The sequence below is a fragment of the Microtus oregoni genome, unplaced genomic scaffold (assembly GCF_018167655.1).
Source record: "Microtus oregoni isolate MIOR12 unplaced genomic scaffold, Mior012 000021F_ref0000039, whole genome shotgun sequence".
NCBI classification, from domain to species: Eukaryota; Metazoa; Chordata; class Mammalia; order Rodentia; family Cricetidae; genus Microtus; species Microtus oregoni.
This window is the reverse complement of record NW_024543080.1, coordinates 24131546-24378277: the sequence shown is the minus strand read 5'-3', so window position 1 is coordinate 24378277 and position 246732 is coordinate 24131546. Positions and strand designations below refer to the sequence as shown.

The 246732-nt window shown below is 36.4% G+C and overlaps 1 protein-coding gene across 3 annotated transcripts; it reads right to left on the bottom strand.

Annotated features, from left to right (window-relative positions):
* Positions 1-70665: 70665 nt before the first annotated feature.
* On the bottom strand, positions 70666-203363 carry Gabra2 (gamma-aminobutyric acid type A receptor subunit alpha2). Of its 3 annotated transcripts, XM_041671481.1 has the most exons (11): positions 203237-203363; positions 202778-203147; positions 201734-201821; positions 199221-199336; positions 149814-149881; positions 129541-129761; positions 127815-127897; positions 123149-123292; positions 121942-122094; positions 86197-86399; positions 70666-74157 (listed from the first exon to the last, which is right to left on the bottom strand). In XM_041671481.1, the coding sequence occupies exons 3-11, from the start codon at positions 201802-201804 to the stop codon at positions 73861-73863; spliced, it is 1356 nt and encodes a 451-aa protein (XP_041527415.1). In that variant the 5' UTR covers positions 201805-201821; positions 202778-203147; positions 203237-203363; the 3' UTR covers positions 70666-73860. The 3 variants fall into 3 exon arrangements, with proteins under 3 accessions (XP_041527415.1, XP_041527413.1, XP_041527414.1); XM_041671479.1 differs by lacking the exons at positions 202778-203147; positions 203237-203363 and adding an exon at positions 202109-202392; XM_041671480.1 differs by lacking the exons at positions 202778-203147; positions 203237-203363 and adding an exon at positions 202121-202392.
* Between the last annotated feature and the right edge of the window lie 43369 nt (positions 203364-246732).

Sequence of the window (246732 nt, the reverse complement as noted above, 5' to 3'; positions counted from 1 at the left end):
AAATGTATCATCTGAATTACTATAATAAAGTCTTGGACATTTTACCTATTTCTGTTACCCCTCATCAGTCTACAGGGTATTCTAATAAAAGGAGTCACAATGCAGTTACACAAACAAAAATGTTATCCTGTATATTTACTCCCTAGTCATTGTTGTCCAAAAAAAAAAAGCTACCAGTTATTAGATGTGTAGATGGAGTTAAACCATACTCTGGAATTAGGACACATGGATTCTAACTTTATAATTCCTTGGAAAGAGTCATATGATAGCAGAAAGATAACTTTGGTAGAATCATGGGAGTTTTCCTTGTACCAGGGTTCTATCTGATCCCAAAATGCTGCTTCTGTCAAGACAACATTTTCATTACTCTCCCCTCTTCCCAAGCCCCAACCCGATCCCTAATGTTCCCATCCCACACACTCCTAGACTACCTGGGATATGTCATTTATTTCCTCTTCCCAGGGAAATCCATGCATCCCTCTATGTGAACCTCCTTTGTTAGCATTATGAAGCTAGAGATAATGGGCCAATCGGTGATTTAATTAATACAGTTTCTGTGTGATTATTTGGTTCTTGGTGGCCTGGATGACCAAGCTGATAGTAGCCAGGCACCAACAAGCAGCTTCCCTCCAACATCCCCTCCCTGTCACATGATGACTTATAGAGCTTCCAGTTTGTGTTCCCATTTCTCAAACTCAAGGTTCCTTAATATTCTGGTCACCATAAAACTCTCTGTGTATGGAATTGATTTAATTGCTCTTAATTTTTCAACCAAAGCGTATTTGTCAGTATTTAAGCAGGCACCAATGTGGAACTTAAAGGGATTGTCTACCCCACCACCAGTCACAACTTTCTGCCATGTGATTACAACTGCAACACCTGCAGACCAGTAAAGATTATTACACCTACAACAATTTACTGAAATCTCATAATGGAGGTTATTTTTGAATAATAAATAAATAAATTTAAAAGTTATATAATGGCAAACCATATCACCATTTTTGATTTAATTACCTTTTTGATTATACTATGGATGATATTTTGCAAGGCTTATATGGCTTTCCTGATACATCCATTTATTGGATACTAGGATGCAGCTTTGTTTTTCATACTACATCCTTAGAAAAAATGGTTTGATAACAGAACTGTAGCATATGGGCCTGCTTGTTGGGGTTTCTGTCCTGCCCGGTTTCTGAAGCTATTTATCCCCAAAGAAAATCACACAGAGGTCTCCATAAGATTATTGACTGATTGGCCTATTTGCTCAGGCTACATATTAGCTCTTGTAGCTTATTTAACCCATTTTTCTTATCTATTTTAGCCACATGGCTAGGTAACTTTCTCAGCAGGGTAGGTCACATCTTGCTTCTTCGGTGGTCTGGGCTGGACTGATGGGAATGGGCTTCCTCCTTTCTAGCATTCTTCTCTTCTCATTACCCCATCTCGACTTCCTGTCTGGCTGACCTGCCTATACTTCCTGCCTGACCAATCAGCATTTATTTAAAACATGATTGACAGAATACAGACAATTTTCCCAAACCACAGAACCAAGAATGATGTACTTTTAGAAATGATACAGTCTTTACAAACTAAATATGAACAGCTAGCTGACAGGATTAATACCACTGAAAATCAAAAGTTAGCTGAAAAATTAATGGCATTGAAAATGATAACATTAATTTGACAGATGGAATTCAATCCATGTAAAAGGTGCTGAAAATTATCCAAATGAACTCACACTGTTGAATTTGACAAACAAAATCTGTTTAAATTTATGATAAGTTAGCAGATAGAGTATCTCTCCTGGAAGGTAATCTGCATGCCATCCAAAAATATCCAAAAATGAGAAGTTACCAAAATAGAAAAAATTTCATACCTTGGAATCATATTGCAGAATGAAAACCAGAGGTTATGTGCATCAATGAAATAATTAGAAATATTTACAGGTCAAGATATTTAGGCTTTAAAAATGATAATGTTAGAAATATTTGAAACAATTAAGAATACTATCAGAACTGATAATCAGGGAGAGAAGGTACAAGGACAGGATTTAATATCACCAGTACATGTCAGAGTCAGAGATGACTTACCAAGGGTTTTAACTATTTACCCCATAATCACCTCTGACAAATCATCAAGTACTACATGCCTAAAAGGATCCAAAGAATGTCGATGGAAACTTATAGGTCTGAATAATCTAAAAATGATCAACAAAGCAGAAGTATCTTATGGTGCATTCATCATTTGTTAGGGAGTTGGAAAGACATTGGCTTCTAGCAATAAGATAATTTGCTTCAATTAGTTTCAGCAGTCCAAAAAGATATTCCACAACTACTGTGAAAATACTACCAGCAAGAAGAGGCAAGCATTCTAGAACAACAGGGAAAAGCAAAGGGATTTGAGGCTTGTCAAGATGAAATTATTTGCAAGGGTCCATATGCTGAGCCATAAGTTCAAACTCTTTAAGATGAACACATCTTGTCTCTATACCACACATCAGTATTATTTGCTTGAAACAGATTTCAAGAACTAGGAAAAATGAATCAGATACTGGGATTAAACAAGGTAAAAGAGACCCTTTAGTGACTTTACAAAGATTAACTAAGGCTGTACAAATAGGAGTTACAGATCCAGAAGCTAGATGAGTACTTATTGAATCTCTGTTTTTTGAAAATGCAAACTTAGAATGCAAAAAATTAAAATACTTGGGTCTTTAAATGTTAGACAAGCACCAAATGATGAATGGATCCTGCATACAATGAATGCTGAGACCTTTGACTATAACACTGAGGGTTGAGTAAGAGAAGCAATTTCCAAAGGTATGAGGATACATCATAATGACAAATGTTTTAAGTGTGGTAGAATAGGATATCTGAGAAGGGGTTATAGACAAGGCATTTCTAATATTGTCTGCTTTGGGAAGGACAAAATAGATCTCAATCTTCTGAATTATGTAGATGTGGCAAAGTCCAAATTGGTCCAATTAATGTAGATCAACAAAAGAAAAACAAGGCAACCTGATATCACTGGGGAAATCCGTGGGGTCCCTCTTGCAGGCTCCCAGGTCAAATGTGGCCTAGTCATTTTCAATCACCGTGGAGGACATGTCTCAATTGATAAAATTAAAAAATCCAGCACCTGCTGTAAAAAAAACCATACTGTTATGGGTAATGGAATAAACATGGAGGACAAATCAAAACTTCCAATGGACATAAGAAATATATTTTGGAAGACTTCTATAAATGATCGAAGACCAAAGCTAAGATTGTGCATAAATAACTTTCTAATTAAGGGATTACTGGACACAGGTAGAGATGTGACTATCATTATTCCAGAATCTTGACATTTGAATTGGCCTCTTGAAGAGGCAGATGTTAAATTACTAGAAATTAAAACCCTGTCTAAGTGAAACAAAACACATTATGGGTTGGATGCATAGGGACAGATGGACAGAGAGGAAGGTTAAGGCCTTATGTAGCCACTATCACAGTGATTTTATGGGATAATGAACTGTTGCAGCAATGGAATACCCAGATTAACATTCCTGCCATCCCAGAAACTCATGTTTCTGGGAAGGATATTATAAGACATTATAAAAAGTGGTCACCAGCCATTCAGGCTGTATAAGAACACAAAACAATGAGCAAACCTTCAAAAATACCAATGGCCCTACCTTTAAAATGATTAACTGAGAAATTAATATGGGTTAAACAATGGCCTTTAGCAGAAGAGAAACTGTAGGCTTTATAACAACTGGCACAAAAGCAACTAGATGCTCACCATATTGAAGAATCAACCAGCCCTTGGAATTCTCCTGTATTTGCTATTTAAAAAAATCTGGTAAATGGAGAATGGTGGCAGATCTAAGAGCTGTTAAAAAGGTAATTCAGTCTATGGGCCCTCTACAATCTCAAATTCCTTTGCCTTCCCTATTGCCTAAAAGATGACCAATTATAGTTATTGATTTAAAAGATTCTTTCTTCACTGTACCTTTACAATAAAAGGATAGAGGAAAATTTGCCTTTGTGGTGCTACTTATAATAATTCTCAACCTAGTAGGATATATAAATGGACCATCTTCCCACAGGGAAACGTCAATACCCCACCCTGTGCCAACATTTTGTAAATCAGCCATTGGAAATAATTTGTAAACAATTTTCTAAATCTATAATTTACTATTACATGGATGACATTTTGCTATCCGATTCCAATATAGAAATATTATAAAGAATGTTTGAAGAAGTAAATAAAGTTTTTTCCAAAATGGGGATTACAAATTGCTCCTGAAAAAATATAAAGAGGAGATTCTATCAATTATTTAGGATATAAAATGGGTTTACAGAAAATTAGAATGCAAAACGCTCAAAGTAGGAGAGACTGATTGCAAACCTTAATGACTTCCAAAGACTGTTAGGAGAAATTTCCAATCTATGGCCCACTGTTGGAATAACACCTGATCTAATATTTCATTTAAACAAAACCTTAAATGGTGACAAAGACTTAAATAATCTCAGAGAATTAACAGTTAAAGCTGAGAATCAGTTAACTTTGGTTGAAGAGAAATTACAGAAGGCATATGTGGATCAGGTATATCTAAATCTTAATTACATTTAGTCACATTGCCCTCCAGAATTTATTCTATAGGAATTTTGATGTAGAAGAAAGATTATTTTTTAGAATGGATATTTTTAGGACATAAGACAAGTGAAAAATTAAAAGCTTATGTGAAAATGTCTTCAAATTAATTATAAAAAGAAATTGAGACTTTATCAACTAGCAAGAATAGACCCAACTAAGATTACAGTACCTTTTACTTCTGAAGAAATTAAAAAAAAATATGGGAAAACAATTAACCTTGGCAAAGAACTTGTTTTTACTTTTTAGGAGATATTAATAGCAATTATCCCGAAAGTGATAGAATTAACCTTATAAAGAGAACTACTTGGATCTTTCCCCACATTGTATATGACATACTAATAACTGGAGACCACACATTCTATACTGAAGCAAATAAGGAAAGGTAGGTTCCAAATCAGAACAAAAAGGGCAGAACAAAGCCCTTTTAATTCTGTCTAAAAGGCAGAATTATATGCTATTCTCATGATACTAAGGGATTTTAAAGAACCTCTCAATATAGTTACTCATTTGCAATATGCAGAAAGAGTTGTTTTGCATATTGAAACCATTGATTTTATACAAGATGATACAGAATTGACTTCATTATTCATTCTGGTTCAAGATATAATTAGGAATAGGCTTTGTCCATATACATAACAAACATCCGATCTCATATGGGTTTGCCAGGTCCTCTATCAAATGGTAATGCAGATATTGATTGATTATTGATTGGAAGTCTGCTGAAGGCCTCAAAATTTCATAAGAAACATCATGTCAATAGCAAATGTTTAAAGAAATAATTTTCTATTACATGGTAACAAGCTAAGGGGACTATAAAGAGATATCCTTTTTGCTCTTTCTATAGCAAAACACAGATCCTTGCAGGGAATAATCTAAATGGTACTCAAAGGAATGAAATCTGGCAAATAGATGTGCTTTGGAAAATTAAGATATGTGCACCATATCATTGACACTTATTCCGGTTTTCAATGGACAACTGCTTTTTTTTTTTTTGGTTTTTTTTGACATGGTTTCTCTGTGGCTTTGGAGCCTGTCCTGGAACCAGATCTTGTAGACCAGGCTGTTCTCAAACTCATAGAGATCCACCTGCCCCTGCCTCCCAAGTGCTTGGATTAAAGGCGTGCGCCACCACCGTCCGGCTGGACAACTGCTTTGAGCTCAGATTTATTACATTATTAATAATGGTCATCTTGGGTATACCTGCACAAATAAAGACAAATAATGGTTCAGCATATTTCTCTAAGAAAATGAAACCATATCCTGCTTAGTATAATATAAAACATATTATAGGTATACCAAACAATCCTGTAGGTCAAGCAGTTATAGGAAGGTCAAATTTAACTATAAATGATATGATAATCAAACATAAAGAGATAGAAAATGCCTTCTTAGAAAGATTTCATAATGCTTTTTGACCTTGAATTTTCTCAATACTAATGAGAAAGAAACAATGACAGCAGAGAGACACTGGATAATAAAAAACGGAATTAAATCAGCTGATGTATTTTGAGGATGTGTTGTCCTTACAATGGAAACCAGGAGACATGTTACAATGGGGAAGGGGTTTTGCTCTTTTTTACACAGGAGAAGAAAAACTATGGATACCATCAAAATTAATAAAGATTCTGTTTGAAAAAGAGAAACCTCTTGATACAGATATGAGAGTTCATTCACTGAGGTGACAATCATGCAGTTGATATGGAAACCTCATAAGACTTGGGACAGAGTTCTTCTGTTCTTTTCTTTACATAAAAATACACATCAACGAAACATCCAGAGACCTTGGATATCCAGATGCTTAAAGGAGAAAATAAAACTACCCAGAAATGATCACCAAGCTAGAGAAATCTGACCTATTAGGATAGGTAATATATATCTCTACTTAAAAATTAAAGCTGGTTTTGGAGTTGGAAATGTCTATCCTTCTCAAATCCAAGAAAAATTCAGAGTTCTGTTGATGTAGGGAGTGAGCCTGCTTTTTTGTCCTGGCCACCCAGCTAACTTACACCTGAAATATTCACACAGAAACTGTATTAATTAAAATATGGCTTGGCCATTAGCTCTAGCTTCCTATTAGCTTGCTCTCACATCTTGATTTAAACCATTTCTAATAATCTGTAAGTCACCATGAGGTCGTGACTTACCAGGAAAAATTCAAAAATTCAGCATGTCTGACCTGGTGTCTCCATGGCAGCTCTCTCTGATTCTGCTCTTCTTCCCAGCATTCAATTCTGTCTACTCCACCTACTTAAGTTCTGCCCTGTCAGAAGGCCAAGGCAGTTTCTTTATTCAACCAATGAAAGCAATACCTAAACAGAGGGATCTCCTACACCAGAGTTATGTCTCATGTCAGGAGTCATCTGGTTTGGGACATAAAGAATAAAGAATTTAGAAAAAAATATTACTTCTATCCATACCTATTTTTGTCTCTATCATCCCTTCCATTATGTCTATATGAATGATGTTTAAGTTTTCCACAGTAAACAATGAATTTTCCTGCGGTAATCTTTGAAGTTTCCAAGAAGAAGATGGGACCCCCAACAATAATTGTGGTTGTTATGACATCATAATGTTGATAGCACTGCTGTAAAATCAGTTTTGGGTAACAGCTGCCCAAGTGATTCCAACTTGGTTAGCTGAAATGGTGCACTTTCATACATTCTGGCCAGAACTTCAAATAAGAACTTAAGAAAATCCCTACTTAATACTCAGAGACTATTTGTAATTATATTAGATAGTAATCTTGAAGTGTAGCCATCATTTTAATTTTACAGGATTCCATAGGAAGAACATCACCCCCATGACAGCTGGAAGTAATTTTAGAAGACGATGTCCCCTCTGCCAACAAAGTTAGTCCTCAGGGTTAGGAATATCAGTTACGGGTGGATTATAGCCAATATAGTGTTAGGGAAAGAAAAGCCATAGTCTGGGTCATCATTGATTATTTGATTTTATTGCTTCTGAATCAGAAATGAAATAAACTACATACTACATATTTAATTCCTACATAGTATGCACTACAGAGTAATACACTCTTTCTAACATTGTTAGTAAGCTCCAAACACTAAAACAGATGAGGATGAAGCCTGCGGATTCAGTCTTCAGTATTATAAGCATAACAAGACCATCTAAGGATTAAACTAGGCAGTTTGAACATATCTGCACACGTGTAGATCTTTCTCTGGTGACATCTAGTAGGGAACACTCCCACAGCTTGTCTAGGCAGTTACAACTACAGAGAGAAAGCTTTATATGCACAGACATGGATTTGTACCTTTTGATTTGTTGCCTTAGAGCAAATAAGTACAGTTAGTTTTGACTTCAGATATTATTGGTGGGAACAGATTCAGCTGAATAACGGCGTCTTAACCAACCCTCCTGCATCAGTACTGGGCAAATAAAATGACTGCAAGCTCCAATTTCCTTAGTCTTTAAACAGAAAGAGACACTGTGAACAAGACTTGACTTTTAAGGAAGATGGTTAGAAGGTCTTCTTAGAAGAATTTAAATGGATTAATGTGTAAAGATGGTGATGTGTGAGATTACTAAGTAAAAAAGGGTATCTCATTCTTTGAAGTGTTTGTAAAAACCCAAATAAGCACTCCACTCAAAGATGGCTTTGCTGTGCCATAGCCATTTTGTATGAAGAATGCCATGTTTTTATTAGAGAACCAAGATGCTTGTATTCTACGGGAAATAGATACATACTTTATTGTAAGCAGATTCTTTAGACACATGATTAGTTGCACTTTTTATTGCCAAAAAAAGAACTGAAAAAAACAAAAGAAAAGCTTTTGTCTTACATATGGCGGCCTTAGTTCTGATACTCATGACCCATTTAGGACCAGGTGTATAACACACCACAAGCACAAGCATACAGTAAGTATATAAAGTATCCTGGTGTTTTAATAATTATACAACCTAAATATCTTAAAATTCTGCATCCTACTTCAATTCAAAGACCCATAACTCTTTCTTACTCAATTGCCTTATCTCCACAAACATAAGTCCTGTGATTCATCCTCTAATTAGAATGTTTGTTCAACCATTTAATTTCACTTGGTTGAATAACTAGCATTTCTTTTTGCCACCAATATCTTAAAAGTTAAGCTGAAATTTCTGGCTCTATTAGGAAAGATTCTGCCTATAATCAAGATAATAGGATTGAATACATAGAGTGATGGTGATATGCGTAGATGCAATCCACACTGATCATTAAACAACCCAGCCCCATCTCCAAAAAGGTCTAAGGTCAAAAACTTACAGAAAGATTTTCCAACGAGTCTTAAAAGAAATTCCCTAAAACTCTCATGGTTATAAAAATTATATCAAGAGAATATTTGAAAAAATACTTAATTAAGAAAGTTACAAAGGTGTCTTAAGTATCTTTTCTATAGAAATAATAAAAGTTACATATGGCCTATGAATATCTAAGAGATATAGTTAATATTTAGCACTAATGATAGAATTTTCTTTCTAATTTAGAGGTATTTATTAAATTTTGCTTTCTCTAGTCATCTCCTCATATCTACTTTTTTCTTAATATATTTGTCTCCTTTTACTATGAAAATATTATAATATAAGGTACTTTATTATAATATATAAAATTCTTTTGTTATATTAAAAGTGGATTTATAATGGAATCTTCTTTCCATGTCCTCACAACCTAGGGTATCCAAACAGTACTGGTCTAGTACTTATTTTTTGCCTTTATATTTTCATATCTTTTTATGTAAGAAAAAAGTAATCTCCAAAATTGAAAGACAAGTTTGAGAAACAAGAAGAAAACCAACACCATAATACTAAATTGAAATATTGTAGAATATTCTAAATAAACATCACCGATAGTCAATACATTATTCTAAAATATTCACATCCAAAACAAATAAAGATTTAATATGCCAGTAGATAAAAATAATAATAGATGTTATTGAAGTGATAATTGTTCTTGATGGGATCTGTGTTGTTTTCTCTCATAGGTTTATTACTTTCATCAGTCACTAGAAAGATATCGTGACATTATTACAATAATTTTTTTGATAGAGTCACAGAAACCTAGAGAAGTTGAATTTGTTGCCTAAGGTTCCACAGCGTCTAATAGTGAAACTGATATTTGAATATCTGGCTTTCCAGCTACAACACCCTACTGATTTCCACCACACTTCAAAGAATTTAAGAGGCTGCTTTAAGCTAAGAGCACATTTGCTTTATTTAAGTAACATGATGCTAGAAAAACATCAAAGAAGAAAATTGCAAATTGGATATTAATGGTACAGGAAGCATCGATTTTTGTAATCATGAAGGAATGTGGGACTTGAATACTTAAGTAACTAAAACTACCTTTGCCATCTAAATTTTAAGGGTAGCCCCTCCACTAGTCCCTTTGTTCTTTCTAATTTGCTTATTACATGCATGGGTTCGTTAACAGGACTTTATGATTGCAAATTAAATTCAGGGCATCAGTATTTATTAATTAAGCAATCGGTCTCACACACATCAGTTCAAGTGTCTTTATTAGATTCCCTCATCAGAGACATCACAGGCTTACTCAGAGATAAGATTAAATGGCCACTGTGTTATCGTGATGAACATAATTTATCATGCATAGAAATACAAGCAGTAAAGATGACTACAGGGAATAGTACAAAGAAAAAATCAATCATATAAGCAAATAAGCTATGGTCTCTGAAGCCTTAAGACATTCTGTGGTAGTAAAATGCATGCCTGGTAATATCTCAAAGATATTTGAAGCTAGTGCTATGTATAATACAAAACAGTGAAGACTGTCAGGTTGTAAGATTTCCCAGCAGGACAAGGTTCCCAGTAAAATCTGCTGTATATTCTGGTAATTTACATTTACATTGAATTTGCCCTTGCATGTGGTCCATGCGTTATTGACTAAAACATGATTAAAGGGTCAATTCTGAAACATTATTGACAGTAACCATGGTATTATCCTGTGCACAATGTGGATTCCATTTTATATGGAGCAGAATCTTACAGGAAATGAGACTTGAATTAAGCCCATCATCTTCACATTTTTTTTATGTCAACTTTACACAAGTTGGAGTCATTTGGGAAGAAGAAATATCAATTGATAAAATGTCCCATCAGATTGACCTGTGATTCATTTTCTTGATGCATGATTGGTATAAGAAAACCCTCACTTAGCCGGGAGGTGGTGATGCATGCCTTTAATCCCAGCACTCAAGAGGTCGAGGCTGGTAGATCTCTGGGAGTTCGAGTCTGGCCTGGTCTACAAGAGCTAGTTCCAGGACAGACTCCAAAACTACCTACAGAGAAACCCTCTCTTGCAAAACAAAACAAACAAACAAAAAACCTACCTCACTTTTAAGTGGTTATTAACTGCAAAGTAAAGGATAACTGTGTTAAAAATCCACAGACTTAGATAAACTAGATATCAAGGAGGGCCCAAGGGAGACACTCAGATAAGCCCGAGAAGGACAAATAGAAGAGATTTCGTGGGTGCACTGGAGGCAGGTAGGGATGGAAACATGAAGGATCAGGTGGGAATGGAGTAGGGGAGAGCACTGAAAGAGCTGACTGAAAAAGAGGGGGATTTGGGGGTCAGGTAGAAATGGTCCAAGAGAAACTCCAAAGAATCTGCAAGGATGACCACAGCTAAGACTCCTAGCAATTGCAGATAAGTAGCCAGAACTGTCCATCTCCTGTGTCCAGGCAAGACTGCAGGGGGAGATACTAAGACACCACATGATCTTTGACCTACAGTCTGTCCTGCCTATGTAAGTCTGGCACAGAGATTGTAGAAATGGCCAACAAAGAAATTGTCCATCCTGAGATATGGCATAAGAGTGAGCCCCCCACAGACACACACACTATGTGGAACACCAGGAATCACAGGCTGCATGGCCTGAAGACATAGGATAGAACCAAACACAACTGTGGGGTCCGGGGTGGGGGGAGTCAATGTAATGGTGCCTTAAAGATAATCTGTTGCATTCATAGATTGCTGCCTAGCACAATTGTTATCAGAAACAGGTGCAGAGATCCAGTCACACATTAGGCAGGGCTCACAGATCCTGCAGTAGAGGAGGAAAAGGGATTCACTGTAGGAGACAAAACAGTCAAGGACAGCACAAGATGCACACAGAGCCAACTATCTTGGGCTCTTAGGGGATCATGGAGACTGTACCTACAACCATGGAACCTGAATGAGACTAACCTAGGTACTAGGCATATTTGTTACAGTTGTATAGCTTGGTCCCTTTATGAAGCTCCTAAAAGTGGGAATAGGGGCTATCTCTGACTCTCTTGCTGGCTTTTGGGATCCTGTTTTTCATATCATATTGCCTTGTCCCAATCTTAACACAAGATGAGGTGCTTGTATTACTGCAACTTGATATCAACATATTTTGTTGATATCCATGGGAGGCCATCTCTTTTCTGAAAAGAAATGGAAGAGGAGTGGACAGTGGTAGGGAGGTAGAGGGAAGGTGTTGGGTGGGGGCTTGGAGGAGAGAAAGGAGTGAAAACTACAGACAGGATGGAAAATAAATAATAAATAATTAAGAAAGCCATGTGGGCAGGGCTACCCCTGTGTTCATGTTTCTCTGTGTTACAAGAAAACAGACTTAGTAAGCAATGGGGATAAACTCTGTGAGCAACTCTTCTCCTTATGTCCTCAAAGAGTTCCTGCCTCCATCTTACTGCCACAAGCTCCTGTGCTGACTTCCTCAGTGATTGACTGTTTCCTAAAGTATAAGCAAAATTAACACTTTCTTCTCCAGTTTGCTTTTGGACATGGTGTTTTATCACTGCAATAGAAATCCTAAGATATCCATCTTGAGCTAGCAGACAGAAAGCGATACCTGAGAGAGTATACAGGTCTGGTGGAGATTCCAGAAGAACAATTATCCAGAAATAAATCAATCATTTCTGTGCATTTAGGAGAAAGATACCTAAATTTCAGCATAAACCAAAAGATGAACAAAGAACCCCATGCTCGAATCAGAGAAAAAGGAAAGGCAGAAAAAACTGTACCAGATGTTTTATTTCTGTTGTTTTTTATATAAAATTATAAATGTTATTAATTGGTACATATGAAGAACTAGATATTGATAACAACAAATATTCTTTCTCACAGTTCACTGTACATAATGGTGTGATAAATTCCATGTATTTTTCATAAATGAACAAAAAATATTATCAGCTTCCAAAAGTTTTGAGTTAGGAAGAAAATGAGTATATTTAGATACTGTTGCATATTGATGCATGAACCACAAAGGCCTTTTGTGAATCCTAGAATCAAGATCTGCTATGCTGAGTGTAAAAACCCAAGAATAATTTTGCCTTCAAAGGCTTTAATTCTATTTGAGTACACTGAAGTATTTCTGTTTTTAAAAGCCTTGATCTGTTTAAGTATGCTGAACATCACAGGAGCATTTGCCACTGTATTTGAAAATTTATATTTAGCTCCTGCCTTCTCAGTAAACTGAGAATTTGAGGAGAAAATCGAGCACTATTCATCTTCATGTCTCTAGTGCTTAGCATTGTGCATGGGATAGAATACAGCTGGGGCCCAAAGCTTTTAAAAATAAATTGAATAAAATATGAATGAATGAAGACCCTCACAAATAAATGCAATGAGTTGCTTCATAAAGAGGAACAGGTAATAAAGGAAGACATGATCTTACGTGATGTTTTTAACATTAATCAAAGGACTATTATAGACTTGGTTTACCTCCCTGAAAATGTAGACCTTGAAATCTACCAGTCATTAAAAAAATGTTAAAACAATTAATTGTTCTCAATTTGCTATGAAACTTTACACTCCAAGTCAAACTCTTTTTTTTAATTAATTAATTTATTTATTAAAGATTTCTGCCTGCTCCCTGCAACCGCCTCCCATTTCTCTCCCCCTCCACCGATCAAGTTCCCCTCCCTCATCAGCCCCAAGAGCAATCAGGGTTCCCTGCCCTGTGGGAAGTACAAGGACCACCCACCTCCATCCAGGTCTAGTAAGGTGAGCATCCAAACTGCCTAGGCTCCCACAAAGCCAGTACGTGCAGTAGGATCAAAACCCATTGCCATTGTTCTTGAGTTCTCAGTAGTCCTCATTGTCCACTATGTTCAGCAAGTCCGGTTTTATCCCAGGCTTTTTCAGACCCAGGCCAGCTGGCCTTGGTGAGTTCCCAGTAGAACATCCCCATTGTCTCAGTGTGTGGGTGCACCCCTCGTGGTCCTGAGTTCCTTGCTCGTGCTCTCTCTCCTTCTGCTCCTGATTTGGACCTTGGGATTTCAGTCCGGTGCTCCAATGTGGGTCTCTGTCTGTGTCTCCTTTCATCGCCTGATGAAGGTTAATATCCAAGAGGAGGGTTGGAACATGGTGCTGGCATGTGAGATCTCAAATGATGTATGTATAGTTAAACAAGTACAATGAATTAGTGACGTAATAAATATGGAAACTTTTCTTGACTCTTTTAAAAACAATTTTGAAATCATACTTTCAATTCTGCATGGCTTTGTAAAAACAGCTTAAATTTAATGATTAATGTAGTTATAATTACTGAAATATATAATATTTTAGAAGATAATTAAAGATTAAGGATTCTGTCACAAGTATGGTTCTTTCTGAATTCCGCATTTTCCTCTTCAGTTAATTTGAAAGATTTCTTAATCTAATTAAACTGGCACTTAAGTCGTGCTGCCAGTGATGAATGCACAGAGAAATAGCAGAGTAAATATTTTCTATTAAAATGCTCAAAATATTCATTTAAATAGATTTAATTTGTATGGCATGGTTTTGTTTCTAAATATGATATAAATTGGATTTAGTTTGTCACCCAGGCATGCGCATTGAGTATTGACATGCATGTTACCTTCCATTCTATTGATATAAATAATATTCTTAATGTATCTTAATGGGCCTGTTTCAATGTACTGTCCACGTTTTATGGAAATTTAAGCTAAAGATTATTTTAAAATTATTTACTGTTAAAGAAATTCAATGAAGGCTCATCTGTATTTTCAAAACTACAACTCAATCATAACATGTTTTTCACAGTATGTATTTATGAATGAAACAATTTTAGAGTGTTTTATATGTTGCTCTGTTTTGATACACCTATCGTGATGTTTGTACAAAATAATGAACTAGATAGAGTTCTTGTTCTCATAGAAACTTTGCATATAACAAGCAAGATACAAAAAAATCAGTGAATGAAAATATCCTTTATTGTTCAGTGATGTTGTGCTATTGGATGCTTGGATATTTCTTTAGGATGGCAAACAAGAAGAACTATCGAAACAGTGGTAAACCTTTAGGAATCACTGCCTAAACTTCTCTTAGTAAGAAGCTGAAGAATGAAACAGGCACCAATACAATCATTGACTTTAAGAGCAATTACCAGTAACAACCATGCACTGAGAATCCTCCAGCATTATGAGCTCAAAACTATATACCTAATTTTTCAGGAGCAAAAGATAAAGTAAGAGAGGGTGGAAAGAAGTTTGTACACTTCCTTTTTATGTTATTTCTAAATTCAAATTTCATAGAAATTCATCTGGTTTGCTAAGGGGAAAAGGACACAGTTACAAAAAAATGTGGGAAAATATATTTTTATCATATTTCTAGAAAAGAGTTCCATAAATATTAAGAGAGACAATCCTCTATGTCAATCAATTTGATAATGATCGTTTTGTGTGCTAAGATATAGATGGTTATTATACACTGTAAATATCTCAACAACTTGACCACAACAAGGAGATGGGAAAACATTTCCGTCCCTCCAAGTATATCATCATAAGATGAAACACGCGGTGATGTGATATCAGTCAAGCAAAAAGAAAGGATGGAAAACAAAGCAAATATGAATCAAGGGGATGGAAGATCTGTATTTATCAGCTTAGGCATTCCAGTAGGTGTCTCCAGCTATGAATCTTGCAGCTACAGTGACAAGGGTTCTCTATGGGTTATTTTTGTTCATGTTTCAACGGCAAATGAAAAGTATTTAAAGTCATATTTTGTTTTAAACCTTTTGCATAGTAGCCACATAAGTGTTATTTATGTTACTACCACCATTGTATTTCAGTAGTCTTTTTTATCAAAGTTTAATTCAAAGATGAATTATGACTATGGGAAATGTGAGATTGTACAATAAACATTCTTCTTTACTGTTTTAAAAGGAAGCAAAAGATAGTACTGATAACATACGAAAGTTGTAGAGTGTTTCATTAGTCATTATGACAAGACTGGATACTTCACCAGAGAACTGACTGGGGGCATAGCCAAGGGTATTTGTAGTAGAGAAATAAGACAATAAGAAATAAAACAAGGCACTCTGCTTGAAGGATTTGCCTTGGGTCAGTTAGAAAAGGAGAGAAGGTGAGCAGAATAGGAAACCTGCCCTGTGCCATGGCTTGGCCTCGTGTGATTTCACAAATTCATATCCAGACCAAACTTCCAGAGACCTTATCCCTATCCTATTTGGCTACAATTATGACTTTGTGGAATGAAGATAATACACCCTAATAAAAATTCTCGTAGTGGAAAGTATTATCTTTCAATCTTCCCATAAAGTGCTTGAGAAAACTCAATGTTGTTCCTATTCTTTCTCCCTGTCAATATCCAGTAACCCATGTATAAATTGAAGGTTAACTTAATTTTTTCTTGACTCTCTTAGAATAATTATTGCTGCTAAAAAAATAAATCTTTACTACATTAAATGTAGTCTGGAATTTTTATGTTAAGCAGTTGAATTAAGTCAAGGTTAATTGTTAAGGATCAATCTACAAAAAAGACCAGAGGTCTAAACTGGTAAACTTTATACACATGACACCAAACAACTGAGCAGTCTGTAAGGGGAGATAAAACTTCCCTCTTAATGCTGGGCTTCAGAAAATCTAACCTGTGAGCAGATTATGACTTTAATTCAGCAGAGTTGTACCTTGAATTTTTTTGTTTCTTTTGTTTTTGCATTTAAATAATGAAATTTGTTTTATCAACTCACAAAAATATCTCAAAATTATTTTTATCCATATGGAATCAAACATTATACAAAGATTAATTTACAATGGTTAATCTTATAATGTGACCCTTTAGTAATAAGTGACTCACTGGACAACTTCTAAAATACAAATTTTAATTTTCTTCTCTACTTAATTACTGGATTGTTTGTCTTTGAACAACAAAATGCTTTCCTTTCTTCGTCTAGGCCTGTGGTGTCACAGAGAAGTAAAAGCACCGACTTCACTCTCATAAATAAGTTAAGCAGGTTGTAATTATATATGTGTGCAATAATCAAAAGAAAAGGAGACTGTACTTGAGAGAGGGGCATGAGAGATGCTGGAGATAAGATTCCTAAAAGGGGATAAAGGGAAAAAGTGGAAGGGGAAAGTTGAAGTTGCATAATTCTATTTCAATTGAAAACTTATATTATTTGTCTATATATGTCTGTGGGCATATACATATATAGTTGTTACTTGTGTGTTCATGTGTGTTTGTGTGTGTACCTACTAATAATGAAAAATAGAACATGTGTTTGAAAGGGAGCATAGATCTCTGTGTATGGAAGATTTTGAAGGGAGAAAAGAGGAAGGGAAATATGTAATTTATTATAGTCTCAAAAAGTTAAAGAAATGCTGAATTCATAAGTTTTTATTTCCTAATTATGCAATTTTCTGCTTGATAGATTTGTTCAAAATAATAGAACAGCAATATCCTTCCACACGTTTGATTTCACCTCACCTGCAGGCAAGTGTTCATATTCCTTGGATGCTGTGATCTCTCCGCATTTTCGTGGCTATTTATTTGGAGGTCTAGCTATTCAGGCACCATTCTTATTGTCTCATTGTGGCAGAGATCTGCTCTGTGATAAAAATGGAAGCCTCTCACTACCTTTGCTGCTTGTTTGGGAAAAGCAAATATTCCTCATCTTTTAAAAAGCATTTTTCTCTTCTTCAAAATATTTTGATACATGGATTATGCTCCCCCAAATAATATTATTACACTGAAGTGGAAGTCAACTGGTTGTGGGATGATTTATAATGGTCAAACTGAAGGTTAGACATGAGAAGAGACAGCACTTCTCTTATCAACTGCTTATGCCAAAAATGTAACTTCAAGGCTACCAACAATCTGTAGACTTGAGAACATGAAATATTTGTGTAGTTTTAATAGTTAAACTACAGGAATATTGTTCATCATTTGTGAGAGTAAATGTTATAAATTTTTCTATTGCAATCCCTTTCCTTGTGTTCTAAACAGAGTAAGTATATAAACAATTAGAATAAAAAATAAAAGAATCTATTAAATGCATAGTATTCTGACAGGGCACATAACATATGCCTTCACTGACTTTCCAGACTGCAGAGAAACAGCATGTGGACACAGTGCTAATGTGCTCATAATACTCCACCACAGAAAGCAGCTAGCAAATGATCTTTGTGGTTGGATATTGTTCTTTACATGAATCCCTATATTACAGAAGATAGTCAGCATGTAAAAATGTAAACATCCCTAAGGTTCACATCATAAACTGATTATTTGGTGAAATAGCAATGGTGAATTCAAAAGTGGCTGTTATTTGTATTAATCATCAGTTTATTTGTATATATAATGGAATAAACTGTGGTAAATCTATAGGAATGAATATTTTTAAATGTTTAAATCAGAGTAAATATCATTTTGTTTTATTATAAATTATATATATTTTTATATTTTGCTTAATATATAGTAATTGTACTCATATAGGGATATCTGTGATTAATTTTCTTCACAGATAAAATCAGCATAATCGATGATTTTGCTTCTCTATAATAGATAGTTTTGTGTTCAGCATCATTGACTTTCTATCTCCTAGTTAAACATTCAATATACTCTGGATAATTGCAATCTATCATCCTTCTACTGTTATGTAGAACATGAGGACTCCTTACCTCTGTCTCTGTTTTCAAGGCTATTTTCTAGTCTCCCTGTAACTCACTTCCCTATTTGTAATGATGCTTAAATTTATATAACTTTTTTCATATTTCTGTGTTAGATAGAATATTTTTCTTTGAATGTCTGAATTATTTCACTTAATATGATACCCTTTATTTTCCTGAAAATTACACCATACCATTCATTTATAGAGAAATAATATTTTGCTATGTATATGCACCATACTATTGTCATCTACTTGCCCATTGTTGACCAACTGGATGTATTCTACTTTGTAAATATTTTTTTTAAGTTTTTCATAAGAGTTTTGGTGTTTACCATTGTGTTGGCCCCAATGATTGCTTTACTCCTCTTTTATCTTATCTGTATAGGATCTGGGAGCTAACTTAATTTAGTAATTCAATGTGCAGTACATCAGAGGATGAGGAACTATCAACAGTAATTCTGCTCTAAGAAACTTTGGTCAGTTCTGTGTGAAATGTTGAAGGTCACAAATAAAATGGTAGTAGAAGAAAATATAGTCGACATTTATTATAATGTGAATGGTTTCTGGATAGAAATGCCAAAGTTCAAAGATTTTACAATATGGTACAGTTTTAAATAAAGCATCATCATTGTTATTGCTGTTGTCCTTTTCTTCCATATTTATACGTTATTTAGAAAAATGAAACTAATTATGTTGTTATAGAAAGTGGGGATATAGCAGGTAAGATGGTCATTTCTAGAACAGTAACACTGGGGCATGCTTAATACATGGTAGGCTAATGAACATATGTTGAGTATCCTTTGTGTGAGAGGACATGCTGAACATCTATTAACCATAATAGAGATGTACTTTAGAGCATTCTTAAACATACAATTGACTATTAGCATTAAATTCTGGATAATATCAAATCATGTAAACACATCAACGCACCATAAATGAATACTTTATACTTAATGAAGTAGATTAATGTTAGAGTTGCCTACTTTGATTAAAAACACTATTTTCCAACAATTCTAAAAGTCACGTATAAAATAACTTAGTCATGATTCACAATTCTTAATTCTTTTAAAAGAATAAACCATTTGCTTGTTTTTATTTTAAGAGAAAACTAAAAGCCATGGGCTAATGTTTTGGCTCCAGGGCAAAAGCATTTGTCTGACAACCTGAGTTACATCCACAGAGTTCATGGAAAATGGAAGGAAGAAAACCAAAATGTACAGGGTTTTATTCTGACTTCCAAAAATATGTCATGCCACATAAATCCATGTATTTGTAAATGTATCATACACACAAAATATCCCACACAGAGACACATATATACAAATACACAGAAGCAAATCCTTACCAAACGAACACACACAGAAAAAAACACTGATACATAAACACACCCATATAATTACCCCCAAGCAAACACACTGACAAACACTTACAAATGTACAAACATACACACAATACCAAGAGGTAGTTTTAAAAAATATTTCCTTTATTTTTACTATAATCACATCATCCTCCCTTTCTTTTCCTCTCTCCAAACTCTGCTATTTACCTTCCCACTTCTGTTTGTTCTCATCAGACAACATATAATCTCGCCAACATGGCTTCATAAACATAAACTGAACAAGAGTAACAGACTGGCTGATACGTAGAGGAGAAGCTTATACAAAAAGCTAAAGACAACTAAGAAATGTTGAGAACAGGGGAAATAATTTCCCCAAAAGACAAGTTGGTTATTCGATACAAAATGATCAGCTCTGAAAAAATACTATAAGGAGCATTATAAAGACTCAGCATGTTGCTTTTATGTTTTTAAGAATATAACTGCATCCCTAATCTCTCCAAAACTTTTAACATAAATGGATGTTGAATTTTGTCAAATGCTTTTTCAGCATCTAATGAAATGATCATATGGTTTTTTTCTTTCAGTTTATTTATATGCTGGATTACATTGATAGATTTTCGTATGTTGAACCAGCCCTGCATCTGAGGAATGAAGCCTACTTGATCATAATGGATAATTTTTCGGATGTGTTCTTGGATTCGATTTGCCAGTATTTTGTTGAGGATTTTTGCGTCGATATTCATGATTGAGATTGGCCTGTAGTTCTCTTTCCTGGTTGAGTCTTTGAGTGGTTTTGGTATCAGAGTAATTGTGGCTTCATAAAAGGAATTTGGTAATGACCCTTCTGTTTCTATATTGTGGAATACATTAAGGAGTATAGGTATTAGGTCTTCTTGGAAGTTCTGGTAGAATTCTGCATTGAAACCATCTGGTCCTGGGCTTTTTTTGTTAGGGAGGTTTTTGATAACAGCTTCTAATTCTTCGCGACTTACAGGTCTGTTTAGATTGTTCACCTGGTCCTGGTTTAGTTTTGGTAGATGGTATTTATCTAAAAAAGCATCCATTTCTTTTACATTTTCCAGTTTTGTGGCATACAGGCTTTTGTAGTAAGATCTAATGACTCTCTGAATTTCCTCTGTGTCTGTGGTTATGTCCCCCTTTTCATTTCTGATCTTATTAATTTGCGTGTTCTCTCTCTGTCGTTTGATTAGTTTGGATAGGGGTTTATCAATCTTGTTGATTTTCTCCAGGAACCAGCATGCATCCACCCACTGAGACAGTGGAGCTGATCTACGGGGAGCTCACCAAGGCCAGCTGGACTGTGACCGAAAAAGCATGGGATAAAACCGGACTCTCTGAACATGGCGAACAATGAGGGCTGATGAGACACCAAGGACAATGGCAGGGGGTTTTGATCCTACTTAATGTGCTGGCTTTGTGGGAGCCTAGCCAGTTTGGATGTTCACCTTCCTAGATATGGATGGAGGGGGGAGGACCTGGGACTTACCACAGGGCAGGGAACCCGGACTGCTCTGTGGACTGGAGAGGGAGGGGGAGAGGAGTGGGGGGAGGGGGAGAAGGGTGGGAGGTGGGGGAGGGAAATGGGAGGCTGGGAGGAGGAGGAAATTTGTTTTTTTTTTTCTTTTCTCAATAAAAAAAAAGTTAAAAAAATAAAAAAATAAAGTAAAACCAACATTCATTATAATGTAGAATGTTCTGTGTACCTTGAAATACTAAGTATCATATGTAAATAAACAATTTTCAAGTTCTGTGTAGCTGGCATTAAAGGATCTGTGATACTACAGACACAATAGACACTAGAATTGGACAACCACCATATTTGTCATTTACACCCCAGGTAAAACACTTATCAGCAGAATAGGTCTGTTCATTGTAGGCTGTCAGAGACCTATGCATACAAAAATGCTGTCTCAAATTTCTTTTATATTTATCATGGCAAGGGAAATAAACAATGATTAACAATATGCTGAATTTTAATTTAATTTAATTTAATTTCCATGAAGAAAAAATATGCAAATCCCATTAGCCAAAGCAAGTCACAGAGCCATGGTAAAGCAGAATAAATGTCAATGCCACTTTTGAACATCACAATGACATGCAGATAACATCTCAACTTAACATGAAAACTTTTCCACCGAAGAGTTGGTAAAATTAATTTATTGCAGCCTAAAATTTTAAACACATTTCAGAGTATTGTATTCTATCAAAACTTCCTTCACTTTCTATATTTCTGCCAATGTATATGATAGTCAGCAGTTTGCAATCTGCGTGAGTAGCATACAATCTAAAGAAGGTGTCTCTGAAAAGAATCAGCTTTGCCTCTTAAAAAGAATTCAGATGAATAACCTTCCAGTATTTACAAGCATGGGATAAGAATTTGTTCAAGATGAGCACATATTACAATAAAGAAAGATTACTTACTAGCAATAATGTCTGAGAAATTTGATGGGGTATCTCAATATGAGAGACTGCACAAATTGCCCCCAAATGGACAATACGAACATAGATGCATGGTAACAGGAAATCTGCTTGATTTGATAAATGCTGTATCCAGGCAAGCATGAATTTTAAGTCAATCATTTGACGCATCTCTTAACCACAGTTTATGTTCTAACCTCACTTTCTCCACCCCCAGAAGCCTCTCAGCAGTCACTTCGTTCCTACAATAATCGTGTTCAGAGTCTGTGGGGAAAACTTAGCACAAGCACAGTGAATATATAAGCTGAAGTTTTATTTCCCAAGCTTTGGCATGGAAGCCCTGGGATATGTACCTTTTAACCTCTTTGATTTTTTGGTGTCTCCACGTAAAAAATCAAATAATGTGAACACTTATTATACTGAAATTTATGAGAAATACAGAAAAATTACAGTGATTTTTGTAGAAATCAGTGAAGAATAAGATGGTTATAAAAGTTTGCACACATACACATTCATACACACATCACTTCCAACTCATCAGGAAAGAAATCCCACTAAACTATGTTGTTAGCTGTTCTAACGTTTCTATGCATGACAGTAGCAACTTAAAAGAGGAGAGAGCATTGTTTTGACTGTTTGCCTGGGGAGTTTTAGTCTATTAAGCAGAGAAGGCATGACAAAGCAGGGCAGCTCATGTCTGCAGAAATGGTTTTTTTTTTTTTTTTTTTTGGTTTTTCGAGACAGGGTTTCTCTGTGGTTTTGGAGCCTGTCCTGGAACTAGGTGCGCTTACCGGGAAGATTCTAGCCTAGTCCATCCTGGGTTGGAGCTTCATGGCGTGTGTCTGCCCAGGAGCAGGGCATGGCCTCTCTCTCAGGCGTCTGCTCCCGAGAGGAGAGCTGTGGAGTCTGAGCTCACTTCCTCTTCCTCCCAGCGTTCTGTTCTGTTTACTCCTCCTACCTATCTTCTAACCAATGAAGGCCAAGCAGTTTCTTTTTATTTAACCAATGACCTTCCTCCATCAACCAGTGGGTTTCTAGGGAGACTCAGTCTTCAGTGTTGGTGGTCAAGACTTTTTATATTTTTATAATTTCTTCATTGGACTCTTAGGCATTATTTAATATTCTGTCAGGTTGTGGCTATAAGTTTCTGAATAAAAAAAGAGAAACATGCTACAGATTTCAAGGAACAGATAGAGGCAATTATTTTCACATTGCCTTTAATATTCAAGTCACAATTGCAGGGAGAAGTTTGAGGTCAATTTCACTTTTATTTTCATATTAAGTGTCTTTGATTCATATGACTATGTGTTTTGCATGCACAGTTATGTTACATTTGTTTGATTACCTAAGGAATTTCAGGCTTTCATTAACTGGAATGTGCTGAACATAAAGACTACGTGATGTTTTAGGTATTAACTAGGTAGTAACCCAGCGTCTCTGATGTAGAAGAGATAGCATTTTCATGCTTTTAATATTTTTAATCTTATACTGACAATGAAGCTGGAGTTCTCATTATTTTATAAATAAGAATATTTAAATAAGGCTATTGAAAAAAGACTATTAAAAACTATAAAATTCCAGCAATAATTTGTATTTGGGAAGTCATCCAAAGGCCCAGGTTGCAACAGCTTAAACTAATGAAAGGTCTTTTGTGACGTTTTCTGTTCATTAGGTTCATGCCCTTTAGGAAATCAGTCCTGAACCCCTAGTTCTTTCTTTCTTATCTCACTTCCTGGCCACGAAATGGACTGTTTTTTCTTTTCTTTCCTTTTCTTTTTTAGTTATGTGGCTCCTCATATAACTAAAACTTCAGGGTCAAAGAACATAGACAAAAATTCTTCAAATATTTAGTAAAAAATGTGCATTTGGACTTTATAATTTAATTATCTTAGATAGTTTTATGTCTGAGAGTTAGCAGTAAAGCTCACCAAATTTACAAGCACTTATTTGTGTGTTTAAGTAATTACACATCAATATATGGGTCATCTATCTGTCTGTCTGTCTATCTATCTATCTGTCTATAATTTATCTCTCTATCTATGATCATTTATCATATGTCTATTTATGAGCACCCTCTTCTACTTATTGAATGTTTTACTATTTACCTACCTGACCATCTTTCCCGAACAAATTCATGAACAATAAGTGCAAGTTTCCTTTTCTCTTCTTCTTTAGCTGTTTTCTATTTACCCTTCAGATCTTAGGGCGAGTTCTCATTTATTAGGGTTGGCAAGAGACTTGACTCTAGAGGGGTTTCCAGCTGTCCAAGGAAATGTCCCCAGCTTGTTCCTTGGGCAGCTGAGGAGAGGGCGCCTGAACTGGCCTTATCCTACAGCCACACTGATGAGTATCTTGCATATCACCATAGAACCTTCATCTGGAGATGGATGGAGAGAGAGACAGAGACCCACATTTGAGCACTGGACTGAGCTCCCAAGGTTCAAATGAGGAGCAGAAAAAGGGAGAACATGAGCAAGGAAGTCAGGACCGCGAGGGGTGCGCCCACCCACTGAGACGGTGGGGCTGATCTAGTGGGAGCTCACCAAGGACAGCTGGACTGGGATTGATGGAGCATGTGATCAAACCAGACTCTGTGAATGTGGCTGACAATGAGGACTGACTGAGAAACCACAGACAATGGCACTGGGTTTTGATTCTACTGCATGGACTGGCTTTGTGGGAGCCTTGTCTGTTTGGATGCTCACCTTCCTAGATCTGGATGGAGGGGGGAGGACCTTGGACTTCCCACAGGGCAGGGAATCCTGACTGCTCTTTGTACTGGAGAGGGAGGGGGAGGCGGAGGGGAGGGAAATGAGAGGAGGGGAGGAGGTGAAAATTTTTAATTAAAAAAAAGAATTCTACAAATTCAAAAGATGATCCATTTGTTTGAAACTCATACTATGAACACATTGACTTGAATAAGGAGTATCTCCTGTAAATTTGGTGTAAATATGAATTAACTTCTATATTCTTGTTGGGAAAGTTTATCTTCAGTCACAGTGCTATTTGAGAGGCTTTTGGACATATAAGAGGTGAGCATTACATAGCAGAAGTCCTTCACTGAGAACGGGGCTTTGAAGACTATAATGAGCATCTGACTCTTGGCTTCTTGGAGGTATTCTAAATGCTTCTTTGCTCTACACAGATGATTAGAAATGGGCTAAATTAATATGTGAGAATTAGCCTAGAAGAGGCTAGATAGAAATGGGCCAAGCAGTGATTAAATGAATACAGTTTGTGTGTTGTTATTTCCGGCATAAGCTAGCCAGGCAGCTGGGGTGCTGGGGACACAACCCCGCAGCCCCTATTTACTACAACTGGTTACCCTAGACAGGCAATCACGTAATCACTTTCTTGACATTCTATCCCAATTTTCCAGTCTTAACTTCATCTTTGGAGCAGACCACCTGCTGTACCTTCTCTTTCTTCTCTGCCCCACTCCCATGGAACTGAGTAGCCTCTCTCCAACAGAACTCCTTCCTTAATCCATCCCTCTGTCTCAGTTACCAATGCTGAGACTATATAATTACACCTGAATGTCTAAAAGAAACTCTAAAAGTCAGAAGTGTAGGGATAAGTCCCGCCCCTTAAGGGGCGTGTTCGCCTCGGGCTAATGTCTGCCTATAAATTTGGCGAGCAAGCTCCGAGCTCTCGCTTCTGCTTTCCTGGTCTCCGCGGGAACGGTGGTTCTGTAAGTCTATTTCTACATTAAAGCTATATATATATATTTTTACTCTCTGTCTGCATTCATTTACGCCGCTACACAGAAGGGCCTGGAAAGATGTTCTACAAACTCTGAGATACCACAGATGCCAGCTGTTAAGTCTTCAATAAGCAGCCTACAATCCATATAACAACAAAGACTGGGAACAGAGGAAGTGATTGCAGAAGAGTTATATCAGCCTATAAAGGGCAAATACAAGAGACAGTAATCAATGGATTGGGTGTGAAGCTGGAGCACTGAAAGGAAGGATCAAACTGGGCATGTGAAAGAAATGGAGGATAAACAAGGGAATAAGAGGAGAGAAAACTAACACTGAGAGCCATTTGAGGGCCATTTGGAAACTGGATAGCATAGAAGCTTCCTAAAGCATACATATATGAAAGTGATCTCAGTGTAATCTCCAAATGAGGGAGACAGAGCCCCAGCTGACATCTCTCATCTCCAAATGAAGAATCCAGCTCTAAGAATGGATTACATCTAATTTAGTTGTTGGCCAAAGGAACTTCATAGTAAAGCACAAACAACCCAGGCTATTTTCAACTCTATTTGTTGTTTTCTATAAACAGATCCCAAGGCCCTTTTTCTTAAGACAATATCTACAAAACTGTCTAAAAATGAAGAGGTGAGTTGATGCTACCTATAGCCTTCACTCATGTAGACTGAAGCTCTTAGCACTGGAAGGTACTCTGAAGGCGACCATAAGAAAAATATAATATCAACTCAGCTATAAATCTTTTGATCTACAATGGTGACCTGTCTGCAAGGTATTCTGGTACAACAGTCGTGCAAAACTCATGGGACCAAGCAACCTATATCTGATGGAGGAATGTCATTGGCTAATAAAGAAACTGCCTTGGCCCATTAAATTGGCCCAGCCTCTAGGTGGGTGGAGAAAACAGAACAGAATGCTGGGAGGAAGAGGAAGTGAGCTCATACGCCTTAGCTCTGCTCTCTGGGGCAGACGCGATGAAGCTTTGACCCAGGATGGACATAGGCTAGAATCTTCCCAGTAAGCACACCTTGGTGCTATACACATTAATAGAAATGGGCCAAGCAGTGTTTAAAAGAATTCAGTTTGTGTGTTGTTATTTCAAGGCATAAGCTAGCCAGGCGGCCGAGCTGGGCAGCAGGAATGCAGCCCACAGCTCCTTCAACATATATCTGATTGGATTTAAGACCCATTCCATAAGATATAACCCATCTCTGAAATTCCTCATGTGCCTAAAACCTAAGACTAAATAGGCTATGGACCTAGGGGCAAACCAAATAATACTATTATGCTAAAATAGTGCAGCCACAAAAATGAATGATTCCTAGTGACATTCACTATGCTCATAGATTAGTGTCTTGTTCAGAAATCATCAGAGAAGCTTTCTCATACTATCAATAAAATTAAATACAAAGCCCTATAGCTGCACAAGATGCGGAGAGTGAGAGACCTTGGAATGCTGTCTCAAATGATATGTTTTTTTTTTTTTTTTTTTTATCAATTCCCCCTTCCTTTGGTTTATGGAACTCTGAGGAAGTGGAGACACAATGATTTTAAGAGGCAGACGTGGTGGAGAACCAATAAAACAAGGCCCTCTAAATAGCAAGACCATTGCAAATATGAATTCAGAGAGACTGCGGCAGCATGCATAGGGCTTGCACAGTTCTAGGCAGGATTTGATCCATTTCTGCAATTAAAAATGAATATAAGTCACATCGCTAATCTAGAAGTTATATCCTATCAATAACCACTAAGAAATGAAAAAAAAAATCTGGGTTTTTCCAACAGAGTATCACTAGGGAAACAAACTGCTCTTAAGGCCAGGCTCAGCAGTACATGGCCAAACAAAATGAACTAAATGATGTTTTTGAAGTTTTGTGTCTCAAATGCACTATCTGGGCATTTTTTGTTTTGTAATCCTATTGGTCTTTTTAAATATATATAATAGTTTCTGATAATGGCTTTTAATATCATTTCTGTGTTTGTAATGACGATAGCTCTGTATCTGTATTTGTTTCTTGTATTTTTCCCTTGGCCCTTTGCTATTCTGCTTGTTAATTCTGTTTGTCCTATTCAAGTTTGTTTCCTTTTGTTTATTTTTATTTTTATCTTTTTATAGAGGTGTGTTTGCTTTCTAATGAGGGAGATCCAGAAAGAGTATGAATTTGGGTGGGTGGGGAGTTGGGTAGGATCTAGGAGTTAAGGAGAGGCAACCGTAATCAGAATATATTGTATGAACAAAACCTATTTTCATTTAAATATATAATAAATAAAAGTTCTATATTTATCTATATTTATTCTTTTTTCACTCAAAAAATTCAGTGGGTTATTAATGACATATTGTGGACAAAGAAATGACCTTACTGTAGCTATTAAATCATAAAAGTCAATGCTATTTCTTTGTCAAACAGCAAAACACAATTTATTGTTGATTTTCTTAAAAAAAATGAAAGTAAGCTTCCAAACAACTCCACAAAAAAATAAGCATTTCAATTCAAGATATCAAAGTATTGAACCAAAAGCCTATGGTTTCAGAATAGCAGTCTGAGGCCTGAAGGTATGAGGGGGCTAATGTTTAGCCTTGCACTGCTTGCTCGTGGCCTCTATTTTAACTCATGTGGACAAGTTTATTGATATTTTGATACACATATGTTTATATTTTGAATAAAATAAATTTGGAACTATACACTGGAACTATACAATAAGAGAGCTTTAACATTTCTTTAGAAATTCCAATCAACAATGTCTTTTTACTGCAGTAAATGCTATTGCTATGGCTGTTGATCTAAATACTATCAAGTGAATCTTAAATCTTAATCATTAACTTAAACCACAGTCTATATAGCTTCTCAATAGAAACTTATGAGTTCTTTCTGTGTGACACTTCTGTGTTTTATTTTTTATCAACAAGACTCTAATCTACATTATTACTATTACCAATTAGACAACACATCTTAGGAAGAAATCATCTTCATAATGATCCACAGGTAAAAGTTTCCCATGGAATGGAGTGTTTCCATGAGATGAGCATACTACATTACAGACAGTCAGGATCTTCCCACATCCATTCATAGAATACCAGAGAAAGATGGCAGTGGCAAACATGCGAAGGCACAGCAGAAACAGACATTCTGGAGTCTGTGGACCTTGCCTATCTGAGATTTACCCATCAGGGATTTTCCTCCTGGTGGGCTGACACCTGAACTTCAATTGTCACCCGCTGCTTCTCTGACATGGGCACTATCAACTATCAGAATCCAAAAGATGACTCCAAAATGCCCTGTACAATTTGATTGATATCCTCAATTCTTTATAAACATTATTAAATGGATTCTAATGTCATATTCCTGTCTCATTTCTGCATGTTTTACAAATTGTTCTTCTTTCTTTATTGTATTCCAGGCAGAAAAGAAAATCTCCAGAGCAAGCACTGTTATTGTGACTTGTTTGGTGCAGGAATGTTCTAGATATCATATGTATAGGTACTTTCTGAACTTCTTCAATGTTATAGTTAATGTATTGGGTACTAGAGTATATATTTCATGGGCAGATGTATTGTGAAAATTCTAGGACAAAATTGTGTGGGAGAGAGCTGCATTATGTAATAAGTTTTCTAATCTGGGTTGGTGATTCAAAGATGACATGAGTAAAATATGTATTATTCAAACTAATGCCTATTGTAAACAGAGATATTGACACTTTATCTGAAACCGTGGGTTCACAAGTGTTCATTCAAATCTCAGAAGTTCTTATAGTTTTAAAAATGGTAGTAAAGTACACACTTAGTAAACTTAATGATAATACTAATGGGAATTAGTTCCACAGTCTATATATAAAAAAAATATTCTATTTCAGCAAAGGACTATTCATTCTAATTGTAAGACAATAAGTTGTTCCACTTCAGGCTAAATCTTGCCTCCCAGTGAGTACATACCATGATAGGTCTACTTTTTATTTTTGCTATACTCATTCCAAGAAATAATTCTCTTACAGAGTTTCTGGAATTATATTAAGGGAGCAAATATTTACTGGGTTCTTGTTATTTACAAGCACTATGACTTCATGTACTTATGATTAAATCATTATTATAGCTCTGTAATGGGTTGTAGTCATTTAAGAGGCAAAGAGAGGTTAAGTTCATAAACTCAGTGCCACACAGTGGATTAGTTTAATCATATTTCAATAAGACAGTCTGGTATGGAAGACCATGCCATTAATAAGTAAAATGAGACCATGAGGAAGAAAAACTAATTTGACTAAGGTATATAAATAAAATTTGACTAGAATGAAACTTATTCTATGAATTTCATAATAATTTTATAGATTGGGTCTCCCTTCAATTAATATCCAATGGTGTTGATTCTTTTAAATTTATCTATCATCTTTCATGTATGAAACTAATATTTTTGGTTCCTAAATTTTCTTAACATATGTATAAAATAAAAATACATGAGAAAAACCTGAGTAATATAAGAATGAAGAGAAACAATTCATCTAAGAAATTAGATGCATCTATAAGAAAATAGAATTTTTCTAAAAATTTAATGCTGTAGAAAATATCAGTTTCATTATGTGGTATTGGACTTTAGCAAGGGGATAAATTTTGAACAAAACTTCTTATATACAAAATTTGGCATTTTAAAACAAACAATAATACTGAAAACAGTATTATTGAATGAATAAGCCTGGGATAACTGTAAGATTTTTTAAAACAGGAATATTAAAGACTATTCTAACCAAACAGGAAAATCACAGTAAAAACAATAAAATGAAAATGAAAAGGAAAAAAAATAGATAAGAAAGGAATTAAGCTTAATTACTAATGAAAAATTGGCTGAAAAGACACAAAAGTTGATTAAATTGGGATTCTCTAAAGATCTAAGAGATCCATAAAAAACATCTAGTTATTTGCAGACTTAACTGGAAAAATCACCCTAAATGTGTGCTAGACAGAATTGTAGGACTGCCTCCACGATCACAATCACATGATGACTGCATGTTTGTAAAATAACTTTCTTTGAGCATGCAGAATTTCTTAATTCATTTCTAACATACCAAAATGAAAACTGCTTAAAAAAATAGAAATGGAAAATACCAGGAGAAAAGCAAGATTGAAGCAGGCAGTATATATGAAAATAATCCGCTGCTTCAACATTCAACAATCAAGGTCTTGATAGGGGAGTTCAGAAGGAAATACCTTAACATTTTTCATCACTCTTCTGAATGTCTGTTCCTCCAGTAAACTTGTCTTTTCCTTCCTTCTGGAAATTGTAGCAATGAATCAGGGAGAAGCCTCCAGAGTGTGAAGTGCGGCAATGGTCCAGACTGAGTTAACAAAAGCACAAAGAGTCCTAACTTAGACACAATGATTCCCATGAGTGAAGACAGGTCAGAGAGCAGAGTAGGAGAATATACTTGTCAGGAAGTACCCAGCAAGAGAAAAGAGAATTCAAGGAGCTGTCACATCCCTAATCTAATTTTATCTTTAAGCTTCCCTGAGGCACTTAAGCCTGGGTTTATTATTCTTGTATTTGAAAGGTGCACCCAAGGTACCAAAGGTCAAGCGATCTGGCTATGTGGCAAGTCTGTGCACATTTTGGGGACATATTTTGGGGACTTCTATGTCTAACACCGCGTGAGAACTAAGGCACTAAGATGGTTTTTCAAATGCTAGAACTCCTTTTGATTGTTTTTGCGAGTTTGAAGTGTTCTTAACTCTCTGAACATTCACCTCCCTGCTTTCCAGTGCAATTTTTAGTTTTGTAAGTTTTTGACCCAAAGATCTCTTGACAATAGGTATAACTGGAAGGAACTTATCATAGGTGACATTTACTTTTATTCATTCTTTTTTTCAATTTTGGCAACAAAAATCTCTTAAATTTGTGATCCCATTCTATAATTGTTATAAATTTCAAATACTGCTTTAGTACAGAAATGAACATTATCATCAGGAATGCTACTCTGCAACACAAGCAAAAATATTTGTTCTAAAAAAAAGACATTTATATTACGAATCAAAGTAAACGTAAAACAATAAATAAACATTATTCACTGTTGTGTCTTGAATTGCATCCTGGAGCTTAAGGTGGACATGTGTGGATAAGTTGATGTATCCTAACATGTTTTGATATCTCAAAAGAGAAAGAGGACACAAATATATCCCAATGGCAGTTACTCTATATTTTTCTAAGGGACAGTAGAACTCAGAATCTCATAGTATAATGAAAAAAAAAACAGTTTATCAGCTTTCACACTTGAATAATTTAAATCAAGTGCTGTTTAGGATGGTAAAGGACCATGAACCTTTACACTACTAAGTATAGTGGTGCGATACTTAATATGCTTTTTTTAATTTTAGATTATCCAGAAATATAGTTTCAGCTTTCATTCTTGACTTCTGTAACCCATGGATTTTATTAATAGAATCAGTGGATTGAAGCAAATCCCAACTTGATTAATTTCCACTATTCAACAGTATAAAATGGAGTACTACTAAGATTAGAAAATTATAGTTCAGGGTGCTGGCATACAGCCAAACTCAAGGGTAAAGCCCAAAGTGAAAACAGTGTGAAATTCTGTTTTTGTACCTTTGGATGTCAGACAGTGGTAAATTGAGGATGACAGAGTTACATCTGCTCCATCTGCTGAGTCAGAATCCCTGTCAGGAAAACTTTTGCTTGCATTGCCTTGTAATTCCACTCAATCCCCTCCTCACCTAACTGCTGTTGGATATCAGCCTTATTATAAGCATAGGAAATTGATTTCTATCAAGATCCATACATACAGACAAGAAGAGTTCAAAGGCATTCATCTGTCCATCCCCATTATTCAGGAAATTCATGAAGCATAAAGTAATTACGTCAGGTGAAGGAACTGATTTTCATATTCACATATAAGACATATCTAAATATTCACATACCTTACGTCCTCAACATCATAGACAGGAAGCTGTCAGTTAGAGACATATAATTTTAGAAATGAATAAATTTGTTTCTTCTCTCATTTATATCAAATAATGAATGTATTAATGTATTAACACGTATAAATATACATATATATGAGAGAGAAACATATTACTCCTATACATATTTCCTCACTATTTAATAAACTTCCAATTATATTAATATTAATACATTAATATATGCATTAGTTTCCCTTCATTGTCTAATAAAATCACCTATCTTCATCCATAAGTACAGATGTAATATCATTTATTCTAAACCTTCTTCATGCTACATGTCATTTCTTTGACAATAAAAAAATTAATTGTGTGTTCTTCATTTGTATAATTAATAGATATAAATATTCAGTAAGCATACCAAACCACTAACTAATTAGCCAATATATATATATATATATATATATATATATATATATATATATGATTTTTTAAAAAATAAGTTCAAATTTAAATCATGCTTTCTTAATAAATATTTTGGGACTATGAAAATCCCTGTGTAAGACTTTAAATATATGCTGTATAAATTTATTTCAAGGAAAATGACTCTTGAGAAATCCACATTCTATCTTGGAAAATCAGAAGTCTGCTGTGTTATTTTAAAGTACTAATAAAAAAATTACAAAACTTTTCCAAAGTGTCCAAAGTAGATTTGACTCTTAAAGGAAAAATTCTGCCATCCTCTTTAAAAAGTTATATTATACACAGTGTGCATAGCAAAATTGATTTTCTTTGCATTGAGGAACTATAAAGAATACAAGATCATGTATTATGATTAAAGACAAAAACAAATGGTTAAGTACATGAGAAAAGGAATGCAGCCTTTCTTGAGCATGGCCTAGGCTATTACATGGCTGACTGGCAATCACAGTCAAAAAGATGGAGGCTTCAGATGAGAAATGATGCTGCTGAATAAGGAGGTCCTTATCAACACTCCTGACAGGAACACAGATGTCAGCTGTGATGCTTCAAGTCTTGCAGTCTGCTGAGATTCCTCCTCCTTTGTAATACAGATAAAATTGATATCCATCCATTCAGTTGGACTACCAAGATACTTCCTTTTGTCTTCAAATGCTATCTGGTACACAGAACAGAAAAACAAAATGTTTTCCTTAATTTCGCCTCTGACCTCACCCCTCTGGTTTCTTATTTGCTTTTAGCAATTCTGTGACTGTCAGCACACTTGACTAAATAGAAGTATATAAAACAGAGATAATACCATTATTGTTTCAGAGATAGTATGCCAAGTCTAATTCTAATTTCCAGATACTTTTAGCTCATTCACTCCATGGTGCTCATTTTAGAAAAGCCATAACATTAGAAAATCTGTAATTATAACATAGGTAAATGGGTAAACTACTTATATTTGGTATAAGGCTTATCCTTCAACTCGATGAATAATTTATTATTGAGAGGCATTGATCTGAGTAATTCTTTGAATTGTTGCAAAATACTTTGGTCAGATGAATTCTTTTTTAAAAATACTTATTTAATTATTTATTTATTTATTTATTTATTGTATATACAGTGTTCTGCCTGCATGTATGCCTGCAGGCCAGAAGAGGGGACCAGATCTCGTTATAGTGGCTTGTGCACCACCATGTGGTTGCTGAAAATTGAACTCAGGACCTCTGGAAGAGCAGCCAGTGCTCTTAACCTCTGAGACATCTCTCTAGCCCCCGTCAGATGAATTCTTAAAGGAATCCATAGGTGTAATCGTTTCATGGGTTGAATATCAGTTTTATCATTTATAAGTTGGATGATACTGGGCAAACTAAAAAGCAGATGGAAAGAACAATTCCATATACAGTGTTTAGTTAACATGTGTAAAGAACATAATCCATGCTTGATATGATCAGCACTTTCATTACAATGAATATATCAGTTTCATCCCTGTAAAATGCTTCCAAAAATATTAGACATAACAGTTACCTGTGAAACCCCAAATGGAAAGGAAGGAAATAGGAGTAATATGGAATCTTGATGACAACATTTATTGCCAACTTCTGTAGACTGATAAAAAAGTAAACAGATCTCCTTTTGTCAGATGTGTAAGGTGTTTTTAGCTGTTATATTGACCAAGAAAGATGTACTTCTAATATGGGCATAACTTTATTATGGGGTAGGATTCTGGACTGAAATCTGAATAAAAAGGAAAATAAAAACAACCCAGCTGGTGTAGGAGGTCCTTCTGTATTTGTGTTGCTTTCATTGGTTAATCAATAAAGAAACTGCTTGGGCTGATAGGGCAGAACTTAAATAAGTGGAGAAGACAGAACTGTATTCTGGGAGGAAGAAAGCAGCAGACAGATAGCTGCCATGAAGCCTCCATGTCAGACATGCTGAATCTTTCCTGGTAAGCCACAATCTCGTGATGTTACACAGATTGGTAGAAATGGGTTGAGTCGGGATGGGAGAGTTAGCCAATAAGAGGATGGAGACAATAGACCAGGTAGTAATTTAATTAATATAGTTTCTGTGTAATTATTTCGGGGGTTAAACTAGCCAGGTGGCCGAACACACCCTGCTGCTCCTCCTACTATACCCTGCAATCTGTTCTGCTATGTGTTCCATGGATAAGTAATGAAGAGAGGGGTCTCAGATGGATGTTTCTGCTACCACCATGAAGCTCATCAAACTATGAGCCAAAATAAATCCCTGCTTACAAAATTTCTTCTAGTCAAGTATTTGGTTACAGCAATGACAAAAGTAACTAAGAAAAACCCCCAAACCTTTGCATTCCCATTTTCAATAACTTTGTTTTCAGAAATTGTTCATTATGTAATCTCCTTAGTCTTGCATTTTCTAATCTAGAAAACGTTCACAGTTGGAGATTTAATGAAATAATCAGAGCCATGCTCTAGCAAATACATCAACTCTCCAGTAAATAAGAAATAAGAATATATATGTATATTCTTTTGTCCTTTTGAGTCTGAGTTTTCTCACTCAGAATGAATTTTTTCTAGTTTCATCCATTTGCTTGCTAATTTTGTAATGACTTTTTTTTCTACAGCAAAATAAAACTGCCTTAAATTGATGTGTCATGATTCGTTGATTCCATGGGAGGAATCGAGACAGAGGAGAAGTGGAGGGGAGAAGAGAGATGGGAGGCAGATTTGGAATGGAAAGAGAGGGTGGAGGTGAAATATATATGCTGAGGTTTTAAAAATAACTTATTGACATTTGAAAAGATTTATATAAAAAATTATTCAGGGTGCCAATGGATGGAAGTAGAAAAAAACATCCTGTTAACCCAGACCCAGAAAGATGAATATGGGATGTCATCATTCATAAGTGAATACTAGCTGTAAAGTAAAGAATAATGAGTCTATAGTCCACAACCATAGAGAAACTAAGAAACAAGGTGAACCCTAAGAAAAACATGTATAGGTCCAGCTGGGAAGGGGAAATAGACAAGATCCCCTGACAAAATTGGAAGCATGGGGATGCTAGAGGAGGGAAGTCAGGAGAAAAAGTGTGTACGAGAAAACTTGAGGGAACAGAATAGTCAAGATGGAGGAAGGACAGAGATGTGGAGAGCAAGAAACAAGATATTTTGATTGAGGGAGCCATTATGGGGCTAGCAAGAAACCTGGCACTAAAGAAATTCCCAGGAATCCACAAGGATGACCCCAGCTAAGACCCTAGGCAACAGTGGATAGGGTGCCTAAACTACCTTGCCCTGTAGTCAGACTGATGAAAATCTTAAATGTCACCGTAGAACCTTCATCCAACAACTGACGAAATCAGAGGCAGAGACCCACAGCTGAGCACTGGGCTGAGCTCCCAAACTCGAGTTGAAGAGTGGGAGGAGTGAGAATATGAGTAAAGAGGTCAAGACTATGATGGGGACACCCACTGAAATAGTTGACCTTAGCTAATGGGAGCTTGTCAACTTCATCCAGAGAAGGAACCAGCATAGGACCAAACTGGACACTCTGAATGTGGGTGACAGTTGTATGGCTGGGGCACACTATGGGGCCACTGAATGGCACCAGGATATATCCCTAATGCTTTTACTGGGTTTTTGGGAGCCCATTCTCTTTGGATAGACACCTTGTTCAGGCTAGCTATAGTAGGGAGGGCCTTGGGCCTTCCCCACAAAACAATGTGTTTTACACTCTGTGAGGAGTGGATGGAATGGGTGGAGGAGAGGGAGTGGACACTGGGATTGGTATATAAAATGAAAACAGACAGTTTGTTTTCTTTAAAAAAAATAATATAAAAGACTCCGCAGGAATTGGAAAAATTGATGCAGAGTTAGTAGATTAGAGACAGAGGCAAATGAATCATCACACCTGAGCATGTCAGATTGTATCTTTCATTCCTTCTCAGGAAATCAATTGAAAAGGATGTAACTTGAGACATTGAGAAGAATGGAAACTAGTACACAAATAAAACATGACACTTTTCATTCGTGATATTTTTCAACCTTTCAAGATTTATCTTTGTATACAGTCAAAAAGAGTGATGCCCCAGCCTTCAGATTCACAATCATGAGTCAGAACCAAATGGAATTCAAACAAAGGCTGGTAATAACAGCCCCAGATGTGTTTTTTAAAAGAAAGTGTGTCAAAATAATATTTCCTTTGATTGGTACTTAATTGTAAAATTGAATATATTAAAGAGAAGCAGAAGATTTATTTCCAAAAAGGATGGTATTTAGTTCCTAAATAATATTACTGCTAACTTTAAAAAACATAGCACTAGATATTTCAATCGCATAACCATATGTGTATTTCTTATAGTAATGGAATAGAGGGAAATTAATGACAATAGGAAATAATATGCACCTTCGTCACTTAAATAATTTCATTAGTTTTATGGAAATATATGAGCATAAATACGTAAAAATGCTATAGCCAAAACTAATGCCTGAATTTGATCCCTGGATTTTAAATGGGGTGAAGAGAAGGACAACATCTGCAAATTGTCCTCTGATCTCCACCTGTGGGCACATGTACATACACACACACAAACACACACACACACAATGTAATAAAATACAAGTCATATAACATTTAAATAAGTATGAGAACATTATTTTCCCCTTTATTCTCAAATTATTGATAGTATCACCTTGAAGAACAAAGGAAATAGCAGGAATGTGTAGTGATAAAAGCGGCGGGGCTGCATCCCCAGCACCCCTGCCGCCTGCTAGCTTATGCCCGAAATAACAACACACAAACTGTATTCATTTAAACACTGCTTGGCCCATTTCTATCTAGCCTCTTCTAGGCTAATTCTCACATATTAATTTAGCCCATTTCTAATCATCTGTGTTGCACCCCAAGGTGCGCTTACCGGGAAGATTCTAGCCTACGTCTATCCTGGGTTGGAGCTGAATCGCGTCTGCCCGGGAGAGCAGAGCGTGGCGTCTCTGCTCCAGAGAGCAGAGCTGTTGAGTCTGAGCTCACTTCCTCTTCTTCCCAGCATTCTGTTCTGTTTACTCCACCCACCTATGTTTTAACCTATGAGGACCAAGCAGTTTCTTTATTGCTAAACCAATCAAATCAACAGATTGATATATGACATTCCTGCATCACTTCCCCTTTTTCTATTGAAACAAAAAAAGGAAGGCTTTAACTTTAACATAGCAAAATTACATAAAACAAAACAGTCATCAAGTAAAAATTACAATAATATTTATCATAACTAAGGAAAACTATAACTATAACTAACCATTCTTCGACTCCATCAAAGACTCCAGAAGGATATAATATTACCTAAGCAAACAAGAAATCCAAAGCTCTAGAAATGACAGAGACATCTCGCTGCCTGGAGAGTCACCCAAAGTTCCTTTGTAGTGTTGGGGCATCAATCTTCGGCCTACAGGCCCATAGTTTCCAGCAGACATTTCCACAAAGCAGGAAATTTCAATGTCAGTTCAGTCACTATCTGTTGTGTCCTGCAGAATGTCTTGCAGACTCCTTCATGAATCAGGAACCCCGAAAGATCATCTCACCTTTAGGCAAGTTCAGTAGTCCTCTCTCTGCGGTTTCTCTCTTTCCATTTTATGCAATAGTCCAGGCAAGAGCAATTACTTGGCCAAATGGCTATCAAACTCCATAAGGATCCTCTTCGATGCCCATCTTCCTCTTGAAGTAGATTGGTGCTGCCAGGAGCAGAGTGTGTCATTGTCATGAAAAACCTTAAGTTATTAAAACATTTAAAATGCCATATTCTATAATCTTTGAAAAATATGAAGAATGCCTATCTAAAATATATCTATGTACATCTAGAAAATCTTAACTAACATGACTACAAGCTTGACTATTATGATTATCTATTAACAAGTTATATATATATATATTACATTTTAAGTGAACTACACAATCACAATACCTTAATCAAGATCAGAAACACATATACATTAACAATATTGACCTTAAATTTACATCACTAAAGCAAAATTCATGTCAATGCAAATTATTCATACCTATATCATATCCCCCTTTAAATGTAAAAGAACATTTATAAACCATATTTGGGAACATGGGCACAGTTTTTTCTCTCCAAGCTGCTTCCTGATGAATGGGGGCGTCGTTAATTAGGTCTTTCATGGTATAACCTGTGTGCTAGTTTCACCTCAGTTGGCAGTTGAGCGAAGCAATTTTTCTGAAGATGTTCACAGCAACCCTTCATGAGGACGTGGTCCATCATACCATATTGGAATAGAAGAAATGAACAGGGTCTCATCCTCTGTGAAAACAAAATAAGAAACTCCTTTCCAAAGCATCATGTCCTTAGATCCAAATTTCAAAGTCAAGGCATTTTCAAGATATCTATGTTGGATTAGTTCAGCAGCATTTATAAACAAATATCTTTTAGCAGCTCTTGCTCTTTTCTCAGTATTCAAATAATTCAAAGAGAGCATAATAGCATACAGTATCAAAATTCTCTGTGTATTTTCCATCTTTGTGCACTTCATTTTAACCTCTATTTTGTTTATTTTTACTTTAATTTTTTGCTTTTTGAGACAGGTTCTCTGTTTCTTTGACCTGGAATAACTCTATAGCCCAGGCTGTCCTTGAACTCTCAGAGATCCGCCTGTCTCTGCCTCCCAGGCATTGGGATTAAATGTGTACACTACTACACAATGAACTCACAGAGATCTGTTTGTCTCTGCCTTCTAGGCACTGGGATTAAAGGTGTGTGCTACCACACCTTGAAGTCACAGAGATCAATCTCCCTCTGCCTCCCAAGAGTTGGGATTAAAGGTATGTACTACCACACACAACAACTCTCTTCCTTTTTTTGTTTTTTTACTTTAAGAACTTCAACTTTTAGTCTGCATATATTTTTAACATACTGTAAGTTATTTAAAAATTTTCTTTGTCTTTGACGCTCTCTTTACTGTATCTCTCTCTGTTTTTCTGACCACATGAGTCTTTAATTTACCAAGCAATCTCAGTAGGACTAAAGCCTTGGCTTTGCCGGCTAGATGTAGCCCATTCCTTAGCTTTCCAGGCTCATGGCTGAGGTACTGGCTGTAGCCATGTTTACTGCCACAACTCTATGGCATTTCAAGTTCTCTGCCAGCCAGCAAGCTACAACAGACAACACTCAAGTCCTCTCTCTGTAGCTGGCCCTCCTGCCTCAAACAGTCAGAGTTTGCCCTGGCAGGATAACCCAGAAAGCTAGCATTTTTAAACGGTGCAGCTTTTTTCCTGCTACAGCTGAAAACCGAAAAGCATGTGTTCAGCTTTTCATCAACACCGTTTAAGTGTTTCGTGGCAGGACCTCTCAATAAGCTGCAGGGTTTTGCAGCTAAAGCTGAGTCAGGAAGACTCTCTTAGATGAGAGTGCTTGCTTGCTTCTAGCAAGCAGAGCAGACCCGAAAAATCGCTAATACCAACAAAACATGCTTTACTCTTTCCAAAGCTTTCTCAGGCTTTCAGTGGATTCAGTTGTCCACATGTCTGGGCACCATTTTGTAGTAATAAGAGCAGCGGGGCTGCATCCCCAGCACCCCAGCCACCTGCTAGCTTATGCCCGAAATAACAACACACAAACTGTATTCATTTAAACACTGCTTGGCCCATTTCTATCTAGCCTGTTCTAGGCTAATTCTCACATATTAATTTAGCCCATTTCTAATCATCTGTGTTGCACCCCAAGGTGTGCTTACCGGGAAGATTCTAGCCTAAGTCCATCCTGGGTTGGAGCTGAATCGCGTCTGCCTGGGAGAGCAGAGCCTGGCGTCTCTGCTCCAGAGAGCAGAGCTGTCGAGTCTGAGCTCACTTCCTCTTCCTCCGAGCATTATGTTCTGTTTACTCCACCCACCTATGTTTTAACCTATGAGTACCAAGCAGTTTCTTTATTGCTTAACCAATGAAATCAACAGATTGATATATGACATTCCTGCGTCAGGGATGGTTAGAGGAAGCTTTTGAAGAATCTTTTCTTCATAATAAGAAATCTCTCTGCCTATCTAACCTCTAGAGGTTCTATTCCCAAGTGAAATTGCTATATGAATGTTTTGAGATTGAATAAGATTCAGATCAACTGTAGGAATTTAAGTTTCTTTCTTTTCGTTGTCATTGCACCCAAACTAAAATAGTCCTGCAATTTAAAATAAACACACATTTTGGATCTATATCCCTTACAGTTGAGCAACACGTTTGCCAACATGAACCCAGCAAAATAAAAATATCCGAATGACCACATACTAGAAACAGGTCAACCGGAAAGCGTAATTGAGAAATCATGGGGAATGAAATTTAGATTGACTGTGAATCTTTGACAAGTGGTGATCCAGCCAGTCTTCATATGGTAGTGCACCAAGGCACATGTAGTGTGCCCTGTTTACAAAGGCAGTGTTCCTCCATGTTAGGGCACTGGTATTTTCTTTTCCTCTCCTTACTTTCTTACTGAAAAACCGACTTTACAAATCCTTAAGAGCAACCCAAATCACTATGAAGACATTCATATCCCCAAGGACCTTATCAAACGCATAAAGAGCGCCCTTTACATTCCTCTATGTTCTTGCCAAGGACACACAAAGTCTCCTTTACCCTTCAGCTACCCGTGTCAGATTGCCCCTGAACTTCCAAAGTTAGAACCACAGGAACAAAATTTTCCCTTTCCACTTATGTCATAATTTAAGTGGTCATTGACTTTTGTCTTTAAACTTTTCAAATATGTTTGTGCCTATATTCCCTGCATATAAGTGAAACAATGTCATTTGTGAGTTCTTTCCACTTATGTGTTTTATACAGAAATATTTCAAGGAAGCTTTTTCTTGCCCTGATTTCTTATTATTTTACAATTCTTAGCTTAGACATTATTATCTCAAGGAACCTTCTCATGGATATTGAACTGTATTACCCACCCAAATCACTGTGATGAAAGAAACATAGACATTCAAGATACATTCTTTTGTTTTAATTTTTCTATTCAATTATTTACTCTTCCTTCCCTCCTCCCAATTCCCTCCCACTCCCCCACATCCCCTCCTTCCTCTCCCACTCTGCTTGAGAGAGGGCAAAGAACCCTGCTCTGTGGGAAGTCCAAGGTCCTCCCAACTACATCCAGGCCTAGGGAGCTGTGCATCCATATATACTGGGGTCCCAAAAAGTCCTAGTGCCTTTATCAATGGCTTCTCAGTCAGCCCCCATTGTCAGCCACAATCAGAGAGTCCGGTTTGATCACATGCTCATCCAGACCCGGTCCATCTGGATTTGGTGAGCTCCCATTAGTACAGGCACACTGCTTCAGTTGGTGGACCAACCCCTCGCGGTCCTGACTTCTTTTCTAGTCTTCTCCTTTCTTCTGCCTTTCAACTGGACCTTGGGAGCTCAGTCTGTTGCTCTGATGAGGGTCTCTATCTCTCTCCATCCATCGCCGGATGAAGATTCTATGGTGATATTAGAGATAATCATCAGCGTGATAGTGGGTCAAGGACCGTTCAGGTACCCTCTCCTTTGCTATCCAAGGACCTAGCTGGGGACATCCCCGTGGACACCTGGGATCCCCTCTAGAGCCAAGTCTCTTGCCAACCCTAAAATGGATCTTTAATGGTATCTTCTTCCCTGCTCCTATATCTGCCCTTCCTCCATCTCCATCCTCCTACTCCCCCAAGCTGTTGCCAGTCCTTCCCTTCTACCTTCCCTCTTCCCTTCTCCCCTTTCCCCCAACCTCACTCCCACCCCTGTCAAGACACATTATTTACCCTGAAATTCTATGATGAATCACAAGTGACAAAATGCCTGCCCAAACTTATTGTTAATTTGATATAAGAGAATGGAGTTAAAAGCTTTTTAATAATTTAAATTGTATTTTATACATGGGATTTTAGTAAATTGCATTTAATCATTTTTCTAGAACACAAATTATAATGCTTTCATATACTTATCAAATCCTAATCCATACTCAGGAAGCCTAGACTAAGGAACAAAAGTGGAAAGTTGGGCTGACAAGATGACTGAGTGGGTGAAGGTGCTTGTGCCCTACTTGATGACCTACATTAGATCCCTGAGGACTGCATTGTAAAAAAAAAGAGAACTGACTCCCATAAAATGTCTCCTGAACTAAACACACACACACACACACGTACATTTGCATGCATCCCTATAAAAACTAAGTGAAATTTATGATATTTTAGGGTGAAGATTATATTTGAATGTATTGCAGCATAAAAATTTCAATTTGAGCTATTGTCATGAGGTAATCTGTGCTTTGACTACAACCTAATATTAGATGTATGAATATGAGAAATTTATTTACTTTATCTGAAATGTTTTAATTTTTTAATAGATTTTTTTTATTTTACTTTTGAAATAATAGTATAATTTTAGTATTTCTTGCTTTCTTTTCCTCCCTCCAAACTCTCCCATGCAGTCTTCCCCACTTTCCCCCACTCTGCATCAATTCTATGGCTTCTTTGGTAAGGTTCTCTGGTGTCTCTCTCCTTCGACAGCTACATAGCATCTCCTTGACTCTGTCTACTTTCTTCCAGAATTCAGTTTACTTTTCCCACCTAGCTCTATTGTGCACCATCTTAGGCCCAAGCATCTTCTTTATTCCTTAACCAATAAAATCAATACATATACGAAAAAACTTCCCACATCAGTTGCTTTCATTTGTTAAGCAACTAATAACTTTCTCATCTGTCTTTCATCCTGAATAGAATCACTCACAGCATCCCAATGCTATGCTTTTATGCAGAGTCTATTAGATTCAAAAGATGTTTCCTACCACCATAACAATAATTATCGTACTTTTGGGAAACATTAACTTAAAACAGAATGAATATAAAATCAAAAGGCCATCCTTGCTTTACATCAGCTATTCTAAAAAGTCATCCAAGATTAACAGTCATTCATAAATTTCAGCTAGGTGAGAAGAATCCTAAAAGATCAGTAGTATGTTCTAGATGATCATTCACTGTTTATTTTTTTAAGGAACTGTTTATTCTCACTTCTTAATGAGCTATGCAGGATCTGCGGCCATAACTCTAATTTCATCTCTTGTGTCTCAGATTCTTTAGTCTCAGTTGACTTTGCTCAACCAGCCTAATATTCTTCTTGCCTTTTAGCTGATACCTACATGCTGATAAATTTTGTACTTCCTATAAAATTACACCACTTTTATCTTTTCTTAAACACAACTTTTTTTTTAACATTTTAAACCAAATTTTAGAAACAGTCTCCATATCTACACTCTATGCCCTGTATGTCGTGCTACACTTTTATGAGAATATCTTTTGATTCCAATGACACTGAACCTTTGGCAGAACTCACAGAAAAGTTAATAATAAGTTGTGACTTGATTTAAGAGTTAACCAGTTACTCTACGGTGTACTTAGCCTGTTTAAGTTTAATCAGTCTTTCAAAGCTCAGTGCGGTCAACCTTGAAAAATTATATTTTGTAAACATGAAATATGTTTTGAAATAACTACAGCCTTGTTTTTTGATATTAACAAAACATCAAACATGAATATATTTAATTTTTGCTACACTTATTTCTAAAATCCAGACTGAACAGTTTGGATAAATAACAAAGTAAAATCTTCTACAGTTTACAAATTATATTTTTTCATATAATTTAATATATTCCTTGGGTTCAGGTCTCTTCAAGTGATAATTTTAAATTTAATCATATATTTACCTAATCTAGAGATTGGACAAACACAACCTTCACAAGAGACTCTATTAGAAACTTTCAAGTGAAGCACATTACCTGATGCTTCCTGCTTGAAAATCTAAGCACTTCAGTGCTCGTAGTGTGACAATTAACCTTTGGGTTACCCCCTATTATGGATGACCAGAAATAATATACATTCTCATTTCCTGTAGCATTATTAGAAAATATTTTTTCAATGTAACAGCACACTGTTTTAGAGACTCACATGTTTTAATGGACTTTGAAGTCTAGGACTACCATTTTTAGTTCTGGCATTATCACTTACACACACACACAGACACAAACACAGACACACACACAAACTTGAAAAAAAATTTATAGCCAACAAAGTACATCAAGGTACAACTTAATTCAGCAGTTACATGAAAACTCAAGTTGAGAAAAGTAAATTAAAAATTATTTTAGTTAATAAGCTGAGAAGTTTACAGAAGCTTCCATTTGGTGCTGGGTGGATGCATACATATTCTTTGTGTGTGAAGTATTCTTTAGACTCTGTTAGGTCTATTTGATGTAAGATGCCATTTAGTTCTTGCGTGTCCCTTCATTTTTGTGCCAGATGACCTATCTACTGGAAAAAGCGGGGTATTGAAATCCTATACTATCTTTGGAATTGTATTGTTGCATGTTTTTAATTCTATCAGTCTGCTGTTTATGAAACTGTGTGCATAAGATCTTGGTGCATATATGCTTAGTGTTGTAATTTTCTTGATTATATGTGAAAAGAAAGGTTAGCCATTACTAAGAATGAGACCCCTTATTGTTTATATAATTTACTTAATTGTTTATGTTCTGACCTGATCATAAGCACTCATTGGTAGCATGTGGTATGAAAGCAGGTGAGGTGCAAAGTGCAGGTCAGTGTTCAGAACTGAGACTCCAGTGAAGTTGCATGAGACAACCTGGGCAAAGGCTGCCAGAAAAAAATCAGGTATATTATGTTTTAGATAGTTAATGTTTGGTCACATCCAGAAACATTTTACAGTTGCCAAATTTTCATGAAACCTACATTCAGTTATGCTATTCAATGCAGATTTTAACTCACAGATTCAGTGGTCATGATTTAGGATACTTAAAAATTTTTGTGTCCTGGTTTCAATGTTACCTCTCAATTGCTTTTCTACCTTGCAGACATTTTTAAGTCACTGCACTTTCCTCTTTCATTTACCAACTTTTAAAAAAGCCGAAAAAGCATGGGATAAAACCGGACTCTCTGAACATGGCGAACAATGAGGGCTGATGAGACGCCAAGGACAATGGCACGGGGTTTTGATCCTACTTAATGTACTGGCTTTGTGGAAGCCTAGCCAGTTTGGATGTTCACCTTCCTAGATATGGACGGAGGGGGGAGGACCTAGGACTTACCACAGGGCAGGGAACCCTGACTGCTCTGTGGACTGGAGAGGGAGGGGGAGAGGAGTGGGGGGAGGGGGAGAAGGGTGGGAGGAGGGAGAGGGAAATGGGAGGCTGGGAGGAGGTGGAAACTTGTTTTTTGTTTATGTTTTTTTTCTTCTTTTCTTAATAAAAAAAAATTTGTATCATTAAAAAAAAGCATTGTAAAATCATTGAATCACATTGAAAATATTTGTTTCTGAAGTATTTTTTCAATGTCAAGCAAACGAAACCATAGCATATGACAGAAGTCATTTTCAAAGTGTGGTGCTGATGTTAAGAAATAGTCAAGGCCGATTAAGATTGTTGCTATAAATGGGAATCAATATGTCTTCTGTTATTTCTAGTACGTCAAGTGGTCTGAGCTTGATAGGTTAAGTCCCTAATTTCAGATTGAAAAAACTCTTTAAAAGGAGTTCATAAATTATACTCTATGACTGTAGCACTTAAAATATTCAAAATGGAATTAAGATGTAAGAAAGATACATCAATTTTAACCACTTGTTATTTTCATTACATATATAAGTAGAAAATATTCACATCAGTTAAAATATATAATGTATGAAGAACTATGAGTTTTGAGAGTCATTAAAATGACAGCTTAAAATGAGCTACAGAAAGCACAGAACCCATAGATCATTAGTCTTAGCAACATTGGACTAAAAGACACATTATAGAGGGCAGAAAATAAACGTACAGTTCTTTAACAAGTACTTCTCTACACATCTTAAATACAGTAACATTAATTTTCAGTTATAAGGAGTCTTGAATTAGAACTGGAAATATATATAATAATTTACATATAGGTCACAGGTATAAAAGCTATTTCTGGAAGGGTCTCCCCTCACATGGGCAGCACAATAATAGAGTCAAACTCCTTGGTGGAGGTGTGGGTGAGCCAGCCCCAAAGTTTTTAGCATTAGGGAACTGTCCATATGACTCCTCTGTCATTTGAAGGCATGGGTAGGGGAGAGCTGTCCCTGAGGTCACAAGGGTGGGACACCTGCTCCTGCCCCCACCAGCTACATGCAACATTCAGGAGAGCAGGCCATGCATCTCACCTGGGCAGCACAATAGAGCCAATCCATTGGTGGAGGTGTGGGTAAGATTAGCCTCTTAATTGTGATAATAGAAGAGCTGTCCCCTTTACTCACCTGCCATGTAATAGCATCGGCATGGGAGAGATAAACCTCCTAATACTTAAGACAGATAGGAAGGCTGGCCATGAGGTCTGAGGTCGGATGAGTTGGAAAACTGGTCCAGCCCTTCATCAGCTGCAGCACTCCAGAGAGTGTCCCCTATGGCAGGCCTGGGCAACACAGTAAAACTGACCCTGAAGGTGTAGGTGCAGAACTGACCCTGAGCAAATGAAAGCAAAACTGGTCCTGCCCCTTGTTCATAGCTTCAAGAGGTGAACTCACCAGAGCTATGCAGGAGAGCTCACCATGGTGGTGAGGACAGGGGAGAGCTGGTGGGCTGACCAACCCTGCAACTACCCAGGCCCAGAACCAGGGTTATGAGTTGACCCACCCCAGCATCCACCCAATCTGTGATCTGCTGGAATATGTGAAGGGATCAGTTCTGCCGACCCAGAGCTGTAGAATTTTCACAACTCAGGGCAACAGCAGGATGACCAAGAGGAGTCTCAGTGAGGGACCAGCATTATTAAATAGTGTAGCAGAAACCAGAGGCTTCAAACCAGACCAATGACTATGCAATGAAGAGTTGCAAGTAAAGATATGTGGCTGAAAGGGCTTACTACATGACTCTCTGTGTCACTCTACAGCTTCCATAAAGAGATGGATTGGTTGCCTTCTTTTTTTTTCTCTTACAGTTTTATTTTGGATGTGGGGAGGTTGCAAGGACAGAGGGTGGATACAACAGAATGGGAAAATTAATGGAATAGAGATACATGATGTGATGAAGATACGAAAAAGAAGTAAAAAGGAAGAAATATCTGGAAGGGTCTACAATAGGCAGAGTGGGAAAATGGAGCATGGTGTTTCAGGTAAGGATAAAATACAGCCCCTCTGAAGGTCAGACAACAGCTCTGGGGAATAGAAGATAATGTGCTTGAAGCTCAAAGTAAACAGTCAATAAAATGTGACTTAATTTAGGATATATATAAAGGCCACGTCATATTTAATTTGAAGCTAGTTTTTTTTTTCTGGGATTATTCATTAACTAGTACCCTGACATAAATAGATTTAAGGATTAGGGAGCTGTATCAGGACATGGATAGTCATCTGAAATGGAGAGACATGAGGAAAGCAACTTGTGAAGCAGGTGGAGAAGGGGGATTCAAGGAGCAATATCATCAGGGGAAAATAAAAGTGGATAGGCTTAAGAGCATAAAAAGTAGTCCCAGTCTTTATCTAATACAGTTGTTTGTATGGAGATAAAACCCATTTGAACACTTGATCCCTGGTGATGTTTGGGGAGATCTATACATTTAGGAATAAAAGAGCTACAGAAGAAAGTAAGACACTAGGGTAAGACTGTGAGAATGTAGAGCCTTGCCCCACTTCCGGGTCTCTGTGTCCTTGGACAGAAAAAATATGCTCAGGCAGCTTCCTTCTCTAGCCACATGCTGTCATGCTTTTCTCACCTTTACAGACTCTAGCACTCTCTGATCTATAGTCAAAAGAAACTTTATTTCTTGAGTTGCTTTTTGGTCAGAATGTTTCACTACAAAATAAAATACTAACAGGTTTAGCTATGCACAGAGGTTTTCATGGGGACAATAATTAATGAAAGATTGGAAATGAAAGCAGAAAAGAAGTAGAACCATACATGAATGGAGGATTTTTTTTCCTTTTTTTCATTAATTTTCATTGATTTTTATTGAGATCTACGTTTTCTCTGCTCTCCTCCCTGCCTCTCCCCTCCCTCCTTCAACCCTCCCCCAAGGTCCCCATGCTCCCAATTACTCAGGAGAAAGACAAGATCTCCTGAATGGAAGATTCCTTAAAGTGGCAGTGTAGACAATGGCTCAGTTCTTAATATACCATGCCTCATAGGTAATTCTGCCAAATCTGTACATCTATGGTAGTGAGACTGAGAATTTTCATTTGTGGAAAATTGTAAATCTAAGGATTCAGGTTGGGGTGGCTCTTTAAATATTCACTCTATTTTAATTGTTGGGTACTTGTCATATATCTTATGCAATATACATAAAGCAGAGACTGAAAAGAAACTGTAAAAACAAAACAAAAAGTAAACAGCAACAATAAAAAACACTTTTAATATGATTCTCTTTTTGAGTCATGCATTATCATCTTTATGATTGGTTCCTTTGGAGATAGGCAATTGAAGTTGGTCTGTAAATTTGGATTCAAGCCAAAGATGATTGACTGTTCTGAAATAAATGTGGGAGTTAATCATTAGCACAATCTTCACAATTCATAGCTTCATTTGTTTCAGGATTTAAGCATTGCTCAGATGATGAAAATGTGGAAAATAGGTTTCCACAGCTACACAAATCTTCTCTAAGAATAAGAATATATTTAAAGTGTGATTCATATACCTCCAGAGAACCAGAGAAGCTCTTATCTTATTAGTCACATCTGTATAAGCAACATTCAAAACCACTCTTACTATGTATTAGACTTTTCTCTTATTATGCTGTAAGATGATATTAATGGTTATAAAACAGAACATTAGATCATCAAATTTGTGTTCTTCCCCTCAGGTTCCCTTGACATTCTTATAGCTATGCAGTTAAATGAGAAGGTCTTGTAAGGTGCTATGTCTGAAAGAGAAAACATTTTAATGTGTCACTGCATTCCAAATAGCTTCCAACAACATAGTTAAATGAGTCTTTACAATTGAAGAAGAGCAATTTTTCAAACTTTTATTAAAGAGTAAAAAACACCAAAGATTACATATTACTCAGGGCTTGGACAAATAAGGGGAATTTAAAATAGTTCACTTAGCAAACTCTTTTAGAAATTTAATACCAGTTATAAGAATTATAAAATGCAATGGTTGAGTCTTTATTAAAAATTTAATTTATATTATCCATTTATTTATTGTCCAGCTGTCTTTTCCTTACTTATGCCTTACCAGTCCTTATGTGTCTGTTTGAGAAGTTACAAAGGCAACAAGGAGAAGAAATATTATTGTATCTATGTGGAGGCACGGTTCCATGCACCCAGAAGGTAAGCATATTGTGGGAAACCTGATGGCTGATGCTTTACTTTCTTTACTTTCTTCTTGTTTGATGTTCTATCTATGCAAGCTGTCTAAGAGTACTGTAGTATAGTCTTCACACTAATAAAGTCTGTGTGAGTGTAGCACCTCCTCTTTCATATTTTGAACATTGGAGACGCATAATTATTTATAGAATTATTTCTAAAGTAGTAGTCAAATTAAATATAGTGTAATAATTGTTAGTCATTTTTTATAAGGACTGAACTATGGAAATAGAGAGCAAGAAAGAGACAGGTGGATGTCATGGCTAATCTTGCTTGTCAAAACTTGACTACATTTGGAATCAAATTAAACCCAAACAGCTGGACATATCAGTGAGAAATTTTCTTATAGTCTCTCAGATCTGTTCCTTTAGAGGATTCTGAATAAATAGTGACCATCTTGAAAATAAATTGACAATTTTGTATGTTAGCAGAAAATACTGATGATGGGGAAGTATTTTGGGGGGGGTATTTTTTTTTACCTCAAGGGTCAAAGGAAATGGAAAGCTGTATCTGAGTCAAGTATGTTAAGCATTAAATCCTGAGATATAAACAAGCTGTAGACACTCACACTCCTGGTGACCAAAGTTATTTTGAACATCTATGACTATGTATGTATGGTTACAGCATGTACCTGTTACAGCATCATAGCATACTGGATCAGAGACACCTATGATCAATTTGGTATGTATTCACTCATTAGTGGTTACTAGCCATAAACAAAGGACATTGAGCCTATAGTTCATAATCCTAGAGAAGCTAAGAAATAAAGTGAGCCCAAGGAAAAACATGTATAGATCCACCTAGAAACTAGAAGCAGACAAGATCGCCTGACAAAATTTGGGAGCATGGGAGTGGGATAGAAGGCAGGGGAGAAGGGGGAAAAGAAGGGAAAAGGGGAAGGTTGAGGAGAGCTTGAGGGAATGGGATGGTTGAGATGGTGGAAGGACAGATATGAAAGCAAGGAAAGAGATACCTTGATTGAGGGAGCCATTTGGCGGTTAGCAAGAAACCTAGCTCTAGAAAAATTCCCATGGATCCACAAGGAAGACCACAGCTAAGACCCTAACCAATAGATGAAGCCGGATGTGATACTCATGGTAGAGTGCTTTTCTAATAGCTCTGAAACCCTCGAATCTATCCATATAAATGGAAGGACAAAAGATAGAAGGACAGGGAGTTTAAATGGATACAAAAATAAAGTCAAAGTGGATGAAAGACTTATATATAAAATCTGAAACTAAGACAATCATATAGGATAAAACAAAGAAAAATGTTTGTTTCAGTAGCCTCAGCAATAACTTCTTGGAAATGATTGACCGATAGCACCAAAACTTCTGCTGCCATGACGACCAGTCTGCAATGATGACCAATCTCCAATAGCACTCTGCTTGCTTGAGGACTGATGAGAAGCAACCCGAGTCAGCAGAACTGGATTTTTTTTCTTTTTTCCTTTTCTTTCTTTGTTTTTTCTTTCTTTTTTTTGTTTGTTTGGGGTTTTATTTTTTTGTTTGTTTGTTTTTTTTTTTGTTTTTTGTTTTTCAGGACGGGGTTTCTCTGTAGCTTTGAAGCCTGTCCCAGAACTAGCTCTTGAAGATCAGACTGGCTTGGAACTCACAAGATCCACCTTTCTCTGCCTCATGAGTACTAGGATTAAAGGCATGCACCACCACCATCAGGACAAACTGGACTTTTTTAATCTCACTTCTCTGAGTCTGGCAAGGGAAACACATACACATCATCTCCTGTCACAGTTCATTATTTCTTTTCTCACCTCCACGACATGTATACCTTCTGTCTCTCTTGATGCTTTCTTTCAAACTTTATTTTTTCCTTAGAGTTTATCACCCTCAGAAAAATATTTCCAACAACATAAAAATCCCATTCTATTTTTCAAGTGAAATGATTATAATGAAGACAAATAGAAAAAAAATGTTTCCTATTTCCTTTAATGATTAAACAAAGTCACCCTAAGAACTCACATAGGTCCACATCTATGTAACTTGTTATTGATTATCAGAGTGTGAGTTAGCAAGGTATTTTTCTCAACCAGTTCTTTTGCTGCCAGGATGCCTTTTGTGGTTACAATCAAAGGACCATTTTATTATTTATCTCAAAAAAAGTAATCTTATATAAAATATTAAAAGAACCACAGACCTAAACTTTTATATATGAAAATAATTAGTACTCTTTAAATCTTTAGGAAATCCTTAGGGTGCATACCTACTAATCAATAGTTTTGTTGTTGTTTAGTTTAGTTTAGTTTAGTTTAGTGTAATTGAGTTTTATAGCAGGAATCTGAGGGAAGAAATGAATGTAAGGAATTAATCATAACATTTGGAAATCAACCAGTCCTAGCAAGAAACACAAATAAGCTAGAACAAATTGGCCTGTTTTGTTTCTGTTCCCTGACCTTAATGAGTCCCTCACTCAATGATGTACCTTTCTAAAACTTGAGATTCCTTCCTTGAGTTTTCCACCTCACAGTTATTCACAAAAAAACATCCTAGTGTAAACTTAAGCCACTTTCAAAGCTTTGTTTCAGCAATGATGCACTGCAAAACCTGCGAATACATCTCCCAACATTAATAGAATTTAAGCTGTGATACTGGAACTCAATTATTTTTACTTAATCATTAAGCTAAGTCACCATCTATATGGTTCTTTAATAGAAACTCATGTGTTCTAGTTCATAATACTCTTCCTGGTCTTACTTTTTACCCTCTGCCACCTCTGCTTTATCAGAGGCAGGGGCAACATTTTATCCTACCTTTCTTTACCTATGTTAATTTTTTAACTAAATTAACCTCCCTCATAATCCTTACTATACTTATTAAAAACCCTCAATTATCAAAATTCTACCTAAACTGACACTATTATTGCATAAAATCATTGCTACAGTTAAATAGTACAGGTTAGGAAGAAATTATCCTCATAATAATCCACAGGTAAAAATGCCCAGTAGAATAGGTTATTTCCAAGAGATAATCATGCTGTATTAAAGGCAATGTGAATCTCCCCATGCCCATTCAGACTGTGCCAATACCAGAGAAAAATGGCAGTGGCAGACAATACAGAGACACGGCAGTAGTAAGAAACATTCTGGGTCCCAGGCCCTATGGGCTTTGTCTATTGAAGATTCATCCATCAGAGCTTTGCTTCCTGTTGGGCAATTCCATGAACACAATTGCCACCTGCTGCTCTTATGAAATGACCATGGGCACGAAACCATAATATAAATAGATAAATGGGACTATATCCAATTAACAATCCTTCTACTAATGAAAGAAAAAATAAAATGACCAGAGAATCTTAGGAACAGAAGAAAACATGAATCTGTTAATATCCAAAATATATACAGAACGTCATACAACTTAATTTCAAGACAAAAAAGTAAGTAACCTATGGCTGGCTTTTCCTTTGTATAAAACCCCTAATTATGTGGAAAATATTTGTGTATGACTGCATTTTAAGGTGGCTTAAATATCAAAGCTTCTCGTCTGTATTATTTACTGTTCTCCAGAGAAGCATAACCAGTAAATATCTCTCATTTTTCCACTTTCAAAGTTTTCATCCTGAAGAGTGACCATAATAACACTAACCAGCTAAGGATTATTGAAAGAATTTTCTTAGAAATTCCATTTTTATTATGAGATATAAGAAGATTCACAGAAACAGTAGAATTTTAGCACAAACAAGTTATAGCTTACTTGTTTAGAAAGTTTGAATTCATAGACTTTTCTTCTATAATGTATATAGCCTGTCTTAAATACACTGAGGATATTTAAGGAAGAAGTGAATATAATGAGGTTAATCTGAGCAACTAATTATGACCTGGGTTAAGAATTATTATGATTTTTATATTTCTAATGCAGTAAGAAAATGTCCAGCAGGTTCTATTTAAAAGGGCTCTTGAGATTTTTACTTCTGACTTTGATAATTTACCTAATTACAATTCGTGATTCAGAATCAAAATTTTCCGTCATCAGTGTGAAATCCTTCTATTAATTTAAGCATGAAAGTGTTGTATAAAAATCAGCTGAATAAAAATGCTAATCTATGTGCGCAGAGAGTGATTTTATAAAGAACACTTGTAGTCTATATTTCTTGTTCATTTTTTTTTTATGGTAGGGAGTCCCAGTTGGGGCAAAAAGTATGAACAGGATTCACCAGAGCAAACACATGTGAAGAACTAAGCAGTGAAACAGATTCACAGTGTCAATGCAACTATCCAAGAGTAGACAGAATATAGCCAACACCTAGGGGAGGGTTTTGTAAAATATTTATTAGGTCACTTTATGAATAAAGCTTGGAAGGGCACTGAAGATATCTGTTTCTAAGCTCCTCCTTTGTGTCTTCGGTAGCTGTCTCTCCTTTGTTCTGGCTTAAAGTTCTGTTTGGAAATGTTAAAATTTGTAGCGTCAAATTTGGTTCATAAAATGTGGAACACAAATAATGTTTTAAATATAATTTTGAAAGTTATTTTTACTTTTGGGTTGAATTCCATGGATGAACAGGTTTAATTAAATTAATTAATTAAATGTACAAATCTATTCCTTTGATTTCTATTCATTTGAGTGATTGGAAATCATGCCTCACTTAGTCTCTAAATGTTTCAGGAGATTAAAAAAAAATCCTTAAAGTAAAACATCCCCCACTCCCCCCGGTCTGTGCTCTATGTGCTAGAACCCAGTTCGCAAACTTCAGGCAAGGGGCCGGATGCTGAGGAAACACAGGCAGAGACAGACCAACACAGGGACCTTCAATCACTGGTACAAAAGCCCTTCTTTAATAGCACCATGGAGGCTTAAATACCCTGCAGTCAATGGCCAACAGGTGAAAATCCCATCCTCTGATCCTCTAGGCTAGGCACAGCTTTTAGTAACTTCAATTAGAAGGCTCTAGACAGGGAAGAGCAGCTGAAGGCCAGGACTCAATTGGTCCCAACAAAACGTGTTATTAAGGTGGTGTATTGTTATAAGCGGCTTTTCAACTAAGGTGCCTAGTGTTCCATGTGTGAGTTTACTCTGCAGTTCTTAGAAGTTAGTAGTATAATTGGGCTCACATCAAGAGTGGACACACATGTAGCTGTGATCAGCATACTTAGAAGCTCAGCAAGATGAATCCTGTTTTGCCTAATTTACATGCTGGAATTATTGTGTTACAAATAACTTTTTCTTTATGTACTAGGTTTAAATAGGCATATCCACTCATCCCATTATCCTTAACCTATATAAAGGGCTGGATTCATTTCAAAACCAGAACTTACTTTTTCTGTAGAAACAGAGATTAGAAAATAATTTAAAACATCTATAATGTTATTTGAATGGAAGGGCAAATAGGGAGTGGGTGCATTCACAGGCCTTTCTGTTTCTAGGAGTGACTTGCTTCCCAGTCCACAGAATGCTGTGTTTTTCTAAATGATTCTGCTTGCTGCCCTATAATTTTCTGGACCGAGGAAGCTATTGCCTATGCCAAAAGAGAACTACACTCCATTATCTTTTAAATGGGCCTGAAAAAATTATTTGCTTAAAAATCTTTCCTACTGTCACTTTTAGAAGTGTTTGCAAAAATGATTGTTATGTATTTCCCTCTCTAATTATAACTTCAGAGTTGAGTCACATCTAGTTTTTCTTTTATTTCAATAAGAAACTCAATTTGAACTTCAAAAGTCACCTGCTACTTTCTCTTTGTCTAGGTATCAATATTTTGATGCCCAACTGTTCTTTCTTTCATTCATTCAATTTCTCCCTTGTGGTTCTCTTGAGATATTTTCACCCTTTATCTTCTGAGGGAAAGATTGTACCAAGTCCTTAAATACAGTCTTCATACAAAAACATGACATTGCTGCCCCTCCTAGGGAAACATATGGAGTTCTGGATTTTGTTCCTGATGCCTTAAGTTTTAGGAAAGTTATAACTCTAAGGAATTTTGGTAATGATTCTTTGGCTCCTGAAACATTTCATTATTCAATTCAGTAAGCAATTGTATATTCCATAAGAGACTTTTAGAGGTGCAACTGTTGTCAGTGTAGAGACAATCTAGTTTTAAAAAAGCACATGAGATGTCTCAATCTATGTTTTCAATGAGTCTGTTTAAGGATAAATAGACAAAGCCAGTTTGAAGCAATCTTCACTCTTGCCTTCAATAGTTTGGATATTAAATAATCTCTAGTGTTGCAAGAGTAAAAGCAGATCTCTGTGGAGGAAGAACCAAAGATGTTTAATATGTTTAAGTTAGGGCAATATTGAGGTTCTTTAATCATTGAAAACATGCTCCAAAATGGTGTTATGAGAGCCTATCCTTGGTCCCTTTTGTCTTTCTCTGCCTCATGATTGAAGTCAGTGGTTCTCAACTTGTCAGTCATGACTCCTTTGGTGGGAAAAGGACTCTTTCCCAGAGGTCGATATCAGATAGCCTGTGTACCAAAGATTTACATTATGATTTATATCAGTATCAAAATTACAGTTATGAAGTAGCAATGAAAATAATTAGATGGGTGGGGGTCACCAACATGAGGAATTGTAATAAAGGGTTGCAGCTTTAGGAAGGAAGATTGAAACCACTGGAGTAATCAGTGGCTGGTCCTATTATCATGCTAAGAAACTCAAACACATCACTTCAACAATCTTAGATTTAATCCCTAAAATTGTGACCTAAAATGAGCTGTTTTTTCTTTATTACTCATCTCAGGTACTTTGTAACAGCATCACAAAACTGACTAATAGCAATGATATTATCAAACGCTGTACTTTCTTATTAATAGAATTGCAATCCCCATAATCATGCTTTCTTTTCCCATTCTTCTGTTGGGCGCCACTCTGTAGTAATATGAGCGGCGGGCTACTTTCCCGGCACCCGGCCGCCCACATGGCTAGCTTTATCCAAAATAATTACACGGAAACTGTATTCTTTTAAACACTGTCTGGCCCATTTGTTTCAGCCTCTTAACCAATTTTTAATAATCTATGTAGCACCACGAGCTGGCTTACCAGGAAAGATCTTAACCTGCGTCTGTCTGGAGTGGGAGAATCATGATGACTCTTTGACTCAGCTTCTTTCTCCCAGCATTCTGTTCAGTCTACTCTGCCTACCTAATTTTCTGTCCTCTTAAAGGGCCAAGGCAGTCTCTTTATTTAAGCAATGAAATCAACACAAAACAGCAGACTCCCACATCAACAGATAAAAATTCATGCCCCAGCCTTAAATAGTTTATATATATAGTTTTGAAATTTTTTTCTTTATAGCAATGTATAGTCCTTGCCTTAAACAGTAGCACGAAACATGCCTGTCTTACTAGCTGAGAATGACATAATGACATAAGTAGACATGTAACAAAACACTTCTCTGCTACCTACTGTAGCTCCTTTATTTTCTAAAGGAGGATTAAGATATGATTTTGATTATTTTAAATGTTGCATCTTATTTGGAACAGATTTCCTACCTGTTGTACTGAAATTTAAGGCATAAAAAAGATCTGTTACACCGTTCTCTACCTATACCACATTGTATTTTCAATACATTTTTTCCAAACTCCCAGAGACCTATACTTTTGGATTTCGTTTAGACTCAGCCAAATAGTGAAAATTATAAAAGACTTGAAAATTTAAAACCAAGAGAAGAAGGTTTGTTCTGCTTTTCTTGTTCATTCTTTTGTTCATTCTTGCAAAGCATGCTGGGTAAAATTGCTTGTTACCTGTCATAATAAGAACAGAGGTTCTATGATGCTAGCTCCAAAAGAACTTGAAAGAAAATACAATGACATATATTTTGCTCATTTTGATTTTGACTAAAATATAAAGCTTTCTTATACATATAGACATATGAGGGTCTCCTAGTAATAATATTCAGTTGTAACAGGGGTATTAGTTGCTTTCCAATTATAAAAGGTCACTATCTGTGGGGTCATGTGCCTGATCTTCTTTGAAATGCTTCTAGCTTGATCTTTCCATAGAATGTCAGTGATTACATGTAATTCCTATCCTGCAAAGGCAGCTTCTCCTGCTCAAAATTGAATGGATATTTTTTCTTCACCTTTGGACATTTTTTTTTGAAAAATAATTCTTAAATTTTTTTTAAATTATAGTTTCTCATGGAAAAGATAATTAGTAGTTAAGTACTTAAATCAATTTTAAGTCACAAATATTAATGCAGTGATAGAAGACTGAACTATGGATAGCCTATGACACTGAAAGGCAACTATATAATTGGTTCCTTAAAATACCAATTACATAGAATTGGTTTAATTCACAGGCTAACATTTTATATTCTATAGTTTAATCCAGGGTCAGCCACATACTAGCTGTGTGATCTTTAAACAATTATCACACTAACCTGCTTTAATTTTCTAAATTTTATTATATTGTCTATTTAGATTTTTGCTGTAAAAAATAAATGGATTGATGTATTTTAAGAGTTATAGGCTGAAATGATGGCTCAGCAGTTACAGATTCTGCTATTATAGAATGATGTGGGATTTCCCTCTGTATGCTATGAATATGTTTTATTACCAATGGTTAATAAAGAAACTGCTTTGACCTATAACAGGGCAGAAGATAGCCGGTCTGGAAGAAATATATAAAGAATTGACAGAGAGATGCCATGTAGCTGCCAAAGGAGAATAATGCCAGAAGCTTAGCAGTAGTCCACAGCCTTGTGGTGACACACAGATGAATAGAAATGGATTAATTTAAGATGTAAGAGTTAGTGAATTTTGATTTTAGCCATTCTGACAGGTGTAAGATGGCATCTCAACGTTGTTTTGATTTGCATTTTCCTCATAGCTAAGGAAGTTGAAAATGTCCTTAAGAATATTTTGACCATTTGAAATTCTTCTATTGAGAATTCTCTGCTTAGTTCAGTACCCCTTTCTTTTAATTGGGTTATTTATAATTTTAATGTCTAATTTCTTGAGTTCTTTATATATTTTGGAGGTCAGTCCTTTGTCTGATGTGGGGTTGGTGAAGATCTCTCATTCAGTAAGTTGCCTTTTTGTCTTATTGACTGTGTCCTTTGCTTTACAGAAAATTCTAGGTTTCAGGGGGTCCCATTTATTCATTGTTGCTCTTATTGTCTGTGCTACGGGGTTTACATGTAGGAAGCAGTCTCCTGTGCCCATGCATTGAAGGATACTTCCCACTTTATCCTCTATCAGATTCAGTGTGGTCGGATTTATATCGATGATAGCTTATGCTGAAGAGGATGTGGAGTAAGGGAAACACTCATCCATTGTTGGTGGAAATGCAAACTTGTTCAACCATTTTGGAAATCAGTATGGCGGTTTCTCAGAAAATTGCGAGTCAACATACCTCAGGATCCAGCAATGCCACTCTTGGGAATATACCCAAAAGATGCTCCTTCATACTGTAAAAGCATTTGTTCAACTCTGTTCATAGCAGCATTATTTGTAATAGCAACAACCTGGAAACAACTTAGATGTCTCTCAACTGAAGAATGGATAAAGAAAGTGTGACACATCTACACATAAGAGTACTACTCAACAGTAAAAAAAAAAAAAGAAAGAAATGACATCATGAATTAGAAAACACTATCCTGAGTGAGATAACTCAGATCCAAAAATGTGAATATGATATGTACTCACTCATTAGTGGATACTAGCCATAAACAAAGAACATGAGCCTATAGTTCATGACCCTAGAGAAGCCAAGTAATAAGGTGAACCCAAAGAAAAATATATAGAGATTCACCTGGAGATTGGAAAAAGACAAGATCGCCTGAAAAAAAAATTGGGAGCATGATGGCGGGAGGTAGAAGAAAGGGGAGAAAAGGAAGAGGAGGGAAGAAGGGGAAGTTGGGGAGAGCTTGAGGGAATGGGATAGTCGAGATGAAGGAAGAACAGATATGAGAGCAAGGAAAGAGATATCTTGATTGAGGGAGCCATTTTGGGGTTAGCAAAAAACCTGGCTCTAGAAAAATTCCCAGGAATTCATAAGGATGACCATAGCTAAGATCCTAAGCAATAGAGGAGAGGATACCTGAACTGGCCTTGCCCTGTGGTCAGACTGATGATTATCTTAAATATCACCATAGAACCTTCATATAACAACAGATGGAAATAGAGACAGAAACCCACATTGGAGCACTGGACCGAGTTCCCAAGTTCCAGTTGAAGAGCAGAGGGAGGGAGAATATGAGCAAGGAAGTCAAGACCATGAGGGATTCACCCACTGAGACAATGTACCTAAGCTAATGGGAGCTCACAAACTCCAACTAGATGGGGAATAAATGAACATGGGATCAAAGTAGTCCCTCTGAGTGTGGTTGACAGTTGGGATGGACTGAGGGGCCAATGACAATGTCACTTGGATTGTCTCTACTACATGCACTAGCTTTTTAAAATTTATTTATTAAAGATTTCTGCCTCCTCCCGCCACTGCCTCCCATTTCCCTCCCCCTCCTCCGATCAAGTCCCCCTCCCAATGGGATTTTGATCCTACTGCACGTACTGACTTTGTGGGAGGCTAGGCAGTTTGGATGCTTACCTTACTAGACCAGGATGGAGGTGGGTGGTCCTTGGACTGCCCACAGGGCAGGAACCCTGATAGCTTTTTGTTTTTGCAAGACAGGGTTTTACTGTGTTACAGTCTTGGTTGTCCTAGAACTAGCTCCATAGACAAAGCTGGCCTCAAACTCTCAGTGATAGCATGCTTCTGCCTCCCAAGTTCTGGGTTTAAAGATGTGCACCACACAACCTGGCAGACATGTATTTAATCATTGTTTTTTTTAGTGTCTTTATTTTTTCTTTATAATTTTAAAATGTTTTTTTTTAATATTTAAATATACATAATCACATCATTTTCTTTCTCCTACTCATTCCAGTCCCTCTAATGCACTTGAATTCCATCTCAAATACATAACCTCATTTTCTTTGATTATTATATATATGGAGCCCCAAAAGACTTCCTCCATACATGTTGGTATGTCAAGTGGTTTTGCCATTGTCACATTTTGTTTAAGCAGTCATATTGTTGAGATTTCCTGGATGCAATAATACTGCCTTATAGAAGAGAAAAAAACTTTGCAGCAGTCTTCCCAGGCATACGGTCCTTCCAGTCTTTCCTCCCCATCTTTCACCATGTTCCCTGAGCTCCTGGTATAGAAGTATTACATAGATATATCACTTGAAGCTGGACACATCATAATTAGTCTTTTATTTTGACTAGTTGTGGCTTTCTGTAATAGTCTCCGTCTGTGAAAAAAAAGTTTCTTTTGGCGAGACTGTGAGTTACACTTACCTATGGATATAAGGATCATATTTAGAATAGACTTAGAAAACATACTCTTAGAAAAAAACTGGCTTTAGTAGGTTCTCCTCTAAGATCCATACCAAACTAAAGCAATGTCGTGTTAACTTCTCACAGTCTTTACTTCTGATTTTGCCTGGCACCAGTATGACTTAATAGAAGTCATGAAGATAAACAATGCAGACACAATGAGCGTTCTTGTTCCACTTTGTTCCACAACAGTGCATTCTGTTCCCTGATACCTTGTATTCTAATTCTAGTGCAGTTCTGTTTCAGTTTTTTGCCAGGTTCCTGCCATTGCTACCTGTTGATTGCAATTTATGTGCAACATTTCTTGCCAAATAACTTGATTGACCTTAAACTTCTATAGATTTCTAGCCCTGGATTCCACAGAGCCTCACCTATTATCTGTGACCTGCTTGTCTGAGACCCAAGGACGCCGCATATTCCTGGAGGGTTTATATTGACATGAGTCACTGTGGACAGTACATTCTTTGTACTGTTTGTAAACAACACCTTTGAAAATTCAAGTGCACAAATGCGTGCATACTCAAGCACCATACAAGGAAATATATTAAATACAAGCTGTCTTATTGTCACATACATATAATTTGTACTTTATGTTTCCATTGCATGTGCAAAATACATGAGCAATTAATTTATGTCATCCTTACGAAATTGATTTGTGTCGACTAGAATATATATTTATGTGAGTGTTGGTGTCATAGTTCTTATTTTCCTCTTAATCATTTCAACGTTCATTTTTGGAATTTTACAAAATAAAAAATTTGTTTTTAGTATTCTACTCAATATTTCTAAGTATGTGGATTTTTTTAAGCCTCCTCAGTGGACATTGTCTCTAAATGTAAAGGGGTGACCCAGAGCCCACATGTGTCCATTTACTTGAGACAATTCGATACATTGGTAGAAACTGCTTGTATTATGTCAGTTTGCTCAAATTTTTGAACTGAGGTACTTAAGCAGTGATCTTGTTATTTGATTTCAAAGTAAAGACTGCGGTTTAACTCAAATCTATCTTGAGTTTAAGAAGTTCCATTAAATCCATGATGTATCTTTTATTTTTCTCTGAACTTTTATGCATTTCAATTTGTTTGAGTTTACTCTTTCTTTCATTCAAGATGTCCTGGGTAGAACAGTGAAAATCAGTAAACAACACAGGATTTAAAGTGAAGCTGCAGTATCTGTTCAAGTTACTGGACAGGAAAATAAGGCGTCATAACAGGAGTACAGTGCTTGGTATGAAGCACATTCTACAAATGAAAGTTTAAAATTTAGAATTTTTTGCTAGTTTCACTTAGTGACCTTTATCCACACTCACAAAAACAAAACAAAACAAAACAAACAAACAAAATAGCCATCTGAGGCTTTGGTTGCAGATAGACTGGTTTAAGTAGAAAGAATAATGAATTTTGAGTTTTGATAATTTGCTTTATTTCTCTATTTATGTGGCATTTTAGATATGTAAGTAAATGTAGTGCTATGATCTGGGTGTTAAGTTTTCCAAAGGGCTCCAACATTTAAGGTTTGACCTCACATTGTGGTGCAAATGAGAAGCTGGTTTATTTGGAGGGCACTTAGCTCATCAAAAAGTTAATCTACTAGTGAGCTCTGAATAGGGTCTAAGAACACAGGGCTTAGGGAGAGGGAACAGGTCACACAACCTGAAAGGTGCATCTTATCTCCAGTTTCTGCTTGTCTGATGTCTTGCTTCTGGACAGTTCCTAAAGCAAGCAACCTTCTTCTGTCACAACCTCTGCCAAGCTTCTGCTTTACCAAAGGCCTCAAAGCAAGGGAACCAGTTGACTCACAGATTAAAGATTCAGCGCCTTAAGTGAAAATAAGCTTTCCTCTTTAAACCCTAGTTCCCATTTTTTTATAGTGACACATAGCTATCAAGAAAGGTAAACAGGAAGGCAGTTCAATCTTAGTTTTCAGCGCTTGCAATTCTGGTGTTACAGGGGCCAAAGCAGGAAAACCACCTCTCGTTGGTGTCCTGTCTTAGCTATGTAAGGAGGTAAAAGTATCTTTACTGCATTTTGAGACTTTGTCTTAACAATCCAACAACAACAAAAAAAACCCTAATAAAACAATCTTTCTCCCTAAATAAACAAAAAGCTAATAAACATTGATAACTAATGTGCATATTTTATTATTACTTATCTAAAAGATATAGTAAAAGAAATTTATTCATAAAATAAATATATATTTAAAGCTATTAATGAATGTGGTGCTCCACAGGCAACATGCTCAGTTAATATTCAAAACATGGTCAATTATTGATGGATAAAAGAAAATTAAAAAAATAGCAGCTCCTTTCTTATACTAATAGTGTTTCATGGAACTTCTTATGTTCTCAATAGACATAGCATCTGGTTACTGGTTTGTCTAGATTTCTCTGTGACTCTGAAAATATCCTAAAAGGAGAAGGGTTTGCCGACACAAATTCTTTTCAAATCAGCATGGTACCTTCTTGATGGTGTGATTATTATTATGAAAGTCTTATTCTTTATATCCGTATTTTCTTTTTTTCAGCGGAAAGCTGTTATCAACCTTCTAACCCCTTTGAAGCCCTTGAAGCCTTGGCTTTTCCTCTTTGAGTATTTCAGAACAAAGGTGACATGAGCACTTCTATTTATAGAATACTAATAGTTAAATGATTTAAGTAAAATCTGGATGGCAATTGATGTAACAGAAATGAGTTAATGTCAGTAAAATCTTTCATTTTCTGATGGCTGTAATTTTACAAAATGTGAATTTGATATAGTCATTTCACATTTCATTATTTACATTGATTATATTCATTGTAGGAAACATCAGCAAAAATATGTCAATGCGACTATTTTAAAAATATTTGAATAAAGAAGGTGAGGATGACAATTACCACTTCAACTTCTTCATATTGATTATGACTTTATTGAACACAAAGAGTGAGAGAGAAGTTTCAATACTTTTATTAAAATAATGGAATTACTGAAAAATGAATTTGTGATTATGGTTTGATAGTGCAGCTGAACAACCACATTTTGTTAAAACTTAAACCACTCATTTAATTATGTGAGTCCCCTTGTCGTACAAACTACTGACTAATGTAAAAATCTAAACTTAACAAGGCAAGATCTTCAAAATAGAGTAATATTAGAAAGAACGATTAGCTATGTGTCATTAAGAGAAGGCACATAATACAACATGTAAAGTGAATTACTCAGAACTCTTTTTTTGCTTTACTTTTTTTAAAAAAAATTTCTTGCTTTTTTTTTTTTTTTAAATCTGGGGTACTTGGTGCTTCTTTAAAACTCTGGTGGTTTTGACAACTAGTGTTAAAATTCCCTAGGGGAACTTATTATGTTAATAATGATTGTTTCCTCTGTGTACCATTTTTATATTTATGATCATCTTATTTAAATGTTTTCAGCAATAATACATTAATCGAGACAGTAAATGGTTTAAGTGAGACTGAAATTTTAAATGAGATACAAAAAGAAGCTGACAGGTTTATGGGTTTACATATAGAATGATGAACTTGAGTCTTTCTAAAGAAATAAAAGTAATATTTATTTTATTTTTATAATTATATGTAAACATGATAGTTAATTATAGAAAATAACCAATTTTCTGGGTGAACTTATACTTTTCATAGTATCAATTTTTTTGGACAATTTAAAGATATCTAAATTAGCAACTTATGATTTTCCCTCAATGGTAAGGATAGATTTATACCTTTTTCTCACTATATAAATTTTTATTTAAAATGATTAAAAAACAAAAGACATTTAAAAATCATTATAAAATTCTATATCTCAATATAAAAATCACATTTATAATAAATTTTATTTTGTTTAGTCATATACTAACTAAATTATACAAAATACAAGTTTCATATGAATATATTTAAACCAAGTTTAATGGATACAAAATAAAAATTTAGCTTGATTTGTGTATAATTGATTATGAGTCTTTAGTTTAATGAGCATAATGACACATTCAATAATGATCAAATGTTTTATAATATGTGTAAAAAGCAGTGGCCTTTTCCAATAACAACTAGGGAGCAAATCACAAATATTGATTAGTATTGAATGTTTTCTTGAAGTAGGAAATCTACTATTGAAGTATATCACCCAGAAAATTTTAAAGTACATGCAATGACTACACATGCTTATTGTTGGAGTTTCATTATTTTTTTCTCTCTGTGTGTATATATGATTTCATCTTTGACTTCAATTTAGGATGATATCAAGAATGATAGAGATCATTTTTGGTGGTTATTCATTTTTTCAAAAGGAGGAATAACATTACTTATAAATATTATTTTCTTCTGGCCAAAAGGAATACATGGTAGAATTTTAAACATATCTTGATAAACATTTAATAAAGCAAAAATGAATCTCAGGGACAACTGCGACAAAACGAATAAAGTTCCCATGTAAGAGTTCTCTTTGAGGATGGAGGCATAAAGTTCCTACTCCTCACTGTAGCTTGAATTTGTGTTTACTCAGGAAAAACTACCAACCAAAAGAGTATCATCTAAAGTCAACCACATAAAGGCACAGGAACTAGATACCAATAAGAATCCAACAGAGACAAGTTTAATCTGTGGTCATGGTGGCTGAGAAGTTGAGAGTCACGACCTCTTTATACACAGAAAAGATACACTGAGAGCACAAGTCCTGCCTTGTTGACCGAAAGAATAGAATCTGGAAACAGGCATGTAAGATTGCTTCCACAGTGACTCCTTCATAGTCATCTAATAATGCCAGCTCACATTTTCTGCAGCCTGTTGTAAAAAAGGAAATCCACACAGGCATGAAAGCTGAAAATAAAATGCTAACTGAAGTAGCATTGTTATGACCACAGTCATAGCAATAACATTCATTTGGTATCTAGACTTTTTCTCTACATATAATAAATTACCGCAAAAGTTTTGATAAATCGATACAAAATCCTTTAAGTCATATGTATTTGGGTTGCACAAACTAACAATATAGAAAATAAAAAAAAAATACTGCCAAAATAAAAAAAAACACAAAGAAATAAACAGGATAATGCTTTCTTACTAGAATTTTTTAAAATATCTGTTGAGTAGGTATGGAAAATTTAAGACATTCTAAAGAATGAGTTTGTAAACAATGTTAGTGAATGAGCAACATCAAAAACGTGGATACTGAGTTGATGTGCAATATATTTCCCTTGATTTTGTCATATTGAAACATAGGTAGAAGCTTTCTAATGGGATGAATAATCTCAAAAAAGTTAGGAGCATAAATGCAAACCAAGAAAAAAAACATATTCTTTGTTAGGTTTCTCTAACAATATATGTTAGATTGATGTTTTGTTGTATAAAATTAAAACATTGCGGAGCTCTCATGACATAGTTATTGCAGGTTTTGTAATTATTGAATGGGATAATACTTTACGGGAGTGTGTGTGAGAGTTTGTGTGTGAGTATGTGAGAGTGTATGTGACTGTGTGTGTAAATTTAGAACATGCCTAGCATTTATCTAACTTTCTGTTAGAATGCTTTAAAAATAATTCATCTCAAAAAGCTGTGAAATTAATCAATCACTAAAAATCATTTGTTATTTGTGATCCTTCAGATATTTAACTTTTAATATGAAGGAGAATATAATATTTATAACATTCTAAGATTTATGGAATATTTCTAGAAAATTTTATTTTTAACAGATATTTTAGAAATTTCCACTGGGAAACTTGGAATTCAGATATTTTTCCATCTTACAAAATCAGATAGAACTAGAAAAAAATCATCCCATGTAAGGTAACCCAGACCCAGAAAGACAAGCATGATATATACTCATTCACAAATGGATATTAGATGTAATATAAAGGAAAACCATACTAAAATTCATTGACCCAGAGGGGATAAGTAACAAGGAGGGCCTGGGAGTAGAGGACAGGATGCATAAATCTCCTGAGAAAAGGATACCAGGCATCTCTTCCCTAGATTTGGGAAGTGTGGGCATGGGAACTTGAGAGATCAAGTTCATGGTAGATGGAGAGGAAGAGTAGTAAAAGAGATGAGTGGAAAGGGGGACATTTTGAAATCAGGTGGAAACCTGGTGCAAGGGAAACACCCTGGAATCTAGAAGGATGACCTCAGCTAAGACTCCTAGCTATAGTGGATAAGTAGCCTGAACTGACCACTTCCTGTAAATCATGCAATCAAATTGATGACTATCACATAGTAATCAGAGAGCCTTCATCCAGTAGATGATGGAAACAGAGACCCACAGTAAAATAACTGGCAAAGCTCAGGGAATCCCACTGAAGGTAGGAAGCATTGTAAGAGACAGAGTGGTCAAGGACATTACATGAAAGTCACAGAGGAAAAAAAAAACTAACTTGGCTCATGGGAACTCACAGAATCTGAACCAACAACTAGGGAGTCTGCATGGGGCCAACCTAGGCCCTATACATATATGTGGAAGTTGTGTAGCTTGGTCTCCCTGTGGGACTCCTAACGATGGCAGTAGAGGCTGTCCCGAATGCTTTGGCTGACTCTTGAGTAAATTATTCCTCATATGGATTGCTTGTCCCGCCTTAATAAGGGGTTACGTGATTTGTCTTACTGTGACTTAATATGTCATGTTTTGCTGATACTCATGGGAGGCCTACTACATTCTGAATAAAAACAGAAGAGGAGTGGATTAAGGGGGAGGAGGACATTGAAGGACAGGAAAGAGGGGAAACTGAGGTTGGGGTGTAAAACAAATAATTTTTTTTTTTCGATTTTTCGAGACAGGGTTTCTCCGTAGCTTTTTGGTTCCTGTCCTGGAACTAGCTCTTGTAGACCAGGCTGGCCTCGAACTCACAGAGATCTGCCTGTCTCTGCCTCCCGAGTGCTGGGATTAAAGGCGTGCGCCACCAAAGCCCGGCCAAATAATTTTTTTTTAAAAGTTAAAAAAAGAATCAAAAGAACAAAATAGAAGTGCTGTGGGAACATATTTATCCTTACAAAGAAAGGGTGTTGTAGTCTCTAAATCAAGCTCAATTCAAACTTTTACATTTTGCTGCCTCTACGGGAAAAGTTATTCTGCTAAATTAAATGTTAATTTGTTAGGAGCTAAATGTGGTGCTACATATATAAAAAATAAATATTTCAGATTTTATAAAGTTATTGGAATTTTTCCAAATATGCATTCATATATATCCAGAACACGACACAGCCCCACGGCCAATACTTATACCATGCCACAGACTCAGAGAGCTAAACACAATGTAACCTTGCTAAGTATTACTTTCTGATAGTATTTAATGATATTATAAATTAAATTTAAAATATTTTTCTTTGAAATTGAGCAAAAATGACCTATATCAAATGTTCTCTGCATAACTGAGTAAATAGAATATTTCAATTAATGACGATGTATTATATAGTGTCTAATTATGTGCTGAAATTTAAGAGTTTTTAGATTGTAAAGATACACTATTATCATTCTATTTTATTCTGCCCAAAGACCTCTTATTGGAACTTTATAAATTTTAATATTTAGTCATCATACATATAATGATAGATTCATAACATTTAAATATTTCTCTGTATACATAAGTACATATACTTTTCTCTTCCTCTTTCTTTGTCTCTCCCTGTGTATGTGTATAAATTTTCACTTTCTTAAGAGTTAAACTGGAGAAATATTTCACTTATGTCCTTTAGTAACATCCTCAGTTTTCCCTGTGATATGTATTTCTCACTTTGCTTTTTAGATTTGCTAAAAATATGAGCTATTGAAACCTGAAAAAAAACATTAATAAACTCAATATAAATGCTAATAGTAATTTTAATTAGTACTTACTTTCATTTTAAAGCATAAATTCAATAGAGAAATATCTCATTAGAGAAATACTTAGTAATTTGTCTGGTCCACATGATTGTAAGTGGCGTTTTTACAGTATTCGTGGCTCTAAACATACATATGCTAAAAGTGACTTTTCCCCTTCTAATACTCTATTATAGTCTTTACACTTTAAATTTCAGGAGGGGTAGTTTCTATGTATAAATTAGTATCCAAACCCCGTACCTATTGTATTGTTCTTAGCTATTGCAAATAGATCTATTCTGCTTGTGTGAGACACAAGCATTACACCAGATCGTGTTATGAACTGTTTCAATAAAATACAGTTTACTGACTTTAAACAAGTGAAATCTTTAGGGCATTAAAAGGAAATGGAAAAAGAATTAATGAGACTTAAAATAAATGAAAATAAATAGTATGTTGGGTAAACAACCGTTTCTCTCAAGATTCACCTGAAATTTTGAATCTTTTCAAATGAAAGTAAATCTAATAATTGTTTCAAGACTATATAACTGCATGGGGATGTTGAAAATGTAATCACACATATCACACATTTAGTATCAGTTACATCACAGATGATTCTGTTTCAAAGATTTGTGAAGGGGGAGTTCTGAAATTTACACAAGCACATAGGACAAGTCCTTTGTAACTGCTGGGGCTTCATGACTGGGCAGAGCAGGACAAGGTGCTGCCTCATTCTCTCAAGTAATGATGACAGGCCATCAAAGTACAGTGGAAATAATCCACCCAGATTTGGTGTTTCCCCAAAATCTCTATATTCCATATAGTCTATATATTAGAATTCATATCTTTCAACCAAAAATGTTGACATAAGTACTTGTGAAATAAGGAGAAAAAACCTCTCTCCATATAAACATTATAATATATCTCTATCTAAATGAAACTTATTAGTCAAAGAAAATGTTTACTTTTGGTTAATTTTAACAAAATGTGAACTATTTAAGGGAATGTTTTAGAAATATTGTCCAAAAGTTCATGCATCAAAACTTGTGAGAATTTGCAATACATCCCTGAAAATATCTTGAAATATTCAGATTGCCATCTAAAAATCAATGGGTATTGTATGTTTACCTTATTTCCATATTTTTTGTTAAAGAAAGTAGGAGAAAAAAGAAAAACAGTCCACATTTTAGCATAGTAGGTATATAGTTGATAAATTCTTAGTAATTTATCTATAATTTAATTCATAGGTTCATAGAAGCCTTTAGCTATTTATAAGGAAAAGAATCCAATCATCACTGGAGTCTGTGGAGAAATATAAGTGATGTTTATACTAGACTTAGGGAGTGTTACAATAGTAAAGTAAAAAGAAGATACATCTGGAGAAACTGTTGTATAATGTGCTTATGGCTCTCTTTAAAAGTACATTCTTCACACACCACAACTGTCTATGTCTTTATAAACATTACAGCATAATTAACCTGCCATTTGTTGAGTCAAATGAACAAATATTAATATATGTTAAATATCTTCTGATTAGACTCAAATATGATTTTCATGACTAAAATGAAAAAAATCCAATTCTGTTATTTCAAAGGATGTCAATGATGATGTTTTCTATTCCATCCGCAATAAAAAAAAAAAAAACTAGCAATGTTCTGCCACCAACATAATCACAGCAGAAGGATCTTTTCTGATTACCTGCGGAAAATTATTTAGATCTAGTTTTACATATGTACATATTTATAATAATATAGAACTTATAATCAGAGAGTAAAGGGGCATGGCAGGAATTTCAACTCTTCATTTTCATTTTTTAATTATGTGGGATGGGGTATGTGTAGATATATCTAAGTGTCCCCATGGCTTCTTGCATAGAGTATCAGACCTCCTGGAGCAAGAGTCACAGGCACTTGTGAGCCACTGTGTGGGTGCTGGGAATTGAAGTCAAGTTTCTGCAAGGGAAGTCTTTACTCTTAACCTGCAAGCTCTCCACAGCCACCGAAATTGTTCTTAAAGTACTGGTAACACACACTACAAAAAGAATCTTGCAACTTTTCTTCAAATAACACGTTCTGTCACACACAGCTACAACCATCCCTATGTTTTCCACAAGAGATGTTTCAGCATATAGGTATTTAAGAAAAGAGGGTATCTTTCTTTTATTTCATTGGATGGATGATACTCACATTTTAAAATTATTTAGATGGTAGAGAAGATGTAACTGGAAGGGAATTAACAAAATACATTCATTGGCTCATGTAATAATTTTATTACGGTTAATGAATTACTTTGCTTGAGGAAGTTTTTATCGTCAAGGCTGTCTTTGTAGCGAGTTTCGTTACGAAGATGCAGCTGTGGCCCTAGTATTAATACAATCATGCAAACCACGTAACAGAACTTCACTAGAAAAGAAAATCAAAAATTTGAAAGAAGCAAAAGAACAGCAGATTTTTTTGAGTTTGCTTATTTCCAGAAGATGCCCCTTTTATTGATTTTGTGAACAGACCTGTTTTGCACTATACTCAAATACTGTACAAAATCGCAAGAAATGCCACTATTTGACTACTTAGGTTTCTACAAAAACATCATCATGAAGTTGCGCTTAATTTTCAAAGTCAACTAATAACTGCTAATGTACATATCAGTCAAAGGTAATTTGGTTTTGACAGAAACACATTTAACTTTAGCATATTCCCAGGGCATAAATAATATCTTTAAATACTAAAAGAAGAAATAAATTTTACCCATTAACAATCAGTAGTTATATAAAATTGAAAATCATGTTTTTATTTTCTAATTTAGCTACGTGGTGTGTGTGTGTGTGTGTGTGTGTGTGTGTGTGTGTGTGATGTGACATAATCCGTAATCTGTTGATGATGTTTTAAAGTTGTGATTTAAAAATGTTCAACTCTTACCAAAACCTCTTCTGGTATACAAAGCTGCTGTAAATTCGAGTCAATGAAATTTAAAGTTGCAATTTACAAAAGCAGATTTATATTAATTCTTATCCGAAAGAGCTGCTTTCCAGACAGAAAAATGTGCCAATGAACTGCCCTTTCCTTTATGATTAGTGGCTTCTGAGTCCCAGTGAGAAGAAGCCTTAAGGCAGAATTTGCAGTAAACAGGAAAGCAGAGAATCATATAAGTGCGCATCTGGACCTGGGACACATATGAATTCTCATCGCTTGGAGTTTTTGGCACAACTTTCTAATCTGAGATGAAGGAACTTTGCTCCATCGCAGCCACCATGGCTGCTTTCTCCCACTCTCCAGCACCAGAAAAAAATCAGCTGACAACACATCCTGAAAAAACTAAGTCCACATATCTTCTTTTTTATCATGTTAGGTAGTTATCTACGATTGTAGTGCGCTTTAGGTTTCAGTTACTATGTTCAAATAAACTCTGAAGATAAAAATGTAACGGCCGTGACATTCCATTAATTATTAAATTTCAGCATAATCAACATCCTGTCATTGTGATTCATAGTTACGTGAGTTTGTCATGCTTGTAATATGCACATGGCTATAGATATTCTACATAGTAATGAAAAGCTGCTTTCGCATCTCTAGCTTTCTCCTTATGTGTGTCAAGATTCCATTACACTAGCAGGGGTTCTGAATACTCCTGAAGGGAACAGATCAGAGGTGCAGATGTTCAGATAGTCAGAACTCATATGTGGTGACAATGTTAATCTCTGATCATCAATAGGTAACAGTATATTTTTCCTATGTAATATCTATTTCAAAGGTTTCACAAAGGGTGACACTGGATCTCAACTTTTATCATAATTAGAACATTAGAAAATAAATTGCATTACCTGAAATCCCCTTTAAACTAGATCCCAAGGTAAATCGCTTTTAAAAGGCAACAGTTCTTTTGGCAAGGGATGTTTTCTGCCTGTATTTCCATGAGTTAGCAAATGCAGGTCCCCTTAGGAGGTCTACTGATAAGCTCTACCACTATATACATACTGTACATATTGGGACATAAATTAGCAGTTATTAGTCAGACTGTACATAGCAAAATAAATCCTGTGTAATGTTGCTATAGCCCAAAAGTAACCGATGTCTAGACTCATGGACTGACCCCTAATACAGGCTCCCTGTTTAAGTAGGTAGCCCAATAAACTAAGTTAAATGTACCAAACAGAACTGGGAAAACTATTCTAGACATTCTGTCAATTTTGCTGACACTGTTGAAGGTTTTCTTGGCTTCAGCCGGCTTGTTTTCTGGCTTCTTGTTGGGTTCTGGTGTCGTTGCACTTTTAGAGATGGTGGAGAGAACAGGATCTTTGGAAAGATTTGGGGCGTAGTTGGCAACAGCCACCGCATAGGCATTGTTCTGTATCATGACGGAACCTTTCTCTTTTTTCTATTGGGAAATACAAAAAGTAATAAAGTGTGGGTTTAATATGATTCTTAATAATTTCCCAACTGCAGTTTAATTCTAGAAAAAAAGAAAAGTTACTCAAATACACATCTTTATTTGCAGATAAAAGAAATTAGGGAAAGTAAGTAAAACAAAGTCCTAAAAAACATTGAGTGAGAAATCTCATAGAGTATAATACAGACACCATTTTCCCAGAGAACAAATTTTTGATGTTTACATCAAAAATGAATGATAGAAAATGCAATTTTTATTAAAAAAATATAAAATTTTAATATTATTACTCTTAAAAGTCACTCACATATACATTTTAAATTATTAAGTGAAGAATTACATAATACGTAAGGATTTTAAAGACGAGCAATTATCATCAACAATGAATGAATGATCTCAAATTTTTCCAGGTAGCAGAACTCCCACCCACATTATGGCAAACTTCTAAGACAATGCTATAAGATTGCAAACAACTGTGACCATCTGCAGATAGAAATCTACAAAACACTACTGTAATAAGAAGATACCAATTCTATCTCTTCAGCTCCCCTTCCCTTTCTGTTTTATCATTGAAGGATCTCCAGTGTGGGTATCAGTAGCTCTTGTCTCAGCTGCTATCACTTGCTTCAAACAATCTCTCTTTGTGTTCTTCTGTATTGGCCACAACCTGCTAAGTCTTTAGCCACTATAGATATAGGAGAACCATTGGAAACAAATTACATCATAATATTCCTATTCTTAAATCTCTCCAACAGAAGTTCAAGGAGCAAAGAATACAAACAGCACTTTTAAAACCAGTCCTTCTTATTTTCACTACATACAAACCCCTGTGGAATAACTTTGGTGTTCCACAGTTTCTTGTTAGGATATCTTGGGGTATCTCATCTTAGATTTTTTTCTATTCACCAAATTTTTCATATGACTAATTTCCTTTTGTATTTTACCCTGAATTTGAATGTAATTTCCATGGAATGCCTTGCCTTTACACTAAGCCTAAAACAATCTTTGTCCCTCACATATTCAGTCTCAAGATACTTAAATTTGGGTCTATCATAACACTTATTAAAGTATATAAGCACTTCCTTTACCATGTGATTATTTAATTGATATTTTTTTGTTCTCATTAAAATCTAAATTCAATGAGGGTTGATGGTATCTCTGTCTTGTCGAGTTTTGTAACTTCAGCATAAGGATACATGACATGAATCTTTACATTAATAGCTTTCATGGGGGTAGGCTTAGCGTATATATGATAAATAGACACTGAAAATAAAATACTATTTATCTGTTACTATATAGTATTAGTATAGTGTGATTTATCTACATGCTAAAAAAATTGAACCAGTAATGAGTTACCTAAATTGCAGGAAGCAAGTTCCACATTAGTGCCATGTTATTGGATTAGGAATGAAGACTATAGAACTACATAAAGTATGACAAAGACACCCATCTGTGAAATGGTTGGGGAAAGACTCACAGCAGTTAGAGGTATCAGCTTTGCAACAACTCTCTGTTTGAAAATTTTGTTTACATTTTTGGATTGGAATATTTCTCCCTAAAATATCCCTGCTGAGGATTATATCACTATGCCCATCTTCAAAAAAGTTTTCAAAAATACAGGAAATGCATAAAACATACTGGTTCTGCTATTATGTAAAATATGTCTAAACCCCATTAAAAATAATCTGTTTGAATGTAAAGAGAATGAGTTTGGCCATTCTCCGCTCTAGCTTCCTGTTTGATAAAAGTAAGAGAGAGAGATAAGAACACCACACTGGCTCTCTGTAATATATAATTGAAATAACACATGCCATACTCACATTATAAATCATTTTCTCTAAGAGATGTAGAGTGGTAATTGTTACCTATAATAATCTAGACAATGATCACTTATAAAAGGATATATAGGCTTTATTATTATATAATTCATTATGTATTTAGGGAAGTCTACAAAAACTCCAAATGGAAAGACTCAGATAGAGTATTATAGAAATGGGTCATTGAAATTAGACTAGAAATTACAGTATAATATTTAAGACAGTTAGGTAAAGATATATTTTGTTGCCAAAAAGTTTTACATGGTGTGGAAAGTCCTTCTGTATATGTGTTGATTTTATTGGTTAATGAATACAGCTACTTTGGCCTATGGAAGGACAGAATAAAGCTAGGCAAGTAAACTAAACTGAATGCTGAGAAAAAGTAGGCAGTGTCAGAGAGATGAGAAAGACAACAGAGACCTTATCAGGAAACTACCAGCTTTGTGACGACACATAGATTAATAGAAATTGGTTAGTTTAAGATGTAAAAGTTACTTAATAAGAAGCCTAAGCTATTGGCCAAGAAGTGTTGAAATTAATATAGTTTATGTGTAATTATTTTGCATTTTTGCAGCCAGGAAATGAATCAGCAGTCTCCAGTAGAGCAGGGAGAAAGTAGGCAGAATCAGAGAGATACCATGTAGTTGCTGAAGGAGATTGACACCAGAAAACCTTACTGATAAGCCACAAGGCTAGTGGCAATACATAGATTCATAAAAGTAGGTTAATTCAAGATTTAAGACCTTGTTAGGAATACACTAGAGTCATTGGCTAAGCAGTGTTGCAATTAGTATAGTTCCTCTGTGATTATTCAGGTCTGGGCAGCTGGGAACGAAAAGCAGCCTCTGCCTACATTTACAGATAGAAAGGATATTTTAATTTTTACCAAAGGTTCTTTTTCCAATTGAAAATATATAAAGTTAATAGTAAAACTGTTAATAAATAAGAAACAGGTACAAAATGTACATCAATGGTGAATAAAAGGCCTCCAGCAGTAGTTACTAAGCAAATATCAGCCTGGCTATGTTTTTGGCTCTTTTGTCTGTTTTGTCATAATAGTGCAGACTCGTAAAAAAAAGAAAAAGAACTGCATTTCTAGTGTATGTTTGGAATTTTTATTGTCCTAACTATAAAAGAAAAAATGAATCTTATTTATTCATTATAGAAAGTAAACCTTTAATATCTAAAGTACACCAATCAGAGAAGGGCTAAGCATGAAACAAATGGCTGATTTTCCTTCAAAACACTTAGCCATTTTCATGTCAGCAGCATGAAAGTCTGGCAGTCGCACATCCTATCTCTTGGCAGGTGAACTCTACCCTGTTCACTGAATGATATGTAGACCATCCATGTGGTGTCTGTCCTGTCTCCTCTTCTCCTAGACACAGCGTATACAGCATTCCTGATATCTTGTTTAAAGGGAATCTTGTTCTTCTCAGTGCCATTGAAATTAAGTATGCTTATAAATAAGTCAAATGGTTCTTTGTTTAAAAGTAAATATGCATAGAGGAATATACTGTTGAGTTGATAGACTGACAGCACACAGACATTTTAATGAAATTAGATTCTCACTGACCAGGAGAATTCCTCCCTGACAGCTAGCTTTCATAGTGAAGGAAGCGGCAATGCAGTTCAGTGCAGGAGAAAAGCGTTTCTCACAGAGCTTGGCCCCTATATACTACACTACTGACTTAAGAGACTGGTGGTATAAGGGTAACCCTTTCTGATAGGATCTGAAGCACACTCCACAAGAGGGAATTCAGGCTTGGTGTTTAAATTGGGAAAGCAGGTGAAGAACTCATAGCCCTAGGGAGTTACTGTTACTTAGATCAACAATTACACTGTCAAACCGACTTCTAACTGTATATATTGATGCCCATAATTATATACTGTTTTCAACATTAGAGTTATTCCTTTGGGCAACGGGCAATGATTAATCCAGAGACTCATAATCGATCAAAATGCTGAGAAGAAATGAACACAAGTGCTGGACATTGGAACATTCCAAGGCTCAGAGAATATTCCCAAAGAGGGATGAGGAAGAATGTTAGAGCTATTGAAATGAAGAGAAATCCTGTAAAATGCTGATTTTAAAAGATGCAATGGTCCTGCACCATTGGGAATGTGGCCGCTGGTTGGGTGACCATCCTGTAGTATGTAACCTCATACAAACACATATAGGGTAGCAATCATTGGACATGATGGGATATAAACAATAAAAAATTAGTGTGACATCACTTTCAGAGGAAATATGGGGACATGTCTAGTGGAAATTGGAGGGAGATATGGAATGGATATGATCAAATGCATGTTATACTGTGTGACTTTCTCAAAGAATTAATAAAAAATAGTATAAAATTATTTTGGAAGTACTATCAATATATAATGTATACATTATATTTGCCATTCTTTTGTTCATGGTTTTTAAGAAATAAATTTGTTAGCTATATTATCAAAGAACATTCACACATAAAGGATTACCAGAAGCTTGTACCTCATTTGGCACAATATTGACTGCTGTCAACAAGGTCATTATAAGGAGATATTTGAATATTATTCAGGCTGTGAATTAAGACAGATCCAAGTGGAATATTTCAGAAGACACTGATGTCTCTCAACTGTGCTTACTTTAGTATTTAATTCTTGGCTTACAGCTACACACTTGAAGAGAAATTATTAAATAAAACCTATTGTGCTAACTGTACTATACAGAATTCAATTTCAGGAAGGCATTCTGTTATATTTCTATATTGTTTTGATTCTTCAGAAAATTAGAAAAAATTCTCATTCTTCCTACTACTTAAGTCCTTACACTCTAACTTAATATGTTTTTTTCAATATCCAGACACTGAGTAAGTCATTCTCTGTCACTTGGAGAAATATAGCAGAAAACAGAATGATACAAATCCAGGCTAGATGTCAAAAGCAAATTTTTAAATAAAGTAATATTAAAATTAAGAATGTATTAAACTAGAAAAAGCATTGTGAAAATAAAGGCAAGTAAACAGTGTTAAATTTTACAAATTTTAGGAAATTGCGAGGACCTATACATAGAGGACCAATAAAAATAAATCATCTCTAGCAATCCCACCCACCCTACTTCACTTTCTCTTTGTTTGGGTGTAATCAAGCCAGCTCAGCTTAAGTCTCTACTTGCTGACCAATGCACCCACCTTTGCACATTCCTCAGCCTGTGAATGGTGCCACAATTCAGCCAGGATCTCATAATTAAACTGCCTTGCTCCTCAAGTCAGATAACTGGAATTCGTACCATATTAGCAATGACAAAGCTTTGTGTCATCCTCAGTGAGGCATCCCTTCTAACTGCTTGTCTTAAGCTGTATTTCCAAATCTTCCCATAGCACTATGGCATGAGTTTCTAAAATAGCAAATACATGTTTTTCCTCTTTTTAAAAAAATTAATTATAAGCAGATTGGAAGCACAAAATGTCTTGCAGAGATTCTGACATAGTTGTTGGCCCAAAGCAGTCTCAAAAATGGTAGGGTTCTATTTTTTTTTTTAAAAAAAAAAAAAAGTTAAGTAAAAAATTTTAAATGCAAGGTAAGGGAATCTGATTTATAAGACATAATAAATACTTTGATAGATAGGAATAAAATCAGCAGCATATTGACAATTCTACATTATTATCTCAAAGCACACAGTTTCACTATGTGGAGGTGTGGAAGACTGGGCTCAGAACAAGTAACTTCGAATCATATTTGGTGCTGGGCAAGATGTGTTTGGGCTGTGTACAAATAACAATGGATCAGGGTGAGTTTTGTGACCAATCAACAGATGGTTCATTTTCATAAAGCTCTTGGTAAAACAATAAACTATCACACAGTCATACAGTACGTTGGCAGCTCTGTTGTCAGGGAAGTAAAACGAAACTAAATAGAAATATAGCAAACCTCATCACGGTGAGGGATGGACAGACACTTTCCTATGGACCTGTTGCTGGCTTGCTCTTTCCTCAATGGATGGTCTCACACACACATATGTGCATATAGGCAGCGCTAATTAGATGAAAGGGGTTATTAATAACAAAATTAAGAAAAAAGAGAAAATAAATCTATGAAAAAGACAGGGTAGGGACACTTAGGGGAGGTGGAGGAATGATCAATGGATAAGATCAATTTACATGCATGGTGCTTTCAAATAATAAAAATATTATTAAAATTGAGAAGTCAAAATTATTTTTATAAGAGTCAAAATGTTTTGTGTTTAATATATTATTGGGGACTGTTGATACATTTTTAAAATGTCAAATTTACAGAAATCTTTATTGCTGAATACAAAAGTTTTTACATAATTGTTTTTCACAGTTGGGATCCTTTACATGGTAGAGAAATGACATGCTAGCAAATTGAACTAATTATGTAGCTAAAATATGGGTACCAAACAGAAGACATGTCCTCTGAATGAAAATAACTGTCATGTGGTTTCAGATATTGGTCCTTAGAGTAAGCATATAAAAACTCCTATCAAGTTGTCAACATAACAGGCCATGGAGGAAAAACCTAGATTTCCAAAGGCAATTGTATGCTCTGTCCATCATGCCATGTTGTCATCTTACAGTTTTTTTATGGTCACTGGAACATCCAGTACTTGTAGAATGGCAACATGCTCCCTTGCCAGATAATACTACCATTAGCTGACTAACCATCCTGACTGAGAAAAATTATACTTACAGAAAAGTGTGTGAAGGTTAAACAGTTCATCCGCTTCTCTAAGTACTCTGAAGGCTTTGCTTGGCTTAAACTGGACCATGGGAAAGCTAGATATTTGGACCATATTAGTTTAGCTCCTTGAAAAATTGCCTTCACTGAGTTGTGTGTTAATGTAATGACTTCAGATTTTATTGAAGGGGACTACAAGAGACATTAATATGAAATTCATTACAGCATTTGTTGTCAAAAATTGGACATCATTTGATATAGCACCCAGCTCACCCTAATATGACAGCGATACTAATACAGGAAAAAATTCTTTTCTTTATGAAAAATTATTTTTCCTCTTTTTTTGATTAAAAGCATAATTCCCCAAACATCTCTACAAAGTTTCTGAGTAAAAATCTTAGAATGTGAAATATAGTTACTACAACTGTGAACTGTCAGTGAGTCAGCTAAGAGGATACTTGAACCTAATTTTCTTCTATTCTCATTTCCTACTTTTACTTTATATTTTTATTATAGTTATAATTTGATTACATAGATCTTTAACAAATTACCTAAAAATTTTTTGGAATAAGAAAATGTCAAAAAATACAAAAAAGGGCCGAGCGGTGGTGGCGCACGCCTTTAATCCCAGCACTCGGGAGGCAGAGGCAGGCAGATCTCTGTGAGTTCGAGGCCAGCCTGGTCTATAAGAGCTAGTTCCAGGACAGGAACCAAAAGCTACGGAGAAACCCTGTCTCAAAAAAAAAAAAAAAAAATACAAAAAAGGGGCTGGAGAGATGACTCAGCGATTAAGAGCACTGGCTACTCTTTCAGAAAATGTGGGTTCGATTCCCAGCACCCATGTTGCAGCTCACAACCATCTGTAACTCCAATTATTGGAGATTTCATGCCGTCTTCTGGCCTCCATGGGCACAAGGCACTGCTGGCACATAGACATAAATGTAGACAAAACACCCATACACAAAATAAGGTACAAATTTAAATTTATAAATGAAAATAAATGATTAAGTACACTTTAAAATGTGGTGTTATCTACAAATTAATAGAGTGAATCACAGGACAATGGACCATTCCATAAGTTTGGGTACTACACTGTTATATCTATATTTTATGTGATTTATTATCTTGTGTATTCTATGCTTTTATTGTCCAATTTGAGCTTACTGTCTCAGATTTATAAGTGAAAATGTCAGGGAATTGAATTAAAGCTAACAATGCTTGAAATGAGAGCTAAGGTCAGGTAATGCTTGACAGCATGCTAGGTGACACAAGATACAATAGCTAATAAGACAAAACTTAATTCTCACAAGTTTTCTAATCTAGTGATAAAAAAAGAAATTAGTGCCTCATGCTCTGGGAAAACAGAGGGATTCAATTTATTTATGTAAGTTTGCAAAATTTGAGGTTAAGTCAACGAAGGAAAGAGGATATGACATGAAGAAGATCCAGAATGTTAAATAGTAAAGACATGAAGACAAATGAGATTTGGGGGGAATGATTGTCATTGGTAATAGGTTAAGCTGGAATATGAGCTTAGATAGCTTGTATTTCAGAGTCAACATTTGTGAAATGTGTGTCCCTAACCAAGTAATTTTACTAAAATAATTTTCAGCCTTAAACTAAAAACATTTACAAGCTTGTACAAATAAATGCATAGTACTCCTGGAAAATTCTATCTGTCATTCATCATATAAGTAAACCCACAAGGAAACCACATATTTGCACCATCTTAACCCCGAATTACTATCCTAGGGAATTCATTATAGAGCTGACAAGTTAAATGATGTGTATTATGTTTCAGATAACTTTAAGATAACAGTGTACATTAGAGAAAAAAACTTTATTAAAGGTAGGAAACAGCAAATAATCTGTAAAATAATAGTGAGATACATCATGAAGTTTGTAGGAAGGATAATGAGCATGAATTAGTTCAGGTACTGAAAAAGTCTCATTTGTTGTAATGTGACATTATGCCATGCCCCTGACTGGGGTATCAATTCCTGATAAGTACCTAGACATAAACATTGAAAAGATGAAGAAGTAATTTATGTTTGTTTTTTGTTTATTTTTTTGTTTTTGTTTTGATTTGTTTGGCTTGGATGTTCTTTTTTTTGGCTTTGCTTTTTCCCCCTGTGGTGTGTGGGCAGGGGCAGAGGCTGCCAATATCCATGCTTATTAATGATTACATTATTGCCTCGTCATAACAATTTTATAGACAGGTATTGATTGTTGTGAGCCAACCTTTGGGTGCTGGGAATCCACAACTCTGGAAGAGCAGTCAATGTTCTTAACTGCTGAGCCCTCTCTCCAGTCTTAGTGCTTGACATTTTATCACAAATTTTGTAAATTACTGAAAAAAATTTATGCATAGGCAGTTCTCAAAGTTTTCAATGTTAGAGACAGGGGAAAACAACTAGGCAATAAGAAGGGTGTGTGTGAGAGTGATTCACACACACACACATATACATACATATATAGTGGATATATGAATATGATGGACATATATATAGTATATATATGTACATATATGCTGGGAGATGAAAGATGCAGTTTATAATACAGATGAGATGTTAAACTGTAAACAAAAGTATTGATTATAGATCTCTGAATTGGTAATACTTCAATAATCCATCCCATATTTACAGAATATGTATGATATGTAAGATGCTAGGCAACTGACTATAGATAAATGATTTATTAAAATAGCTATTCCAGCATTATGACGATTAGTGACTTAAAGTCCAAATATTCATTAACAGAAAATGACAAAGATTTTCCAAAAAAACCCAAGAAAGCACATATACTTAAACTTTTCGTGGGACCCAAAAATGTTGAAAAGAAGTACTCAGAAATAACATCAAAAACTGAAATTTACATCAATATTAAGCAAGGATTATATGATTTATGACAGCAAATGGACTGATAATGCATTTAGTATAGAGTTACCAATACAACCTTGAATTTGAGAACCACATTGTAAACAATAAGACACACAAAAACAGCATCAAAGAAGGCTGACTTGGCTTTCTCTGGGGAACATGAGCATTCAAGAGAAGCTCAATATATTTACTGTGGCAAAGGACTTCACAGTGTGGAATAAATTGTGGCAGCTGCCAGGGTGTGAGGAAAGGATGCTGACATTACTGAAGCGTTTCTTAATGAAAAGAGAAAATGTTACCGAGTTGGACCCAAGACAGTGTCCTTAGCATAGAAGCAGAAGGCTCAGTGATGATCCCAAGGTGAGGTGGAAAAACTCACATGTTATTAGATTAGGGAGAGACAATTATGGGACAGTGAAGGAAAGGAAAGAGTTCCAGGGTACAGAGGACTAAGAGCTGATGGAAAAGAAAGCGACAGGGGAGAACTCATTTCACAGAGCCTGCATGGTGAATGGACAGCTGGATCTGGGGTGAGGGGTGGACAGAGTGATGAGGTAAGGTGGAGGACGTACCCATTTGCTTTTATGGCAAGTTAACAAAACCTCCTCACAGGAAAATAGGAATGAGGCAGCAAAATGGCAAAAGTACTTTTTAAGTACTTGGGGCCTCTATAAACAGACACTGGTGTGTCCTTTTAGAATTTGACTCTTTGATCCAGAGTTTGTACAGAATTTATACACTTTTACAATGAGATTATCTTTACTTATGTCATAACTGAGGCTAACACGGTATAAAGGTCCATCAGCTTCCTAGGACTCAAAAGAAGCTAATGCATAAATGTATGACTTTTTAAATGTTTTTTTTAAAAGAAGTCTTAAATATCATTTGTTCACAATATTTTATGTAAAATCTAGACTCTAGGCAGATAAAAGTACATATGTTTTGTTTTACAACACACAGAATGGATATATGTCTCTAAGTATTTTTTATGTATCAAGTGAATACTCTGCTTTTGATAAAACAATGAATGGGATCCAGATGTTCCATATTGACTGACAATATGACCATATTTACTTATATTTACACAGGATCAAAGCAAACGACAACCTGTAGACAACTGACTGTAAAAGAACAAAAAATTCCGTGTATCAAGAAAACTATTATTTTCCACCTAAAATTTGGACAGCTAGTCACGTCACCTCTTGGCACTTTACTTGGTTTTCTTTCCACTCTAAACACCTACATATTTTCAAAGTAACTTACGGGACTACAGCTCCAATTTCATTTTAATAATATAGCTGAACAGAGTACAGATGGAAGCCTCCATCATAAAGTTTGTAATACCTTTCAGTTAAGATCAATAGGTTCTCTTATTGGTGTATTACCATATTTATAATAAAAATTACTCAACAACATCTTTAAAAAGAGCTTGTGGTGCACCATCCTACTTCAGCATCTATGGAGAAAGTGTATGTATAACCAATATAGTTAAAGAGAAATAATCACACAGATAAAATGAAAAGCAATTCACTGTATGAGAAGTAAAAACAACACAAATCAACAATAAAATGTAATGGAAACACTAGAATCAACCAGAAGTTAAGCATAGAAAATTGATTAAGTCCTTTTCAATATAAAATCACTACTTCTGCTAGTGCACAAATACAACTTACAAATAAACTAGCAACTGTAATTAGAATTTCTATAGCTTATAAATGAGAACAAAGAACAAATGTAAAAAGTGTAACATTCTAAATTTGTTTCCATAAACTGTAACATGGTATAGAAATTAAATATGCAAATATGTATATATATTCAAATAACTAAACCAATAATCAAATCACAACAAACATTCTCAAATTTTATAAAAAATATATAATCTAGTGTTCAAAGAAACTGTCCAAATTTCTACCACTAATAAAAATATTAATAGCACATTAGAATACATACAAAGTCTTATCCTAAAGCAGAAGCCAACTTAGGCAATTAGAAAGGAAATCACTGATACATCTGTACACAAATATCCCATTAGCCTCAATACTTGAGACATGAAAATTTATGTATCGATAACCTTAAAAGTTAATAGTAAGTGTACATAATTGGATCCCATGAGAAATTTGACAATGCTGGGGTATTTCTGTATCCACATATTTACTACATATGATATGATAAAAATAAAGTGTTACCTTCACTACTACAAAGGGATTATAAAAAGCATGGATGCATAAAGAATCATTGACCCATCGTCAGAATCAAATTCTTCAATAGGTGAAACAAGCGCTACTTTTCCTTTCCAAGTTCTACTCTAATGTATTGTGGTGGCTAAAGGCATGAACATTATGGACAGACAGACCTGGGTTCCAGTACACTAACTGGTCAGTTGTACAAGCTAGAGTGAATACACAGCTATAAATTTCACTATGAAAAATTAGAATTAAAAAGAACCCTTACTTAGTGCAGAGAGAGAGAGAGCACGTGTGAACATGCAACAACTCCACAGACACTGAGGAGTGCCTTGAAGAAGCGTCACCACAAGCACCCTTAAAGGATTTCAAGGAAGAACAAACTTTTGAAAACTAATACTGAATTTCTTAATGTCAAATTTGAAAAAGAATTCTGCGACAAGCTTGAATGGGCAGCAAGCGGACACTTACCTTGTCATTTACTACACTCTTCCCATCCCAAGCCCATCCTCTTTTGGTGAAGTAATTAACAGTTGCAAATTCAATTAGGGCAGAAAACACAAAAGCGTAACAAACAGCAATAAACCAGTCCATGGCAGTAGCATAAGCCACTTTGGGGAGAGAATTTCGAGCGCTGATGCTCAGTGTTGTCATTGTTAGAACAGTTGTCACTCCTGGAAAAGAAGACAGGAACCAGAGGCACAATCAGTGGTGGGAAGAGAGAGTATTCCTAAGTCATTCATTTCTTTCCCTGGGAGCTACTTTCATTGTCGTTTGTATCTACTACCAAGTGTTAGAGAACAGTGCGATATGGCTGTATTTAGCATGATAGCATGAGAAGACTTCTGGAAGTAGAGACACCAAACAGATCCTTCATTTTTCACTTTCTTCTGTACTGATTCCATTTTTCTCTCAGTACAGTTGGTATTTAAAAAACAATACCAATGGTAGCGTGACACTGTGAATTACAACAAAGCACAAGCCCTTTAGAGAGACCTGTTACTCATCAGCATTGACTTAAAAACTCATCGACAATGCCACATAATGATATTGATTTGTGTAATTTAGATGAATCATGCAAAAGCACTTGGGCAAAGCTGTACACTAATTACAGAGGGATTATGATTGTAACACTTTTTTTTTCAATGTAAGTATTGCTGTGCATGTATGGAATTATCTCTGGTTTGGGAGAGGTATGAGCTCTTTTGTAACATCACTTCAATTAAGTCAGAAATAAAACAAACTGCTAAGAGCAGAACTTGTAAAATAGAAGTCTCCATTTGAAAAGAACCACAAATCCGTATTCCAAGATGCATAAAAAAAACTACACAAAATTGATTGCTGCAGAAAGAGGAAAAATCATTCTTCTCCAGGGAAAATCTGAGAGCCAACCCAAAGAAAATGGTCAGTTCTAATCACATACACATATAAACAGCACTAAATGGACTCAATAAACTCTCTTTCTTAGCTGTCTGTCTGTCTTTCTCTCTATGTATGTAACAATGTTTAAATAAGAATCCACAAATTTCAGAGCAAATGGAGGACACAGGAGGATTGTAAAAGGTAAAAAAGAAAGATAAATGATGTAAATACCATATCCATAAGTTAGATGTTTTAAACTTTTAAATGAATGGATACTTCATACATTTTGGCTCCCCCCACCCAAAATAAATAATTTCTGCTATAGCTTTTCACAGAGGGCAAACAACTCACATTTATGAGAAAAAAAAGGTGGTGTCAGGCAGGAAGTTGCAGCACCAGCAATCAATAGACTACAATCAAATTAAGGTCCATCAAAAGCTGAATTGCAAACGGGAGGATACTCAAAAGAAAAGGAAAACAAATGGCGTGAGGATGTTGTTAAGGAATACTGAGGTCACACAGTTTGGGTGAGGCCATCATTCTGATTAACAGCACCAAAAAGGGAAGTAAAAAGCTACGCTAGATGGGTTTATATCAATTTGATACAACTTAAAGTCATTTGAAAGAAGGACTGTAGCTCTGTAGTAGAGTTTGAAGTCAGGGATTGTGATGCCTCTAGTTCTTTTAATGTACAGGACTGTTTTGGCTATCCTGGGTTTTTCACTTTTCCATATAAAGTTGAGTATGGTTCTTTGGAGGTCTGTGAAGAATTTTGCTGGGACCTTGATGGGTATTGCTTTGAATCTGTAGAATGCTTTTGGTAAGATTGCCATTTTTACTACGTTAATTCTGCCTACCCAAGAGCATGGGAGATCTTTTCACTTTCTGGTGCCTTGTTCAATTTCTTTCTTCAACAATTTAAAGTTCTTGTCATAGAAGCCTTCCACTTGTTTGGTTAGAGTTACTCCAAGATATTTTATGCTATTTGTGGCTATTATGAAGGGTGTTTTTTCTCTGATTTCTTTCCCAGCCCTTTTTAAGGACAACTTTCTGGATGAATATCACTTACCAAAATTAAATCAAAACCAGATAAGCAAATTAAAAGACCTATAACAGCTGAAGAAATAAAAACAGTTATCAAAAGTCTCCCAAACAGGCCGGGCAGTGGTGGCTCACGCCTTTAATCCCAGCACTCGGAAGGCAGAGGTAGGCGGATCTCTGTGAGTTCTAGGCCAGCCTGGTCTACAAGAGCTAGTGCTAGAACATGCTCCAACGCTACAGAGAAACCCTGTCTCGAAGAACTAAAAAAAAAAAAAAAAAAAAAAGTCTCCCAAACAACAAAAAGCCCAGAAACAGATGGTACAAGATTTTCAAAGGAGAACTAGTACCAATACTCCTCAAATTGTTCCACACAACAGAAACAGAAAGAACATTTCCAGACACACCTCTTTTAAATCTGAGACATTTCCCTTTTAGTTGTTATCAGTCTACCTAAAACTTAATGAACTTTGTATCTTTTTAAAAAACAGCTGATTTTTTATACTTTTCAATAGTTTTAACTTTATACACTCTAGTGTTTCATTCACAAAATATATTAAGGTAATGTATATTAAGGTAACGTGAGATTCTAATTGAGACCACCAACAAGGAAAAAGAGAGTGAGAAAACAAAATAGAAAGTAAGAAAAGGAGGAGGGAAGAGAGGGAGAACAAGAACCAGGCAAAGAGAGAGTGGAAGGGAGAGAGAGAGAATGTTCAAGGCTTGTCCTTGAATGGCCCTGGGATTCTAATCTCACTATCGATTATTTTCAGGAAGCACTCCTAACCATTCTGATGTCATCAGCTATTAGGCTCTCATTAGAAGCTAAGCAAATCGACCCACCTCTTCTTAGACATTCAGCCTGAAAAAAAAATGAATGTTAGAGTTTATGGACATCTATATTGTTAAAAGAAACAAAAAAAGTTAAACTTAAGCATTGCATTTTGAGCTATTTTCTTAGTGATTTTCTTGGGCAGTAAAGTTTATAATAATATAATCTAGATAATGCTATCTTATTATCGACTATATACACATTTTACCTTACTATAACTCCATCACAAATTTTTTTCATTATACCTTTATGCGTATTTCATACGGATATTTAACTCTCACACTTTGTATTTAACTTGAAAATCTGAGTAAAACAAGATGCCAAAGAAGAAATAAATTTAACTCTCCACTACATTTGCTCATAGAATAACCTTGACTATTGATCCTTATTTCTTCTGTGGATTTGTGCTATAATCCAGCATCTTTTCATTCATGTGTATGATACTCTTTTTAAATTCTGCTAATGACAATATTTACTCTGCTTTTGTCTATCTGACATTACGTGGATGCCGAGAATAAAATCTGGCACATATTAATTTCCATAACTTTATTTTTTAATTACTCTGATAAGAATATTTGATTTTTGCTGAGCTTTCTAAATTTAGTTTGGATTGGTTAGGATTATAGAGTGGCAGCTATTCAGCACACTGAATAGATCCCAGTATCTTCTGATCTCCACAGATATACACAACTGTGAAATAATATTTATATTTGGTGCCTCTCTCATGTGAAACATTGGTTTTGCTTCTTTTTGTTTTATGTATTGTCTTGATATCATGTGTGCATTTGCATTCTCATCTTAGTTTGGGACCACTGAAATCTGTTAACTTGGTAGACATCAATATTATGAGTGCACAAAGCTTTCCTTAAATGCCTAAAAACAGAAACAATATAATCCTTCCCAAACATCTCTATGTAGAGTTTACTACACATAAACACTCTTTTGTCAACATTCAAAGAGGAACTTGTGTATCTACGCTGGCATACATTGTCCAGCCTAGAAAACTATACGTAGCAAAGCTTTTAATCACCATCAATGAAGAAGATATTCCATGACAAAAATAAATTTAAACAGCACCTATTCATAAACCCAGTTTCACAGAAAGTACTAGAAGAAAATCTCCAACCCAATGAGGCTAATTGCACCCAAAAATCACAGGCAACAGATAACCTCACACTAGTAATTCCCAAAGAAGGGAAACACACAAACACTACCACCAAAAATTAACAGGTATTAACAATCACTGGTAATTAATATCTCTTAATCTCAATGGACTCAATTCACCTATAAAATGACTCAGATTAACAGAATGGATATGGAAGCAAGATCCATCATTCTGCTGCATACAAGAAACACACCTCAAGCCGGGCGGTGGTGGCGCACGCCTTTAATCCCAGCACTTGGGAGGCAGAGGCAGGCGGATCTCTGTGAGTTCGAGACCAGCCTGGTCTACAGAGCTAGTTCCAGGACAGGCTCCAAAGCCACAGCGAAACCCTGTCTCGAAAAACCAAAAAAAAAAAAAAAAAAAAAAAAAAAAAAAAAAAAAAAAAAAAAAAAAAAGAAACACACCTCAACCACAAAGATACACACTACCTCAGAGTAAAGGGATGGGAAAAAATTTTCCAATCAAATGAACCCAAGAAACAAGTGGCTGTAGCTGTTCTACAAAATTGACTTCAAACTAAAATCAATCAGAAGAGATGGAGAAAGACACTTCATATTAATCACAGGAAAAATCCATCAAGATAAGTCTCAATCCTGAACATCTATGACCCAAATACAAGAGCACCCACATATGTAAAAGAAACGTTACTAAAGCTTAAATTGCACATCAGACTCCACACACTAATAGTAGGAGACATAATACTCCATACTCCCGATAGACGGGTCAACCAAACAGAAACTTATCAGAGAAATAAGAAAACTAACAGATGTCATGACTCAAATGTACTTCATAGACATCTACAGAACATTTCACCCAAACACAAAAAATATATCTTCTTCTGAGCATCGCATAGAACCCTCTCTAAAATTGACCACATTCTCAGTAACAAAGCAAACCTGAACAGATGCAAAAGATTTGGAACCTCCTGTATCTTATGGGATCACCATGATTTAAAGTTAGAATTCAACAACAAAACTAATTAATTGCAGAAAACCTACAAACTAATGGATATTGAACAGTGATCCAATTAAATCATCCCTGGGTCAAGGAAGAAAAAAAAAAGTAATTAAAGACTTCCTAGAATTCAACAAAAATGAAGGTACAATGTACCCAAACCTATGTGACACTATGACAACAGCGCTAAAAAGAAAGTTCATATAATTAAGTGCCTACATTAAAAAAGGTGGAGAAATCTCACATTAGGGACTTAACAGCACAGTTGAAAGCTCTAGAACAACAACAACAAAAAAAGACTCAGCCAAAAGGAATAGCTGACAGGATATAATCAAATTGAGGGCCAAAATCAATGAAATAAAAACAAAGAGCAATACAAGGAATCAATGATACAAAGAGCTGTTTTTTTTTTCCCAGAAAATCTACAAGATAGACAAACCCTTATTCAAACTAATCAAGAGGCACAGAGAGAACATCCAAATTAACAAAAGTCAGAAATGAAAAGGGGGACATAACAACAGACACTGAGGAAATCCAAAGAATCATTAGGTCATACTATGAAAACCTGTATTCCACAAAATTGAAAAAATGTAAAAGAACTTAACAATTTTCTAGATAGGTACCACATACCAAAATTAAATCAAGACCAGGTAAGCAAATAAAACCTACAAAATACAACCTACAAAGAAATAGAAGCTGTTATCAAATGCCTCCCTCCCCCAAAAAAAGCCCAGGACCTGATAGTTTTAGTGTAGAATTCTACCAGAACTTCAAAAAAGAGCTAATACCTATACTCCTCAAATGGTTTCACATAATAGAAATATAAGAAACATTGCTAAACTTTTTTATTAGGCTACAGTTACCCCGAAACTAAAACCACATAAAGACTCAACTATGAAATAGAAACTCCTACAGTTGATAAACACCTTCGGTAATGTGGAAGGATATAAGATCAATGCAGAAAAATCAGTAGCCTTCCTGTATACAAATGATCAAGAAGCTGAGAAAGAAATCAGACAAATATCACCATTCACAATAGCCACTAATAACAAAAAATATCGTGGGGTAACAATCAAACAGTGAAACATCTGTTTGACAAGAACTTTAAGTCTTTGATGAAAGAAATTGAAGATGTCAGAAAATGGAAAAATATCCCATGCTCTTGGGTAGGATCAACATAATAAAAAAGGCAATCTTACCAAAAGCAATCTAAAGATTCAATGCAATCACCATCAAAATCCCAACATAACTCTTCACAGACCTTGAAAGAATAAAACTCAATTTCCAACTCCAGCCTGACATCGAGGGAACCAGCATGGGACCCAATTAGGCCCTGGGACAGTTGTAAGTCTGGGGCAGACTGTGAGGCCACTGGCAGTGAGACCACGATTTATCCCTACTGCTTGTTCTGGCTTTTTGGAACCTATTCTCTCTGGAGGGACACTTTGCTCAGCCTAGATATAGGTGAGAAGGCCTTAGTACTGCCTCAAAACAATGTGCTAGATTTTGCTGATTCCCCATGAAAAGCCTTATACTCTCAGAGGAGCGCATTGGGAGGTAGGGTGGAGAGGGGGCAGGGAAGGTGAAGGGAGCAGGGAGAAGGGAGTGGGAAATGGATTTTTTCATAATTAAGAAGAGACTGTTGATGTCCTCCCTCCCCAGCCTGGCATCTTCGGTAGTATTCTGGTATTAGGAAAGCTAGACTTCATGAAGTAGGCTCTCAGGTTAGATACTGTTCAAATCTTCTGAGTTCTGTGAAGTTTGAAGTTTCCTCAGCAATGGGAGCTTACTTTTAACTATGATAGGGAGCTAAGGGAAGCTTTAGCAGTGTACATTGCTCTGGTAGAAAGATGGGGTAATTAGTCTATGGCTCTTCTAGTAGCCCATGTGTCTTATCTTCGTTTAAGAAACTAATTAATTTTAGTTATTAAATTAAATGTATTAAAACACATACAAAGATGATCTATGGATTTAGATGTATATCTCCCAAGTATATCACATAGCTCCATTTCTCACTTCCTTTATGCTTCTATAAAATAGGAAGGAAGCAGAGAGATGGTTCAGGGGTTAAGAAGACATGTTTCTTATACAGAGGACTTTGGTTCAGTTCCCAGCACAAACAGGATAGGTCACAACTGTCTGTAACTCCAGTTCCAAGGATTTCAAAGTTTACGTCACCCTATTGTGGTCTTTACAGGCACCAGATATTCATGTGGTGGACATACATACAGTAGGTAAAACACTCAAACACATAAAAATAAATTAATACATAAATAATTAAAATTAATAAATAAGATGGGGTGAATTAAATACAAATCTCTGAAAGCATAGATTCTGAGAGGATAACATTTTTATCTGTGGTAACTGCTGCACAAAGAAATTTATTAATATTTATAATTTTTGTAGTAAATCTACTTTACATTTTGTTTGTTCCCTTTGAGATTTTTTTTGCTTAGATTAAGTGAATTAATTTCAAAAGGGTCATTTGATAGCATCTTTCATCTTAAGAAGTTATTAAGTTTGACTTCTTACAATTAATGAATGTGTTAATATTCACTGACATAAACAAAATACTAAGTGCAAAAATCAGTTAAGTAAAAAGAGGTTCAGGAAGAGGGCTTGAGAGGGAAATAGGGCACAGGTGATATGAAGTGGGAAACAGGAAATACTGGAGGAGAGTAGGGAAGAAAGTCAAAGTCAAAACAGAAGAGAAAGGAGGAATAATAATTCTACAGATGTTAGATAAGTCTCAAGAAATCTTTTTTATATTTATCTAAGATATATATATATACTTATGTGTTTACATATACAGACATGTACATATATATGTACACATGTTATATTTGTGTATGTATACATACATACATCTATACATGTATATGTATACACACACATATCCGTGTGGGCTACCAATGCTCCACAGAAAAGCTTTAGCTTAAAAAAATTCCTACTACCAAGCATTAGACATCTTCCTTCAAACTGTAGGACAGAGTAGTCCAATTAACTCACAAGGCACTACAGCTGCTTCCTTGGGTTGCCTGTCATAGTTGGAAGGTGGACGATACCATATACTTCTGATGTCATATACTATATATACCATAGCACTCTGAAGATTTGACCAGATCTGATCTGAGAACCTCTTTCCACCAGTTTAGCTTCCAAAGTACCAGAAAGTAGTATGTGAGCTGCCAGGGAGAGAAGCCATCCATTGTCTTATCCTGCTAAGACAACAAGGAAGTGCAACAATGACCAGCATGGTAAGCTATCTTTAAGGGTGCAACAGTGGCAATCATAACTTTATGGTAACTGACTGGTATCATTCACATGGGAAGGCCTACTCAACAGGAGGAATGGCATAACTATTCCTAGAAGTTTAACCAACTACCAGGAGACAGGACAGTAATGGGTTTCAGAGGAAAATATTCTACCCCCGCTGTCCTAGACTAGTACAATTCATAATTGAAATCTAGGACTTCTGCTTATACCCATAGGTAAGCATATCTTTCTTCCCACAAAAGAAGTTTCTCTTGGGAACAAATAGAGACTTTTACAGAAAATTACAGCAGGTCAGCAGGTCATACCACAGAGATCAATTAATCAAGGAAAGCCCAGGCTTAGTGGATACATCTGCAAGAAAACTCCCACCTAATGCTTAGGTGATATCACAAAAGACAAGACAGGAAGAGGGTATAGCCAGAGAAACAAAAACTCTGTAGTGAGAATGCTTCCTCCTAGAAATGACAAGGAAGCTGTTCCTATAACGCCGCAATCGTACAGCCACCTAAACAAGACCTAGGCAATGACAATGACCTTGTTTTGACATTATAAGGTGAAAGAACTATAGACAACTAGAGAAGGCTGAGAAAGAGAAAATTGGACTTCACCAAGGATGAGCCCTACTAGCTTATCTAGTGAAGAATGGCTAACCCTGAAATAATATACACAAAAGTCACACCGTACAAAGATATCAAATTGTGAGTGAGTTGAGGGAGTGTCTGGGTGGCTTGGAGGAAGGGAATTTTGAGGGGTTGGTCAGAGAGGGAAGCAAAGGGAAAATTGATGTAATTTTATTTCCATTTATTTTTGTAAAGTATCTTTCAAGTACAAATGATCAAGGATCATAAGCTCGGCTTTCTTTCAAAGCTTGTACTCACAGCTTAAAACTAGTGTCAGATTCATTCACTGAACTGAATACACACTGACAGAAGATTCAATGTGAGCCTTGTGTGCAGCCATTAGCTTTTTACCATATTCAAATCTTTCCCCTGTGCACCTATTTGCTTTCAAAAGGGTTTTGAATTTGACAGTGACAGTGCTAACTTCATCTGCCAAGAGCCTTTTTGCTGCCCTCCCTCCATCCCTCCCTTTTCTCCTTTCATTAGGAGGATAAGATTTTCAGATGCCAGCTTTTCTGACTAACAGTTCTGCCCAGATGGCTCTCATGACAACATCCACAGAAAGAGCTGGACATGAAGGAGTGATGCACTTATCTGGAAAGCTCACACACTTTGCAGTGTCTTCCAACACGGGCATCTTGCTAGCTCATCATGCGCGGTGTAAATGCCTCCTCCCAAACAGTGCTTCAGTGTTCCTCCTTCTCACCTTGCTGTGACCGGTGCAGTGCACATCATCTCTAGGAGAACTCATATTTCTCAGTAAGACATAAAGACAAGTACCCTAAAGTGATTCATCATTGACAGTTCAGGCACGTGTGTGAAATGTGTGGATAACTCTGATGACCAAGGTCACATCTCACCCCTCTTTCTTGCATATCCTGCTTTCAATTCATGTAACAGTGTTAATAGGAACAAAAACTTGCTATCTTTAACTGGTATTTCACTCCCGGCATTTGTGCAAATGGTCTCTAAGCAAGGCAACCCTAAGTACTAGGGATGAAATATTTGTTGCATGAAAAAGGTCGAATCAGCAAAAATGTTTTCAACACAACACTAGAACACGTTACCACTGCCAAATGTCTGATTTGCAACCTGTAACTTTAGAGAATTTTCTTCACTGATTTTTCTTTTTGTTTTAATCCTTTTTCTCTTTTAAAGTAAGAATTTAAAATTGTGCTTTCGAATGCTGTTACTGTTGTGACCCAGTGAACAGAGTGTGAAGCTGGCCCTTCTGTTTTCAAAAGATACACAGTGCTTGTGAAGAAAGAATAACAGCCTATAAGTAAATTCAAGAAATTAAAAAATATAATGACCCCTAAGAGATTGTCTGTGTGTATGTGGGGGTGAAAGAGAAACAGAAAGAGAGAAATGGAGACAGAAAGTCAGAGACAGAGAGGAAGAAGGAAAAGAAATGAGTAGAAAGTGAGACAGGGTGAGAGGAGAGAAAGAAGGTTTATGTGTGTAGTAGAAGCTAAGAAAAAGAAACATCAGTAATCAGAAGTAAATAGCAGAAATGTAATACTGTTTGATACCACCTGCTGGTTACAGCTAGAAATGGAAGAAACAGAAGTCTGATTTAAAAAAAAATGTTTGTTTCTGTTTTTTTTTATCACATTGGACAAAACAATACTCAACTCATTCTCAAACATAATAATGTTTAGAATACATTATTACCACATTGAGAAAGGTTATAGTTGTGACTTACAACTCCTCTACACCTGTCCAATAAAGCTTTCAGGCTTCTGTATGTTAGGTATAATTTAGACATATATCAACATTGTAAAACCAAATTATTTCATATTCTCCTAATTCAAACTTTCTGAGAACAGAGAAACAATTGTGATCTAGAAGGTGCTATTTACAGCTTGTGCACCCACACAGTTGCAGGGATGACAAGTTATTCTTCTGGTTAATATAAGCAGTTCACAGATTTACTATATCCAAAGCTCATTTCCAGACTCAATTATTTTGCTTATTAAAGGTCTCTTTTCGGTGAAAGTGTCCACAATCTAAATGACACCAATTTCAGATGTTAGATTCAAGTGCAAAAGCATAAATATTTTGTCAGTTTGGGTAAATGTACATGTCATTACTTGAACTGCACTCGTTCCTCTGGCACACATACCGGCTTTTGTATTCTGTTAACTCATATTCCTTCTCGCACTGAATTACGATTTCATAATAACTGAAGTCTGCTTCTGTAGGCACATGTGAGCACGCACGCTGACAAAGAGCAAAAGTCTCCTTGCTCTCTACAGCAGGCACGCTACAAACACTTCAGTATTCAGGGTTTAGAGCCCTTAAACTCTTTGTCCTTGAGATTATTTTGACCTGTCCTGTACATCTTTCCGTTGTTTCCGCTCCTGCTCAGTTTGCCTACTCATTTCCATAAGCCTATACCCTAGTCAACTGTATAAATTACAGCCTTTCTGTTTTCTCTCCAAAATACAAAGAGGGGCCTAGGGGAATGTAAAAACTTGTTACACCATTATTGAATAAATAAATATTTATTTAATCTAATTCCCTAGTTATCTATAACGGAAAAAAAATCACATATTAATTAATCAGTATCAAAAATCCATCTTTTCTTTCATGAATGAATCCCCCCTTTCTGGACATTGTGCAGAAAAGTCAGATAGGTTCTCCCAGAGACATTAAAAAGTTAAGAACAGAAATATCCCCTACACCACAATAGGACAAACTGCTTGATAACCAATAATATGGCAGTTTGTGTGGGCCAGCAAAGTGACTGTAAAGAAATGTGTGGTAGGGAGTAAAATGGTATTTAAAAAGTCAAAGAGGCCCCATGTGAGGCCTCACACTCTCTGAGCAATGGACGGGTAGCTGGGGAGCCGGGGAGCCGGGTGGAGGGAAGGTGATTAGAGCAGAAGGGGAGGGAGGGGAAACTGGGATTGGTATGCAAAATAAAAAGATTGTTTTAAATAAACAAATAAATAGATACATAGATAAATTACTATTTGAATGATTACTCCAAAATACAGTTGTAGCAATTCTCTGATTCTCTAAGTAATGTTTAGTTTTATATTTCTGGTAAATTTATAGTGATCTATACATGGAAACTAAGCTGCCTTTTTTTTTTTTCAACAGCTGTTTGCTGAGGCTATTCGTTCATTCCTGGCCAATAAGAACAGAAATACTCACACAGAAACTATTATTTGCAATACTTTTTGACCAATAGCTTAAGTGTATTTCTAGCCAGCTCTTACATCCTAAACTAACCCATCTCCATTAATCTGTGCATTGCCACATGGTTGTGGTCTACTGGCAAAATTTTGGTGGGCACCAGTGGAAGCATCTGTCTCCTGAGGCTGCTACATGGCTTCTCACTGACTCTACCTACTCTATCTATCTATCTATCTATCTATCTATCTATCTATCTATCTATCATCTATCTATCTATCATCTATCTATCTATCTATCTATCTATCCATCTATCTCTATCTCCATCTCTTTGTGCATTTTGCACATGGCTTTATTCTGTTAAGCCATTGGTTAAAAACAGCTTTATTCATTAACCAATAAAAGCAACACATATATGGAAGGACTTCCCATACCAGACAGCTTCATGCTGAACTCCTTCCTTGAATTCTGTTTCCATAGTGTATTTTAATTCCAGTGCTTAATTTTCTCTTTGTCCTTGGTAATCCATGCATGGACACAATGAAATCTATGTTTCCCTTTGATTATTACTTAGTTATATCCCTCTGCCTGCATTACTTGACTCTTCCTTGTCCATTATGTTGACCAGCAAATCCACTAAATACGTATGACTGTATCAAACATAGTTTACACTTATCATCCAGCAATTTCAACAACTACATCAATGGTTTTCGTATTGGCTTGGTCTCTTTTGTTTCTGCTTTTATCTTACCTTCATTCATAACATGTAATTTTCTTGTTATAGTAAACTGTAAATGTATTGCGGAATGGGAACTGAGATAGACTTGTAGTGTAGAATTTTGTTAATTTTTCTAGTTTACTTTAGTGTTTATTGTGTTGTGCTAATAATGCCTGCTATAATTATATGAAGCACCTGAGAGAAATTCCTGAGCGTTCTAGCTATCTATCTTAGAGACTTCCAATTCCTCCAGTTTTCCTTCTCAGAGAGCATCTGTATCTTTCAGTTCACTGATGTGTAAGCCACAGACACATTGCTGGAGTCTAGTGAAGGTGAGGTGGGAATGTAAAGGCAGAGCTCCAGTTTGTGAGCTTCTGACTACAGCTCACTTCCAGTGGACTTAGGTTCCGGGTTACAACCGTCTCAAATGCTGTTCCATTTTTCCAGCTGTTGAACTGACTACAGGATTCCTAATATGTTTCCACGAATCCATTATGACCACAGCTGTGAGTTATCCCCCTTTTTGGGTTAAGTAAGCAAAGCTATATGAGCTAGATACAGAAAATTCAATTTCTGTCACCAGAAGAATTCGTAGCCAAGTGTCTTCTTCTGAAATATTTGCTCTGAGTGAGGGTCTGAGCAAAGCTCAGAATGATTTGCTGCTGCACTGACCGTGGCCATATTTCTCAGATCTTTCTTGAGTATCTAGTAAAGGTTCTGAGTTACAGTCCTTGCACATGTGATGTGCAATAAGACTACAGCTTGATAGGTGTCTCCTTCTCACACGCACATAGATTTAGTGCCAGGCAATTCATCAAAATTACTATGAAAATATTCCAACAAGCATATGGCTCCCACAACTTCTCTTTCAGGTAAGAAATCTTGGCTGTGTCCCTCTGATTTTGCCTGTCTCCTTGCAATTTAGGATGACACTTTGCCTGGAATCGTGGTTCATTGTGAATCCAATGAGACACATTTGTTTTCATTTGCTTTAGCTTTAGTTTGCTGTAAGAATAGGAAAGACAGATTGCAAACTCTGCAGATGTCAGCACTGAAATCTGAAGTTTGACCTCATAACATTAATACAGGATTCAAAAAATTATTTGTAAGCCAAAAAGCTGCATAAAACTTATTAAAGTAATATACTAATAAAATAAAGGCAACCTTTGAGAATTAATAAGTTAATATAAGTTCTAACAATAAGAAAAATTCAGAAATACATGACTGTGGACAGAATATTTAACTAAGAACCTCAGCTATTCTAGTAGGCCATTGTGTACTGATATCTTAATCTTTTTTTTACATCTTAATCTTAAGAGGCACTCTGTGAAAGCATGTAAAACTGAATTACAATGAATTACAATATGTTAAAAGGTTGGTATATCATCGCTTTTCCTGTGCTGTTTTCAAACAATTAGCCAAAAAAGGAAAATTCAAGAAGTCAAAGTATTTAATTATTATAATTCTCATTTAATCAGTAAACTTTCCCCATCCCCACCTCCAATCCACAAATACCTTGAGTATACTTTGTGAGAAAACATAAACCATAAAATTATTTTAATGCTTTTATCACAACTTATAACAAAATTATACTAGCACTAATAAGACCACAAAGATATATAACTAAAGTCAATTTAGCATTTATGCTGATAGCAACTCTTGAATTTGTAAGACATTAAAAGATTTTCAAAATCACTCAACTGTAGTAATAAGGGCAGCGGGGCTGCGTTCCCAGCACCCCGCCTGCTCGGCTAGCTTAAGCCCCGAAATAACAACACACAAACTGTATTCATTTAAACACTGCTTGGCCCTTTAGCCCTAGCCCTTACAGTTTAATTCTTACATCCCGATCAACCCATCTCTAATAATCTGTGAGAACCGGTCTTACTGGGAAGATTCTAGCCTAGTCCATCCTGGGTCGGAGCTTCATGGCGTGTGTCTGCCCAGGAGCGGGGCATGGCCTCTCTCTCAGGCGTCTGCTCCCGAGAGGAGAGCTGTGGAGTCTGAGCTCACTTCCTCTTCCTCCCAGCGTTCTGTTCTGTTTACTCCTCCCACCTATCTTCTAACCAATGAGGACCAAGCAGTTTCTTTTTATTTAACCAATGACCTTCCTCTATCACTCAACAATAAAAATGACATCTTAAAATTTGCATGCAAATGGATGGGACTAGAAAAAAATATCCTTTCAGACCCAAAAAGATGAACATAGTATGTACTCAATCACAAGTGGATACTAGCTGTAAAGCAAAGGATAACAAGCCTATAGTTCATAATCCTAGAAGCTAAGTAACAAGGCAAACCCTAAGAAAAACATACATAGATATACCTGGAAAAGGCAAACAAACAAGATCGCCTGACAAAATTGAGAGCATGAGGGTGGAGGGGGGTGAAGGAAAGGTAGAAGTGGAAGAAGAGAGGAGAAAGAGAGGGGGAAGAAGAACTTGATGGACTGGGATAGTTGAGATGAAGGAAGGACAGAGATGAGAACAAGGAAACAGATATTTTGATTGAGGGAGACATTATGTGACTAGCAAGAGATCTGGCACTAGAGAAATTCCCAGGAATCCAAAAGATGACTCCAGCTAAGACCCTAAGCAGTAGAGGAGAGGGTGCCTGAACTGGCCTGGCCCTGTAGTCAGATGACTATCTTAAATGTTACCATAGAACCTTCATCCAGCAACTGATGAACAGAGGCAGAGACCCACAGCAGAACACTGAGCTGAGCTCCCAACGTTTAATTGAAGAGAGGGAGGAGTGAGAATATGAGCAAAGAGGTCAAGACCATGATGGGTTCACCCACTGAAACAGTTTACTTGAGCTAATTGGAGTTCACCAACTCCAGCCAGACAAAGAAGGAGCAAGCATATGTCCAAACTAGTCCCACTGAATGTGGGTAATAGTTGTATGGCTAGGGCAGACTGAAGGACCACTGGCAGTGGAACCAGGACTTATCCCTATTGTGTGTACTATCTTACAAAGAACCTATTCTTTTTAGATGGATACCTTGCTAAGCCTAGATATATTAGTGAGGGCCTTGGACCTTCCCCTCTGAGGAAAGGCAGAGGGAATGGGAGCAGGGGAGGGAGTGGAACTGGAATTGGTATGTAAAATGAGAAAAAAAATAGTTTGTTTTATTTTTAATAAAGAAAAATAAAATAAAAACTATAAATAAAAAAATCAAAACTGGAATGAAATTTGTTCACAGTGAATTTGAACCTGAAGGCACATTCATAGACATAAAGCTTTGGGAAGATTTTGGGATTCAGATATTAGCATGCATAGGGGTGGGGCTCCAGTTCTGCTTGGAGGGATTTTTGTGTGTCCAGAAAGTAATTTTCATTTCATCATAGCATAATTAACCAAATTTGCTGAGTTTCTTTATCTGTCCTTCACCTCAGACCACTAAGCCTATGAGGACAGGTATCTCAGTTTTGCTTAACATTATGCCCGAATAGACTATCACAGTACCTGGCAAGCATTAACTTCTTTAGAATGAAAAAAGAATAAATATAATACATAAAACAGAAGCACCTACTTTTGTGCATAGAAATGTAGAAATCTGTAAATGTGGTGTATACATTTGGAATTAAAATCTGAAGACTTCCTTTTCCCAGAAATCATTGTGTATTTCAAACACACACACGCACACACATACACACATATGCACACGCACATGCACATGAGCACAAACAGAAGGATAGAGAGAGAGAGAGAGATGAGTCTATAGATAGTTCAGTAACAACAGAAAGATGGGAAAAGCACATGGGGAAATTCAAAATTCCTGGTCAATTAATCCAAAAGGAAGTATCTGTTTGTTTGTTTGTTTGCTTGCTTTTATTTCTTAATACATTATTGATACACCCTCTGAGGTTATCTTCAAAATGCATTAACTAATGCAGTTAATAAAATGTATAGACAAGGAAACTGAAGCAAATTGGAGTTAAGAATCCTACTGAAAATCACAATTACTCTCAAACAGTAAACGTAAGACACAAATTCACACAGCCTGACTTGAAATCCCACACTCTTTGCCAAGAATTGAAAGAGACATTTTCCTTGAAAATCATGGGCTCATAGCATACATTAGCAACATTTGTCTAACCTTGCATTTTATTGGTGAAGCCTCTAAGGTCTCTATTATGATAAAGACATATAATTCATAGAATAGTTTTAATTGCTTGGGATATGGCTTTACCTAGAGACAGAAATGGGTATGAAGCTGAAATGGGGTTTTGAGCAGAGATTTCTGTCTGCTTCTGTAGAGTGACATAACTTAACTACATTAATATAAACATCATTTTAAGTTACATAAGATGATGGCTTTGGCACAGCACCTGCAACTACTCCACAGTAACCCTTTTCACATGAGAAATGGAAATGATGCTTTCATGGATTGTGGGTAAGTAGTATTTGCACTTCCCCAACAATTATAAAATTCTCCTTCTCTCTTTCCCCTTTCGTGCTGTACCTGGCTGACTCTGTCTCCACAATGCGCATTAGAATATGCATTTTCCAGACTTTCACTGACAAATGCAAATGACTTGTGTAGAATCTGTCTAACTCAGATTTCTGTGGCTTCTGTTTGTTTGTTTATTATGCTCCTTAGCCCCCCTAGGAATGTGGTGGATAAAGATGCTGAGAATGCAAAGGAAGGATGTAAGAGTCCCATCTAGTGGTAGACTGAGAAAAGCCAAAGAACATTGAACTATATAAATGAAGACCCAGACATTTTATTTTTTAGTTATTCATTTCCTAATTGGTAAAAGAATTTATTATTGGATCACCAGAAAGAAGAACACAAACCTTGTATTGGTTTCTTCTCTATTCTTCTACTGTGTCTACAAACCTGAGACTCTTTTAAAAATAGATCTGTAATTCTGGGTTAATTAAACCCTTGATATTCAGTACTGAACTATTCTGTCCTTAAATGTCTCAAAGGACATGATGCAACTCATTAATTAGGCATAATTTGATAATCAGTTGCTATCAAATGGATCCTCCATTGTCATTATCGCTTATAACCAAACACTTGGGAACATAACCTGTCAACTCCTAGAGTACATTATTAAAAGGTAATTTCCAAAAATTTAGAATGGCTCATATCTAATCTCATGGTTTCTGACATCAGAATTGTTCAGGACATTAAAGTTAGACTGAATGTAGGACTAGTCAAATGCAGATGCCTGAAACACCTGTTGTCCTTTATCTAAAATACTGAAACAGGATGTGACTACTGTTAGGTTTCACAGTAATATTGTAATTTATTTGAGTTTAAGATAAAATAATACATTTGGCACTATGATAATAAGACAATAAAATAACAGCAGACCAACAAAGAAAGCCCTTTTCTGTACAAACTCCCCACTGTTATCAAATCCATTTTCTATTTCATTCTTGTAAATTGCATTGCCATAAATGCTGGGTGAATGTGGAAATGTTAATCATTTGGGAGAATTCTTATAACTCCCTAAGGTGATTTAGCTGGGGAAATGTTATATTATTTGTGATGAATAATGCATTAGAAAAACTTTTATCACAAAAATCATCCAATTAGAAACTATTTCCTCAAAATGATAAAAACACATTTGAATATCACTAGTAGCTTTTTATAATTTTAAAAATTAAAACCTAAAGATGCACATTTGAAAGTTTGTTGTAGTAAAAGCAAATGTATCACAGTATAATAATTGGATGCACCTATGAAACAGTGGAAAAATCAGCGTAGAGGAACGATTGTTCTCTACATTATCATTTAAAAGTAGAAGTGCTGAAAAAAAACCTACAGTTCAAAACCTGAGTCAAATTAAAGACAAAGAAGGAATCAGCATGACAGTAGTATTTGGGAGGCTGTAACAGGAGAAGGTATTCTTCATGGCTTGCCTGCTTGCCACAACAAAGCCTAAATCAACAAAACCAACAAAATTATAGAAATAAAAATTCTTCAGTGTCTGCACTCTTCTTCATGTACTCTATAACACTGTAAAGATTTCATAGATGGTTTCCAAGACAAAATGTATTGGGCAAACAATTTTAGAAGGTGGTTAAGAGAATTGTCAAATCATGTCAGATTATACTGATTTCTAGGGATTATAGCCATGCAACTGTGAGTAGCTACATGCTTAGAGATGGAAATGGCTTACCAAAGAAATTTTGCTTAGAAATTCAAATTATAGTATTTGGACACGAGAGATGATAATGTTAAAACTGATTTTATTATATCAGTCTTAGTCCAGTAATACTGAAATTTTAGCTATAGTGCAAGACACACAGAACTCCTCAAAATTCATCTGCTGTCTCCAAACAGTGATGGTGAGAATTTAGATCTTAGTGTTCACCTTAAGTTGTGACATGATTTTAGTAAACACAGTTCTCAAATATGTATACGAATTATTGCTTTAATGTTGGCCAGGTGTTTGATAAAAGGGGTAATGGAGAGATTATACAAGTTACAGGCCCTCTGTATAGCTTGGTGAATCAGTTTCCTTGCCTGCCAATAGGAAGGCTGTGATGTTGTCCTAACTAGAAAATTGTTTTCAGAATTAAACAACAAATAAATTTGACATACCTCACTCAGCATATGGTATCAATTCAGTATTCATATAGTGCTGTTTTTAATATTTTTTGAGCTACAAATGGGAGTGATTTAAATGTCGTATGTAATTATGACTATATTAAGTTATTATTTACAAGCCCTTGTCAAAATCCCAAAATTAATACAAAGTTGGCCAACTAAACCATAGCATATACTTTTAATCACCTTCTTATGTTTTTACGGAAAAGTGATAATATTTCATTTATGTTGATAAAGCTTGGGTAGGCTACCTTTATTCCTGACAAATCATCTCAGCCTGAACGAGAACTTGCAAGGCTCTCTAATTTTCCTTGCCATAGCTTATTACTGTATTTTGCTTCAGTTGCTTGCCTAATTGGCAGTGGGATGGCTGGGAGGAGACTGTGGCAGCAGCAGGGAGGGAGGCGGCTGGTGGGCTGGCAGCTTGCTTCTGATTAGCATATGCTGTCTTGTGCCAAAGTCAATTCTGACATGCCAGGTATGCCTCCTGTTAGCACTGTGCAGCCTGTGCCTCTTGGAAAACAGAGATGGGGAACAAACTCTGCCATGTACAGTCTTCCTGCTCATTATTTGCATACCCTGCAACCGTCCACACATCATACTCTCTCTAACACCTTCTCGTGCATTTTAGTGAAAATTATTGTTTTCCTACTAAGACTTCCCCACCTCTTCTGCTGCCGAGACGGAAGTCGTTACTCATCTAACTCTTTCATCCCAGCTACTGTTTTTGGTGTTGTTTGCTTTGCCTTGGGATTCTACAGTGCTCTTTTCTCCCTCATTGCCTGCCCTCATCCACAGTCTTCAAATTAATATGTCCATGGGTACTAGCCAGGAAAATAAGCTGGGTAGAGTGAGCAAAACAGTTTTGAGACTGTGGTAAAGAACCTCTACGTCTACAGGGGACTTTAAGTTTTAATCAAGGGTTGTTCATGTACGAATATGAGTCCCTCTACATTTTAACAAATCTTATTTTCCCTCTAATAAAAATTAGCATATGTAAGCATATAAATGAACACATATGTATCTGTATCTATCAGTGCATTAGTTACTAACAATCAGCACCCTCCAAAATGTATATTCCTTTATAGAATTTGTAAGTATTCAGATACAGGAAATAGAACTTTGTCTTGCATTCGTTACTTCATGTATTCTCTTAATATTCCCCTACTGGATATAGCATGGGTTTGTATCATTTACAGTGGAACAAGTCAAGAGAATAGAGAAATTAAATGAATTTTTCTTGCTAACAACAGAGCTAAACAGACACAGTCTCTCTACACTAGTGGTGTATACAAGCCACTTAAATCTGCACAGTTTTTTTCCCATTTGCTTCTTTATTATCATATTTGTGTTAGTCACTTCATACTACAGAATTGGTAACTTAAAGTTCCCTTTCATTTCATTTCCTTTCAACTTACTGCATCACCAATTTCTGTTCTTCTATAAAAGTCATATTGGATATATTATCTTATGTGATAAAATTATCACCTAAGATGCCTTTTTATATGTATATTCAAATCTTCATACATTTAACATGGGCTGCACAGTAGCATTTTAAATACTCATCCTTTCAACAATTTTCTGGTATTTTATTTTCTTTAGTGTTTTGAAATATGGTATAGTCTCCACTGTACTTTAAATACCTAGGGCCGGGCGGTGGTGGCGCACGCCTTTAATCCCAGCACTTGGGAGGCAGAGGCAGGCGGATCTCTGTGAGTTCGAGACCAGCCTGGTCTACAAGAGCTAGTTCCAGGACAGGCTCCAAAACCACAGAGAAACCCTGTCTCGAAAAACCAAAAAAAAAAAAAAAAAAAAAAAAATAACCTAGGTCTTTGTTGTTAGGACTCAGAAAACAAATAGATCAGGTGTACTAAATGATTCCAGACATTACGATTATACCACTGACCAATTTTAAGAATTTATAATTATATTATTCTACTTCATAGTATATTGTCTTCGGTCAATGATCATTTTCTTATATTTCTTATAAAAGTGAAGTACATATTTTTCTCTAACTGAGCACAAATAAATTTATTGTTTTAACAATTATTTGTGAAAATCTATTATGGACCAGACATTCTTAGGATTACAAAAAAGGAAGAGAACTGACATTCTAGTTGGAAAGTCAGAAATTAAAGAAAGCATTTCTTCTTTAGAATATCAAAAATGATACATGTATTAAAAAATTAATAGAGCAGGACTGAGTAAGCAAATTTCAGGATAGAGAGAAGAGTTTAAAATTCAACCGGGCCATTAGCTTCATCTTCTTGAGAATATAATAGCTGAGAAACACTCTCAGGATGAGAAGGTGTCAGCTATACAGATATTACAAGAGAAATTCTGGGAGAAGAAACAGACAAATCAGGTTGCTTCATGCTTAGCATGCTATGGATGTGAGGAGAATAATAAAGGACAGGATGGGTAAAGAATGAAGTCATGGTAAAAGGAGGTTCATGTTGTGTGTAACGAGAATTGTATTTGATTTATATGTTGAAATGATAACCCTGACTGCTATACTGACAACAGACTTGAACCAAAATCAACACAAGATAACAAAAGGTCCTGGTCAGATGTTTATGTTTCCAAAAAAATTTCCCCATTGAAGTGCTAACTGCTTTATTTGTGGCTTTATTTGGAGATGAAGCCTTTAGTCATAAGATAGTCATGAAGGTTCTGTTTAAATAAAACTTCTGACTTTACAATGACAGGTGTCAGAGTGTTTATACTTTTCCTGTATACCCGTCACATACACATCAGGAGAAACTTTGTGGAGAAACAGCAAGAAAATGGCCATGTGCATACCAGAAAGAACCCTCCTGAGAAATGCACCAAGCTACAAGAAAATGTCTGTGGTAACAACATACATTCTGTGGTACTTTGCAAAAATAGTCCAAATAGACTAAGGAATGCAGTTATGTAAATGACTTGATAATGCTTCACTGAAGACACAATGTGATAGAGTTTTAGGAAGCAAAATTGAAAGATTGGTTCTGTGCATATATTGTTTGTCTTTGGATATTCAAATAGGATATAAGGAAAATAATTAGATATATGTGTCTGAACTTAAGATCAAACCTAGGCATACATTGTCATATGCAAATATAGCTCATTATTAAAACTGAGTCTGCCATGGTAGAAGAGTATCAATACAAAAGTTGATTAAATATGGAACAATGAAACATTCTGATGTTGCAGTGGTCAGGGAAGTAGAGACCAGCAAAGGAATTAAAAGCATTAAAGATGAAGTGTAATTCAATGAAGTATTATTCTGAAAACCAAATAGAGAAGTTAACCTTGGACAATGTCTTGACATTTAAGAAGAGGAATATGCTCTTTCAAAGAGCAATGGTAGTTGATTTCTGAATCGATTACTAGATTTAACCATATCTAATATTTGGGCAAGAGTACTACGGTAGAATAAGAAAGACACAATGCTGATTTGATGGGCTTAACAGAACATGGAGAAACAAAATCTGGGGAAAATGAGAAATAGTCTTCAAATACATCTGCTTAATAATGGAATATGTTAGTTATAGTTAGGGTATTTGGTTTGAAGATCAGATGATTAATGCTGCTTTTTTTCTATTAGTTATACTAAATGTGGAATGCACTGATGAAATCAGAGACGATGAAGGATTAGTGCAATGATATTCTTAAGCAGGTGAGAAGGGATGAATTCTAGTGCTTAGAATGGAGGGTTGGCCACACAGAAACATTGGATAGCAGACACTTTTTGCCTAGTAACTCAGAGAGATGAGGCTATGAGATCCAAGGGAGGTCATCATTTAGCTATTTCAATGTTCCCATTCAAGCTGAAAGCCAGGACATGCCCAAGCTCAGTGATATGTAGGAGATGTAAGACTAGAACATAAGGATGTGTGATAGGCACTTCCTCTAAAACAGGCTCCAATTTTCCTTCTTTCGGAGGAACCCTCTTCTTCCACAATCAAGGTGATGAAAAATACACACTGACTCATGATTTGATTGTGACTCAGCCTTCACTTAGGAGAACTGTATGAGTTCGGAGCATGGGAGCCATATCTAACAAATGAGATTCAATGACGGCATTAGTTGATGGCCTGTATTTCTAAAATGCTACTTCTTACGGATGTTAAACAGTCCACAGCTAGTAAGAATGAAGAAAACAGAGGCTGACAATAACTTGAGTGGAATTAAATCCCCCCAACCTTGAATTGAATTTCACTACTTGCATAGAACTGGATTTTCCTACTTGAATTGACTTGAAACACACTGCCTAACGAAAACTGAACTCACAACTTCTATTTTGCACCCAAATAAAGACTGCCAAGGATTTGGACATTCTCTTCAAAACAAACAAAAAAGAGAGCCACACCCTAATGATCAGATGCCAAGAAGTTGAATTCCAGCCCAGAACTATTGTCACCACACCTTCACGATTTCCTACTCCTCAAAGTTTGTGTCCCACAGAGACCACAGTTACTCTATCTAAAATGGACTTGTTTCCCTTTACATGTGTCTTAATATGAAAAAGAAAGATACATTAGAAACTAGATAATACCTCTAAAACCTTTATACTAAAGGAGTGTTGAATTTTGTTAAATGCTTTTTCAGCATCTAATGAAATGAGCATATGTTTTTTTTCTTTCAGTTTATTTATATGATGGATTACATTGAAAGATTTTGTATGTTGAACCAGCCCTGCATCTCTGGGATGAAACCTACTTGATCATAATGGATGATTTTTTTGATGTGTTCTTGGATTTGGTTTGCCAGTATTTTATTGAGAATTTTTGCATCGATGTTCATGAGTGAGATTGGTCTGGAATTCTCTTTCTTGGTTGAGTCTTTGTGTGGTTTTGATATCATGGCAACCGTCACTTCATAAAAAGAGTTTGGCAATGATTGTTCTGTATCTCTTATGTGAAACACAGTAAGGAGTATAGGTATTAGCTCTTCTTTGAAGGTCTGGTAGAATTCTGTACTAAAACCATCTGGTCCTGGGCATTTTTTGGTTGGAAGGTTTTTGACAACAGCTTCTATTTCCTCGCGACTTATAGGTCTATTTAAATTGTTCACCTGGTCTTGATTTAATTTTGGTATATGGTATTTATAAAAAAATGTCCATTTATTTAATTTTCCAATTTTGTGGAGTACAGGCTTTTGTACTAAGACCTAATGATCCTCTGAATTTCCTTAAGGTCAGGACCCTGGGCAGTGGAGGAGAAGGTGCCTGAACTGGCCTTGTCCAGGAGTCAGACTGATGACTACCTTGAATATCACCATAGAACCTTCATCCAGTGACAGATGGAGATAGAGAAAGAGACCCACATGGGAGCACTGGACTGATATCCCAAGGTCCAGTTGTAGAGCAGAAGGAGAGAGAATATGACCAAGGAAGTCAGGACCACGAGGGGTTGGTCCATCCACTGAGACAGAGTGCCTGAACTAATGGGAGATCACCAAACCCAGCTGGACTGAGACTGAATGAGGGTGGGATAAAACTGGACCCTCTGAATGTGGCTCACAATTGAGGCAGACTGAGAAGCCAATGGTAATGGCACTGGAATTTGTCTTGACTAGCTTTTTGGGATCCTATTCTATTTGAATGCACACACCTTCCTAAGCCTGGATGGAGCGGGGGGGGGGGGGGGCTTGGACTTCCCACAGGGCAGGGTACCCTGCCCTCTCTTAAGACTGGAGGTGGATGGGGAAGGGGGAGGGAGGGAGGGGAACAGAAGTGGGAGGAGGGAAGGAAGTAGAAATTTTGATGCCTATTATTTATAAAATGATAAAAATATTATCAGAGGAAAAGAAGAAACCAGATAATAATCACTGCAGATTATCGTATGCCAGAATCATGATGACTGTTCCAGAAAGGCATGTATATGAGAGTGTATATTACAGTTCCACTAAACTCATCTATAAGAGTGAGATTATTACTGGACCACTTTTATGATGAGATTAAACTAAGGCACAGAAGAGTTAAGACACCTTGAAGAAGTCATTCAGCGGTAACTACAGAGCCAGACCTAAGCAAGATATACTGTATCTCAAGTGTAAGTATTCCTCATGGCTTTGTTGCCTTCATAACAACTGTGAATTCTGGCTTTTGTAGAACCTACTGAATACAACATAATATGTAATAACTCCAAAATAATATGACCCATATACTCAGTGAGGCAAGTTCTAAGACCTTCTGGTTGTAAATTTGGGTTAGGTGGTTTATTGGAGAGGGCTTTTCAAGAAGCTCATTTATTGGCCAAAGGCCTTGAACAACCTGTCATTGAACTTTATTTACACAAAAAAGCAGCACTGTTCACTTGAGGTACTCTCTGTGTATTCTGTGCCATAAGAGTCATTTCAATCCATTATGGGGCTAGCTAGAAATCTGGTACTAGAGAAATTCCCAGGAATCCACAAGGATGACTCCACCGAAGACCCTAAGCAATAGAGGAGAGGGTGCCTAAACTGGACTTACCCTGTAGTTAGACTGATGGACATCTTAGATATCACCATAGAATTTTCATCCAGAAACTCATGAAAATAGAGGGAGAGACCCACATCAGAGCACTGAGCTGAGCTCCCAAAGTACAGTTGAAGAGTGGAAGGAGTGAGAATATGAGCAAAGAGGTCAAGACCATGATGGGGACACCCACTAAAATAGTCTACTTGAGCTAATGGGAGCTCACCAACTACAGCCAGACAAAAAAGAAAATAGTCCCTCTGAATGTGGTTGACAGTTGTATGGCTGGGGCAGACTGAGGTGCCACTGGCAGTAGCACCAGGATTCATCCATATTGCTTGCACTGGCATTTTAAGAACCTATTCTCTTTGGATACATAACTTGCTCAGCCTAGATATAGTAGGGAGGGCCTTGGACCTTCCCTAAAGCAATGTGTCTTAGCCTCTCTGAGGAGTGGATGGGAGGGGTGGGGTAGGTGGGTTAAATGGAGGGAATGGGAGCAGGGAGGGAGTGGGAACATGGATTGATGTGTATAATGAAAAAAGATAGTTTGTTTTCTTTTTAAAAAATAAAAGTCATTTCAATCAACCAAATCTATAGGATTAAAAATAAACATAATCTCTCTACATGCCTTTTGGAATTTGGTTTCATAATTTCTCAAAATTTATAACACCCTGAAAATTCTTTGAAGCTAGTGTTGTGAAATGGCTGTGAGTAAAAGCAAAGCCTCATTATCTGAATTGGGATCCCCCAAATACATGCATGGGCCAGAGACAATGGCACAGCATCTTAATCCAGCATTTCTTGGGTAAGGCCAAGAGACCTGTCTCGGTCAAAATGGGCAGATAAGGATAGTCTTGTTGATCTTTTTATACACACATACATGCTGTGTAACAATCCTTTCCTACACTATGAATATGCATTACTCTTATTGGTTAATAATATTCTGACTAACCAATAGCTGAAGAGGATAATGTTAGGTGGGAAAGATAAACTGAGAATGATAGAATGAGGAAAGGCAGAGCCTGGAGAGCTGCCAGCAGATGCAGAGAGAGTAGAACATGAGCATACCATGCTAATAAAGGTACCACCACATAGCAGAGGGTAAATAAGAACTATAGCTTAACTTATGTAAGAGTTAGTTAGTAAGAGCCTGAGCTATTGGCTGAGCATTTACAATTAATATAAGTCTCTGTTGGGTAATTTGGAAGCTGCTCCCAGGATAGGAAAACTCTGCCTACACATGGACTAAGTATACAAACACAAATAAGCATACATCAAGACTCACATTTATCAGACACATACACATACATAATACAAAGCACACCCTAACATATATTCACATTTATAAGTACAAATCCCACAACACTAACAAAATACATACACATACAAATAAGTATACATGCACATAGACTCATATTTATCACACACACACACACACACACACACACACACCCCACTCAAATGCTGTACCACAAAGCAAAGTTTACTTTTGAGGATTTTGAAAGCATAGCATCTAAAGGAAGTGGTTAAAAGTTTTCTCCATTGTGTAAATGTACCACATTTTCCTTATTCATTCTTTAGTCGAGGGGCATTTAGGTTGTTTCTAGGTTCTGGCTATGACAAACAATGCTGCTATGAACATAGTTGAGCACATGTCCTTGTAGCATGGTATTACTGGGTCTTAAGGTAGGTTGTTTCCTAATTTTCTGAGAAATTGCCACACTGACATCCAAATGGTTGTACCAGCTTGCATTCCCACCAGCAATGCAGAAGTGTTCCCTAAAGAACTTGGACAAAAATGAGGACCTAAGAGAGACATAAATAGATCTAATATACATGTGAAGTAGAAAAAGACAAGCTATTCTGAGTAAATTGGGAACATGGGGACTTTGGGGGAGGGTTTATAGGGAGTGCAGAGGCAGGGAGGAGAGCAGAAAAAATGTAGAGCTCAATAAAAATCAGTAATAAAAAAAGTTTTCTCAAGTGCCTCATTATGAAGGCAACTACTTATTTGATTTTTTCCAGGGTTTTGGAACAGTCAGTGCTGACAAATAGCTACTCAGTAAGTATTTGTTGGTGTTAAATGAATTGGGCATAAACCCTGAGAGGAATTCAATGGTGTTATCATTGGAAGATTCCAAGGACAGTCCCTTTGAATGGTATCTATGCAAGACATCAGGATCACTACACATTAGCCAATATAAATGCGAAATGAATAGACAACATATCAAAAAGGAAAATTGTTATTATCACAAATGTACATTCTAATATCAATTCTCTGTCTACATCTTACTGGCTTTGCGTTCTTATTAACAGAAATAATGATCTTAGAAGTTAGTATCTCCCCCTCAGGGCATATAAACTTAATTTTCACAGTTTCTGTTTTGTTCTTTTTTATTCTTTTTTTGGGGGGAGGTATTTTTGTTTGTTTGTTTGTTTTTATTTTGTTTTCTTGAGACAGAATTTTTCTGTAACTTTGGACCATGTCCTGGAACTCATTTTTGTAGACCAGGCTGGCCTCTAACTCATAGAGATCCACCTGTATCTGCCTCCCAACTCCCGAGTGCTGGGATTAAAATCACATGTCAGCACCGTTGGGCTTTGCTTTGTTTCTTTAAGAAGGTAAATTATTCAAAGCTTTGTATCAGAGGAAAGATATATGATTTAATGATCTATGGAAATAAATTCTAACCTAAACAACAACTAAGTCACAATACCTTTGATCTACAATCTATTTTACATGCAAAAATATATTACGGTGGCATAAAACTTTTGGAAGTAATCAACCAATGTTTGATTTTACATAAGGTTCACTCCAAGAGATGGAACTGCTTGGATAAGCAAGAATCAGAGACCAGATGACCTAGAGGTCCAGGGTAAAACCAAATTTACTGATTTTTCAAGTAGCAATTAAAGTGACTCCAAATGATCTCTTACGACACTAATAACTCAGTGTCTGATTCAGTCACCATCAGAAATGTTTCCTCATGTAGCAAATGGGAACAAACACAGAGAACCACAGTCAGACATTAAACACACACACACACACACACACACACACACACACACAAAGAAATGTTGGAAACCACAGATCTAAATGATATGCCCCTGACCAAATCCCTCCCCTCAGAGCTAAGGTAACAGCATGGAAGAGGAGGCAGGAAGAGTGTAAGAATTAGAGGGGTGGCGGACACCAAGAGAACAAGTCCCTCTAAATTAACTGAGCAAAGGTCACATGAACTCAGAGACTGGAGCAGCAAGCTCAGGACCTACACAGGTCTGCAATCAGGTCTTCTGCACATACAGTACAGCTTTCAGTTCAGTAATCTCACAGAAGAGTGGGATCAAGTGGGTCTCTCAGTGCCATTTCATGGGTCTCTTTTCCTTCTACTGGTTTGCCTTGTTCAACCTTGATGTGATAGTTTTTGTTTTATAGTGTCATATTTTATTTTGTTAAAAGAAAACTAAAAAAGAAGAAAAAGAAATTCTGTAAGCCTTCTTGAATTTAAAGTACAATATTTAGAGAGGGAAGAAACTCTAGAAATCCAGCTTTTACATCACTTAGAGGAGCTACACTCATACAAATCAGCAGCAGTGAAGAGAGGATGGAGTATGGAATAAAATGTGTTAAAATTCAGTGCAGCATTTTCTGTCCTTCACCTGCCCCTAAACAATACATACACCATGCGGAGTTATACTAACTATAATGAATATCTTTTAGAATTTTTGACAAGAATGTTTTCACCATTTAACAGCATCCATTTGATAGAAAATTGCTCTTAGTCCTTAAGTCTATATTTTAAATCATATACTATTGCTCTCTCTCTCTCTCTCTCTCTCTCTCTCTCTCTCTCTCTCTCCTCTCTCTTTCTCATGTGTGTGTGCTGGTAATATGTTTATGTAGGTGTGCATAGAGATATGTACATATGTGTGGAGGCCAGAATGCAACATTAGAAAACATTCCATAAAGACTGTTTTCATTTCATTTTTCTAATATTTATTTAGTATGAATGTGTGTGTGCACACATCATGGTGGGCATTTATGGGTCAGAGGACAGCTTGCAGGAGATGGTCCTCTTCTCCTACCATGTGTTTAGGTGAAGTTAGGTGGGAAAGCCTGGAAAGAGTCTAGTTATCAACCTGGCCTTCTTGTGTTTTGAGACAGGATCTCTCACTAGCCGAGTGATTGCTAATTAAGGTTTTCTGGCTATGAGCAAGCACCAGTGAATCCTGCTGTTTCCACTACTCCAGAGCTAGGATTAACAAGCATGCCATTTTCCTTTTTTCTATTATTTTGCTTCCCCCACAGGTCCTTTTTTTTTTATTGAGAAAAGGGAAAAAAAAGTTTCTGCCTCCTCCCAGCCTCCCATTTCCCTCCCCCTCCTCGTTCACCTCCCCACACAGGTCCTGATGCTTATGTAGCAACCACTTTAGTGGTCGCCAGCTCCTAAGTGTTACATTTCAATTTTATATTCACATTCATCACAAGTCATTTAAAACATTTGTATGTGTTTTAGAGTCAAATTTGGCAGTCTTAACTCTCACACGTTTTGCTGATTTGGAGTAAAGTATATATTGATGTTTTTATCACAACTCTTAATAATTGGGTATTTTGTACTGGTTTCTTTTGAAATCTGCATGTCTATGTTTTATTCCCTGAAAACCTTGTAGACCTCAGTAAAGTTATTTTCTTTATATTATCTATTGAACAAATAGTATTATTTATTTTATACAACTTATATATTTACATAACCCCTACTGTGTGTCTCTTCTATTCTTCAAGTTCTCTTTTTCATTACTATAGTGCTATTTTCCATAAAATCTCTATTATCTGTTCTTTGGAAGTCATTCAGCTTTGCTTTAGAAGTCATTAACATGAATATTTCTGATATTTCTGTCAATGTTATGTTTTGATTTTCATCAGTAATTTTTCAATGCTGTAAGAATGTATCTGAGAAAATATCTGCATCTCAATTCTGAGAAATGACTGATACCCAAATTCAGTGTTGCTTTGTCTGGTCTTGAAGATGATTGGTGCTAAAGCTTTGAGAGCTTGATCAAGTTCATCATTGGATCCACTTGGTACCTGATGCTTTTCTGTTCAAAGTGGCTACTCACTGAACTTCTTTAAATCTTTTGAGATTTCCTAAGTTAATTTGTATTTTTCTAGAAATTTATCCCATAAAGATGACTTAAGTTGTTGATGTAGACTTGTCATATAATTTTCTTGTGGTCTGCTTACATTCCGTAAAGTTTATGGCAAAGTCTACACCAATTTTAGGTTTCTATTTTTTTTCCCTTTTGTCTGGTGGTTTGCTAATTGTGCTGATATTTAGAAGAAATGAGCTTTTGGTTCTGATTACTTAAGCTATTGCTTTCATATTTTCTAATTTTATTTCTTTTCAATTCTTATTTTTTGACTCTATACTCATTTGATTTATCTGTTTTCTGATCTAAAACAATAATTTAGATTATTTATTTGAGTCTTTTTCTTTGTTAAAATAGATGCCAATTACTGTGAATTCTCATCTGAGCATTGCTTCTAATGAATTCTATAATTATGATTGAACATAACCACACTATGCTTGCATGTTCTTTCCTCCATGCATAATCTGATTTCCTAAGTGACTTACTGTTTGGATAGCTGATTCTTTATATGTTTATTTCATTACCACATATTTCCAGTTTTATTGTTTCTAATTATTGATGTCATTGCTATATTTGAAGAAGGACCTGGGAATCATTTTAATTACTTTAATTAGGGTGAGAAGTGGTTTTTGTAGCCCCAAACATCATCTATCCTGGGTAATATTCCATGTGCACATGACAAAAACTCATAACTGTTTCTGTCGGGTAGAGATTTCTTTGATTTTTCTCTCTTTCCAGTGTGCATTTTACTATTTCGCATTTTTCACTATTGTATATAATTTTCTGTATCTCTGCCCATTTCTTTGCTCATGTTGATTCTATTTCTGAAATTTTCTCTTAACTATTTTTAACATACCTTCACTTTTTAAATTCCCACTTTATAGTTTTGTACAGGATTATCTTGTGTGGCTTTCCTTCACTTGTTGGTATTTACAATACTACTGATGCTTAGATAGCATATACAATTGCTCTAATTGTGTTTAAAGGAGTAGTGAATTTAATACGGAGAAACTGTCCATTATTGTGAATCATGTGATTACATCCATTTATTTAGTACATATTTATCATTATCATGTAGAACATATATTTCAAGTCATATAGCAGTCACAATGTGCACCTACTTTTCAGATGATGAATGAGACATGCCAAAAACCAAATAAGTACAAGTGCAATGAAATCTGATTGGTGCCATTATAAATAACCATCTACAAGGCGCAGAATTTTCTGTGTCTTTGTCCATTTCTTTGCTCATGTTGTTTCATTTCTGAAATGTTCTCTTAACTATTTAACAATGTACACCTACTTTCCAGATTATGAGTGAGACATGCCCAAAACCAAGTAAGTGTAAGTGCAATGAAATATGATCGGTATATATATATATATATTCATTAACAAAGCAGCAGAAGAGGAAGCTGGTAGTACTATGGAGTGACATAGCAGTACAGTCAGTACATTACTGTACTATACCTAATTTACTTTCTCACACACTATGCACAAAGGCATTGAACAAATATCTGTTTAGAAAATAGCTAACTAATAAACCACTTCATGTAAACCATGTCAATGCCTTTTAGTCAGCTGGACTGGGTCTGAAAAAGCATGGGATAAAACCGGACTCGCTGAACATAGCGGACAATGAGGACTGCTGAGAAGTCAAGAACAATGGCACTGGGTTTTGATCCTACTGCACTTACTGGCTTTGTAGGAGCCTAGGCAGTTTGGATGCTCACCTTACTAGATCTGGAAGGAGGTGGGAGGTCCTTGGACTTCCCACAGGTCAGGGAACCCTGATTGCTCTTCGGGCTGATGAGGGAGGGGGAGTTGATTGGGGGAGGGGGAGGGAAATGGGAGGCGGTGGCGGGGAGGAGGCAGAAATCTTTAATAAATAAATAAATAATAAAAAAGAAAATTAATAATATTATGTAATGTTACTACAAAGAAAACATTGACATTAAATAATCATGTGCTGACAATTTTAGGCCACAGTTTATTTTGTAGATAAATATTTTTCTAAATTTCATCTTCAAAAAATTTTATACAGATACGTATACATTTTAAAATTGTTCAGCTATCTCTTTTCTCCATTTTCTTTCACTTTCCCTTTTCTTTGTTTAAAAGTTTATTGGCTATTTTCATACAATATACATTGATTATATTGTTTTCTCTATCCCAAAACTTCTTAGATATTCCTCACCTCAGTAGCCACTCAACTTCATGTTCCCTTCCACCCTTTCTCTCAACTCCATTTCTATGTTAAAAAAGGAAAATAAGAAACAAAAATTTAAATTGATTTTTACAAAAAGGAAAGAAAGAAAGAAAAAAAGGGAGGGAGGAAGGAGGAGTGAAGGAAGAAAGAAAGGAAGGAAGGAAGAAAGAACAAAAGAAAGAAAGATGGAAAGAAGATGAAAGACAAAAGACAACTTATCGACCAACCACATTTCAGGGAATGGTCCATGCAGTAGTTGCCTAACACAAAATGGTCTTCCATCCTTTTCTTAGGGCATATTGTTTTGTTCTTTCTAGAACTGGCCCATAAAAATCTATAAGAGGCTAATATATATTATTGTTATTACATGTGTGTGTTTAAATATAAAATCTATAATGGCTAAGACTTGATTTCAGTGGAAGATTATGTGTTTAGCTCTTTCTGTATACCTGTTTATGTAATTTTGAAATTGTATTTTTCTTTCTAATTTTCTGATCATTCTTTTCAGATTTTAAGTCTCAATATCTTACCCTTTGAAATTCATAAGACTTCTGTCCTCTGGTCCCACATTCACTTAACTAATTTATCTGGTATGTAAGTTCTAAATTCATTATTACCTGTCAACCAATAATTTCCATGTTTAATATTATACTCTGTTATTCTTTTATGTTCAATGAACTACTCCTGTTCACTCACTGTACTAAAATGTGATATTAAATGTAACTTCAAAATCTAAATCTGCATTTCCTAAAGTATACTAATTTTTCTAACTTTTCTACTCTGTTCATTTTGCTTTTGTAGTTCAAAAAAATGATGATATTATTCACATATATAAATAAAGTTACTTTAAATATTATTTTTAAATTTTTATATAGTTTTGATAAATGTATACCTAAACTCCTGGATCTTTTCCCTACCTTTCTTTTCTTCTTTATTGCCTACATCTTCTTTATTAATTCTTTATTTAATTCCACTGGACTACTTAAGTGTCTCTCTAACTTTATTCAATGCCTCTGGCTTGTTCTTATATTTCAGCTTCTACAAAGGTGCCAAATTTTTCTAAAATATAAATAGGATCATATTAATCATGAAAAGAATAACTTTCAAAATTATAAATTTTATTAAACCTGCCACACAGCCTAATGTCTGTAACTAACAATGCTGTGTGATGCAAACAAATTATGTCAAAAGAATGGAACTTAATATATAAGTTCCCCCCCAAAAAAATAAGTTCCCCCAACAAACTAATAATGGAAAGGAATAAGAGAAAGTTGGAAAGTAATGACCATGACAGTTTCATGTATATACTCGTTGGATTATATATTTTAAATATGCATAACATATGTGTCAATAATACCCAACAAAGTATTTATCAAAACAAAACATATAGGATATGTTAAATAGCCAACCTTTTTCTTAGACCTTTAACAATGCCATGGCATCAGAATACTAAACAGGATTGCCTATTATGCAGCTGAAAGTTCATTCTATTAAGATGAACTGAAGCGCTTTCTCATTTTGGCCTTACACTAGATCTTTATCTGTAACTTCATAGTCCATCACTAAAATAATTGTCACCAAACATACCATGCCCTCATCATTACTGAACATTTCCTTCTCCTCGGCTATGATTTTGCCCATTCTTTCTGCTCACAATATTGTTAAGCCATGTCTCAAGTATTAAGTCACCATTTTAGTCATTAATTTTGACTTTTGGTTTCTATAGCAGGGTGAATGTGCCTCTGCGATAAAGCGGTCATCCCACACTGCCATTATTCTCTAATTATTCTGCTTTCATTCACTAACCAAACCACCTGCATGTCGGAACTATATATTGCGTGTTTTGCATTCCCAGTTCCTGGTTACAGTACTTAACATAAGTTCTCAACAACACTTTCATAACTGAAGGAGAGTACCACAAACACAAAGAAACAAAGATAATATATTTTTATAGAATGTGTTCAATCTTTACTATGTAAGAGACTATATTGTCAAAATCCCCTTCATTATTTTAAGAACTTGAATATTTGGTGGGCCTGGTTATGTGAGTCGTAAATCTCAGCCATAAAGAGACGAGAGGCAGTCTCAGACATATCACAAAAGATCAGAAGTGGTGGTATCAAATACACTTAAATGAATGACTTTTCTTCTCATCTGAAATGCATAGCTTACATTTCTTCGTTTCGAAACAACGTGAAAGTAAATACACAAAGTCTAAGATCATGATATTCTCCTCTTACATCTGAAAACTTCCCCATTTTTAATTAAGAAAATCAAATATCCCTATGGAAGTAAACAAAGTCTAGATCAATGTTTTCCATGTTCTCTAACTGAAAGAATTAACATCACTCTTTTTCATTAAAAAAGAAAGAAAGAAAGAAAAATGTTAACAAGGAAAATCTTTAGAGATAATATTCCTCAACCCTGAATTAAGATCTCAAAAACACTTTCATCTGGCAGGATAGAGAAGAACATTAAAAAACAGTGTGATTAAACAGAAAAATAAAATAAAAAACTTAATGTGTCTCCAAGTTATTTGGATAAGTTAAGTCTTTGATAACAGTATGGTACTGATTACAGTTTATAGTTCAGAACCTCTGCTTTCTCATCTATAAAGTAGAATCAACATCTGCTGAACTGCATATCACAAGGCATTGATGTGGCAAGCATCAAAAGAGAGAAACTTTGGTAAGTACACTTGGAAACAAAATGTACTGTACTGGAGGCATTCACTCACCAAACACAGTTCTTGCAGGCACAGATTCTCTGTTAAGCCAGAATGACACTTGGGAGAGAATGACAGTCATGATGCAAGGCAGATAGGTCTGAATCACAAAATACCCAATTTTTCTTTTCAAGTGGAAATGAGCTGTCATTACAGTATATTCACCTGGAAGGAGAATTTAAGAAGCTTAAGGAACTGTAATTGTCAATAGTCAGAACAATTTGGAAATGGAAGGGATTAGAAGAATAACAGTTCCTGATAAAAAAGGAAGAAATGGTCACATAGGTTTCATGAAAACTATAAAAAATAGAAATGTCTCATTAGAAAAAGAGTATTTTAGAAAGAATTACACAGTATCAACCACCTTGCAGTGCTATGCTCCATGACACGGTGTTCATTGTTCTCTTTGGATTACGCCCACTCCCCAGCAAGATTCTAAAAACTCTGCAAGTAGTTTATCTTTATTGCCTTGTGTCCCACCTGTCCATTGGTACAACCTACGTGCTGGCTGCAGGAATTGATTGCCCATCCCTCCAGGACCTTAAAAACACTAGTAACTGGTGTTACCACTGCCGCTGCTCTTTTGGACCAGATTTTTCTCTTTAACTCCATCACCAATTCTGACTTTCTCTCGCCATATACCTGCTGTAATTTGCTCCCGCCAGTTTTATCTAATTCTCATACTTACCTTCTTTTTTTTTCTCCTACAGTCTTAATTATTTCCAGATGGAAGATAATTATTCTACACAGCTGCCTTTTTCTTTACTGAGGGTGGCCTAAAAGAGGCGCTTTTCATCCAGACCAGGGGCAATTACCCAGAAATCAAGGGTTGAACAATCATAATTTATCCACAATAGGAGAAAAAGAATAAGAAAACTAGGGAAATAGGTATCACTACTTTGAAGGAAAATGATAAAGTTGTCTGATCTGAGAAGATGATATTTTTAAGTGTCCAGTAGTTAAGTTTGTTTTAAAACACGGTTTCTGAAACTCATGCACATATGAATCTCCTCGGAATCTCGTCGCAGTACCTGCTTTAAAAAAAGAATTGTCTTTGATTACGAATGTCTCAAAAAGCTTCCAAATAATTTGTGCAGTTAGTCCACAGAGCTCAAAGGTAAAATGTTTTCAATTTTCTGACATTTTTTTTTATCGTTTTAACCTACTAATCTTGGGGTGGGGGGTGGAACATTAGATTTTATTAGAAAATGTTACTAACCTGTGCTGGATTTAATTGTCTCCTTCCCAATTGACTGACCCAGCAAATCATACTGATTTAACCTAGACCCATCAGGAGCAACCTGAACGGAGTCAGAAGCATTATAAGTCCAAATATAAGTGACTTCTGAGGTTGTGTATGCATCTGTCAGAAACGAAAAACAAATGTTATAGACATTTGAAAAAGAAACACTAACAGAATGATTGGTCTACCGTTGCAGACTTAATAGAATCAATATTTATCCAAAAATAAACATTTAGAGATCACAGATTTAGAGGAAAATGTGTACTTTGAATTTATAAGGTTAAAATTATAGGGATAAAGAGGGTCAGAAAAAACAATGAACAAAGACCCGTTTTCGTTGGTACCACTTTGAGAGGTGGTGAGTAAATTTCTCTTTAGAGGCAGAAACAAAATCATTGATTTTCAAGATAATCATAACATTTCCTCAGTGCTGAAGTAGCTGAGGAAGGCATTGTGAAAATAAGCAATGAAGGTATTACATAGTTTATTTTAAAACGGTGATCACCCATAAGATAAAAATTATAATCCAAAGTGCTTTGTTTTCTGTAAATTCAAATTATTTATTTAAGAGATAATGAATTTAGTTATCATGAATAAAGGCGTTTAATTAAAACAATGAGAACTAATTGTTGGCATAAAAAATAAAGCAGATTATATACCTCCATCACATTATAGATGCATTTTCAAACATATTCATTTATAAGTTAATTAATGAATACCAGCATCAGAGGCTACAATTATATAGTATTCCAGTTAAGTTGAGAATTAATTGAAAGAGAAAATGTATTTGACCAAAATGAAGACCTTCTCAGAAATGAGCTTCCTTTGGAGTTGAGCCGAGGTCATACATCTGGCATTATCAATTTTCTATGCAATATTTTCTATGTCCTTGTAAGCGTACTACTTTATAACATCTGAGAGCCCCTATCTCTATGCAGAGAGTCTCTTTACAATTGTAAATATGACAGGGATAATTCCTGCTCTACTGTCAACCTTGGGAGAACTTCTTTGTCCTGTTTTCTATGTGGCAGTGTGGGAAACAAAACTTGGCATGATACTGATATTCACAATTAGGGAGGAAACAGGACTAGTCAGGTTTCCATGAGACTTGAAATCATATTTATTTATTTATTTATTCTATAAAAGGTTTTGCACATAGTTTCATGGTACTGAGGTGTTTCTATTAGTGAACTTGAGCTAGGGTCTGTGACCTAATTTGATTTCCATTCAAGTATCAGGTGCAACACAATGGATATTAATATGTATGCTTGTCATTAGCTGTATGGTCTTTTAATGATATTCAATAATATACGGCTTTTTGAATGTTGCTACTAATACTAATATCAATGAAATACTCCTTATATTTATCCATGGATTTATACATCCTCAAATAAATTATGTTAAACAATTTTTGAAATAGGATTCTAAAAATAGGTATGTATATAAATATACATATTTATAGGTGTGTTTGTACATACATACTTTCATAGAAAAATATTCATATATTTGCCCATGTGAAATGGAGTTTTTCTAGAGTCTAAATTGCCAATTAGCTAATTTCAATGAAATAATCACTTGTGGATGCCACTGAAAACATTAAGCAATAAGTTAGCAATGTAGTTAACTAAGCATTCATTTATAGTTCATCAAGTGGCTTGTTTTGGTTCCCTCATGAGTAAACATGATGGTCCCTTCTACAAGAGCATTTCCAGTGCTGCACAATTTAAAATATCAAACAAACATTGCTTAAATTTTCATCTCATCATTAGAAATAACTAACAGAAATGAAAGTCCATAAAAGTGATGATATTCTTGTAAGAAATAATGAGATACAGATGGGCAAAGGCTATCCAATTGACGTTCTCAATTTGTTCCTGTTAGATTATGATTAAGCTGTGTAAATAACATGAAATCTCCGTATCTGATAATAGTTCATGAACACATTGCAAAAAAAGATCGATCTTTTATATGTCTATTAAAATAATTTGCTGCATTTCATTAACTAGTCTAAATGTCTTTTGTATATTTTTTACAGTTGTGATAGGACAAGAAACAGAATATAATTCAATGCAGCTCAGATGCACCCCCTTATGCTCAAACCAATAGGTAAGTCGAGGCCTTCACTATGTTTATTACTAAAGTATAAGTGCAAAAGACAGGCTGGAGAAATGGCTCAGCAGTTGAAAGCAGGTAATAGTCCTGCAGAAAACCAGAGTTTGGTTCTCAGCACCAACACTAGCTGGGCTCACAATTTCCTGAAACTCTATCTCCCGGTGATCTGCTGCCCTCTGCTGGCTCCTGTAAGTGTCTGCAGTCATGTGTACTTACCCCACAGAAATGCACAAACACATACACACATACACACAGACACACATACACAAAATTGAACACAAAACAAAACACATTTTGAAACGGAGAAGGCAGTTTGTTTTTCAACTTCCTTTTAAATCCCACTTTGAAATGAGGATTTCGTTGAGTGAATATATTTAACTTATTTAAGCAATATATGTTTGAATGTTCGTCTACATTATACATACGCATTTTCACTGGCTTAAACCCAGTAATCAATGAGTATATTTTTCAATAATTTTTAACTATTAACTTTTATCCTAAAAACTGTAAGTTTTCAGGGTTTTTTTTTTTTTGGGGGGGGGGGGCTCCCCCAGAGAGTACTGCAATACTCACACTCAGAAAGTTTCAAGTCAAATGAAACAATAAATGTATAAAGATCTAAGGCGATATAGTGATAACAGTAAAACAATAAGGAACTTTAAATTGCATGAATACAGAAAAGAGGCTTCTTTTATTTGAGGAGAATGACAAAGATCCAGAAATTCAATTATTTTAGAATAGTGCTACTTCTAAAGCAGAGCAAGAAATAGCTGCAAGATAATGTCACAGTTGCTTCTGCCAAACTTATTTTGTCCCAGCGTTGTTCTCTCCCTCCACACTGCTGTCCACACTGCTAACACAGACTCCTCAAGCACTTGCTATACACAAAGAAAAGTAAGAGATAAAGAAACGGCTTGCGCTATGTGTCAGAACATGAATGTAAAGAAAGCAAAATAAAAAAATAAGCAATAATTACATAGAAAAAGAATAAGGCCAGAAACTTTGCGTGTTGGCAATATGCATTCTGGATGGAGCAAACCATAATATTTTCAGGCACTCATACCCTTTTACTTTGTAGCTACACTCTGTAAAGCTTTCAATTTGAAATCAAACCCTTCCAAGCAAATTTCTCTTATTTTCAGTGTTGTGGCATCTTGTCATTGACATCTGATGTCATAGTAACAATACCTCATCTACTGAAAACACTTGTCCTTCCCACATCATTACTGCATCTTGCAGAAATTCTTTTGGGTGCCAAAGCTTTTCAAGTTTGCCTTTAATGTCACTTATGCAATGCAAATGAGCCTCTCTGCTGCATCTGCTCTGGTTTTCTCAACACTGTGTTTACGTTGTATAACATGACTGACTATCTTAAATAATATTGGAAGAAATGCCAGTTTTGAAATGATGGTTCCCATGGCAATAAAGAAAGGCTTGTGGTTAAGCCCAGAGGATGCTCTCAGAGAAAATTAAGGACTGACAGCTGCTACAAGGATATACAAAGCAAATAAGCTTGAACCTCTCCACAAAACTGGCATCCTCAAATCAATAGAGGAATCGGCATTCTCTATTGACCATTCTATTTTCACCGAGTTGGTAGTCTGAGAGAAGATACATGCTTCCTTACTCAGTCTGTCAGTACAGTTAATCAGGTTAGAAGTGGAAACTTCTATTTCACAGAAGTAAAAGAAAAGCCTAAAGCTGCTCAGAATGCACAAAAATGGGATATCAGAAAAAGCACAGTTTCTAAGGAGGTCAGGGAAGAAGGCATCTTCAGAAAGAAGGCAGCTGCTAAGCTACATTGATGAATTAATTCCGAAACTTCCTGGATTGTCCTGTGGGCCCAGAAAGATGACCTGACTTCGCGCTTTCCATTATTCCATAGTGTGGATGCTTCTGCTTGACATCTAAGATACAACCCAGTGACCCAGAGAATGGCCAGAGGCACAGAAACTTTTAGAAATGTTCTATCTTTACAGAAGATACTGATGTGTAACCTTCCAATCTTGTCATCTTCATTAAATGTATTTTAAAAAGAAAAAGAGCTTCTCCCATCAGGTAAACGCTAGACAGACAACTGAATGGGCTTTATCTCTTTTTCTGGCCCAAATAACAGTCAAATAGCAGGCAAATGGTAAAATTTGTCATATATAATTCATTCTAAACTGAAAAAAAATAATTTTACATTTTAAAAAATGATAGTCTTAGGAGAAAATATGAATAAAGTATAGGACTGACTCTACAATAGTCCCTGATTTAGTTTTATACACAAATTATAACACATAGGTTTTTTTTTATTGTAGCAAAATAAATGATGTTTTAAAATGAAAAACATGGATGAAAATGCTTGAGGGAGCCATGGGATACTCCAGCTGTTTCCTTGAGGGCAACCACCATGGCTTTCACTTCTGCATTCTATAGGTCACTTATTATGCATTCCATAAGAAGAGAAGAAACTGCATGATCCGGCAGAGATGTTGACTACTGGTGGCATTATTGATTTAAGACATACTTTTATCCTTATACTTACAGCTTCCAAATTTCAGTGGGCACGAGTGAGCATCCATTGGAAAATCCTCCAAGTGCATTGGGCATTCAGCTTGAACTGTAAGCCTAGAAGCCAAAATTCCACTCTTGGTTTAAGTAGATTTGCTAGTCAAGATAAATCACTTGTTACTGGTTTTAGTAGAATCGGAGCTCTATATTAGGCTTATGAGGTTTAAACATAATAACAATAAATTATATATGTATTTGAAAAGAGGTTTGCCATTAACATCACCATCAATATTTAATAGCTGAAGATTCTGAAAGCTCTGTTATGTAAATGGTGACATTTTCTCATTATATCATCAAATATAGAGAAAGGGTTATATATTACTTCAGTATATGGTTCCTTAAAGACATGCCATTTTTGAATGTGTATCTTATGCTAAATAGGAAGATATGTGTTGAGACATACATAAGATATAGATAGCTGTATCACCTAAAATTACATTGTTCACAGTAATTCCTGGCTAAATTAGAGGTACAAGTCTAGTAATTTTAAATATATAATTTTTATATCTGACCATAATATAGATCATAGAAAAGAATAACCAGATAAAATCTATTATTAAGAACATTTCCAATTATTTCCATTTCACATAAAAGCAAAGTGAATAAACAAGAACTAAATGGAACTCAAAGAAAAGTCTGTTCTAATTGAGCTGAGAAAGAGGCAGTCATCAGCCAACCTGGCATAAAAGTCACACAGGATACAAATAGAACACTCTGTAACCGTTCTTAATATTATATAATCTCTGGATGTTAATCTTTAGAAATAAATGGTTGCAACATAAAGTCATTAAGACTGTAACATCTAAGTAATGAAATATTCAAAAACAGGGAAAAGAATAACCCAGTGCCTCCACTGTAGGCAATGATCACCTAGACATCAGTCCTCAATTCCTGTCTCCTGTTTCCCCGTAGGCACAATACAAAACAGCTTTAATTGCTAAAATGTAGTACTTAACTCTTCATATAACATTATAAGACATCAAATGCATGGAGCATGATGTCTGTGTGCATATAAAACACTAATAACATTTTGTTTTTCAAATTCTTCATTAATCATTAATTTTGGAATCAACCTCATTTTATTAGGTTTATAATTTTTAATTCTATGTCATTAAGTTAATTGATTTTAAAAATTCATCAGAATACTTAAAAGGTAATTGTAATGATCAACAGCTGCATGTATTTCTATATTTTCAAGAGAGAATGAACTGCATGAAATTGATGTTACATCATTATTTCTAATCATAAAATACTAATATCATATGGTTAGGCCTAATACATGATTTCTATTTAACCAATTTAGTTAATACATAAAAATGATGAATTTTTTATGTATAATGGAATATTACATATAGATTAAAATATGTACTTAAAAATCATTTAAAATTGCAGATGCTACAAGATGGGATACAGAAAGGCAAATTGCACGCTTCTGCAAACAAATTTCTAGTCATATACTAAGGTTTTTTAATTAAAATGGAATGCAGAGAATACCAGAAATATCAATTTTTAATAACCAGGAGACTTTCAAGCTTAAAATTAAATTCATTATAATTACTTAAAGTCCATACTTTTATAAAACAAAATGTGAGCTATTGGGTAATTTTAGGAAGATGTTCCACTTGTGCTCCTGGTTAGTGGTACCTTGCCCAGCTGCTGGTACAGTGTCACAGTCTTTGCAGCATGTCCCAACAACATACCTCATGGTGTAGAGCAGTGTCCCATCATCCTGGATTCGAAGCAGCTTGTTTGGCATTGTCATGTTATGAGCCACTGACTTTTTCCCATTGTGAAAGAAAGTATCTGGGGTCCAGATTTTGCTAGCCATTAAATTGTTAAGTCGAAGGATATTCATAGGACCTTTAAATTTTAAACGCTCATCTTTCCATTTTTGTCGAAAGAAAACATCTATTGTATATTCCTAAAACATAAAATGACAATTCGTTTCAAAACAGTAAACATTTTGGAAATAATAACACACTGTTAAATTCAAGAGAGGGTATATTCTGAATAGTTTACGGAAAGCTGTATTGAGAGAAATAAAAACATCAGGAGATTAGTCTTTTAAGTTATGAAGAAATGTTGCCTATTACAATGGGATAAAGTATTTGTATTTGCATAACTAGCTTCACATTCTTATAAAAGAAGGGAACAAATTTACTTTGTCTTTCGCCTGTCAGCTGAACAGTCTCTCAAAGGAACTGCAGTACTAAGTGCATCATTTAAAGGTGCTTCCTGATGGGGCATGCATGGGCATGTATTTGCTGTTTCATGTTATTCCAAGAGTAATTAAACATGTAACTTTCCAGTAGCATAAATAAATAAGAAAGAAACAGCTTTTAAATGTATTGTCAGATCTGCAGGAACCATCAATTTCTGCTGACAGTGAAGTTGTTGAAGATCATTGTTTTTAATTCTTAACAAATGGTGATACATGATAATATTAGCCACATATGTGTTATGGAATGAGGAATTCAAAAACATTGTAAGAAATGACTTTCAAAAAAATTGTTAAATCAGTTCTGGTACAAGAATTTTCACAAAATTAGACCATTTACAATCTGAATTTTTCAAATAATAAACAAGTGGAACATCCCTATTATCAGTTTTTAATAATTTGGTTTAGCTTGTCTCTCACCTTCTCACTTCCCTTTTCCCTATTCCATATTTTCATTCTTTCTCTTTCTCTCTCTCCCCCATCTCTCTTTTTCACCTCTCTCTCCCTCCCCCCTCGCATACATATTTTAGATGAAATAAACACTTACAATGGTGATTATTAGAACAATAATCTGTTACCAGTTTTTACTACTGTCTATGTATTTGTGCAATCATGCATAAGTAATGAAAATGTTCTATTACATGTCTCAAATTGGAAACTCAGAAACAATCTATTGTTTTTAAAGCAAGCATCATAGAAAGTAACAGCCTGACTTAAATAAAGTTCTGTTACATTAAAAGACAAATTAATAGGCTGGTGTTACAAAAATTTAACATTTGAACAAGTATAAATCCACACAAAGTTGATTAATGATCCATCGAAATGTCTAGGAGATGGATATCACTCACAGGTCACTACAGCAACAGGAGATAATAGTGGCCCTGGGCTACATTCCTAATATCAGGGGAAGATTCCATAATATGATTTTACCATCACTCTTGATGGCCTAGATTTTTAATGTGGAATTTCATTTAAATGGAAACAGAGAAGCTACATTAAAAGGTGTTTTCCTTGTAACAAGAATCAATGCAAGTATTCCTTCCCATTAGCATTACCTAAAATTACCAAACTTGTGACAGTCATTTTTGAAGGGAAATTGAAGACATTTTAAACTTTTGCATAAAAGGTCAAATTTAAGTTTTCCACTTCTAAAAAGGTAATGTGGGCTTTATAGATTTCTGAGGTTTTATATGCTTATTGATGTTGTGGTCATATTCTGCACACCAACAGCAAAGAACTGCTATTGTTTGTCCTTAAGACATCATAGCACACTAAGATGCCCATCAAATCTATTCAACAAGTATAGTGGATTTGTCTCCTACTGTCTTCATTTGAGTTTCTATTGTGCTGAAGAGACTCATGACCATGACAACTCTTGTAAAGGAAAACATTTAATTGGGGCTGGCATGTTTCACAGGTTTAGTCCATTATCATTTAGAAAGAGGCACGGCAGCACACAGGCAGACATGGTGCTGGAGAAGGAGCTCAGAGTTCTACATCTTGATCCTCATGCAGCTATAGACTATGTACCGCACTAGGCAAAGCTTGAGTCCATAAGGGATTGTGTGAATTTCATAAGACATTTTGAGCTTTGAACTTTTAAACAGAATTGAGACCGTTACAGACTATGGAGACTTTTGAAGCTGTAGTGAATGTCTTTGGGGGCCAGGCAATGGAATGTGGAGGTGTAAGTAGGAGTGGCACCCATAGGTTCATGCTTTTGAGTGTTTGGTCCATAGGAAGTGTCATTGTTAGGAGGTGTGCCCTTGTTGGGGGATGTGTGTCACTGTAGGGCCGGCTTTTTGATCTTACAATAATGGACTAAACCTGTGAAACATATGTCAGCTCCAATTAAATGTTTTTTTTTTATAAGAGCTATCATGGTCATGGTGTCTCTTTACCACAATAGAAACCCAAACTTGAACTTACATCTCTGTCAGCCTCTGCTTTCAGAGTACTAGGATTAAAGGCATGCAACACCACTCCCAGCTCTAAACTTTTCTTTAATTCCTTTTCATAAGTTGGAAATTTTATTGGGTTGGATATTATCAGGAGGTCACCACACCCTTTATTTGATTTCTTAATCTGCTTATCTCTTGAATACATGAATTAGCTCCATTCCACTTACTGGTGTTCCATAACTCCTCAAATTGTACATTTTATTTTTTTTCCATGTCTGGCTTGCTCCTTCTCTTTGTAAATCTTCATTAGAGTAAACACTAATAGTCATATGATGAAAGCATACTAGGCTGTTTTGAGATTTTATTAGCCAATGAAATTAATCCAAAATGTTTTAGTTAAGCCTCAGGTATAAACTTCAAAGAAGGGCAAAAAACAGGCACTTTTTTTTTTTTTTTTTTTTTTTTTTTTTTTTTTTTTGCCAAAATATCACAAGAACAGTCTCTAGGCCACATACTAAAAATTTTTTCTCTGAAATCTCTTGAGCCAGGAACCCACAGTTCAAATTACTCTCAGTACCACCGTCATCCATCCTGTGAGTATGGCCAATTATGCCCACTTAAACCATTCTACTGCTTTTCTTATTCAATGTTCCAAAATCCACATTCCTCCAAGAAGGAAAGCACAGTCAGGCCGATCACAGCAATAGCCAGTCCCTGGTACCAACCTTCTGTCTTAGTGTGTATTTCTACCGTTGTGAAAAGACACTGTGATGACTGAAACTCTTAGAAAGGAAAACATTTAATTAGAGCTAGCTTACAATTTTAGAGATTTAGTCCATTATCATCATGGCGGGAAGCATGGCAGCATGCAGGCAGACATGACTCTGAAGGAGCTGAGAGTTCTGCATCTTGAACTCCAGGTAGCAGGAGACTAGGTGCCATATAAACCATATAAAACCTCAAAGCCTTCCTCCACAGTGACACAATTCCTCCATCAAGGTCACACCTCTTAACAGTGCCATTCACTATTGGCCAAGCTTTCAAAAAGAGCAGTTTATAAGTGCCATTGATATCCAGACTCTACTGCTACTCCCACCAGGGAAAATTCTTGTATTCTAGCCAGTGTTAAAGGTCCACATTCCCTGCCATTTCCCCAACATAGCAAACTCTGCCTGAGCTGAGCACTGTATTTTCTCTGATTTGCTAGAACTGAAGCCACTCCCTTTGCTCCTGTCCAAAGCCCTGCAATATTGAAAGATGACGTCAATCACTAGAGTATGTTTTCTAGCTTGGCTTCCAAGGATTTCACAAGTTTTCTAGAATGGGATTGAGGCATTTATATGTATTTTACATTATTTTGCTTCCAGACATGAAAATGTCTAAAAAATATTGCAAATATGGTGAGTTGACTCAGGGAATAAGGATACTTTCTGTCAATGAGGATAATAACAAGTTAGGTTTCCATAACCCACTTGTTAAAAATAACAAAGAAATTCTTCAAATTGTTCTTTGACTTTCACATGAATTCTCTCTTTTCTCATCTATCTGGCATACAAAAAAAATAAATTAACTAATACCATTACAAACACAATATCATTATTCAAAAGAATAGTCATGCATCCTTCTTTGTTTCCCCATTCTTAGTTATATTTTCATAGTCCTTGAAGAATTATTTCCTTAAATTTTACACTTAACAGTTTCATTCATGTGCTTATAAAGGTAAGATACATGTTATCACAATTTAAATATGTATATAAGTGGCATTCATAGCTACATCATTAAAAAGTATTTACAATCTATAAAACGGGTTAGTTTTGCTGCCATAAATCACTATATTAGAATATTATTTCACAGCATAGACATTTTTCCGTGACGAGAGTTAGTTACATGACTAGTGTAAGTGATTCCAAGTACCATCTGGCAGATGGCTGCAAATTTTGAAAGTAATAAATTCCAACCATCTTTTAAAATAATGTGGTATTCTATTAATTGTGCCTTCATTTCATTTAATTAGTGTCTTTTATGTTAATTATTTCTTAGCACTTCTTGTACTCTATGTGATGAAGTATCTATGTTATATGGCAGGACAGAATATGCAACTCTAAAATAAATAACATAAATATGTAAAAAAAACTTCACATATATACATATAGCAATATATATTTATAACAATATATATCTTATCGCAATATATAGATACTGCTATAAAAATGAACTATCTCTGCTTTTCACATTTAAGCTTTTCGCCAATCCATATCACTGTGTGCATGAGATAAAGGGTAGTTTTATTACTGTTAAAATGAAGACATCTGGAAATGTCTATGTTGGCTTTTCTCAATTTCCATAAGTTGGAAATATTATGACAATATTTTTGTATTTACATATATATCATTTTCCATATTTATGCTTTACATTTATTTTTAATCCTACTACAAATGAAATATAGACTAACAAGGTTTTAGAACATACTAAAGATTTTAGAGAAAGATTTTGTCATAGAATTTAGCCATCTTTAGGATTTATGATAATTCTGTCCACTTACATCTAGGTTACATTAGTGTTGGACATGTCTCCATGCTATATTATTTTAATGGAGACATGAAAAAATGAGACTATAAGAGAAAATATATTTATTCTTTATGAGTGAGTGGTGAAAACAAATAGTAGAGATATCAAGAATATTATGGAAAATGAATCATAAAAGAAAATACATGTATATTTGTGTGTATGCACACATGTGTGTGTATTCAAAGTATAGAAAGAATAATAAACTACCAGAAGAGTTGAAAAGCACAAAAATATGAACAGTGTCAAATAGTGTGAAGAGATAAGGAAATCTTTGGATTTGAGAGTAGAGAATATTCTGTAGCTTAAAAGAAAAAAAAAACATTGCTATTTGTGTGCTAATCATGAAGCAGTGTGGTATATCCCTCTGGATTCAGGTTGATCTTTGCTAAGTTTGACTTAGTGGACCAGACAAACACTCACAAGACTGACATCCCATAGGAACACAGGAGCAGCTCAGCTTGTTGGTATTTCAACATTTTTTTAGCCTCCTCCAGGAATCATAGATCAGAAAATCTTATTATTTCAGAACAATCACAAGAATACACACACATACACATGCACACACACACACACACAGACACACACACAATTCAAGCTATTGCTAATGTTGTTTGAAAATTAGAATTTTTTTTCTTCTAAAGCAGCAATGTCTATATGTGTATTTACATACAAAGGGAATATACACATATATGTGTGTATGTATATTTCCTTTGTATATATATAAATATTTATATCAATTTTCATGTACATATATATATATGGATTTATATAAATCTTTGCCAAATGTAAACCATAGTGTATCTTATGTAAGACAAGACTGACAGTTTTCAGTCTTTCTATTATCATCATCTATAGAGAATAGGGGACTATTGCTGAAAATGTTTAAGAGATGTGTTTCCTTCAGTGGCCTGTGAGAGAGCCAAGTTAGCTACGTTTTGATTAATTTAACTTGAATTAAGTAAAAAAAAAAAAGTAAAATAACTAAAATGAAGACACCATAGAAGAAAAGATTAATAAATTGCATAGAACAAGTAGAAAATAGAAATATGTGCCAGTTCAGTGTCTTCATTAGACACTTAAAACAACAAAGTATTTAAGTATAAAATTATATTTTAAGTGTTTATAATAATTGTCAGTAATGCCATTCAGTGTTATCAGAACAAGTCTACATACACTGTATTTAGTGCCAAACTTACTACTTAAATTAAAAAAAAAAAAAACAGAACCATTGCAAATAGCAAGTCATTTTATAATCTAAGCATCTGGAATGTGAAAACATCTAAAATTGGTGGATAGGTGTTACAAATGTGCATCACTTCCCGGGAGCCAGCAGCACTGCTGAGCGCACACAATGAAAGCACAGTTCAGAAGAAAGAATACAAAAAGGACATACACATTTTTAGCATGCCTACAACTGAAATAAAAAAAATATTGTTAGTGGTTGAATAATAATGCAGAGCTGAAAGTCCATATAGTTCAGGGTTTATGGAGGAAATTATTATAAAAAATCTTAATCATTTCATAAATGTGATAATAGATAAAGTAAATATCCCATTTCTAAACTTTTTATGAGTAGAACCCAAACAAGTACACTGTCTACATTTGATATTTTCACAAACACTGAAATTCTCCATTTACACTGTAAACTTCTTTAGTGTTATTTCCATAATTTGTCCTGGAAACAAGAAAATCACTCTCTTATGCACAGCCTGCTACATAAACACAGTTTCAAGGATACATTAACTTAATGAAAACAGCATATTCTTTAGTGCAGAGCAATGTTAAATCTAAATCAATGCTCACTGACAATTTCTGAAAAAATTATATCTACTCACTAAAACATAACCAAATTTCAAGACTGATCCTTGAATGAGTTCTCATTTACTTGAAATTAATATGTATATTTAAAACTACTAAATTTATTTCACTATTACATTTTTGATAATAAAGTATAGAATCTGCTGAGTCAATTTCAATCATTGTTATTTTTTCTACAATGAAGGAAATGTGGTTTTAGAGCAGATATATAATAACTGAAAAAAAATGGAATATGCAAAAATAATTAGGGTCAGACTCATGAGTTTGTATTTAATGGGAGTTAATCAACAGACTTAAAAAGTATTAATATCACAAACATCTCAAAAGGTAGTGCATTTAAGATCAACAGAATGCCAATAAAACAAATTGGTATAAGATTGTACACAAACACACCCAATCTAACAGAATCGCAAAAACAGCACAGCTATTCCAACAGAGTAGAGATGACATACTCGGGCTCCTCCTTTGCAGCTAGGGATCAGGAAATTTAAACAATTAACAGGAGAGCAACACAGTAGAGTTATATTCTTACAGTATATTAGTAAAGCACACCTAATGAAAGTATTCAAAATCACTCATCATTATAACACAGAGACAGCAAATTATTCTTAAATAATTTGTCACTTAAAATTTGCAATGATTTTTTAAATATATGAATTGTCTTTATCACTTGATGAGAAATGTTTCAGCAGCAAAATTCAAATTCCTGAAATTCTAAATTTCAATTCAAACCCTATGCTTGTAAATATGATATTTTCAATATAACATATATACCCACAACCCTTTGGGGCAGGATATCACAGTGAAATACTCCCTTTTTATGGACCAATAAAGGGCTAATGGTCACAGGTTATGGAAAGTTAATGGATTATTGGAAGTTACAGGAATAATTACTGAGAATTGAGTGTTATAATCTCTGAGTAGAATGTATCTTTCATGGATTCTGCTTTTCAGTGTTGGGGAAACTAGGAATCCTGGTTTACAAAAATGAAGTGGATCCTTCTCTTTCATACTACATAAAAATAATCTCAAAAGAGATTACCTATCTGAAAAGAAAACCTGAAACTGCAAAGTTCCTAGAAAAAGAAAACAGTTGTGGGAGAGTGGTCTTCTCAGGGATTTGCATTACTATCAAATATTTAAGAATGTGTGTACCAAATATATAAGTAACAAGGCAAAACTAACCAAGAGGAACTAAAACCACATTAAAAATATGATGTGTAGGTTGGGAGACACAATTTAAATAAATGACTAAAAGTTTTAAATGTTGAGTTTTTAAACAAAACATTAAAAATAGCTTACACTCATATCAAAAGTGGTTTGATATCACTCATCATGAGGAAAATGAAAATTACAAAGATACATAATTTTACTTATATATGCGAAGAGAAGTTATAAAACAGATAACAAATCAATGTTGACGTAGGTATGAAGAAGAGGAGCCTTTTCTTGCACAGTAAAGGTGAGGGACAAAATTAGTAGAGCCATGTGGAAATTAGGATAGAATTCCCCCCACAAAAAAGCTATAAGTATATACATCAAGAAAAAAAATCTTCTTTGTACACCCAAACCAAGCCCAATTACAAGATCTAAAGTTAAAATAGTGGTACAGAATTTCAGGGATGAGAGAATTCTGGGAAGGAGAAAAGTGGAGTCTGGGAGTCAGGAGAAGTTGCCAGCCAGATGCAGAAGAAGCAACATGGGACATTTATAGATGAGGTAAACAAGTTTTGGGACAGCACAGAGATTAATAGAAATGGGTTAATTTAAGTCATAAGAGCTATTTCAAAATAAGCCTAAGCTATTGGCCAATCATTTATAATAATAAAAAAAGAAAATATATGTTGAGAACAGTCTCTTAAATTAGATAAATAAGGGAAATTGTTAGTGAAAAGATTTTTTTAAATCTGTTTTTATTTCAGTTCAATTTGTGTGTGTGTGTGTGTGTGTGTATGTGTGTGTGTGTGTGAAAGTGCTCAATAAAATACTCATAAACAAAATCTAAGATACTTCAAAAAAATCATTCATCATGGTCAGGTAGGTTTCATCCCAGAAATGCAGGGATGTTTTCACAGAAGAAAATCTGTTAATGTAATTCACCATATAAACAAATGGAAAGAAAATAATTATTGGATTTATTTCATTTCATACTGAAAAGGTCTTTTACAAAATCTAACATGCCTTCATGATAAAAGTCTTGTAGAGATCAAGGTTATAAGGAACATACACAAACAACGTAAAGGTAATTTACATCAAGCCTTGGGCTGACATCAAATTAAATGGAGAAAAACTAAAAGCAATTACAAAAAAATCAGGAACAAGACAATGTTGTCCACTTTCTCCATATCTGTTCAACATAGTACTTGATATTCTAGCTAGAGCAGTAAGACAACTAACAGAGATCAAGTGAATACGAATTGGAAAGAAAGAAATAAAAGCTTCTCTATTAACAGATGATGTGATAGTATACATAACTGAATTCAAAATTCTATCAAAGATCTTACATAACTGATCTCAAAATTCTATTAAGGAGCTACAGCTGATAAACACCTTCAGCGAAGTGGCTGGATACAAAATTAACTCAAAAATATCAGTAATCCTCCTATGTACAAATGACATAGAAATTCCTCTGTGAGAGAAATCAAAGAAACAACATCCCCCACAATAGCCACAAATAACAAAAAAAAATATCTTGGGGTAACTCTGATTAAGCAAGTAAAATACTTGGTATAATAATAATTGCAAGTCTTTGTAGAAAATAAAGAAACTATCAGAAGATGGAAAAATCTCCCATGTGTATGGATTTGTAAAAGTAACATAGCAAAAGCAGTCATCTTACCAAATGCAATCTACAACAAACTCATCAAATTCCCAACACAATTCTTTAAATATCTTGAAATAACTATACTCAATTTTATATGGGAAAGAAAAAAACAGTATACCTAGAACAATCCTGTACAATATAAGAATTTCTAGAGGTGTCACTATGCCTTTTCAAGATGTACTTCAGAGCAATAATAATAAAAACTGTGAGGTACTGGTATAAAAATAGAATGAAATAAAGACTCAGAAGTAAAGTCACACACTCATTGACAGGTAATTTTTGAAAATGAAGCTAGAAATAAATGACGAAAAAAGAAAGCATCTTCAATAAATGGTGCTGGTCTAACTAGACGTGAGCAAGTAAAAGAATACAAATAGATCCATAACTATCACCATGGACAAAATTCAAATATAATTGGATCAAAGACATCAGCATACAACTCCTTGAACAGAACACTGATAACACAGGTATGAAGATCAATAATTAATAAATGAGACCTCATAAATCTAAAAGGCTCCTGTAAGGAAAGGACAGAGCCTATAGGGCAAGATGGCAGTTCACAGAATGGGAAAAGATTTTCAGAAACTCCGTAACCAACAGATAGCTAATCTCCAAAATATACAAAGAATTCAAGAAACTACATACAACAAACCAACTAATCCGTTTAAAATTGGGAACAAATCTAAACAGAGAATTTTCAACAAAGGACTCTTAAATGACCAGGACATTTTGTTTGCTCAACATCCTTAGCCATCAAGGAAATGCAAACCAAAAGGACACTAAGATTTTAGCTTACACCTGCCAGAAAGGTTAAGATCAAAACACAAGTGACAGTTCATGCTGGCAAGGATATGGAGAAAGCATATGGACACTCCCCCACTGCTAGTGGAGGTGCAAATTGGTATAATCACTTTGGAAGTCAATAGTTCTTTAGATAATTGGGAATCATTCTACCTCTAGACTCACTCCTGGGCAAATACCGAAAGGATGCTCCTTACTTCCTCAAAGACACTAGCTCAACTATTTTAGTAGTAGTTTTATTCATAAGAGCCAGAACCTGGAAACAACCTAGATGTCCCTCAGCCAAAGAACAGATAACAAAATGTGGATGCATTTACATTTACAAAGTGGAGTATAACTTAGCAGTTAGAAAAAATGACTTTAGAAAATTTGCAGGTAAAATATATATATATTGGAGCTAGAGAAAAAAAAACTGATCCGGAAGGAGGTAATGCAGACCCAGGAAAAAAATCATGGCATGTACTCACCCATAAATGGATATTAGCTAGAAAGTAAAGGATAACCATGCTACAATTCACAGTCCCAGAGAAATTAAGTAAATGAACACAGGGATCTACCTGTAAATAAGAATTGGAAAAGTTTTTGCTGGTGGAGTGGGGTGCATGTGGGGAAGAGAACAATAGGGTGTTGGGAAGGGATGGAGGGAGAATTCCTGGGAGAGGCACTGGAATTGTGGGACATATCAGAAGAGAGGTAGAAACCTATCTTAATGGAAACTCCACGGAATTTACGAGAGTAACCCTAGCAACGATTCTAATAGTAGGAGAAATGGAGCCAGCACAGCTTATCCTTTCTAACTAGACAAGGCTTCCATTTGAGGTACTTGGATACCAACACAGCCACAAAGCCTGTAACATGTGTTTGGGTAAAAGTGACACAGAATTTGAGGGGGTGACCTACCAATGACTGGTACAACATAAGGCCCATGCCAGAAGAGGTAACCCACACCTGACACTACATGGAAGTCCAAGAACCAGAGACTAGATAGCCCAGAAACCTAAGATAGAACCAAATACAACTGAAAAAAAAAAGCCATTGATACGATTCCTAATGATATTATGCTGTACTTGCAGACTGGAGTCTAGCATAATTGTCATCAGAGAGGCTTCATCCAGCAAGTGATCAGAGCAGGTACAGAGACCCACAGCCAAACATTAGGAGGAGCTCAGGGAATTCTGCTGAAGAAGGAGAGAGAGTGTTAAAGGAACCAGAGGTGCCAAGCACACCACAAGAACTACCCAGGGCTAACTGGGCCTCACAGTACTGAAGCAACAATTACAGGGCCTGTATACATCTGACCTAGGTCCTCTGCACATAAGTTATCATTTGTAGGTTGGTGTTCTTGTGGGACTCCTAACGGTGGCAGCAGAGGCTGTCTCTCACACGTTTACCTGCTTCTGGGACTCTTTTCCTCCTGCTTGGTTGCCTTGTCCAGCCTTAATATGAGGGCATATGCACACTATTATTGTAACATGTTTTGCCATGTTTGGTTGCTATACCTTGGAGGACTGCTTTTTTTCAGAAGGGAAAGGAGGAGGAGTGACGCTGGAGGAGATGGGAGGTGAGGGAGAAGAATCAGGTGGAGAGGAGGGAATGGAAAATTCTAGTTGGGATGTAATATATAAAAGAAGAATAAATATTTTTTTCAAAAAGAAATATATTCTCCCCTTTCCTAGTCTTTTTTCTCTTTGCCTCCATTCTGTATGATTCAACAAGAGAAGAAATAAAGGTGGCAGCCAGTTCCTCAGTGGTACATTCCCCATGTGTGGAAAGGAGAGGAGTTAAAGCATGCACAAGTGATTGATGCATTTACTGCATTAGTCTGACCTCCCTTAAACTGTGGGATAAAAGTGAGATGTTGTTGCAATGTGAGAGTGTACTGAAGGATAGAGCGATGTTGAATTTGGTCACTGTGTTTTTAAAACCTGAGAATAGTGTCCATACAGTCCTACAGCCTCCAGATCTCTGCATGATCTCCTCCCTACATTTCCAGTCTTGTTCTCACAATTTCCTCCTCTCTCTCTCTCTCTCTCTCTCTCTCTCTCTCTCTCTCTCTCATCAATGTGTCAAGTCAACCTTCCTATGCTGATTCACTGATAGGTGCCACCTTCACTCTTCTCTATTGGCTTCCTACATTTGAACATCTCCTACTACATAGTGAAAGCACAGTTCACAGCTCCCTTTTTCATGACTCAGTCAACAAGATCTGAAAAACTGCCTGGACCACTGGAAGCAAACAATATTCCATGAATGAATATTGAATGAATGAAGGAATGAGGGGAACTGTAGCGATTGAAATGTGCTATAAAGATTCTAAGCAATGAGGTCCTGAGCATATGAGAATACCATCAGCAGAAGAAGATGCAAAAAAATAACACAATGCATCATTTTACCTATAAACAGAAGACCTAATCTTTTATTACACAGATGAGAAGTATGTTGTTGTAGGGAGGGCCGCTTGTTTGTCCCCGCTGCCCAGAACCAAAATAAGCACACAAAAACTATATTAATTGAAAGATTGCTTGGCCCATTAGCTCTAGCTTCTTATTGGCTAACTCTTATATTAATTTAACCCATTTCTATTAATTTGTATATTGCCATGTGGCAGTAGATTACTGGGTAAAATTCCCAGGGTCTGTCTCTGGAAGTTCCATGGTGTCTCTCTGACTCTGATTTCTACCTCCCAAAATTCAGTTCCATCTTCTCGGTCTACCTAATTTCTGTCCCTATTAGGCCAAGTCAGTTTCTTTATTCATTAACCAATACAAACAACACATAAAAAGAACCAGTATACGGTATGCACATATATGCTTTCATGTTGTTTCCATGCCACCATTTCCAATTAATCTGATCACACATATGAATGTGAATGCATGGCAAAGAGGCCATGGACAAATATGCTTGCTGGTGTGTGGAATCTACTGTTTTGAAGTTCTATCTGGAATACTTACATATATTCTGGCGCTCATTTAACTATGGCAACCTTCTTTGCCAGGCTTTGAGGACTGCCCAGTCCAATTTCCCTGAATATTTACAGCTCTAGTCGTCATGAACTTTACATTTCACTATCAATTTATGCTAAGAGAATATTCATTCTTTAGCTAGAGGACCTTATTTGCTCCTCAGCTATACTTCTTTCCCTAGGAAACCATGGGAATTCTAAATGCACTGTCCATATCCCCTCCACTACCTTGTTCATTCATAAATATTTTGATGAAGTCGTTATCATGCTGTTTTGAAGTTTTTTTAGTTTTAGAACCCTCCCTCATTGTACTGTGATTAGTTTGAGGGCACACCCTTGTTATCCTTACATACCTCTAGTCCCAATTTTGTAATGGACATAGTATCTTCTTATTAAATCTATCGAAATATATAGACACAACTATGCCAAGGCAATGATCTCGATATTCTAGGACAGAAAGCCACACACACCCATACCACACACATTCATAACACACACACACACACACACACACACACACGTGTAAAAACTACAAAGTGAAGTACAAGGGAAGATTTACTATTTGAGAGACAGCAAAAAAAAAAAGCACAAGAGAAAATTAAATTTGAACTTAGCCTTGACTACATAAAAAAAAAAATTCCAGTTGGCAAAGCCATAGATCAGTATAACAAGTATGAGGAGAAATATGTATAAGGGCAGCAAGCTGTTAGTGATAATGGCATGCTCACAGAACAGTGAGAAGTTCAATGCCATCTTTAAAAATAAAAGCCTCACTGAGAGTTATAATGCCTTATAACTGCTGCCCTCTGTAGCACCTCCTTCTCAGTCATGCTGCTTAAAAACGTTGCCTCGACTCTTTCTCCACTTCCTCACTTCCCACATGCTTCCGCCCACTGCAATCTGGCTGCTTTTACCACCATCAGCAGACACCTCCTGGTTCTTAATCTAATGGCATATTTAAGCAATTTTTTCTCAGCTTTGCCATAGAAAAGGAGATAGTTTTCATCTCACTGCTTTTGTAATGCATTCCTCTATGGATATACTTTAAGCCACATCTCCCTCTCCTTGTTGCTACTGTAGGGATCCCACCATGGAGTCTGAGACCATCTCTCTGTAGCCTATGCCCTAGACAACGTAGCTGTCTGCAGTGAATAAAATTTATCTTTCTTAATCCATACTTTCAAGTTCTGGATTACTCACCGAAACAGTCTAGGAATGAAGCATTGACTCTCTAAACTTTTATTCACTTGTTTATGTTTAGAAAGAAAGGGTTAGACTCACAACTACAAGGTGAAGCCCATCTAATGCAAAAATCCGGCAGAAGAAGCAGGGAGCAGGTGTGGTACTGTATCCACAATCAGGAATTGGAGAAAGATTAGGACTAGGGTTAAGCTCCATTTCTCTTTTTCACTCAGATGGCATTCCAATTTTGCTATAAGGATGTAGATTTTTCATTTAAATGCATATGTGTGCCATGTGTGTCTTTGTCTTTGTGTGCTTGTGTGAGCATCTGTCACTTGTATATGAATTCTTGCAGAGACAGAAGAGGGTGTCAGATCCCATGCAGCTGGAGTTTTCTGGGGGTTACAAACCCCTCAACATGAATGCTGGCGTCAAACCCGAGTCCTCTGGAAGAGCAATAAGCACTCTTACCTGATGATGCAGTCTCCAGCCCATGTACATTTTAGTTTAAAATTTTCCCTTATTTATTAAATCATAACTGTTTAGCTGTAATTTTACAGCAGAATGTAGAGGGTGAGAAAAGTCACCCTGTCCCTAGGAAACCAGAATATTTAGTACTGATGATCCAAATTTAAACAGCCCTCCCTGCCCCCAGGATAAATAGTGTGCGGGCTCTTTTAAGACCCATCTTCACTTATCCTCTTGTCTGGAAATGTTAACTTCTCCCAATACCTTCACTCTTATTTTTTCCAACTTTCTGAATCCAAAAAATCAACAAGTCATCGAATGTATAGATAGAAACATTCTAAATGATTAGCATGTTTCTCTTTTAATACTACTGTTCCAACCCAAAGGTGACAGAGGCACCTTTGCCAGAAACAGTCCGTTTGTAACTCATTTTTTCTTCTCCCATCACCTGATACCTACAATTGGATTTTGAGGACCACACAGACTCTGTCTATAGATGAATTATACTTCTACGTAATACACATCACTTTTTAGATAAATGCAGAAGACAAGTTTACAATCTTCATCAAATCCCAAAAAGGTATGTATCAATCTCACTTTATGAAGCATTTTTACACATTATTCTACGGGGCTGGAAAATGCCTGATGTGTGAAAGTATTCTTCTACTCTAATCTTCACATTCCAGTGTACCAATAACTAGCCCATAACTAATTTTTAAATACTAATTTTAAAATGGGAAAACATCATCATTTTGCTTCTGATACATATCACAAACCAAGATCCCTAAATCCACTACATAGCCAAATGACAATGTAAGCAAGGATAATAAGGAAATCCGATGAGAATTACAGCTCTCTGTATTTCTGAACTACAAAGCATTCCGTTGGCTTCTTAGGATTTTTGAGATAACATGTTTTGCATTTACAGAGAAGGAAAGCAGTATGGCCCAAGCAGATCAAAGTAATTAATACATCAAGATCACAGTTAACTGACTGCCTAATTTGTTAGTAACATCAAGAAGGTGATAACACAGTGGATGAGAACAAACAATTCCCCAAGATACAGCACTAACACTGAGCATGGAACAATTGCCTGAGCTATGGACCCTTTTACAGGCATGAGCTCAATGTTTTGTAGTTATACTGCTACTGTAGAAAAACACATACATGTCATGAAATGTCCACAGACACAGAAGGAGACATTTGCATGTCTTTTATAGAAAGTACATGATCCTTTGTATGGAAAGTTATAAGGGTGGGTCAGGTGTAGGAGAAATTGTTGTAACGTGCACGCCTACCGCAAACTTTGCCCATTCTTAGCTACCAGTACATTCTAAAGCTTAATTACCTCCTTACTCATTAATTTTTTTAATGTTGAAGTTAAAGGTTTTTAAATTAACTGCAGACACTGCAATTAGAATCATTAATTCAGATGTACAACTTTCTTTGGACAATTACGCTGGTTAATGAATTTTTTGATAGTCAAGTGTTAGCATGTGTCTGTATGACTATGTACATATAAATACGTGTATGTGTGCATGGGTGTTTTTCTTTGATTCTTAATTCTTTATGCTGTGCTGCTATTTCCTCTCAAGCTAATGTCAGAACAAATCTACATCACTTATCTGAACAGGAGAATTTAGGGCTTTAATTTCTGCTACAGATTATATAGCTCATTGAAAGAACTGCAGTTAAACTACTAAAAAGGAAGTAAAATATCTTCCTTATTTGTTCTTAATAAATTGCTTCTATGAGACATATGCCTCTGTGTCCTCCTCTTTTACTTGTGGGCTATTAGATGTGTCTGCCTTTCCTTCCCATTTGGGGCATGTCTGTTTAGATTACCTCAGACTTTACTAAACACAGTTTAAGCCTGCCTCATTATTTTTCTAACATCTGCAAGAGGAGTATCAAATAAGAATGAAATATTTCATCTCATAATCATAAAAGCCAAGTCCTTTCTCATTAAAAAGTTGATAACTTTTTAATATTCACTTGCTTCCTGTATTTATTTTTTTTTGAGAATTTCATGCATGAGTATTAAATTTACAATATTTCCAATTTCTTTTACTTCAGATTAACCTTTTCTTGAAGAATTGGAATGTGAGTTTGTATGTTAATGTGATATTATTTGAATGTATGTTATAGATATATATAGTCATGGTTATGTATATGCATGTGTATATGTATATTTTTGAAATAAATTTCCTTTAATTTCGCACTTGTTCCCTGGATCTAGACAAATATAACACAGAAGCTTCTCAGTGTCTAAGTGATCTCTTTGCCCATACTCTAAATCATCTTCCTGCCATATTTTATTATGTGTTCCTAAACTCCATATTTTTTTGTCTCACCTCAAAACCTTTTCCTTAATTGGATCAGAAGATGGAGTATGTCAACATGTGATACCTGGTCTAGTCAAGTGAGGTATCTGGACAAACACTCCAATGCATATCAAGAGGAGGGAGATTTTCTCCCAGACTCCTTTCATGATTGCTCTCTCGCAAAGCTTCCAGGACAAGCATGTGAGGAGTTTCCAGTCACTAGGAAAGGTAGCCCAAGAAAAATACATTCCTCACATCTTTCTTCGGGAGCTGAAGCTTGAACTTCCTGCAGCTTCTGAACCTTCTTCACTGACGAATGAGCTCACTGCCTTGGAGAAGTGAATTGTTAAGTGTCCTCCTTCATTCCCTGGTTCAAACTACTTCTGCTCTGCATTCTCTTGTTCTCCATTTCTTCACTCTAAGTGCTATTTCAGCCCTTTCAATGCCTAACAAACCTTTTGATAGTTAATAATGCTTTGTGTTAGATTATCCTGATCAAATTTCTGTTAGAGATACTTTTTTTTTTTCCTGGCAGTAGGACCAGGATCTATCCTGGAGCCCATTATTGGAGCCAATTCCCTATGGTGGGATGCCATGCTCACACTTAATGCAGTAGCTTGGTCGTTTCCCAGCTTAATGTACCAGAATTAGCTGACATCTCCTGGGTGCCCTTACCCATTGGGAGGAATAGGTAGAGGGTTGGCTTTTGGGGAGGAAAGGGGGCAAGAAGGAGAGTTGGAGGGAGAACTACAGATGAAATATAAAATGAAATAAAAAATAAATTTAAAAATATGAACAATGAGGGCTGATGAGACACCAAGGACAATGGCAGGGGGTTTTGATCCTACTTAATGTGCTGGCTTTGTGGGAGCCTAGCCAGTTTGGATGTTCACCTTCCTAGATATGGACGGAGAGGACCTAGGACTTAACACAGGGCAGGGAACCCGGACTGCTCTGTGGACTGGAGAGGGAGGGGGAGAGAAGTGGGGGGAGGGGGAGAAGGGTGGGAGGAGGGGGAGAAGGGTGGGAGGAGGGGGAGAAGGGTGGGAGGAGGGGAAGGGAAATGGGAGGCTGGGAGGAGGTGGAAACTTGTTTTTTGTTTATGTTTTTTTTCTTCTTTTCGCAATAAAAAAAATGTAAAAAAAATATGTTTAAAATTGAAATGGAATTACATAAATCTCCCCTTCCCTATCCTTCTCACAGCCCCTCTCAGGTACTCTCTCTTCAACACCTGCCATGCACTCAACATACATTTTCAATAGTCTCTTTTTCTGTCTTTGGTTATTATTGTTACCTACATACACATATATACATACAACAAATATGTTCGTGTGTGTGTGTGTGTGTGTGAGAGAGAGAGAGAGAGAGAGAGAGAGAGAGAGAGAGAGAGAGAGAGAACAAACAAAACCTGCTATACATCTGTTTTGTTGGTGGTGTATATATGGTTTCAAGGTTTCAAGGCTGACCACTCAGGACTGAACAACCAGTGAGGGCCTTAATCACTGGAAAATATGAATTCTCCTCTTCTCCCAAGAGTCTGAAGTTCTTTGCCTGTAGTTCTTGTAAGATCTTAGTAAATTTGCCCCTTCTATGGTAATATGCTCATTGATGTTAAAGCTTAGGTTCTATGGCATGTGTTCCTGATGTTCCAAAACTGTCCCTGTGTCTCTCCCCTGCTGTAGAGAAAGGAACCATTACATTGTCACTTTGGAAGAATTCTTAAAGACCTAACCATTTTTGAGTTAACACCCCGCCCCAAAGTAAAGCTCTCCCCTCAGTCTCACAACCTGTCACCCCGTACCCCACACAGGTCCTAGAAGACATTAACCAATGTAGAAGACTTATTCTAATGGAAGAAAAAGCAATCACTTCATTGTGAATGTGATATTTCTGCTCAATCCCAGAAGACAGAGTGATAGCATTGAAATTAATGTTTAAGCGAACCAGATAAGGGTGAATGTTTTGTTTTCCTTTGTTCATCCAGGTGGAAAATATCCAAACTTGTCCATTTCTATTCTGTATTCTCAGAGTGACAAAAGAAATTGGGAAGAGATGACAATGTGGGGAAGACCAGACACAAAGCCAACAAAGACATCTTTCCTGATTCTCAGTCTCTGGAACTTAAGCTGTTACGGACAGAAATAGAGGATTCCTGAGGACTGAAACATATCGTGAGCCTCCCAGTTGACAGAGAAGCAGCATGGGATAAGAGAGGAAGGAGCAATTGGGAGGAAAGGAATCAGGGAAGGTATCATTTGGAAGATATGGCACAATCTTGCATAGCAATAATGAGAAAATATCATTTCAAGAAAATGTTCAATTACACAGGACTATCGTTTGCTATTATAGGGAGGAATGATTACTACTAACATTTTTACATATAATTAAGAGTTTCTCTTACTCCACCAATTTCCCTCTCACATAGATCTCATTTAAAGAAAAATAAATGAACATAAATTCAACAAAATCCAGTAATTTTGACCTTGTAGTTTTCTTTGGTTTGGTTTGCATGTGCTCTTTTGTGTGCAGACTACATGACTGATACATAAGGATATCTTCATGTACCACCACCATTGGTGAGAAGTGGTTACATATGAAACTCAGTTATATGAAAGTCAAGCAAGTGCTTTAACTCCAGAAAATCATCACCAATAATACAATTGTTTCACTTTAATTGTGATTATATGCAACATTACATCTAGGTAGGCTATTTTTGGGAAAAAAAAACATTCAAGCTTTCATTGTGTTCCACAGAAACCCAAAAATACAACCTCAACTTTTTTCTCATGTGACCAGACATGAGATATATAAAGACTTATGTGACAATAATAATACATACTTACTCTAAATTACCAACAATTTCCAATCAGTTAAGAAACATCTTTGATATTAAAAAAAAATACTCACCATATCTGTATCTGAGACAGGGCCAAAACTGGTCACGTAGATGTTAGTGAAGACTTCAGTAATACTATCTAATATGAAAAAGAAATTGGACATAGATTTAAATAGTGAAATCTGCAAGAGAGAAAAGGATCTGAGTACATGGTGTGATAAGGAAGTGGGTTCACCTCACTCTTTCCAAGCAGTGCTCACAACTAATGGAAGGTAAACCCAGAAGAGCTTTCCTGTTCCTCCTTAGAAAGCAGGCTTGCTTAGAATTTCTTTTAAAAGGTTATATTGTTCATTATGAATAACTTATTAGAAACCATCTAAAGTAAATTATTTGAGCAAATTTATCTTTAATCCTGACAATAGCATGCATACTATTTGATACTCTAAATTTGATGATTAAACTAATATTTCCGATGCCATTTCAGGGCTGCTGAAATTCGTAGTTTGCACACAAGAATAAGTATTTCATTTACAAATCAATATATCTTTTCCTAAAATAAAGAAAACAATCTGTTCACATTATAAATAAACATGATTCATACTCATATATATATATAGCATAATACTTAATAACATAAAAAATAAAAGCAAAGTGAATAACTTAAATTTCTATATTTCATTATTTATAAAAAACTTGGTAATTAAATATCTTTACACCTGCTTGAAATGCTAAGATATAAATAAATTGGGTTCTAAATTTATGAAATCTATGAATCATAGCACACAAAAATTATCAATTAAACAGCAGATTTAGATATTCAACTTTAGATTTAAAAAATTAAAGACATCATTTGTTTCCATCATCATTGGCTAAATGTCACAGTAAAATTTGTAATTCTACATTTTCTATATAATAAGGAACATCAATTTATAAAGGAGTAGTATATACATATAATTTTGAAAGAAGCATTCCTTTTAAATAAAAAATTTTAATGCACAGACTCTTTATAAATTAAGCTTTTACTGCACTATGTGTTCTTCAAAGGACTTAGTATAGAATAATTTGCATTTCAAGTCTATTTAGTAGATTCCTTGTTACATCCCTATGGTGTACACAATGATGTACAGTAAGCTGGAAACACTGCCTTATCACAGACTCTATGGTAGACAGAGCATGGTTTTGTAACCCCAGGTACTCTTATTTCTGAATCTTCACACTAAACCCATGCTTTGTACTACAATGGATAATGGACTTGAGACTAAATGTAGATTCTTATTAACTATGTATTTCCACTTACTGTATGTTCTATGTCAGAGCACAGTGAAAGTGAACCGATTAGCATAATTATTCTACTTTAATATGTATGCCCTTCCATTTAGTAAACTATATTTATTTCTCTTTTATATACCTCTCTCAGCACATAAATAAATTGATACAACTTTCCTCCTGACAGTGTCTGAAACACATCCATAGGGTAAAGTTCCTGGGAAGGCACCTTGTGCAGAACTACAAGATCCCAAAGTCCTGTGTTTGATTTAATTTTGGTTCCTGCTCAACAAAATCATGACACTATTTTTTAACAAAGGTCATGAATTTCCTTTTTTAAACTGAACTACTACACAAAGTGTGTTGCTATCATGGTCTTCTCCTACATGTGTGATTATAAAAAATTATGAAACAAAACCCAAGATTTTATTTTCCTCTTATAATATGTCAATCATGCTACATCATTTATTTAATACCTAAATGATATAAACATCAGATATTATAAACATCTGCTAAAATGTTCCAGGGAAGAGAAATTACAGTATTAAGAAGTTTTTGGATTAACTAGAGAACATTATTCCTTTTAGTATGGGTAGCAAACTTGGGGGAGAGAGAGATGACAAAAAATGTGCAAGCTAAAGATGGGAATAACGATCTCTCTTATGTTGATGACAAGCAATGTGCAAAGGATACTGTGTATCGGCGTAAATAAATGCAATGCAGATATTAAAGAATATTTACCACTTTAATGATAAACTTACAGAACCGAAGTTCCCGCCTGGCACAGGAGGTAGGAAGGAAAGGGGGGAGCCGCCTCCCTCGCGCCCATTTATCTGTAGGCATTCGCCTGAGGCAAACCCTGCCCCCGAAAGGAGCTGTTTTAACCCTACAGTACTGCTGGCATCTGGTAGCTGTCAAGAGCTGCCAACTAGGAGCAGAAAGGTGTAAGATGAACCTCAGAAGTCTGAATGTATATTAGAAACCCTGAAGATGGAATATAATTGTGTAAAGTTACCAAAACAATGAACATGGTTGTATGGTTTATTACTTCAAAGACCTTGCTGAATAATACAGGCACCAGAAGGGATCCAACTAAAGACACAGAGGGAAGGTGAAAGTCGGTAAGGCAGTCTCTGATGTTGAGTATCAAACAGTTCTCTATCTGACATCTGAGCCTGGGAAAGTGGCTTTGGAGTAGAGATCTGAGGATTTTAGTGTGAATGAGTGTATAGAGGAATAAACTAGCAACATAAACCAATGGCATATTTTAGTGACAACGACAGACATTTGACAACACCTACCAGCATTCCCAGGTTCTACATCCAAATTGCAATGTGATTTTACCTTCTAGCAAGTAGGAAAAAAAGAACAGAGCAAAAGAGAAATGAGACTATACAGATGATATTATATATGAATCTATGAATCATCTAACACTGATTTGTCTAAGGCCGTCTGTAAGTTATTCCATGCTTGTATCTACAGATTAGAACAGGATAAAACTGTGTTATTTATATATGTTACAGCATTTTGATTAATTAGACTAGTGGATATCACAAAGGAAGCAAAGGTACCTGCTAGCTGGGCGAGACCTTGATCTTTGCACTTTAGGAACCACGAGTCATCCTTGAGTCCTGGGTGTTCTCAGGGAACAGCCTAAGTGAGCTCCTGAGTCAGCCTTTACACTGGCTGTGATCCTTCCTCTCCCAAGCTTTACTAATTGCTTTTCTGCCTTGATGTCTCTATCTAAATGTTACTCTTCTCCAGCCATGTGTGGCTGGTGAGCTTTACCATCTCAGTCATGAAATCTCTCCAATTGAGAAGACCTTAAGTCACTTAGATAAATGTTGGTAACAGCTAAGGTAAGAATACCAATATGGTAGTATTGGATGAATCTTTCTAGGAACTCACTGATGTATTTGAAGACTCCACATGTTGGTAGGAATTTTGATTTCCTTTCTCCCTTGGCAGCTTGCAAAGCACCTTTGGATGCTATGAGAGACAGTCCTCATGGAGGAGGCTTCAAGCTAAGTTCTGGCTTGATTCCTCCAAGTTCTTAATCAAACTGTAAGCTATCTTCAAAAGCAGAGTCTTCAGGGAAACAACCAAGTGCAATGGCAATTCTTAATATTTGAGTCTCTTGGATCTCCCCGATGAACAACTCAAAGGCAGGTTACACACACACACACACACACACACACACACACACACACCACACACACACACACACACAATTTTCAGTACCTTAAGAAAATAAATACTTCCTGTTTTTTCAGATACTCTTAAGTGTTAACATCTGTCCTTTCTCCTGCTCCCTCTGTATTATCGCCCTCTCTTCCCTCCACCAGTTAAAGACCCCCATTATTCTATTTCCTTTTCATTGCACCTGTGTTCTAATACAGCTTTTTCTCCCTTCCCAGTATGGTCCCTTTCTGTTTCATCGATCCTACAGTTATCTCAAGTTTTATATTTAAAATTGAAGATGTTGAGCTATGATCCATTCAAAAGAGGAAACGTGGCATTTTTTTTTCTGAGTCTGGGTTACTCCACTGAGCCTCAGAGTAAGTAGGATCACAATAGAGAGGGTTGGCAATATTGGTTCCAGAGAACCAGGGTGCTTGTTGGTCTTCTAAAATGACAAGAAGTTGCACCCATGAAAACTCAACAATATGTGGTCTATATAAGGCAGGCAACGAGCAGCTACTGACTGATAGTTGAGTCAGTGGTCTCCAGGGACCAGTCCCACATTTGGTCAGACAATCCCAAGTGGGAATTTTAGATGCCTCTTTGTTTTCTAATGAGAGAGAGTCAAATAAGTTATGTATTTGGGTGAATGGGAAGGTGAAAAAATATGGGAGGAGGTGGGGGAAAGGAAACCATAAAAGATTAATATCTGAGAGTAAACTGTAAACAAAGCAAAATGTCCATGAAGACTGTACATCAGAGAGGAGGGGAAAATTTTAAAGTTTTAAGTACTAAAAGGAGGTGACAGTTGTCACTGCTAAGAGAAGGATCTTGAGAAAAGATATACAAATCAGTTTCACTCTTTTTGGTATTCAGTGATGATAACCATTCTTCAAGACAGCAAAATTCAGGGAAGATATTTCTGGTAGAGGACTCCACAGGCCAATGTCAAGTCCTGCAAACAGGCTAGGTTCATGATGATCAGCATAAGCAGATAACTGAAACATCATATAGGAATAAAAGGCAGAAGTTTCTATCAAAAAATAAAACCAATCAACTATAATTAGAACAAGATCAATAAATTTAAGGAAGCACAGAACTGCCAGGAGGAACTTGAAATCATATAGTAATATCTAATCAGAAATGCTATGTTCTCATTAAAAGTGTGGCTAAGCTGGGTCAGGGGAGAGTGCATACATTTTAATCAATGTAGATGATGTTCACACACACACACACACACACAATGAGACCAAGAACAAGAAAAGCCAAAACAAGCAGAACACAGATTTGTCTTTTTTTTTTAAAGTGATGTTAGTGAAATGACTTTTTGGTCTGATAACTAGAAACAACCTTTAGAGGCTGAAAATGAATGATTTCTGTAGGGCTGTCCCCTCATAAAACAAGGCTGCATGGAAAGTAAATGGGTGGTGAGATATGGGGAGAGAAAGTAGACAGCTCTCCTTTTAAAAGCTTGTCAAAATGGATTTCAAGTGAAATCACTAGTAGTCGGCATTGTGTAATGCAGTATACACTACCACTCAATTTAAAAAAAAAAAAGGAAAGAAGAAAAAAACTAACACTTGGCAAGAGCAAAAACATGTTTTCCATAAAAGATTAATAATTTGGGAGGTTGTTCTTTGTAATGTGTTTTCTTTTCCATCCTCTCCCAGTACAAACACATAAATACTAAAATTTATTTTCTCAGAATAAATATAAAGTATTCAAGATTAGAAATGATTAAAATATATAATAGGATAAAGTATAATAGTGTAAAACAGTTCTGAGAGCTTTACATGCAGCAAATAAAGTTATTGTAGGCAACTCTTTAAGCCCAATCAAGCAAATAACTCATTTACGGTAAAGGCTTACTCTCTTAGTTCCCTGTTGTGGGATCCGGGGAACTTGCTATAGCCATGGATATATGCAAATGAACTATTTATAAGTACCATCTTGTGTATATTGCAACTTTGACACTTCTAAACTTGGTATTAACCAAATTACAATAAATACTGAACAGTGGTGAACATGGAATGATCATCTTCGGCATATTTTTCAATTTCATGTTAACAGAAACACATTCATCATGGACACTTTCAGAAATGCAAGCTAAGTTTCTACAGTCCTACTGTAAGAGTCTGTAAATGCAGATTTTGTAGAAAGTGTTATTTTCAGTCACTGCAGAATTTTCCTTGCATGAATTATGAGGCTATTCCTAATCTCTCCCTGTCCTGTGATGAACACTGTAGTCTTACATTTTCAAGGGCTTAAGGGTCTACATGAATTATCTACTGGGAAAGAGGAAGGTTGGAAGGATTTTCTAATTCAAACATACTGCCATTCAAATACACAAAAGGAGCAGGTAAAAGGAAGTGAAGGTGTTTAAGATGTGATCCAGGGCATGCATCTTTTCAACAGGTATCCTAATATGTCACAATAATCTATATTACAAAGACCTACCGCATGATCCATTGCTGTTACTCTAGAGCAATTATGCTATGGGAATGCTGCTTCCACCAAGGACTTATTGCAATGAACATTTTGAGTGTGGGGTTAATTGGAGAAAAGCATATATTGTGTGAAGAGGTGTTGGAAATATGGGAGAGCAAAGTGGGTGGTTTTTTGGTCTTGTTTTGATTTTAATTGATTGGGGGTTTTTCTGGGGGTGGATGCTGCAGGGGTGAGGACAGGATATGGAGGGACTGGGATGTGAGTAGGATTGGGTTGCATACAGTGAAATTCCCAAAGAATCAGTAAAGAATTATGTTATTAAAAAATGTTTGTTCCATTGACAGTTTGCTCTAGATAGCCGTCACTTACGTGGATTGAGTCAAAGAGCGGGCATCGTTAAACATCTTCAGATCAGGAACACTGTACAGCTCTCAGTTTAGAGAACTGTTTTGAAGTGAAATCGGAAGATCTTAAGACAACAATATCATTTACTCAATTGTTGTCTCAGCTGCATAATGACTTTCTGTTTGCTTTTGAGTGTGAGGAATCTTGAATTGTTGTCTAAAGTAGTATGATATCAGAGTAAAGGTCACTTTAGTTTACATATAAAGCTGGCTTCCCTGTTTCCTTGCATGAGTCATAATTCCTTAGCTGAAAACTTGACATTTTAGCTATTGTAATATGGCAACTGCAAATCAGAAATTCACCCCACCTTTCATTACATGTGTTACCATTTCTTACTTTTACTGACTTTTTTTTTGGCTTTTTAAGACTATTTCTGCAAAAAATATATTCTCTTCACATTCTGTCCATGGAAATGTTAAGTCTCTTAGTCCAAAGAAGTGTGTGTGAGGTCACGTGGGAGACACAGTGATGCCTTTAGCTCTCCTAGGCGATTTATAACTCTGTCTGGGCCTTCACTTCCTGCATGTACAACAACCAAGGCCACATTGAATTGAAGATTAGGACCTTGCCAGTTTGTCCCAAAGTACATGAAATAAATCTGCCTTGTAGTATGGCATTTTAGGTTCTCAGAACTATAAGTGAAGTTTTATCCCCATTTCCATTATCACCTGAGTTTCACTTAATTTTTTTTTTTCATTTTAAGGGTTTTCATTGGGTTCTTCTTAACTCCAGCTGGTATCTCTCTTAAAAATAGCTGTGAACCAAAACAAAAGCTGCTGATTTTTCTTTCTAGTACATGTCTTGAGAATAGTGTTACCTGCACGAGTCAACAGTGTCAAATTAAACTAAGACAAGCCCTGAGAATGAACACAGGGGTCTGAAAGAAATCATTTTTCTGGAGATGGTAATTTGTAAGGGAAGCTCTGCTTCCCTCTCCAGTGATTTGTGGAGATGGTAATCTGTAAGGGAAGCTCTGCTTCCCTCTCCAGTGATTTGTGGGGGTTGCATTTCAAGGCTTGGATACTTACAAGACTGGTAGTTTTCAAATTGAGCACGTAATACAGAAAAGTAGACAGGATAATAAAAGCGAAATGCCAGAGAAAACAATAGATTTATTGTGCTACATCCAGTTTTTCTTCTAAATCGTCCTGGGATTGTTACAAGCTTCTGGTTAATTTCCAGAGATCTGTGGAAGTCAATTACATAACTTTTGTCACTGTTCTTGGTGCTTTTTTTGCAGGGGAAGATTTCTTGAGCACCTCATCCTGCTGCTCCATAAGTATTTTATACACTGGCTCTTCTTAAATCATATATGAGATTGTACCACTTGACTTCACAACAGCCTAGAATATCCCTTTATATTACTGGAAACAAAAGCTACGCTCTTAAGACTGCTAATGTATATAATACTTGATGACTACAGTGTAGCCTTTTCTGTTTCTTCTGCTACTGTTCAATGGTCTGTCTCGTTTATATCCTGGCTAGTCAGGGGGAGAAGGGTGGGAGGAGGGGGAGGGAAATGGGAGGCTGGGAGGAGGTGGAAACTTGTTTTTTTTTTCTTTTCTCCTTTTCTCAATAAAAAAAAATGGAAAAAAAAAACATTGTTGGTCTTTGCAGGCACCTGAGAGATCCTATTTTGACATTCACAGTTTACTGTCTAACCTCACTTAGGTCTATTTGTGTTCCTTATTTATTTCAACCAATATTTACATAGGGCAGACGACATTCTAGCTACTTTCTAACAATTTAGAAAAATAATATTTGAGTTCTTTTCTCAGACATCAGCTACCTTTTTCAATGAGCTGTAACTAATTCATGGCACTCTAATTCATGAGCTCTCTAATTCATGGTACCCCCACCCTTTATTGTGAGTACTTCTTTATCTTCTTTACTTTAAAATTATGCCCCACAAAATTTTGTAAAATGTTTGTAAAATTGCAAATCTCTACTAAAAATAACATCTTACAACATTTTGCAGTTTTTTTTATGTATTATCTTCACTGCTTATGGTGAAAACTTAAAAGGCAATTGTAGTTCCATCTTGTACTTCACTGGGTTCATGTGAAACTTAAGTTCTATATCAAGATAGATAAAAAACACTTCTGGCCAGTAAACATTGTCCAATGAGGTTAGGGATCACTTTGATACTGTTATTTTATACTAAACAGTAGAGTCTGAGAAGTAAATTAGTTAAATCAGAGACCAGACCAACAAAGAAAAAGAAAACAGTTTCACAATTTAAAGAAATCAGAAAAAAAGAGCCAAAATTTGCGTCAAGAAAGAAAATGCTTGTTGATAGTGAAATAAAAAGCAGCAGAGAATATTGTACTTCAAAGACATTGTATAGTGAAGTTAAAAAAAAAAACAGCAGAGAATATTGTACCCCAAAATGCTGTGAATCAAAGTCGCTGGAAAGAAATACCACCTCACACTGAACTTTCTACAAAGGCAATGAACAGCTTAGAACAATCATTGTCCTAATATTGTAAATTCAGGACCAAATTATATTAGGCTATTTTTAGTCTTCCCCCCCCCCCCCCGTAATAGCCATTAATTGTCCACCACTGTGTCTGACCTAGCATCCTTGTGACTGTGGTAAAGTCATTTTGGGATGTACAAACAGACCCCTAGCTTCCACCAGCCCAGAAGCTAAGGATGTCATCAGGTAGCATCTGAAGTCAGTAATAGAGATTTCCTTAGGTGGAGCTTGGTGAACCCAATGGAAGACGGGGAAAAGGATCGTAGGAACTAAAGGGGTCACCAGGAGAACATGGCCACAGAATCAATTAAGCAGGGCTCAAAGGGGTTCACAGTGACTTTAGCAGCAGTCATGGAGCCTGAATGGATCTGTGCTGGAGTCCAGTCTGAGAGGCATTCTGGATGGAACTAAGGAGTGGGGCTGTAGTCAGCTCTGGCATAATTTTAGTCAGGCCCCCTGACCTCAATGCACCGGTGAGTATGAGCCGCACTCCTGCCTCCTCCATTCCTGTGCCACCGAGTACACATCAGAGAGAAGACCTGTTCAGGGCTGTTAGATCTCTCATGAAACTGTACTGGGGCAATACAACATGGTCAGTGAAGCCCTCATCCAGTCCCTGCCTCACCCTCCATTCTCTCTACCACCTGTCCCCCATTGTGACCAAGACTAGAGCTTTACTGCACTGCCACTTTGGTGAATTCTTAACTGAAGACACACAACTGGCTAGGAAATCAAATCTGACAAATACAGAAGCTGTTTTTGAGTATTATGAAAATAGATTCCCTTGCTCTGACACAACTTACCTACCCGATGTACTCAAAAATATATTTGAAAAGTATCCTGTTTTTGACTTTCTTTGCTCTTTTCCAACAAAAACTACATAAAAGTGTTGCCATATTGACTTGTGAAATTTAGATATCTTAAATAGTCACTAATATTTTACTGCAGAAAGAAAAAACCTTTATATCTTCCTTTAAGATGAGAACTGCTGTTTTGCATAGACAACACATAAAACATGTTACAAAGATCATTTTTTACTTCTATGAAGAAGGGAAGACTGCTAAAGCTCACAGACAGTTCAGATAACCCAGGATCTGAAAACTGGATTTAGAGAACTGGGAACCATCACCAGAGCAAGTCCTATAAGTAGAAACCAAGTAGAGTAACAGAAGTGAAAGAATCTGCAAGGGTGAAATGTTTGACTTGTCTTGATTAAGGTGAATGATAACTGAGCCTATAGAGCAGAAAACTGTGGAAGATGGTAAAATCAAATACGTAGTAACAAAAGGAGATTGATAACAAAGGAGAGTCCTGAGGAAGCCTTCACAAGATCCATACAAGGTAATGGCAAAAGGTACAGGGAGAGGAAGACGCAAACAGCCTGATCATGTTAGAAATTAGTACTAGAAATGAGGACACTAAGAGAGACATACATAGATCTAATCTACATGGAGAGTAGAAAAAGATAAGATCTCCTAAGTAAATTGGGAGGGAGCATGGGGACCTTGAGGGAGGGTTGAAGGGGAAGGGAAGAGGCAGGGGGGAGCAGAGAAAAATGTAGAGCTCAATAAAAATCAATAAAAAAATAAATTAGTAGGAGAAACAAATCAGGAATGTGCAGTGAACACATGATTAGCAAAAGTGCCAAGAACACACATGGAGAAGGAACTGTTTCTTCAATAGATCACATTAGAAGTACTGGCAGGCTCTATGCAAGAGAAACCCTGTCTCGAAAAAAAAAAAAAAAAAAAATCTTGGGATACTTTTTCCAGGTCTTAGAAAAGTCACCTCCGTCTAGGAGAGGGATTGTTTTATCCTCCCTGTGAAGTCTTTATCTAACACCTTTTACTCAGTTTACTCTGGTGAGGAAGCTAAATTCACAGATCTTCCCAAATCAACAGTGAAGAAAATCCAGGGGGAGATCCAGAGGAGACCTAGCACTTAGTGCTTTGCATTGGTTTAATAAGATCATTTAGTTCCATTTGGTTCAATTAGCAAACCTCTACCCAGAACTTACAAGGCACAGCAGAGAGGCATCCCCTGGCTGACAGTTGAGGCAGAAAATGCCTCCACAGAGGCAAGGTACATGTGATGACAGAGGCCATTTACAACCCTCAAGGCTTTCTTTTATCATCCAATTGTAGCTTGCTCAGCCTAGGCCTTTAACAAGCACAGAAGCTGGATTGTTTTGAGACACAACTTTTATTATGAATGATTTTAATCCTTCTGCAAAGAGTTTCTGGTGAATCTGCTGCTAAGCAAGTTGTTAAAGCTTAAGCACACACACTGGGTTAACAACATAAGGGTCAAAGATCAGTTAGGTAAACAGCTACAATAGATCAACTACTGCTGGGGCTAATAGTAGTTTACAGTTTATTCGTTCCAATTAGGCTGTTCCCAGAGCCACTGATAAAAGAGGATTCAAATGTGAAAACCATGTTGAAACAAAGTTTGACCTGGCTTCAATATTCATAATAATAAGTAATTTGAATATCCAACATATAATGAGGATTAAATTTATCCCAATAGGATGATAAAATAGTTACAAAACAAGACACACTGGATATCTTGTTGTAAGATTCTTGGGTGTTACTAATGATGATGGTACCTAAGTTCAAATACACTGACCAACATTTACAATCTTTTCATTATACCCATATAATACTACCTTTAACCACATTACTGATTACTTTGAAAAGTGCTTTTTGAATGTTTGGAGAGATAGCTCACTCAACAATGTTCTCACATGTCCAGCACCTACATAAATACCAGATGTAGTGCTATACAACCATAATCTCAGTGCTTGGGAGACAGAAATAGGAGGATCTCTAAGGCTAGGTAAACGGTCAGTCCAACTGGATCAGCAGGTTCCAGGCTCATTAACCTGTCCTTAAAACAATTAAAAAGGTGGAGAACAATTGAGGAGAAACATCTTTTGCTACATGTCCTACTAGGTAGCATACAAGACACACATACTTAGTGTTAATTGGGAAATCTCAATATGTCTTGCTGACTAGGCCACCTAAATTGTTTACTGAGCTACAGATCAAAAAAAAAGACACTATCAAAAAAGGAGGGCTGGACTACATCTAAGTAGTTACACAAAGCTTGCTCTTGGGGCTTTGCCCTCCATATACATTCAAACGTTTATGTAGGGACATACAGGCAGGCATGCAACAATACTTAATAAGTAAATAACTCATCATAGATTACATACACAAAGCAATGTTGCAAGAAGATTCACTTTCTCTTTCTTAGCTTTCTCTCATCATCTACTTATATCATTCTCAGAAACTAATGTTGAGGTAGAGAATTCATTTGGATTTCCTTCTTTCTGGAAGGTATATTCTAATCAAGAATAAGCTGGAATTTATTAAAAGTAGGAAAATTATTGTGGTGAAAATGCTGAGCTGCATTAATCATCTTGGGAGTAAAAAATGCTTTAATGATGGGAGCCTAGATTTAAATGCTAAACACCATGGATTTTCTGAGTATTTACTTTGTTTCAAGTAGAGCTGAGATTTCACATCCAACAATCCAATGTTTTTTTTTTTTTTTCATTTCTAGTCCTCCAAAGAGGAATGCATGCAGAGCCTTGTTGGCAATATTAAAGCTGTTGCTATCTTTCCCTGAATCTCTTGGATCAGCCTCAAGAAGAAACTGTACTCATAACACGGTGGCACGGAGCTTATTGATATTCTCATTTGATGATAGTATCACTTTCTTCTCAACAATAACTTCAGCTTAAAGTAACGGAAAAGGAAAGCAGATAGGGCCTGAAGTAATTAATTTCAACACATACTCCTAGATGCTGCTTCCTGGAGCTATGTATATTGGGAAATATTATGAATACTCTATAGCTAATATGTAATTAGGAAGTTTCAGAAACATAAGTCACATCTCCTTGCATTCGTCATATCTGCTAAATACCCAATGTGAGATAACAAAAAAAATATTTGCCACCTATTAAGCTTTTAGAATATTCTTTGCTAGGTTAAATTATCTCCATCACCACTTTGTGAATTGGATGTTATTGTATTTATTTTATCTCTTATCCAAAGTTAACATTTAAAAGGTGTAGAGCTACACGGAAGCATATTTGTCTGGCTTCATACTGAGTTCTTATCAGCACTACAGTCATAAAAGTCAAAGTCTACAGGTGTAGGGATATAGCACACTAGTAAAAGACTTGCCTACCATGCACAAAGTCTAAGATTCAACCTGCAACATCATATAAAATAAGACCAAAATAGAAATACAAAGACTTTGTGTTAATTTTATTATTGGTTCTTTGAATAGTGGCATCACAAAATTCTATGTGTATACTATGTAGTAATTATAAGTCAGTCACATACAATTGAGGTTATAGAATAATGACGACTCCTGTAACCCCTATAGGCAAGTTACATAACTAACGTTCATTGTACAAAAAAGTGAAGTAAACTCTCATCTTGTCATCTCTATGCAACATAAGAGATTTATAGGGTCTGCTTCCAGTATCTGTTCTTAAGAACATCTTTAGGGGCTCCCTGTCTCATATGTGTTCTAGGGCTTCTTTTATGTATTTTCTTTTTTTTACCCTACAGGTTGTTGAGTATATACCATGGCTTCCAGTTTAGTATTTTTATGGGATTCTTGATTGCACAAATGAGTATATCTCAGCACGTATACCTATTTGTTGTGCTTTATTGTGGACTCTTTATCTTCCGTTTGTTTGTTTTGTCCTATTCTGATATGTTCACTTTTTTATCTTTTATATTTTATTTCACTTTATCAGTACCCATTAGAAACCTGCCTGTTTCCTATTGGGCAACAGAAAAAGTAGATCCAGATGAGAAGTAAGGTGAGGAAGAACTGGGAAGGGTAGAGAGAGGGGGAAACCATAATCATGATATATTATGTGAGAAAATGACTAAATATATATGTGATATAGATGGATAAAATATTTTAAGTATGAAATATACATATACAAATATACCATCTTGATCTTAAAATATAAAATAGATAGATGGTTATGATTCATATGGTAATTTTGGTAGCAAATTGCCTCATATTAATTATAATTTTTATTTTAAATAAGATCTAAAATATAAATTATTTTACCTTCATAATTTTCCAAAAGTGATAAGTGTCTACAGAGGTAAACAAATAAGTGAAGTTTCTTATCTTATTCTTTTATTCCTGTTCTTCTTCTTTAATTAAAAAAAAAAAAGAAAAATGCTGGATGCCTCTAATACTCTTACTATCTTAGGTAAAAAAGAGAAAGAGGGTAGCATGTGCTCACCATGGTCTTTTGAGCTTGAAGAACCAAGTGAATGCATTAATGCCCATAAAGTATGTGCAGATGAAAAAAATAAACAGAAACGCTAACAGCTGATGTGGGAGATAGAAGAGAAGTGATAAGGAAGGAAGATGTAGAGAACCAAAGACTACTCAGAGGTTGAGAGCTAAAAACAAAACAAAGCCAAGCTAAAGAGAAACCACAATTGATACTTCCAGAACACCCCTTTACTTATGAGGTATACTTCTGTTTTAAGAAGAACAATCACCCCGTTGCCCCAAGTTCTCCCCATCCTACCCTTCTCACTTTTCTCTCCCCATCTCCCCTTACCCCCCTCCCACCCCACCCTTAAGATCCCGATTTTTGCCTGGCAATCTTGTCTACTTCCCATACCCAGGAGGATAACTATATGTTTTTCTTTGGGTTCACCTTCTTATCTAGCTTCTTTAGGATAACAAATTATAGACTCACTGACCTTTATTTATGGAACCTGAAATGATCCTATCCTATAGCCATACTGATGAATATTTTGCATATCACCATAGAACCTTCATTTGGCGATGGATGGAGATAGAGACAGAGACCCACACTGGAGCACTGGACTGAGCTCCAAAAGTCCCAATGAGGAACAGAAGGAGGGAGAACATGAGCTAAGAAGTCAGGACCACAAGGGGTGCACCCACCCACTGAGACAGTGGGGCTGATCTATTGGAGCTCACCAAGGCCAGCTGGACTGTGACTGAAAAAGCATGGGATAAAACCGGACTCTCTGAATATGGCGGACAATGAGGGCTACTGAGAAGCCAAGGACAATGGCACTGGGTTTTGATCCTACTTCATGTTCTGGCTTTGTGGGAGCCTAGCCAGTTTGGATGTTCTCCTTCCTAGTCCAGGATGGAGGGGGGAGGACTTTGGATTTTCCACAGGGCAGGGAACCCGGACTGCTCTTCAGACTGGAGAGGGAGAGGGAGAGGAGTGGGGGAGGGGGAGAGGAGTGGGGGGAGGGGAGAGGAGTGGGAGGCTGGGAGGAGGAGGAATTTTTTTTTCTCAATAAAAAATAAATTAAAAATAAATAAACAAAAAAGAAGAAGAACAATCACCACCTCTCTTCATTTATTAAAGAGAATCATGGTATTAACTTTGAAAACAAAGAACAGAGATGAGAAAGGGGAGAGGAGAAAGAAGGAAAAGAAAAAAGAAAAGGGATAGCAGGGTAGGCTGGGGTAGGGTAGCATAGGGTAGAGTAGACTAGGGACTAGTAGATTACGGTAAGGTATGTAGGGTAGGTTAGGATAGAGCAGGCTAGAGTCTATTAGGGTGAGTTAGAGTAGAGGGAGAGGGGCAGTTACTTATTAGCAAGAAAATAATCACATATGGAGAACTCTAGAAGATTTAAAATTCTACGTAGTAAAAAGCCCTTAGATGTAAAGTCTATGTCTAGAAGTGGGTATAAAAAATAATAGAAAAAAGATTTAACCATCAACTATTAATTGCTCCTCCAATAAGGTTGGAGTTTCAGGGCCTTTCCCCTAACCATGCTGAGATTTTGAATGGCTTGAGCTGTAGCAAGCCACCAGAGAATTTATGAGTTGATTTGTATCAACTTCATAGCTGTTGTCACCACCTACAGTACCCCTTTATATTATATTGTTTCCCACTGTCTTCTCTGAAGTTTCTTGAGCCTTGGATGTGATAAAAATGACCTAAACAGAGCTAAGCAGTAAGAGTTAAACTTTTGCTTTTTTCAAAAATACATTTTCAAATCTTAATCTTGCCTCTGCTCTTCATAACAATAATATGCTTTTATTTTAAACAGTATGCAACAAAAATTAGACTAGAAATATAGTTTTACAAACAATATTCTCAAAGTCATAACATTTGAAAAGATAGATGAAGAATAATATTCAAGACTGCTATATGGAAAACCGATCTTCGTACAAAAAAAAGTGTTTGCAAGCCATGCTTGAAAATTTAAAAAGTGTTTTCTAACCATTCTTCTAAAACATAACTTGTCAGCTGCAACAATGTCTTACAAAATATTTTATTATAATTAAAATTATTCTTGCTTTTGCTCTTGTTTCACTTGCTCTTGAGTTTTTATTTCATTTTCTTTTTTGTGCTCAGATAAACTGCTATAAAGTATTGGACATCTCCCAGAATTAAATTGAGGTTCTAGCATCACTTATCACAAAAATGTTTATTGCTATCTAAGGTTGTAAATTAACATGTTCAGGTTTTAGTAGAAAATGATTCCCACCTGCTCAGCCCTGCCCTGCTTGTTCCCGCCCTTCCTGAAAGTCTTTCAAGCTGTTATTTCAGCTCTCCAACTAATTTTCAAAGGCAGCTGTGGTACAACCCCAGCTCATACATCAAAGACTCTCACCCCATGGTTGCCTTCAGTGAATGTTGAATTTGAAACTATGAGGCTTTGCTGTAAAGGAGGGGAATTCCTGTCAATGAACCTTTGCAACTCATACCGTAACAACACAGAGTCTGCAGCACAGAGACAGTTACAGCTAACTCAGGCCATCCCATTTGTTCCCTGGCATTCCTCACCCACAACTCCCGCTTAGAGGTGACATTACAGCTCTGAAATCTATTTACAACTGTTGAACCTTGACGTTTTGCTTATATTTGTGACTCACAGATTATGAAGGGAAAACAAAAGAAAAAGTGAACTATGTAATCTCTTTTTCCTTTGGACCTCACAGAAATAATAATATTTGCTTCTTATCTCAGTGGGAGGGATTTTATATATTCCACTTGTAAATGTTCACAGGGATATAAATCTGATACAGAAATGAAGTGTATCATTTCTTGGAAGCATGGTAGTGCTTCTCTTTAGTTCTTAAGGATATAACAGCAAATAAAGAGAAACTTTGAGATGTTTTTTGCCTAGGGAAAAGAAAGTTTAGACAAATGCCCCGGGATTTATTTAGTCAGGTAATTTCACCCATTGTCCATTTCCATCAGCTCCACAATTATCGTCTGTGTAGTCAGAGAACAATAAAGTCGCATAACCTCGGCACTCCTAAAGCAGAACATTGTCTGGGATCACAAAGGCTGTGGTATCCACATTGACTCTGGAGAGTGGCAAAGCACCTGAGCCAGATATTTAATGGGGATGAAGAGGCAGAACCAAACTTAGAACCAGAAGCAGAGAAAAAGGTTTCCATAACACTCTTATTGTCTCTCTGTCTACTCTCTTCTTTGAGCAGCATTACCCCTGTACCCTTTAGTGGACAATGAGAGTTTATCTAGCACCTGTTCTGCATACATACAAAAAGAGATCAGTGTTCGTTAGGAATGTAAAAATACATGGATGTGCTCACTGTTTTGTTGTTGCTGTTTGTTTTTGGTTTCATTTTTTGATTGTACAAATCAAGAAACCACACAGTTTAAAATAACAATAGTCATGAGTCTTATAATCATTACAGATGCTTGGGCCAAAAGTCTATGACCTTCTTTCACTGACCTTCCTCTGTGGTACACATCCATTCCATGAGGAACTCTGTTAACATAACCATCACAATAAACAAGGAATCCTGTTGCCTCTCCAGGACTCAGCCACCACTCTCTCTCATCTGGGGATCTGGGACAGCTCCCGGACTCTTCTGCTGCTTCTATCTTTGCTCTGGACCAAGAGTGCCATTACACCCACAAGAGTGCCCTTCATAAAATGTCATCAAATTGGCTTGTACTTTTTGCTTGGAACACCACAATGGCTCACCATTTCACTGAGAAGTAAATGTTAAAGTTCTGATAATGACCAAGAGGGACTTGAATGATCTTTGTCACCTTCATATGAACTCAAATCAAGTCAATCTTGTCTTCCATCATCTTGGCCTCCTTACTCTAGAAATACACTGTACACCCTTTAAATTGCCTGTGCTGCCTGCTATCCTGGAGTGCAAATCACCTTCCAGCCATTACAGTGATTTCCTTAACTTTCAAGTCCTAGGTAAAATGTCAGTGTCTCAATGAATCAATATTAACAGTCCCATGTAAATTGAAAAGTATCTTACTTCCAATTTTCCCATTATTTATTCTCTGTTTTATTTACATTTCATTTTCCTCAAAGTATTTACCACTCACCTGCCACGTACTTTCTTTCTTTCCTATGCTGACTGTTCTGTCCCATTCACTAAAATGGACACTTAGAGCACCAGGAACCCCTTTGGCCTCTAACAGGTTTAGTGGGTTGAACAATGGCATATATTTAATGTTCAACAAATATGTACCAAATAATCAAATGTAATTAAAAAAGGAATACAAACGCTATCTTTTAAAATATCAGATGCCAGTACTTAGCAAAGTATTTTGCTCATACTCTCTGATCTCCTCTCCTAAAAGGTATGAGGTAAGTATTGCTTTTCTTGGCTGCTATAGAAAGTGATATTCCACAATGTTTTTCATTTGTTCAAGGTTGCACAGCATGGAAGTGTCAGAGTCAAGGCCAAAACTTACATTCAACACTAAAGCTAAAGCTTGGATGTTAACTGTCTCTGACATGCTGAAAGTAGCAACTAATTTCACACAGCTCTGTGTAAGGAAGAGACAGTTTTATGCATGAAATAATTTATGTTTTCTGGACTGAGGAAGAGAAATTATCCTGGCTTATGTTATTCCAGAGCATAGTCTAAATTTAGAAGTATCTTCACTTGACACTAGCTTGTAATTATCACTGAGAAAGGTAAGTAAAACAACAAAGTGTGTCATTTCATTTTAGAATACATTTTATGTTTGTTATTAATTTTATTTCTCTGCATGTGTGTGTATGTGTATGGAGCGGGGTAGTGGGGTTAGTGTTTGTGTGCAAATATGCACAGAAACTAGAAGAGGGCACTTGCTCCCCTAGCTCTGGGATGATAAGCAAGTTGTGAGTTGCCTGATGTGGTACTAGTTTCTGAACTGGAGTCCTCTGTAAAAGCCAGAAGGCGCTTAACTGCTGGGCCATCCCTTTAGCCCAGGAACAAAGTGAAGTTGATCATTTTCTACTTTTTTTTCTTTTTCTTTTTCTTTTTTATCCCATCCTATTTTCGTTCTCAGTTCTCCCCTAACAATAATTGTAAAGTATCTCTAATACTTGACTTCTGTTCTTTACTTCTAACACAAAGCTGTAATGTACTGGCATTTCATTTGTATTCTAATAAATAAAGCTTGCCTGAAGATCAGAAAAAGAAACAGCCCCACTGGTTAGCTTTACAGACTAGGCAGTGGTAACACACATCTTTAATCCCAGCAGCCACACTAGTTGCCATAGAAACTGAGTGGTTCATGCCTTTAATCCCAGTGGTGCACGCTTTTAATCCTAGAACTAGAGAGGACTATAAAACCGGAGACAGATCTCAGGCTCAGTCTCATTCTGAGGATTCCTGGAAGCAGGATTGCCATTTTCAGACTGAGGAGGAAGTAAGAGCCAGTGGCTAGCTGCCTTACTTTTCTGGTCTTCAGGTTGAACCCCTGAGTTTTTATTAATCACACTTCACTGAAAGACTAACAAATTAAACATACTGAAATCAATTAGATAACTGATTTCATTCATTGAAATCATTTGTTGATGGTCATATAATGCAACTGATCAGTTGACTGTCATCAAGGGTCACTAGTTTGTGTCCAGTTGGCCCACAGTCTCAAGAATAACACTGAGTCCTGACTGCACAAGACATAGTCCTTAACCTCTCTAGTAAACAAAGCAGATGTAAGAAGCAGTTGCCCCTTTATATACATAACCTTATTGAAATTTTCTCATCCAGCTAGAGGGTAATTTGTATCCATCTGTGTCATGTGTCATTCCTGGATCAATTTATGTCTTAGATCCCAAACTTCCCTCGGAGAGGGGGCTGAATACAATTCTGCACACTGAACTCACTAAATACTGACCTCACAGGCAGCCTTGTACTGAGTAGACTCTCAATGTGTGCATTCTGATAAAAATATCCTATCTACTCCCTGCTGAGGCACCCGCCACCCACACCAACACTTCACTTTCTTTCTCATTTGGCTGGTGAGTCATATCAGTGCTGGCAATTTATATTAAATGATTCAATCCCAATTTTTGCTTCTTATTCTGTTTATTCTTAGATTTTTCTTTATGTGTTGTTATTGTTGTTTGGTAACCCAAAAACCCTCACAGTGGCAAGACTTTGGGAACAAACACAGAGGGATCTATACACACTAAACAGACTCCAGGCATTTCAGTGCACAAAACAACATTTGCTTTTAGAATTTAAAATTCATCGTGCTTAAAAATATACTCCAATAGATTGTCTTTCTAAATGGTATGTTAAAACAGCAGTTGTCCTTTCCTGAGCAAGTTCAGTGAACACATAACACATACTGTAGGGCCAGGCTATGTCCCATTTTCCCTACAGTATGTTCCCTTTAACTGCAACTAACTTTTCTTTGAGTGAATTCTAATGTATTTTTAAATCAAAGTTATTATTAAATTAAACAAGAGAAGATTTGGTGTGTGCAAAGCAAACAAAAATATTTACAGAATAAACTAACTATGCCACCTGTAGGAATGATCATTTACATATGCAAGGCTTCTGGTTCTTTTAATGCCAAAGACATTCCTAGGCACAGGGACCCCAAATAACCATACCTATACAACTCAAAGTAGTATCTTGAATTTACTGGAAAAAATATAGACCAAATTTGCTGCAGATTTTCGTCTTATTTTCATGTACTTATTACAATAGTTCACATTTCCTTGGAATAGTACCGGGCTAGATAAAATTGTCAATTATATAATAAGGACCTCCAAGGATCTTTAGAAATACATACTCTATCAGTTTATTGGATGACTGGAACCAAATATAATTTTAAAATTTTGTTTATATTTTCCCCCATTATTCTTGCCATGACACTGAGTTATTACTTACTCCAAGAGAGGCAGACCTTCTCTCCACTTTCACTGAAGTTACTGAGCTGTATTAGATGTCACTTGAAATAAGATGCCAAAGATCCCACACACTAAATCATCCCTTGCATCATGGCACTTGGTGCCTTCACCACATTAATTCTCCGGAAACAATGCCATCTCCCTCTCAAATCCATTCCTAAAATCCATTTTTTTCAGTCACTGTTCTCTTTTGTCTTCCTCAGAAAGTTCCCATAGTTTCAATGTTCTCTCTGAAATGAAAGTCAGATTACTTGTGCTCTGATTAGCATCTCTTCCCTGAAGAATTCCAATTTTATCTTCCTATCCAGTCCCTCTCCAGATGTGCCAAAGTAAATTGTGGTGATGATGTTCTACTTTTTTTTCCTCCTCAACTGTCAACACACTCCTGGCTGTAAGGAACTTTCCTTGTAACTGTCAGCAGGTGTGTAAAAGATCACTGAACACAGAGTAATTGTCTTCCCTATTATGTATGAAGATGATATGTCAGAATAAGGCTCTAATGAAGAACTTAAAGTACACTCATGAAAGCCATGTTCAAGGTTCATGAGAATTTTAGTACTACAAAATTATCAGAGGATGATCAAGAAGGAAGCTCACAACTCCGGGATTTACATATTCCAAATTTTGTCTTGGGAAGACAACAAGAATCAGCTACAGCCAAACAAAGATAAGGCTTCATACGAATCACTTACTTCCATGCTTCATATGTTCATGAGTAGTTTCCTCCCTAGGGTGAATGTTACCGAAATAACATATACAAACCCACTCATTATGTATTCATCCGAGAGAGCAATAGTGATATAAGCCAAGTAAGACTGAGAGCAGAAAGGAAACGCGATCAGTTCCACCTCTCCAACAGGCTCAGGATCTCTGCCTAGTTTTTATTTGTCTCTATTTGCTTCATGTGACAAGAAACAGATCTGCATCAACTTGTCATGTAGATGAAGGTTTGAAAGAACATATCTTCCTGGCTGCATCGCTAGCAACCTACACATCAATCAGTGATCAGAGTTAGACCACCACAAACCACCACACTCCCTGGGGTGAGGTATCAAAGAACAAAATTTTGAAGACTTGAGTAACCACACTCTCCAATCTAGCCTTACCAATAAAAATACTTAAAGATCTCTATGCTTCCCTTTTCCATGTCTAGTTGGCATTTGGTATATCATTATTGATCATTGGATTTTGACTTAGAAAAGAAAGTAAGGCAAATTGTTATAGACTACATAGACTCTAAACAGTGAGAAAGGCAAGTTTTTCTATTTCTCATTCTACATGCTTCAGCCTGTGAGGACCTTGTAGAGCAAAAGGACTTCAACCAAAATCTTAACTTTTTCCATTAATATCTTTACAACCATGAACATGTACTTAAGCTTTTATAGGTTTCATTTCCTCAGTCATGAGGAAGTAGTATTCAGGTAATGTTTAACAAGTGCATACAGTATATTCTACACTGTCCTAGAATCTGGATTTACATAGTGAAGGGATTGCTGACAATGTTATCTTCACAGAATTTCTACTAGGTAGCACTGAAAGAGTTCTACAGAATTAAAATATAAAGACCACATGGGTTAGTATACAAACACATAATGGTACCTGGAGCAGAGTAAACTTTCATAGGGTGTTGATGATGATAATGGTGATTATGAGGATGACAGTGATGATAATGACATATACTTCACTGAGGAAAACAAACCATATTTGAACAACAATAGCTATTAGTGAATTATTTTATGTGATTGTCTCTGAGATTGAGAACCACTTATGATGTAAGAGAGAAATAGTTTGCAACCTCCCAGATCCTAAAAGAAAATTGGTAGTTAACAGGGAGTGTTCCATCATTGGGGAATTATTTTCTGTCTTTAAAGGTACTAGGCTTTCATTTTTACTTTTATTTGATTTGAACCTTCACAAAAAGCAGCTACTGTACATTTCATGGTGTGAATAGACTACCACTAAATAATTACACTTATGAAGTCATGTCTCTTTAGACATGTAATAATTTTGATGTCAGTTGCATGCCCTGAACAATTAAGAGTTCCAAACTTACATGTTTATTAGTTTTTAGTGTAGAATGGAAATGGTTACAACACTGATCTTAGGTCCATGCAAAGCTGCTGTCTGCATCAAAGAGATCTTTCACATACATACGTATGATGCCAATTATAATGGCCTCACGCCCTGGCTTAGTAACTTTGTACAGTCTGTCCATTTACATGTCTATCTATCCATTAGGACTGGGCCATTTATCTCAGACACATTAATATTCTATATAGATAACTGGTGATGGATTATTTGCACAAGTAATGAGTAACCATCAACAAACTCATCCATTTATGTATTTAGTTGACCACTATAAATACGTGTCTTTTATTCATCTTTGTTTTGAAACAGAAAAACAGAATATGAGTTTAACTATAAATGGGTCATAAGAAGTATCAGAGAAATTAATCAAAATATATGCTCTAAGCTTAAAGTTTTTCAAACTACAGATATTAGACTAAAAAAAACCAGATTGTCAAAATCTACTCAAATATGTTGTAAAATCTATGGAAATTTTATTGCTCCAAAATTAAGGTAATATTCTCAGACAAAATATTTGCTAGATCTAAAGTTCTCAAAAACATTCACCCATTGAAAGTCTAATAAAGTTTACTAATCCAAAATATGAAGATATATTAATAAAGAAAATCTTGTGTTTGGTAGACTTGTGTGTTTGTGTTCATTTATGTATGTGCTGTGTTTTTATGTCTGTACGCATACTTGTGTGTTTGTGTATATGTATGTATTTATTGGTATGTGTGTATGTGTGCCTTTGTGTGTTTGTGATTCTGAAGATCAAAATTGGAACATTATTCATGCTATTTGTTCACCTGATTGTAAACAAAGGTTACATTTTTGTTTCCTGATTGCCCAGTTTCAGGTAATCACACAGAAAGTTATATTAATTAAAAGCTAAAGTATGTATATTATTACAAACTACTTGGCCTATTAGCTCAGACGTTTTATCAACTAGCTTTTAAAACTTAAGTTAGCCCATTTTTATGATTTCATATTTTACCATGAGGCTCATGGCCTGTTAACTAACATCTTGTGTCTTCAGCAATTGCTTGCATTTCCCTTGATTACACTTTTTTTCTCTCTGTAACTCTGTTTGGATTTCCTGCCTATCGATATTCTATCCTTCCATATGCCAAATCAGCTTCTTTGTAAACCAATGGTAATAAAACATATTCACAGCACAGAGAAGGGTATCCCACATCACCTGACGCTTAGCTAAACACTGAGACTGAACTCATCATTTTAGTGGTTTATTCACTGAAAATTTAGCTCTTACTTCAACTGTAGATACTCATGGTTATGATACTTAACTCTGCCTACATTGAAGAAAATGTACTGTCAGCCCCACCAAAATTATTAAATCTAAGTTGATCAGTAAGTATGGCTTTCTTTGCTTAACAATGTTATTTTATTATCTCTTATGTATTCTCTCTCTCTCTCTCTCGAGAGAGAGAGAGAGAGAGAGAGAGAGAGAACAAATAATATTGAAACATCTTTGCTGAAACTTCTAGCTTTTTCTCCAAAACTAATTATCTTCGACTTGAAAGGCACCCTGGTGTAGTAGTGATCTTTATTTATACATTTTAATGCTAACTAAACCCAAATCCTAAAGATTGTGAGTGTAGTAGATGCTTCTTTCTTAAGAGTGAGTGGGGTAATGAAGAGAGGAGTCCTGTTTGTCAGAGAGACACACAAATACATGTGTCTTCTAATTCTTCAGAAATGACTTTTATTCAAGAAACATAAAACCCTCTTAATCGCAAAGGGACATCTGCATCATTGTTCGTCACAACACAGCTTATTGACTATTTCAGAATAAGTCACAGAAAAATCATTAAAGCCAGAGATCCAGGAAGACTGGTACTAAGCATTGCCTACTAGACAAACAGACCACTGCAATCATGTGCATAGCAGGTGTGTTTGTCAGCATAACAGTATCCTGTTCAACATTCCAACATAGATGGATATTCTAGCAAGGTTTCTGCTGCTGAAATAAAACACAATGGCCAAAAGAACTTGAAGAAAAAAAGGTATATGTAGCTTGGAGGGTAATAATTCATCACTGAGGGAAACCAAAGCAAGAAGCCAAGGCAAAAAGTAAAGCAGAGGGCTACTGCTTACTGGGTTGTGGTCAGGTTGCTGTCTTCCACAACAAAAGACCACTTGCCCATGAATAGCACTGCAAACAGTTGGCCATGCTCTTCCACTTCAATATTTAGTCCAGAAATGTCCTATAAACATGGATAGAGGACAGACAATCCAACAGAGGCAAGTTCTCAGTTGTAGTTGTCTCTTCAGAGATTACTCTAGCCTGCATCAAATTAATAAAAACTAATCAACACAATGGAGGAAGGACTCACAAGAACTGTAACCCATACCTAAGCCAATATTTACAGCTGGTGGCTTCTGGACCAGGAAGAGTCTGGTTTCTTTAATAGTGTGACTTCTGAAAAGACCACCAATCTTGAATAGGTGGCCATGAGCATATTCCCAGCATGAACTGGACATATTAGATTATAAAAACATATGTTTTTATGTAGATATAAAGCTATGGATGGTGCAACAATGGAAACTGTATATGTGAGGGGTAGGGGAAAGAGTGGAGGTGTGGATATTATGAAAATACATTGTATACAAGTATGAAATTCTCAAGTAATTAATAAAAACATAGATTTTTGAAAGAAATGTAAAAAAAAAACAATGATACTAAAGTTTACTTTTGCACCTTGATTGTGGTTTTGGTATACTGGTGTATGTGTAAGCAAATTCATCAAAAAATATGCATTTTATACATCAATTGTACCATAACCAAGCTAGAAAAGCAATGAATAAATACATCTAAAATCACTATTTTATAAAAGAGAGGTTACTTGGCATTTTGTTAACAGTTTATAAATAGAGTTAACTTTAAAAATAATTACATGAGAAGAGATCCGCAAACTGCCACTAGGTAAGAGATCTGCGATGATGTCTTGAGACTTTCTGTCAGCAGTTTCCAAGTGTGTTTCTGGTAATTACAGAGGGAAACTTTGAACGACTAGAGAGAAAGCTCAAATGCTAGGTAAAATGCTAATCTCATGATCGTAAGGGCCATAGTTCAATCCCAGAACCCAATTAAAATGCAAGACACATGCAGTACTGTGTACAGGAGGAACCCTGGTGCTTGCTAATAAGAGGTTGCAGCCTAATTCATGAGTGCTAGGCCATAGAGAGATCCTGCCTCAAAGTAAATGAACAGAGTTCTTCAGTGTGGCACCAAATGTTGCCTCTGGCCTCCACAGTTACATGCATATATGTGCACACACATTAATCCTCCTCCACAATCCTGCACACAACCATTCACGGACATGAACACACATGTGCATAAAAAAGAGAAAACTCAAGTGTTAGGAGACTTACAAAGTGAATGTCTGCAGAAGTTGATCCACTTAACTCTTAAACATTTTGTGGGTGATAGCTTTTGAAGGTTATTGTTTCTTGTGTGCCAAGTATTGTTGGTTAGGCTGGGCTGGTTGCAATTTTCCAATGCTACATAACAGACATGTTTGGGAAGAGGAATCCCCATGGGAGATAATGTTTCCATAGGATTGGTATGTAGGCAAGCGTATAGGACATTAGATTAATTAGTAAGCAGCACTTCTCCGTGGCTAGTGTTTCGGTTTCTTCCTCCAGACAACTGCCTTCAGTTCTGACCCTGACTTCCCTTGAGGCAGACTGAAAGCTACAAAATGAAATAATCTCTTTTCTCTCCAAGTTGCTTTTGGTCATAATGTTCTATGACAGCATTAAAAATCTTAACTAAGACAGAAACTGATACCAGGTTGATGAGGAATTTCTGTAACAGACCTGAACATGTGTTTTTGAAAGGATCGTAGTAACATTTGAACTTTGGGTTGTAAATGTTCCTGAGTATTCAGTGCTCAGGGGAATATTTTATGGGAGCCTGGAAGTTAAGAGCGTTGCTAGAAATGCAGATGATATAGAGCTGGCTTGTGAAGTTTCAGGGGACCAGTTATACAACATTTGTATTGAGAATCTGTGTTCTGGTAAGCTGGGGCTGAAGACTAGATTGTGATTACAAGGAGACCAGAACCACTAAAGGGAAGCCTTTGTTTTGTGGGGACAGTTAATGCTGCTAGCTAGAACTGAGGAATTAAGTGTGATTAAGAGGAGACTAGCAACATTGAGACAAAATATTCTGGGAAGTATTCCCTCAGAGTCAGCACACAGAAGCTGTGATCCAGAAAAGGGCAAAGCGAGACTTAGTGCTGGAAGTTTAACTTCAAGATGTGTTGAAGTCTCTCAGGTAGTGTTCATTTTGAAGGCCTGATGGGATTAGGGAGAGTATGAGGCTTGGCAATGTAAGAGACCTGAAGAGGCAATTGGTGACTGTGCAAGCTTAGGTACAGTAGAAGCTGCAAGACTGAAGAAGTCATAGAAAGGAATTGGGCTTTGGCATCACATGGCAGAATCAGAGTCCCTGAAGATAGTACAAAAGAGGACATTGCTGAAGGAACAGCCAAGTTGCAGCAGAGACTCCAGCATTTTGGAGATGCCAGTACCATGGGACAAACACTAAAGATAACAATGGCTCTGGAGCAGTGCCAGCCTGAGTCTATAAAGCAAGCTAAGGAAGACAGAGCCAGAGAAGTAGATTTGCCAAGCTCTCTGGAACCCAAAAAATTAGAAGAGACTTCCAGATTTCTATACTTAGCTTTATACACTGTTGGACTTTGGTTTGGATTTGATTTGATTATGGCTGATTTTTCCCTCTTGGACTAACATGGTTTGTAACTTGTTTTTGTTTGTTTGTTTGTTTTTATTTAACAGGAGTCCACATTTAAGAGATTGTAGAATTTTATAGAATCTTTAAATGTCATTGAGATGCTGACTGTTGAAAAAAACTTGGGGTGTTTTAAAAAGAGTATATTTAATGCGCTTGAATTTTTAAAGAGTATGGAATGTTTAAAGGTTGAAATATATTTTATATTGTGATACTGATATTAATATGAGATCTTATGGATATATAAGCAAGAAAATATTATGATTTAATAGTACTACCAAATGGACAAGGGGTCAATTGTGCTGGTTGGTTGTCATCGTAACACAACCTAGACATATTTGGGAAGAAGAACGTCGACTGAGAAACTTCATCCGTAAGAGTGGCCTATAAGCAAGCCTCCAGGGTAATGTTTTTAAAATTAGTGATTGATGTTCTTGGCCCTAGCCCATTGTGAATGGCTCCCTACCTGGGCAGGTAGTCCTGGGTTTGTAAGAAATCAGACTGAGCAAGACATGAGCAATAGGCAAACGAGTAAAAAGCATTCCTCTATAGTCTCTGCATCATTTCCTGCTTCTAGGCTCCTTCCTTATGTAACTGCCTTGACTTCCTTGGATGATGGACTATATACCATAAGAAAAAAGAAACCTGTTCTCCAAATGGCTTTTGGTCATGGTGTTTTGCCACAATAATAGAAACCCTAGGACACTGGAATAATGTATTCACGAATACTAACTTTTTACGCCCAATTTATTAAAAACGTAAATGTGTGGCTGTTACTCTCATAATGGCACAGTAGTTGTGGCTGCCTCTAGAAGACGTGCACAGAATCAAGCTGCCTCCAGCAAGCATTGTAGAGGGACGCAAGAGGTCCCACACTCCAGTTGAAAAGAATTATTGGCTGTTGATGTCTGCTTGGGAGTGGAGAGTAATTTTTCTTTGGGAGCATGGCCACAAATGTGTTGCCCACACTCCAGTAGACAGCTATACACTCAGGAATGTGTGGGAACATACGGGCAGCACTAGATGAATGAAGTAGAACTTTAAGTAAAAAAAAATAAAGAAATGCAAGATGAGTTGCCCTTCACAGATTCCTTATAGTAAAAGCATAGGTGGACTGATATAGATTTTTCATTATGCGACAATATATTTAGATTTATTTGACATATTTGCTCCTAGTATTTGTTCAACTTTAACTGACTTTAACATTTTGTAATCTTTATTATATTTTATATTTTTTACTATCCTACTAAACTCTATAAATGTATTCTTTAATACAAAAAAAAGTAAAACTTTAAGGATGTGAAATTAGAAAAATGATGTGTTGGAGAGATCTGAGGAGAATTGGGGATGGTGGAAGGTGAATATGATCTTAATTATATTGCTTATATGTACAAAATTTTCAAAGACTAAATAAAATATTTTAAGAGAAGCTAAAATGGACAAAATCATAACTATAATATAGATACTTCCAATTTGCATGAAATTCAGTATTCTCCCTTGGTAAACTCCACTTTTTTATCTGAAGGTCATTCTGAATATCCTCCAAAGGCACATATCTTAAATCATGAGACTCCAACTTGGCACTGTAGAGAAGAGGTGGAACCTTTGAGAGGTGGAGCCTCCTGGAGGTCTTCGTGTCCAGGGAAGTGTCCTCGGAGTGGATGTTGAATGACTTACTTATTCACCTCCCATTAATTGCCCAGCCATAAAGTGAATGGACGTCCTTTAGTGCATGGTATGCCAAAACAGAATGTCGGTACAACAAAGTACCAAGTCCCGTATCCCTAGCCTGACACACACACAAACGGCAACAAGTATAAACCTTCTGTCTTCTTTTCTGTATGTATCCCAGTTATTTTTTAACAATAAAGAAAGGATACACACACATACATATATATACACATACATACATTCACACATATGTATACATACATGCCAATAATAATCACTGATAAAATTTGAGAAAAGAAGGCAAAAAAGTAGTTGGAGAGAATACTTATAAGGGGCTACAGGTAGGAAAAGGAGGAGGAAAGAGATGTATTTCTATCTTAACTAAAAATGTATTTTTAAAAAGAACAAAAAAGAAGACAAAAGAAACATGGCGAAACAGCAAGATCTTAGGGTTATTTTTGCTCCACTCATTTATTAAGTAAACTAAGTTATATTTCCACTATTTACAAATTATTTCCCAGGTCTGTGTTTCACAAAAATCACTAATTCGTTACAAATAGCATAGATAATGAGGGTTTCGTGCGTAGCACAAGTGGCAGAGTATATTGACGTATAGGGCCACAAAAACTAGACACCACACACACAGGCATGTGCACAGGCACACACATATACACACACACTCATATTCACATGCACATACACACAACACAGGGTGTGGGCAGCCACTAAAGAGCGTAAGAAATGAAACATTAGTTGGGGAAAGAGGAGATCTGTGGCAGGTTGAGAGCTGTGCTGACAGAAGCAGGTGGACCCAGGAGATGTCTATTCTCACTGAGTTCATGGGAGATTCATGAGCCAGAAAAAGATTCATGACTCATGTGTCCAGGAAGCAGTTAAATTCTTGAGAAAGAGAGACCACCAAAATTGAAAGAGGGGGAAATATCGTCACAGCACAGAGACAGAAATATACTAACTAAAATTTGGCCTTTTGAAGAATATAGAATGATCTGTAACAAGCTAAAAGAATATTTTTACAATTAAATGCTTAAAGTAAAACTAGATTTTATTACATAAAATTTCTAATACGTGGTGGTTCATCCCTTTAGCTATAAAGTTAATATCCTAAGAATATTTAATGACATATTTAATAAAGGCATAAGGATATTAACAATCTTAAAATGGCTTTAAGAAACATTAATTAAATGTAGGAACAAACAATAAAAATAAAATTTAATGTTATAAATGTATCAAAAACACACTTTAAAAGCGAGCCGTTAAAGTGAGTACAAACTTACTGCAAAAAGCAGTATTCATGCATAGTTTGGTAGGAGAGATGCTGGTCTGAATTTTAAAAGGTTGAACTCAAGATATTGTCTGGATTGTGCTGTTTCTGAAGCCTCATGTGGCTGTTGGCAAATAGGCTCAGACCTAGGATCCTCATTTCCTTGGTGAATGTCAGGTCTCTTTTCTTAAAGGTCATCAGTACTCATCATCACATGGTCGCCTTTAGGGATGAAAACTGTCCCTTATGTTTCAAATATCTGACTTCTCTTTTTCTGAGCTCTACATAAACACATAAAAGTCTCATGTGGTGAGGTCATACCCACATTGAACATTCTCCCCTTTCTAGAGAGAACTATGTTCCATAGCTGTAACTGGAGGGTTCTCTCACACTCACTAGTTTTCAATTATATATTCTAAGGCTCAATATTAATTACAAACTATTCAGTCAATGGCTCAGGCTTATTACTAACTAGGTTTTACATCTTAAATTAACCCATTTCTGTTAATCTAAGTATTGCCACTTGGCCATGGTTTTACCTCACATCTTGTTTCTCCATAGATGGTTGGTGTCTCTCTGCCACTTTACTCCCTGTCTCTCTGTTTGGATTTCCTACCTGGCTCTATCTGCTTGGCTATTGGTCAAATCCATTTCTATATTAATCAATGGTAATAAGCCATTTTCAAAGCATATGGAAGGGTATCACACATCACATAGTAAAAGCTGACTATGGAATTGCAATGGTAGTCAAAGTCCCAGAGATTCTACAGGGCATGTGAAACATGTAGCAAGAACCAAAGGGATAGAATTCTTCATAATATCATATCTTAATAGTTATGATAGCAACCAACATAGTTGTCCATTGAATAATACCTTAATAATATTTGTAATCACCTAATGAACACTTTTAAATTTAGCTTACCCAAAGTTTGAAGAAACCATATGTGGTTATGATCAGAACTTAGTGATTACTCTCAAGTTCTCATATATTTAATGCTTAATTTTAGATAAATATACATGTAGATACTGTGGGAGTCTGAATATCTAAGTTCTAGAAATATCTAAAGGCATGGGGTCTGTGCACCTGGTTTGAGATTCTGTAAGAGTGAAGGCGGTAAATTAGCTCATCTGATTATATTAAATTCAAGGTCTATCTCATGACTTCTTATATGCTATTAGACATTAGATAAGCATAGTGATTGAAGTCATCTAGCAAGCAACATTGTTTCTGAGGATTACTAATTGTGATAAGCATCAAAATCTAAACCACCAAAATGTAGATATAAGATTAATATTAATCATCCAAATATCGGTAACCCAAGAACTCCAAGTGCAAATGTGCCATGAACGTTGCACTCAAATACTTAATCAATTAGTAAATAGTAAATGTTAGATACCTCTATCTTCACACTGAGAGGATAGCACTAAAATAGGGAAGGCATGGTCCCTGTTCCTCTCCCCTCTAATTCCATTCTCCCTGGCAATTATTGTCACAGAGTTTTGAAAATTTTGGCTAATTTTTAAGTAGATTATTTCTCTTAAAATGCCTAGAATTGTGGCAAAGCTTTTAGTCTTAGAACTCAGAAAAAATGACTTTGAAGTTATATTCAACAATTGATTGCCTCAAAAATGCAATTCTAGAAACTCTTTATGCATTTTATATACCAATAGAGGCTGTGATATTACAAATCCTAAGTTGAAACACTCCTATGTCACAAGCAGTGTGAATGGTTAGTTGCTACCAGAGCAATGGGTCCTTCTTGCTAATGGTGACAGTCAGGAATCTACTTGCAAAAGATTCCCATTTCTACTTCTCTCCTTTGTCAAATTCAAGCATAACTTCTGACTTCCATTTGAGAAGAAGTGAGATTGTGTCACAGCTGACACCTGGCTACACCTAGCCACATACCCATAGCTCCAGTCACCAGTATTTAGCATTGCAAATCGTCATCTTTCAGAGACTGCAATGATGACATTGTGTGGGTGTGTCCATCTGTAATCATTCATCCCATCTCAGTGGGCAAGTCTAGCTTATAAACAAGGTATATGAGAGAAAAGTAAAACTGAAAGTTGTTACTACATCAAAAACTAGTTTCCTATGACACATTTGCCCAGTTAAAAGAATTATGTCCTGATTCATACAAAACTGAAGACAAAGTCAGAAAATTAAAAGTTAAAGCCTAGCTTGACGATGGAGTGTTCATGTTTCAAAGATGTTTTATCTATAACAGATCATATCACTATCCACAGTTACTTTTCTTTCTTACTTAACAGAATGATTAAAATACTTTGAGCAAAAGATAAAAGAAAATCTAATTTCAACACATAAGATTGTGGAAAGATAGCAAAATCCAGGATTCAGACTGTACATATCAAAGTCAAGAACACTGATAAAATGTGAAATACAGACCTGAAAGAGTATGACAATGTATTTGTTAAACTTACATTTATTTAACAAGTTATCTAATTGATTCCTTCATATCCTTTATAAAAAGCAAACAAACCAACAATAAGGAAAATAAACAAACAAAACAAAAACAACTTCCTTTCAGGCCAAAAGTTGCAAACTGCTTTTCAGGTGTGTATTTTGGAAAGAAACTCCAGACTTCATTTGTTTTTATTTCAGTTGGAATTTGCTGATCTTTGAAAACTAAGTCTTCAGGTGAGGGACCTTGCTCTTCAGATAAAGGCATTTTCTACCAAACCTGAGGACTTGTGAAAGAGGAAGAACTCCAGGTTCTACAATTTGTTCTCTGATCCCCAAATGCCCACTGTGGCAGGCACACACACACACACACACACACACACACACACGCACACACACACGATGATGATATTGGTAACAATAATAATGAGACATAAAAACTAAGAAATTTCCTATAAAGTTAAGATTTTCAACAACTTTTGACTAATAATTTAATGTCTGGAAGTCTTATTTTAAACAATTATATAGTTGTGATCAGATAGACTCAGCCCATTCACACTGGTTAACAAATTTTGTAGTTACTTCCCTCCCCCAGAATTCCTAGCTCAGCCCATTTTTGCCCTGATCATGGATAGTAATTAAGTGAACATCGCCTCCCTGTTGTTATTAAATGCTGCTGTATTTCACAGGCTGGAGATTATACCCTGGATAATACCCAGGTGAAACAAATCCAGGAGGAATGCTGAAGTGAGCATTTCCTAATTTAATGCAATCAAAAGAAACCAATCTGTCAACATGAAAGCAAGCACAGCTGTAAATGTCTTCACCTCAGTGGTTCTAGGGGCAGCATCCTATGCAATGAGTAACAGTTCACTTAGCTGAGTGATGTAGACTAGATAAAATCTCTAGCAAAATACTCATTTCTGGAATGGCAGCAACTGTGCCCAGTTTCAGTGAATTACTGCTATACAAAGAGTTAATCTTATACTAGAATTTTTAAAAGAGTAGGCAAAAATCTGCAATTTGTTGGAAATATCCTGATTTCAAATTTTTAAGTTAATTATTTATTTAAGTGAAACAAACCCATAAAACTGTTTGATGCCTTTAACTCTACACTAGCACCACAACAAGTCAAGTGACTCATAAAAGTAATATAAGTTGGGAAAAACATATTGTCAGAATTCCTTATTGTCACAGTTTGACAACTAATACTAATGTTAACAACACAGAAGAGCCATAGCAGGCAAAGTAATTTCCATGGACAAAATGGTAAGCAGAAAACTATCTAAAAATAAATAAATATTACATGAGAAACTAGGCAACTCATCTCTGAATCCTTCTAGTATACAAATATAATTAATGTCTATATAGAAAAGTGCATATTAAGGACAGAACAACAGAGAAGTCAGAAATCTCTGCATTTAGAAAACATGTTTTCAGTATACAAAACACCAAAGCTTTACCAGGAGCAGAACCCCCGTGATTTACTCATAAAAGAATTGTGTGGAGAGGGTAGCGGGTAATCCAGTAAGGATTCCCAAAGCAGTGACATTTAAACTAGAATATGAAGACAGAAAATGCTTTAAGTGGAAGCAACAGCTTCTACAAAAAGTCAGTTGATGAAAAAATACACTAAAAAAATAAACAAGCAGAGAAACAAAACACCCAGAGTTCACTCATCCAGACTAACACATCCAGAATAGCTGTGAATAGAAGAAATAAGAGTGAGGGCCAGAAGTCATTTGTCCACTTGAAATGTTCTATTTTTGATCCTAAAGGAGTGAGGGTAAGAAATGAGAGTTTACTTATATAATCATGAGCAAATTCATACTATAAAATGACATATGAACTGGAAATTAAATTCATAACTTCTAATAGGTTAATAGTTTTAGAGAAAGAGCTTCAATGTAATTGTTCTGGAAAGTACAGAATCTTGGGACACACTTAAGATAAAAGAATGAAAAAAAAATTCAAAGAACAAAAATAGTGAGTGAGCTGGAGGACTAAAGCTGGGAAAGAAGAATCAACTTTAAGAAGAGTATGTTGAGGATGTACAACATAGCCTGGAGGTAAAAGAGGGTGAGCTTGAAAAAGATGCTGCCCTTCACATCACACTCCTCTGGGGTAGACATAAACAGTGGTGAGCACAATTTGATGCATTTATCACAAACTCTAACAATCACTTTTGCTTCGAATTTTAAGCAGCTCTAAGAGCTCTTGGCTGCATTATCATGCAGTGGGACTATATAGTTTTGTACAAGCTCCTCATTTCTTAGAGTCAAATGACCAAAGCAGTCCATGTGCTTGCAACCTGGAGAGACTCGGAGGCAGAGCAGTCTTTCTGCTCACTAATATTGAGACACATACTCTATGTCTCATTTCTCCACAATAGAATGCTTTTAGAATTTTAGATTTCTGCAAGGAAATAAATGCTTTTAGATTTCTGTTCCCAGAAATTTATTTTCTACTCTGTTTTCCTGAAGCAATCTATACAACAGGATAAGCATATTAGATGGAAGGAGCATATGCAAATCCTATCTAATTACCTGGTATCTTCATGTTTCAGAATTTAAGTTGTAATTCATTATTTATATGAATTTAGTTCACAATTTTAATTATTTTAATTACTATGACTTGTGGTGGTTTGAAAACATAATGACCCCCAAGGAGATTGGCACTAATAGGAAGTGTGGCCTTGTTGAAGTAGGTGGAGCATTATTGGAGGAAATGTGTGATGGTGGGGGTGGGCTTTGAGAACTCTTTTGCTCATACTTGGCTTAGCATACCAGTGAAACCACTTCCTATTGCCTGTGAGCCAAAAGGTAAGAACTCAGCTCCTTCTCCACCAGAATTGCTGCCTGCATGCTGCCTTGTTCTCTGCCATGATGATAATAGACTAAACCTCTGAACTACAGGCAGGCACCACATTTAAATGTTTTCCTTTATAAGAGTTGCCATGGTCATTGTATCTCTTCACAGCAATAAAAAAAAAAACCTAACTAAGACAACCTCCAACTAGTTAACTACAATACTTACAGCATAATTATTAAAGGACTTGCCACAATGCTATTATATTTAAGACAGGGTTTCATGTAGCCCAGGCTGGTTTCAAACTAACTATATAGTTTTAAAAAAATTGCCTTGAGCTTCTGATTTATTTGCTTCTATCTTCCAAAAACTAAGACTATCAGCATGTGCTAAATGACCTTATTCATGAGGTGCTAGCTATGAACCCAAGATTTGGTGCACACCAGGCAAGCACTTTGCCAAACATGCCATATCTTCACCCTCAGTAATATTCATTTCAGTTTTTCAACAATTTTCAATTTTAGTATATAACTAAGGTGTATCAATGCCTGGACAAAGTATATTTTACATTATATAAATTACTCACCTATATTAATAATCAACATAGGAGCTATCAACATATTACAAAATATTAGCATAAGGAATAAATATATCTATGATTATATCCTGAAGATGAAGAATGATAGCACCACCTTTTAGAACGAAAATTATGACTTTCTACCTGCCAAGGGGAAAAGACATTGAAAGCAAAAATAATAATATTTAAGGAGGGCTTAAGGCACCTCTATTTGCATCACAGTCTTTCTGGATGCCTCCTGGTATTGTAAAATAAAGTGTAATTTCATCCCTAGGGAGTTTGAGGCACTTTCCCATTCTTCAAATGTGGGCCAAGACTGACAGCATAGGAATCATGGAAAATCAGATGATGAACATAGGAGACATACTCCAATTCAAACCACCTGAGTGAATCATCCCCATTTTACAGTGCAGAAAATTACTAACAAAGATTTTATAAACCCAAGGCAGACACCCACTTTCTTCTTTGCTTCATAAAACTAGGACTTAAAGGTGGAAATCTGATGCAGGGGAGAACTCTCTCTTGATAACAGGCACAGGGTTCTTGAGTCATCCATTTCTTTGCAGTTCAGACAACTATGGTGGTTAGGATAGCTAGAGTCCTTATGGAAATCCTGGAATCAGCAAAGAGAAGGATGCTGGACAGTAAGCTCTACCCGTAACCGAGGAGCTATTGGCAATTGACAGCTATTGAGAAAGGGTCAGGTTTCTTTAAGAGTATAACATCTATAAGTTGACCACACTCCAGTAGAAGGCTATACACTTGGAAATGCTGAGCAGCATGAATTTCCCTTAACGGTGGAAAAGAGACACATAGTTATTTTGGAAGGGAAAAGGAATGAATCTAAAAAGAGATGAAGGAGAGAAGATAAACATGATCAAAACTCACTGTATGAGATTCTCAAAGGACTAATGATAATAGTAATAATAATAATGTTATTATCATCATTATTATGAGGAGCTCTAGGCAGTTAATGATTACTGAGAGAGAGACAATAAAGATAAACCCCCTAATTAGTTATCCAATAACAGTGGTCAACCCTAATAACATATGCACACTATATATCAGAAAGACTTCATGAACCTACTGAGTTACCATTTGTATATTTATATGTATGTATAGATTCATCAAGAACAAGTAAAGAAAAACAAGAAGAAATACAGGTAAAGATAACATTAACCACTAAAGAATATGATTTTCTTTTTAGAAATAAGATCATATCTGTAGTCTTAGCTGGCCTAGAATTTGGTATGCATTCTAGGCTATCATCTCTGAAGCGCCTACGAGTTGGGATAATAAGAATGCGCAACCACTCCTACCTGAGTCTGAGCTCTTTATGTCCCTTTTAATGATAGGTCAGTGCCAACAGTCTACTACTAAGTTTCTTGTTTATGGGAAACTGACATTGTCGCCAATATTGGATTATTAATTTCTAGTGCTTGTGAGCTCTTTTCTCTCTTTGCAATTGGCTTTAAACATGCAGTATAAAAAGCTACTCGGAAATATCATATCCTCTAATGTCTCCAGACAGACACATCTTTCTGTCACACCACCCTATCTAAGTGAGTGAGCAAATTATAGAGATGACAGGCCACAAAACAGCTCCCCAGAGGAGAAAAGTTTTGATGAAGAGCCATCTGTTTTCTGCCCCACTAACTTTTAGATCTAGTCGCTTAAACATACACCTGCCCACTTCCTCATCTGCTGATAGATTTTTGTTTAACATCCCAGCTGTTTCAAGACAATGGCAACAAAAGCTGAAATCACAGCTGCCTCCTGTAACTGGTGGCTCTCTGGGAAAGAGATGCCTCTATTAGAACCTGTTCCCAAAAATGACAAAAGCCCAATTGGGGTGCAGTAACAGGAGCATGACAGATTAGTGATATTATAATTTAACATGCCCTAAGATGGAAATGTCTCTATCCTGAGTCAACAGCTAGGTCCCATGAGACGTCACCACCCATGTGTTTCACACGTAGTAATGTAAATCTGAAGCGACCCTCCCAGTTAAAGCTATGACTCAAACCTTCGGTTTGTTGACAGCCAAAAATATCTCCAACAACCTTACAGATGTGGGATGCTGAAAGGAATGAAAGCTAAAAAGAACCTTCCGTTAGAGCAATATTCTGCTCACTGATCCATCTGCTTCATGCTCTCGGACCCTAGCTCCCAGGGAGGTAGCTCAGTCAATGTTAGTGTTTTTCTTGAAAGCACAATGATCTATGCTCAACCTAAATACCTACATAAGAACTCAAGCATGATGATGCACCTTGTAAATCCCAGAGCAGAGAATGTAGAGATGAGTGAATCTTTAAGAGATCTTTGGCCAACCAGTCTAGCTTAAATGCTGAGCATTAAGCTAATGAGATCTTCTCTCTCTCTCTCTCTCTCTCTCTCTCTCTCTCTCTCTCTCTCTCCCTCTCTCTCATACATACATACATACACAAATATTGAAAACAAATAAGGAATGACACTTAAGGCTATCCTTTGACTTCTACACTCATGAGCAAATAGGCACACATACACACTTACAATAAGCATTATTAATAATGTGGCTTTTGTGTAGATTTTATGCTAATTATCTTTGTTCCCATAATCCTGTAAGTTCTACTAAGTTAAGAGCCATTGGTAACCATAATGTCTCATTTTAATGAATAATTATCAGGAGACATTGCTCTCTTAGTAATATTTTCATTATTACTCCCTTGACAGTGGCCACAAAACATTAATTCTCATTGTCTCGTCACTTGTTCCCCCACTAAGCTCATCCCATGTAGTTTCCAAATATTCCAAACATTTTCTTATTCACGTTATTATTCTTATATTATCCCCAGTAAAATCCCCATTTCACATTGTTTTGCTTCAATGGTTACCCTTACATGCCCTAGATAACTAATTAAATCTAGACTCCCATATTCCCTTCGACTTGACTGAAACACCAGCCTTGAAATTCCATTTTCTTTTAATTAAGACTTCCTTTCTGGGTATGCAAATTTTAATCTTCCTTGTAAACCTGTCGGGTATTTTAGTTCACTATTTCATTTCTTTAGAGTCTGAAGAGTTTCTGTATGTAATTATGGTAACAAAAATGAATTTTCTCCATTCATCACAATTTTTCTATGCTTGGGCTGCTTAATTCTGGTGCGGCAACTTCTAAGAAATTCATATAATAAAAAAGTACTATAAACATCTAGCCCAAGGACCTGATTATCATCATATTTGACTTCTAATGTGTTCTTACATGTAATTGAGAGTAGATCAGAAACCCCAGATCTCCTTTTAATTGTCTCCCAAAAAATAGGTCTTTCCCTCCCAAAGCACTCAAACAGTTCACATCTGAAGTCCTCTTCTGTACCACAAAGCATTGAATACACATCATACATCAATCTGAAATCACATGAACCTTCTATTTTTTTTTTCTGTCCACTACCTGTGATTGTACTCAGGGTCCTGTACATAACTGAGCTTCATCTCCAGTCCTGTAGTTTTTATTTTCAGTTTTAATATATAGTCTTGCTACATTGCACAGGTTAACCATGAATTCATTCTGTCATCCAGACTAACCTTGAACTTACGATCTTCCTAATTGAGCTCCCTAGTTGCGGGTCTGTGCCATATCACTCCTGGCTTCCTTTCATTCCCACATGCTTATTCACATCTGTATGGGAAAACTCAGATATCACTATAAATCCAAATCTAAGCCAAAAGTTTGGGAATGCTGTTAGGATACATTATTGATTCTTGTTGAGACACTCAGAAGCATGACCCTAATTCAATCTCTTCTAACCTGGACCATAACTTGAGTCCTCTAATACAGGTAGTATACACATGCACTGTGCATCATTCTAAATGCTTGAAGCACTTACAGGAACATTTAGACATTGTACTTCTTCACAAGCTGTTGAAAACAGCCTTATCTTAGTTATCATACTGTTTCATAGATATTCATGCAAACTGTCAGCAAGAGAAGACTACCATTTTATCAGGTTTGAGATAAGAACTGATCACCCATTTTGCTTCTCTAAGCCACACAAGATGAAGAATTGTCTTGAGCTGCATATCAAATCAATCCAGTAATATTCTAACCAAACAATATCCTTAAGAAGACTAAGATGCTTTTTTTACAGACAGTGTCACCACAGGTAACGCTGGGACACTTTGTACTTACTCCCTAAAAAGCTAATAGCATCCTGAGTTTAATTAAGAAATTTATTTCTCCTTCATGTTAATAAAAAGAAGGTTGTCTTAAGACAGGACTACTTTTGAAATTTTAAATAAATCATTTTGTTTTTCTTAAAATGCTTTAAACGCTGATTTTAAAAAAACAATGAGATCCATATGGGTGATTTAAAAAAATAAACTCAAATTAAGATGTAGATGAAATCCTGTTTTCCTATAATAGGCTTAGAATTTATTAATGGCATAATAATGTAAAAAGCATATCAAAGCCACTATATAATGACAGTTAATTAAAGTATAAAATGAGAATTTTGATAACTACATTTTACAGTGTCTTGGGTAACCTAAATTTGATGATATCTGAATAAAATATTTATAAGTATTTACTTCATTCTCAGAGATTATTTTGTAAGTGAAAAGATCTGTGCCTTGAAGAATGAGGGTGTTTCAGGATAAAAACAAGTTTTCAAGGTTCTATGTTGTATCAAAAATTAGAAATTCAAAAGAAATAAACATATTTCTTAATATATTATTCCTTGTGTATTCGTTTTCATTTTATATTTCATACTTAGCTCTTTTCCCATGTACCTGTAGATCAAAACACATTAACATAAGAGAGGGCACATGCTTTTTTTAAAGTAAGTGAGGCATATGCAGAAGTTTCATATGGAATTGTACTTATCACAGCATCAGTAAGAATTGATGCTTCTAACATTTAAACTAATATCAGAAAATTCTCAATAATTAATAAGAACAGTGGAAGCTTATGTGTAACTATAGGTTTTCTCAGTTACATGTTACAAGTAAAAGTAATTGATTTTTCTGGACCTCAGAAACTTGTCCTTTCCATGAAAAACTTGCTGATGTTTATAGTCATTTGAAGAATGGTCACTCACATGTCATTCTGCCCCTCAGCCAAAAGAACTTCTCATCTGTGAGACCAACACCATCTTTGAATCCTGCACTGTCTTTCATGTGACAGATATTCAACACATATTAAGTAATAAAATAGCAAAATAATTTCATTTGATTTTTGCCACTGAACAGTAATGAATTGCAAACTGCTAAAACTATTCAGGTGGCTCTCTCCACTAATGACTCAGGTTTTCTATAATATGATTCAGGTGGAGTAATGAAGAGTAACACGAAAATGGGTGGATCACACATATGTTCACTAAATCCATTAGGTAAGGGTGGGGGCAGGCTTTAACTGCACTAAGTACAAGTGTTCAAAATAAGTAAACCTAGTAAGTAAGGAGTGTTTGTGCCTCCAAGAGGCAAAATAATAATAAATAAAGCATTGGTAGTATTTAGTATTTATGTGTCTCGCCTTTCAATGATGTCACCTTCAGAAAACACCATACTATCTAACCTAACACACACCCCTGCTATCGTGCATTTAATAAGCCTTTCTTATAAAATAATCACAAGCTGCCCTTACTTCTTGTAAGAAAATAATTATGGAAAACTATGATGAACTATCACACACCACCCATTTCTGAGGAAGCCTGTCTTGGCACCTTCTGTGCACAGAGTAAACAACGCGCAGTGTTAGGGAGGATGTTCGAAAATGCTAAGATGCTCTCTAGTTACAACACCAATTACTGAAAAGAATATAGAATGATGCCTATAACATCATCTCATGTTTTCTTTAACTTAGCAGATACTGTGATGAAGTCATCAATAGACTAGTCCCATGCCAGACTGAGGGGCTAGGAGGGTCCAGGACAAAACTAAAAAGATAACTGGTACTACATCTCCGAAACCTGGAGGCTTAGGCTTACAACACCTCCTACAAACATATTTTAAATAAAAAAGAAAAGACAAATGACTTGATATCTAGCATAAACACTTTTATAGAAATCTATTTACATACCTTGTGAAATGTCTCAATTTATTCTCACTGTGTCACTCTTGAAATTTCAAAGGCAGGGTTTTATGTCATCTATAGGCCAACTAAAATGGGTAGACTTGGTACTGAACACAGAATAGACTCTGAAATTTCCTTCTTCCTCGGGCTCTTCCTGAATTTGTAAGCAGAGACTACACTTACATTTTCCGGCTGCCCAAACCAAACAATCATACAAAAACTATATTCATTATAAAACTGTTTGGCTGATGGATTAAACATATCTTTAACTTGCTCTTACATCCTAAATCATCCCATTTCTATTAGCCTATGTATTGCCATGTGGCCATGGCATTATTTCATTTTCTACATGTCTCCTTTCCTTGGCAGCTGGCTTACATTTGTTTGACTTCACCTACTCTCTCTATATATCTCTGGTCGGGTTTCCTGCCTGGCTCTATTCTGCTAAACCACTGGCTGAAACTGCTTTATTCATTGGCTGATAAAGCAACACATACAGAAGGACATCACACATCAGGCTGTCCTATTGCAGGTTCTCTAGGAGACCCCAAGAGTTTCAGCTGCCTAGTCCTTTGCACGAGCATAGGATTCAACCTCAACTGCATGGGTCAGGAGGCTAACACCAGACTTCACAGCTTTTTAAGGGAAGCAGAGACCTCTGACATCTGTGGTTTACACTGTTTCCATCTGAGATGACAACTTTTTAACAGACCAGCTCAGTCTCCTCTTTTCAACACACACTACAGCCTATCCCTCCCTAGTCTTCCTTTTAACTCTTCCCTTCCGTATGGTTAGATCTGAAATCATCCTCACCATTAAGCACAGTGGTAAGACACATTTTTTTTTTCATCCAAGTTTTTGACGCCACTCAGGTTAGGATGGCTTTGGCAATCTTTACCAACATTATATTGTCTGTTTTGTGTTAATAAAACCTTGTTTCATAAACAAAGCTATTTTCATTAATTGATGATTCCACATTGCTACATTTCATGAGAATCACAAAGCACAACTCAAAGGGAAATTTTCTTTCTTGTGTTGATTCTCTTTCCAGAGATTCTACATATGCAAAAGAATGTGGACAAAATAAGACAGAATTAGCAAGAAAAGCACAATTATTTACTTTCCTTAACACTATTTAATATCTTTAGTCTAAACAATTTTGTGCATCCCTTAAATACTAGTACTCAGGACACAAAACCAGTTAGATACCTACATTCAAGCCCAGATTGCCTACATAGCAAGTTCCAGGCCAGACAAGGCTGAACAGTAAGACCCTCTTTCTAGAACAAAGCAAACCAAAATTAGAAAAAAAATAAATTTTATCTCAAAAGTTAACAAGTTTTACAAGTCACACAGTCTTATGAAGCAGGTGTAATACTGAATATTGTCTATGCTGCATGTAAAGTCCAACCAGGAACTATGATATTTCCAAATATTGAGTTCATCCTCTGTTTCCTCAACACTGTACAAAAGACTCAGGGGTACTTAACAGAATAAACCCCTCACAGGCAACTATGCCATTTATTTTATCTCCATTTTAAAAATAGAAAAAAAAAGTCTTTGGGAAGGTTGAGTAACATAGCCAAAAATATTCAATTAGCATTCTATGGCAACAGAATTCCAGACCCAAAGAAATTGCCCATCTCAGTCATTAATGATTATAACCATTCAGACAGACATTGCATATATTTTCTGTATTTTTTTGCCACAAGAATAGTCCATGTTTTATTATCATGCATCTCTCTGCAATCTATGGATAGGACAGAACCTAGAAACTGTCCTTCAGACCTTAGATCAATGGCCTGGCCTCACTCATGTCTTTTATAACTGTAGGCATTAAACTTCTTATGATTTTGGATCATAAAAGAATGCTAGGAAGATATTTTCTAGATGAACTCTTCAAAACAACTTTTGAGAACTGTAGTTAGGCATGGTACTCAATCTGGATTTCACAGACCGCGTCCATAATTTAAATATCAGGCTTGTCATTTCTAATAGTTATCACTGCTGAGCTCTGTGAATGTTAGCTGTCATAAATATATGAGGCCTGTCTACACACTCAATCTGCCAGTGACCCCATAAAATTGGTCTGAAAACAAGTGTCGGTCTTTTAGCAAGTTAACAATTTGAAAGAGTCTCAGCAAAGTAAAACTTTCAGTTTCCCTACGTTGCTAGCGGCAGTGACTAACATGAAGGCAAAGGGGCAACCGCATTAAGTAAATGCTACCTAATTTTAATATATGTTCTTAATTGACAAGATTTTGAGGCAATCTACCTTGGTTTTCCACTCTCAGAATGAATAAGACTGCCAAATTTATAAGACCAATACTTGTTTCCTTGATGTGTTTTTAAAGAATACCACCTCTTGAGAGAGAGAATCCACAGAGTGAAAGATAGACTCCATTAAGAGACAGCCTGTGCTCCTTGTACAAATATTTATCTTATTTTCCTCAGTATGCCGCATTATGCCTTCTTAAGAAGCTACATTTAGTTGAGCAACATAAAATCTCTGTGAGAGAAAAGGCGGATAAATAGAATTCAATCTCCCATTTCACAGATTGAAAGTTAAGCAAGAAATAGGATGAGAGCATCCCTTCAAATCCTAACTTGCTGCACAACGGTAGCTAATGCAAGGTAGACTTTGAATAATTCGGTAGCATAACTGCTCTGAATCACCCAAGTGTCAGTTTGAAATATTTCGATGTCGATAATAAAATGACAATATTGTAATCTGATCATAATTATTGCATTTGTCTTAAGAAAAAAGTAAGTGTATGGGTAATTTTTTGTGCAGTATGCTAAAACAGAAGTTGATTTAGTAGAAATATATTTCATTCAAGATATTCACGACTGCTTATCTGAGCCATTTTTTTCTGGGATGTTAGGATAGGTCTATCAGTATATCAAGAAATAAAATTTGCAAGAAGTTACAGACTTAAAAAGTCTACACGTGTCATTTAAAGAGACAAAATAAACAGTTAACCACACAGTAATAAATAATTTAAATTGTATGTTAAAAGAAAGCTGTCTATGGAAAGAATGCAAGTAGGTAAGATGGATCAAGATTGACAGGGCAATCAGGCCATAGGTTATATTTGGTTGGCTGGTAAGGTGGATTACATCAACGAATATCTCACGTGAAGGGAGAATAGCCAGAGTGTCCTGGTGTGTTTACAGGACAGGAAGGAGATCAGTGCAGGTGAAGAGGTGTGTTGAGGCAGAGAGCTATGTGAGGTGAGGTCAAAGAATGTATGGAAGGCAGATCACTCAGGGCTGCACACATGTCCAATGCAGGATGAACAGGGTGTGATTTCAGGGCTCGGAGAGGGTAAATGGCATAATCTGACTTAAATTTGAAAAAGGTCCTACCATAAATTATTAAATCTTTGAAAAATGGATAATCCAATATATTGCATAACCTGTGCCATGTACCTTAATCTCAATACACCAACCTTTTCTCAAAATTAAATATCATTATTATTATTATTATTATTATTATTATTATTATTATTATTATTATTCCCACTTTCCCAAAGAAAATATTAGATCTCAAAGTCTGAAAAACTTCTCTGGGTAAGATTAAGGAGCAAATTCAGGTGAATAACCTTTCTAACTTATTGTTTAAAGTCTGACTTCTCTTTCCTAAGTATTTATGTATATTTAAGTTATAAATGAATTAAAACAACACTTATGGCTATTTATCTAATTAACCATCAATGAAGATGCTAATTCCTGTATGTTCTTATCGAACTGAATATTAATTATTTCCCTTATTAACCTCTGGAATATGACAGAGTATTCACCTGAATTTTCTATTTCAAATGACATGTGTGCATTAGTTGAAGACTCTTAGAGAAGTGAAGAGTGCACACCGCTATCAAAGAAAACCTGAGTTTATTTACTAGCACTCCAAAAACTTCCTGTGATGTCAGCTTCAGGATAATATGACATCCTTGACCTCCAAGGACACCTGCATTCTTGTGCATATGCACCCACAGAGACTTAGACATGATCATAAAGAAAAGGAAGAAATGCTGTATTGCAGGAATGATGAGAATGATTTAAATTTTTAAGAGTCCATTTAGAAATTTTTCACAGGCTTTTATTTATTTTCAATCATTTTTTCTAATTGTCTACATGCACACAATTTTGCTACATGCATTGCATATGTCATCATATTCAATATTTATCAAAAGAATTGAAATATAAACTGTATTCCAGGAATAGTGTGCATCTACAGAGGCAGACTATTTCACGTTTGAACAAGTGCTGAGGACCAGAGCTGTTGTATTAAATCTTCTGAGTAAAAGACTCATCTCTCTCCTTGAGTCACACTTCTTACATCAGCATTTATAGCTCAGATGGCAGCCAGGTACAGGCATTCCCATTATCCAGATGGCAGAAAGTTAATAAAAAAAATCAACATTTATTTTATGGTCACAATAAGCAAATCAATATCCAGCTGCAGAAATCAGAGAGGATTTATGATGCAACATCCCTACAACACTATTAAGGTAACAAGAGGAGCTTAAAATGAAATAAATAATACAAGATAATATGCAGTAAGTTCTATGTGAGATACAAAAATAGCAACTGTTAAAGAAATTCAACAGGCAGAGAATTAAATCTTGGTATTTCAACTCAGTCAAGAAAGTCTGTACTGAAGACCACTGGTATCATGATGGTTTCCATAGAAATGTGAGGTTTTCAATCAGCAGAAAAGTGGAAGAGAAGTCATTCTACTAACACTAGATAATATAGCCACAGGCCAAAGGAGCAGATGGAAGGGATTGCCAAAAGAAACTAGTAAAGTTTGAAGTGCAAGATAGATGGGAATTGACCTAATATGGAAAATGAACCCAGAGAAGCATGGATCCTAGGACAGGAGGAAAGAAAGTGGATTCAATGAAGTCAAATTATTATTAGCATGGGGCACACATTTGTGTATTCTGTGTTGTTATGCAACATTCCTAATCAGCTAATAAAATAGAAAGGTAGACACAGTTCATCCACTTTTAAGCAAAGGAAACAAGACTTCTCTGTCTGGCAGCGTTGTGGGAGAGGGATGCTGTAGAGCACTACTCTAGAAAGTCTGACACATAGCCTATACTCTTCCAGTACCCTCAACACCATTCATCAGATTGGGAACCATGCAAGGCATATGATCAAGAGAAGAGAGGTGGCACACATAGATTAGCTGTGTCAGAGTAATCAGATCACCAGATACTAGTAGATGGTCGTTACTGAGGAATTGGGGAAAAAAGAACAGCCTAAGAAAGGACACAATATATTACATTAAACCAAATAACAAGACAATGGGCATCCATATATGAATGTGAGCAAAAGGAATTTTTAATACTATAAAAAAAGAATTGGAGACCATGGTAAGATTCAAAGCCGAAAACAGGTGGTCTTTCGTACCCCACCATGCAACCTTAAATCAAAACTTTTTAAAATTAAAAAAAAATGAAGTTCAAGGTCTAATTTCAATATTTCCCAATTTATTTTGCAACAGGGAATTTATTTAAAAACAAAAATTGATGTGTCTAAGATAAAAGAGCTGCCATAGTGCAATTGCACACCCTGGGCCACCATTATGAACTGGGCAGCTGTGCACTAGACTTGCTTCTCTGGTGTGGAAGCAACGTGAGAGTTGCTTGCCGTTTTTCTAACTTGGGTAACAAGCCCTTATGCTAGAAATATCCAATAATTAAATGTCATACTGTTCAACAAGTTGGGTCCGCTTGTCTGCTTTCGTACCACTCAACCGTCTATCTTTATCAAGCTAATTAATTACGAACTAAATTAAAAATTCACACATTATGTCAATACCCAGATTTCCACAAAGCCACATGTAGCTCAGGTTGGACTGGAACTCACTGTGTAATAAAGGAAAACCTTGAACCCTTGATCTGCTTGCCTCAATTTCACAAATGCAGAGATCACAGATGTATGCCATCAGGCCCAATTTAGTACAAACCCAAGTCAGCAGAACTGCAAAGTTATTAATACTGGGATAACCATATAACTGTGCTGATCATTACCTGACATAGAATATTCAGCTCATTTTTCTTATTATTGAATCAGCTAACCATTTCATTAGGTATGTGTACATGGAAATATTTATCACATGTGGTTTCATAACTAAAGCTTTTTGTAGCATATCAATATCTATACAAATCAATAAATATTTAGCAATCTTAAAACTCATTAGTGCCATTTTGGCTTAAGGATAGTTTTAGCAATCCTGCATCTATGCTACTTTCATCTAACTCTAGCATCCCTTAGCATTGCTGAATGGTAGTTAAAACTTAGCTCACTAGCCAATCTTATTTTCTTTACTTTCTTGGATTAAAAAAAAAAGTTTTATTTGAAAATTGTTGTTGGAGTTTGAAATTCAACCGTGTGACAACTTCTTGGAGTAGAATTATAGCCACTCCAAATTTGATACTTCTGTATAAAATTATTGAGGATGTATACTAACCTGAAAATAAGAATCTGTAAAAAGTGGTAATTAAGTAGCCCATGATACTACACAGGTAAAACAGATAAACAATTGCAAAATTAGACATATTCTCTGATGAAAAACAGGTCTCTTTCAATAAATTAATTAGAAAATTCTTCACACACACACACAAAAAAACCTTGTCTCCATATAAATGTGGGCATTCCACACAAGATAAATGAAATATATTAGGCATGTGAAAAAGAAAGCAATAAGGTTCGTTTTGTGCATCTTATTTTCCAATGCCTGATACTATGTCTTCATGCATGAAGATGAGACTTTTACCTTTAACTTCTAAAGTCATTGTTTTAAGACGGTTTATAGAAACAAAGGAGAATTATTTTTACCTCCCAGTCCTGGTCTAAGCCGATTATCGTAACCATCCAGAAGTCTGTCTAGTATTCTTGTAAAGATGGTAATGTTATTTTTAGCCTCATCTTCTTGGATGTTAGCCAGCACCAACCTAAACAGATAATTTTACAAATTGGTATGTGTTTTATATATGTATGCACAGAGTTTGGCTAAGTGCCAAAATGCTCTTATTACTTGATCTAAATTTGAGAATTCTTTGGCCATTAATGACACACACTTCATTCCTTTTTTCATTTTATAAATAGCACTCAACTCACGGGAACAGTAAATATAATGTTTAAAAATAACAGAATATCAGAAATCTAATGAAAATACTTTTGAGATTTCTGCCACTTAGCCCTCTTTATGGCTTATCTTAAAATCTATTGCATAAAGCATATCATTTTGGTAGATTCTCATGTGCCCACATTATTGGCGAGATTGCTTTGCAGTTAGATGGAGTGTAGCAACGAGAGAGACTTCCAAAGTGTTTCTTCGGTGTTGTAAACACTAACTGGAAAATAAACTGTCATCTTGATGGTACAAATCTCTCTATCGTTCTCATAGATAGCATTGTTTTTCTATGTCTTTCCCATTTTTAGACCAAGATAATTTCCTGACTTGGGGTATACCTCCACCCAATGGCCAAGTGTAATATAGACATCAGGGAAACTCCACTGGCAGGCTGCCAGGCTCAATGTGGCCAGGAGCTGGAGGTGGGTTCTAAAGGCAGCAGTCACACACAATTTCACAGAGTCTTAGGAAGGCTAGGTCTGTGGAGTAGTCTCAGAAGAGATATTAGGGGCTACATAAAGATGAATGTGTCCAGTTGCCCTTTTTTTGGTGATAAAATTTGTGGGAAGAGATGGTCTTAAAATATCCCTAGCCAGGCTTTTGAAGCAGTGATTTTCTCCATTATTTTTCCGTCATAAAGCCAGAGACCTGATTTTGTGAAAGCAATTTGGTACCAAAGAAACTGATGTATAAAACAGAGTGTCCTTTTCCATTACCGTTTTTTCTCAGAATGATTCAGAGATTTAAATTACTGTCCCCAAAAAAGAATCATTTATATAATAGAATAAAATACTGCCGTGAACATTATTGGTTAAATATAGAACAGAAAATGAATAGAGTGATACTCAGTTAAGCAATTGGTGGTGGTTCTCAATGGGCATTAATTGATCATAGATTGCCTATGTCTCTAAAGTCAATGCTCAGGTGTACTTACATGCTAGTCAAGGTGCGTCATATAAAACATCATTGACAGAGACCATTTACACTGAAATGAACGTGAAGTAGTAGCTAACAATACTCGTAATAACATCAAAAGTGGCAAGGAACATCAAGGGAACATTTTGAAAACCAGAGTGAATACTAAAGTGTGAACAGGAAGACAAACAACCTCAAATTATATAAGTAAATCAGTTCCTACACTACCCTCAAAAGTTTCTTCTTGCCTACTTTAAGCTAATTTAAAAAACCCTCACTAGGATAGTCACAAGAGTCTGTGATTTTTCTCACAGAGGTGTTTCTCGGTCATATTTCATAAATTTCATATTTCTCTTTCTACAGTCCATTAGTGGGTATTTCCCAATTATAATTAAGTATTTCCAAATAGATTTCTTTTCATTTCCAAAATATCTTTTTCACACTTTGAAGATTATTTGGTCAAAATTCTTAAAGGGGATAATAAAATGCTATGATATTTATTAAAAATTAATGGCTATTGAAAAATTCTTATGGAATTTATGTTTTAATTCTTCTAGTGTCTAAAATCATTTTCTAAATGCATTAAATTAAATATACCCACTGCCCAATTTTTAAAAATCAGAACAGATTACAATTAAGATGAAATTGCTCAAAACAATCAAATTAGCTGCCGTATTGATAATTGGCAAAAGAAAAATCACAAATCCAAGCTGACTCTTTTTATCAGTAACCATCTGCTAAGAAAGATATATCCAGATTACTAAAATGAGAAGTTGGTTGACAGATCTTCTGTTTTTTGTTTGAGATTGTGGAATTGTATACTACCTCCACCTAGAGGCTTAAGACTCTCATATCATTGGCGTTCTCTGTGTTGTTTTTAGAAGCCCCAGTGATTGAAAACAAAAAAGCAAAGGAAGAAACAGAAAGAAAAGGAAAAACCTAAATTTCCACTTAAATTATTTATCTGACACTTCTCTGTTTTCCCCGAGGAGAATTTGGCTTCCTCACCAGATTCTTCATTCTTTGGACTAATATACTCCTGATAGAGTATTCTCCAGTTAAGTGTTACATATAGAAAATGTGTCCGTTCCCTTTCGTTTGTTTTTGTTTTAAGAAAAAGAAAAGATCAGCAAACTTTTTAGAGTTTCAGACACTTAACGGGTTAATTTTCTATACAATACATTTCCATTAAAAGGAGTTCTTCAAATCACCTCGACTCTAAGAGATCACAGATACACTTAACGGCATTTTAAAAAATTACTCTGTACCTGAACTGCAGAAACCAAACACAGTGTCTCACCTGGCTGGGTCCCACACCAGGAAAACAAGCAGCAGAGACCGTACATTGCCGGTGTTCAGTTTTGTCTTCATCTTCCTTGTTTGAGAAGCTACGGAAGAAAAAGAAGATAAAATTAAAATTGTTCTGAGTTCTACCAACCAAGTATCCCCAAAGAATGCCATTTCAGTTGTGGTAGTGGGGGTGTTACTCTCATGTACTAGGTATACAGGTGTAGAACTAGATGACTGAAGGAGAATTTTTTTTTTTTAATGACTAGATCACGCTAGTTCATCCCCCCCCCACCACCACCACCTCTTAACTTCCCCCAGCCCCGTCCTCTGCAAACACTTCGCTATTCACACATAAAATGACAAGACCCTGGGACTCCAAGCTTACACATGCGCTTACGGAGGAATAGATTGGAGTGAGTGGAAACGAGGTGGAGAGCTGGATACTCCATGCCTCGCCCTCTCTGCGAAGACCACCTCCGCAAGCACAGCAGGAAAAGCTAGCAGCAAGCAGCCTACTTTTCCTTACAGTGAATTGCAATCCTCGCGTGTTCACTTTCCCCAACAACAACCACCACCCCACGCAAAAAAAGGAAAAATAGAAAATCAAAACCAAATCATTCTCTCTGCCCATCCACATTTGCCCATGTCCACGTTCAGGAGGCAGAAGGGTGGGAATTAAGTGCTGCGAACTACGTGTTTGACAGCTGCTCTGGAGCCCAGACTACCCAAAGAGCTTCAGGATCAAACACCAAGCAGGCAAAGCAGCGCAGCCACTGTGTGCAAAGTTGGAGACTGTAAAAGAGCCGGGCCAGCGTGCTGCCACCGAACTGGACTGGCTTTTGAATTTTTATTGTAGTTGCAAATACGCTTCTGGAGAGGGACGTTGGAATTAGATTTTGGAAGCTGGAGGGCAGAGGAGAACCTGAGCCTCTATTCCGAGGGAGCAAGAAGAGTGGAGTGGGTTGGGGGGGGGGGGGGCGGGGGTAGGCATGCTTGGCGAAGCAAAGGAAAATGAGCAAAGGTCGCCGGCTGCCACGAACGTCTGCGACCCTACCTGAACAGCAAGCAGAAGTAGATGTTTTCCTCCAGTGGTTCTGATTCTGAGGAGATAGAAAACTTGAGAAAGAGAGGAGAAAGAGAGAGAGAGAGAGAGACAGAGACAGAGACAGAGACAGAGAGAGACTGCAGCAGCCTAAAGAGCAGGCAGCAAAGGGATGGGCTGGTGGAAGCTGGAACAGAGCGCGAGGAGCCGCGGCCGCGCGAGGAGTAGGCGGCGAAGGCGTCCGTAGTGGCGGTGATGGGCGGAGGAGGAGGAAGAGGAGGAGGGAGTAGCGATGGCAGGAGCCGGCGGTGGGGGCGCGGAGGCACGATGCGCGCAGGCAGTGGCGGGCACGAGCCCCACGCCAGGAGAAGGAGGAGCCAGTCTGAGGAGGAGAGCTAATGAGGTTCCTGGGAATAGGGGACCCCCACCCCCACCCCAATTCTGTTCAAGCGACCGCCGCCCTCTGGGCACCTGGGGCAACGCAGCCGGGGAGGCGTGGGGCACCCCAGTGAGCCCCAGAGCTCCGCTGCCGGCGCCCACACCGCGCTGGAGGAGCAGAGCCCACGCCCCACCCGGAGCTGTTCTCCGGGGGCTGCGAGCTTCCTAGTGGGTGGGTTAGGGGGGCGCTGCTGGTGAGTGTGGGTGAGAAACTCTGAATGGTGCGTGTCGGTGAGGCCCTAGGTCCCGCGGACTATTCCCTGCCGCTCGTCGTCCCCCGACATCTTCTCTGGTGGAGCGATGTGGTTGCCTGGAAGAAGTAACGATGTATGGCTCCCACTGGAGGGCGAAGGGGCTAATCACGCCTTTACTTAGTCATCAGCGCATCCACGCAGGACCAAGTTAAACGCACGTTATGTGGAATTACACAGCAGGAAGTTTCTTTGATTTCCTTAGCTTTCTGGATGTACCTCTCATTCCTCCGCACTCTGGCAATCAGAACCAATTTCCCCTCAAGCTAGGAGGGCTGGAGACTTGCCCGGAGCTGGTCAGTGAAGGCCCTGGACCGACCTTACACATCAGGAAACCTCCTGCCTACTCTCAGCAATGGCTTTTCCCTAATCTCTTTGCCAGGCATTTTCTTTACCTGGTGATCAAGACTCAATCTAAAAGCTATAAAAAGTTTACATTAGCCTGGAGCAAAGGGGATCCGCGGCCGCCTTTCCAGTGCCTTCTGCAGATGGTAGCAAGATGAAGCAGTTTGAGGCTTTCCCCCTTTAGGGCTTTTTCTTGGCAGAGACTTGTAATTCCAATCCTATCATACACTTTGAGCATTCTGTATTTGATCTGTCTGCTTTTTCTTCCATTTTATCTGGGGCGATTAAATCCAACCGAACAACTTGAACAAAAAAAAGAAAAAGAAAGAAAGAAAAGAAAAGGAAAACAACGGGGGGGGGGGAGAGAGAGAAAGAGAGAGAGAGAGAGAGAGAGAGAGAGAGCTAGTTGTGGGGTTTTTTTGTTGCTGTTGTTTTTTGTTTGTTTGTTTTTATTCTTTCTGTACCGCACACGAGAATGAATGTTATCTACATTCTACTCAAGCAAATCAGAGCTGGTATTTTTTTTTCCAAAGTTGTTATAAACATGAGACACTATGAAAAGAAAAAGGGGGAGCATTTAGTATGTCTGTTATTTTATATTCAGAGTCAATATGAGCCAAATACTTCAGTTTTAGTAGTTGAGCACCAAAAATTCAGATTTTTTTTTCCCTAGGTGGTTGGTTCAGTTTTCTTAACAGGCAGTGCTAATCTACAGGAAACATTAGCTTAGCTTTGAAGATTATGGGGGGGGTAACCTTGATAATGGAAATATTTCAGGCTGTTCATTTTAATGTATAAGCCACCACTCTGCCAATGAGCACTTAAGGTTATAACCTAAACAAACATCTGTTCTCATTTTGCTGGCTCTATGAAGAATGGAGCACCATGCAGCCTCCTCCTCCTCCATCATTAATATTCCTTTCCTGACTTGCCCATTGCAGAGCCTAATTGAAATTCACAAAGATTAAAAGCATGCCATTTAAAACTTTGCAAGCAGGGAACCCAGAGTCTTCTACTTGATGAGAACATTCTACTTCACATTGCATCTTCCTGTTCTGCTCCCTTGTGTCGGTTTCAGTTAGGAACCCTCTGACTATGCCGTGTAAATCACCACTAAACTGTCTATATTTTGACCAATGCAACCATATTTGCCATTGCTTCTACAAAATTCCCCTTTCGTGAACCTCATAATCTCTGTGAATATGTTCACATTCTATTCTGATGCTTCCTTATCACTATTCTTTCTCTTGATTCTGATACAGAAGAAAATAGATTCAGATTCTAATTGCTTGCTTCCATTTTAAAACTTTTATGAATTGAAGTGATATTTTTTTCTTTAAGAATGAGCTTTGTGTGTTAAACTTGTAATCTCACATGACTTATGATCTGCGTTTGAGAAACTTCATGAAGTTCTAGCAAGCTGTCTGGAATGATTTTTCCCTCACCACTTAGTTTCTTTGAAAGCGTAGAAACAGTTCAAAGAGTTAGATACACATTTACTGGACCTAGAGTGAAGCCAGATTTTTTTTTTAATCATAAAATTCTGATTTTTTACATTCACCCCTCCCCAGAAAGTGCTTTATGATTTCTATTGATGTTGGATATCTATGATTTAAACTTCAAAGAACATTAAAGGAATTGGGAATAAGAAAAGCTGACAGCTAAGAGCAGTCATCTGCCTCAAAGTCGCATCCAGAGAGATGTTTGCTACAGTACTGGGATTGCCTAATCTCTTCAAAGGTCTGAATGCAGTCTGGTTTACCTCTTAGCTCTCTATGGTAGAGTGTGGGTTAACTGCCTGAACTTGGAGAGCCTGGGTTGGGTTTGGTGACTAAGTTTTTCCTACCTAGTTTCCTTAGAACATGTCCTGGAGAAGCTGACCCTGAAAAACTAATAGCTAATTGGTTGCCAGTAAATCCATTCCCATCTTTGCTTGGCCAGTGCAGAACCTCTTGTGTTGAACCCATTTGATTTACTCATCCAAATTGGATTTGAGAGAGAGGAACATTACATCTCCAGCATCCAAAGCCACAAAAAGTCCAAGAATAAAAGAAAGCAAAAAAAAAAAAATGGAACCCTTTTATTTCTGTTGCATTTTTCCTTATATCTCACAATACTGTATAATTTTTAAATTTGGTATAAAAACTGTTGCTTTCTTTTCTACAGACCAAATGGGCACTGCTAATCCAAGACCTCCACATGTCTAGAGGTCATCACAACACTTGAAACTTTCTTACAGAAAGTAAATAGGATACATGCTTATGAATATATATATATATATATATATATATATATATATACACACACACACATTAAGAATGAATTGTAGGAGCTTCTTTTTACAATATAGAGCATCAGGTATAGAGACAACTCTACACCTTGTAGAGCATGATGCTGTGCTGTGCACAGCTCTAAATAGGCCAGTGACATCATACCACTCCTCTCAAGTTTCAGGGACCATCACAGAAGAGAGAATGGGAAGACAGTAAGAGACAGAGGTAGTGGAAGTCTACAGCAAGGCAGAGCTCACTGGAGAGGACAAGGCCATTAAACACATGAACTCAAAATAGCTGTGTCTGCAAGTATAAGGACCTGCACAAGAACAAACCAGACAAAATGCCAGCAAATGTTCATGAAGTCCCAGCCCTTGCTGAAAAACCACTGGCAATTGACAGCTGTCTGGGAGGGAGGGTAAGTTTTCTTCAGGAATGAGGCCAAAAGACCACCCATACTCCAAAAGATGGTCCTACACCCAAGCACATAGAGACCAGCACTAGGTGGATTCAGTAAGTTATAAAAGTAAAAGTGCATATGAAATTGGGAGGGGAAATTAATGGAAGAGATTGTGGAGGAATTGGAGGGTAGGGAAAGGGAAGTGGATTTGATCAAAATATTTTAAGCCTATTATAAACCTCTCAAACAATTTTTCAAAATTTATCAAAAGAAAATACACAAATGTTAAAACAATATTTTGTAAAAAGTAATATTTAGATAAAAAGATTCCTAAATAAATAAAATGAATGAGAACATCTTAATAACATTTCTACAGACTGTAGTTTTCCATTTGATTTCTCATACTCTAAAATGATAACCCAGAGTTGCTTTATTAAGACTAGCATCTCACTGTAGGTAAAATGTTTAGTGCATTAGTGCAAAATAAATTTTAATTCAAATGAAGATATATGGATTGGTGAAATGGCCTATCCAACAATGGCAGCAGTCAGCTGGTAAGCCTGAGGACTTAATGTCTGATTCTTCAGGATTAAACAGACAAGAGAAAATGGACTCCATGTGCCTATCATGACATGTCCCTTTCCCCCAAATAAATAAGCAAATATTTCTTTAAAATAAATAATAAATACCCACAAAATACCAAATAAGAATACAAGTCAGGACCTAAAGCATGCAGTCTTGTTTACAAAATTAAAAACATGAATACCTTAATAATTCCCAAATGTGCTTTGAATGCAAGTCTGTTTTCTCAAATTCACCAAGTTAGAGAAACAAAAACAGAGAAATGAAAAGAAAACTGGAGCAAACACCCATTTGGCAATTCTCAAGTCAAAATTGTAGCTTGATCAAACTCTATTTTCCTTGAAAGCTGTGTTTAGATGGATGGTTAGACTCCCAGATTCAGAAGGAAAAACAGCTGTAAAGTGGGAGTAACTGGTCTCATAAAGAAATAAACTTTAAGCTACTCTCTTACACTAATGTTACTGGGTCACGTTTCATTAGAGCTAAATGTATCATAGTATAGTGGCTAGATTAAGTACACATTTTACTTGCTTCGAAGAGGGCCAGTAAATGTTTATAAAGTAGTTTTAGAAATTCTTATTCAGCTTACAAATTGGATATATCAAGCATTCCCTGTACACTGGTGGTTTCTGATATTTCTTAAGCTGACTATTTATATAATTACACATATACAGAGTAGTTTGTAGGAAATTTATTGCTGTCTTTCTGTGAAATTATCAATAGATTTTTTCAGTTTATTCAGCTGTTTCTGAAGAATAAATAGAACTTCAATAATTCAACTCAAAGTACTCCTAGCAAATTGCACTATGAATTTTGTTCAGTGGCATGCTACTATATCACCAACTATCACCACCAGCCTTTGCCTGAGAATGTCCTGTAAATACGAACGAAAATAATGAACTTATGGCAATTCCATTTGAAGAACAACTTATTTTATTAATACCTTGTATATACTAACATACGTGATCTTTGAAAGTAAGAGTTAGGCTATTATCATTTCCATCTCACTGATGAAAAATTGTTGAGGTTGCATTCTTTACTATAGGAAGGGCATAAATATTGAGAAGAAAAAAGAAAAAATAAAAAATCTGATTATAAGTATTTCCTAGTCAACTGGAGACATAAAACAGAAAGTAGAAACCAATTATTTCTAAGAAAAAAGTCATAATGCCATAACAGTTAATAAACCATTGTCCTTGGAGTCTCATTGTGTTGGCCAGAGTGGTTTGCTCACAGATGCTCTGAAGTAATTGCTGACCTTTGTAGATTTAAATCGTTTGGAAGACTTGATTGCAGAAATAAAGATGACTTGACCTTAGGTGGTCTCTATTGTCATATATGCTAGTAACTCCCAAAATTCCACTCCAACAGGTAACTGGACACAAACGCTTAGACATCAGTTCTTTTCTCAAAATGTTCCACTTCCGGTGTTGGCTAACTTATACGTTCCCAGATCTGCCTCACAAAAAGGAGACTCTTGCTTTCTCAGTACTGCATTAGTACCACATAGACACATTGACTCTTGTGGAGAAATTGATGATTGTTCTTATCAGTTGAAGCTTATCTTCAACATCAATTCCGCAGCCTTCACTGTTTCCTGTCTTGCAGCATTCAGTGCCAAGAATCAGTAACCCACCACCTAATTTCTCTCCTTCTGTCGCAGCTTTCTCCAATTTACTTTCATAAGGCCTAAAAGCCATAAGAGTGCCATTCAGTTATCTAGAGTAATTTCTTAGAAACATTTCAAGTCAAGAAACCTTTTTTTTTTTTTTGCGTATCACATCTGACTCTAGCTTCAGTTCTGCCCTCTCTATACTCGTCTTATGTATTCTTTACATTTTTGCCATTGTGACCCAAACCATGAGAAGAAACTTAAAGGAGAAATGTATGTGGATAGATATTTGAAAGGTCCAGTTCATTGCGGCAGGGAAGGCGTTGCAACCGGAGTGTTTTGGCAACTACAGTAATAAGAGCTCTTTATAATTGGTGGGACCAAGAAGCAGAAAAGAGAGTATGTTCCACTCAACTGCTCTTCTCTTTTTCCTATTTTATTCAACCCAGAACCCTGCCTTTGGACTTTTAACATTAAGGCTCTATTTTTTTCCCTTCATTTAATTCTCCCTAGAAAAGCAAATAAATGACCTCATAGAGATTTCCAGGTGAATACCTCACTAATAACCTAGACTGCATTCAATCCAATCACATTGGCCATCACATGTCACACATGTGAATATATGTGCCTGCATCTGATTCACACATGCACAAAGTCATCATTCTTTCTTCAAGCACCTTGTCTTTCTTATTTGCTTTATGGCCTCAAACCTCATTCACTTCTTTTAATTGCTAGTTGTTTCTTTTTGCCTTAATAACTATATTTATTTATTTTAATTTAATTAATTTATTTATCTATTATTTATTTATTACATACCATTCCCAGTTCCTCCTCCCTCCTCACCTCCCACTTTTCCCACTCCTCACCCCACAACCTCATGCCTCTTGTTCTCACTGCTATACCAATTGTAAACTCACTTCCACACTCTATCTGATGAACATTTCATGTTTCAGCCCTAGAAATTATTTATAAGTTCCAGGTAAAAGTAGTTATACTTGTATTTATAATTCCACACAAGTTAGGCCAGGCAATCAGCATGGGACCAAAATTAATTAATTGAACTTAACTCTTCCATCTCATTTTGTGTTGTTTAAAAAGTGCTGTAAACCAGCAAGCTTTTAGTTACATAAATCATTTCCACATGGTTCTAGAGCTCAACAACTCTAACACTAATAATACAATCAGTATCTTTTGAAAGACTACTTTCAAAAGGTAACTTTCACAAAAAGGTAATTTCTCACCCTGTCCTCACAAGATAAAACAGGATGAGCTAAAACAGGATGAGCTATACATTTCTGGGACCTCTTTATATGAACCTAAATTCCTTCATTAGGGCTAGATTCATACCCATGATCTGAACACCACTCCCAATGACCTCACACGCGGTACTTTGGATGGTTGCTATTCAGTATGTGAATTTGAGTAAGACACAAACCTTCACAACCTAAAAGGTGCTTTGTGGCACTGAGCTGGTCTTCTTGTTTTCCCATTGTATTTAGTCCAGGACCCAGGCCATGGGATGGTGTCTCCAACATTCTACTTGTATCGTTTACTAAAGATGATGTCATTAGAGATCTTTAATGGTAGGAGTCTTATCTTAGCCATTTCTTTCTTCCAGGTGATCAGATAGAACCAAATATCTCTGTGGTCCTCCAAGAAATTCTTGAGGAATAAATGAAATGAATCAATTAAAAAATGAACAACATATCTACTAAATTAGTGAGAAAGGACAAGGATGTTGGTGCTTCCATATATATGTAAGCCATTAGACCTCTTTCAGGGACAGTGAGGGTAAACAGGTGTGCCAAGATTTCATAACCTTCTAACACCTAGATGAACATCTTGTTGACACTCTTTATTAACCATGCAGCTTGGGACAAATTCTTTAGTTTCAGTGTCTTATTTCTCATTCATAAAGAATAAAAGCAAATACAGATCCAACTTCATTTGGTTGTCATGAGAATCCTGTTGGCTGATATATGTGCATAGAAAATAACAGGCTAGGAGGCAACACTACACAGTCCTTGTTGTTTCTACAGAACTATTTAGATCCCTGTCTCTACAATTAGAAGATGGAATTCAGTTTTATTCACAGCCCTTGACTATACCAAATCCTTGATTCTTATTTTTCCCATGAGTATGTTCACATCCTTTCTGTTCTGCCAAGAGTCAAGCGTCAGCTTTCACAAAATAATCCATCAGAGCCCAACACACATCCACGCATATTTTTTCTTTCTTGTGAGTACAGTGTTTTCCTCATTCATTTTTTTTCTACATCTTCTCCTGCTCCTGTCCTCATTTGGAATATCATGGCCTCTTTTTTTTCCAGGCAGCCTACATTTCCATCCTCTTTTCGTTCTGTAGTGATTCCTTTTCCTCCTCATTCCCCGTTAGTATTTATATATAGCATAAGCCCTCACTTGTGCAAGTACTTCTCTTTGGCATAGGAAAGACCATGTGTTTATGACGCATACAGATAAGGTGACTAAGCAAACAGGAATGGGAGTGTTTGATACGTGTGCACATGCATTCCTGTCTATATTTCTCTTTGTATGTCCCTACATTAAGTCCACTCAAGTGTATTGTACTGATATACTGTCTTATTTTGAAAACTCAGGTGATTATTCTCATTTGAATTGGTAATTAATTTAAATAAAACAGATACTCAAGTGAATAAAACACATAAATGAATTAATAAAGGAATGTCAATCTGTTAGAGAACCCTCCACTTATCGGTCTGACCTTCCTACAGCAGTCTGGTCATGTCACTGTAGACCTAAAACCCTTTCATATACTCCCACTTCTTATCAGGTTAAGATCCAAATCTTTATCATAGCCAAAAATCTTGTCTAATTTAGCTCCTGCAAGGTCCTAGGCTACCATTTCCCTCATTCCATCAATACCAGCCTACCTATTTTTGGTTCTTAGAATGTGCCAGCTTCCTGGCTGCTATTTCTCATCTTGTCATAGGATGTTGTATCACTCTTTGCCTGTGTTGGAAGGCTCCTACCATCCTCCTCATCTCACTTGTATCTAGTCATTCATTCTTCCTTGAAAAGGGAATAGGAAGCACTTCTCAAAAACGCTTCCCTAAGAGCCCAGATCAACCTCTGCTGTTTTCCTTTGTGATGTGTGCTTTGTTTATGATAACTCCTTTCTATATGTTTTGTGATATGATTACCATTTACCCACCAGTTTTGCTGTATGGTCCACAATTTCCGGTTCTGTGCTGATTTTTGATAACATTGAATCTCCTTAAATGTGTGTATCAAATGATTCAGAGTAACCACTGAATAAATAATTGCTGGAAAAAAGTAGAAAAATGGATGAGAACCACTGCAGTTGTTAATCTCGCAAGGCCACTCTCCTATACTGATATTTAAATCTTCAGTCCCAAAGTTGTGATTGTTGCCACAGAGCTAAAGAATTCATGCAAAGAGATGAAGAGCATGACACTGCTTCTCTGTATTTGTATACAATAAGAAAGGGTATACCATGTTAGTCGTGTGTGTGTGTGTGTGTGTGTATTTCATGTTTGCCCTCAGAGTGAAAAAAAAAAAGAAAGAAAAATCCATGCCCTCTAGACTAAGAGTTATGCATAAAATCTGAATGATAGGTTAGGAAAGTATGCTATAAAGAGTGGTTGTTTTATACCTTTTAAAGAGTTAATTAAAGACTACTAAGAAAATTGCTATACAATTAGTATCAAAAATGTCTTGGAAAATTAAAAATCATCTTTTTTTTTAAAAAAAGGAATGAGTATTTTGTGTACACTTTGTAAAAAATATCAAGCAATATGCTAGGCTTTAGTTTAGATTGTAAATAGAATAAATTAGAGTTAGCACGCCTCAAGAAGTTATTCAGTGAGTGATAATGAAAGCTAGACCAAAAATATTTAAGGGAAAATCTCTTGTGTGTATCCCTGTGTGTTGGTGTGCTTCCCTTGTACTGTGTTCTGCCTGGACTGTCACTGTATTGAAATAATAGACATCCTCTCCTCAATGGGTTGTGAACTCCTAGAAAGGAATGGCTACTAATTTATTCTTGTGTCTCCCTTTATGTAGTACAGTAATGGATTCTTAACAAGAAATATTTCAGGAAACCGATTTATGCAGCATTGTCTCTGATAAATCAATATTGATCTTGCACATGATTATTCCAGCCCTGGTTAGAAGATCCTGAAACAAATTAGCCTTTAGAGGTGATAGTGTCTATGTTAGAGAGATATATGTGAATATCCACATTTTTGTTCCCGGTTCATTCATGATTAGCAGAAGAGCATTCCTGTCCTTTCAACTATTGTATTACTGTTCCAGGATTATACTAAAGTGTTCTGCCACTTACCTCACAAAATATGCTGACCACCAACAATTTGCATCAGTTGATTCTTATAAAAGTACATTAAAACTCATAAGATTAAGTGAAATTTAATCAAGAGCAGATTGAATCGTTTCATATATCATTGCCTACCAATTGTCAAGAAAAACAAACTTTGGTGTGTCTAACCTAAGATCCACGATGAATGTGAGTTCTCAGTTCTGGACTTTTCTACTGTTTTGCTGAAAGGAGTGTATATCTGAGTGAAGCACAAGTGTGCCTGTGCAGAGCCGAGAGACAGACATGGAAATGCAGTCATCGAGCAGAGAATGAGAATCTTCTCATGGCATACACTAGAAAGAAGATTTTGCGTGTCAGTATCAGCATAGGTAATGGGATGATTGTCCTTAACATTAGCCAATAAGTGCAAGACTTTGTGGCAAACAATCTAGACATATTATAGGAACCAGCGCTTGTAGGTCATTCATTTACTTGCATCCAAGAATGGATCCTACCCAGGGCTCTTAAAATAACTAGAGCAGAATAATGCAGTGTGCCCTGGAAACAGTATAATAGCCAAACCTCAAGTCAGCCTTGCTGTCATTTCTCCAAGATCTGACCTTTTCGACATAGAAACAGAACTTATTGGTGATATTCATCACCAATACTGGGTTTTGCTGAGTGGACCTCTACTTTATTTTCCATACTCAGTTCTTGCTGCAATTCACTTACTTATTTACTGTTCCCTTTAAGAAGTACACAAGATTGCCAGGCAAAAATCGGGATCTTAAGGGTGGGGTGGGAGGGGGGTAAGGGGAGATGGGGAGAGAAAAGTGAGAAGGGTAGGATGGGGAGAACTTGGGGCAATGGGATGATTGGGATAAAGGAAGGTTGGCTAGGGGAGCAGGGAAGCACATATCTTAATTAAGGGAGCCATCTTAGGGTTGGCAAGAGACTTGGACCTAGAGGGGCTTCCAGGTACCCAAGGCGAGATCCCCAGTTACTTCCTGGGGTAGCTGAGGATAGGGAACCTGAAATGATCCTATCCTATAGTCATACTGATGAATATTTTGCATATCACCATAAAACCTTCATCTGGCGATGGATGGAGATAGAGACAGAGACCCACACTGGAGCACTGGACTGAGCTCCAAAAGTCCCAATGAGGAACAGAAGGAGGGAGAACATGAGCAAAGAAGTCGGGACCACGAGGGGTGCACCCACCCACGGAGACAGTGGAGCTTATCTATTGGGAGCTCACCAAGGCCAGCTGGACTGTGACTGAAAAAGCATGGGAGGCAGAGGCAGGCGGATCTCTGGGAGTTCGAGGCCAGCCTGGTCTACAAGAGCTAGTTCCAGGACAGGAACCAAAAGCTACGGAGAAACCCTGTCTCGAAAAATCAAAAAAAAAAAAAAAAGCATGGGATAAAACCGGACTCTCTGAATATGGTGGACAATGAGGGCTGCTGAGAAGCCAAGGACAATGGCACTGGGTTTTGATCCTACTTCATGTCCTGGCTTTGTGGGAGCCTAGCCAGTTTGGATGGTCTCCTTCCTAGACCAGGATGGAGGGGGGAGGACTTTGGACTTTCCACAGGGCAGGGAACCCTGACTGCTCTTCAGACTGGAGAGAGAGGGGGAGAGGAGTGGGGGGAGGGGGGAGGAGTGGGAGGCTGGGAGGAGGCAGAATTTTTTTTTCTCAATAAAAAAAAATAAATAAAAATGAAAAACAAAAGAACCACTTTCTTTGCGTTCTTGGGACTGCAAATCATGGTCTTGAATTCTGAGTCCCTGTATCCTTCTTTTGAATGTGACATCATTGTTTATTGTAATCTTTTGTCTTTTCATGATGTTTCTGTTTCTTCAATCAAATAATAGAGAATAGTCCATTAAACTGACAAACAGGTTGACAACACATGATGTCTACAAAAGGCTGACTTTAGGACTTCATAGACTAGAATGGTACAAGGGTCCTTAAGTGCTATTTAAACCTACCCTGTATTCATTTGTCCTCAAGTTAGTGTCTGACCTGTGAAGACGAATAGTGGTGTCAAACTACCAATAATTTTTATCACATAAATTAGAAATTTGCTAAAGAACTCTTGCACCCTTGACAAGATAGTATACTTTTTATGTTTTTTACATATAGTTAACCTTAAAATCTTAGTGTCAGTATAATTCATAAGTTAAATTTAGCTAATAACTTAAAGGATCTTAATTAACCTAATAAAAGCTCAGTATAAATCGTATTCTTTATGTTAACTACTTAACACCAAAAAAAAAATGTGTGAAGTAGTTTCCTTAGCAATGACATTGTGATTTGAGCCATGTTAAGAGAAGTTTAAGATGGCCCAAATCCTTTCAAAGCTAAAAGAGCTTAGTAAAAGCATTTGGCTTGGAAACATCTTTCAAAGGGCTTGGTTGACAAGGCTAAGGGATACTACCCTTCAAACTTTTTAGATCCTGTTTAGGATGAATCCTTCTAGAAGGTGGTGGTCCATCCAAAGGCCTACAAGAAGGAAATGTTCTGAAGCCCAGAAAGTGTTATGGTTAAATGATTTTTAAGCATCTTCTACTTTTCTGCTTTTGTGTCAACAGCTACTTTTATTGTGGCAGAGATGTAGAAGAAAAGGGCCATCTCTAGCCAGGGAATGTTAATGATGCTTACCTGGAATTTAGTAAAGGAACAAGTTGGTTTAAGCATCTCTTGGCGCTCTGAATGTATTAGAAGTAACCATAAAATTTGAAAGTGTTAGAATGAGGAGAAACTGACATTTAAGAGCATATACTAGGGTTTCATGGTTGTTGTAGGGTGAAAGTGCCTTTAGTGTTGGCTGGAATTAGCATGGAAACAAAAGTCTGCCTCACACCTCACACACATCTACCCATTTCAAATATATTGGGAAAGAGTGCTGTTTGTACTACAAGTAGATAAATGTGGACCAGAAAAGGAACTTTATTTCTAGAACAATTTAGGTTTTTTGAAAGCAACTGTTGAACATTTTTGTTGGATTATCCAAGCCAAAGCTGAGGAACGTTTCTGTAACCTCTCCCTCGTGAATGAGATGAAAATACAAAGAATACAGATTTATAGCCTTGAATTGGAAAAAGAAACTGAAAGAAAAAAGTCTGAATGCTGAAAGGTTTGTTAGCAAGTCTAAGTTGTTGGCAAATGAATCATGAGGTTCTGCTCCATCTTAGACCAGGATGGTGTAGCATAGTTAATAAACTAATAAGTACACTACCACATTTTAATAATAGAAAACGAACCAAATAATTATACCATTTAGCCTTTTGAAGATATGTATTGGCCCCAATTACAAATGGACATTTTATATCAAGCACTTTGGATATTAATGCTCAGGTCCGTCTCTTTCTTCAAATACACTTTTCTTATAAAAGCAACAGATAACATTAAAATTCTTAATAATTTATTTTTTTTGCTAAAATCTTGCCTTACACCAATAGGTAACAACAAAGAGGATAAATAAGGATGTTAGTTTCTTTTCTATAATTCATAGTAGAGGCAAAATCTTTATATTCTCTTTTCACATTAAAACAATTTTCTACAGACATTTCTTATTTTGATCTCCCAAAAATTATTTCAGGTGGAGAGATGGCTTGGGGACCCAGGTTCAATTCCTAGCATTCATATGGCAGCTCACAATCTTCTATAACTACATCTCCAGGAGACCTGACACCCTCTTCTGACCTCCACAGGCATTGTATATACATAGTGTCCTTACCTACAAACAGACAAAACACCTGTACATGTAAAATAATAATTTTTCTTTTGGTTTTTCAAGACAGAGTTTCTCTGTAACTTTGGAGCCTGTCCTGGAACTAGCTCTTGTAGAAAAGGTTGGCCTCGAACTCACAGAGATCTGCCTGCTTCTGTCTCCAGAGTGCTGAAATTAAAGACATGCACCACCATCACCCAGCTAATAAATAAAATTTTTTAATTTATTTATTTATTAAAGATTTCTGTCTCTTCCCAGCCACCGCCTCCCATTTCCCTCCCCCTCCCCTAATTAAGTCCCCCCCCCTCAGCCCGAAAAGCAATCAGGGTTCCCTGTCCTGTGGGAAGTCCAAGGAACCCCCCACCTCCATCCAGGTCTAGTAAGTTGAGCATCCAAACTGCCTAGGCTCCCACAAAGCCAGTACGTGCAGTAGGATCAGAAACCCAGTGCCATTGTTCTTGAGTTCTCAGTAGTCCTCATTGTCTGTTATGTTCAGAGAGTCCGGTTTTATCCCAGGCTTTTCCAGACCCAGGCCAGCTGGTCTTGGTGAGTTCCCAGTAGAACATCCCCATTGTCTCAGTGTGTCGGTGCACCCCTCATGGTCCTAAGTTCCTTGCTCGTGCTCTCTCTCCTTCTGCTCCTGATTTGGACCTTGAGAATTCAGTCCTGTGCTCCAATGTGGGTCTCTGTCTCTGTCTCCTTTCATCGCTTGCTGAAGGTTAATTTTTAAAGAAAAATTTTACCTGACTTTTGGTAATAAATTGAAGAAAAAGGATATAAAGCCAGTCATGTTTCTAGTTATAACTATGTAATGGGCATTTTATTTATCATGATAGATAAGCACATAAAAATTATTCAATAGTGAAATAAAATACTAAAGCTAATGAGAATTTGTACAGTCTCCATTCCAAATGACTGTATTAACTGTTAGAAGTTTATTGAGCTGTGTCTGGATGATGTTGACGTGTGTCTTTTTTTTTATTTGCAACTTATTTTTGCCATAAAAGAGTCTCAAAAAAAACAATGTTATATTTCCACTCATTTATAAAACATCAAAATACAAATAAACATAAAGGAACAAAAACAATCAGTGTATTATTTGGTTCTTCATCTACCAAGGATACTGGTACATTTTAGCTTTATGCCTAAGGTTGAGCTGTTAACTTTATAACTTTATAAAGACAGCAATTATATTCACAATAAATAATTGCTATATAAACTTGCCAAAGTTTCAGACTAATTTCCTAAGGTAGAAATATAACAACAACAACAACACCAAAAGAGTCTTAGTTTTTGTGCTTGGTTTTAAGAACTATTTTGGCTTTGGTAATAGATCCAAATTAGTAACAACTCATTTATTGAGCTGTTTCACTGTGTATAATGTTTTACAGCATATTGTGAATATTTTATAATAGTATCCTTAGATTACATCTGCTTTGAAGATTAGGAGGATGCGATCTAATCAGGTTGTTATTCCAAGTGACTCATTCAAGGTATTGGGAAAACTCAGAAGTCTGAGAACTTTTGCCTTTGTAAAGAACCCTTAACTTATGAGAAAGAAATGTAGAAATGGAAAGTCAATCATAATACAGGGATTAAAGTCATTATATTACATTTGTTTATTCCCTTTTACTTTCCAAAGAAATGAGTGTCTTTGTGAGAACCTAAAAATTTGTACATACAAGTGTGTGTGTGTGCAGTGATTACAATGTAATTTGATCCCGAAGAGACACAATCACACTCAAACCAATGGACCTTGATCATATTTGCCCTTCCATATATTCCCTTTATCTTCATCACCACCAGATTACAAACCTCACAATTCTCTCCGTCTCAAAAATTACCATCAGAATATTAGTGTAATTGCCATATCTACTTAAATTCTACAAACTTATAAAAATCAGAATACCAAGTTTTTAGTATTAGTTGGGGAAGATGTAGAGGAAATTGCCACAGTATTCACAGTGCTGCAAGGGAAAGGAAGTGTTTTATTCATAGTCACTGAAAGTGTTAAAGCCATAAAGGACAAGGATGCCTAACCTATCTTTATCATTCATTTCTGTGTTATTGAGCCAGAAGCGCCTGCAGGTGCATGTGGCTATTTAAAGGAAATTGTAAATCGTTTTCATATCTTCCTAATGTAGTCAGGCCGTATAAATAGTTGCACGTGGCAGATAATTTGTTTATGCCAACACATTATTGTGCTTACGAGCATCTGGATATCAGCTACTTGGCGAAAGAGCCAAGGATGTTATTGCGAACAAATACTATGAAGTAATTTACATAACGCTGAGTGGTGAATATTTAAGCTACAAAAGGAATAAGTTAAAATCAGATCTAAGTTTAAAAAAAAAAAAGAAACTTACAGAAAAACAGCCAGAAAACAGCAAGTTGTTCCACACTTCTTTATAAAATAATAGAAGTTAATGAATATGTAAAAATGCTATAAAGGTACATGTATAAATTATATAAATTTCTAGCTTTATTATATAGCTGATAATGGTACCTTTATAGAACACAATGTAGAAAATAATATTTTATATGAGAAGTCTTCAAGGGTATATTATATTTCATTTTAGTACTCATTTGTGTTCTTTTATCATAGTGTGAACTTGCTCATTTTTGGAGAAGGCTAAGTTGTCTGGTTCACATAAGCTGTGACTGTTCTTTGTTTCTTCTTTATCTTTCCTTAGGATCTTTACAACACTAAGATACAGTGTCTGAGGAAAAGTAGAAAGGTATGCTTTGGCAATGCTCCCAAGTCTACCTCCAGAGTAGACTCAAAGATTCAAGGCCATATTAGCTCTCAATCTCTATAAAACACTAAATGAAGCTACAGGCTTCAAAAATACAATCATAAGACAGACAAAGTGTCAATATTCTTATTCCAAATGAGAGACACTGAGGACTAGAATGAGTGATTAGCCAAATACAAGTCCAATGTCTAGGAAGTCAATCATTAAATCCTCAAACTCTGTGCCTATCATATCGTACATATTGCAGTGGGGCAGATCATCCTAAGACCTTGGAGGCTCTCACAGGCTACTTTTGCACACTGCCTTAACATTTCCTTGGCATCTGTTGCTTGTTGCTGGCATCTGTATCTATCTGGGACAGAATTAAAGTCTCACTTTAGACAACGATGAGGACCCTAAGAGAGACATACATAGATCTAATCTACATGGGAAGTAGAAAAAGACAAGATATCCTGAGTAAATTGGGAGCATGGGGACCTTGGGGGAGGGTTGAAAGGGAGAGGCAGAGAGGGAAACAGAGAAAAATGTAGAGCTCAATAAAAATCAATAAAAATCTCACCTTCCCTTCCATATCTGCAAGCATCATTTTGCCGGTGGCTCTTTACATAGACCCTCACCTCCACAGCACACTTCCTCCATGACACAGGAAGAATCTAAAATCCTCCAGAAAGCTGGAAGCTGCTGTGACACTATTTGTAGTAATAGGAGCGGCGGGGCTGCGTCCCCAGCACCCCGCCACCCGCACAGCTAGCTTTACCTGAAATAATTACACGAACACTGTATTCTTTTAAGCACTGCTTGGCCCATTAGCTCTAGCGCTTACTGGCTAATTCTGATATCCCGATCAACCCATTTCTAATAAACTGTAGCACCTGTCTTACAGGGAAGATTCTAGGCTATGTCCATCCTGGGTCGGAGCTTCATCGCGTGTGTCTGCCCAGGAGCCAGAGCATGGCGTCTCTGCTCCAGAGAGCAGAGCTGTCAGTCCGAGCTCACTTCCACTTCCTCCCAGCGTTCTGTTCTGTTTACTCCACCCACCTATGTTCTAAGCTATGAGCCCAAGCAGTTTGTTTATTACTTAACCAATGAAATCAACAGATTGATATATGACACTTCCACATCAACTATTCCTCTTTTAAACAGCATGTTTGAAAAACCATCACTGTGTGGATGACAACAAAGTCTACTCACAAAGTGGTCTGCAAGGACCTACTTGAACCATAGGTAATTTGGCCTTTGAATGCCTTAACGAAGAACAAATCTCAGAAAGCATTTTTTTTAGGCAGACAGTCCTGAGTGAAGAGGGTATCAAGGGATTTGTTCTACAGAAAACTCTTTGAAAGAAATCTGCATTTATACACTTTAGAACTTGTGTATTAATTATTTTATTATCACTATGACAAAAACAACTTAAGGAAGGAAAAGCTTATTTTGAGTTACTCTTAATTGGATGTAGTAGATCATGGTGGGGAAAACATAAGCATGGCAGATATCAAGGCACCTTCCATGGTGGTGGGGCCTTACAGCATTAGTGACTCAACATATTAAAAAAGAGAGAGACTTTGAACGAGAAGGCGTGCGAGGCTCCCCTAGGGTTGCATTCCATGAGCCATTTCTAGCTAGGGTTTATAACCTCACGAAACAGTGCTGTTAACTTGGGACAAGGGTTCATACACATGTGAGAGTCATTTCATATTCACACCATCACACTGTCACAAAGTGGCTTTGCAGATTCCTCAGGGGCTCTGCAGTTGCTTTTCCTTCTTCTCCACTGCAAACAATTTGTGCACCTTTCATTAAGGTTAGTCACTAAAACCCGGCAAGTGCACTTTTGCATGTATTTCTTTCTGGACAACCTACTAATTTTCAAACCTTTCTACCATGCTCCTTTAATTGTGAATCTCATAAATTTGCTCTCCAGAAAGTAGTTAATATTGCTTCTCCTCACTCAGAGAAAAGATGACAGAGCTTTTTCTCTTCCCCGTTACCAAATCTCAAGTCTTTCGTTGCCTCTGTGCTGATATCTGTAAGGATCATATGATGTAAGTCATCACTCAGCATGCCAAGAGTATTAGCTACAGTTCCTCATTCACGCATTCTTGAAGCATCACTATCTTAACTGAGACTCATAGACACTCCTTTGTTTACCTCAGTTTCTAATTTTCTGGCTATGAGTCCTCTGTCATCTGATCTTGAGCATCTCACCTTCCTCTAACTGTTAGAGGGACCAGAACTCTGCTCTCATTCTGCATTTCTTCAGCCTACTCTCAATCCTTTGGTAACTTAACTGTGTTCATTGTATATGTAAACACCATTTACATATTATTTTTCCAGTCTAGATCTCTACTTTAGATGTGTTCAAGTCAAGCTCCATATATCCAAGTATCGACTGAGGTTTTTTTCTTAGAAGTGTACTGGATAGAGGAAAATCATCAGATCTACAGAACTCCTGGTTTCTCTCCCTGACTGTTTCCTGCCAGTCTTTTCGTGTTTTCATAAAATGACAGTTTCATTCTTCATGGTGGCACAACAAAAAATGGTACAGTGCTCACTGACAACCCACTTTCTCTTCTGTGTCATCCACCTGCTAATCCTTTATTCTTCCCCAAAGCAGGTCTTTCTCAAAAGGAGTATGATGATCTTAAGAGAAATCTGGACTTTCTTATTGCAATTAGGATAACTACTTATAAATGTTCTTTATGAACCTATTATTAACTTCCTCCATGATATTATTTTATATAAACCTACATTACTATATAAAGTCCTCCATTTCTTTCAGATCTGTGTGGCATTTTGCCGGCGTGACTGACAAGCTTGTGCCAGGTGAGCAATAGTAGACACCAGCTGTCCACACTATCCTGGCAGCAGATAACCCTTACCTTACAGAGAGAAAGTTTGATCACCTTACTGTGGGGTAAAAATAGAGCATGTAGAAAATGCATCTGACCTGATGTGAATATCACATATCACAAACATTAAAAATATAAAATATCAAAATCTGAGGTACAGTTACTACTGAGTATTTTAAAGGTAAAATTCATTAAGTGGGGCTTTCCATAATATTAAACATTTTGGATAACTTATAGTTACTCAAAGTCATTTTTAACCATAGTGAAATGCTCAGAGAACAGGGATGAAAAGTTAAAATATCTATCTCAGATTAGATTTTTTCCACCTTAGAGAAAAGACATAGTTTTAACCCACTAACTGTTTTCCTCAGAAATTTCCTCTATATACAAAATAAAAAATAAAAATTACACATAATGACCTGATTAGATAAACCCTGATATTACCCACAGTCCCTGCTATTTCATGTGAGGACCTCTTATAAATCAGCTCAATTTATCTCTGTCGTGAGTTTTTACTTCAAATTGCTTTGAATAAATAAATGCACCCAGACGAGTATAATCTGTTAAACATTTTGTACTTGAAATCAGATAGCATTTTTCCTTATATGTTTCCTAATATTTAAAGCATTTCCTTTTCCCCAAAATTTTCATTATTGTCTATCTTATTTTTGCTAATTTTCAAATGCTTTTTACAAACAAACATGATGTTAATAATTCTCTGGAGACAGTCTCTCTTTTGCCATTTTCTAGGCTTTTGATCCCTCTGCTGGAGTCTTCACTCTCCCTTCTAAGTTGGATAATGTGATTTGGGACAAGAGGATTAAGTTTCACCACCTGTAACATAGAGATAGGACATTTTTATATCCCAAGCTTAGAAACTTACGGATTGAATGAGAAAAAAAGAGAATACTTCATCAACTAAAAATAGATCAAAAGGCAGAAACGCACTGTTATTATCATTATTCAAATCATAATGCTCGGGTTGAATTGTCAGCCAGCTTCACATGCAAGCTTTCAGAAAAGAGTAGCATTTCCACATACTCTGCTCACCTCTGAGTATCTGGCTAGAAAGCAGTGTGCAGCATTCAAAGGGGACTAGTCTTCCTGCAGCAAAGACATGGACTAAAGCCTAGACTGCTCAATAACAGACATTGGTTAAGATATTTAAATCTCTTGTTACTATAAAAGCTCCTGTTTTTCTGTTTCTTTTATGAGACATAGCTTCATGTATCTCTGGCTGGCCTCAAACATCTGAACCTACTGCCTCCATATCCAAAGTACTAGAATTATTGGCATATGTTATTATGTCTGGCTTCTGTAGCCCTGGGAATCAACTCAAGGTTTCAGGAATGCTAAGTAGGTACTTTAAGAGTGAGCTACATCTCTAGCTCAATCTCATTTTTTGAAGGCCTTATCCAAATTTCTGGCATTATTGGAACCTTTAGGAGCTAGGATCTATTGGGAAAATGTTGGGTCATGTGACTGTGCACTGAAGGGGATGTTGGGAGGCACATTTTCAGCCATAGGTCAATAGAGGACCTTTACCATAATACAAAGCATTTGTAAGTTTTAACATAATTGGCCTTTAGAAGATAAATTGCTTTTCTGAGCCTGTTCTTGAATCTAAGGGAATCAGTACAAGCATTGGGACCATCCCCCTACAACTCCTACAAGTGCAAGACCAGACAGCTGGCTGACTGATAGGATCCAGAGAGCATGGCCCACAGTGGATGACTCAGCACTTTACACTTTGGCAGGGTGAATGGAGCAATTTCAGGCCAAATAATTTCAATATTAGTTCAGCCTCTATTTCAATATCACTTCCTGTGGCTTACATAACACAGAGCCCAGCACCAACTCCCTCTGGCTATACTGCAGTAGCTGCCTCCTCTCAGGTTCTATGGTTTCAAGCCACACATCCCATCACAGATCTCTGACATTTCCTCCATTCATTTTCTGTAGTTAATATCTAGATGTGTTCACTAGATTCACTGTGTGAAGTCTCTTTTTTTTTTTTTTTTTTTTTGGTTTTTTGAGACAGGGTTTCTCTGCGGTTTTGGAGCCTGTCCTGGAACTAGCTCTTGTAGACCAGGCTGGTCTCGAACTCACCGAGATCCACTTGCCTCTGCCTCCCGAGTGCTGGGATTAAAGGCGTGCGCCACCACCGCCCGGCCTGAAGTCTCTGATAAAAATCAAAATTTGAACCTATACTCTAGTATGCATTATAAACTTAGAGCCCTTCCAGTTTTTGAACATGTCCCCTCCAAAATGTGTGTGTAGCCTATATGATAGAGAAAAGGGGGGATTTTAAGAGGTGGACAACAGACCATGATGTCTTGTCTCTTGCTAATGAGATCAAAGCCCTGATTAAGGAGGTGTTACTCTGTGTTAAGTCCTCTGTGATCAGAGGGTAGGGCAGGAAAGTCCTTCATAGCTATTAGTTCCTTGACCTTGGACTTGGCAGCTAGCAGGGTAGTAGGAAGCAAGTTACATTCTTTGAAAGTTACATAATCTATACAAAATAATTTCCTGATGCACTTCATTGGCTCTCTTAATCCCACCCTGCAGTATTTCCTATCTTACTCACAATTTCTATCTTTCTGAGTATTTTATGACAAAACTCACAGAACATTATCCACCTTTGGAATACCCATAGAATCCATCTAGCTTTCAATCTGCTCACGAAAAAATAAACCTAGAAACTAAGCATGTCTCAAGTATTTTTCTTTTGATAACCTAGTCCAAACTATTACCATTGAGTTCTTGGGTAGTTGACAATGGTTGGGCATCAGCCTACTCTCCCCTAGTCACTTCTCTGTCAACAATCACTACTGTTTCCCCATTTCTATTAAAATATTATCCAAATGTATTCATTTATTAGTTTGTTTGTACATATACCATAACATCCATGATTTAACAATGTATATTATCTTCAAGATACCTGTCTTAATTTATGTTTGCTATGAAGAAACACCATGACCATGGCAACTGTTACAAGGAGAATATTCATTTAGGGTATCTCGCTATGGTTTCAGAGGTTCTGTCTATTATCATCATAATGGGAAGCATGGCAGCATGCTGGCAGACATGGTGCTGTAGGTAAGAGTTTCTACATTTTAATAGGCAGACAACAGGAAGTAGACTGAGGGAAGGTTGAGCAAAAGAGACATCAAAGCCTGCTCCCATAGTGACATACTTCCTCCAACAGGTCCTCACCCCCTAATAGTGCCACTCCTTCTGAGGGCCCACAATACCAGCATCCATGCTGGCTCTTTTTTAAAAAATCACAATTCCTGTTTCCTCTCAGCTCTAGCAACAAGAGTCCTCTTACCCTCACCATGTGTCAGGTACATGGTACATGTTTCATTTTGGTCCCTTTCCTTTACTGATTTCTGCTCAGAGAACTCCATCCCAGATATCCACTCTCTCGAATAGCTAAAATATCATTTGACATTTTTCAATTCTATTTACTTTATTGTTCTTCATGGCATCACAAACTGACATTATATTATGAATCCACTCAGTTATTTATGTATTTCCAGTGTTCTCTGCAAACAAATGGAATGTAAACAGCATGAACACGATGTTTTTTTTATTGTTCTATATTAATGGATCTCACATTGAGAAAGTATTACTAACATGCAGTACATATCTATTCAATATGTTTGAGTGCCTGAACCCAGAGAAAAGGAAGTATACACTGTGAAAGCACACTGTCAGTACATACTCTAGCCAAGAGAAAGGAATGAAGGAGGACAAGGTGTCATGATGTCCTATAGTTATCCCCTTTCATGGGCAGTTCAGCATGGCTCCAATTCTTATGAAGTAGCTCGCGTAATTCAAAGTAAGGCACCAGAATTGAGCAAGCTATTTCCAACAGGCATTGAACACCCAGTGTGAGCTTGGCACTTGCATGAGTATTAGACACACAGACTTTATTCAAAAGTGCTCCCTGAGTTCTAAAGGATTGTAGTTTAAGAGAATCCACAAATAGCTGGGGTGCACTGTGGTAAGTAAAATAATTAGAGTGTAAGCCTCATAAATACTTTGCAGAGAGCAGAATTAGGATGGGAATCACACTGGGCTAGAAGGAGGAGACTGGTAGAAAGCTTCTCAGAGGATTATTATGTCAAATTAGCCCTTGGGCCAAAACCCATGTGCAATAAATGTCTTCTAATTTCTTACAATTTGATGTTATGAAAAATCATAATTTATTCATAGAAATCTTAATTTATTCTTTCAAAAGTCTTATTCTAATTAGCTATTCTTCCTGACAGATTAGAGACAAATAATCTTATTGGTCTATTCAAAAGAAACAGAGGAAGGAATAATATGGTTAGTCAAATAGAATACATGTCAGAAACCTGACTTCATCTAAGTTTAACCTTTTAAGACTGTTCACACCAAGCTCATTAAGCAATTCTGAACACTTCAGTAGCACTGGTGGTTGCATTTGTAGCATAAAACTCAATTAAGTGGATGTTTCATATTGAAAATGATTTTAAGAGAACAAATGAAAAGTGGAAATATTTTAATGACATTCTATTTTCTGAAATCTTTGAAAAACATATTTTAGAAGGAGTTGATCAGGAGAAAAATTATTGCCAAGTATCTTAAGACAGTGGTGGTTTGCCTTCACTGTCAACTTAACTGGGTTTGCAATCACCTTGGAGATACATTGGCTGGGCATCCGTTAGTCAGTTTCCAGATAGGTTTTACTGAACAGAAAAGACTGACCTGGAATGTGAGCAGGACCAAGCCATGGAATGGAATTCAGAGACTAAATAGAAAAAAGGAAATGGTGACTCAGTGCTTAAAAGCACTTGATGCTCTTCCAGAGAACAGGAGTTCTGTTTCATTGCCTGCCGATCCAGCTCTAGGGCACCAGATATCCTCTTTGGCTTCTACTACCACCCACATACACACGAACACATCGCATACACCCTACCTTTTACATACACATAAATTAATTTTTATTTTTTTTATTTTTTTCACTTAATTAAAATATAATTGCATCACTTCCCTCTTTCCTTTCCTCCCTCCAACCAAAGGAACAGAACATGCATATGCCCCTCTGCTTCCCTATTGCAGATGCAATGGCTGCAGTGCAATGACATACTTTATCTATTCCTAAACCATGAGACAAAATATATTTGCCATACTTTGTTACTTCTTGCCTTGTAGTAGGTCAAAGCAGCAAGAAAAGTGACTACTGTACATGGCCATTGCATATTTCCCTTAGTACTCACCTTCATGATTTGATCTTAGTAGAATTTTCTTGAGGATCTGAAAATAAATCACTATATGGTTCCCTGCCTCCTAGATAGAAGGGCCCTAACAAATCAAAGAAAGGACCCCATGCAAGGCTATATAGGTGAGATGGTATGTTTCTTAGGCTTGTTGACAGGAATGTGGGTACCCCTCAGGTTTTTGCACCATCAGACACTCCCGACGTCATAATGAATTACTCACAAACAAATGTTCCACTAAAGATTCTCCATCTCTACATGCTCTATCTCTTACATAGTCTAGAATTCCCCAAGATCAAATGCAGCATGATCAGGAGGAAGTAGCGAAGGAACCTCAGAAGAGGCTGTCTTGATTCTTTTCCCTCCTTGAAAGAAGGATGTTCTAGCCTTGTTAATATTACCACAGAGCTATCCATTATCTGTATTATGCTTATTTTGTTGCCTTGATTTCAGGCTAATGTTGCCTGTAGGTTATAGCAATCACTGTGTTTTGTGATGTTGATGGTCATGTCAAGCCTAGAGGAAATAGTTACTGTGCTCTTGTTCTATACATGTGATACAAAACTTCTAAAAGCTGATTACTAGATTGTAAATATAATGTAACAAAGATAGCAATATTCAACATTCACCTTGTCAGATGTGGTGGTGCATGCCTGTATTTCTAGTGGTGGGGGAAGTTAAAACAAAAGTACTGCATGTTTGAAGCTGTGGTACTCTACATACCTAATTGAAATATTTTTAATGGCTTCACACTTACATATATCATCTTGTAACACCAAAAAATCTAGGATTGTTAGTTAACTGGTCAGACATTATCAATTTGAAGATCATTGGGTTTGAATGGTCTCCATCATAACAATCATCGGCTTGTAAAATCAGGACCTGAAATTACAAGATTCTGATTGCTTACTAGTTTGAAAATATGCAAACTCAACTGTGACTTGAGCTCTGAGGGGAGGTGGGGCCTTACGAATTTCTTGGAAGTTTCTAAGGCTTTCTGGTAAAGAACAACAAAATACCATTGCCCCCTCTACTAACAACAAATCTGGGCCTGTCAGTCATCTGGACAAGGAAAGACCCTTGAGAAAAACTGTTTATTTTAGGGATCTTAAGAAACAAGCCAATTGATGGTGATACATATGTTTAATCCTAGCACTCAGAGAGGCAGAGGCAGATGGATCTCTGTGAGATCAAGGCTAGCCTGATCTACAGAGTGACTTCTAGGATAGCCAGAGCTACAGCTACACACTTCTTGAGAAAGAAGCCCTTTCTCAAAAAATCAAATAAATAAATAAAAGTAAAGAAACAATGAAATATTTATGGTAAATGTAAATTAAGAAAAGATACCTTTGGTCATTTCCCACTCTTACCCCTTGAAATTGATCCACTTTACTGTGTAACATATTCTTTCTTGTTCAGTACAGCTCTGTTTATCTTGTCTGAACTTGTTCCACGGAGATTACCAGGTGCAGGACGCAGAGGGGAGGATAGAATGACAGCCTGGTAACAGAGACTCTCAAACTAATACATAGACTGTTATAGTTAATGTGCAAAATTTGGGAACATGAACCAAATGTATCCTTTCTATGGTTAGTTTTATTTTGTTTTTTATCTAAATATGTTTTTGAGAATTTCATGCTTGAGAAATATATTCACATCAGTTCAACATTTCCTTCTCCTACCTTCAACTCCCCCAGTGCCTTCTCCAACCCCTTTTCAAATTCATAACCTATTACTATTATTCTTGTTTAATAATTGATGTACATATACACACACAAAGTCTATTGAGTCCATTTATCATTGTTCATATGTACAACAACCCTAAACATGACTGACTCTGTGGGACTGTACAAACTATCTGAAATGTCCTTTCTTGAGAATATCAATTTTCCCTCTCTCAGTAGCCTGGAACTCTCCCTCTATAGTTGAAACTTTGGGAAAGTTCTTGTCCACACTGGCATTTCAACGGGTGTTGTCATTATACACACCTTCTTTAGGCAACAATATTGTTGAGATTTCATGGGCATGTCTGCAGACACTTTCTCACAGCAAATTTCCTGTCCCTCTGGATATTACAAGTTTTCTACCCCCTTTCACTACATCTCCTGAACCTTAAGTGTAGGGTATATATTGTAGATGCATCAATTGGGGATGGATACCCCATGATCATTTATTCTCTGCATTTTGACAAGTTTTGGATCTCTGTAATAGTCTTCATCTGTTGAAGAAGAAAAGAAGAAGGGGATGGATAAGAAGAAGAAAAGAAGAGGAGAACAAGGAGGGAGAGGAGAAAGAGGAAGAAGAAAGAAAAGAAAGAAGAAAGGAAAGAAGGAAGGGAGAAGGAAGTAAAGAAAAGGAAGGAAGGAAAAGAAACTACTTAGATGAGGGATGAAAGCTATACTTATCTGTTTTGCTGGGTAGTTTTTTGTCAGCTTGACACAACCAAAAGCCATCTGAAAGGAGGGAACCTAGATGAAGGAAACACTCCATTAGATAGGGCTGTAGGCAAACTGTAGAGCATTTTCTTGGCGAGTTCACTGTAGGTGGTAACCCTGCACTCCTAGTCCTGGGTTCTCTAAGAACGCAGGTCGAGCTAGCCATGATGAACAAGTCAGGAAGCAGTAGCACTCCATTATGGCCTCTGTATTCTCTCTTGCCTCCAGGATCCTGCTCTGTTTGAGTTCCTATCCTGAATTCCCTCAATGAGGGAATATCAGAAATTGAAAGCTGAAAGAAACCCTTTCTTCCCCAAGTTGCTTTGGTCATGTTATTTCATGGCAGTATTAGTAATCCTAACTAAAATATCTGTGGCTATAAGGTTAAGTATTAAAATACAGTTTGGATCATATTGGTTTAGGGAAATGGCAACAGTAGCTTCTCTAGAGTCTCTAGCACCTTCAGCCATGGAGAACTGGCTAGGTTTACAGTGCCAGACATGAATTCATTCTTATTTCCTAGATGCAGTTTAGGCCCTGTTAGATCGCAGTTGGTTACCCACCAGATAAAATTTTCATGCTTGCACCAATGAAGCTTTATTGCAGGGCCAGTCATTGTGACTTGTAGGCTTTGCAGCTGTGTAGGACTACTAGTTACTTTTCTCGCTCTCTCGGGATCATGCATAGTCCTTCTGATACTATGAATATACCAGGTCACAGGAAAGAGTATTTTTGGAGGGAGTATTCCTCAATTCCTCAAGTCCTGTGTTTGAAGTAGTGATGATAAAGGTTTACCTAAAGTAATATAGTGTTACCTCAAGGTCTGGAAGACAGGAAGGGCAACAACTTAACCTATGCTGTTTTGGAACTGCCTCCACCAACCCTCATGAGAGGCATTGAGAGTTTTGTAACTTACTCTATGGCTCTTGAGTGGAACAGTATCACCCAGTTTGGTGTAATAGATCAATGTAAACTATGTGTACATATGTATACAATGTAAACTATGTGTACATATGTATATATGTACTTTTAAGTAAACATATAATAATATGTTTCCGTATAACATTAAAAACATCCTAATGCTATTTATCACTCCTTTCTCTCTGCTACTCTCCTCTCTCCTCTCATCATTCAAAATTCTTCTCCATTTTTCCATCTTGATGTTCATAGCACTTGTATCCTGGTCTCTGCTTCTCTCACACTCTAGTTATTTTTTTTTTTTTTTGATTTTTCGAGACAGGGTTTCTCCGTAGCTTTTGGTTCCTGTCCTGGAACTAGCTCTTGTAGACCAGGCTGGCCTCGAACTCACAGAGATCCACCTGCCTCTGCCTCCCGAGTGCTGGGATTAAAGGCGTGCGCTACCACCGCCCAGCTTCTAGTTAATTTTTAAGACACATATTAAAATATATGTAGACAAATTCCTTTTCAGATTGACAATGAAAGACTTCTGAAAGCAATTTTGGTCTGGGTCTCTGGGAAAAGGAAAGTAACATAATAGGAAAGAGGGAAAATTAATCTCTTATTTTATATATTGGTATAGGAAAGCATTTAGATATCCAAATATGCTACTTCAAAAAACTGTCATATAGAAACATTTATGCTTAGTCATAAACAGGATTTTAACACACATGCGTGTGCACGCAAACAGACACACACACACACACATACACACACACACACACGATGAAGTTTTTGACACAAGATTTCTTACTGGCCTGAATTCACTATGTAGGCTAGGCTGGGCATGAATTCTAGGGATTTTCTAGTTCCTATCTCCCAAACTCTGACATTTACATATGACCAGAAACACACTCTGGCATTTTTTATGGGTTCCGGGGATCCAACTAATATCCATGTTCTTTCAAGGCAAAAACTTTACCCATTGAGGTATTTCCCCAGTCCCACTATAATGCTTTGCAGAAGATTTCAAGCACTGATAACTGAACATCACACCACCACACATCAAAGAATCTAATGGGTTTTTTTTTTCCTTATTTGGGCTTTTCTATCCTTTGAAAACAGAGAATGGAGAAGAGTGTGTCCTACCTGTAGTTTTAGGGTCACTAATTAATAACAGATGGTACCTGTTGGACAGTAACTTCTCCAACCGTCTACTCTACTTACCTACCAAATTTCTGTTTTATTTTGATTACTATTCTCCTACAGCAAATGAGTGAATTATTAAAATTGTTTTCTTGTACATTTAATTGAATAATTTATTTAATATTATACATGCGTATAATGTATTTGGATACAACCCTCCCTCTAAATTCTTTTTTACTTCACTACTCTTTTGTTTACTGAATTCATCAAATTTAAATGCACTCAATGAGTACTTTATATTTTTAATGGCTTTATATGAGTATGTTTAATAATCAAGATTGTTCATATTTAAATTATATAATCTTATATTTTAAAATAATCAGCACAATCAAGATAGTTCACTTTTCTTACTCTGAAGGTTAGTATCTAAGCATAAAACAATTGAAATCTACATATTAGCAAACTCTGGGAATACACAATTATTGTTAATCACAATCAAATCATTGTATTTTCTCAGCCAACTCAGTGTTCTGTTTCCCCAGTAGACATGGACATCTTCAACAAATGATTAGATTTGAAGCCATCAGCTACATTTTATAAAAGACTTCTCCTAGGGAATTACAAAACGATGGAAGAAGTCTTACTCCCAACATTGCACTAATTTGCAAAATTATCTAGGTCTGAAATCACTATGAATCTCTTAACTTTCCCCTTTGTCTTTTACTTAACAAAATTGTTTTTTTAATACTGACACTATTTCTTTTATACACAGAAAACATTATGCTACTATTTTCTTTAGATTCTAAAGGAAGAAGTATGAATTATCAAATTGTGAAAGATAGGGACCCTGATTCTCTTCACTACATATCAAGCTGAGATTCCTTTATTTCTAATTCTCACACTCAGGGAAAAAATGTTGCAAACAGGCTGCAGCTGCTGAGTGACTCAGCCTGGCAAGTTTCCTGCCTGGAATTATGTGTTTCTATGAGTACCTCTCATCAATGCTCACCCCAGGAGCAGAAGCATGTGCCGTCTATAGACATTAGACCCACATAGCTAAAAGGAGAGACCTTATAAAAGAAAACAGACAGCTAAGACCCAGTCTCTGTTCTCTGTGCTGACCATCAAACTAAGAAAAGCATCATGAATAACTGAAAACAAAAAGAGACACAAAAGAATGTCAAAGACAGTACAACTCAGAATGCCTATAAACAATATCAAAAGTGAGCTCTGTGAGCTTCTAAAGGAGGAACATTTATTGTCATAGGAAGCAAGGAATACTCACAATTAACATCATTAAATCAGGTAGGCTTTGAGTAGAACTAAACTGACTTGATTTAGGAGCCAGGTTCCATTCAAGAACCCCAACGTTTGATACATTGCAAGTTAGTAAGATCAGATGATGATATTTCCAGCGTGTCTATGAGACAACTGGAGTAAGGAGGGCTGGAAAGGAAGAACAAAGACTTCTTATTGATTATGAAGTCTTAATCTATGTGGTGTCACGGTGCATTGAGAAAGTCCTGTGCAGGGAGCATGGAATAGGGAAAGAGCATAAGGGAAGATTCGGTGGCAAAGTAGCATATTCATTTGTGTTAAGTAGAACTAAGTTGACTTAAGTGAGTAGAAAGTTTCTTTTAAAAAAAAAATTCCATGTTTGGTACATTGTAAACAAGATGCTGATCAGTTTTGCCTTGGGAAATTACCATCATTGTGATAGAGCTTCTTGTTTAAGGTAGGAAATTCTGGTTTAGTACAAACACAAAAAAAAAGTGTGTAAAAGCTATAAGTTCTTTCACTAAAGTTTTATTTTGTGGTACATATTCAAGGAAGACAACATGTGATTTTGATGTGTGTACATATAGTCAACTAGTTATTATAAAGAAGATAACCTGCCTCCCTTGTATTATACTTACATATGCATTGTCTTACGTGTGTATGCCAAGAACACCTAAATCTGCTTTTTAGCCAAACTCCCAAGTCCATTGCAGTATTATTGACTATAGAGTTCATCTTGAATGTTTTAACTTTAATATTATTCCTTATGTTTATCCATGATTGGTGACCCCTGGATTCTACATTCCCACTTCTCCTTACTCTGGCCCTGGCAACTAACATCTTGCTCTCTGTGAGTGTCCAGCATTTTAAGATTCCATACGCAGGGGTTATTAACCAGTAATTTTGTTATGGGTCTGAATGAACCCCACAATGATTTTGATTTTGTATTAGGGGATAACCCTATGTATACAAAGGGATTACTGAATCTCTATGGTATCTCCATTGTTAATTTCATTGGACCATCTATACTTGCTTGCATAGTGATTTTACCAATACACATTCTTAACAACAATGTATAAGAGTCCCATGTTCTCTAAATGATCACTGCTGCTTCTTTCTCATTTCAATAGTAGTCAACATGAGAGAGCATAAGGCAATATGTCAGGATTAGTGAGGATAAGGAACCTATTCCATAAATGTTGGCCATTTGTACATTTTCTTTGGAGAAATTTTATGCAAGTCATCTGCTTATATTTTTTTTCTTAATTGGGTTATTTAATTTTCTTCTGTTGTGTGAGTTCATCTAATATTTGGACTTAAAATTTATTTTCTCATCCAATGAGCTGCCCTTTATACTTTGTTGTTTTGTATTCTGTATAGAAGTTTTCTTAGATTAATGTAGCTCCACATAGTTATTCATCTGTAGCCTGAGTTAGTGGACAGTGTCTTAGTTAGGATTTCTATTACTGTAAAGAGACATCATGGCCATGGCAACTCTTAGAAGGAAAACAATTATTTGGAGTGGACTGATTACCGTTTCAGAGGCTTAGTCCATTATCATCATTGTGGGGAGCATGGCCACATGCAGGCCAACAAGGTATTGGAGAGGGAACTGATAGTCCTACATCTTGTATTCAACAGGAAGTCAAGTGAAACACTGGGTGATATTCTGAGCATAAGAAACCTCAAAGTCCACCCCCCAGTGACACACCTCCTCCAACAGGGCCATACCAACTCCAGTAAAGCCACACCTCCTAATACTGCCACTCCCTTAAAGATTATGGGGATCTATTATATTCAAACTACTAAAGATAGTTTTATTTTAAAAATGTAGGCCAAATCAATATTATTATTACTATTATTATTATTAATTTTCACCTTTTTAAAAATGATTTGCTTGTATGACTCATGCTTCAGTCATTTAAATCTTGACTGATTTTTGCTTTTTACACTGCCTCAGGTAATCAAGCTGAATGTAAGCTTGTTGTCATATACTTGGTAGAATTACTACTGATTGGCCAAGTTGGAAAGGAAAGATGATATTTCTTCCATTCATTCAATACTTGTTTATAATTTTCAGTTATTAAGTGCATTTATTTATCCAAACATTCACTCACTCATGAATACTGATATTCAAACACATTTAGTAAGTGTTTCTTATATGCTAGGTGTTAGGTATTCATTAGTAGAGAAACTAAAGCTATCAGAAAGGAAGATGCTCTTTTTTCTTTGATTTGACATAGTAGTCAACTATATCTCACTATATGATAAGATTTAAAATAAGAACAATGTAGGGTATGTTGGAAGCATGCAAGAGGAGATCTATATTGTAATTCTCAGCAAAGATAATAGTTCTATCTTTGAACTCCTCTGTGATATTAAGCTGACTAACCAAGCCTTATGTGTATCATTTCCTCACTGTACATAACGGTCCTTCCATTTAGGCTTCTTGAACAGTGAATGTGCATATCTGGTAACTGCTGTCTAACAAACTACTACAAACTACTCAATGCCTGTTCGTAATGACACCAGCTATAATTTTTACTTCAGCATTGTCACAATTACTCTGGGTCATGGAAAATATGCAAAGGTTGCTAAAATAACAAGGCAATATGGTAGAAAACCACTCTGTGCAGATGAACCAAGAGTTCTAATTAAGGAGCAGAGTGGGTAAGTCCTATGTGGAGAAAATGTCTTGTAAGAGTTGTCCTTGGAAAATCAAGTCTTACTGAGCATCACATTTTGCCAGCTCTCAAGGGTTCCCTACTTTCTCATCTCTTATCCATTTTCTATTCCATGTAGCCTGTATATAATGTATTTCTTCTCCAGGAGGAACCCTCTGTATCTAATCACACAGTGTCGATACAAGGCATGTTTAATCATGTCCCAGCCTGGTGAGAGAAAGACTGGTTAGAAGCTGAGGTTAAAATAAACTCTCATTGGGTAGAAGTAAGAATAGCAAGTGTTACTCTGTGCATACTTTTGATGTGACTACTCCCCAACTCAAACAGTGAAGATCTCCAAATAAAGATGTTTTTCTCCAAGTACTTTTTAACTTCTTATTTTTTTCTTTACTATGAACTATGGAAAGACTATAGAAAGTATCTTAAAACATATTTTCATAAGTTTACTGGCTCCCTCAAATTTTCTGTAAAAATGAATCATATTCCTTGTCCCCCGTTTACCATAACCTTGGCTAATTCAAAACTGTATGACACATTTTAAAATGAGTTATATATGTTTTTAAATAATATATTTTTTATTGAGAAAAGGAAAAAAAAAAGAAAAAAGTTTCCGCCTCCCCCCAGCCTCCCATTTCCCTCTCCCTCCTCCCACCCTTCTCCCCCTCCCCCCACTCCTCTCCCCCTCCCTCTCCAATCCAAAGAGCAGTCAGGGTTCCCTGCCCTGTGGAAAGTCCAAGGTCCTCCCCCCTCCGTCCATGTCTAGGAAGGTGAACATCCAAACTGGCTAGGCTCCCACAAAGCCAGAACATGTAGTAGGATCAAAACCCAGAACCATTGTCCTTGGCTTCTCATCAGCCCTCATTGTTTGCCATGCTCAGAGAGTCCAGTTTTATCCCATGCTTTTTCAGTCACAGTCCTGCTGGCCTTGGTGAGCTCCCAGTAGATCAGCCCCACTGTCTCAGTGGGTGGGTGCACCCCTCGTGGTCTTGACTTCCTTGCTCATCTTCTCCCTCCTTCCACTCCTCATTGGGACCTTGGGAGCTCAGTCCAGTGCTCCAGTGTGGGTCTCTATCTCTATCTCCATCCATCACCAGATGAAGGTTCTATCGTGATATGCAAGATATTCATCAGTATTGCTGTAGGCTAGGGTCATTTCAGGTTCCCTATCCTCAGCTGCCCAAGGAACTAACTGGGGACATCGCCTTGGGCTCCTGGGAGCCACTCTAGGTTCAAGTCTCTTGCCAACCCTAAGGTGACTCCCTTAACTAAGAATTGTGCTTCCCTGCTCTCCTATCCAACCTTCCTTTATCCCAATCCTCCTTTTTCCCTAAGTTCCCCCCATCCTCCCCTTCTCACTTTTCTCTCCCCATCTCCCCTAACCCCCATCCCACCCCACCCCCAAGATCCCAATTTTCTCCCCGGCAATTTTATGCAAATGGATGGAAATAGAAAACACTATCCTGAGTGAGGTAACCCAGACCCAAAAAGGTGAACATGGGATGTACTCACTCATAATTGGTTTCTAGCCATAAATAAGGGTCATGGAGTCTACAACGGCTGAACCTAAAGAAGCTAAGTAAGAAGGTGAACCAAAGGAAAAACATATAGTTATCCTCTTGGCTATGGAAAGTAGAGTTATATGTTTTTTTATACATCGTTATATTTCTAGGTTATGGTATTTTCTGGTGTATTGAATTTTATTGGTTTGATCCATTATTAAAAGTCATTATTTCCATTTTTATAATAAAACATTTTGGGAATTAATTTATAATTCATAGTGTTTCTGAGTTAGGAAATATATCTTCAGTGAGAAATGAACTGTGAAAGAGGAAAACATACATGTTTTTCTTTTCTCTCTAGTACATTACACAGAAACACCATTTTAAGACAAAAATTTTAAATATGACAAAGTGCTTCATACTCAGGTAAACGAGAAAATCCCAAAGTTAGCTATCTTAAAGAAGGTGAAATGGCAGAAGTCACATCAGCTAGCATATAGAAACTGCTCAAGACTAATATAGTCCACTTAATTTTTATAAGAAAAGAGAAAACATGATAATTTGAAAGGGACAGGTGAGAGAAGAGAAAAGGGGAAGTGAGGAGACAGAGACACTGCGGAATAATAGCTCCAGATAGTGTGCTGGTACATCCTTAAGATGGGAATAATGTTCTTTTTCAATGTGAATCTGACTAAAGTTAAACAGTCTAGTTAATTTCTGGAGTCATCAACATTAGGAAAATTCCAAGTTGATTACAGGGAGATTCCCTGAGTCATCCTTGGTGTTCCTAGGTAATTAAACATTTTCTGTAGATGAAAACGAACAAAGTTATGTTTGCATTACACTTCCAAATAAACATACAATATGATTATACAGATCTAGGAAATGATTCACAAGCTGTATTTATTAAGCCGCAAATTTCAGTTTTGAAATAGTTTTCTCTTTGACTAGATTTTGTTAAAGGCATATTTAAATCCCCATATGGCCATATGAACACTTTAATGGAAGCTAAAAACTAGAAAGAAATACAAAGCAAAATAAACACAGTTAGATGATCCAATCTTATCTTAGTCTATCTATATAGCAGCATAGTGGTGGCTCATTCTAATGCCTGTGGAGTAAGTCCTACTCAGACAGCCCACCATTAAAGAGACAACAAACACTACCTTACTGTCCTAATTCAGCTATGTGGCTTCCTGCAGTCTTGAATTCTGTGAATATCAGTTTTATCCTAGACATTCAAGCAAAAACTCTAATTTGGATTAAACACACACACACACACACACACACACACAAAGGTAATAATCTTTGAATATGTACAATGTCCTAGGTTTTATGTGAAGTAACTTGTATATTTCTTGTAAGTGTGTGTGTTCTTGTCAGTGTGGGTAAGCACATGTATCCAGTTGTAGATGCATGTATGTATGTGTGTGTATGTGTGTTTGTGTGTCTGTGTGTGCATATACATATGTACATATAGCTACCAGGAGTCTGTCTTCGGTGTCTTTCTTTCCTCATTCAACATCTGCCTTGTTGTTTTATTTTATTTCTTGATTTATTTGTTTGTTTGGTTGTATGTTTGGGAAAAGGATTCTTATTGGCCAGGAGCTTGTCACATAAACTAGATTGGCTGGCAGGAGAGCACAGAGAGAACCCTCCTGTGTCTGCCTCCGCCCGCACTGAGATTCTAAGTATACATCACCTCATTCGGCTCCATCCACACTAAGATTAAAGTGTACACCACCTAGCTTGGCTTCCTAAATGGGTTGTATTGATTAGATTCTGGTCTGCATCCTTGTACAGCAACTATCTGTGGTTTTTACAAACTGAACTATCTTTTCAGCCCTGTAAGTATTTAAGTAGTCAAAATTCTCATACCTAAATAAATCTATAAATAATATCCAAATTATTCTGTTTCCAAATTAGGAAAACAGTCCTCTGAGGAACTGAGGTATATGTCCAAATCTGTGCTGTTGAAACGTTGAAATTCTGGGTATGACCTAATGACGGGATTGCCAGACTGTGCCCCTCACCTCCTTTGCATGCCAGTAACTTCTATTAATTATGTTTTTGTTGTTGTTTGGTGTTGGGAGCAGTGAGACCCCAGATCCTGAATTTCTTGTAATCCCCTGATCTGAGTGCCTACAGCTGCTCTGAGCACGAGACCTTCAGGAGTTCCTGATGGCGGGAGAGCGGTTTCTGGTGGGTTTGGCTGGGGCGTGGCTATCTCTATATAATCTTACCCTGAACACATTAAAGGGGCATTCTTGGGAATTCAAGGATGACCCGTGTTGCTGTTTCTCTGTCTGTGTGTCTGTGTATTTTAACCTCCAGTCCCCTTGCCGGAAGCTAGGTAACTGGGTAATAGCGCACAGAGCGCAGACACGGGGGCGCTGTGCGCGGCAGTTTGGTTAGTTAGTTTGGTTTTTGAATTTTTGAGACAGGGTTTCTCTGTGTATCCCAGAGGTCCTAGAACTCAGTTCCGCCTGAGTTCTGCTCCCAAGTGCTGGGATTAAAGACTTGGGCCACCAGAGCTATTATTGTTCAGTTTGTGATTGGTATTTTTCCTCCCTCCCCCCTTTTAAATTTATTCTTCTCTCACAGAAAACAACCCAACCACAGCCTCCCCTCCCTACACTCCTTCCAGTCATCCCCTGCCCTTGCTCCCACCTGCAGATTCATTGCTTCTCCATTTCCCTTCAGAAAAGATCAGGCCTCCCTGAGATATCATGCAAACGGCATAAAAATACTCAAAAGACTGCACATGAACCCTCATATCAAGACTGGATGGGGCAACTCAGTATAAAGGAAAAGCAGACAAAAAGAATCATATACACCCCTACTTCTGCTGGTAGGAGTTGCACACACACACACACACACACACACACACACACGTGCGCGCGCAAACCAAGTTGAACAATCACAACATATAACAACATATAGACTGAGGACCTAGCGAAGACCAATTCATGTTCGGTGATTGCCACTTCAGTCTCTGTGAGCCCTTATTATCCCTACTTAGTTATTTTGTGGACCATCTTTTCCTGGGGTTCTTTGAACTCCACCTAATATTTGGTCATGAGTCTCTGCATCTGCACAGCTACTGGGATGAAGACTGTCTGATGATGATTAGGAATCATTGGGCCACACAGTCTCTGGTTTTCGTCCATCCTAGTAGTGTCATGCCAAGATATGGGCTCCATCTAGTAGATTGGACCTCAAGTTAGACTGTTCATTGTTTGGCCACTCCCACCATCTCAGAAGCACCATTGCTCCAGCACATCTTGCAGGCACAATAGGTTGTAGATGAAAGGTTTCGTGAGTAGAGATCGGTAATTTTATCCCCTCCAAACTTTCTCATAAATGCCTTCCTTAATAATATTTCTATGGTACAAAACAAATTCATTAATTAACAAAAGTCAAATTTTATAAATAAAGATTTATGCCATCAGTTTGGCTTTATACTTGGTAGCAGAACCCCACCCCTTTCCAGTCATGGGTCTCATACTCTAGCCAATGAAACAATTTTGCTCTCCCTTAGAGCGTAATGTATGTGCAAAAGCTGAAAAGTGGCAAATGCTTGCAGAAGTGTGTCAGTAATGGGCAGTCGAGGGGAGGCTGGAAAGAGGGTGGGGCAGGACAATAAAGGGGCCAGAGTCTCAGACTAAGGGTTTATTTCCATCTGAGAACTGGAGGAGACATTAAGAACTCCCAAGAGAAGTGTGTGCTTGTGGGAGAATGGTTCTTATGCTGATAATGTTTAATGAATGACATTATCTAAAAAGAAAAGGCTATCTTTGGCTTTATTTTTGATAGTTTTTTTTTGAGTTTTACATCAGTCACAATAACAAAATTAGAACTTGTAGAAAAAGCAGGCCTTTTCTTTCAAAGATTTCGATGGCTAATACAGATTTTGAGACAGCTTGTATTAGGACCTTTGATTGCTCAAAATTATAAGGAATACCAATTTGCAGGAAAATGTCAAAAGAATCTTTTTAGAAACTTAATTAGAATATAACTACTCATTTCTCCCTTTCCTGTCTTTCCTCCCACCTCTCCCATGTCCAGTTGTCCCCTCCTGCCAAATTCACTGCCTCCTCTTTTTAATCACATGGTTACATATACCTATAAAAGAATCAACATATAAATGCAGCCTACTAGGTCCCTCCAATCTTGCTTGCATGTACATATGCTAAGCTGTACCGCTTGGTGTTGGATAATATTTTAGGGGGTTCGTTCCTGGGGAAGACTAATTTTCCCACAAAGAGGCTGGTGAGAAGACCGAGTAGGCAAAAACATTTGACAATAAACATTATAACCTAAGTCCAATCCTCAACAGGCACATGGTGGACTGAGAGAACGGACTCAGAGAATACAAGTTGTTCTCAGACATGGTTTACACATGCACCATGACATTTGTGCACCATTACACATAAATAATCAAATTTAATTATTGAAAAAGAAAAAATAAAGCAGTAGTCAACTCAATACAGTAGTGGAGTATTTCAGATGATAACACTGATTATCTTATTAAGAAGTTTGGGAATTTTATTTTAATTATTTCTCATTATGCAAAGGTAATTTATTTGAGTTTATCATTTCTTTACCTTACCTTCTTAGAAAACCCCAGATATAATGAATATATTTTCACACATATTTATGTTTTTATTTTTACAGATTGTGAAATCAAATGAAAATAACAAAATATCTCAACTAAGAGTCAGAGTCACATTTTGTATTTTAAACAGCACACAATAATTTGATTCATTTTAGGTTTTTACAAATTATAAACACATTGGCATAGTTCATTAAAATGTCCTTTAATGTGTCAAATCATTTTTCTTAAATGATTTAAAACCGAATACACATACATTATAGAACAGCCTTGCTTATCCTGCATTCCATGCATGTAAGAAAGAAGACTAAGGCCCAGAAATGCATGTATTTGAAAGGCTGAGAATTCGACGGGCATGACATTTTCTAGCCAGATAAAAATACACATGCATATGTCTGTATGACTCATTCTACACAACTCAAAATTGCTGGAGAGTGGGAGTAGCTATGAATATTACTGCACAATGTAGTTCTCAAAGGAAAATAAAACAAAATTTGGCAGTTTCCAATCATCTTGGGAATTCAGATTAACTGAAGTTTCAATTAATAAAATATGACTTAAAGGTATGTCTGGTGGAATAAATGAGGGAATTAATAACATGTAACCTAGGTGAAAATTACTATATAGGTGCACACATCCACCTATCTGAACACATTATAGGAGTAGGCCATTTCTCAGCCAGTGCATTGAAATGGGCAGTTGATGTTATATTTCACTGTATCTCAGATTCCAGTTGCGATGTCTGAATTGTCCAAATAATTTTATACCATTTCAAGCATGCAGTATAAATTATGACAAAATTATTAGTTATAAATGAACAAAGTTCTACATATATAAATTTGTAATAGAAGTTTTATGGTTTTATAGTGGCAGGTACTGCTCTAAGTGACTGCATTATGATAAAATTAATTTTTACTATTAATATTTTTGGAGGTAAGAAAAATGAGAACAAATACAGCATGTTGCACAGAACTAGCATGTAATAAACTCAAAGCTCAGCTCAGACATTGACTGAGGTTATACTTTATGTCACAAATACTACCTTATTGATTTTTTTTTAATGTAGGAAACCTTCAGAATAAGACGTCATATTTTCTGTCATTAAAGTCAGTGGTTGACAAGTGGAAACTCACTAAAAGAAAAGCTTCTGTACAGCAAAAGAAATATGATGTGGGGTTCCACTCTGTATGCTGTGAATACCATTGGTTAATAAAGAAACTTTCTTAAGCCTGTGCAAGCAGAACTTAGGTAGGTGGGGAAAACTGTACTGAATTCTGGGAGAAAGAAGGCAGAGTCAGAGAGAAGCCATATAACCACATTGGAGACAGATGCTAGAACTTTACTAGGTAAGCCACAGCCTTCTCACTTTTCACAGGTTATTGGAGATGGGTTAATTTAAGATAAGAGAGAGCTAGAAATATGCATAAGCTAATAGGCCAAGCAATGTTTTAATTAATAGAGTTTCTGTGTGATTGTTTTGGGATGAGCAGCCAGGAACAAATAAGCAGCCTTCTACTGTAGATACAATCAACCCAATGAAGAAGAAATCACAGAATAAGAGAGAGTTTTGGGATCTATTCATCTGATAGAGAATTAATATCTAGAATATATAAAGAGCTCAAAAAATAAGAAGTCAAAAAAGCAAATTTATAATTAAAAATGAGCTATGAATCTGAACCCAGAGTTCTCAGTAGAAGAAATAAAAATGGCTTCAAAATACCTCAGAAATAGTTCATTGTTGTTAACCAGTAGGGAAATGTAAATTAAAACAAGTTTTTATGTTTCATCTCTACCTGCCAGAATGACAAAGATAAAAGAAAACTGAAGACAAATTATTTGAGGGAGAAGGAAGCATCACTTACTATGGGAATGCAAACTTGTGTAGTCTGTCTGAAAATTAGCATGGAGAATCCCCAAAGGGCTAAAAATAAATGTAACATATGACCCAGTTGAATCACTTTTTGTCATATGCTCAAAAGACTAAACATCCTACTATAGATGGAAAATTCACTTTTACTTCCTGGTCATCCAGACACAGAAATTATATTAATTACAACACTGTTTGACCAATGACTCAGGCATATTCCTAGCTAGTTCTTACACCTTAAATTAACCAATTTTTTTTTGTTAATCTACATATTGCAACGAGGCTGTGACTTACTAGTAATGTTCTGGCATTTTTCTCCTTCAGTGGCTTCATGGCATCTCTCTGTCTCTGCCCCCCACCCTCTCATTCTCACTGTTTGGATATCCTGCTTGACTTTACTCAGATAAGTCATTGGCCAAAAGAGCCTTATTCATCAATCAATAAAAGCAACACATATACAGAGGACATCCCACATCATTCCTATTTCACAGTTACTTACTCATTGATGTTCATAGGCATCCAATTTAAAATAACAAAATAAAAAAGGAATAATCTAAACCTAAATGTCCTTCAGTGGATAGATGACTAATCAGAATATGGTATTCAGTATCAGAATATTATTTAGCTATAAAGAAAAGAAAAAAATTGTAGGTAAATGGATAGAATTAGGAAAGATTTTGCTGAGTGAGGTAAACCAGATAACCTGTCCAAAGGAAATTCCAATTTCCCAAACACCAAAATACAGTCCAAATATTCAGAAATGTGCTCCTGCTGTACGGTAGGAGAATTTCTAAGAGTTAGATAAAAGCCAGAATCCCTCAGGGACTTGTGAACCCTTTTTCCCACCCACCAAAAGGAGTCATTTCCCTTTTTTCCAGCAACACGCTCTCCAATTAAAATATACCTGTGGTGTTTATCTCCATTAATCAATGTCCATGATAGCCTCCTGGCTCCCTCAGTCCCTACTCACATGCATTTTTTTATACATTTCAAAGCCAATCTCCTGGCCTTTCCCTCCCCTCAGCTATTCAGCTTTCTCATAACCCAGCTAGTCTCAGTGGGCTCTGGCTAATACTAGTCTCACCATGCTTTCTCCGTTCTCTACTCTCTGCTGTTTTCCTCTCCCACAGAGAGTACTAGCCATCCCTAGTCACTCTGCTTTATCTAGCTGCTCTGGATTTCTCAAGATGCCTCTGAAAGTTCTCTCTCATATCTAAAATAAAATGTTCCCAGACTATGACACAGTCAGGATGACAGTTAATCCACCATGTAGAGAAAGACAAACCTCATATTTTTATCATCCCCAGTTCCTAACTTCACATCTTCTGATTTGAATATATAACCTGGAGTAATTGCAGGCACTATAAAAATAAAAAAAGGGACCTTGGAGTGGGGCGAAAGTGGGAATGGCATAATTAAGTTTATATGGAAATGTTTTATTGTAGATGAGAGACAGAGAGAGAATAGCCAAGGGTATTTGGAGGAATCCAGAGCATAAATAAAGTAGAATTAATAGACATGGCCTAAGCTATCTAGAAAAAAAGAAGAGAATAGCATAAAATAGAGAATGAAGATTGAAAGAGGTGAAATAAGTAATGGGGAAGTGCCTCTAATGAGTATAAAAGTCAATATATCAGAGAGGGAGGAAAGAGGAACAAATAATATCAGGGATGCTAGATAAACACTCAGGGAATCATAGAAGTTTATATTTACCTGAAAATTTATACTGTGTGAGTGTATGTGTGTGTGTGTGTGTGTGTGTGTGTGTGTGTATGTCTGTGTATGTGTGTGTGCATGTCTGTGTGCATATGTGGGGGGTGTACGTGTGTGAACTTAGGCCAGTTGAGGTGATAATGATAAGAACCATGGGCTATTTAACATAACTCCAGGACCTAGACATGATAAATCTCTATTGAATTGTTAGTCAGGATAATTCAAGTGACTACCAAAGCAATAAAGATATTTTATGATGCCCTTGGTTACCTCTCATAGGTAGAAAGTAATCCCCTATTGTTAAAGACACTAACATTTAGGATTGGAAATTTTTGAACTGGATATAACCTGAAAGCCTTGTTCTGTAGTCTAAGTTTCAAAGTATCAGAAAGTCCTATGTAAACTGACAAGGGGAGAAGCAACTGTCCAGTTGTGATACCAATGAACTTTAACAATGAAAAAATGGCAAGGTATCCCTTAAAAATGTCACTCATTTCTTGACAGTAACCAAAAGCTGTGTGACTAAAATTGAGACCCACACAATATGCAGGAAATCATATATGATTCTAGAAGTCAAATGAACTACTAAAGGCTAGTGAAATCATAGACTGTTGTGGGCAGCAGACCCCTGGCCCCTTGACTTTCTTTGCCTGCCTCACACCCTTTGCCTTCTGGAGAGAAACAACTTGCTTTCCTGTGCCTGCAGCTGCTCTGAGCATAAGTACCTCATGAGTGCCTGATGGCAGAGTGAATTCTGGTGGGTTTTACAGCTGTAAACCTCAAGAGCTGGGGCATGGTTATCAGTTAAGGATCCCTACATAAACCTCCCTGGACCATAATAAAGTTGGCATTCTTGTTTCAATGATGGTCCATGTCCCCGTGTCTATGTCTGTGTCTGTATGTTTTTATATCTCCAGACCTTTTCTTGGCTTTCATATCATCCCATAGTGCAGGTGCTACAAGTGGAGGCCGCAGTGAGATCTGGAACTGGGGAGATGCTGAGAGATTTCCCTCAGAAGGC

Coding starts and splice junctions, on each gene's coding strand:
- Gabra2 (XM_041671479.1), bottom strand. CDS start 202,172: ATGGAGTATCCAGCTCTCCACCTCGTTTCCACTCACTCCAATCTATTC. Junction 201,822..202,108: donor ATTCCTCCGTAAGCGCATGT/GTAAGCTTGGAG, acceptor TTTCTTCCGTAG/CTTCTCAAACAAGGAAGATG. Junction 122,095..123,148: donor GACAATTAAATCCAGCACAG/GTTAGTAACATT, acceptor TTCTCCTTCCAG/GTGAATATACTGTAATGACA.